General features: G+C 32.7%; 2 protein-coding genes across 2 annotated transcripts; one reads left to right on the forward strand and one right to left on the reverse strand.

Annotated features, from left to right (window-relative positions):
- Nucleotides 1-19,840: 19,840 nt before the first annotated feature.
- Nucleotides 19,841-144,073, reverse strand: LOC114338699 (proton-coupled folate transporter-like). The gene is made up of 8 exons (XM_050648267.1): nucleotides 143,762-144,073; nucleotides 143,357-143,430; nucleotides 108,291-108,548; nucleotides 78,834-79,008; nucleotides 69,883-70,063; nucleotides 48,800-49,172; nucleotides 41,802-42,042; nucleotides 19,841-23,550 (listed from the first exon to the last, which is right to left on the reverse strand). Exons 2-8 carry the CDS (start codon nucleotides 143,421-143,423, stop codon nucleotides 23,451-23,453), a joined length of 1,395 nt encoding a protein of 464 aa, XP_050504224.1. The 5' UTR covers nucleotides 143,424-143,430; nucleotides 143,762-144,073; the 3' UTR covers nucleotides 19,841-23,450.
- Nucleotides 144,074-178,410: 34,337 nt separating this feature from the next.
- LOC126883059 (MTOR-associated protein MEAK7) lies at nucleotides 178,411-265,138 on the forward strand. The gene is made up of 6 exons (XM_050648268.1): nucleotides 178,411-178,794; nucleotides 195,181-195,405; nucleotides 235,872-236,157; nucleotides 245,785-246,009; nucleotides 256,344-256,570; nucleotides 264,594-265,138. Exons 1-6 carry the CDS (start codon nucleotides 178,663-178,665, stop codon nucleotides 264,897-264,899), a joined length of 1,401 nt encoding a protein of 466 aa, XP_050504225.1. The 5' UTR covers nucleotides 178,411-178,662; the 3' UTR covers nucleotides 264,900-265,138.
- The last annotated feature ends 23,220 nt before the right edge of the window (nucleotides 265,139-288,358 follow it).

Consider the following 288,358-nt stretch of genomic DNA (forward strand, 5'->3'; position numbering starts at 1 on the left):
CATATATGAAAAATGAGGAAGGAATATTAATAAATGAACCAGAGGAAATAATGAGAAAGTGGCAAACTTACTTTACACATCTTCTAAACAAAAACGAAGAAGAAGGGGGAACAATCCAGGAAATTAAAGATGACCATATAGTAATAGAAACACCTACGAGGGAAGAAATAAAAAATGAAATAAGAGGACTAAAAGACAATAAAAGCCCAGGAATAACAGAAATTTCGGCGGAAATGATAAAGGCAGGAGGAAAAAGACTACACAAAGAAATACACCTGAAATACCTGATAAAAAGCATATGGGAAACAGAAAGAATGCCAGGAGAGTGGGCTATAGCAAGGATATGTCCCATACATAAAAAAGGTGACACAATGAGATGTGAAAATTATAGAGGTATCGCGCTGCTAGAAGTCATTTACAAAATCTTGACAAACATCGTAAGAAAAAACCTAAATCAATACACGGAAAACATATTGGGCGAATATCAGGCAGGATTCAGAGGCAATAGGTCGACGACAGACCAAATATTTGGATTAAAACAAATTCAGACTACGTGCTACGAGCACAAAATAGCAGTATATAATATATTAAACACATTATGTTCTGTTCGTCGACTTTAAACAGGCCTACGATACGGTAAAGCGGCAACAGATGTACGAATTAATGAAAGAGATGGGCATGGGCCTACCAACTAAAATCGTCAGGATAGTAAAAATGACTATGGATAACACCACAAACGAAATAGCGTGGAAGGGGCATAAATCAAATAATTTTGAAACGAAGGAAGGTTTAAGACAAGGAGACCCACTATCAACGACTCTTTTTAATGTAATACTGGAAGGAATAATTAGGAAAAGTAAAATTAACACACAGGAACCGATTTTTAAAAATGGCCATCAATGTATAGCATTCGCAACGATCTAACACTATTAACGACAAGTAAGACAGAGCTAAAAAAATTAATGAGAAATATAATAAAAGAATCAAAAAAGTTTGGGCTCCTCATAAATAAGGAAAAGTCAAAATACATGATAATGGGAGAAACAGATAAAGAAAAAGAGGATAATTTCACATTGGAGATAGAGGGAGAAAATTCATGCTCGTTTAAAAGAGTTTCAGAATTTACTTACCGGGGTGTAAAAATAGATGAAAAGGGACATGGGGAAGGCGAGATAAAAGCAAGAATAGCAAAAGGAAACAAAAAGTATGGGGCATTGCGATCATTAATGAAATCCAAATATGTCTCAAGAAAAACAAAAATAAGAATCTACAAAACCATTATCACACATACAGCTACATTTGCATGTGAAACATGGGTGCTTAAAAAATCAGAAAAATAGACCTTTTAGAAAGATGGGAAAGAAGAATACAAAGAGCAATATATGGAGGCGTGAAAATAGATGGTCAATGGAGAAGAAGAAATAATAAGGAACTTGAAGAACTCTATAACGAACCAAAAATAACGACGGCAATCAAAGCACAGAGAATCCGATATTTAGGACACATTGAAAGAATGGGAAGGGAAAGAATGCCAAAAATAGTACTATCACGTAAGCCAATCCAAAAAAGAAGAATAGGTAGACCAAGAAGGAGATGGAAAGACAGTGTATATGAAGAAAAGAGTATATTGTGAACTGGAAAGAAAAAGCTTTGGACAGAAAACAATGGAAGGAAGTGGTCAAGAAATGTATGGAAACACTATAAGGAATATTAAGTGTTTTATATAAATGAATGTAAATGTAATATTGTATATAGTATAGTAGTATAGGATATAGTGTTATAAATATATTATAATGTAATAGTAATTGTAAGAAAAAAATTAAATCTTTGAGCCCTAGGTCTTCAAGGCCTGTTGAGCTTAATAAATAATAAATAAATATGAAATTTGACCTCGGACTTCCGGTTGCGGAGTTGAAACCTGAAGTACTGTTTTAAAGTCGCCGAAATAGTACAGGCGATATATTATTTGACGCGCCTTAGCAAGACGAGAACATATATATATATATATATATATATATATATATATACTTCCGGTTTCATGCCTGTCTGTCCATCCATGTCCATCCGTGAATATAACTCCTATGTTATATGTTATTAGTACTGGCATAATGACAGATAAGATATTGAATGAGAGCTTACAATTCAAGGATGGTATTAAAAGTGAGAAATTTAACCTCGGACTTCCTAGTGGCGGATCTATGGGGAAGGAAAAAAGGAAATTCCCCCCCCCCAACAAGGGCCAGAATTCAAGAAAAAAATTGTTAAAACCTAAAAATATATTAACTGACATGATACTTAAACCAGACAGACAAATTCAACCCAATAAACACTCTATAGTTAGGAAAATTAAGGGAACTTAATGCATATAAGTTATTATTTATATCTGTTATGTAGTTTGTGTTTATCTGTTTTATGTCTTTTGGTTGGTGTTTCATTAGAAGTTCCCCCCTAAGGCAAATTTCCCCTCCTAAGGCAAATATCTAGATCCGCCACTGGGACTTCCGGTTCCACAGTTGCAACCGGAAGTGCTCTTTTAAAGTTACCGAAATACACTGCGCGTAAGAGAAAACGGGCACCCCAAAAAATGGGTCATTTTTGATGCCTCGTATCTCCTAAACCTGTTGTTCGCTTTAAGTAATTTTTTTAATATGTTATAGCATTATTCTTTATCAATATCGCTGTAATAATATTGTTACTAAACAGGAAAATTTTCGATGTATACCGGGTGTACGATTCAAACTGTGTTTTTTTTTTTCTCAAAGTTCGCAACACCCTGTGAAATATATAAGAATAAAGACAACACCCCTAGAATTTATAAAATGCTGTAATTAAAACCCAACTATAGCCTCAGGGTTTCTTAACATTCTGGGTTTGATTCAATCGCTTATGTTAGGTACTTTAGTTTTGTTAGGTACTTTAAAAAAATTAGGTACTTTAACAACTAGCCATGTTCTTCATCAGTACAGGGTGTTTCTAAATAAGTGCGACAAACTTTAAGCGGTAATTCTGCATTAAAAAATAATGACAGTTTCTTTTATAGTCGTATGTCCGCAAATGCTTCGTTTCCGAGATACGGGATGTCAAGTTTTTTCTTACAAACTGACGACTTATTCATCGCTTTAAACCCGGTTGAGATATGCAAATGAAATTTTGAGGGTTTTAAGATGTAGTTATTGCACATTTTTTGACATACCATTAACAATTTTATATTCACCATTGGCGTGTATACAAGTAATTAGATCGGTCATATTACCCGTATGCACGCCAATGGTGAATATAAAATTTTTAATTACATGTTAAAAAATGCGCAATAACTATCTTTTAAAACTTACCAAATTTCATTTGCATATCTCAACCGATTTTAGGGCAATAAATATATCGTCAGTTTGTAAGAAAAAAATCAACATCCCATATCTCAGAAACCAAGCATTTGCGGACATATGTTTATAGAGCAAAAGGTGATTATTTTTCATGCAGAACTACCCCTTAAAGTTTGTCGCACTTATTTAGAAACATCCTGTACTGATGAAGAACATGGCTAGTTGTTAAAGTACCTAACTTTTGTATTATCCAACCTAAGTGATTGAATCAGAAAATAGAATGTTAAGAAAACCTGAGGCTATAGTTGGGTTTTAATTTCAGTATTTTATAAATGCTAGAATATTCCACAGGGTGTTGCGAACTTTGAGAAAAAAACACAGTTTGATTCGTACACCCGTTATACAATGAAATATTACCTGTTTAACAACAATATTATTACAGCGATATTTCTAAAGAATAAGGCTATAACATATTAAAACAATTACTTAAATCGGACAACAGGTTTAGGAGAAACGAGATATCAAAAATGACCCGTTTTTTGGGGTGCCCGTTTTCTCTGACGCGCAGTGTAGTTCAAGCGATATATTACTTGACGCACCTTAGCAACAATAGAATAAATAAACACTTCCGGTTTTTTATCACTTTCGGTTAAAAAGGTATAACCAGAAGATCGAGAAGCCTTCGCAATTGTGATCGCCAAAGTCAGATAATTCTGATATGGCACGTGAAGAAGAAGAAGAAGAAGAAGAACCGGAAGTACCTACCACATTAAAGGTGCAGAAATAGTAGACGTGATATATCAATCAGCGCGTATTGAAAAGTCGAGCTCGAATATTTAATTCCGGTTTTGATATCATTTCCGATTAAAAGGTTATGACCGGAAGTTTGGCATAATAACTCAAAATTAGTGAAATCGTATATCAGTCGACGCAAAGTTACACGAAGAGTTCAAATATCGACTTTCGGTTCTACTTCCGGTCACGTTGGGTGAAAACGTAGGACTTACGAAGTCCAATTGCTTGTTTTGAATAAAACCATCACAACATACAAATGCAAGGTAAGTTTGACATTTACGCTAAAAGGTGATCAAAAGTGTTTAATCATAAATAGACCAGGACTAATCTGTAAAAAAACGTCTATTTTTGGATGTGAGAGGTGGCATTCGGATTTTTGCAGATAAAGTTAGGTGACACCTTCAGTAATAATAATTGACTTATACTCCTTCTCAAATATGCCCCGAAACATTATTAAAAAAATTAAAATATTTAAAAATTTCGAAAAACATCGATTCTGCTTTCTTTGCTTATACCTATAAAACGGTTTGTTTTGGAACAAAGTCGTAGAGAAATAAAATAAAGATAATTGAATTTTGTATGATACACGACTGGTCAAAAATGTCTTAAGGTATTACCTTTTCTGCGCAATAAATACAAAATAAGGGAGCAAAATACGCCTGTTGTTATTCAATGTTTCTTAACCACTTTAGTGGCACTTAGAATCTTAGTAATTCGCTTAGAAAATTCTTATAACTTACTTAAATGGTTTAGAAAATTTCATTAAAATCGACCTAATAGATTTTGCATAATAAATTTGCAATATAAATGTTTTTAAAAAAGTTCAAATTTTTTAAAATCGTTCTGAACAAAAAGTAGACCATTTAGAAGCTGTCTAATTTTTTTACATATAAAGAGGTGTTCTACCTATCTAATACACTTTACAGAATTAAAATCGGATTATTTAAGGGGCCTCAGCAATGTTTTAAAATTATAAACAATTTTTTGGCTTATAAACAAATAGCTTTGTTTAATAATAAAAAAATTAATTTTTAGCAATGAAAATAATTAAAGCCGGTATAATTCGACTTAAACTTTCAAATGCTGTCAGCAGAATTGCTATTTTATTTTTTTAATCAAAAGTTATTCTCGTTCAAAAATTGCAATTTTTCGATTCTTTGAATGTTCCACCGCGTTTATCTCGAAAACTATGCATCCTACCAAAAAACTTGTAAGAACGTTTTTTGCTTAGAATTACCCAAGAAATACAAAAAAATGTTTTATTTTGCGAAAAATCGATGTTATGTAATTCTTCAAGTTCTTTGTTTATAACAATATAAAAAAAACTTGGGTAAGCCCATCACAAAATACATAAAAAAAACTTGGGTAAGCCCATCTAAATAAAGGAGCCCGTAGCACCCCCTCCTGGCGACAGCACTAATTTGTTTATAAGCCAAAAAATTGTTTATAACTTTAAAATATTGCTGAGGCTGCTTAAATACTCCGATTTCAATTCTGTAAAGTGCATTAGATAGGTGAAATGCTTCTTTATATGTAAAAAAATTGACAAATCTTTGTATGTTCTAGTTTTTGTTGTGCAAGATTTTAAAAAATTTTAATTTTTTAAAAAGGTTTAGATTGCAAAATTATTATGTAAAATCTAGTAAGTCAATTTTAATGAAATTTAAGCGAATTAGGAAGGTTCCAAGTGTAACCTAAGTGATGGAAAAACATTGAATAAGGACAGGCTTGTTTTGCCCCCTTATTTTTATTTATTGCTATTTTGCAGCAAGGGTGTTAAATTAAGACATTTTTAACCAATCGTATCTGATAGAAAATTTAATTATCTTGGTTTTATTCCTATACGACTTTGTTCCGAAATGAATCGTTTTAAAGTTATAAGCAAAGAAAGTAGAAAAAAAGAAATTTTTTGAAATTTTTAAATATTTTATTTTTTTTTTATTAATGTTCCGTGCATATTTGAGAAGGAGCATAAGCAATTATTATTAACGAAGTTCCTAACTTTATCCGCAAAAATCCGAATGCCACCTCTCACATCCACCTAAAAACAGATCCTTCCTGGTCTAATAGGAACAATGGATACTTATTTAAAAGTTATGCTATTTTTGTATTGTAGTGATCACAAATTTTAAGAAAATTGCTGCGCTGGAGCAATTTCATAGTTGTTTTTTAATAACGATTATACACCGTATTTAAACACATTATGATTAATATTGTCGTTATAGGAATACTTTATTGTTTTAATGTTTACATATACATCATTATATAATTATAGCAATTTTCTAATTAGTTTTTTTACCAAAGATTATACACGGTGTTTAAACACATTATGATCAATATTATCGTTACAGGAATACTTCATTGCTTTAATGCAGTGGCTTCCAACCTGTGGGGCGCGCCTCCTTTAGGGGGGTGGCGAGAGTGTTACAAGGAGGCATGCAGTTGTTTCCAAAATATCATTTTCGAATACAAACCAAAGAAGTCGAATAGGTGTCAAATAAATGAATCTACCTGCTACCTATCTGCATCTATTGACATAATAGCTATGATGCTCAGTGATCAACAATATGCTGATAAACTTAAAATCATTCTACTTGCAGGTAATACGATGGGAAGACGAATATCTGAAGATCTCTGCGATCAATTAATAGAAAAAGTAAAACTATCTTCTTTCGCGTTGCAAGTAGATGAGGCTACCGATGTTCTTAAGGATGCACACTTGATAACATAATATGTAAGATCATCATCATCATTCTCTTTGCCTGATCCCTATGCGGGGTCGGCTTCCCTAATTGCATTTCTCCACACAATTCTACCTAGGGTCATATCAATGTTAATCCCCTTTACCAACATGTCCTGCCTTATCGTCTCCCCCCAGGCATTCTTTGGTCTTCCTCTCCCACTCCTTCCAGGAATCTGCACTTCAGCTATTCTTCGTATTGGGTGATTAACGTCTCGACGTTGAACATGACCAAAACATCTTAACCTATGCTCTCTCACGTTGAACTCTCACTTCTCGACGTTGAACCAAACCATCTTAACCTATGCTCTCTCATTTTGGCATCAATTGGTGCCACACCTAGACTTCCCCTAATATACTCATTTCTAATTTTATCCTTCTTTGTCACTCCACTCATCCATCTAAGCATTCTCATTTCCTCCACATGCATTCGTTGTTTCTCTTTCTTTTTCACTGCCCAACATTCAGTTCCGTACATCATAGCCGGTCTTATGGCTGTTTTATAGAATTTTCCCTTCAGCTTCATTGGAATTTTTCTGTCACACAACACACCACTCGCTTCTTTCCACTTCATCCATCCAGCCCTAATTCTACAGCATGCATCTCCATCTATTTCTCCATTACTCTGGAATACCGATCCTAGGTACTTAAAACTATTGCTTTTCACAATCATTTCGCCATCCAAAGATACCATTTTATTTGTAGTAACTCCATCTTTAAATGAACATTCTAAATACTCTGTTTTTGTCCTACTAAGTTTTAAACCTTTTTGCTCCAGAGCTTGTCTCCACTGTTCCAGTTTTTGTTCTAAGTCTCTTTCACTATTTCCTACTAACACTACATCATCCGCATACATTAGACACCATGGAATGCTACCCTGTAGTTTCGCTGTTATCTGGTCCAAAACTAATGAGAATAAATAAGGACCAAGCCCCGAGGCTTGGTGCAATCCTACTTTCACCTGAAATTTATCAGTCTCTCCCACACCTGTCCTAACACTAGTCGTTACTCCCTCATACATATCTCTCACAATCTTTACATATTCGCCAGGGACTTATTTCTTATTGAGTGCCCACCACAGAATCTCTCGAGGAACTCTATCATATGCTTTCTCAAGATCAATGAATACCATATGAGCGTTGGTGTCTTTATTCCTGTATTTTTCCATCAGTTGCCTTACAATGAAAATTGCATCTCTTGTTGATCTGCCCTGCATAAAGCCAAATTGATTATCGGATATTTCGGTTTCTTCACGTATCCGTCTATCAATTACTCTCTCCCATATTTTCATGGTGTGGCTAAGTAGTTTTATAGCCCTGTAGTTTGTACATTGTTGTATGTCTCCCTTGTTTTTGTAGACATGTACTAATATACTGCTTCTCCATTGGTCTGGCATTTGTCCAACTTCCATAATTCTATTAAATAGACCTGCTAGCCAACTTATTCCTGTCTCTCTCAATGCTCTCCATACTTCTCCAGAAATATCATCTGGTCCGACTGCTTTTCCTTTCTTTATTTTTTGAAGCGCTTGAGCCATATCCTCGTTTGTTATTCTGGTAACCATTGTTGTTACTGTCTCCGTTAACTCCATATAAGATATGTTGTGGAAACTTATGTTAGAGAAGACATGTTATTCTGTAAACTTATTGAAGGGAATACTACAGCAAGTAAAGTTTTTAATATCATTGATAATTTTTTTAATGAAAATGACATTCTGTGGGAGAAATGTGTGACGCTATGCACAGATGCAGGCGGTTGTCCATATATGGCAGGAAAAATGCCAGTCTACAGGCACGAGTTCGAAAGGTGACTCCTCGTGCAGTTTGGACGCATAGCATGATTCATAAACAATCGCTTGTTTTAAGAGATATGGGTGAAGATCTACTAACAGTATTTGAAGTTATTATAAGAGCTGTAAATTTTATCAAAAATAGCCCATTAAGAGGAAGGCTTTTCGCAAAATTGTGTGATACCATGGGTTCACAATATAGAACACTTCTATAGGTATTATTGTGAGGCACATTGGCTTTCTCGTGTCAAAGTACTTCAAAGGGTGTCTGAGCTAAAAGAAGCGATCGCCATATATTTCTTACTGATAATAATAGAGAATAAGCAAACTTGTTTTATGACACGAAATTCCTTGTAAAATCGTATTTAGTTAATATTCGTCAAAAACGCAGTAAATAATAAATCAATGCAAGGGCCTCAAATGCCCACACGAGTAAAGAATCCAAACCTTCAATAAAAAATGGGGATTCCTATTTAAGATTTTAAATCAACCCACCACCCCATCTCCATAATGGGGGTAGTGTTTGGTGTCACTCGATAGATTTTTAAAAAATATTGAACACGTATTTTTCAGTTATTCGATCTGATGTTCATTTCGCGAAATATCGCGGGGTTCCTATTTAAAATTTTAAGGTTACCCACACCACCCTCCATGGAGGTTCGTGTCACTCGCTAGATTTTTGAAAAATATTGAGCACGATTTTTCAGTTTTTCGATCTGATCATTTCGCGAAATATTGCGGGGTTCCTATTTAAAATTTTAAAGTTACCACCACCTTCTCCGTGGGTCGTGTTTGGTATCATTCGATAGATTTTTGAAAAATATTGAACACGTATTTTTCAGTTTTTCGATTTGATGTTAATTTCGCGAAATACAGTAAAACCTGTCACATCCGGATCAATGTGGCGACAGACGGACAGACCCATCCGGATATGAAAAATCTCCGGATATCAACCGGATATATGAAAATATCCGGATATGTCCACTTTTCTTAGAGTCTCTGTAACGTTTTCTCCTTCATCCATTCCAGCAATCAACGCCGTAAATAACTTGCGTCGATAGACACGTTTTATATTATATTCTATAACAGCTTGGTCCATAGGCTGACAGAGGGATGTGACATTTGGGGGCAAAATAAGACACTTTATTTCGCTATATGTTAGTTCTTTCCTTCTGGGTCGAGATGAGAGGGTGCGTTGTAAAACAACAGGACTGCCTTTCTCGGCAGATCCGGGCGGTAGAACCGTCCGGATATGACAGGTCCGGATGTGACAGGTTATACGCTGTATTCGCTTTTTGCGAAACTTTGTGACTCGCCCATTTCCTTACGCCCGCGGCTCTCCCAAATCGTCAGATTTTTTAAATATACACTGTTATTCATGTACCTACTTAACTTACCTTGTCTTAATCTGACGTTTTCGAGTTTTTCTAAGGATAATTTTTTGACGGACTGCCCCTACAGCATGCCCCTATATTAAGAGTCCATATATCGTAGGGATACATTTACAGGGAACAAGGTTTTTCTCCATGTGATTTTCTGACGCGCTCGAGTAACGCCCAAAATACCCGCTACCATTAAGGATACACATTTAACCGACGACCAACTTAATTTGTTCGGATTGCATTGTCTGCATTTTTACCCACTTGAAAGGTTTTGTTTTTTAGGCCCGGTAATGTTAAAAGCAGTAGATCTTCAATCAACTTCGGATGTTGCTATGCTATTTCCTAATTTAATTAAAAGTGATCAACTACAATCTCTTGATACAGACTGGAGGTTACTGATGAATATGCAGGACATCCATACATTCAGTGATGACGTTCAATCTTTTTGGATAAACATTAGAAATATCAAATTAGGTAGTGAGGAAATAATGTTTCCAATATTAACGTTTGTTTTTGTATTACTTATTTTACTTTAGTTTATAGTGTCTGGACATATCATTCATAGAATTTCGACCCAGTAAGTATCGGGCTAAGTGCGGCGTCGCGTCGGTTCTATCTTTATTGGCGTGCCACAAATCGTCGGGTACATCGATGAGGACAGTTTCTGCATGTAATAAGATGTGCCATATTCTGCTGTGTTTCTCCACAGTCACAGTTCACATCATCTTGATCTATTTTCCTTCATTTTACCATGTTTGATTTTACTGGAGCGACCCTCCTTCTTATCCTATTCGTAGTTTTAGAGCCTACAGATTGGTCGGTCCATTGAACCTGGGGAAGAGGAAAACACTCAGGCAGTTCATCCTGCACTGTTCCAAGGAAGCTTTTTCTGAATTTTAGTCGCTCTGCAACCAGTGCCGGATTTAGGATACTTGCGGCCCTAGGCCAAATTACCCCGAGCGGCCCCCGATAACTTTACGATTATGTAATTAAAGCATAAAGCACATTTCATAGTACGGGATCCGAATATACATAGGTCGATCTGTACCCATCTGCTTGCCGGATGAAACATTTTTTTTATTAAATTTCATACATAGACAAATATTTCTAGCATAGGCGTAACCAGGATGATCCTAATAAGGGGGGGCTACAACTACTGGAAGGTGTCTGAGGGGTATGGTGTTAAGCGTATAGAGCTCAAAGTCCATCCCAATGGGGGGGTTATAACCCCCAAAACCCCCCTCGTTACGTCTATGATTTCTAGCATAGGTTGCCTATCGTGTCATAGCTATCCTTAAGGGGGGGCGTAGGGGTTGAAATCGATATTTCAAGCACATTTTTTTAATGTATGGTAGTATTTATGTTATAGACGTATTCTGAAAATATCATTGACAGATCGTAAAACAAACGCACAAATGCTCGAACAACTAGGAAAACAATGCGAAGTTTTAAATTCCATAAAAATCAGGAAGTTGGAATACTTGGGGCACATCATGAGAGGTGAAAAATACGAACTATTAAGGAATATAATGCAAGGCAAAATCAAAGGCAGACGAAGCGTAGGAAGACGTAAAATCTCGTGGCTACGCAATCTCCGTGAGTGGTTGGATGCAGCTCAATTGAACTATTCCGGCGCGTAACCAACAAAATTATAATTGCCAGAATGATTTCCAATCTCCGATAGGAGCGGAACTTTAAGAAGAAGTATTATTTTATTTTTAAATTAAATAGGCATATTCAGTATAGTTCATAGATTATTCCAGAACAAATTCAAGGAAAAATATTGAAAAATAAGCCAACGGTGGCAAATTTTTAAAGACACCTCAACAAATAATGAATTTTGCGGTGGACATCAGAACTCATCGTTGGATCATGGTAAATAAAAAATTCAAAAAGATTTTATTAGCCTATGAGTTTCTCGAGCTAACGCTTTAGAGTTTTTTAGTTTAATCGAATTTTGACTCATTGCTATCACTCAGAAGTCAAAATAACGATTTTTTTGCAAAAAAGGATGAAAATCAACATTGTTATTATTGTTAAACAAAAAATAAGCATAAAACAAAAAATATCTCAACAGTGTTACCTCAAGGAATATCTAAAGAAAATATATACAAAATTCCAGGTGGGTTGGTCAAGTAGTTTTTGAGTTACAATGTCTACAGCTAAAAACGCGTTTAAAGTATTGTCAACTTTTATTTTTAATTTCCTTTTTGTCTGTCAAATCGTAAAGTGATGCACACTGGAATATGTTTTTGAATCGCGGGGTAATTTATAAAAGAAAATCAGAACAGCTGTTAACCGTTTCTCACTACGCTCAAGCGCGCTGGGGAGAAGTTGCTGCAAAGCGAGTCGAAGGTAGGGAGGTAGGGAGATAGTGTTGAATATCCCTATCTTCGACTCGCTTTGCAGCAGGTTCACGTCAGCACGCTTGAACGTAATGAACAATGGCCAACAGCTGTTCTCATTTTCTTTTGTAAATTAGTCCACGATTCAAAAAGATATTCCGGTGTGCATAATTTTATGATTTAAGAGACAAAAAAGAAATTGAAAGTAAAGTTGACAATACTTTAAACGCTTTTTCCTCAAAACTGCTTTTTTCAAAGGCTCTAGATATTGTAACTCAAAAACTATATACTTGACCGACCTACCTGGAATTTTGTATATTATATTTTCTTTAGACATTCCTTGCGGTAACGCTGTCGAGATTGTTTTATGCTTATTTTTTGTTTAACAATAATAAATATACATATATTGATTTTCGCCCTTTTTGCAAAAAAAAAGTTGTTTTGACCTCTGAGTGATATCAAAAACTCAAAAGTCGATAAAACTAAAAAAAGTTTAGAGGGTTACCTCGAAAAACTAGAAGATAATAAAATCTGTTTAAATTTTTCGTTTACCATGACCCAATGATGAGATCTGATGCCCACCGCAAAATTATTATATTTTGAGGTGTCTTCAAAAATTTGCCACCGTTGGCTTGTTTTTCAATATTTTTCCTTGAATTTTTCTACCATACTTTAAAAAAATGTGGTTGAAATATTAATCATAACCCCTACGGACCCCTTAGGCAGGCCGCACATCAAAGAAACATGAAACGTAAATCAAGTTTCATGGAAATAAAACACTGCTAATCAAATAGACGTCCGGCCATTTATGAAACTCTCCGAAAATAAAAATGTTTTATGAGCATGAATCACACTCGTTTCATTGGTAGGCGGACTTCAAGATTTGTTTACCTGTGTTTTATTTTCATGAAACGTGTTTTGCGTTTCATGTTTTACGTTTCATGTTTCTTTGGTGTGCGGCTTGCCTTAAGGATAGCTATGACACGATTTTGATAGGCAACCCATGCTAGAAATATTTGTCTATGTATGAAATTTATTAAAAAAAATGTTTCATCCGGCAAGCAGATGGGTACAGATCGACCTATATTCGGAACTTAGACGATCATATTAATACATAACGATTATTTTAATTTTACTTTTTAAAATTGATACAACGTACAAAGCATAACATAAATTTAGAAAAATGCCACTAATGTTCTATTTGAATACGGTACATAAATAGGCTGAAAAGTTGATGTATTCACTAATTGAATATTCTTGGTTTACAAATTTGGCTAAAATTCCAAAACAGCTTCAACAACAATTTCTATTATATCATATTGAAGAAAATATATATATACCTAACTCAAAAATTTAGCAAACAGCAGTTATTTGTAAAAATATTGACATTATAAGTTGAAAAGACATTATAAGTAAAAGAACAAGCAAAATAATATGAACTATAATAGTAATATACTACGGTACTCAAAAATAAAAATATTAAAAATACAAAAATTTTTTGATATGAACGTTGGTTATTTTAATTAGATTGTATTGTTTAGATACAAAAGTAATGTACTCGATTTCCAGTAGCGGTAAATATTAATTAATTTTGGAAAATGAAAATGCAATTTTTTTACCAAAAAAGTTTTTTTAGAAAACGATGCGGCCCCCTTTTGCTTGCGGCCCTAGGCCGCGGCCTAGTGGTAAATCCGGTGCTGTCTGCAACGTGTGTCTGCGGGTTGAGAGTTCTGCAGAACCCGTATATGGATTTGAGAGTGACGTTGGTCTCATGTACCCCGTTACTATCCTGCATGTCTCATTTACCGCAGTATCAACTTGTTTGGTGTGGGCACATCTGCCCCTAACAGCGCACGCTTATTCAGCAGTTGAGAAACACAGTGCATGTTCCGTTATTCTTAAGACGCCAGGACATGTGTCGCATTCACTTCCAGGTAGCTTTCCGAGTATGTTGGTCCTAGTTGTTACTTTCCCTCTCGGTTTTATGCAATGTCGTCTGTAGGTAAGGGACCGGTGGTCCAGAGTTACTCCAAGATACATAGGGTGGTCTGTGTGTTCTAATGTATTACCATTGATATATGATCATTGCTTTTGTCACCAAGACAATCAAGCATAAAAAGAAAAAAGAGAGGCGTCTGCAAGCGAGATGACCAATCGTCATTATTCATTTTTTTAACGTGTTTGTGTCATGCAACGCAGTCAGCGGGGGAGGACCCTTTACATCCAATCTACATTGACTGCCCTTATTTTATTTTATTTATTTTGTTTTATCTATCTATTTATTTATTTATAAATTTTATTTATATACCATTTTATACAGTTTTTACTCTAACCTTATTTAACTGTGGTGCATGTCTCAACAGGCATTCAGTAGGGGGAGGATTTTTACCTTCTACTCAGGCCGAGTGCCTCTTGTGTTTGTCGTTTTGTTTCTGTTTTCCTTGTTCTACCCGTGTCCGTCCGGGGCAGCTGGCGAGGGAGGACCTTTTACATCCAACCTACGCCAACTGCCTCCTTGTTTTAAATCTGAGATTTTGAATGAATGTCTGTATTGAATTAATGAATTGATGAAAGTAAGAATGTTTGGCGTTACTCGTAATTACCAACTGTTTCTGTTTTGCTAGTTCCATCGTGGGGGGGAGCATCCCGGTCACCCGGTCCCGCACCGCGGGAGGGTTGCACCGGATGGTCGCTCCACCGACCGGTCTGGCGCGCGAGGCTCTTGCGGGAGGCCATGGCCGCTAAACCCATGGAATGTACGCGAAAAGTGCCAAAGGGGAGTTAAGAGTAAGGTCGGCGGGTTAGATATGCACGCTAAGTGCGGTTCCAGACCCGTCGGTCGGCTGGAGGAAGGGGTGAATTTAGTCGGTAGGCGGCCTGGGCACGTGGTGAAGCGTGTCGGACTGAATCCTACACACCTGGGACACCTTCCCAGACGGTCTTTTGAAGATTCTCACCTCCCAAAAAAAATGTATTACCATTGCAGGCAATTTTGAGTTTTCGCTTGGCTTCCTTTGCGCGAAAGTGGAAAGCGCAGACTTGGGTTTTAGAAGAATTATGTCTCAGGGAATTCTACAGGTAGTACGCTGTCATTGATTTTAAGGCAATTTCAAGTTTCTCTCCACTTTTTCAAAAGTATTTCCTTGAGCACATATTGCGAGATCGTCAGCATAGAGGAAGTGCTTGGTTTCAGTCGGCGTGGGTTGGTCTTTTGCATTGGTGCTAAAACACTTCCCTGTGGGAGGCCGTTCTTTTGAACTCTCCACATACATACTTTGTCCTCCAGCATAACGAAAATACGTCTGTTATGCAGTAAGTAATATACGACCTTACCTAAATGGTGGTCATTGAAAGTGTCGTATAATTTGCGGAGCAATGTTTTGTACCTTACTGTATCATAGGCTGCTGTCAAATCTAAGAAAGCAGCCCCTGATATAAGTTTTTCCTCGATGCTCTCTTCAATTTTTTCTGTTAGTGCGAGGATATGACCGGTGCAAGATTTGCCGGCTTAGAATCCTGTGTTGTGAGTTGACGTGCTTGTTGACATTTTTTTCTATTCTGGCGAGGATGAGTCTCTCGCACAGTTTGAAAAAGTGACACAACAGCGGAATAGGTCTGTAGCTAATGGGATTTTCTGGGTCATTTCCTGGTTTTAAGAAGGCTATTACTTTAGATTGTCTCCATGATTTTGGAATTTCGCAGGCTTCACAGCACGTGTTATAGAGTTGCAAGATTCAGTTTTTTTATCCTTGGCCTAGATGCTTTATTTATTCACTGCATATATCATCCACACCTGCAGCTTTCCCGTTTTTAACCTGTTCATACTGTCGTGGAGTTCTTTTAATGTAAAAGGAGTTCCTAGGTGGTTTATTTCCTGATGCAATCTTCTTCTAGTATTTGGGTCCTTATATCGATTCTTAGTTCTTCCATTCGTAAGGAGTTGAGTAGCGCCTTCGTTTTATGTAACGTTGCAACGTGGTTTATGTTCTTTTGGATCGTCGCTAAGTTTTTTTTTACAAGGTTCCATGCTATTTTGCTACTATGTGTCATGTCCATTTTTCTCAGGGTTTCAATCCACTTTTCTTTCTTGTCTTGACCCAGCTGTTGGAGTAGGACTGTTCCGAAAACAACCGTTTCTTGGCTAAAAGGGTCAGCTTTTCTAGACACATTTTTTATTACTTCAACAAATTTTTTGTAGTGTCTTTGTATTAATGTCACTACCTCACTCATCTGCCAATGAAGAACGTGTCTTTTCTTCAGTAAACTTGATAAAGACAAAACAAAGGAATGCACTAAGCACATAAACTTTGACAGGGTTATTACTTACAAAGCAGTAGGTATTTTGGAACTCAAAATTGTTTCGACTTTCCAGTAGAAAAAGATTGATTTCCCGTATGACAAACCATATTTTGAGAAATAAGTACTTCATAATAAGATATTAGTTCTTTTTAAGTTTTTTTAGGGAAGTAGGTACCTAGTTTTTTACGGAAGTAGTTTTTTTAGTTGTTTTTATCATTAATTTATTCTTGTTTTATATTATAAGTTATTGCGTTTTCTTTTATTTAAAATCATTTTTTGTCTTTATTATTTTACACCACCTTTACTGTAATGTTGGTTGCTTATATTATATCTACCGAATTTTAAATGTCAAATCTGCCAATTCCTAAGTATTCGGTGCGGCAGCCAGAGATATGTAAAGAAAATAGATCAGGCTAGTCATATGCCACTCAATTCATCGGGGTGTTACGCCGATATCAAGTACGGTGGTCTAGCCATAGATATAACAGAATAGATTAGGCCAGTTCGAAAAATAGCGTAACGCGGAACAGTTCGGGTCGGTGGTCTATCTCTCTCTCTCTCTACCGGCGCTTAGCTTTCTCTCTCTAGCATATGATGGCCGCCGCCTGTGTGTCACTGTCGTTCCGTTATTCCCACCTCTTGGTAGATACGCTCACACTCGCACGACAGACAAAGATAGCTAGACCACTGTACTTGATATCGGCGTTACACCCGGATGCATTGAGTGGCATATGACTAGCCTGATCTATTTTCTTTACATATCTCTGGGTCTAGCTATCTTTGTCTGTCGTGCGAGTGTGAGCGTATCTACCAAGAGGTGGGAATAACGGAACGACAGTGACACACAGGCGGCGGCCATCATATGCTAGAGAGAGAAAGCTAAGCGTCGGTAGAGAGAGATAGATAGACCACCGACCCGAACTGTTCCGCGTTACGCTATTTTTCGAACTGGCCTAATCTATTCTGTTATATCTATGGCGGCAGCACTAGTCCAGTCGAGATAGCATTTGACCTTGCATGCCGAGCTCCCCAAAATTTTAATTTTCTAATCTTTAGAGGGGTCAATAGTAGTGTAAATTTAATATCACGACTGAATTCCGCCGTTGCGTCAGCCGCCATCTTGTTTTTTAAGGAGAACCGTTTTTGCTCAATAACTCGGCCATTTTCAACTTTTCGACAAAAAATGTGACTGAAATTGTTGAAAAAAATGTGATTTTCTATAATTATGTTATTACAATTTTTTTCGTCATGTCGATATTTTCCGAGTTAAGCGGAAAAATAGTGGCAATTAGAGCATAATAATTAGGGAATTATCTCGTTTATTATTAGTTTTACGACAAAAATGTACAATGTACAGCTGGTTCCTAAAAAAACTGATACGACTCTTAAAGCGTATTTTGTAGAAAATTGAGCAGTGTATTTTGAAGGATAAATACTTATTATTTACATACTGTCACTGCCAAATCTTAATATTTGTCAGATAACGTATTCTGTTCAACCTCAAAAAAATGGCTCCACATGCTAGCAAAGAACTAAAAGCAAGAATTGTAACGAAATTAGAAGATGGTTGGTAACTATCTGCCGTAAAGAACCATTTTAACCTAAGCAGAATAACAGTTTTTAATATTAATAAAACATGGGGAGAACAAGAAACTCTCGAAAGAAAGCAAGGTTCTGGAAGACCAAAAATATCTACCGCTCATGAAGATCTTACGCTTTTGGAGAGATTAGAAGAGAATCGTTTTAAATATGTGAAAACTGCAAGAATTCAAAATATTATCAAAATTTAGACCTAATAATTATTACAGTTTATGAATTAACATATGTAATCAGTTGTTTGTTGTGTGTTTGTTTATTTTATTATTTGTCTGTCATAATAAATATAAATATAATGCCAAACCAATCAAATACACTGCTCAAAATGATCAAATCTTACTAAGAGTCGTATCAGTTTTTTTAGGAACCAGCTGTACCTACACAAAAATGTAGAAAATTACAATTTTATAAAATTTTGATCTCTTTTATTTTTTTGAATCAATATTTAAGGTAGTACTTATGCGTTAAATAGGGCTTTTCATTCACAGTCATTTTTTTCGAGCTTCTGTCATATGTCGTATAATCCGTGTATACACAGATTATACAACATATGACAGAAGCTCGAAACCAATGACAATCGATGAAAAGCGCTATACACGAGAGTAGGACCCGATTGGTTTTATAGCAATTGTTTTTGTTAAAAATCTCAGCTATTTTCAACACTTCGACAAAATAGTAAATACTTAAATTGTTGCTGTTGCGATTTCCTACAATTTCTTCTTAGCAAATTTTTTCCTACGGTTGATATTTTCTGCGTTATGGGGGTGGGGGAATTATCTCTTTTATTATTAGTTTTACCACAAAAATTTACCTTAAAAAAATAGAGAATTAAATTTTAAACAATTTTGATCTGTTTCAGTTTTTTGCTAAAATCAATATTTTAAGGTGCATAGTAAGTACGTATGCGGTAAAGGCGTGAGTGCAAAATATTACTGGTTTTATAGCAATTGTTTTTGTTCAATATCTCCGCCATTTTCAACATTTCGACAAAAATAGTAGGAACTGAAATTGTTTCAAATGCGATTTCATACAAATTGTTTTTAACAATTTTTTCATGCGGTCGATATTATCAGAGTTAATGGGGAAAATCGTAGAAAAGGGGAGGGAAGGCGCATAGTTATTGAATTGAATCTCGTTTTTGAGCTGCCGCAAAATTTATAATTCTTACCTTTAGTTCAATAGTTGTGTAAATTTAAAATCGCGACTAAATTCCACCGTTGAGTTAGCCACCATCTTGTTTTAAAGGATAACCGTTGTTGCTAAATATCTTCGCCATTTTCAACTTTTCGACAAAATGGTAGGAACTGAAACTGTTCACTGTAAACCGTGTTAAGGGGGAACATAGAAAAAAGAGAGGGAAAGCATCATTATTTAATTATTTTGTTTATTATTAACTTTGCGACATAATTATTGTACATAAACAAAAATGGAGACAATTATATTTGACACAATTTTGATCCCTTCCATTTTTTTCTAAAATCAATATTTAAGGTCTTAGGTTCGTTTTTGTTTATGGTTTGCTGCTGATGACGTCGGTATCTAGGGATCGTTATAAACAAATGATCATAGTCAAAATTCTTTAATATTTTATTAATAACTATCCTTTTATAATAAAAATTTATATAAAAATATTTATCACATTCTGGTAAGTTATGATCTATAAATCATATTTTACTTGGGTACAATATCACATTCTAGTTCCAATTTAATATCTATCCAATTTCGCATAAATTTGGTCAACAAATTAAATTTTTAACTTGGGTTTTCATTTCGAATAATTTGTTTATTAATAAAAAGTGCCTTTTATTTTAAGTCAAACAATATTTTTTTATATTATTGTAAGTATACTTTAATGTTTTTCTACAATTAAAAATAGAAAAGCGGTGACAACAAATTGTACTGAAATGATGTGACACACTATCTCATTGATATTGTTATTAATACTTGCTAATATTTACTAAAAAAATGCGATAAATTATAAAAATCTAAATAAATAAGAGTAAAATATTTAAAATCGATCAGATGATAAAAAATTGTAAAAGAAGGATAATACACTATTTCTACACTGTCCACCACATCCGACTTATGAGTAAACCTCATAATACAGATCATGCTTTGAAAATTAACCCTAAATGATTGCCCAGTACTAATTAATTGTCAAACAAGTGATAATTGTCTACTAAAGCGAATTATCTAGATTGCTTGGTGAATGAAATAGTTTTGATGATTTCAAAGATTTTGGAATTCGATTTGATTCGATTGATAGTGAAAACAAGAAGTGTTTTTTAAGTGAATTTATTTTTATAAGAAAACTTTATTTTGTATAACTATGGCAACACTGTCAGTAATAAATTAATAATATTTAAGTTCACGATGAAAATGTAAATCTGTACAAGAATAAAAAAAACAGCTAAACACCGTAAAAATGAGTGGCGCATACAATATTCCAGAAACAAAAGATCTGATATGAATATTACGTGGCGCGAAAATGTATTTTCATTTTGATGCAAAACAAAATTCTAGTTTTATTTTAAAATATTTTTCCATAATATTTGCTCAATTTGAAATAAAACGCGTCACAAAAGAGTAACTTTGATACAGTTTGAATTTTGAAACACTTTTGAGGCGCGTTCACTTCAAATTTAGCAAATATTATGGAAAATATTTTAAAATAAAACTAGAATTTTGTTTTGCATCAAAATGAAAATACACTTTCTCGCCACGTAATATTCATATCAGATCTTTTGTAGCTGGAATATTGTATGCGCCACTCATTTTTTATTCTTGTATCAGGAGTTTTTCAAAGTTATTCATAAATTAAATGCATGAAGTTGAATGCAATGTTTCTCAATTACACGTTAAGCTTTATAAATGGTCGCCTTTGTCGCATTACCTCCCAAATGATCTAGTGTCCATCGAATGTACACTAATTTTTTTTCTATTCGAAATAGATTGAAAAAAAAATATTGGGATGGCCGGTAAATAAATTCGGATTGCCCGTTGCCAACTACAACTACATAAACCATTTCGGGAATAATCGTTAATTGGATTATACTTTTGTAGCTTAATAACTTCTAAACGGCTTAACCGATTTTGATCACTAAACATGAGTTTGAAACGTATTGACAAATAGTATCTGATGCATCTAAGGTCAAGTATGATAACTGAAGCTATTACAGGAATTATTGAGCTTGAAAACCGTTTTTTCCCATAGATAATAGATTTGATCATACTTATGAAGCCTATAACTTAAAAATTCGAATTTTCCCGGATATGAGGTACACACCGTTAGATTCGTCTAGAGTCCTTCTACAAACGCTTAGTTATTGGCGCAATTCGTATGTTGAAATTTTGAGTAATTGTCGAAAAACCAAAATTTTCAAAGTATAGTTGTTCAGTTTTCGGCTATACTGAGCTGTGTATATATATCTGATCGTGACGGCTTACACACCATTTGAAAGCTTAAGCCGACGTTCCATCATAGTTCCATCATTAGGTATCTATTCTGTGATCAGCCCAGCGATTTCTTTTAATTTTTGTATAATTTGCTCTAGAGAGGGTTCTTTGTAATAATAGTGATATAACTCGTGGTTGAACCTTATTCTTTACATGCTATTGTCGCAAAAGGGTCCTCCTAAATATAATTGTTTCAAAAGTATTAATAAGGTTATTGGCTTTTTCTGTCATGATCCATTTTTCTGCGCCATATGTGGCTATGGTCATATGATGGTTTTATATATTTTGAATATACAAAGTCATCGTAATTGTCTTTTAAACCACCCCATTAAACATTACAAAACCTGACATTTTTAGAAAGAAGACATCGAGGAGAATCCAAAAGTGTAAAATATACAGGACGTCCCATTAAAAAAAACGAAGCTATAAGCAACTTCCGGTATAACCGGAAGTAGCAACTAGATGAAAATATTTTCATTAAACAGCTCACTCTTCAAAACCCCTTCATTCCAATTTTCATGGTTCAGTTGTCTTTAGTTCTCGAGATATTTCTAATTGGCCGTCTATCTGCCTCACCCTGTATAATTGGGATATAGCAATGACGTATGACGTAGATATATTATACGCCATACGTCAAGGATACGAAAAAAAAAGAAAAGCGATGAATAGCCCTATTAACAGCTGTGTTAGCTCAGTTCCATTACCAGTTACCAGTTAGCCTGGTAGCGAACCAAACAGCAACAATCATTTAGTAATAGTAATAATTAACAACGCTATTTTCCAAGTGATATTTTTGGTTTAAAAGTATTTAATAATTACACTTTTATAAAAAAAAGAACTTTTTATAATAAAACGTTTTCATTATTAATAGGACCCAATATAAAATTATAAACTATTTTGTTGTTTCAATTTCTGTCATAAAAGAATTTTGTAATCGACTATTTTAGAGGCATATTTTCTCTAGCGGATTTAAACTCATATAAACCAAAGAAAATATTTAAAATGGTATATATAATATTAATATATAGGTAATAATTAACTTATAAAATATGAACTTTAAGTATATTAACTTTTAAGTATTTATTTAAAAAATTAAAAAAAAATACGCAACAGCCGGGTTTCGAACTCGGGACCTCTCGATTTGCAGTCTAATGCTCTACCACTGAGACACCATCAATTTGTAATTATTGATTTGTTGACGTACTTAAATGGAATCTAAATGTCATTGCATTAGTCACATTTTTAAAATAGTTTGAAATTAAAAAAATCGATTTATCAATAATGAAAAACTGGAGCGAACATACTCGTATAAATCGAATGAAACCAGACAGATTAGCGAACATCTGTAAAAACAACAAGCCGTATAGCAGAAGACCCGTTGGAAGGCCGCCGAAAAGGTTGAAAGACAATGTACAGTCAACAACAATTGAAACAGAATAAGAGGCAGACAAACAGGAGTACAGGAGTAATCCTAGTTGCAAGAAGAAGAAGAAAATAAGAAGAAGAAGAAGAAGAAGATTTATCCATATAATAGCAGTTAAATATTGCATTGTTAGCAAGTTTTGAGCTATTCTGAAAATTTCAGGTGCCTAGAACTCTGTTTAAAATGGATTACAAAATTTGCGAAGACAGTGACAAAGACGAAACCAAGTATATAAAAACGTTTTAAAATGAAATGTCCGTTGTTAATAAACAAATTATTCGAGTAATTAATGTTTTTTTACATTTTTAAATTCTCTCTGCAAGTGTTTCTGGTGTATCTTGTTCCTCTTCAATGATTAGTTCCTCATAGGATAAAGTTGTTTTGTATTCCAGGAACATTATAATTCTGGAAAAAAAAAGTAAACAGATAAAACATGTTTTTAAAAAATCAATGAACTACACTGTTTCAAGAAATTAACGAACCATTAAAAATATATTAATTTGTTATATATTGTTGTTATATGGACTAAGAGGTAGCAACGTCGAAAAAAAAATTATTTTAAGACAACTGGTTCTTTAATATATTATTCCCTATGCTTCCTCGAACACCGTGCCGGCCATCGAATTTAAAATTATTGTAAGACGAAAAATTATTCTGTCATTACTTTTTAAACACTATTAGAAATATGAACTATAATTGCCTGACATTTTTGTGGTTTAAAAGTAATGACAAAAAAATGTTTCGTCCTAAAAATAATTTAAATTCAATATACAGGGTGATTGATGAGTGTGATAAAGCTCAGTAGATCCGCTATAGTAATAAAAGTTGATAACAAAAATTCTAGCCAACTTTCAGCTTTACATTATGAAGTTAGTTAGAATGTTACAGGGTGTTCGATAACATAGTGGCAAACCAAATTTATGTTTTTTTAATGGAACACCCTGTATTTTATTTTATATTCGAAATTCTCTTAACTTTCCCATCACAAAAATATAAAGGTTTGTTATGTTATATAGGGCTTTAACAAAGTTATAACCAATTTTTTAAAAACGTAACAAGTTCAGCTCCCTGTATAAATAAAAGTAAGCACAACAGCAATGGTTTATTGGTGCTATATTTTTTTGTTGATTGTCAAAATTTATAAAAATGGTTGATATTGCTAATTTTCCTTACATCGAATACAGGGTGAGTCAAAACGCAAGTACATTCTTTTCTCAGAAATTTTAAAAAGTAATGACAAAACTATATATCACTATCTAAAAGTATCATTACCGTACTTTAATTTTTGTATACTATTACCTATGCCTTGTTAGTTTTCGAGATATTTTCATTTTTCAGAGCAAGTTATTAATTAAGGTGTTCTATTTAAAATTACTGAGAAAATAATGTACTTGCGTTTTGACTCATCCTGTATCCGATATAAAGAAAATTAGCAATATCAACCATTTTTATAAATTTTGACAATCAACAAAAAAATATGGAACCAATAAACCATTGCTGTTGTGCTTATTTTTATTTATAAGGGAGCTGAACTTATTACGATTTTCGTAGAACATTGGTTATAACTTTGTAAATACCCTGTATAACATAACAAACCTTTATATTTTTGTGATGGAGAAGTTAACAGGATTTCGAATATAAAATAAAATATAGGGTGTTCCATTCAAAAAAAAACATAAGTTTGGTCTGCCACTATGATATCGAACACCCTGTAACATTCTAACTAATTTTGTAATGTGAAGCTCAAAGTTGGCTACAAGTTTTGTTATTAACTTTTATTGCTATCTATTACTATAGCGGAGCTACTAAGCTTTATCACACTAATCAATCACCCTGATTTTGTATTTACCTGTACAGGTGTGCTGTGCAGTAATGAACGCAACCTGTATCAGCAGCCAGATGGCCGGTACGGTGTTCGAGGAAACATAGTGAACAATATATGAAAGAATCAGCTGTCTTAAAATAATTTTTCGAAAACGTTGCCTAGCTTTTAGACCAATATATTTGTTATATATTTGTTAACATATTAATTTATTTATTAATTATTATTTATTTATCCCGGTTTTTATTGCGTTCTCCGCCTTCCGGTTTCTAGTTTCCAGCTTCGTCGGCCGTTCCATTCGCCAGGGTGAAGGTTCCTTTCCGACACTGCCTTCTGAAGGCCACCTAGCCAGGATTGTTTCGGTCTTCCTCTCTTCCTTCTTTCCCTTGGCGTCCATTGTAAAATTTGTTTTGGCAGCCTGGCGCCATCCATTCTTTTTACATGACCATACCAGATCAGTTGTCTCCTTTGAATTGCATCTATGATGGTTGACTTGACTCCCATTATATTTCTGATTTGGTCATTTTGTATAGTCTTTTAAGCCTTGATTTTCTAGATAATCTTCCCCAGATGTCCATCTCCAATGCAAGTAGGCGTCGTTCCAGGGATTTTAGTCTAGGCGCCAGAGGGGTCACCGTGTCCTTTTCAATTCTGATGGACAAACTCAACGGTTTCTTATGGATTTTTGGCTGCTGATTACGAATTTCGAGGGTGGATTTCGATCCGAGTGGTCAAAAAATTGTTATAAACAATGTAATTGTTTATAAATTGTTTATAAGGCTCTGGCTCATAAACTAAAAGAGATAAAAAAGAATGTTTCAAATAAAATTTGTTCGTTAATAAAAAACGAAGAAAAAAACGTTTACTAAACTTAAATCCAACAGTTAGAACTCAAGATATTGTAAAATTAGTGCACAATGCAAATTGCAAAATAAGTATTTTTCGAAGCTTTATCGATCGTAACTCAGTCTCTACGCATTCAAATGAGCCCTAGTAGGTCTTATTTTAAAGCTTCGTTAATAGGCTTCCAAACAAAGTTTGTTAAATTACTTTATCTTCATTTGTTTTAAAGTTATACCAGTTTGAAATTATAATTTTCTTAAAAAAATTGTACATTAACTTGTTTATAAGGATTTCAAGTAAATTTGAGCTGTAAACATTTATACTTTAATTAACAATAATGATAGAAAAAGTCAAAAGGAATATTTTGAGCTTTTTAAAATGTTCGTCAGTTTATTTTTAATGGCGCGCTATGAGGCGCAAAATCGGCTCACAGTCAAGTATGTAAGTATTTTTCGACGCTTTATCGATCGTAACTCGGCTTCTACGCATGCAAATGAGCCAATATGTAATATCTACATAAAAATTAATCGAGTTCTTTTACAGCATTATCATTGCATATAAGACGAGCATTTATGTTGTGGCGGCATACACACAATTGACGTGCCTTGATGATGTTGCAAAAGAACTAGATCCACTTTATATGGATATCATATAGATAAGTAGACTCTGAGGCCCCAGAAAGTTTTAGTTTTACTGCCTATAAGAACAGACTTAGTACCACCATGTAACTGTAAAAATTGCTCTAAGAACTTATGCAAAAGTAAAAAAGCTGAGATTCTCTGTATATCTCGATGCAGATACATGAAAGATAATGTTTGTAAAAATAGTATTAATAAATATTATCAACTTACTTTTTCGTTATATTTCTGAAATATTAGTTTTTAATGTTTTTTTTTTCTCATTTAGTACAAAAAATAGAAGACAAAGTAAATAGAATGAAAGGTGATACGAGGTACAGTATGATGATTTAACTATAAGAATTATATGCTAAAATTTTATTAGGATCTTCAAAAATGAAAAATGAACATTATATATGCATAGATATTATAATTTGCATCGAGAAGTTAGCGCGTGAACCTTTACGCGATGAGCCAATCTCGCGCCTCAGAGCGCGCTATTAAAATATCGATATCTTGGCCAAAAATAAACATACGAACATTTTCTTAAGCTCAAAATGTTCCTTTTGAGTTCTTCTATCATTATTATTAATTAAAGTATAAATGTTTATAGCTCAAATTTGCTTGAAACCCTTATAAACAAATTAATGTACAATTTTTTGAAGAAAATTTTAACTTCAATCGGATATAACTTTAAAACAAATGAAGACAAAGTAATTTAGCAAACTTTGTTTAAAAGCATATTTATTAAACTTTAAAATGAGACCTTCTAAGGCTCATTTGCATGCGTAGAAGCCGAGTTACGATCGATAAAGCTTCGAAAAATACTTATTTTGAAATTTGAACTTTGCATTGTGCAGAGTTGGGTCGGATACTGAAAAAAAGTATCCGGATACTGGATACGGATACTCAAAATGTATCCGGATACTTTTTAAAAAATAACGAATACTTTCATTTAAAAATGTATTCGGATACAAGTATGCGGATATTTTTTTCGGATACTTCCTAGGATACTTTGAAGGATACTTTTGTCTTTCTCAACTAAAACTCAAATCACAAATGAGCTAACGAAAAACTTTTTCTTCTGTACTCGGTAGACAAGAATTTGCAGGATTTTTCCTGTAAAAATCAAACGTGTTACTGCCTGAGCTTTTGATACCGAATTTGGCCAGCGTCGGACCAGACGAGTTATCAAATTTTAAACTTTTTAGGGGGTGTACTTATTTGTACTTGTAGGTACACTAAAATAAAATTATAAATATTAAGATGTACTTTATTATAATCCGAAAAATAATTTCTTCTAATTATACAGGGTACAAAAAGGGGTTCTTGAAAAGAGAGATATAGAAAATATAAAAAATAAATGTAAGTAATTAATTAAACAACGTACTTATGAAGATTTATAACTGATTAAGTAAAAACAAAGCTCCATTAGCTATATAATAATATATTATAACGGTGACGAGTACGAAAAATGGGATTTAACATATTAGACACATCTGGATTGAAGGAATGGCAGTGTTGTGCCTAAGTTAGGTGCATTATCAGCGGGCGATAAATATTTAAAAGTATCCGAATATCAAAAAAAGTATCCGGATGCCGGATACTTTAAAATTTGATCACAGATACGGATACCGGATACAAAATTTAAAAAGTATCCGGATACAGCTTTCGGATACATAAAAAGTATCCGGATATTGTATCCGAATATTGTATCCGGATACAGAAGTATAATACCCAGCTCTGGCATTGTGCACTAATTTTACAATATCTTGAGTTGGATTTAAGTTTAGTAAACGTTTTTTTCTTCGTTTTTTATTAAGGACAAATTTTTTATTTAAAACATTCTTTTTTATCTCTTTTAGTTTATGAGCCAGAGCCTTATAAATTAAATTGTTTATAACAATTTTTTGACCACTCGGATCGAAATCCACCCTCGAAATTCGTAATCATCAGCCAAAAATCCACCAGAAACCGTTGAGTTTGTCCATCAGAATTGAAAAGGACACGGTGACCTGTATTTGGCGCCTAGACTATTTAGTAAGTTGCCATATTTCGCATCCATAGAGCACTATACTTTTAAAGATGGTGTTAAAGATTTCTTTAATTTGGTAGTTCTTTTGACTCCAGCATCGGGTTTATACATCCAATCACCCTTTTTCCTTTCACGATCCTTTGCTTTATCTCTTTTTCGGTGCGCCCACTCCTATTGATTGTTGTTCCCAAATATATACATTCCTCAAAGTTCTTAATTGTTTCGTGTTCATTGACCATTGGATCTTCTTGAGCATTGACTTCATTCACGATGCATAAGTATTGTGTTTTGTTTCCATTTACAGAAAGGCCCCACTCCTCATATGTTTGAAACAACCGTCTCGTCATGAATTCTAAATCTTCCTTGCCTGTCAAGTTGAATCCCCATCCCTGAACAAGATCTTATTCAGTGTTTTAGTGCTTCATTTAAATAGATCTTGAATAGTAGTGGAGAGAGGCAGCATCCTTGTCGTAATCCTTTTGTTACTGGAAATTCTTCTGATAAGGTGTTATTTAGTTTGATTTTTCATGTTGCTGTATTGTATAATTGTTTGACTGCGGCGATGACCGTGATATTTAACGAAGATCGTTCAAGAGACTGTCACAGCTTTCTCACAGGAAACGTGTCATACGCTTTATCAATGTTATCCAAGTACTTGCAAATCAATTCATATAAATAAATTTTTACAAAATACATTGCTATAATTCAGCCCAAATGTTTAGGATAAAAAAAATTACACATTTTATTTACTAAAAAAACCAACTCTACAACTAAAATGCTTAATATTGTTCTGAAGCAATTTTCTTGTGGCATCTTAATGCAATTTACTATTTTTGTTGGGAGTAAACAACAATTTTACTTTAAAATTATGTAAAAAGATTTCCACTTCGAAAATCGTTCTCAAAATACAGAACATTAATAAATTAAACAAGTTTTGTTTTTGTTACTTGGTAAAAAAATTCTTCTAATAATTTAATTTTATCTGACTCCTTGATATTGACAATTCCAGTGCCGGATTAACCATTAGGCAAAGTAAACAGTTGCTTACGGGCCTCGGGCCCAAAGAAGGCCTCGCAGGGCTCAAAACGAAAAAATAATAATTAGAATTAAATAAAAATTGTAAATCATATTACAATATGTTGAAAAATTCAAATATCGCGCAATACCATAAAAGTGATGGTGGATGTATAAAACTACATTATACAGAGTGTTTCATTAATAATTGTCCATATAGTAACTGGAGAAACCTTAGCACAAAATACGAAGATTTAACCTAAAACACTTAAATAAAATGTGGTTCCTTACTGAGTTACAGGGTGTTTTATCTAAAAATTTAAAAAATATTTTTGCTCAGCATTTTAAAACTATTCCACGTATCCTTTCCATACTTGGCAGGAAGTATAGCTACTGTACAAACTACTAAATTATGTTAAACAAACGTTTCTGGCTATTACCAGAGGCGTACAACGGGGGAAAGTGAATGGTTGACCCTTTCCAAATTCTACGCCACTGGCGAAATTGCTATTTTAGTTCCATTTTTGGATTCTCCAATACTTTCTATGAAAATAATATACTCTTCATTCGTAACGATAAAGTCATTAGTTTTCGAGATCTTTGAAGTTAAAAATGAAACGACACGGTTATTTTAATCAGTGTATTGTGTCGCTTCATTTTTAATTTCAAATATCTCGAAAACTAATCATTTCATCGTTACGAATCAAGAGTATATTATCTACATAAAAATTATTGCAAAATAAAAAAATTACACTAAAATAGCAATTTTGCCAGTGGCGTAGAATTTGGGAAGGGTCAACCAGCCACGATCCCCTGTCGTACGCCTCTGGTAGTAGCTAGAAACGTTTACTTATCTTAATTTAGTAGGGTGTACAGTACCTACACTTTCTGCCAAGTATGATAAGGATACGCCAAATAGTTTTAAAGTACTGGGTACAAATAATTTTTAAATTTTAAACATATTAATCATATCATAAATTAATCAAAATAACTGTGCCGTTTCATATTTAACTTCAAATATCTCGAAAACTAATGACTTTATCGTTACCAATGAAGAGTGTATTATTTACGTACAAAGTATTGGGGAATCTAAAAATAGCACTAAAATAGTAATTCTTCCAGTGGCGTAGAGTTTGAGAAGGGTCAACCATCCACCATCCCCTGTCGTACGCCTCTGGTAGTAGCTTGAAACGTTTGTTTATCATAATTTAGTAGGGTGTCTAGTAGTCGCACTTTCTGTTAAATATGAAAAGGATACGTCGAATAGTTTTAAAATGCTGAGCAAAAATAGTTTTTAAATCTTTAGATAAAACACCCTGTAACTCAGTAAGGAACCACATTTTATTTAAGTGTTTTAGGTTAAATCTTCGTATTTTGTGCTAAGGTTTCTCCAGTTACTATATGGACAATTATTAATGAAACACCCTGTATATATTATACATACATTATACATTATAACTACATTATACATACTTGTGTTCACATAGAAAGCCTAGATTGTGAGAATAAGTCGTTAATGAGTGCCACTTGGTAGAAGAAACAGTACTGAAACCAAAATACTCTGAATATTCCGACGAAAGTAAGCAAGAAAACTACATTTTGATTTTTGATAATGCTAATTCCAATGAAGTTTTTCTACAGAGTGAAGTGATACTCAAATAAAGGAGTGTGCTTCAAAACTACATGAAAACTATCCTGATGATATTGAATCTGAAATTGAAGACGAACTAGTGTTCAAATAGTTTATAGTCCAGCTTCAAGATTTGCAGGGATAACAATGTATTCGTGCTTCACAGTTATTTATGAGAACAAACTCGAATCGGCGTTCCCAAATGAGTCAGTAGCTTTTAAGATTTATCTTACGCTAATGATTACAAATGCAATAGGCGAACGGTCATTTTCAAAAATGAACATTATTGTTCATTTTTTATTAAAAACGGTCACCGGTTCGACAGTGGCATAAAATAGACTAGCATTTCTCTCAATAAAGGCTATTGAGAATGATGTTCTCGAAAATTTGGAATTTGAAGATATTTTAAGTAGTTTTGTTTCTATGAAACTCAGAAAACTTCTTTTATAATCATAAGGCTTCGAAAACTCAAACTAAATTTACTGGAATTTAGCCTAACATTATTGTAATATAATAAGTAAAATATATTAAATATTTTATTTAGCCATAGCCCAACATTTTGTCATTATTAGCTTTTATATTTTCTAATTAAAATAATGTATTTAAGTACAGTAAAACCTGTCATATCCGGATCAATGTGGCGACAAACCGATCCGGATATGAAAAAATCCGGATATCAAGACCACTTATTTCATAGTCTTTAAAACGTTTTCTCCTTCATACATTCCAGTAATCAACGCCGTCAATAACTTTCGTCGACAGACACCTTTTATAGATTCTATAACACCTTGATCCATAGGCTACATTTGGGGGAAAAAAGACACTTCATTTCGCCATCTTTTAGTTCTTTTGGGTCGGGATGAGAGGGTGCGTTGTCCAACAGCAGGACTGCCTTTCTCGGTAGATGCGGACGGCAAAACCGTCCGGATATGGGGAGGTCCGGATATGAAGGTCCGGATATGGCAGGTTGTACTGTACTAAAATTCAAAACTTTTCAAAGCTTTTTTAACTTTTCTAGATTTTATTTTATTAATTTAAAATATCTTGGAGTATTTTTTGTGTTAAAGCAACATAAATAAACAGTTTTTTTACTATTTCTTTAGTTTATTTCTTCAAGCAACACGTTTTACAAAACGAAACAAAATTTAAGGTTAGGTCTACAAAATGTCCACTAATATATCTAAGGAATACCGCTCAGAGATGGAGGGGATATCGGAGATTTTGCCGGTTTTGGAGGGAGAATGTGGAGGTTTCTTAAGGGGCCGCAAAGCTTGGGTTACCTAGGAGCCTCAAGACTCTTAATCCGAGACTGGACAATTCAGACATAATATATTATATATTTTAAAGTAGACGACTTGAAAATAATATTGTCAATATTTTGTTGCGTTCCTTCTTCCTTGGACAACTTTATTAGAAGATAGTTTAAGAAATAACTGTAAGACCAAATACTTGCCATGTTGGGATAGTAGCATAAGGTTTTTTCCTCATGATTTACTATGGGATCACTAACTGGTGAATTTTACTGTCATCATCGCATGTGGTTGTCTTTTCAAAGACAAATCACATGCTATGATTTTCCTGACGGGTATTCTTCAGTTAAGGCGGGTTGACACAATCCAAGTGTACTTCGTCCAAGTCTACTTGAACGATGCGCGCGCAACACTTGGAAGCTACTTTTATCGTGTCACCCAACTTTCTTCCAAGTAGTGTCAAAGTGTAAAGTTACAATGCCGTGCAGTCGAAAAATATAAAACGGGATATAAGTACAAATAGAAAATGGTCTGAAACGGAGAGCGTTAGATTTATGGAGCTGTACGAAGCTGAGGAAGCATTATGGAATATAAAAAGGATGCTGGAAAACGACGTATTAAAAAAAATAATGCCATGAGAACTACGTATCAACAGGAAGCCGAAAAAATAAAAGCATCAACTACAACAGATGCGTCAACTGAAGACATTTATGGGCGCAATATAGCGTGGTTTACGCTCATAAGATCAGAAAAAGATTATTTAATCTGCTAAGTAATTACGTGTAATAATATTTTTCATATTATCAGTATGTTAAAACCTATTTACGGCAAAGGTGCGTAAACGCAGCTTTTATTATTATTTTATGGGGCCTTTTGTTGAAGTAACAAAAGTAAGGAGTATTTCTAACAACGAGGGATCGATATTTATACTTTGGGTATTGTTATCTATGTACAAATATCCGTTACTTGACATTACATGAGTTACACTAAGGGGAACTATGCCTGAGACGGCATACTGGCTGAGATGGCATATCACGCGTTTTTCGTAAACTATTCCAAATTTGGTGCCTAGTGTGACAGTTTTCAGTTCCTCAAGTTAAAATTTGTTAACATTGTTGAAGTTATGCATGTTAGTTTTATTTTGACAGCAGTAGCCTTTGGAATGTTAATTAAGTAGGACAAAAAATTTATTGACTTTTTTTGTATCACATTATAATTCGCGAGTCTTTACACCTGAGTTAAGTTTTTAAATTTTGTGATGTTCTTTTACCTTATGCCTATCACGTCTGTATCGATTTATATCTTAAAAATATGCTTGAAAAATTAGGTTAAAAACGGTATGATTGCATGTTGCCTGAGATGGCATAGTAAGAAGGTGGATTAGATGGCATAGGTATGCCATCTCACCCTTATGCGTTTTTACACTGCATTAATTTTGTTATATGATTGAAGTTTGTCGTTACAGTTATGGGTCGTTTTAAGAGGAATTCGAACCGACAAAATCGATTCCGTCGATGTTGAGACAAGTGACGAGGAAGATGCTGCTTGCATTTTTTGTAATGGCCTCTTTTCGTTATCTCGTTCTCGAAAAACCTGACTAAGATGTGCCAAATGACTAACCTTGCCAAATTTGTGGCAAGTGGTCATATTCCGAATGTGCCGGTGTACCCAAGACTACAAAAAAAAATTATTTGTGATTTATGAGTCGAGATTAGTGCCTTTATTTCAAGGGTATGCCATCTTACCCACATGTATGTGGGTGAGATGGCACATGTAATACTTTACAATTTATTTTTTCAGAAAAAAACTATAATATGTACCTTGTTAAAGAATAATGTTATATGTGTGTAAATGTTCCTAGCACTGACTTTGATTTTTATTACATGTCTAACTCTATCGATTATCGATTACAAAACATTAAAAAAAAAGTATGCCGTCTCAGGCATATCTCCCCTACATGATAATTTAATGATTTATGCACATGTTCATACGAAAAATTTTTTCTCTCATATTTGTATGAACTTTTTGAATTTTTGGATGGATCATTTGCAATAGTTGTTCAAATTGTTCGGTAGTTATTCCTAAATGGTTTTTAAATGTATCTTTATCTTCATTTACTGCTTCACTTAGAAAATTACGAAGCTCCAAGCGCTTCACGTTTACGTATCCAATTACGAGTCCAAATTTTCCTTTTTTTTCTTTTTTCTGGATTTCAAGCTCATGTTTCTAGATCGACATGTCACTGAGAGGACCACAAATTATGATTTTCTACTTACAAAGTGATTGATTAAGTTAAAAAATCAATACGAATTCTTTGTGAAAATTTTAATTTTATCTCAGACTAACGAAAATCCAGTCTTAACATTACAACACAAGAAAATAAGTCAAAATGGTCAAAACAGCATTGAGGTTGCACAAATTCACTAAGGGATACAATACAATGGAGTGATGAATCCAGATTTGAAGTTTGTGTTGGAGTCGGGTTGGATACAGTAGGAGTCAAGTTACACGCAGGAAAAGTAAAGCTTTTCAGCTTAATGTTTTAACAGAAAAGTCAAATTTGCTACGTTTATCATGGTCTGGGACAGCATGTCATCGAATAGTTTGGAAAAATTGCATTTTATCGATGGAATCTTAAATACGGGCAAATATTATTTGAAGGATTTAAATAATTTCTTACCGATTGTGGAACAAAGTCGTTTCAATAAGTTTAAATTAGCGAAAGATATTGTCTTCCAACGCGATGGCGTAGGTTGCCATACCTCAAAAAAGAGTTTAAACTGGATTGGTGACCACGGTATACTACTTCTGGAATACGTTTCTAACAGTCCCGACTTGTCCCCGAGAAAAACTTTTGCGCCTCTTTTTTACGCGAAATAAAAAAAAACATTGAGGAAACATCCTGCTAGATCCGTCAAAGAAATGAAACAAAACTTGCAAAAAATATGGGACCTATTTACACCAGAGTGTTGTCAGAACTTTATAAAAACTATGCCTCGAAGAATTTTGAATCTAATTAAAAATAAAAATGATGTCACTTAGTTGTAAACTTCCACATTTGTTTTGTTAAAATTAGATATTTTTTACGTTTTTTTTTTAATTTGTTATTATTCTGTTTAATTAATCGTTCTTATTAATTTAAAACATATTTTGTATACTTCTGAAAATCCAAAAATTATCGATGAATTAAAACTTTTAAAGTTTAGGTATGCTGGACTTTTGTTTTTGTTCCATAAAATTGGATTTTCTTTTAAATCTACATTGGGCCAACTGATATGGGAAGGGGCTCGTAGACTTGGACTAAGTACACTTGGATCCTGTCAACCCGCCTTTAAAGTAGATTTCATGTAATCAAATGAACTATCTTTCAATAAAGTCGTCTCTAAAACGCAAATCAAAAATATGTATTGACAATATCATTTTAAAGTCATCTACTTTAAAATATGTAATATATATATATATATATATATATATATATATATATATATATATATATATATTGTTGTGATCTTGATTATTGATATGAGATAATATTTTTATATGTCATTTAATTTAATCAATGCATTAATAATAATCTAATTAATTTACCAGATCACATATCAATATGTTTTCAATCTCAGGGCTTTTTATAAAATTAATTACTTACATACGTGGCTTCTAAGTATTTCTTAATGGTTCCTAATCGGGATAGGAAAGAAAAGAGTAAAATAATAACACATATGGGTTACAATTGTAATCAAAATATTGTTTATTTTATTTAAATGGCAATCACTGCTTAATATTTGCTATATCTTATTATTCTTAAACATAACATTTACACATGGGAATCTTATTTCCTTTTGATTTCCAATTGAAAGTTTTTATTAACATTTAACTATTATGATTTATCAGCAACAATTCTATTTAAGTTTGATGAAGCTTTCCTGATATTATTGATTATGTTTCTTCAATTTTAAATGTGGTATTTACTACGAAAAACCCATACATTCATGTCCAAACAAATGAGACTGACCTTTTTCTGGTGCACTGAGAATGTCTTCACACAAGACCCGTTTCCTGCTATCCTTGGCTGCAATCAAAACCTCGTCCTGGCTTCCAGTAATGTTCTCCTCTGAAACTAGCTCGTATAGCTCTCGTTTCCTGCTTCTGTCGTGATGCTGTGTTCTACCTTTTTCGAAACTGCAATCAGCTACCGGGAACTCTTGGCTCAAGGAGGTTCTTTTACTCTCAACCTGGCCTACCTCTCGTTCTACGATAGATACTCCACACTCACGGAACTACACCGGCTTTCTCACTCTCCGTACACTACCGTCTACTACTCGACTTCACTTCTCGCCAGCTCAAAACATTCTGCTCTCTATTTGTCATTCATTCCCCTACTTTCTAAATATCCCTTCCAGATTCACAAATCAAACTTCCACCACCAACTCTCATTCGCAGTATTCCTAAAAACCAATTTTTAAACTTTCTAAATATGCTTAATGGATTTCAAAGAAAATAGTTAATTCCCATTCTAAAATTACTTTCTACTATATACAAATTTTAATGACCTATTCTCTATTTCCACTTAGTCTTATTTAGCATCGGCTAATGATCGATCCTTCCGCGAACAAACATAATTACCTATTATCGATTTCACTTGAGTCTTATTTAATCACTTCTTAAAATTAAAGATAACAATTTGTTGTATACAGGTTGTTCTAAATTTATATGCCCGTGGTTGAGAAAATTGAAAATATTTTATATTAAATTGAATTCTGTTTATAATTATCAAATTTTAATTTTCATATCAAATAGAAATATAACAAATCCCCGCCTTGTATTCGATAAAATTTATCTGCATTTTTAAATAAATTTTCTCGAGGCAAAACCAACTCCCTGTATATTTCCTTACTTTAATCTACGTCTTATACCCCTTCTTCTTGTATTACTCTAATTAGTCCCACCTGTAGAGTAATTGTTTCCTTATTTTCAGTGTCCTCATCCTGTGTTAGAGTGTCGGCTATTATGTTGTCTTTTCCTTTTTCCCATATCAATCTTCTGTCTTTTTCCTCAGATTTTTCACATACTTTTACCGTGTATTCTGCATCCTCGTTTTCATATGCCTCCTCTTCAAATGCCACTGTTTCGATCATATCTTTTTCGCTTTCATTTGTTAGCTTTATTTCTTCTTCTCCTGAGCTCATCTCTTCTTTTGAGGAATCCCAGTTTTCTTTTGCTTTTGATACTCTCAATTTTTCTTCTTCTGGGGTCAACTCTTCTTTTGAGGAGCCACAGGTTTCATTTTCTTTTGTCTTTTTCTGACTTTTTCTCCCTTTTCTTCTTTGTCCTTGCTTCGTTGCCAAATTCATTTCCACTGTTTGTTCTTTACCTGATTCGTCCGTATTTTGTTTCTCCTGTTCCTTGTTCTGTTCTTCTTCTTTTTCTTCTGTTAGATTCATCGTATTATTTTTAAAATCTATCACTACATGTTTTTCTGCCAATTCGTCAACTCCTACTATCATGTCATGTGACATGTTTGGCATTATTACACATTGTAGTGCATACATCTTCTTACCCAGTCGTACCATTACTCGTATGCCTTCATTTATAGTTGCCAATGTCCGTTTGTTTGCGCCCACTAAATTTACCCTAGGTATTTTGTAAATTAAATTTGTTAAGTTAACTTCTTCTATTAGTTTTCTGTTGACCAATGTTATTTCAGATCCAGTGTCTATCATAATTTTAATTGGTTTCTCGTTGATAAATCCATCCACAAATTTTAAATTAACTCCATTTTTCTTTTCGTTGTTTCTTGCCAATTTAATAAACTCCTTGGGGTTACAAAAGATTCCTGTTTGATTTTTGGTTTTTAGTGAGCGCCGTCGTGAAAAAACGCCGGTTGCTCATCGTAGTTTATATTTTCGTCATAATGTCTCTCTCCGTCATATTCATCTGTCTGGGTATTATTTACTTCTCTTCTATTTTCTCTTGGTCTGTCGGATCTGTTTCGGTTTTCTCGATATCCCTGTTCATTTTGTCTAACATTATTTCTGTTTTCTTGATTTGCGAGTGTGGTGTTTCTATTCTGGTATTCTCGATTTCTGTCCTCATTCCATTGCCTATTTCTTTGTTCATAATTTCCTCTTCCGTTGTCTCTATTTTCGTTTTCCCTTCTGGGATTAAATTCTCGTCTTGTATAGTCCCTCCTATTTTGATTTCTATCTCTGTAATCCTGTGTTTCTCGGAGCCTGTAATCTTCTCGCGACCTTCTTGATTTTCTTTCTCTTAAACGTGATTCTCTTATTTGTAGGAATTGGCATAAACTATCTATGTCTTTGTAGTTTTGCAATGTGATATGGTCTTCCAGCGTTTCTTCGAAATGTCTTGCAATCAGTTCGACTAATTGTTCCGATGAGTAATTATATTGTAGATGTTTTGCGTTATAGTAAATTTGTAATGCATATGTCCTTTCTGATATACCCATCCTATCATTGTATTTCCCATTTTGCAATTCCTTGTTAATTTCCAATTGTTGGACTTTTCCCCAGAAATAATTCAAAAATTTTTGTTCAAATTGTTGCCAACTGTCAAATTCTTCTTCTTTGCAATCGAACCATAGGCTTGCTTCATATTTTAGATGGTTTCTGATAGTTTCTTTTGCTGTTTCGAAATTTCCGATGTGCTGTATTTTCTTTTTCAGGCTATTTATGAACGGCACTGGGTGTAATCTTCTTACATCCCCGCCAAACCTTATCTTCACGTCATCTGTGCTATGTATAACATTTTCTCTTCTTTCTCCTACATTTTGTTGAATATTGATTTCCGCAATCTTTCTTTCCATTTCTTCTCTGATTGCTTGAATAGCGTTTTCAAACTTGTTTTCCAAATTTTCTATTTCCTTTTTCTGGCAATTCGTTACCTCCTTTATTTTGATTTTGATTTCTTTAATCTCTAACTCCTGTTTCTCGCTCTTTTCTGCAATCTCTTCTATTTTTTTAACCATTTCCTTCTTAATACTCTCTATATTTCTGTTGTTCTCTTCTATCGCTTGTTTTGTTTCCTGTTGATTGTCATCCATTTTATCCATTGTTCGTTTTGCTTCATCCATTTTTTGTGACTGGATTTGCATAAGTTGTAGTATCTTTTCTATTCCTGATAATTCTTGCTGTTCTGATGCCATGATTGTCGTGTCGAAAATATCTTCTTGGTCTGAATGTTCTTTTTGTTTCTTGTTGTCTTTGCTTTGGCTTCTTGTCACAGACATTTGTTTTCAAGAAATACTGTCCCCGCCAAATATGAAATTTTACTAGTATGTTACCAAGACGACTTTTTCTCACCCAAATATTATAAATTGTCAATAAATATATCAAATGTAAATATCGTAAAATAAATTATTAAATCAGTTATGTAAAATTAGTACCTAAAGAGATCTAAAATTTTATGTTATCAAATGTAAGTATCTCACTTTTTACCACAGGCATATAAATTTTCAAATACCGGCTTTACTCTTTCTATCCTTCAAATTTGCCACTAGAAATACTTTTCCATGCTTTCCACGTTGGACGACAGTTGTTGTGATCTTGATTATTGATATGAGATAATATTTTTATATGTCATTTAATTTAATCAATGCATTAATAATAATCTAATTAATTTACCAGATCACATATCAATATGTTTTCAATCTCAGGGCTTTTTATAAAATTAATTACTTACATACGTGGCTTCTAAGTATTTCTTAATGGTTCCTAATCGGGATAGGAAAGAAAAGAGTAAAATAATAACACATATGGGTTACAATTGTAATCAAAATATTGTTTATTTTATTTAAATGGCAATCACTGCTTAATATTTGCTATATCTTATTATTCTTAAACATAACATTTACACATGGGAATCTTATTTCCTTTTGATTTCCAATTGAAAGTTTTTATTAACATTTAACTATTATGATTTATCAGCAACAATTCTATTTAAGTTTGATGAAGCTTTCCTGATATTATTGATTATGTTTCTTCAATTTTAAATGTGGTATTTACTACGAAAAACCCATACATTCATGTCCAAACAAATGAGACTGACCTTTTTCTGGTGCACTGAGAATGTCTTCACACAAGACCCGTTTCCTGCTATCCTTGGCTGCAATCAAAACCTCGTCCTGGCTTCCAGTAATGTTCTCCTCTGAAACTAGCTCGTATAGCTCTCGTTTCCTGCTTCTGTCGTGATGCTGTGTTCTACCTTTTTCGAAACTGCAATCAGCTACCGGGAACTCTTGGCTCAAGGAGGTTCTTTTACTCTCAACCTGGCCTACCTCTCGTTCTACGATAGATACTCCACACTCACGGAACTACACCGGCTTTCTCACTCTCCGTACACTACCGTCTACTACTCGACTTCACTTCTCGCCAGCTCAAAACATTCTGCTCTCTATTTGTCATTCATTCCCCTACTTTCTAAATATCCCTTCCAGATTCACAAATCAAACTTCCACCACCAACTCTCATTCGCAGTATTCCTAAAAACCAATTTTTAAACTTTCTAAATATGCTTAATGGATTTCAAAGAAAATAGTTAATTCCCATTCTAAAATTACTTTCTACTATATACAAATTTTAATGACCTATTCTCTATTTCCACTTAGTCTTATTTAGCATCGGCTAATGATCGATCCTTCCGCGAACAAACATAATTACCTATTATCGATTTCACTTGAGTCTTATTTAATCACTTCTTAAAATTAAATATAACAATTTGTTGTATACAGGTTGTTCTAAATTTATATGCCCGTGGTTGAGAAAATTGAAAATATTTTATATTAAATTGAATTCTGTTTATAATTATCAAATTTTAATTTTCATATCAAATAGAAATATAACAATATATATATATATATATATATATATATATATATATATATATATATATATATATATATATATATATTTTTGTAAATGTAAAAAAATTTTTTGAAAACATCATAATTTAGAACTTTATAAGATTTTTGACAAAAAAATTAACTTTTTTAACACCTTTTGTGAACAACCACAACTTACTGTAAGTACTATAAATTTTGTAAGGTCCTGTAACATAAAATTACCATCATATATTTTATATTGCAGTTTACCCTGACGATGGGAACAATTTATTAAAGTTTCCGAAAGCTTGGACAAGTAAAAAGTGTTTTCTTTCACCTAGAACTTGCTGAATTCCCCAATAATAAACCTTGTTTTATATATATATATATATATATATATATATATATATATATATATATATATATATATATATATGTCTGAATTGTCAAAATAAATGAGTTAGATAAAATTAAATTATTAGAAGAATTTGTTTACTTACTAATAATAACAAAATTTGCTTATTTTATTAATGTTTTGTATTTATACAGAAAATAGCTTCAGAACAATATATCCAACAATAATTTCATAATAATATAAAATATACTTACAGAATTATAATAATACAGATGCCGAAAAGTCCAGCAGATACAAAATTATAAAATCCTGGATCAGTATCGACCGTGGCATTGTAAATAAAAGTATAAAATGGCGAAGATCCTATACTAACAATAAATTCAACCACCATTATCAAAGCAAATACTTTGGCTATCTCGTCATCAGGTACTAATTTTGAGATTAGGGTTCTGGATTGTGGGCTTATTATGCCAGAAATAAATTTTACTGCAGCCGCTAAAACAAAAGAGGAAATCAGAACATTAATTTGATAATACGTAGAAATAGGCATTAAAATCACCATCAAACCAATTTTCATAGATCTTTCCTAAAAACCAATAGTTTCTAACGTGTGGTTTTACTATTTTTCTTCTAAAAATAATTTACGCTCAAATTTTCTTACAAATAAATATACTGTTTAATTATTATTTTTCTATTTCAATTTTCTACTAATAGACCTGGATCCCGCGTACCAAAAAAAAATTGAAAGCTGAAAATTTGTTAATAGCTTAACGGTGTCTAGTCGGACAAACTTTGATGTATGGGAATACTGGAACACGGAAAGTTTTAATTGTGGAACAGGTTAAAAATTTGGAACGTCAGACTACGAAAACGTTCTATGTATTTTGTCGGACAGAACTTTCAATTGATTTGTTACCATTCTACTTTAAAATGTATAATATATGTCTGAATTGCCGATATGAATGAGTCAGATTAAATTAAATTATTTTAATTATTATTTTTAATTAATGAAATTGAATAATTTTTTTACTAAGCAACAAAATTTTTGTTACATTTATTAATATTTTGTATTTTGACAACGACGTCCGAAGTGGAAGTCGAAACGTTAATAAAATCATTTTTCAAGTTAAATTGTGGCTTATTTCCCAATTAGAATGATAAATTTCAACATCCATGAAAGGTTTATACTAATATAAACTCTCAATATAACATGAGAAACTAATCTCTCAATATGAAGAATTGCTGATCTGCCGACCTGGACCTGGAGGATCCAGAAACCCGCAGATTCGGGAGGAGTAGGAGATGCAAACCAAAGAAGACTTGGAGGAGACGCCTTTACCGAGAAAAGCGGGTTGATATTGGTATGACCCAGTGGCGGCTCGTCAGAGGAGGCAACGGAGGCTTAGCCTCCCCATAAATTCTTTACACATTTTATCTCTGGGACATAATATTTCTATAATTATTGATGAAATGTCACTGTTTTCTTTATTTTGAATCGCGAGAAACAACAAGCGATCGTACTAATACAAAGTGTAAATTATTGCACACTTGTCTTGTAACTAACGCATCTGGAACGCATCACACGCTCTCATATCACTACCACCGAACACCAAGGCAGGCAGGAACCACACTCTACTCCGTTGTTTACTACGGAGACCAAAGGATGGTATCGCTAGTATCCTACTCTTAATTTTGGTGAACGCGCGCATTTAAAATAATGCATCTGGCGATCGATAATATGGTACGATCAGTACGAGGGATAGCAGGGAGCGAGGGTCGGCACCTCGTCATGAGCACAACTTAAGTTAGGACAAACTTCTCGAAACCAGCAATATAGTATCCTATGCGTACAAAAAAGAATGTGTGTGTACTTTGTACGCACGTAAGAAGTTATACTTCTATTATATGATTATATGATTATAAACGAAATTAATATACTTTTTATTTATATTTTATTTAAATATTAAACTAATTTATAGTTACTACTTCTCAAACATTCTTATTAAAACAGTGCCAAAAATTAAAATAATAAAAGAATAAAACACACACAAACACATTAAAAATGCCACAAATGATTTCTGAACATTAATTGTCGGAAAATTTTTTAACTAAATACGTATTTTCTGAAAATAAAATTATATAATAAATATACTTACAATCATAAAATGTATAAAAAAAATAAAAAAATAAGTTTCTATTGGGATTCGAACCAACTTATCAGCGCAGTTGGTATTGGCGTTGTATTGGGGTTCATTCGCATTAAACGCTTCGCCACGGAGACAACGTGTCATTATGTGCGAAGATCGACTAACTAAACGGATTAAACTTTTGACATTTTTGAATTACATAAATCAAATTATTTTGATTTTGAATTGAAATGATTTAGAATTGAAAAAATACAACAAAACATAGAGTAAGAAAACAATACATTAGGTGAATATTCATAGAAATTTTGATGGTAATCAAATTATGTAAATAAAAGTATTACATACTATGTATTTTGGTAGGTTCAAATAGGTAGGTACATATGATACATTTACAATTATTACGTACCTGTTGCTTTAAAAACTAATTAAAAGTCACTACAATTATAAACTTTTTTGTTTCTGTCCTCACAACAATAAAACTAATATATTATACATTTGTTTACCTTCATATTGAACAATTATTTATTATTGACAGATCATTTCAACACCCAATCAGAGCCCGTATAACGACTAATACCATACTGTCGGTGTGCGCATGCGCGCAGATCAATATAAATTCACCCTCAATCTCAATCGCGCCTAAAGAAGTATAACTTCAATAATACTCGATAGAAAAACGTAATATTTTATCGCTTCACGTCATACTGCCCGCAAGGGAGGCAAAATCCGAATTGGGCTCACTTGTGTTTTTACTTATATTCTATAAGGAAGTTAACAGTCGGGGTATTTCTTGGTGTGATTTTATCATTTTATTTATTTTTTTTTTTTTTAATTAGTGTTTGGTGAATTTTTGTATTTCATATATTTTTATTTGTGTTGTTATTGGCTTGGTAAGGTTATTTTTACAATTTATGTACCGTTGTTTGTTTATATAAAATGGATAAGTTAAACGAAATCAAAATATCTGAAGATATAATTGACTGGCTGGAATAATTTTAATACTTTAAGTATATATAATAAAGCTTATATTATTAAAACTTTAGGAAGACCACAGCCAAATTTAACTACTGTTAAATCCTCAGGTAACTGTCAAAGTCGTGCATTTAATATTAATTGGTATAATAAATGGGACTGGTTAACCGGGTCTATTAAGATGGAAAAAGTTTTTTGCTATCCTTGTATCTTATTTTCAACACAAACCGAACATACAACGTGGTCTAAAATAGGATATTCAGATCTAAAAAATTTACCTCGTTCAACTGAAAGACATTCCAAATCTAAAGATCACATATTTTCGTCGTGTAAATTAAAACTTTTTGCTAAACAAAATATAATAACTGCTTTAGATACAGCTCAAAAAGAGGCCATAATTACTTACAATATTCAGGTTTTGGTAAATAGGATGAATTTAAAAAGGCTTATAGATATAACAATATATTTGGCTTCGCAAGAATTAGCTTTTCCCGGACACGATGAAAGTGATGATTTCATTAATCGCGGCAATTACAAGGAACTTCTATCGTTGTGGGGTAAATATGACTCAAAATTCGAAAAATTTTTGAACGGCACTATTTTTTCAGGGACTTCAAAAACAATCCAAAACGAGCTTATAGAAAGTGTGTCAAATATAATTCAAGATAGCATAAATAATGAGATTCACAAAGTTTCTTTTTTTGCATGGGAAATTGATCAAACGACAGATATTTCTTGTAATTCCCAACTTTCAATCGTTTTCAGATATGTTAAAGACGGTAGAGTTGTAGAGCGATTTATGGGTTTTTATGATGTTTCATCTGGGCGAACTGCAGACGATTTATTTAATTTTTTAATCAATAAATGCGACAAATATAATTTTAGACAAAAGCTAATTGCACAAATCTATGACGGCGCTGCCGTCATGGCTGGTCATTTAAATGGTTTACAAACTAAAATAAAATCCATAGAACTTCATGCACTGTTTACACATTGTCATGCTCATTGATTAAATTTAGTACTAAGTAAAGCGTGTAACAACATAAAAGATTGTCGCATATTTTTCTCAAATATGTCTGGATTTACGGCTTTCTTTTCTAAATCTACTAAAAGAAGTCATATTTTGAAAGATATTTGCGGCAGCAGAATGCCAACTTTTGCTGCTACGCGTTGGAATTCTACATCTAGAATAGTATTTTCAGTGCACACCTACAAAGCTAAATTAATTTATGTCGTTAATTTTATTTTAAATAGTAACGATTTTAAAAACGACGATCAAAGTATCAGCGAGGCAAAAGGGTTCAAATGTCTTTTAAATGATCACAAATTTTGTTTTTTGCTGGAAACATTTAAATTAATTTTTGAGCAAATAGATGCGGTTTTTTCAGTTCTTCAAAATAAACCGACAGACATTAATTTCTCAAAACAACGATTAAATAATTTAACACAAGTTTTAATAAATTTTAGAAATGACGATAAATGTTTTGATAACGTTTTTGAGTTAATTAATATAAATGTTGAACCTCCTTTGAAAAAAAGAAAAACTATTTTAGACTTACCCGATTTAAAACAATGTTATAAACAGATTTATATAGAAATATTGGACACCATCAATACGCAAATTAAAGTTAGATTTTCCGATGTACAAAAGTTACACTATTTTGATTTATTATTATTTGAAAAATTTCCATTGTATTCAATAGATTTCCCCCAGGAATTATATAATGATTTATCAGCTCAATATCCATTTTTTGATACTGATCAGTTAAAAAATGAGTTAATTGTATTGTACAGTGACCCTCAAATGTTTGAAAATTGTAAGTCTCCTTCTGATGTATTAATTTTTTTGTTTCAAAATGACATATGAATGCATGCCAGAGTTGTACAAATTTATATCTATTGTAGTAACTATTCCTATAACATCAGCTTCAGTAGAAAGAAATTTTTCAGCGCTAAAAAGAATTAAAACTTATAGTCGCAATTCGATGAGCCAAAGTAGATTGAGTAATGTATCTCTTCTTTCAATCGAAAAAGAGTACATTAAAGAAATAATCAATTCAAAATCAACATTTTATGACGATGTGATGATGACAATTTTGCAAACGTAAAAAATAAAAGAATTCCGCTTATTTTTAAAGCACAGTAGGTGACATTAATTTCCTAAAAAATAACATGTAACATGAATACATCATATGTTTATTTTTAATAACGATCTTTTAATAAGTCCATGACCAAATGTTTACCACCGTTATGTTGCTTTTTTTTTAATTTTACTACAGAATTATTTTTAAGTTTTATTTTTATTTTGTTATTTATTTTATTACACTGAGCGTTATGTTCAAGCGAGTGTACATAACCAAAATTCTTACCAAAGAAAGTTACGTTTTTTTCTTTAAAACCTGAGAAAGAATTATCTTTTAATTTAATTTTTACTTTGTTACTGTTTTAAATTAAACGTTACGTTCAAACCGATAATGTTTAGCGGTTTTGATCAAGAAAGTGTTCTGTGTTTTCACCTTTCTATATTCTCGTTTTCAAGTTGAATAATTTTACTGTTGATAGTGACAGTGACTCAGAAAATGCGACAGCAGGAGAAAATGAAATTAAATGTTAAGTATTTTAAGTGGTGTTGTGCAATCATTATTCCGACAGATTACAAGTGCAATAATGAAAAGACTCTCTTATATTTGTAGATTTTGATTTTTTAAATAAATAAAAAAGAGCGGGGACATGCTTGCATTTTTTGCTGATTTTTAAAAATGTTAACTGTATACATACGTTAATTTTAGATTTAACCCCGTTTTTATAAAGTTCTTTTAGTATCAATAATTCTAACAATATTATTATTATTAATTACAAAAGCTACTCCACATCAGTTATCAATGCAAGAATGCGGTAAGAGGGAGGGTCCTCGTAAGGTGAAATGTAAATAAAGTAGTAACTATTTTAAGTGATTCCTCGTTAATTGTTGTGTTGTGCAATTAATATTCAAATAGAGATTACAAGTGCAATAATTAAAAGACTCTCGTTTTAAAATGTTATTATATTTGTGTATTTTGTATTTTTGAAATAAATAAAAAAAAGTGCGGGGACATGCTTGCATTTTTTGCTGAATTTAAAAAATGTTGAACTGTATATTGACGTTGATTTTAGATCTGACCCTGTTTTTATAAAGTTCTTTTAGTATCAATAATTCTAACAATATTATTATCATTAATTACAAAAGCTAATCTACATCAGTTATTAATGCAAGCATGCGGTAAGAGGGAGGGTCCCCGTAAGGTGAAATGTAAATAAAGTAGTAAGTATTTTAAGTGATTCCTCGTTCATTGTTGTGTTGTGCAATTAATATTCTGACAGATTACAAGTGCAATAATGAAAAAACTGTCGTTTTAAAATGTTATTAAATTTGTGGACTTTGTATTTTTGAAATAAATAAAAAAGAGCGGGGACATGCTTGCATTTTTTGCTGAATTTTAAAAAATTGTGAACTGTATAGGTACTTACGTTAATTTTAGATTTAATCCTGTTTTTATAAAGTTCTTTTAGTATCAATAATTCTAACAATATTATTATTATTAATTACAAAAGCTATTCTACATCTCAGTTATCAATGCAAGCATGCGGTAAGAGGGAGGGTCCCCGTAAGGTGAAATGTAAATAAAAATGGTCAAAAACGAATGGAGCCTTAAATTACATTTTTTGGTGCATTTTTTGCTAGTGCAAATTTGTCTAGATTTTTTATAGTTATAGCCTCCCCCAGGGCCGGCGATAACAGACCTGCAAGGGATGCACTGCAGGCGGTCGCCACTATTAGGGGGGCGCCAAAACGACCTTTTTTTTGCTGGTGCGATACAAAATATTAATTTAAAAGAAACCAAAGGGCGCCTATGCTAGTTTTGCAGGCGGGCGCCTTATACCCTAGCGCCGGTACTGTCCCCTATTGTAAAACTCTCGAGCCGCCAGCCGCCACTGGTATGACCCAAAATAGAAATTTATGGAAAAATGTAATTAGGGAAGCCGGTCCAGCATAGGGATAAAGGCAAAGAGAATGATAATGAGATAAAGAGAAATGCGGAAGATAATCCTCATGAGATGAGACAAACAATGATGAATATTACAAACATACTTACCAAAATAAATATGAAAATCTGTTGTTGCAAGTCCTCGTACTAAGTCACCATTGAATGCACACATCAAACCTAATAATATAACGACTGATTCGGTTACCGCCATCTTCTTGAAAACGTAGGTACCACCGAGAGTACCAATAACGAAGACTATGATAGTTACACTGTTAAAAATAGTGTAATGTTGCAAATCCCAGTTAAACTTTCCCATTAAGAACAAGTATGTTTTACCATCACCGTTGGATATGAAAATATACAATACCATAATCACAGTCATTAATATAATTATCGCCCTGTTGAAGTTTGCTCTTGGTTTGGTTATTACGTGAACCATTCCTTTTAGGTCTGAGGGTTTGAAAATATCCTTCCAACTTTTCTGTAAAAGTATATAATGTTAAAATATAAATTATGTACATCTGTAAATAAAATAACTAGAATGTCAAATATAACTTTATGTTTATGCGAGCCATGGCCTCCTTAACAACATACCATAACATGAAAGTTTGGTAACTGTGATTAGGGGGCTTTGAAAATATCTGTTTGTGTTTATAGGGCTTTTCATTCACAGTAATTTGTTTAGAGCTTCTGTCATGTGTCACATAATATTAATATATCTACGTCGTACGTTATTGGTATTACCAATGATACAAACCGAAGACGTATGACGTAGATATATTAATATTATGTGACACATGACAGAAGCTCGAAACAAATGACAATCGATGAAAAGCTTTATATATGCATTCTGCTGATCACAACAGATGACTTTATAAGGGGTTTATTTCACATAATATGATATAATACACAACTTACATACAGTCGGGAAAATGAAAGAATAGGGCTTTTCATCGATTGTCATTGGTTTCGAGCTTCTGTCATGTGTCACATAATATTAATATATCTACGTCATACGTCTTTGGTTTGTATTATTGTATATACCAATAACGTATGTCGTAGATATATTAATATTATGTGACACATGACAGAAGCTCGAAACAAATGACTGTGAATGAAAAGCCCTATACCCATGAACGATCACATCAATCACATATTTTGTATACGCTGTGAGCTCGTACGTAGAGGGGATATTTACAAATTCGCGAGCGCCAGTAGTGACAAGTCTGTAAACCTTTACCGGAAATTTGACATAAATGTCAAAGTGATTAATTTAAAATTAAAATTAAAAACATTAATTATAAAAAATATTAGTTGGTCAAAGCTGTGGTATATACTTTTACCTTAAATATACTTACGTTTTAAATACTGAATTTAAGTTTTTTTACTGTTCCGTAATATGTAATTATAAATTATTCTATTAATCTTAGCGCCATCTACACGATAATTGTGAAAGTATCCGAAGTAAGAAATTCAGATTTTATCAATAGAACGTCAAAATGATTAGCAAAATCTTAAAAAAATCGATTACAATTTAATTACTTTTTTGCGTTGTAAATATTAAGCGATAACAATTAAATAATAATTTTAAAAATTACCGGTGAAAGTTGAATTAGTAATCCGCTAGGAGCGCCACCTCAGAGCGTATAGGGCTTTTCATTCACAGTCATTTGTTTCGAGCTTCTGTCATGTGTCACATAATATTAATATATATATATATATATATATATCGATACAAGGTACGTTGTCGCCTCACGGTGAAAACTATGACGACCTCGCCTCACCCTTTTGTAGTTCTTTTTTTCAAAAAATATATGCATATATACAATGAGGGGAACTTTCTAATTAAGAATATCTAAAGAGGGGAAACGATTTTAAATGTTTTTTTATATATAAATTTACGATTAAATCCAATGCGCTGTCGCCTCACAACTATATATGACTAAGAATGAAAGCCGGTACGTTGTTGCCTCAGGCGGCGTTGCCAAATATTCGAAAATGAATAAAGGATTGAGTGGGTCGAAATTTGGTGCACAGCGAGAGGTAGTATAGGTATTTATTACGGATATAGGTAAAGAAATAGTGGGAATTTGTTCACATGTTCTATTGTTGTTTACATTAAAAATAAAGGATGGTTATTTTTTATATTTTAAATAAGCTTAAGATATGAACATGGTTTGTTTGGATTATATGTTTAAAAATTTTGTATTAGTAGATATTCCAAAGCTAGAATTTTGCAATAAATTAAGCTAAACCAAATTATTTTGTGTGAATTATTGCTCTTATACAGTAAAATTATAAAGGCTTTTAACGATAAAATTTATTATTTGCAGTAAACATATTACCTATCTCACAGAAAAAAGTGTCAACGGTTTATTTAAAAATTTTAATTAAAAACCAGTGAATTAGTATACATAGCTGTAAAAATGTTCCAACAAAACGTATTCTTACAGCAAAGTGTACGAAAATAATTTATAAGGTGGTGAAGGTGGGGTGGTTTTAAGGGCGAAAATGGTTTTCTGAAATTTCTGGCTAAACATTGCATCGATTAAAAAAAAATCAACGCAAAAGCTGTGGGCGATAAAAAAATCTACAATTTGTGTAGTGGTCTTTTTATCCTGATCTCAAAAAATTTTGAGAAAAGCTCAAAACTAGGTTTTAGGTACCTATTTAATTTTTTTCTTCTATAAAAATGATTTCATTATGTTTTGTTTAAATGTCAAACCCTTTAATTGAGGCGTTGGTTTGATGTTTATTATATCTAAGAATAAAAAAAATTATAAAAATAGCAACAAAAAGTAAAAACAAATATTTCTATATTTTCACTTAAGCATCATATAAAAAACTTACATACCTATGCCATACATATTTTATTTCACTTTTATAAGATGTTGAATTTTTGATTTTATAATATTGGAATTCACTTTTTTATCTAGATGGATATACGCCATCTTGGATATAATTTAAAAAGTGTTCTCTTAAAAGGTTTGTTTTTTAATATTTTTTCTTTGTGGAGGCACATATGAATCGCATTCGGAATTTTCCCGTGCTTGGTTTTTTGATGATTTGAGTAGTTTTTTATTTGGATAGTACTTATCGTCACTGTCCGTTTTAAATTCTTTACTTGTTTGAGCCAGAACGTTATCTTTTGCAACCAACGCTTTACTTTTTTTAACTTCTTGCATACCTGCAATACTTGGAAAATTAATATTCGTATTTGAAGATTGCTTTTTTTATTTTCTTCCGCATTTCTAAATCGTGGTGAAAATCTAGTTATTCAATCGATTTTCCTTTATATTCTAAAGGAAGAAAATCCCTTTCCATTACTATTAAAAATTTTGACAATTTTACGGTTTGATAAATGTCAGCAGGTAATTCATATCATTCATCATGCATTTTTTCGTCATGCCCCATAAACTTGGCAAATTCTTTAGTTTAATTTTTGGACATACTTAAAATTTGTGCTACTGTTGGAATATTTTTGCGTAATTTGTTGCTTGATATAGATTCAGGGTTTGTTAAATTCATTTTGCTTGTCAATTTACGGATCGAAACATCCCCTTTGTCCCATTTTAGCTTACTGCCTAGAACTGCAAACATATTATAGTTATTAACGACGGACGACGTCAGACATGTATTTATGTCCATGTTTTATTAAAGTTTCTATGAAACCTTGCAACATTTTTGGAAGTAAAATAACAACAGCTCAAGAACCTTTACCAGAACACACTGGAATTTTGTGTCCTCTCGTAAGTACCTTTTCTCCTTCAGTTAAAACATTTTCAAAATCACTGAAGTCCGTTTATCTTTCGTTACTAGATTGCTGAATTTTTAAATACTGAACATCACCTATTCGTCTTCTGTTAAAAATAATGGCTAATGCTAGAACATAGAACTAAATTTTTATGTTTCAACATTATCAATATTGCTCTCAAACGTCTTCTGACACTTTACACCAAATTTTAATACTTTCTTCTCGGAATATTTTAATATCACTTACAAGTGGTACGAGCTTTGGTAATTTTTGTTCTTGAATATCTTTGTTAGCGAGAGAAGCAATTTCCAAACTCCAACGATTTGTCAGCAACGTTTTCAAATTATGGTAGGGGAGCCCAAGCGGGGATTTTTGCAGTTACTCGAGCGCGTCAGATTAGCATATGGGAGAAACCTGGTACCCTGCAGATGTACCTCTACCATATATTGGCTCTTAACACAGGGGAGTTCGTTAAGGGGGGCCCGAAAAAAAAATCTATCCTTAAAAAAACTCGAAATTGTCAGATTAAGATAAAGTAAGTTAAGTACATGCAAAAGAGTGTATATTTCAAAAATCTGACGATTTGAGCCTGGCGTAAGGAAATGGGTGAGTCCCAAAGTTTCACAAGAAAAAAGCGAGTATTTCGCGAAATGAATGACAGATCGAAAAACTAAAAAATATGTGCCCAATATTTTTTAAAAATCTATCGAATGATACCAAACACGACCTCCCACGGAGAGGGGTGGGGGGTAAATTTAATATTTTAAGTACGTATCCCGCGATATTTCGCGAAATGAACATCAGATCGAAAAACTGTAAAATACACTTATTCAATATTTTTGAAAAATCTATCGAATGGTACCAAACACGACCCCCCATGGATGTGGGGTGGGGGGTTACTTTAAAATCTTAAATAGGAGCCCTCATTTTTTTTTTGCAGATTTGGATTCCTTACGTAAAAATAAGTAACTTTTATTCGAAACATTTTTTTGAATTATGGATAGATGGCGTTATAATCGGAAAAAACGATTGTTGGAAATGGAAAATTAAATTAAAAAATGGCAAGCGCCCACTAAAATGGAAAACTTTACTTAACTTTTTTTGGTTTTAGGACCTACTCTTCACAACCTAATAGGTCCCCAAAGCGCTCGAGTGACTGCACATTTAGCATACTTTGCTCCCCTACCATTATGTATTTATAGCCCTTGGCCAATTCCTGTATTTGTCTTTCTGTTGTACACGTAAAATCAGCTGATTCTTTTAGTATTAAATGGAGTGTTCATAGCAACATAGTTTTAGGTACGTACCCAAGTGCAACGCAATAATACGAGTAGGAGAACTGAAGGTCTTTTTAAAACTATTATATACATATAAAACTAAAGACTAAGTAGTTTTGTGTTGCAACGAAATTGAAAATGGTTATTCATTTTTGATTTACATGTTTACTCTGATTAAAGTACGAAGAGAACCATTCTCGTTGGAACTTTACCGCGCTGAGCAGATGAGACGTGAATTATAAATTGTAAAATTCCCTCATCTTCCTTAGTCTCAGCATCCGTTATGGCTTGCAAATTTCAGAAGCCTCGGAGGTGTAACCAGAGAAGGTTCCCATTATTTTCAATCTGGTAGGATGTGGAGCAACATTTTTGGTGTTGTTTTATGTGCTATTAGGTTGAAAACTTAGTCTTTTGGTAGCAGTTGCCGCTAGGGCATCCCTGCCATTTCGTTCGTTGCAATTCGTGACTGCACGCCGGGGTTTGTCCTAGTTGGGTCAGAGAGAGCAGCATATGTGCCTCCTGATGAGAGACTAATAAGTTTCGAAACCTGTAGAGGCGCTTGCAGCGCTCTCTGATTGGACTAGAATATGATGCGCCTGTAGTTTCGCGTTGTAACGAAATTGAAAATGGTTATTCATTTTTGACATATAAAACTCTTGGAGCACTTGAGGTCGTCAAAATTTTTGGGTCTTAAAATATGCTTTGCAGCAATCGTATTATTATTTACAATCGTTCTATGCTTAATAAGAAATATAGAGAGGGTTCGCATTCTTTCGCTACATGCATAGCCTCTCTCTTATGGTTTTTTAAGTAAGAATTACCAAAATTAACGTAAATGTAAATGCTATACATCTTTCGTTTTGTCGAAGACTCTTGTTTCTTAACATTTAATTTGGGGACAACGTTTTTTGGATCCATTACACAGGCTGTAAGGGTTTGCGATTCAGAAACGTAATTATTACTGGAACCACCACGGTTTTTTGCTTGCAAATTCTGTTTTGTCGTTTAAGATGATACTGTCATTTGCTAATAGTCTAGCTAGAAGGCTTACAAGACATAATCAATAAAGATACAGAAGTGAATCAGCGTTATGGACTGAATCCTAATATTAAGAAACCTAAATATATGAGGATCAGGAAAGATAACGCATCAGTTGAAGGGCTAGAAAAAATCGTAAACAAATAAGTACAAACATGCAAATTACCTATAAGGATATTAATCTGGTAAGCAATATCAATGGTAAATAAAATAAATAATAGAATAAGGCTACTTCGATGATATGTATTTCCCGTGTTTTCTTTACATTGCCATCTATCAAGATCCTATTTTCAGTTATTTTGTTCGTTTCATGTCTTGTCAATGTATTTTTGTTGGCTTCTCATTTTATCGTCCTGTATTTTTTTTGCTTGAAATATTACTGTTGTCATTTCTATTCAAACATTTTAATGTCAGAATACGGGTTTTTCTTTCAGAGCAGAAGTAGTAAACTTCTGATGTTGGATAGTGTTTTGTTGTTTCATTTTTGAGATTTTTGAAACTGTTGCTATTACTAACTGTTCAATGATAAATTCCTATACGAAATTTACTTAGATTGACTCCCGTTTGCATGTCACCCACATAAAGATATTTATTTTGGTTTTAGTTTTTTTTTATTTGAGTTAAGCCATTCAGGTTCATTTTAGTGTTTTTCAACTTTTTGTAATTTCGACAGTATATCAGTGTTTATCCTCTGTCATAACTGTTATTTTTTTTCCTACTGCTGTTACAGAAAAAATCATTTATGTTCTAACTTTTGTAATAAAGTAACATAATATAATGAATTTTTTATTTTTTAGAATTAAATTAATGACTGGTTAGAATTTTCCTATCCTTTCGTCTTCATGATCATTTGGGGCATAGACTTGTTCAGTTCCATATTATAATAACTACTTAAGTATTACATACGCTCCATGATTACTAATATTCTGTTTGTAATTTTTATTAATTCCTATGCGACCAGCTAACATATTTTTATTCCGGCATGCTCCCTCTCTTATAGAACTTGTTTATACAGGGTGTCCCGAAACTCTACCTACAAACGAAGACAGGCGATCCCTCAGGTGTTTTCCTAAGACAATTTAACCCAATTCACCTAGTCCGAAAATGCTTCCTAAGGGAGCTAGAGATCTTGGAAGATGACATCTAGTAATTAGTTTTTCTTAAATACCTCCAGAACGCTTCTATTTAGAAAAAGAAATTTGGTAAGCCTATTCATCTTCCAGGGATAAATCGATTCCATCCATTGTGAATTGTTAGTACCGGTTATAAGCGTCCATTTTGGGTAGGGCAACGGTTATTTTACAGCATAACTTTTTTGTCTTTAGCGTTTAAGTATTTTTGACTCTGGATTTTTAAATTGTGAGGTATTCTAGAATTAAAAGGTACTCTTGCTTTAAGTCGGTAGGACATATCGATTTCTAGAAAAATTTATTTGAAAATTTTTCGTTTTTTGAATTTGAAAAGAATTTGAAAAGACAAAAAAGTTATGCGATAAAATAACCGTTGACCTACCCAAAACGGACGCATATGACCGGTACTAAAAATTTGCAATTAATGAAACCGATTCATCTCTATATAAACAAACGTACCAGTTTTCTAAATAGTTTTTTTTTTAAATTTTTTTTTAATTCAAGAAAAGAAAAATTTTCAAATCGATTTTTCTAGAAAATGGTATATTCTATGGACTTAAAGCTAGAGTACCTTTTAGTACTAGAATAACTCACAATTTAATAATCCATAGTCAGAAATGCTTAAAAATTAAATACAAAAAAGGTATGGGATAAAATAACCGTTGCCGTACCCAAAACGGGCGCCTACGACCAGTACTGGAAATTCGCAATGAATGGAATCGATTTATATCTGGATGATAAATATGCGTAATAATTTTCGTTTTTCTAAATAGAAGCGTTCTGGCGGTATTTAAGAAAAACTAATTACAAGACGCCATCTTCAAAGAGCTCTAGCTCCCTTAGGAAGCATTTTCGGACTAAGTGAATTGGGTTAAATTATCTTAAAATTATCTGAGGAATCTTCTTTTTTCGTTTGTCGGTAGAGTTTCTGGACACCCTGTATAAGGGCAACAGTTTTAAATCGTAAGCTGCAAATTATATCATAAACTATTTAGCTGCCTTGTTACGGTACCGACAGCGCATATTTTTATATTTTCACGACCTAATACCCAATGCAAACTGAAAGCGACGTTGCCAAAATCTGAGGCAACAAGGTACCGGTTGTTAGCCAAAAAGTAGAATTTATATGCTGAGGCGACAACATACAGCCAGTCACTGTTGCAATGCCGATACTAGCGCCAGTGATATACTGCCGAACTAACGTGCCAAAAAATAGTGAAAAGGGGTACGTTGTCACCTCAAAACTATTTTTTGCATATCGACTCATAAGGTGGTTGGGAAGCTGTCCTTAAATTTTCAGCCCAAAACGTTGTCGCCTCACCAAAGTGAGGCGACAACTTCATATATGAGGCGACAACGTCTACCGATTCACTGTTTCTGAGGCGACAAGGTACCCCTTATATATATATATATATATATATATATATATATATATATATATATATATATATATATATATATATATATATATATATATATATATATATACGTCTTCATATCAAGGCGAGATCCGACTAAATCGAGGACAACCCGAGATCCACCAATAGGAAATTAATTATTGGAGTATATTGTTCATAAGTATCTTTATAATTAACATATTAATCATGGCACACTTAGAGGGGAAAAGATTTTTGTACTTAAATTTTTCTGATAAATTTACAGCGAAACGAGATCCGTCGCTGAAAAGTAAAGGGGAGGACTTATATACGAAATTTTAGATATTTACCGTTCAACGCGAGATCACACACTGATGCCAGCTCTAAAGAGTATTAGTCGAGCGGTTGGAGCTCGTGTTGTATTGTATATTTCCCACGATATAAAGATATATAATGGGCGTAACTTTTAAGTATCTCTTCTTTTGTGTCTTTAAAGTCTACGATTGACCTTTCAGAAAGTTCCTTAGTTTTATTACATACATAAGGGTGTGAAAAAAGAAAAAGAATACTTGACAAATAATAACCATTTAATAATGATAATTATTTGCAATACAATATTTTAAAACTATACATTAATATTCTTAAAAAACACTTACTACGAAACCAAAATGTAATTATTATATTCTTAAATAATACAAATTGTTACAAAATAATTATTTAAATGATTGCTTGTTTTAAAAATACATTACAAGAAAGTAAAATTTTTTATAAATATTATTAAAGTTTAAAAAATAAAATAACTCAATATGTCATTATTATTTGATAGTTAAAAAATGATTTTAAGTAAAATGATTTAAAAGATAAAAAGAAACACACATAATTTTCAGGGTCAACTCCTAATTGCATGAAAATTTGGATTTAGATTCTACCCATACCCACTTCAAAGTTGAATTTGTGCCGTTGATTGCTTTTACTTGGAGGGTGAAAAAATATACGTTTAAAATAAGTCCGGAAACAGATCTGACTAAGTTTAAGCAACTTTTGTTCTATAGAGTTTTTTTAACTTAGGTACTAGGTTAATTTGGTAGTAGGTACTAGAGTCACTTGCGACTAAAAATATTTACTTTTCAACAAAAAAAAACACGTTTTTCGGCGGTTTTTCGCAAATACTCAAAAAGTAAGTATTATATCGAAAAAATATTCTTGGAAAAAATGTAGCATATAAAAAAAACGAAAAAATGGTATATTCTTAGTCTATAGAACCAGTAAAAGTAAATTTGTAGCTCATAAAAAAGACGATCTTATCCTTCAAATTCCAAATCAAATATTTTAACGTGGTACATAGTACCAAAAAATGAAGCTCTTTTCGGGGAAAACCCATTAAAAATGTTTTAAAGTGTTAACAAAAAGCTTTATTTTATTTTATAAAAGTTATATACAGGTAGGAGAGACAACGGAACGAATTTTCGAACGTTTAAACAGACGACATCCCAGATTTACCAATTTCTGGACAATTGATCCAAAGGCTGGATTCTAACAACGAAACAGTTGTGGATTTTCAAGTTTTCAATGAGAGTTAGAACGAAAAAACATTAGTGACCTCGAGTATGATGGTTTGGAGAATTTGGCTGGTTATATCTGCCATAAATTGAAGGACTCCAGTATTCAATCCGAAGATGTTTCAACGTACACGTGGGTTGATCATTTGCGTGAGTGTGGTTTATGTAAACCATCAGACACTCTCTTGTCATATATTAAGTAACTGGACACAATTTTTCCTTCCACATGAATGGTGATTCCATTTTGGTAACTAAAAATTATTTAGAAAACCTTATGTCCAAAAGTGTAACTGTAGACTGTTCTAACAAAGCGAACAAGTTATTTTTTAGGTCTCGGATGTACTTCCGAATTAAAGAATTAAACAAGTCTCTTAACAACCTGACATTGCGTAAAAGAAAAATTATGAAAAGTGCTACATAGTTGCTGTATGTACGTCTATTTCACATGCACAAAATTTAAATAAAGTGCATGGCATGAAAACTGTAAAACTTATTTTTGTCTTTTCCAAGCCTCTTATTTAAATCTGATGAAATACATTATTTAAAAAATAAAAAATTTTGTATTTTTATCAATCCATTAAATTTATGGTTTTATTTTGGGGCTTTTCTTCCCCTTGGTAAAAATTATATTTACTAATGTGTAGGCCACTAATCAATTTTTGCCAACTAACGAAATATAATAATTTTAGTAGATATCGATTATATGAATATTTTTATTTTCCGGATACCAATATAATCAAGAAACTGGGAACTTTACAAATAACTGAAAATCAATTTAAATAAAAGTAAATAGTTTAATAATTTTCCTCTAAACTATAAAAATCACTTAGTTTCTTTTAGTCATAATTCATTCATTTGTACTATTCTCAAATTTCATTCGCGTTCGTATTACGAACGCATAGACGGGACTATGCTTTACTCTGTTGTTAACGTCATGCGCCAATCGGACGAGCTTACGTAACTAGAATATCAGGGTGTGCATATTTCCGGGTCCCGGTGAATTCGTATCTATTTTAATCCCCATCCTAATTACAGACCAACTGGCAACTCTGGTGCGCAGGTAATTTTTAAATAACGCATTAACTACCGGTGAATTGGTAACTTTCATTTTTTAAGTATTGTTGATAATCTAATATCGGTATTCCAGGTATTTAGCGCTGCACTCCTAGAAAATGGAAAAAATGTCACAGGAAGTGAAACCGATGATGAAACGAAACGCAAAAGAGAAAACTTGGATGATTGTTTTAATAGAAGTAAAATTAAAAAACGGTCACCAAGCAAAGCAGGCAACGAAAACAAGGAAGACATGGAAAATGTTATGATTACAATAATGAAAGAGCTAATGAATAAAAACGATGAAATGCTTCAGGAAATAAAACCAATAAGGAAAGAATAACAACAAACCAATAAAGAGTTAATGGGTGTAAAAGCAGAGAAACAAAAACTAAAAAAAGAAGTAAAACAGCTACATGAATGAATGGAGTAACTGAAGAAATTTAGCAAAAAGAAAAGCTTGATCGTAACTGGGTTGAAAGTAAAAACAAATGATTATAAGAAATTAAAAGAAGAAATGGAAAATTTCAGAGCCCAAGAGTTGCAAATACAAATAAAACTAAGAAGTGCAAAAAAAATAGGAGAAACAGTATGCGCAATAGAAACAGAAGCCCTCACGGATAAAATGGAAATCCTAAACAAGAAACGTAAACTAAAACAGCATAAAGATTGTATCTATATAAACAACGATTGGGCATCGAAAGAAAAAGAAATACAAAAGGAAATAACTAAAATAGCAAAGGACGAAAGAAGCAAAGGTAAGCAAACGAAAATCGGCTACAAGAAATTAATAGTGAATGGCAAAATCTAGATATGGGACGAAGAGAGAGAACAGCTGATAGAAAATTCAAAAAACTAATAAACGAAGAACAGCGGCTGAAATATGATATTGACATGGTAAAAAAAGACTCGGAAATGCAAACGGTTAACGAAAACAAAATAACGCACACAAAATAAAGAAAGAATCTCAATAAGACGAAAAGAACAAAACCCATTAGAATGGGCTCTTGGAATATTAGAACCATGCTGGCAGCAGGTAAGATGCAAGAAATAGCTCTTGAAATGAAAAAATACCAACTAGAATTCCTAGCCGTACAGGAAATACGATGGAAGAAAGAAGGAAAAATTGAGAAGAAAAACTTTAGCATGTATTATTCGGGAGAAAACAAACAGGGAACGAATGGTACGGCATTTATGGTGAACAAAAAAATGAGGGAAAAACTGATACAATTCAAAGCAGTTAATGAAAGGATATCTTACATAAGAAAATAAACAAGCCCACATCTCGATAGTCAATTGCTATGCACCCACCGAAGAAGCAAACCAAGAAGATAAAACAGAATTCTAAGACATCCTGGAAGAAATCTGTGAAAATATTCCGAGGAATGACATATTAATAATATTGGGTGATTTCAATGCAAAGATCGGAAAGGAGGACTATAATCGTAATGTAGCTGGCAAAGAAACCATTCATGAAACTACGAATGATAATGGAGGAGAAATCTGCAACCTAGCAGCAGCAACAAATACATATATAGTTAGTACTGGGCATAAACATAAAAAAGAAAACAAAATAACATGGATGATACCAGGAAGAATGGATGGAAACCAAATAAATCATACTCTAATTTCGAAAAAGTGGACACAAATAGTACAAGACGTAAGGTCATATAGAGGGGCAAATGGAGGCACTGACCACATATTGTTGATAGCTAAACTTAAGATGAAAATAATCAAAGCAAATAATCATAAGGAAGGAAAAAGAAGGAAATGGAATATAGCCAATCTAAAACGCAAGAAACAAAGCAACAATATACAGAACAACTGGAACAGAAATTGGGTTAGTACGAGCACATAGAAATAGAAGGAGAATGGAAAAACATAAAGAACAGCATAATAGAGACAGCAGAACAAATAATAGGATTCCAAAAAAACAAAGAATCGAAAGAATGGTTTGATGAGGAATGTCACCAAAAAAGTCAACTGAAGCACCTCGCAAGAAATAAATGGCTACAAAGTGCCGAACAGGAACAACTGGACCAATATAGAAAAGAAAAACAAGAAGCACTGAAACTCTATAGAAGAAAGAAGAACACATGGATCTCTGAACAAATGCAAGAATTAGAAACGAATAATAAAGACAACAAGAAATTGTTCGAATAGATAAAACAACAACACAGTACCAAAAAATCTGTCACAAAAATAAACAAAAAAGATTGGGAAAAACATTTCACGGACCTATACAAAAACGACAATAAGGCATATTCAGAGGATGTGGATATAAGAGATAACAGAGATGAAGAGGAAGTCGCACCTACTTATTAGGAATTCATGGAGGTATTAAAACAACTAAAAGTAAACAAAACACCAGGGCCAGATGAAATCAACAAAGAACTGATCATCAACGGCGGAGAGGAGCTCACGAAGCGAATGCACCAGTTAATGGTTACAATTTGGAAGGACGAAAGCATGCCCATAGAATGGAAAAACGGACACATCGCACCAATCTTTAAGAAAGGAGATCCAACTAAGTGCTGCAACTACAGACCAATTATGCTACTAAATACAACGTATAAGATATTGACCACAATTATAAGAAACCGACTAAATCAATACACAGAAAAAATTATAGGACCATATCAACAGGGTTTTAGAACAATAGATCAAAGGAAGATCAACAATAGATGCAATACACGTACTGACACAAACAATTGAAAAAAGCTATGAACATGACATAGAATTACACATACTATTCATCGACTTCCAACAGGCCTTCAACAGCATATACAGACAACAATTATTAAAAGAAATGAAAAAAATGGAGATACCGCCAAAATTAATAAGACTAACTAGAATGACAATAAAAGACAACAGCAAAAGTTAAAACAAATGAGGGCGATACAAATGACATCAAAATAGAACTTGTAAAGAAAAATAAGATAATAAGACAACAGACAACAGACAAATAGAAAAAGTAAGACAAGGAGACAGTCTGTCAACGACAAACGACACTATTTAATATCGCTCTAGAAGGAGTAATTAGGGACACAGGGCTGAAAAAGACAATTATTCAAAGCTCAACACAGATCATAGGATATGCAGATGAACTGGGACTGGTAGCACGAGATAAAAAAAGACTAGAAGAGGCACTTTTAACCCTGGTAAGAGAAGCAAAGACGAGAGGACTAATAATCAATCAGAATAAAACAAAATATCTTATAAGCACACGAGACAATGTAAACAGAATAGCAGAAATAAAGATAGGTGAAAATACATTCCAGAGAGTAGATTGCTTCAAATACCTGGGGGTGATGGTGGACGGCAAAAACGGAAGGAGTATAGAGATAAACGACAGAATCAAAGCAGGTAATAGACTATATTGGAAATATCACCAACTACTCAAGGACAAAAACCTGAGCAAAAAAAACAAAATCAAAAATATACACAGCAGCAATCAGATCAGTGATAGCCTATGGAGGAGAAGTAATGTGCCTTACGAAAAAAGACGAAGAAAAGTTAAAAATAATTGAGAGAAAAATTATAAGGATACATGGCCCAGTAAAGACAGAAACAGGGGAATATTGAAAGCTGATGAACCATGAAAGAATAAATATAAATAAAGGAGAAGATATAGTAAAATTCATTAAAGCACAAAGCCTCAGATGGTTTGGGCACACACAAAGAAGAGGGGTAGAAGAACTGATCAGGAAGATAATGAACTGGAAACCAGTAAAAAATAGACCAAGATTAAGACCAAAAATTAGATGGGAAGATCAACTGCTAGACGATATATCAAAGATGGAAATTGCAAACTGGAGAGAAAAGATTCAGGACCGGAGAGAGTGGAAGAAGATAGTAGAGAGGGCAAAAAAACATCACAACCTATGAACTAAGACCTAAAGGAAAAGCGGACTAATTTACCGCGTCAAATGGATTAAAAGAGCTCATATTTGAGCGAACTATACTCTGACAAGAGTGAACGGTCCATATAATAATTCCAGGTATGTACCTGTATAAATTACCCTCCTTGAAGTTGGTGTAAAAGGTATTCACCATTTATGTATTGTCTTTTGGAAGGATTACTAGAGAAAATCCAAATAAATTTTGAAAAAATGGCTGAAATCGCTGAAATTCTTGTAACAGATTCCATAATGAGTGTACATGGGTGGTAAATGATTTTAAATTTCACTTAAAGAAAGTGCTAAAAAGTCTAAAACATTTATGGTACTGTTCTGCATCTGGTTTCCAGGCAACCTGTTATACCGACGGTTAGTTTTTTTAATATTTTGAGTAGTAACTATGTTGGTTATCAACAATTTGATATCAAAAATGCACATTTTGCCATTTTTTGTCTACCAGTAAGAAGAAAAATATTCAAAACAAAATTTAAGATAACCGCATTATAGAGCATGTAAAACAATTTAAACAAGGTTTTATAAATTTCGCTATACTTAATTGTTGCTTATAAAACTATAAACTAAGTCAGTTTAACGTTAATATAACTTATGTAAAAAATACAACTTATATCTCGATATTACGTGAAATAGCTCAAAGAAATGAGTAAAAATACATGGTTTTTATGACACTCAGTGTAACTACGTAACAATTGTTTTAGTTTCTATATGGACGGAATAACAAAATTTATGTAAATCTGACCAATTTTTTCTCAATTTAATTATTTTTTGACAATTTAAATGAAAAATAGCCGATTTTAAGAATTTTCGTCTATAAGTTACAATGTTTTACCAAAAAACTGAAAAAAGAACCGATTAGTTTATTGAAATAGCCTTAAAATGAGTTGAAGTAAAATAGAATTGGAGCTTTGTTTATCAATAAACATTAACTATTCAAATTTATTTCTTACGTTTTAAGCTAACTACCTGAGGTACCCCTAAACCCTAAAAATGTCATCAAAAGGACGATTTTGAAGCTCTTCCGACTGGATTAAAGAAGCTATTATCGATTCAAACAAAAGTTGTGTATTTTTAATTCTAAATTTCAACTATTTAATTAAAAATAAAGTGTTTCAGTTGAAAATTCAAAGTTGCTACACCCACCGCTTTCGCAGGCAGAATAAGAACCCTGCTATTGCATAAGTATATAGATTTTGAAAAACCATTCAAAAAGCATTCCAAAGTTTTTTCGATATGCCGTCTAGTTCTCGAGATATTTGACAATCGCCTTTCTGGACAGAGCCCTTAAATAATGTAAACATTCTTATTCAAGCTAGACATAAGCCGAGTGAGAGAGCTGACCGTGAAATTCATTTGCGATGTTTCCAAATTTACCGGATCTCGGGTTGTCTGCAAAATATATATTTACGATATACACAACGGATCGCGCGCGCTGCCCTCTACAGCGGATTTAGTAGAACCACTGCAATATAAAATTCACCAAAAGGGGTGCAAAATGAGGTCCAGACAAAAATCGATTTCCTTGTACCCTAACCATTGTTACATCGAGATGTCACTATATACACGTGAATACAAGGTGAGATCCAAAATCGGATCTCGCCTTGCAAAACGGATCTCATCTTGTATAGCTTATGATACAAACGGATCTCGCCTTGATATGAAGACATATATATATATATATATATATATATATATATATATATATATATATATATACGTCATACGTTATTAGTATATAACAATGATACAAACCAAAGACGTATGACGTAAATATATTAATATTATGTGACACATGACAGAAGCTCGAAACAAATGACAATCGATGAAAAGCCTTATTCTTTCATTTGTCCGACTGTACATTCACTGGTTTGTTGATAATGGTAAATAACGTAGCGCGTAACTTCCTAATGCATTCTCAATAAGAATGGTAATATCGTTGTCTGGGATATAACTAGATAACTGAAGTTTGTGGTTTTATTGAAGTTAAAAGGTAGTTTGTACTACAATGCTATAAGTGGACAACTGAATGGTCGACAAAGAAGTTGAAGTACTGATAAGCTATTAGAAATTAACTGTCTCATTAATTTTTTTTTGTAAGCTTTTAAGCATTTTTTATGAAAGAAAAAATATAATCAATACTTTTAATGACATTATTTTAAATTTATTATTTTAAAAAGATAAATAACAGTAGATAATATCATAAAACAATTGGAAATTCGTTTCGTAAAAGACAACCTGTTTACTATATAGTCCAGAAAGCCACTGCGCATCCGCTAGGAAAAATATTCCGATTCGGATTTTTTTACACAATCTAACTCAAAAAGGACCCCTTTTAACAAATTTGCATGTTGCCAGGATCAAAAGTGGGTCAACAATTTTTTAAACGTTTTTTTTTTGTTTTTTCCTAAAATTATTTTTTTTTGCATGGAACAAAGCTTTTTTAAGTTTTTTGGATCATTCCAAAGAGAAAAGGTCTTTAGTGACTTTTCTCTAAAGTTGATAGTTTTTGACATATAAGCGATTAGATTTGCGAAATTGGCCATTTTTAACCCTCACAAGCTATATGAAAAACTTAAAATTTGAATGTTGCAAAGGTAGGTAGATATTCTTTAAACATCGATTGATGAAATCCCGAAGAGTTTTTTGCAATACAGTATTCAAAACTCCTTTGTTTTTTAATTTCTAATCACGCGTGCGCGACACTATTTTCCACCGTTGCATGTGCATACAGTATGGTGCAAATGAAAGGAATAAATTCGTTATTTCGTAAACCGGCTACTTTAAGGAAAAAACCCGAAACAGGTCGATTTTTATTTTTATTTGTAAGTTTAAGTTTTTATTTTTAAGTTATGATATTGTGGCATATATGGTATACTAGTGATGTCATCCGTCTGGGCGTGATGACGTAATCGATGATTTTTTTAAATGAGAATAGGGGTCGTGTGGTAGCTCATTTGAAAGGTTCTTCAATTCTCTATTCAGTAATGTAAACATTTACATACGTAAATATTTATACAGGGTGTCCAAAAAATTTTTATTAAATTAAATTATTTGACAAAAAAAGAAGTAGAAGGATACCCTGTATAAATAATTATATAAATGTTTATATTACTGAATAGAGAATTGAAGAACTAGAGAATAGAGAATTGAAGAACTTTCAAATGAGCTAGCACACGACCCCTATTCTCATTTAAAAAATCAACGATTACGTCATCACGCCCAGATGGATGACGTCACTAGTATACCATATACGCCACAATATCATAACTTAAAAATAAAAATCGACCTGTTTCGGGATTTTTCCTTAAAGTCGCCGGTTTACGAAATAACGAATTTATTCCTTTCATTTGCACCATACTGTCGGTGGAAAATAGTGTCGCGCACGCTTGATTAGCAATTAAAAAACAAAGGAGCTTTGAATCTTGTATTGCAAAAAACTCTTCGGGATTTCATCAATCGATGTTTAAAGAATATCTACCTACCTTGGCAACACTCAAATTTTCAGTTTTTCACATAGTCTTTGAGGGTTAAAAATGGCCAATTTCGCAATTTTTCAATTTTTAATCGCTTATATGTCAAAAACTATCCAGTTTAGAGAAATGTCTTTTCTGTTTGCATTGATCCAAAAAACCTAAAAAAACTTTGTTCCATGCAAAAAAAAATAATTTTAGGAAAAAAACAAAAAAAAACGTTTAAAATATTTTTGACCCACTTTTGGTCCTGGCAACATGCAAATTTGTTAAAAGGGGTCCTTTTTGAGTAAGATTGTGCAATAAATCCGAATCGGAATATTTTTCCTAGCGGATGCGCAGTGGCTTTCTGGACTAATACTGTTCAACTCAAAACCTTATAATTTTCAGTAAGTTAGGCAACCAATACTACTTACTACACCGTTCCTAACCGGCGTTGTTAAATCACCAGATGTTAATCACCGTGACCCTCACGTTCACCGAGAATATCATAATATTTATTATACAAGGTATCCCAAAAGTAGCGGAACGGACGAATATTTCGCGAAATGAACATCCGATCGAAAAACTGAAAAATAAATATGTATAAACATTCTCAATTTCTTTGCAACACGAAAATGCAGCAGCTGCATAATACTATGGTAAAATCTGAGAGTGCAGGAAGAGTCTATACCGGTTTCGGGGGTTGTTTCCCCCTCACCAGTAGTCCCATATCCTCCTCTCTCAGATTCTTTCAAGTGCCACACTTTGGGCCTTTTGGGCTGAGCAGATGAGTTGTGAATTATTTAAAATTCTCTCATATTAATTTCCTCGGCATCCTGTATGATGTATAAATTTTGAAAATCTCAGGAGGTGTAACCAAAGAAAGTATTCCACCTGTTGTCAATCTGGTGGTATGGAGACGATATTTATTGTCGTTTTCTGTGCTACTTCGATTGATACCTTACTTTGTTTTTCGGTAGATGGCCCTAGTTCATCCGTGACATTTCTTTCTTTGCAATTCGGAAAGGCCCAAAGTGTGGTACGTGGAAGAATCTGAGAGAGGAGGATATGGGACTACTGATGAGGGGGAAACAACCCCCGAAACCGGTATAGACTCTTCCTGCACTCTCAGATTTGACCATAGTATTATGCAGCTGCTGCATTTTCGTGTTGCAAAGAAATTGAGAATGTTTATACATTTTTAATTCATTTACTCTTTTGTTTGAGTATTAAGGAATCTTGTTGGAGCTTTCACCACGCTGAGCAGATGAGTTGTGAATTATTTAAAATTCTCTCATCTTAATTTCCTCGGCATCCTGTACGATTTATAAATTTTGAAAATCTCAGGAGGTGTAACCAAAGAAAGTATTCCACCTGTTGTCAATCTGGTGGTATGGAGACGATATTTATTGTCGTTTTCTGTGCTACTTCGATTGATAACTTACTTTGAAAAATAAATGTTCGATAATTTTCAAAAAATCTATTGAATGAAAACAAACACGACGTCCCATTCCACCCCTTGGAGGTTGGGTGGGGGGTAACTTTAAAATCTTAAATGGAAACCACTAGTTTTTATTACAGATTTGGATTTCTAACGTAAAAGTAACCTCCATTTTTTATTGCAGATTTGGATTTCTCATGTAAACATAAGTAACATTTAAGTATTCGAAACATTTTTTATAATTGTTGATAGATGGCGCTATAATTGGCAAAATATGATTTATTAGCGCCATCTATCGACAATTCTAAAATATGTTTGAAATAAATGTTAGTTATCTTTTTATGAGGAATCCAAATCTGCAATAAAAAATGGGAGTTCCTATTCAAGATTTTAAAGTTACCCCCACTCCACCTCCAGGTGGGGGGGCGTGGGGGATATGTTTGGTGTCATTCGATAGGTTTTTGAAAAATAATAAACATGTGTTTTTTGGTTCTTCATTTAGAGGAGAATTTTCGAAATATTAGACTTTTTCTATAGTTTACCTATGGCACAGTATAAAGAGGGAACCTCTATATACTGTGCCTATGGTATCATGATCAATTGTTTTTTCCGATTATAGCGCCCCCTATCCACAATTCGAAAAATTGTCTCGAATAAAAGTTGCTTACTTTTATGAAAGGAATCCAAATCTGCAATAAAAACTGGGGGTTTCCATTTAAGATTTTTAAAAATTATTGAACACGTATTTTTCAGTTTTTCGATGGGATGTTCATTTTACGAAATATTCGACCGTTCCGCTACTTTTGGGACACATTATACATATAAACCTGTTTTGTGAGACGGTGACAGTGAAATTGATTAATGCTGTATCTGGTCACTTATCACGGTTATCGAAGTTAGTAAGGAACGCTAATTACCAGTGATTTCTAAATCACCGGTAGTGAAATCATGTCCCATCACTAGGACTTAGTAGAAAAGGGGAAACGACTGCATTAAAGGTCATAAACACATAAACATCCCAAAATAGCAAAAATAGTTAGTGGTTCAAAAAATTGAACAATACTCACAAAGTACTCAATTTCACTGGTGTTAACTTTGCATAGAAGTTTGAACTGGTTAAGTATAAACATTACACACTACGGTTAAAAATAGTTCACACAATTCCTAATTATTATACTTAACCTACAAATAACTTACTTCATGTTCGATATTTTCCAAAGACTCGGACAAACAAAAATAAATATAAATTATGTTTAATCCCATTATTCCAGCTGAGATACCATACATGGACGGGTAGTTAGTTGCATAATATAGATAGGAACTACAAAGACTGCCAAATAGCATGCCTGCTCCTAACATCCCTTCCATTAGGGCCATTCTGTAAACATACACGTAGTGTTCATATACACATTAGTAGACGTTATAATATTATGGACGTACAAAAATACAGTAATAGGTACTGCCAATACCAATAAATAAGAAAACAAAACCACTGTTTTGTTATTTTCCCAAAGTTAGTTAAAACATCCACATCATTTGTTACATTTTCAAAGCAACCTTCTCAAACTAAACTGCTGGACAGAAAAACCTGGATATCTTATTTTGTGTGATTATCTAGAACTGTTAAATACATAATATTCACAATTTTGTACAAATTTCTCAAACTGAAGATTGCTTACAACGTATGCTGCACCAATTTAACATAACCGCCAGAAAATTTAACATGTTAATCTTCCCACAAAAGACAAAATACATGGTTATAATAGCAAATCTACTAAGATGCACACAGTGTGAAAAGAAAATGCGTTTTGCATTCTTGTTAAATGACGGCTTCAAGTAGCGACAGACAACCACAAACGCTCGACTTTTTGTTGCCGACTTAAAAGCGGCCTAAAAAGAAGGTATAAGTTACCTATATTCACTTTAAGTTTCGTTTATTAATCCGTTCGCTGACGGTAAAAGATTGCAAAACCTAATAATTTAAAAAAATTGCTTAGACTGACTGAAAGAACCACGCAGAAACCTTATGGGAAATGGCTCTCTGTCAAATGCTCAGAAACTTTGGGTTCTGGTAGTCCTTGATGTGTAGAACAAAAGACCCAATGGGCGCATAGTTCCAAAAAATCATGGTTTTAAGATATAAGCCTCTGAAGTTATAGGTACAGTGAGGACGTTTGAGTTGGAATAAATTCATTTTTAATGAAGGCAAATTTTTATTTTTAAATTATAATTTTTTGGCATATATATCCTACTAGTGACGTCATCCAACTGGGCGTGATGACGCAATCGATGATTTTTTTTAAATAAGAATAGGGGTCGTGTGACAGCTCATTTGAAAGGATATTAAATTCTCTATTCAATAAAATAAACATTAACAATATTATTTATACAGGGTGCCAAAAGAATTTTTTGAATTAAATTAAGTGAGACAAAAAGAAGAATGTATATAATTTATTTAATTCGAAATACATTTTACTGTTGTCTGAAACCAGGAAAAAATGTTTATTTGATAAATTAATATTGTTTTTCGCTTAAATTCAATATTAAAGCTGCCACCTACCTGTCTCTTAGCAGTTTAACATTTAATTTAAGCGAAAGTGGTCGTGTGATAGCTCATTTGAATGGTTATTTAATTCTCTATTAACTAATATAAACTTTAACATAATTATTTATACAGGGTGCCAAAAAAAATTTTTAATTAATTTATTTAGACAAAAAGAAAAATGTATACAATTTATTCAATTCGAAATACATTTTACTGCTGTCAGAAAACAGAAAAAATGTTAATTTGAAAAATAAACATTGCTATTCGCGTAAATTAAATGTTTAAACTATTAAGAGGCAGGTGGGCGGCAGCTTTAATATTGACTTTAAGCGAAAAGCAATATTTATTTATCAAATAAACATTTTTTCCTGGTTTCGGACAACAGTAAAATTTATTTCGAATTAAATAAATTATATTATACATTCTTCTTTTTGTCTCAATTAATTTAATTAAAAAAAATTTTTGGGCAGCCTGTATAAATAATAATGTTAATGTTTATACTATTGAATAGAGAATTTAATAACCTTTCAAATGAGCTATCACACGATCCCTATTCTTATTTAAAAAAAATTATCGATTGCGTCATCACGCCCAGATGGATGACGTCACTAGTATGATATATATGCCAAAAAATTATAATTTAAAAATAAAAATCGACCTGATTTGTAATTTATCTCCAGAGTCGCCCATTCTCGAGGAAATGAATTTATTCTAACTCAAACGTCCTCACTGTACCTATAACTTCAGAGGCTTATATCTCAAAACCATGATTTTTTGCAGCTACGCGCCCATTGAGTCTTTTGTTCTACACATCAAGGACTACCAGAACCCAAAGTTTCAGAACATTTGACAGAGAGCCATTTCCCATAAAGTTTCTGCGGGGTCCTTTGTAGTCCTGTCGCCAGGGAGGTACAACGGCCTCCTTAATTCAGATGGACTTACCCAAGTTTTTTTTATGTATTTTGACCCGTAGAACACGAATTTTTTGGGTAACAGGTGATTCGGATGTGGATAAGGTTATTATAAACAAAGAACTTGAGGAATTACATAACAGCGATTTTTCGCAAAACAAAACATTTTTTTGTATTTTCTGGATGATTCTCAGCAACAAATGATGTTACAAATTTTTTCGTAGGATGCATAGTTTTCGAGATAAACGCGGTTGAACTTTCACAAAATCGAAATAGTGCAATATTTGAACCCAAATAACGGGTCTAGGACGTTTCATCGCCGCCGTTTCGATGCCGCCAGTTCGATGCCGATGCCGGCCGATTCATCGCCAGTCAATTAATCGCTATCTGATATATTTCCGAATTTTCGACAGTTACAATTATTAGTTATTTTTAGTATTAATTAGGAATTCTAGGAAATGCGAGATATGACGGCGATGAAATGGACTGGCGATGAACCGGCGGTATCGAAACGGCCGGCGATGAACCGGCTGCATCGAAACGTCCCACTCCGCCAAATAACTTTTGATTAAAAAATAAAATAGCAATTCTGCTTACTGCATTTGAAAGTTCAAGTCAAATTCTATCGGTTTTGATTATTTGCATTGCTAAAAATTAAGTTTTTATTTGTTAAACAAAGCCATAAACACATAGTGTTTCCCGTGCCCAATGCATGCGTTTTAATGTACGTAATCTACGTAGAAATTGTCAGTATGCGCGTCTACTCGTTCGATTTCAAATGGGAAATGCATTGAAAACATCATTCGATCACTATGTGTTTATAGCTTTGTTTAACAATAAAAAAATAATTTTTAGCAATGAAAGTAATCAAAACCGATAGAATTTGACGAACTTTCAAATGCGGTAAGCAGAAATGCTATTTTATTTTTCAATCAAAAGTTATTCGGGTTCAAAAATTGCCATTTTTCGATTTTTTCAAAGTTCAACCGCGTTTGTGTTGAAAACTATGCATCCTACGAAAAAACTTGTAAAATTATTTTTTGCTTAGAATGACCCAAAAAATACAAAAAAATGTTTTGTTTTGCGAAAAATCGCTGTTATGTGATTCCTCAAGTTCTTTGTTTATAACAATCTTATCGACATCCGGATCGACTGTTACCCAAAAAATTCGTGTTCTACTGGTCAAAATACATAAAAAAACTTGGGTAAGTCCATCTGAATTAAGGAGGCCGTTGTACCCCCGCTGGCGACAGGACTATTGGCATACACATAGGTAACATGTCAAAGAATAAAAGTGATATTGTACCGATGTGTACTTTTGCCATGGGGGTGACTTTCACCCCTTCTCGGGGTGAAAAGATATACGTTCCAAATAAGTCCGGAAATGGATAAACTGACTAATTCTAAGCAACTTTTATTCTATAGAATTGTTTCAATAAATTAATAATTTGCGAGATATTTGCGAGTAATATGTTAATTTTTCAACAAAAAAAACACGTTTTTAGACGGTTTCTTGCACATAACTCAAAAAATAAGTATTTTATCGAAAAAAAAACATTTTTATCAAAAATATAGACCATAAAAAAATTTAAAAAAAAAAATGGTATATGTATAAGATCCCTAGACCCAGTAAAATAAGAGTTGTAACTAATGAAAAATGGTTCATAATCGCCAAATTCCAAATCGAATAGTTCAACGCGAAATAACCAAAACGTAAAGCACTTTTTGGGAAAACTCATTATAACTTTTTTAAAGTGTTTAAAATCTTTGTTCTTATTTTGTAAAAAAGTTTCTAGCGTTAAAAATAAGGAAGTTACGCTTAATATAAAGTTGGTCCCTTTTTTGTAAAAAAGTCGTGACAATCACCCCCTAATTAGCATCCCAAATGAAATTAATCGTCACTACTTCACAAGTTGCTTTACTCGTGTATGTATTGTTTACACGATCTGTAAGTTTTATCTGTTTAAAGTACTTATTTTTTGAAGGGGCTATAATTGAAAGGGCTTGAACTATTTTTGCCTTACAGAAAATCCAAAATATTCAGAAAAGCAAAACTGTTTGTGATTTTTGGTATCACTAATAATTTTTTAAGTTATTTTAAAAAACAAACATTTTTTTCAAAATTAAAATTTTTTTAAAATTTACTTTAAAACCAATTTTTTTTTAAAATAAGCCCTTTGAACGAATTTGAATTTTTTCTGAAAAAATGCTATAGAACAAAAGTTGCTTAGAATTAGCCAGTTTATCCATTTCCGGACTTATTTTGAACGTATATTTTTTCACTTTGACTTGTTAGCTATGTGTATGCCAAATTTCATGTCAATCCAAGCTGTTCTTTAAAATTTGGAGAGAAAACCGTGATTCAATGTACTATATTAGATATTAGCAAATTACAAATATACAGATATTTAAGTTCTTTGTCTAGCAGTTTACTTACGTGTGAGCAGAAATACACACAACCAAACTCAAATAATTTTTATTTTAAAGCAATTTAATAACAAATACATAACAATTAAATAAAACAATAAAGTATTTAACAAACAAATTGAAACTAGTTGTTTTAAAGTCAATAGAATAAAAAATTTCAATGTAAAACTAGTAATGTTTAAATTGTTTTCATTTTTTTTATGTTTTTTTGTAGTCAGTGTTATCACATCTAGTCCTATGCAAGCTTCAGTTTGCGTGGGCACGCTCCTAATCAAATTTTAACATTTTGTTGTGGTAGGTTGCTCCATTCTTAAAGAGCAGCTTATACTAGCCGTGCGGTTTTTTGTGGATTATCTCGGCGAGCTCTAATTTTTCTTTTAAGCATATCTCACAAATACTCTATAAGGTTAAGCTCAGGTGAGCAAGCAGTCCACTCCAAACAAGGGATACATTCTGCTTCAATGATATATCTAGTCACTCTAACGGTATGTGGAGGTCCATTCTCATGCATGAAAATTAAATTTTCTCCTGTTGCATCTCTCCAGAGCCTAACTACAGCTTATCAACATACCTGTGAGCAGTTAAAGTTGATTGGATGAAAATATCCCGGGCAACTGCATTGGCCTGCAGGCTAAACTAAGTGAGGGTAACCAGATATGGTGAAATCTACCGAATGATTGCCGGTATAAGCAATCCCACCACTTACTGGCCAACGGCTTCGGGTGGATGAGCTACTATGTGGAAGGGCACTCTTTTGTCCTGAGATCGAGAAATCGGTCTCGAAGGCGGATGAACCAAGGATGGTCAACGGTGGAAGGATGCAGAAGGCAACGGGGAACCACTGCATTAAAGACTCATAGAGTACCCCTAGTTAAGTCATTACGGTGTACACCAAAAATAGTGGAAACTCTACTGATTATGGGAATCGGATACCAAGATCCGGCAGAGAGAGAAAAGCACAAGACTACAAGGCTCACTCGGTCGTAAACCTGCAAAATCCTTGTACAAAAATGCAGAAACCAACAACTTTAACAGTTGCAACGTGGAATGTGAGAAGTTTGTTCTCTGCAGGAAAACTGGATAATGTTGAACAAGAAATGAATAGACTAAACAACGATGTTTTAGGAATTAGCGATACACAATGGCCAGGATCTGGGAAATGTTCAACACGAAATGATGGCGTATTTTATTACCCGGAATCGACAACAACACCCATCGGTACGGAGTTGGAATCATCATTTCAAAGAAATGGAAAAATTCTCTGATTACCTGTACTCCTTACTCAGAACGCTTAATATTAATACAAATTAAAGAAAGACATAACTTAATAAATCTTATTCAAGTCTATGCACCAACAGCAGATAAAGATGACGATGAAATAGAACAATTCTACAACGACTTAGAAGAAATGCTGAAAGCAATAAAAAAGCAACACATTAACATAATAATGGGCGATCTTAATGCCAAGGTCGGTCAAGGTAAGGTAGGAGAACATGTAGGAAACTATGGACTTGGAAACAGAAACGACAGAGGAGATCGATTGATTCAAACGACAGAGGAGATCGATTGATTCAATTTTGCCAGAGCGAAGACTTCGTAATAACAAACACCCTTTTCAAATTACCTCCTCGGCGATTATATACATGGACATCTCCACAACATACCAAAGAAAAAATAGTGAGAAATCAAATAGACTACATTCTGATAGCAAGGAGGTATCGTAATGCTGTTAAATGTACTAAGACGTACCCAGGAGCTGATATAGGCTCAGATCATAACCGGGTAGTTACTGTGATAGAGGCGAGACCAAAAAAGATTAGCAGACCACACAGAAAGACACTAGATTTAGATAAACTTAGAAACAAAAATATACGACAAGAAACGGGAGAAGAAATAAATGAAAACCTCAGTTCAGTGCAACAACAAATTAACGATACAGATAACGTTAACCAAAAATGAAAGTACATAAATACAGCTATACAAACAGCAGGAAAGAAACATCTGACAAAAACGACAACAAAGAACAAGGGGTGGATGACACAGGACATACTAGACTTGATGGAACAAAGAAGAAAGATGAAGAATTACCTAGACAAATACAAAGAAATAAACAAACACATAAAAAAGAGAACAAAAGAAGCCAAAGAGGCGTGGATTAAAGAACAGTGTGAAGAAATGGAAACCTGTGAGAAAAAGTACGATGCGTTCAATATGCACAAAAAAGTAAAAGAGATAACAGGAAGCATAAAGAAATGCCAAATTAAAATAAAAATACGGACAGAATACCTGAATGAATTATTTGAAGACGATAGAAACAACTTAACTCAGATGATCAATGCAACTGGGCCAGACATATTGAAAGAAGAAGTAGAATACGCAATAAGAAACGCTAAAAATGGAAAAGCAAACGGACCTGATGAAATCCCTACAGAACTGCTGAAGCTTTTGAATGATAAATCCGTAACCATAATATTGCATATATTCAATACAATATACAGTACTGGTATAATACCGCAAGAATGGTTGCTGTCTACGTTTGTCACCATAACGAAGAAAACTAAGGCAATGCAATGTTCAGATCATCGAACAATCTCCTTGATGAGTCACCTGCTTAAAATATTTCTTAGAGTCATCCACAACCGAATCTATCAAAAACTAGACATCGATATTAACGATACACAGATGGGATTCAGAAAAGGATTAGGTACAAAGGATGCTCTCTTTGCCTTGAACGTTCTAACACAGAGATGCCTAGATGTTAACCAAGAGGTACACGCCTGCTTTAGAGACTTTGAAAAGGCCTTTGACAAAGTTCGCCACAGTAAACTCAAAGAAATCCTGGAGAGTAAGAACATTGACACCAGAGGCATACAAATAATATTAAATCTGTACTGGAATCAGCGAGCTAATATAAAAATAGAAGACCAAACATCGGACGAAATAGAAATACGTAGAGGGGTACGACAGGGTTGTATATTGTCACCGCTCTTGTTTAATATCTACAGCGAACAAATATGCCAAGAAGCTCTCTCATATGCAAACGAAGGGATACTAGTCAATGAAGAAGTTATCAATAACATTCGATATGCTGACGATACTGTGATAATGGCAAGAACAGCGCAAGATCTAAAACATCTAGTTGAAAGTATGAATGAGATATGTAATAACTACGGCATAAGGATGAACGTCAAAAAAACCGAATATATGACCTTCAGTAAGAATCCAATAAATGACACTAGTATCACAATAAACGGTACCCAACTTGAAAAAGTAAACGAATACAAATACTTGGGAACCCTTATCAATGAAACAGGTGACCAAAATCACGAGATAAAAAGACGTATTGAAATTGCCAGGTCTACTTTTATAAAAATGAAAAAATTATTTTGTAATCGTGATATTAGTATTCATCTACGAACTAGAATGTTAAAATGCTATGTATTCAGTACTTTGCTCTACGGTGTTGAGTCATGGACTCTTAAACAGAGGAATATTAAAAATCTTGAAAGCTTTGAGATGTGGTGCTACCGCCGTATACTAAGAATAAGTTGGCTGGATAAAATTACAAATGAAGAAGTAATACGCAGAATAAATAACGAGCCAGAAGTTCTACTGAATATAAAAAAGAGAAAACTAGAATACTTAGGCCACCTGATGAGGGGACAAAAGTACACATTCCTACAAAATATAATGCAAGGAAAAATCCAAGGACGAAGAAATCCAGGCCGTAGAAGAATGTCCTGGATGAGAAATTTGAGAGAGTGGTTTGGCTGTACCACTAACGAATTGTTCAAAACAGCAGTAAATAAAATTAGAATCGCCCTAATGATATCCAATCTCCGATAGGAGAGGCACTCAAAGAAGAAGAAGTTCCTGTTACCTAGCATAGGTTTTGGACAGAACGCAATATGTTACGCATAGCTCTACAGCTATGCCCCTCTGAGAACATTACTTTCTCCACAAGACCAATATCTTTCCTCGTTGCAAGTTCTATAACCCCACATGAGGCATATTCTCGTTTTTGGACGCAAAAGTTAGTTTATTTATTTTCGTTCAACTTGCAACTCACGCAAATAATCTATACCGTACCGGGCTGTACTATCTGATTGTCTTATCAATTTGTTTATTTTCAATAAAAACCTTTATTCTTCGCAACAATAACAAGTTTTCTCAAAAGAAATAAATTTTGCTTTGAAATACATGGTGACTCCATATAAGTTTGGTTGTGTGTATTTATAAGTAGACGTTGAACAATGTTTATTTACCTCATTCCTCTAGTTTCGTCAGTGCTAATATCAGAAATGTAAGACAATATTGTCACTAAAAATGCTGCAAATCCACCAGTTAACATTGACGGTATAGACGACAACATGAAATACCATGGATTTATGGAAGGGATGGCACTAAACACTACCATGATTAACAAACTAAAAAATTGGCCTAAAAACAATAGTATATAAGAGTTTTGCATAAAAATACCCATTTTGAAAAAATGTAAAAACGTTGAATTATCCACTTCCGTAAACACAACTCTTCCATTATTAGAACAGATAGAATGACAAATAGGGTGTTGAAAGAATGGTGAGAATATGTGAGAAATTTAACCTTGGACTTCCGGTTCTAGAGTTGCTACCGGAAGTACTGTTTTAAAGTCGCCGAAATAGTACAAGCGATATATTATTCGACGCGCCTTAGCAAGACGAGAACATATACAGGGTGAGTCATGAGGAACTGTACATACTCCTACCTCGTATAGAGGCTCCTATGGGGAATAACAAATGACCATTAAAAAGTGTCTGCTCCCATTGTTTAATAATATACAGGGCGAGTTTCGCATTTTGACAGAAATTTGTATTCGTCATAATTTTTGAACGGTCAGATCGATGTGTCTCTTATTTTGGTCAATCGTTACACTATTACCACCTAATCAACTGATTTATTCAAACAAGAAAAAAATCAGGTCCGGCTTTAAAAAAATTAGTTCGTTTGGGTCTTAGAAAAAATTTCACCCTGTATACGCTTTTTGAAAACTCTAATATAAATTTTACAAATTAGACAAATAGGCAATTAAAATGGCATATTTATTTTTTCCGCACACGATTAATTTTTTATAAAAAAATCAAAGGACACTCCTTATGGAAAAGTGGTCCCGGTCAAATTTGATGAAAGTTTGGTCAATGATACTTCTTGATGTGTAGATTAAAAAAGTCCATGGCACCTGGGTCTGTATAACTACTATTCTCGAGTTACAGCCTTTTGAAGTTATTGGATTCGAGTGCTCGGTTTACGTTAAGTGCACTAATTTACGGTCAAGTGAACGAAAATATTTATTATTAGAAGAAGAGAAACTTATGTTCTTCATACATACTTGCGTGTTGTATATGAATTCGTGGTCAAAAATAGTTGGATCGTATTTTAGTCTTCAGAAAACCTCCGAAAAGTCTTCAGAAAACTAAAGACGTGCGGTATAAAAGGTGCTGCTAGATCGAAATAAGCATTATCATGTTTTCATGAATGCTTCTCAGTTATGGAATACCAGCAAAACTACAGTTCCGCCTTATCTTTAGAAAACTACTGAACAGTGGCGGATCTAGGGGGATGGGGGTAATTCCACTCGTAACATGTTCCAGAATAATTAAAGAAAAAATTGTTAAAACATAAAAAATACATTAGTTGACATGAAACTTGTGCCGCATATCAGATATAAGACAGGTAGAGAACATGGACTTGATTTCAATACAAAAAAAAACAAAGTAAATGGTAGTTTGTAAATCCTAAATATTAATTACAATTGTCTATGGAAAAATCGGGTTTAAATCATCTTCGACTATTCGTATGTTAACATTTTGCTGATTTCGGTTAGATGCATCATATGTCGTGTTAACTAACGACCTATCAGGATACTTAACATTGGGTTGATGTCTTGCAAAGCCTAAAAACCATAACACACCGGTGATATGAGCACAAGTACCTACAGTTCTCGCACCAAATTGACAGGTACAGTAGTACCCGTTAATCGGTTCTTCTACAGGCTCATCTTCATCATTATCTTCAACAACCGTATAGGAAATGAATACTTGGTGTTTTGTAGCTTGCCGAAACCTAGAAAATATTCGAACTCTTATGAATCCCGGTTCATCCATATTCTCATCAATTTCAAACTCTTCGTCATTTTCTCTTATTATTTTATCTTGTATGTAAGATGGTGCCAGTTTAATTTGATATATGCCAATCGTAAGGTCTTTTAGGTAGTCTAAGTCGAAAACAGGAAAGTTAGCAAAATCATGAATATGAAGCCTTCTCCATTGACCATTTCTTCTATATGATTATACCTAAGTATGGATATTATAGTTGCTATAAAGTTGTTATACCTAAGTATGGATATTATAGTTGCTGGTTGTTATAAAAATCATTGGCTGTAGAACTCCTGTTGGACCTCGGTCTGTTCGAGAATCAGCTTCCATTCCATTCTATCCTCCGCCTTGGTTTTCCAATTTCGTACTCTTAACACCCGTAACTCATCTTCCCTGGTCCTTAAATCGTACTCTGGGCCATGGGCGCCCATACCCATGGGCAGGGGGGCCGTGACCACCCTGGCTTTTCGGGTGCTTTGAATTATAAATGGTTATTCAAAGTATACAAAATATAATGTGCAACATCTTCACGTTTGCCACCCCCCTAAAAATTTTTATATGGGCGCCCGTGCTCTGGGCTTACATCTTTTCGTCACACTATCCGCTCTTTGGTTATAAATGTGTTTTGATGGCTCCATCTCGTTCATTTTCGTTAAATAAAGTTATTTCATTAATTCTGGAACATGTTACCGGTGGAATTACCCCTATCCCCCCTAGATCCGCCACTGTTCAGTAGTTTTCTAAAGATAAAGCCGAACTGCAGTTTTGCTGGTATTGCATAACTGTGAAGCATTCATGAAAACATGATAATGCTTAGATCGATCTAGCAGCACATTTTATACCGCACTTCTTTAGTTTTCTGAAGATTTTCGGAGGTTTTCTGAAGACTAAAATACGATCCAACTATTTTTGACCACAAATTCATATACAACACGCAAGTATGTATGAAGAACATGAGTTTCTCTTCTTCTAATAATAAATAGTTTCGTTCACTTGACCGTAAATTAGTGCACTTAACGTAAACCGAGTACCCGAATCCAATAACTTCAGAAGGCTGTAACTCGAGAATAGTAGTTATTCAGACCCAGGTGCCATGGACTTTTTTAATCTACACATCAAGAAGTATCATTGACCAAACTTTCATCAAATTTGACCGGGACCACTTTTCCATAAGGAGTGTTGCCTGGTCCTTTGACTATGAATTAAAAGTTTGGTAAAGTGAACCATAGATTTAACAAAATTAACTTTTATTACCAAAATTAACTTTTTTTGAACAAATATTTAATTTATGTTACCACCCAATCAACTGATTTATTCAAACTAGAAAAAAATCAGGCCCGGATTTAAAAAATAAGTTCGTTTTGGTCTTAAATAAAATTTCACCCTGTATACGCTTTTTGAAAACTCTAATATGAATTTTAGAAATTAGACAAATAGGCAATTAAAATGGCTTATTTTTTCCCACACGATTACTTAATTTTTATAAAAAAAAAATCAAATTTGACTATGAATAATTAAAAGTTTGGTAAAGTGAACCATAGATTTAAAAAATTAACTTTTATTACAAAAATGAATTTTTTTTGAACAAATATTTAATTTATGTTACCACCCAATCAACTGATTTATTGAAACTAGAAAAAAATCAGGCCCGGATTTAAAAAATAGTTCGTTTGGGTCATAGAAAAAATTTCACCCTGTATATGTTTTTTGACAACTCTAATATGAATTTTACAAATAAGACAAATAGGCAATTAAAATGGCATATTTATTTTTTCCCCACACGATTACTTAATTTTTTATTAAAAAATCAAATTTGACTATGCATAAAAAGTTTGGCAAAGTTTTTGCATAGATTTAAAAAAATTAACTTTTTTTACAAAAATTAATTTACAAAACCAACGTTTTTCTTAAAATTAACAGTTTTACCATTTTTTTTTTTCTATAACACGTCTACATCTAAAACTTCTCATAACACTTCTTTTGAACTCTATAGTTTAACATAAACGTGATCAAATAGATAAATTTTAAATTTTTTCACTTAATTTTTGCGATTTAACTTTGCAATTCACGAATGTGCACCTTTTATTTTTTTAAATTCATAACTTTTACGAGAAGAGGACTGAAAGTCTACAACAATTTTCATAGTCTTCAAAATGGTAAGAGATATGTGCTGTAAAAATTTCAGAAAAAAAAATATTAAAATGGAACAGAGCTGTAGCGAGTTAAACCATGATTTCATTTTTTTTTTTTTTTTATTTTTAGGTTAAAATTGAAAAATTCCGATTTTGACAAATTTGATTTTTTAATAAAAAATTAAGTAATCGTGTGGGGAAAAACATAAATATGCCATTTTAATTGCCTATTTGTCTAATTTGTAAAATTCATATTAGAGTTTTCAAAAAGCGTATACAGGGTGAAATTTTTTCTAAGACCAAAACGAGCTAATTTTTTAAATCCGGGCCTGAGTTTTCTCTAGTTTGAATAAATCAGTTGATTAGATGGTAACATAAATTAAATATTTGGTCAAAAAGAATTAATTTTTGTAATAAAAGTTAATTTTTTAAATCTATGGTTCACTTCACCAAACTTTTAATTCATAGTCAAATTTGATTTTTTTATAAAAAATTAAGTAATTGTGTGCGGAAAAAAATAATTATGCCATTTTAATTGCCTATTTGTCTAATTTGTAAAATTCATATTAGAGTTTTCAAAAAGCGTACGAACTAATTTTTTAAAGCCGGGCCTGATTTTTTTCTAGTTTGAATAAATCAGTTGATTAGGTGGTAATAGTGTAACGATTGGCCAAAATAAGAGACACATCGATCTGACTGTTCAAAAATTATGACGAATACAAATTTCTGTCAAAATGCGAAACTCGACCTGTATATTATTAAACAATGGGAGCAGACACTTTTTAATGGTCATTTGTTATTCCCCTTAGGAGCCTCTATACGAGGTAGGAGTATGTACAGTTCCTCATGACTCACCCTGTATATACTTCCGGTTTCATGCCTGTCTGTCCGTCTGCTCGCGAATACAACTCCTTCGTAATTAAAACAGATATATGACAAATAAGGTGTCGAATGAAAGCTTACAACCCAAGGACGGTATTAAAGGCGAGAAATTTGACCGAACTTCCGGTTTTAGAGTTGCATCAGGAAGAACTGTTTTAAAGGCGCCGAAATAGTACAAGCGATATATTATTCGCCGCGCCTTAAGAAGATGAGAACAAATATATACTTTTGGTATTTATATCATTTCCGGTTAAAAAGTTCTAACCGGAAGGGCCATATTATAGTCGGGTGCTCCAGTGGGTCGGTGCTGATGACGTATTCGTGTTCAACGATCCCACAAACTCTCAAGTAATCTGTTTGCATTAATTTAATGGCGAAAACTCTCGAAACTCCAGATGATGTGTCTTAGCAGTAACCTGGGCATAAGATGCTCCGGGAGTCGGTTGTGATGGCGTATGCATGTTCAGCCTAAAAACCCACAAGTAACAAAATCTGGCCCTTCACATACTGATTTTGACATGCTTGCACTTTTGGATGCATTTTGTGTACTGTAAATGGCAATTATGCATTTCCACACATTGTTCTATTATAGACTTTTTTCCTGACGTCATGCGTCATCCCGAACACAATGCAAAAAAGTTGCAATTCGATAGGTGCTGTATTAAAAAATTGATTTATTTTTTCCGAAATGCCCTGGTCTATACAGGGTGAGGCAGATAAAGGGCCTATTCGAAATATCTCGGGAACTAAAGACAACTGAATCATGAAAATTGGAATAAAGGGGTTTTGAAGACTGATCTATTTAATGAAAATATTTTAATCAATTTTCTACTTCCGGTTATACCGGAAGTTGCTTATAACTTCGTTTTTTTTAATGGGACACCTTGTATATTTTCACATTTTGGATTCTCCTCGATTTCTTCTTTCTTAAAATATGAGATTTTGTAATATTATACAGGGTAGTTTAAAAGAAAATTACGTTTTCTTAGTAATTTCGCAGCAACATTCGCACCCTGTAGAATTGTAGTAGTTGGACATAATAAACTCTATAATTAAATGATTTTTAATATAGTGTAATATTGTCAAGAATTATTAGTATAGCTAAATTTTTAATTTTAGTATACAGGGTTGGTCGAAACTCGGAATGAGTATTTTCTGAGTTTTCTTAAATGGAACACCCTGTATTTTAGTATTGCAATGAAATGTTATTTTACGGTACTTTTTAATTTCTTAAGCATACCATATACCTAACTGCTTTAATTTGTGAGTTATTGGTGATTCAAACCAAACATTAATTCCAACACAAAATACGTGAAAAATTTTTAAGTTGGCCGTGAAAATGTTTTATCACAAACAATTTGTTGGAAATAAATACATATTAATCTAGACTGATACTTAAAATTGCCAATAATGGTTGAGCTATCAAAATACCTACGTAGTTAGCTAATTAAGCACAAATTAAAGCAGTTAGGTATAGGGAATGCTTCAGAAATTAAAAAGTACCATAAAATAGCATTTCATTACAATACTAAAATACAGGGTGTTCCATTTAAGAAAACTCAGAAAATACTCATTCCGAGTTTCGGCCAACCCTGTATACTAAAATTAAAAATTTAGCTATACTAATAATTCTTAACAATAGTAGACTATATTAAAAATCATTTAAATATAAATATAATTTTTGATGTCAAACTACTACAATTCTACAGGGTATGAAAGTTGCTACGAAATTAATAAAAAAAACGTAATTATCTTTTAAACTACCCTGTATAATATTACAAAACCTCATATTTTAAAAAAGAAGAAATCAAGGAGAATCCAAAAATGTGAAAATATACAGGGAGTTCCATTTAAAAAAACGAAGTTATAAGCAACTTCCGGTATAACCGGAAGTACCAAATAGATGAAAATATTTTCATTAAATATATCAGTCTTTAAAACCCCTTTATTCAAATTTTCATGATTCAGTTGCCTTTAGTTCTCGAGATATTTCTAATAGGCCTTTATCTGCCTCACCCTATATACAGTATGCGGCAAAATAAACAGTACTGAAATGAATATTTTAATGTTTACGATTTTTTATACAAGGTGTCCCAAAAGTAGCGGTCAAATATTTCGTGAACTAAACATCGAATCGAAAAACTGAAAAATACGTTTTCAATAATTTTTAAAAATCTATCCAACGACGTCAAATACGTTCCCCCACTCCATTCCCTAGAGGTGGGGTGGGGGGTAACTTTGAAATTTTAAATGGAAACCCCGAGTTTTTATTTCACATTTGGATTCCTTATGCAAAAGTAAGTAACTTTTATTCAAGACATTTTTTCTAATTACGGATAGATAGCGCTATAATCGGAAAAAACAATTTATCGTGATACCGTAGGTAAATTATAGAAACGGTCTAATATCTCGAGAAATACACTTCCAAATGAAAAACCAAAAAATACATGTTAAATATTTTTCAAAAACTTATCGAATAACGCTAAACATGACCCTCCCCCTCAACCCCTAGAGGTGGGGTGGGGGATAACTTTAAAATCTTAAATGGAAACCCCGAGTTTTTATTTCAGATTTGGATTCCATAAAAGTAAGTAACTTTTATTCGAGACATTTTTTCGAATTACGGATAGATGGCGCTATAATCGGAAAAAACAATTGATTGTGATACCATAGGTAAATTATAGAATATAGGATAAATTTTTAAAAATGATTGAAAACGTATTTTTCAGTTTTTCGATCCGATGTTTAGTTCGCGAAATATTCGTCCGTTCCGCTACTTTTGGGACACCCTATATATCTAATATACATACATGATATAGCATTGCAAAAATTAGTCACGACGACGCACGTTCCCGATAAAACAGATGTTAAAGATGCCCTCTGACCAGTGGCGGATCTACGGGGAGGGAAAATGAGGAAATTTCCTCCCCTAACAAGGCCCAAAATTAAAGAAAAAAAATTGTTCAAAATAGCTGACATGAAACCCAAACCACAAAACGACAAATTCAACCCAATAAACAAGCTAGTTAGGAAAATTAAGGGAACTTAATGCCTATAAGTTATTATTTATGTCTTTTATGTAATCTGAATTCCCCCTAAGGAAACTTTCCCGTCCCAAGACAAATTTCTAGATCCGCCACTACCTCTGGCACGAAAAAATCTTCTTGTCCGCAGTTCCGAAATGGCAGACGGTGGATCTGTCTGACTCCTTCAGCATTCCCCTTACGTACGCATCTGGTGGCGTAAGTTCTGGTGAGTGGCAACTCCCAAAATGATCGCGCAGTATTCGAAGAATCTCTCTGGCAGTGTGACAGGTTGCCCCGTCCTGTTGAAAGCATTGTTGCTTTTAAGCTTGGACCGTTTTCGTGATCTTTCCGTATGACCGAAAATAGTACTCCACCATAAAAATGTTTTCTGTAAAACAGAACTATTCTGAAGAACCTAACATTATCACGACATTCAGATACGTTATAACGACGCGACGTTCGGAAACCACTCATTACGTTTCGGCGCCTGACACATACAAATTTGACGCATGCGAATTTCAGTACTGTTTATATTGCCGCATACCGTACTATACCTACTTTTATTGTTACCTACCTTTATTAGTCTAAGATCCGATATAAGGTCGAACTGCACCGATCTGTTTAATGGAAAAAAATTATTTTATATGTAAATTAGTATGTTAAACATTATAAAAAACAAGGGGTGCCTGATATAATCCTGTTCTGACTATAATTAATTAATAATTAAAAAATGATTTTTTTTATAAATTTGACTGACGTGTTTAACAAAAAAAATTAACACTATCGGTAAGTGCAACGCCTATAGGATATGTAAACATAGGGGTGCCTATTTTTATCCTGTCAAATCGATTGGGTTGCCAGGTTGAAACAGGTGTCTTGTTCATAGGTATTTGCACCTACTTGTTTAATCTATCAACCAAACACAAAAATAAGCACTGTTTAATTGCAAATACGATGACATAGGGTTGCCCGTAAAAAGCCAGTTCTAAATGAGGGTTGCCTAATTTTTTAAATTCTACAGCGTCTACTTATGGATAATTAAACATATGTAAAACTTTGTTATTACTAATTTTACGAAAAAAAGTTATTCTTTATAAAAATTTCTGCATGATGTAAATCCTATGATTCAACCATCAGATGTCAAATTTTGTCAATCTTATACGAGTTATGTCAAAAAATGTTAATTTCGGTCAAGAGTGACTTCAGCCTTTATTTTTCACAAATCGAAAATTGTTATTATGAAAAGGTATTAGTAATCAAAAAATATGTTTTAGTGCGCAATTACATCATTATAATTGGAAAAAAGATTCAAATTTTTCTGAAATTATATTCCAAACTTCATTTTTATTTCTTACAAGTAGGATAACTCTTTTATTATTAATTTTGCGAAAAAAAGCAATTGTTCATAAAGAGCTTTGAATTGTCCAAAACCTAAGGTGCAGCCATTATCAATTTTATAGATTTTATACGAGGTATGTCAAAAAATATGAATTTCGCTCCGGAGAAAAATTATTCAGCATTAAAATTATGTTGCAGTATAGAATTATATCCTTATAATTATATCATTATAATTAGAATATTCTGAAATATAAATGTATAAAAAGCTCTTGAGCAAAATTGATTGTCAAAAAAGAAAAATCACTGGCAAAAACTCGCAATATAATATGTATATATTGCAAGTATATTCAACTATTACAAGTATAATAGGTACTATGAAATATCCAATAATTTGGAAATATACAGTGCGGTGGAATAAGTGTTGCCCCCCCCCCTGTTAACTTGTTTATTTTAAGAATATAAGCAAAACGCTCGAACAGGTCGATTTTTAAACTAACCATAGTATATTATAGCATCAACGTTTCGAACTTTACGCAATCCCTCTTCAGGCGACAACCATAACTTTGATTTTTTTAAATGGGAAAGTACATCATGTGACACCTCATTTAAAAGCTCATAAAATACTGAGTTCAAAAATGTATAATACTTTAATCCTGTTTGAGAGCGTAGGCGAAAAATTTCGGTCGAATTCTTTCTAAATGCAATCATTTTTTTCGAATCCTGAAAAAACCAATAAATATTTTTGAAAAATTTAAACGCAGAATGAAATATTACGGTATTCTCGATGGTCCAAAGTCCCTGAGAACTCCTTTAATGTTTATTTTAATAAGTCACAGTGGTGGAAAAAAGAGAAAATTTAGTGTAATTTTTAATTTCAAATGTATCATTCAAAAGAAACTTTTTGTTTATTCTAAAGGACTGTCAGCCCTCGGTAATAATCTAATCTTTCATTCTGCGTTTAAATTTTTCAAAAATACTTATTAGTTTTCTCAGAATTCGAAAAAAATAAATGCGTTTAAAAAGAGTTCGACCGAAATTTCGGGCCTGCGATTTCAAAAAGAATTAAAGTAATATACATTTTTAAAATCAGTATTTTAAAATCTGTTAAATGAGGTGTCACATGATGTACTTTCCATTTAAAAAAATCAAAGTTATGCCTGTCACCTGAAGAGGGATTGCGTAAAGTTCGAAACGTTGATGCTATAATATACTATGGTTAGTTTAAAAATCGACCTGTCCAAGCGTTTTGCTTATATTCTTAAAATAAACAAGTTAACAGGGGGGGCAACACTTATTCCACCGCACTGTATATTAGATTAATTAAAAAAAAACTGTAAACATTAAATATTTCAATATATTATAATATATTATTCAATATAAATGCAGCATTTAAATGTCGTTATAAATTGCAACCAGAAAGCAGCACATAGTTACTTGAAACTTTTATGTTTTTTCAAGAATGTAAATAAAAATAAACAAAGTGAGTCTTCGAAAAATTTTGAATTCAAAAATAAAAAAACCATTAGGTACTAAAGGTATTTTTCCGAAAATCGGTCAGGAATTTAGACATTTTTGACAATTTTTTTGAAAGAAACGTTCGATATTTCCTCATACTTAGATATTGCCTGGAAACGAAAAATATCTGTATGGAAATATTATTTCCATTATATATAATTTTTTCTTTAATTCTGGAGCATGTAACGGGTGGAATTAACCCATTCTCCCCCTAGATCCACCACTGTTCAATAGTATTCTAAAGATAAGCGGAACTGCAGCTTTGCTGGTATTGCATAACCGTGAAGGATTTATGAAAACATGATAATTCTTATATCACTATAGTAGCCCATTTTATTTCGCACTTCTTTAGTTTTCTGAGGATTTTTCGGAGGTTTTCTGAAGACTAAAATACGATGCATCTATTTTTGACCACGAATTCATATACAACAAGCAAGTACGTATAAAGAAATTGAGTCTCTCTTTTTCCAATAATAAATATTTTCATTCGCTTGGCCGTGAATTAGTGCACTTAACGTAAACCGAGCACTCGAATCTAATAACTTTAGAAGGCTGTAACTCGAGAATAGTAGTTATTCAGACCCAGGTGCCATTGACTTTTTTAATCTACACATCAAGAAGTATAATTGAGCAAACTTTCGTTAAATTTGACCGGGACCATTTTTCCATAAGGAGTGTTGCGGGGTCCTTTGACAATTCAATATTTTTGTTTCTATAGTTACAAAACCTGTATTTTGTGGCATCACGAATATTTGAGTTAAAATAATAATATGTCTATTTGAAATGTTCGATTTTCGGAAAAATATTATGTATACCTTGTACGAAAAGCCACATTCCCGGACTCTGTATTGCCTTGTCTCGGCTTGCGCCTCGACGGCAATATTTACGTCGTCCGGGAATGTTAAACTTTTCTTACTAGGTATACAATGTACTATTTCAGTACATTGATTTTATTATTCTAAACCATAAGTATAAATATTACATTTGTAAAACATTGGTTCCAGTGATTTTTACTTTACATCAGATTCATCGGAACTAAAATTTTCAATATTGCCTTCGCTACATTCACCATTACCTTCCGTCATTTCCAGAATGTCGTGCACTTTCAAAGGCCCAGGTTTGATCCCCCATAAATCCTGTTGGTTTTAAATAATCATCTAAATGCCAACCACAGTTCTCAGGCTGGAGTTTTGTACAGCTGGTTCCAAAAAAAACTGATACGACTCTTAAAGCGTAATTTGTAAAAAATTGAGCAGTGTACTTTCTTCTTCTTCTTCTTTTTGTTTTTGGTCTGGCTGCAAGGCAATTACCAGCACGATTTATAGGCGATCTTGATGTAGTCTGGCTCTAAGCCATATCAAAATCGCTGAATATGTTCTTGTAAAAAGCTTTTGATGAGGTGTGATATAATGAATATGAGTTTAATTCTATTTAATTTATTATATTTTGAAGGATAAATACTTATTATTTACATACTGCCACTCATCATTATCTTTGCCTTATCCCTATGCGGGGTCGGCTTCCCTAATTGTATTTCTCCACACAATTCTATCTTGGGTCATATCAATGTTAATCCCCTTTACCAACATGTCCTGCCTTATCGTCTCCCACCAGGTCTTCTTTGGTCTTCCTCTCCTACTCCTTCCAGGAATCTGCACTTCAGCTATTCTTCGTATTGGGTGATTAACCTCTCGACGTTGAACATGACCAAACCATCTTAACCTATGCTCTCTCATTTTGACATCAATTGGTGCCACACCTAGACTTCCCCTAATAAACTCATTTCTAATTTTATCCTTCTTTGTCACTCCACTCATCCATCTAAGCATTCCCATTTCCGCCACATGCATTCGTTGTTCCTCTTTCTTTTTCACTGCCCAACATTCAGTTCCGTACATCATAGCCGGTCTTAGGCTGTTTTATAGAATTTTCCCTTCAGCTTTATTGGAATTTTTCTGTCACACAACACACCACTCGCTTCTTTCCACTTCATCCATCCAGCCCTAATTCTACTGCATGCATCTCCATCTATTTCTCCATTGCTCTGTAATACCGATCCTAGGTACTTAAAACTATTGCTTTTCACAATCATTTCACCATCCAAAGATACCATTTCATTTGTAGTAGCTCCATCTTTAAATGAACATTCCAAATACTCTGTTTTTGTCCTACTAAGTTTTAAACCTTTTTCCTCCAGAGCTTGTCTCCACTGTTCCAGTTTTTGTTCTAAGTCTCTTTCACTATTTCCTACTAACACGACATCATCAGCATACATTAAGCACCATGGAATGTTACCCTGCAGTTTCGCTGTTATCTGGTCCAAAACTAATGAGAATAAATACGGACTAAGCACAGAGCCTTGGTGCAATCCTACTTTCACATGAAATTTATCAGTCTCTCCCACACCTGTCCTAACACTAGTCGTTACTCCCTCATACATATCCCTCACAAGCTTTACATATTCACCAGGGACTCCTTTCTTATTGAGTGCCCACCACAGAATCTTTCGATGAACTCTATCATATGCTTTCTCAAGATCAATGAATACCATATGAGCGTTTGTTTCTTTACTCCTGTATTTTTCCATCAACTGTCTTATAATGAAAATTGCATCAGTTGTTGATCTGCCCTGCATAAAGCCAAATTGATTCTCGGATATTTCGGTCTCTTCACGTATCCGTCTATCAATTACTCTTTCCCATATTTTCATGGTGTGGCTAAGCAGTTTTATAGCCCTGTAGTTTGTACATTGTTGTATATCTCCCTTGTTTTTGTAAACAGGTACCAGTATACTGCTTCTCCATTCGTCTGGCATTTGTCCGACTTCCATAATTCTATTAAATAGACCTGCTAGCCACCTTGTTCCTGTCTCTCCCATTGCTCTCCATACTTCCCCAGGAATATCATCTGGTCCTACCGCTTTTCCTTTCTTTATTTACATACTGTCACTGACAGTATTTACATACTGTCACTGTCACTGCCAAATCTTAAAATTTGTCAGATAACTTCAACCTCAAAAAATGGCTGTTTGTTTATTTTATTATTTGTCTGTCACAATAAATATAATATAATGTCAGACCAATCATACACTGCTCAAAATGATCAAATCTTACTAAGAGTCGTATCAGTTTTTTTAGGAACCAGCTGTACATTCCGACTCAGTTGCATTAAGCCAAATGGAATTAACAAAAATCGTTCGTAAATTTTTTTTCTAAAGATTTCCAGCATGGTGGTATAGGGTTGGAGTCAAAACTTTTAATTTTTTTCAAAAACTGTTCGCTGTCTTCTTTAGCAGTAGGTATCAGTTTTTATAAAAATACGATTTCTTGCATCATTTACTTTGTTGCAGTTATTCAGGGCATAAATTTTAGCGGTAAACTCTAAAAAACATAAAAGTTTCAAGTAACTATGTGTTGTTTTCTGTTTGCAATTTATAACGACATTTAAATACTGCATTTATATTGAAGAGAATGTCAAATAAACGTCAAATTGAAAGGCAGTTTATTTAGAAGTTCTCCTAAAAATTATTAATTTTTAAGGTTTTTTCTTATCTTTTTGAGTATTACGAGTAGTATAAAGAAGTACTAAACCAGTGATCTGTAAGAAAGTGTGAAATTTAGCGCCTAGAAGTTAAATTTCAGAAAACAAATAATATGGAAGGTATACCACCCGAACCTCCAGATAAAGGTAAATTTTATGTAGAAATGGAAGGAGATGGGATGATGGAATATGAGGAATTAAATAAAAATAACAATAGAGTAAATAATAAGGTAACAAACAAACAAAACCAAACAAGTAGTACTATTGAGGTAAGTAACAAATTTAGTTGCAATAACGATGAAACTTTGACAAATTTAAATCAAACAGATAAGTCAGGTAAGCAAAATTTAAATAAAGTAATAAATTTAAGATTAAAACATAGATATCAATTTGGAGATAATGCACCTTATATAGTACACATAGAAAATAAAAACGGTAACATTGGTCGATTACACAGGATCGGCACGGCCCGTTTGATTTTAAGTGCAGTACCTGAAATTGAAAATAATATCACACAAATTACAGTAGTTGGTAGAAATAAAATCAAGGTAGAACTAAATAATTTTGCTAGTGCTAATAAATTAATTGATTCTCAAATTCTTAAAAGCAAAGAGTATGAGGCATATATTCCAACGTTTTTTACTCAAAAGAAAGGTGTTATAAAATTGGTAGATAAAGAGATAGAAGATAATGATTTAGTATCATTAATTAAACCTAGATTTGGAATTAAATTCGAAGTATTACATGTAAAAAGAATTATGCGGAAAGTGATTCAAGATAATGGTAATACTAATTATGTAAAAACAGGAACCGTAATTGTCACTTTTAAAGGTCAGTCTATACCAAAAAATGTAATAATAGAAAAAATGATATACGAGGTGGAAAATTATACACCCAGAATAATCCAATGTTTAAAGTGTTTGAGATTTGGGCATATAAGTGCCCAATGTAGAGGAAAAGATAGGTGTGAAAGATGTGGCGAAGAACACAACAAATCTAATTGTTCCAATCCGAATAATTTACTTTGTGTATTGTGCAAAGGAAAACACAGCGCTACTGACAAGGGAGCAGATTGTACAGAAAGACAAAAACAGGAATATATTAAAAAAATTATGAATAATGAAAATATAACATATTATGAAGCTAATAATAAATATAAAAAATGTTATTCAACAGTAAGTAAAGACCAAGAAAATACTTCAAATAAATATACAATATCTAAACGAAAAAGATCAAGTAGTATTGATTCTAGTAGTGTAGATAAAGAAACAATGGAAGCACGCAGAAAAATTTTGCAAACACCAAGAATACAAAGTCAGCCTTGTTATAATTTTAATAATCCCATTTATTCTAACACAACACAAACACAAAACGATAATCAAAATAATATAGGAGAAATAATAGTAAACTTTATTTCAGCAACATTAAATCAAATTAATCACAATTTAGATCAAAAAACGTTGGAATTGTTAAAAAACAATATTTCACAATTATTATTACCTCGTGATGGCTAACGTTTCATTTCTTCAATGGAATGCGAGATCAATTAAAACAAATAAGGGTTATTTAGAAAAATTCTTGTATGACAATAAAATAGATATAGGATTAATATCAGAAACTTGGTTAAAAAAAAGTAATTTTATTAACTTTACTGGTTATAATGTCTTTAGGAATGATAGAGATGATGGATATGGTGGAGTAGCCATCCTTTTGAAAAAATTAATAAAATTTTACAACAGTCCTACTTTTCATCAAATTAATGACATAATGTGCAATAGCATATCAATTAAAATTCAATCCGGAAAAAAGTTAAACATTTATTCAATATACGTAAAACCAAATCTTAAAATCACTCTAAATGAATGGAAAAAGTTTTTTAATAGTCTAGAGAAGCCTTTTATAATTGGTGGTGATTTTAATAGCCACAATTATGTTTGGGGTTGTAGTACTGTAGATACTATAGGAAAAAATCTGTTAGAAGCTATTGAGGACTGTAATCTTGTAATTTTAAATAATGGTAAAGAAACTTTGATGCGTAGACCGAATAGCAATAATAAATCTGCAATAGATCTTACAATATGCTCAGCAAATATTAGTCATTTTTTCGATTGGGATGTTGTGGACGAGACATTAGGATCAAATCATTTTGCTATTATTATTAAGTCAAATATTAATGTTAATAAAGCGGAATGTGTAAATACAAAATTCCAATGGAACATAAATAAAGCGGATTGGTCTCTTTTCTCTTCTATCACTGATAATTTCATGGAAATAGATAATAATTTAAATTACCAACAATTTTTAAATAAATTAAACGAATATTGTAAGATATGTATACCGGAGAAGAGAACAGGGACTAATCCACGATTTAGAAAAACTTGGTGGAATGACAATTGTAAAAAGGTAATAGAAGAACAAAAACTAGCTTTACGCAAGTTTAAACTACAGTCTAATATACAAAATTATATAAATTATAATAAATGTGTAGCGAAAACCAAAAAAGTTGTATTAGAGAGTAAGCGTAATGCATGGAGAAATTTTTGTAAAACTTTAAACAAAAATACACCAATTAAAGATATGTGGAATCAAGCCAAACGATTACAAAACATTTTTAAACCACAAGTAAATCCAGTGACTGAAGGAGAATGGGTTGAGGAGTTTTTAAGAAAATTATGTCCAGATAATATATTTTCAAAAATTAATGTAATGGAAAGAAAAAACTCTATGCATCCACTTTCAATTCCATTTACTTTCTGTGAATTAGAAATAAGCCTTGAGAATAAGAAAAATACTTCTCCAGGTATAGATAATGTACATTATATTATGTTGGCCAATTTACATCAAAAAGGGAAAGAAACACTATTAAATTTTTTTAATCAAATATGGTTATCAGAAGATATTCCAGATAACTGGAGAGAGTACCGGGTGATTCCTATTCTCAAAACAAATCGGAATCCTGATTCAGCAGAATCTTATAGAGGTATTTCATTGAGCTCCTGCATAACAAAAACACTGGAAAGAATGATAAAACTTAGGCTCGAAAGTTGGCTAGAAAAAAACAATAAATTATCACAAACACAATTTGGATTTCGAAAAAATCATTCTACTGTGGAAGCTGTGAGTCATTTGGTAACAGATATAAATTTAGCGTTTACGAAAAATTCTTCAGTAATCGCTCTTTTATTAGATGTTGAAGCAGCATACGACAACGTTAATTTAAATATACTATATAACAAAATGATACAAATAGGTCTGCCAGAATGCTTCTGTCAAAAAATAATAAAATTGTATGACTGTAGAAAAATTTATATATCGGTAAATAATAACACATTTGGTCCAAGACTAGCGATGGGTGGTTTACCTCAAGGAGGAATATTAAGCCCTTTGTTATATTTAATTTACACTTCTGATATAGAAAAAAATTTAAACTCAACAAAAATTTTACAATTTGCAGATGATATAGTTATTTATCAAGAAAACATTAAAATAGAAAATGCAGTCAAATCCATTGAAGAAGGAGACAAACATATTAAAATATGGAGTGAATTACATGGACTAAATATATCTGATTCCAAAACCAAATTATGTATTTTTACAAGAAAACGAAAAGAAATACCCAATCACATCTTAATAAACAATATATCCTATCCTGTACAAAGTTATGTAAAATATTTGGGTATTACTCTGGATAGACAGCTTCTCTGGAAAGAACATATAGACCATATAGTTAAAAAAACAGAAAAAGGAATAAACCTTCTTCGATTCGTATCACACTTACGTTGGGGAGCAGATCCAAATATTTCTTTGTTGTTATTTAAAAATAATATAAGAGCTATATTCGACTACGGATCAATATTATACAGTGACGCATCACAGTGTCATTTAAATAAAATAGACAAAATCATTAATAAATCCCTTAGATTGTGTATAGGAGCCCTAAGAAGTACACCGATAAATAATCTACAAGTTGAATGCTGTGAAATGCCGATGGATATAAGACGAAAAAAACTTGGCATCAACCTTTTAGTTAGATTGTATGAAAAAAAGGCAAGTTTAATTTCCAAAATACATCAACTGTTTTTAGCAGACTTGACAGAAAAATATTGGATAAAAAAGAAAACTCTAAATATGGTAGATTTATATTCAAAAATGACAATATATGATAAACAACTTTATAAATATGACATAAACCCAAATTATAATATTGACTTTAATAGTATGGAACAAGTTCAGGTATACTTTTTAAGGGACTATAGCAAGTTGCCTATATCTTTAAGAAAATTAGTGTTTATCTCCGACAGTTCACAAATGTTCAAAGATTATTGTATGCTATATACAGATGCATCAAAAAATATTGAAGGTGTGGGATGTGCCTATTGGGATAGCAGTAATAAAATTAGTAAAATGTTTAAACTAAATTCTATTATGAGTATATACACAGCTGAATTAATAGCGATAATGGAAGCACTAAAATATTTATCTAATATAAATCATTCAAAGTTTATAATTTTTAGTGACAGTAAAAGTTCTCTTAGTAAAATTAGTGCTATAAATCCTAAATCAAAAGTGAACTACATTGAATTATATATCATAAATAAAATTAAAGAACTTCAGCAACAAGGAAAGTCTGTTAAGTTGGCATGGGTTAAAAGCCACTGTGGAATAACTGGAAATGAAATGGTAGATGAATTGGCTAAAAACGCGGTGACACAAGGAGTATTAACCCATTATCTTTGTACGCCAAAAGATATTGAATCAAATTTATTCAAAGAGATTAAGAAAGAATGGAAAGAAAGGTATATTGATGAAAACGTAAATACAGGAAACCACTACAGATCAATCAGAAACTATATAACGGATAAACCTTGGTTTTCTAAAATGGAGTCGACAAAAGATATGATAAGAACCATATGCAGAATGAGATTTGACCACTGTCTTACTCCATCATATTTATTTAAAATTAATATAGCTGATAGTCCACAATGTATTTGTGGACAGTTGGGCAATCTACAACACAAAATTTTGACCTGTTCTCTTATCTCTAATAAAGTTAATATGTTTTTAAATTCACTGTATTCTTTGACTGATGTCCACCATCCCATTAATTTAAATTATTTATTAACATTAGAAAATAATGAGTTGGTATACCGACTATTGTATAAACATATTTTAGATATTAAGCTTAAATTGTAATTGTAAAATATAGAGTAAGTATTTCTTGTAAATTGTTATATGTTAAAAGAAAAAGAAAAGAAAAGAAAAGAAAAAAAAAAGAAAAGAAATATAAAAAAAATAATAAAATAAAAATAAAAAAAAATAAAAAAATAAAAAAAAATAATAAAAAAAAAGAAAGAAAAAATATAAAAAAGATATATAAAAAAAATAGAAAAAAAAATATAATAATTAAAAAATATAAAAAAAATATGTAGATAAAAATGAATGACGAACTTGGACAGTCCATAGTAAAATAGCTTTCGAATGAAGTAGAGGGCTAAAGAAGAATGTTGCAGTTTTTGCTGTGGAACTCTGAGAACATCATTTGGAAAAAAATTAATAAAAATATATATATATGTGTATGTGTATATATATATATGTGTATATATATATATGTGTATATATGTATGTATATATATGTGTGTATATATATGTATGTGTATATATATATGTATATATAAAATTATTAAAAAAAATACAAAAATAATTATTTATTAGTAGAATTGTTTATTATATTAGTATTAGTTTTAGGATAAGATACGAAAAAATGACTAATAAAATAAAAAATAGTAAAATTGGCGAATGGATTTAGTGTCCGCAGTCATATAAACCCAAACAAACAACATTTATATTGAATAATATATTATAATATATTTAAATATTTAATGTTTACAATTTTTTTTAATTAATCTAATATAAATAAATTTACAAATTATTGGATATTTCATAGTACCTATACTTGGATTCAGTTGTAGATTTCAGCGTTGGCTCTAACGCACAACGTAAATCAAATGGAAGAAAACGATGCGCTGTTGCAAGCTCGTCGTCTGACTTACCGTGGCAGAGCCGGCTTCAGATGCGCGTAAAACGATATGGGAGTATCGGCAACCTTGCTTTTCATAAGAAGTGTACTGAAATTTACTCGTGAATCCGAGTATATATACACATATTGCGAGTTTTTGCCAGTGATTTTCCTTTTTTGCCAATTTTGCCAATCAATTTCGCTCAAGAGTTTTTTTGTACCTTTATATTTCAGAATATTCCAATTATAAGGATATAATTCTATATTGCAACATATTTTTAATGCTGAATAACTTTTCTCCAAAGCTAAATTTATATTTTTTGACATACCTCGTATAAAATTTATAAAATTGATGCTAGCTCCACCTTAGGTTTTAGACAATTCAAAGCTCTTTATGAACAATTGCTTTTTTTCGCAAAATTAATAATAAAAGAGTTTCCTACTTGTAAGAAATAAAAATGAAGTTTGGAATTTAATTTCAGAAAAATTTGCAATTTTTTTTCCAATTATAATGATGTAATTGCGTACTAAAACATATTTTATGATTATTAATACCTTTTCATAATAACAATTTTCGATTTGTGAAAAATAAACGAAACGAAAATAAATGAAATTAACATTTTTTGACATAACTCGTATAAGATTGACAAAATTTGACATCTGATTGTTGAATCATAGGATTTACATCATGCAGAAATTTTTATAAAGAATAACTTTTTTTCGTAAAATTAGTAATAACAAAGTATTACATATGTTTAATTATCCATAAGTAGACGCTGTAAAATTTTACAAATTAGACAACCCTCATTTAGAACAGGCTTTTTACGGGCAACCCTATGTCATCGTATTTGCAATTAAACAGTGTTTATTTTTGTGTTTGGTTGATAGATTAAACAAGTAGGTGCAAATACCTATGAACAAGACACCTGTTTCAACCTGGCAACCCAATCGATTTGACAGGATAAAAATAGGCACCCCTATGTTTACATATCCTATAGGTTTTGCACTTACCGATAGTGTTAATTTTTTTTGTTAAGGGGGTATTAGTACGCTATGGTCAAAATAGGTGGCCAATTTTTAAACTAACGTTTAAAAGTTCTTTGAATAGATGGCAGCACGTACATATATTTTATTATTAAATTTAGTTCTCTGAACGACACCGCATTGATGCCATGTATTGCAACTTAGGCTCGGCACATCTCGATCTTAATCGTACTTTGTATTTACAGACGACAGTTGTTAATCCTTTCTTTACCTGCCTAGGGTAAATTCTCATTAATAGATACTAAACGTTCATTCATTTGGATATAGTTTATTATTTAATATTGTATTATACGGCAATTCGTAATAAATTCTTTACCTGCTCAAAAGGATTTATTTCAAACTAAAGAAATTTGCAATTATTTGAAATACAAGTAAGTGCCTATCTAAATGACCAAAAAAGAATTATGCTAATTCTCAGAATGAAGATCGAGTATAAAATTAGTATTTTTAATAAATGTAAAATACGTAAGTATGAAGATCGAGTATAAAATTAGTATTTTTAATAAATGTAAAATACGTAAGTCAATTGAAAAACAGAGTCACTACAATAACTTTTTTCATATTGAATGTTTTTTCAACAATGAAAGTTTTTTCCTCGGAAAATTTCACATTTTCATTTCATTTCTCATTTCAACATGCGAGGCAAAATAATAATTAGCCTAATGAACCACTTACTTAAAACATTTTTAAAAGTAATATACTGCAGAATTCCTATATAAAAAATGCGAAGAACAAGTATCACGGACAAAGATTTGATTCCGCAATGCCTTGCCCTTAGGCACCCGAGAGGCTCTATTGACTGTCTAAGTGCTATATATTTGTTTTATCGACTACAAAAAGGCATTTGATAGAGTACAACATGATAAGCTGCACATACTCATAAATTATCTTGGGAGGAAACTGGATTAGATGATAGATCTAAACAACATTAGATATGCCGACGACGCAGTAGTTTTTGCAGATAGCCTAGATGATTTGCAAAGAATAATGTCGCGCATATAAGACATAAGTAGTGAACATGGAATTTCAATACGAAAAAAAAAGAAAGTAATGGTAGTCATTAAGAGCGAAATATATTACATACACGGCTTTTGGTTAACCAACAACCAATTGACAGAGTGGACAGCTACACATTCCTTGGTACCTACATAAACAGTCAATGAGACCACTCTAGTGAAATAAAACAACGCATAGGAAAAGCGAGATCAGCGTTCATAATGATGAAGTCTCGTTTCCGAAGTCACATTTACCACTTGTTAACAAAATTTCTATTATCAGATCCTATGTATTTTCTAGATTATTATACTGAGTAGAAGCCTGGACTCTTTCCGAAACTTCTTTAAGAAAACTCAAGGCATTCAAGATGTGGTATTACAGTCGCATTTTAAGAATTTCGTGGATGGGTCGTGTGACTAATGTTGAGGTCTTACGTAGAATGGGCAAGGAATGCGAGATTATTAACACACATTCTTATCAAAGAGCGCAAAGTAGAATATCTTGGCCATGTTATGAGGAATGAATAGAGATTGCCGCTACTCATTCTTCAGGGCAAGGTATTGGGAAGAGAGGACCAGGGAGAAGAAGAATATATCTGAGAAACTGGTTCAATACCTACATCGACAAACAGACTATTCCTAATAGCAGCATGCAAAGTTAGGATAGCCATGCTGATCGCCAACATTCGGATCGAATAAGCACCGTGAGAAGAAGAATATCTCATTTTAAATTCTTCTTCTTCTTCTTTATGTGCCTCGTCCATTGCGGACATTGGCACGTTAGTCCAAACCATTGGCGTAAGTTTTGAAGCCATGAGTGTCTTCTTCTTCTGGGTCCACGTTTGCTCTCTGTTTTACTCTGTATTGTCAGTGGCAGTATACGATATTTATCATGTCTCATAATATGATCGAGGTATTCAGGTTTCCGTTTCTATTGTGAAACAGATTTCTCATTTTTGTTTTCTCCTCAGCGCAATACCTCTACGTTGGTAGTGTGAGTCGTCCAGGACATTTTGAGGATAAGTCGGTACACCCACATTTCGAATACCTCTAGCCTTTTCGATAATGTTTCCGTTATTGTCCAGGTCTCTGCTCCATACAACAAGACTGGAAATACATAGCATTTTAGCAACTGTATTTTTAGTGGGACAGATATGTCGCAATGATTGAATATATTTCTCATGTTAAATGTAGCTCTGGCCTTTTCAATTCTACATCGTATTTCGGTTGTTTGATCCCATTTCTAGTTGACGACTGTTCCAAGGTATACATATACTTCTACGTGTTGAATTGGTTTTTTATTTTCAATTGTCTGGCAGGTTTTTGAGTTTTGCTCACCAGTGTCCATTTTTGTTTTATTTATGTTGATGGTTAAAATCTCTTTTTTCACTCGCTCTTTGTAGGTACCCGGGTATGACAGGCCTGTCGATACTGCTAGCAACCGCAACTGTATCGTCTGCATATCGGTTTATCTAATTATTACTCCAGTAAATTTCAATATTTTTTTTCACTTACGGAAATATTTGACATAAATTAATCAATGATTATACAATATTGTTTTGTCTACAATTTTTTTATTAGGATAATGCCTCAACAAATACTAATGGCCATTGGCATGTGTAATGTGTGTAAAAATGTCGACGTCATCGTCTTTACAAAGAGACGCTAATTGTATCCGAACAATGCATTATTTGCGGCCCTATAAAAATTAAATTTGCCAGAAAGTGAATAAAACTGAAATTGTTTTTAGATCCGCCCCACATAACATACTAGAGCTTACTTATGTTATTTATGTATTATGTCAAAACTAGTATAATCCCCCAGTAAACACTTTGAGTCATTTTGAACCTCGTTTAACTTTCAACCATTCGTATAACGTCACGGTTTCAAGCATAAAAAATGTATATTTGTATTGTTAAGACACTGTGACGTTATACAATCATGATTGAAAGTGAAAGTCAAACAAGGTCCAAAATGCGTACTGGGAGGGGGTGGGGCCACTTTTCTAAACAAAACCGCGTGATTCATCGTATTTCCGTGGTTACAAAACTCGTTTTCAATTGTTTGTAGATTTTCTTAAAATCCGGCAAACGCGCATCTGTCTCCATTTAATACATCACTGCTGCCATCTACTAAATGACACGTGAACTCATCTTCTCATCTATTAAGTGACAGCGGAACTAATTTATCACTAGAAAAATGCCAACTTATTGCTGTAATTTCAACAAAATCCCCAGATTGCAGCTTTTAACTAAAATTTTTACTTTTAGGTACAGTTAATTTAAAAATTATGGCAGTATGGACAATGAAATTTTGTTTAAAATAAAGCTTTTTGCATAGTTAATCGTTTCTGGTAGTTATTTTCCACCCAAGTTCAAAAATTATTATGCAAAACGAATTTTTATAGCAAGTTACTAAGTAAGTTATGACATGGACTCCTTTATGTACAGTTATAAAAAATATACTGCTTTCTTTGGAAATTTTAACTAGATACTATTAAAATAGAAAGTCTACAGTTCACGTACATACCCCTAAGTTGAAGATTGGTTTTAAAATAGTGACGGTAACTGTACCTAAAAACTATATAAATTTTAACATTGTGTCATACCACCTTAAACACGTCAGTCAAATTTATGAAAAAATCATTTTTTAATTATTAATTAATTATAGTCAGAACAGGATTATATCAGGCACCCCTTGTTTTTTATAATGTTTAACATACTAATTTACATATAAAATAATTTTTTCCATTAAACAGATCGGTGCAGTTCAACCTTATATCGTATCCTCTACTATATAGACTCCTCAAATTTGGACCAGTTAATGCTTCTTGTAATTGTTAAAAGTGTATTTTATTTACTGCAATGATTTTACATATAACAGATATTTTATTATACATATATCAGATAACCAAAGTTAGCAGCTGCATATGAACTGAGGATATTGTTAATTTTTTATGAACAAAATATTTTATAAACTGCTTTTTCAGTGATGCTAAATAAAAGGGATTCACTGATAAAGTCGCTCCTGTTATCTTACACAATTGTAGTTATCATCATGACCTTGTGATTATCTTGGGATATGTGTCACTGTAACAGTGTTTTGTAGAATAATAGAAACACATTGAATAACACGAAGTGCATCCTAATTCCCAAGGGAGTATTTTAGATAACGTGTTGTATATTTTATCTATTCTATACGATATGTGGCTATTAAATAACGCAACTGACGCTGTAAAATAGTTTATGTTCAATTCATACGTATTTACTTATTATCACCTTCAAAATGCATCTCTACTTTACAGTGGTGTCTAATAATGCCCCTTTCTTTTTCGGCATTGGAATTTCTTTTTCGAAACTTAGCTTCTATCATGAAATGGTCTGAGTCAATATTTGCGCGTCTATAACTTCTGACGTCCATTAGATTTGTAAAGTGCCTTCTGCCAATTAAGATGGTCAATTTGGTTTGTGGTTTTTCGAGTTGATGATATCCAATGATTATTTTAATATCGTTTTTGACACAGTTATCATATGCTCTTTTAAGGTCTTCACAGAATTGATCTTTAATTTCTTCGTCTTTTTTCCTCAATTAGCGCATGCACCTTGATCAGGCATGCATTACAGGCAGGCTCTAAAACCATTAACATGTTTTTTTTATTTTCTTCGATACTAGGAACACGGTTCCGAACTCGTGTTGGTGAGGTTGCAGCTGTAATAGATATCATGTTCTTTTTTTGCATAATGCCTGTTCCTGTGCATCGGAGCTCTTGAATGGCTGCAATATGTATTCTATATTATAGCAGTTGATCTTGGATGGAGCAACTTCAGTCCCACTTAATACAGCGTTGTTACATTCCAGTATTAATCTTTCCTTTCCAAGTTATTGTCCTTAGTTCAGTGCCTAGGTCGTCGTCTTGAATTAAGTCCGTCTTTTCTATCTTGATATTTCATAACAATAGGTTGTTTTTTTACTTTTTACGGGAGAAGGAAGTTAGCTTCATGCCCAACCTGGAGGGACAGGGACCCTTGTTAGGATTACCATAGCTTAGCCAAGATGGTCCAGATTTAAGGCGCTTTAAGGCTCACAGAGCAATGGGGAAATAGATGGAAATGTATGCAGTAGAATTAGGATTGGATGGATGAAGTAGAAGGAAACGAGTGGTATGTTGTGTGACAGAAAAACTCCAATAAAGCTGAAGGGAAAATTCTATAAAACAGCCATAAGACTGGCTATGATGTACGGAACTGAATGTTGGGCAGTTAAAAAGAAAGACAACAAATGCATGTGGCCGAAATGAGAATGCTTAGATGGATTAGTGCAGCGGTTCTCAACCACCGTGTCGCGACACACTGGTGTGCCGGAAGAACCTATCAGGTTTGTCGCGAGATTTACGAATACAATATTTTTATTTATATTTTTTTACTTGTTATAATATACCAATCATGCATATGTTCTTACGAAATAAAAAATAATATGCTTAATATATTCATCTGTACTTACCTACCACTAGCAAAAATTTGTACATATTATAAGGGTGTCGCGAATCTGTAAGGAGTACGTTAGTGCGTCGCTGGGTAAAAAAGGTTGAGAACCGCTGGATTCGTGAAGTAATAAAAAAAGATAAAATTAGGAATTAGTATATTAGGGGACGTCTAGGGATGGCACCAATTGATGCCAAAATGAGGGAGCATCGGTTAAGATGGTTTGGTCATGTTCAATGTCGAGACAGAAAGGAAAAGAGAGCCTATGAAAATAGACAAATAGAAAAAATGGAAGAAAATTTCAAAAACAACGAAATTAGAGGGGCATACGAATACCTAAAAAAGATAAGAAGTGGGTATAAACCTCAAACAAGTATGTAAAGATGAAAGTGGGCAAATAATCAGTGACCAACAGAAAGTCACAGAAGCCTGGAAGCATTATTTTCAGACCATACTTGGAACACAAGTAGACATGGAAGATGAAATGGGTATGAACTACGTAGAAGAGAATGAAGTAGATAATGGAGTAGAAGCTCCAACTATAGAGGAAGTTCTCGAAGCTATTAAGGCCCAGAAAAACAATAAAGCTCCGGGAGTTGACGAAATACTAGCAGAACTGTATAAGGTAGGTGGCGACCACCTAGCAAGTCACATCCACGCGCTCATCAAAGACATATGGCAAGAAGAGAAAATACCCGACGACTGGAAGAAAAGTATAGTATGCCCGATCTATAAAAAAGGAGACAAACTACCGTGGAATCTCTCTACTATGTACAGCATATAAAGTCCTCACGTATATTATAAACCAGAGGCTCCAACCGCTAGCAGAAAATATTATTGGAGAGTATCAGACGGACTTCCGACGGGGAAGATCGACACTGGATCAAATAATTACAGTCAAACAGATCTTGAGCAAATCATGGGAACACGATATTGATGTTCACAACGTGTTTGTAGACTTTAAACAGGCATACGACTCAGTCAAAAGGAACAAACTACTATATATTGGCTGAATTGGCAATACCACACAAGCTAATAAGACTCATTAAAGCCACAATGGATGAAACTCAGGCATGTGTACGAATACAAAACCACCGGACAGACTTTTTCAAAATTTCGCAGGGACTAAAGCAGGGAGATGGGCTGGCCCCAACATTGTTTAACCTGGGACTGGAGTATGCGGTTAGGCAAATGCAAACTGGACGAGGAAACCTACTGACCAACCGAACGGTTCAAGTGGCCGCTTATGCCGATGATATTAATATTATGAGTAGAACATCAACAGGGGCACAGGAAACATACGCAGAGTTAAAAACACAAACAAAAATGCTAGGTCTGGAAATTAACACAGAAAAAACAAAAATAATGACTCAGACGAGAAGAAATATAGTCCCACAAAACATTATACATGAAGATGACATTGAAACGGTTGGAAAGTTTACATACGTGGGAGTAGAAATATATGCCGACGGATCAGAAAATGGAGAAATACGGAAGAGAATAACGCAGGCAAACAGAGCTTATTTTGCCCTCTCCCATATATTTCGGTCTAAAAATATCCACCGAAATACAAAGATGAGAATCTATAAAACTTTAATTCGACCAATAACATGCTATAGCAGTGAAGCCTGGGTCCTGAAAAAAACATCCAAAAACAAACTCGACACATTCGAAACGAAAGTACTGATGAGAATACTAGGACCTGTGAGGGAAAACGGAATCTTCAGAAGTCGATACAACAACGAACTTTATCAACTTTATAAGGAAGCACCCCTGTCAGACTTCATTATAATACAAAGAATGAAATGGGCCGGACATGTGATAAGAATGGGAGAGGATAGGCTACCAAAAAGAGCACTGAATGATAGAATGTAGGGAAAGAGACCGGTTGGAAAGCCAAGAAAGCGCTGGGAAGACACAGTAAACAGCGACGCACAAGCCCTTTTAGGAGTCCGTGTATGGAGAAGATCAGCCACAGACAAGCAAGGGTGGAGGCAAAAAATAAAGGAGGCCAAGGCTCAATTTGGGCTGTAGTGTCGTAGAAGAAGAAGAAGGCTCATAGAGCAATGGGGAAATAGATGGAAATGACAGAAAAATTCCAATGAAGCTGAATGGAAAATTCTATAAAACAGCCATAAGACTGGCTATGATGTACGGAACTGAATGTTGGGCAGTTAAAAAGAATGAGAACAACAAATGCATGTGGCCGAAATGAGAATGCTTAGATGGATGAGTGGAGTAATAAAAAAAGATAAAACTAAGAATTAGTAGATTACGGGACGTCTAGGGATGGCACCAATTTATGCCAAAATAAGGGAGCATCGGTTAAGATGGTTTGGTCATGTTCAATGTCGAGACTTTAATCGCCCAATAAAAAAATTGCTGAACTACGGGTTCTAGGAATAAGTAAGAGAGGAAGACCAAAGAATACCTGGGGGGAGACGCTCAGGCAGGATATGTTGGTAAATGGAATTGATGTTAATATGACCCAAGATAGAAACTTATGGAGAAATGCAATAAGGGAAGCCGACTCCGCATAGGGATAAAGGTAAAGAGAATGATGATAATTAAATATTTACACATCGCTCATGCGATCTACACAAATGTTAATTCTCTTACCTATTTGTGACACCAACAGAATGGGTTTCCTTCCAAACTTATCCGACCATTGACCAGCAAACAAACAAATAGTTAATCCAAATACTTGAGTAACTATTGAACTGACTGTACTTATAACATTTACTGTTGGTTGAACTTTCTTCTGTAAATCATTTAATGTAGGACTCTCCGTGTTTCCTAACAAGGCACATTCTGTTTGGTTATATCCTAATATTATGTAGCAGGTACGATATAGAGTTAGATTTGTTCCTACTGGACCTGAAATAGAAAATTACTTATATCGTTTGAATAAATAAAAACGTTTGATAATACTGGAAATATCAAAATTAATTTTTTCTTTATTTTATGTGAAAAACAATGTGAATTAGCTTTTGATAAAGAGTGTGCAAATTAAAAATAAAGAAAAAAATATACAAAGTTTTTCGGAGATACATAGAGCACTGGTTAAAAACTTTTTAAAAATGTATGTAAAAAGGTTGAATGAAATGGATAAGCACAGTCCGAAAGAGATGGAAGAATATAAAACGGCAAGGAATAATGCTAATGTCACATACAGGGTAGCGAGAAAGTATTGAAACACGGTAATTTCTCGGAAAGCGCTTAAACGATTTTTATAAATTTTGGTGGGTAAGGGTGTTCTAATGTGATAATGTAATTATAGTGGTAATTACATTGTTGTCAAATCTTCCATTTTTCTGTAAATCTAATGAACTTTTATTTTAAATGGAACACCCTGTATATTTTTTGCGTTTTGAAGGCCTTAAGAAATACTGATTATTTTTCATGTGATATTCCCCATACCTAAATGCCATAATTTCGGGGTTATTGCTACATTTATTAAAAAAAATGTTTTAACAAATTATAAAAATCAATTTTTTGGCACGGGTAGACATTATTAATTTTAGGTTCTTTGGATCATTGGGAACAAAAATAGGTCTTCTGTAATTTTCCTCAAAAGTTAATCGTTTCCGAGTTATAAACGATTAAAAACTGAAAAAAAAAAACGAAAAATGACGATTTTCAAGGTTTAAAAACACAAGTAAAAAAATCATTTTTAAAATTAGGAAGTACCTGAATTCAAGCTCAAACCTTTTTCTATCAGATCCCTATAAGAATTTTTGGCATGTTTTATTCTAAAACATTGTTTTTTTAATTGTTAACGAAGCTCATATGAGAGGACGGGCGATTGGGCTGCATTAAAAACTAAAATATAATGTTTTAGAATAAAATAAGACCAAATCACTTATCGGTATCTGATAAGATAAGGTTTGAACTTGCATTTAGGCGCTTCGTAGTTTCAAAGATAATATTTTTTACTTGTTTTTTTAACCTAGAAAATCGTCATTTTTCGATTTTTTTCAGTTTTAAATTGTTTATAACTCGAAAACGATAACCTTTTGAGGAAAATTACAAAAGACCTTTTTTGTTCCCAGTGATCAAAAGAATCTAAAATAATGTCTACGCGGTCCGAAAAAATTGATTTTTATAATTTGTTAAAAAAATTTTTTTAATAAATGTAGCAATAACTTCAAAATTACGGCATTTAGGTATAGGGAATATAACATAAAAAATAATCAGTATTTCTTAAGTACTTCAAAACGCAAAAATATACAGGGTGTTCCGTTTAAAATAATAAACTTTATTAGATTTCCAGAAAAAATGGAAGATTTGACAACAATGTAATTACCACTATAATATCGGCCACATTCTTACCAACCAAAATTTATAAAAATCGTTCAAGCGCTTTCCGAGAAATTACCGTGTTTCCATACTTTCTCGCTACCCTGTATAAGAAAAAAAGAATGACTGGCTAAACAAAAAACTGGAAGAAATAGAACATGACGGGTGCAACAACAAATTAAAGCAGTTCTATAAACAAATAAAATCATTTAACACTAAAGGGACGCCCAAAGTAAGAGGGATGAGAGATAATGAAGGAAGAATTGAGCATTACCCCATAAAAATAGGTAAATATGGCAAGGACATTTCAACAAAACACTGAATCAAAAAAACATAAACGACGAATCAAATAAAGAAAGCGAGGAGGAGAATGTAGCGGAGAGACAAGGTGAGTCTGAGGAAGCATAAGATGCCCAAACACGAAAGAAATGCAAAAAGAAATAATTAAAGCAAGAAATGGTAAAGCAGCTGGAGAAGACAAAATAGTAGCAGAATTAATAAAGTATGGTGGTAAGCAGCTGCAGGAACAATTACAGGAACTAGTGAAGTAAATATGGGACAAGGAAGAGATTCTGGGAGAATGGACGACAGGGATAATCTCGCCAATACACAAAAAAATGGAACAAAGAGAAATGTTCCATCTACAGGGCTATTACACTCCTTGATGCAGCCTACAAGATCGTAGATAATCAAGTAAACCATCACCTAAAAGCACTTCTTCTTCTCCTTAAGTAATCCAACTTTGGACATAGACCTCTCCCAATTCAATCCAGTGTTTTCTATTTTGCTACACTTGCTTCCAGTTGTGTCCTCCAAACTTCTTTATGTCATCGGCCCATCTCATTTGTGGCCTTCCTCTGCTTCTCCTTCCCAACCATGGTCTCCATTGTTGTATTTCGTGGTTCAACTAGTTCCTTTGAACTAAAATCACAAGCCAGTGGCGTAGCATAGTGGGGGTGGCCCGCCCCTGGCGGCACATTTTAGAGGGCGGCAAAATTTAATAATAATAATAAAAATATTTTGTAAATATTTGAATCATTTTATATTTTTATCGCAACTACAAATTCGGACCGATTGAAAGGAGCACGGAATGTTTCATTACTTATTTTGTGACGAATTTGGGGAATTCCTTTTCTTCGAATGATATTTTGTAGCGTTTGGCAACAACGTATATACTGACTTGTGGGAATTCCCGGTTTATGACTAACAATCAGCGAGAATGACTTCTATTACATACATCGGCAATTACTTTCCTACCCTATACGTTATTCAGTGTGTGGAAAAAAGAAAACACTCCAGATCTTTCTCATAAAGATCAAACAAGTCAGGTATTAAGATAGGTAGTAATTGAAAATCAGGAAGTAAAAGTAATGGAATCTTTTATAGATCTCATTGAAACTAAAGACAAAACTGCTGAAGGAATTTCAAAGATGATTTTGGCCAAGATTCAAGCTGATGGCCTAGATATAAGCAACTGTAGAGGCCAAGCATATGATAATGCTGCTGTTATGGCTGGAAAGTATTTAGGAGTTCAGCAAAGAATTCAAGAAATAAACCATAAAGCTGAATTCGTACCTTGCTCAAATGATTCGTTAAACCTAGTATGTTTACAGGCTGCCTTAGTTGAGGTGGATTCAATAACTTTTTTCGGCACTTTAGAACGTTGCTATTCTTTTTTCCTCATCGACACATCGTTGGGAAGTTCTGATAGCAGCTACAGGCAAAAGGGTTCAAGACACGCGGTGGAGTGAAAGAGGCGTAAATGTTACATGGCATCATTACAAAGACATTCTCGTCACTTTGGAAAAACTGACAGAGGCAGGTGAAAGCTTAAACACTAGGACAGATACAGGTGCTTTACTAGTTTAGATGCCATTTTCCTTTCTTTGTTTCTGGGGCTGTGGCAACCGGTGCTATGAAGTGAATGATGCACAAAAATATTTACAAACAAGGGGACTTGACATAAGATTGTGCGCTCAGAAAGTAAATGCTTCGCAGATGATCATAGAGGTATATATTAACATAGAGAGAGCCTACCTTCCGCGCTTCCTGACGACAAGATCTCATGGACTGGTTTGCTGCATCTCTTTCTAACACATTGTATCGAAAATCTATGATGACATTCAGTGTGAATATAGGCACGGAAGAGGAGGACAACTGTAGCAGCTTTACTATGCGTAAGAGTGAAACAGCACTAATCCAAATAAAAAAGATGGTGTCGTCACTTCGCTCTGAAAGATACTCTCTCTATGCTAATATATAACTCTATGCAGATGATATTGACAGTAAAAAGAGAGGAATGGGCAAATAGCGCTGTAGGTTATGCAAAAAAATATGTGTGAAGAACTTGGAATTTCCATAAAACCTTGGAGGCGCATAACAAAAAAGCATATTTTTGATGACGGAACTAGAGATGCTTACTTGTCATGCGAAAATGAGTTGAGACGAAAGCTGTTTTCTTCGTTAGATAGAGTTATTGTAGAAATTCGTGAGCGTTTTCAACAGCTACAAAATCTAACGGATAAGTTTGCTTATCTAACGCCGGATACACTATTAGATCCAGACAACACTGAATGTAATCTTGACTACACATCTGACGAAATTGACGAGCAGGATTTCAAGCTGGAAAGACTTCGACTACGGACTTTCGTTGCTGCTACAGGCAACGAAAATAAATTGGTTAATGCAGCATCACTAATTATTTAAATTTATTGTTAAATCCAAGCTGGAAGATACTACTCTCCCCAATATTTTAATCATGTTCCGAATATTTTTCACAGTTGCTATAATCAATGCCAGTTGTGAGAGAAGTTTGTCAAAATTTAAATTGATTAAAAATTATTTAAGATCGACAATAGGTAGGTACGCTTAGATTAACTAATTTGACTATTTTGTCTACTGAGCAAGAGGTGTGTATTGCGATGATACAATAAAACAATTTGCTCTTAAAAAAAGTAGACGTACAAATTTCTAATTCAAGACAATAATTTTGTTTTTAATTCTAACAAATACTCATATTACTTTTCAATAAAAATACAAATATAACATTATAGTATCGTTCTAGTTCTAATTTAAAAATTGATTTTATTTAATCTTGTCACTCGTAGTAAAAGAATTTTTGTATTAATAAACGTGATTGTAAAACTTAGATAAACTTTTTTATTTACAATCTAACCTGTATAATGCAAAATAATGCTGTTCTCGCCGATAAGTTCTCTATAATTAATGTATGTAATTTATAGTATACATTAAATTAACATACCTAAATAAGAGGGCGGCAAAATTGCCTTGCGCCCCGGGCAGTCAACACTCACGCTACGCCACTGGCACAGGCAGAGATAATAGGAGATTATCAGGGCGGTTTTCATCCAGGAAGATCAACGATAAACGCAATATACATACACAGTAGAACAAAGAATACAGAAATACAGAGAATATAATAATAACTTACATATAACTTTTATTTTATTTCAGAAGTGCCTTTGGCTCCATAGATAGAACCAAAATGGGAAGGGCATTAAAGGATATAGGAATCCCAAACAAACTGATAAAACTACAACAGATGTGCCTGCAGAACTGCAAAGCAAAAATCAAATTTCAGCGAACAATATCAGATGAAGTTAATATCATCAAAGGTGTGAAGCAAGCAGACCCAATCTCTCCCACCCTCTTTAACCTAGTTTTGGAGCATGTCTTGAGAGAAGCAAAACTAAACTGAAAGGATATAATAATGAATGGAACACAAATTATGGCTTATGCGCATGATTTAACAGTTGTAGCAGAGAAAAGAGAAGACTTAATAAAACTCCATAAACAAGCTGGATGTAGAAGCAAGACAGATGGGATTAGTAATTAATGAAAACAAAGCCAAATACATGAAATTGAATGGGAAAACGGGAAGGGGACTAATAATAACGGGAAAATATAAATTTGAAATAGTAACCAAGTTCAACTACCTAGGAGTAAAGCAGCAAAGACGAAATACAGGAAAGAATCTAGATGGGTAATCAAGCTTTGGGAAGGAATAAGCAATTAGACTAAGTTTTCACTCTAATGGCGTATAAAACAACATAATGCTATTCTACATCCCACCAGAATGAAAACAATGGTTATTCATTTTTGAATAAGCAATTACTCAGATCCAAAAACATCAGCGGACAAACAATAAAATATAGAATAAATAAAATAAAATAAAATCAAAATGTAATTCCGTACAGGTTGGAATAAATTTTTTATCAAATTTTAGGTCAAAACAAAAGATATTTTCAAGAAAGTATATGATTCATATGAGGGGATCATTGTTTAAATAATTAAAAATGGGTAATTTTTACATAAAATTTACTTTTTTAACTGGTGCGGTAATTCGTGTTCTTATTAACGTTTTTACAATTTTTTTCTGCAAAGCTGAAGAAACCCTCTTTTATATACGATTTACTAAATTAAATTTGACCCTTAATTTATTTAAATAATTGTAAATCAAAATTGAAAAACAAATTTCCAAAAAAATATTATTTGCAATATAAATAAGCACTATAAATTTTGTTTTGCAGAAAAAGTTGCGCTGTGGTACCAGTATAAATTGAAAAAAGAATTGGTTGATAAATATTGAGCAGTTTATGAGATACGTATTTAATTTGTTTATAAAAAATTACTATTTTCTCAATTGCAAAAACGCGGTTGTTGCCGATAGAGTATACAAGTTTGTAAGGTCTTATTTTTTTTGCTTTTATGTATATTTTTGATAAATGTATTGACAAATCAAAATGTCAATTAAACACCCCTCCAAAATGGCGTTTGAAAATTGGTGTAATTTGTTTAAAATTTGTTTTTTAAAACATCGCCGAAATTAAAAATGTTATGGGTAAAAATCCTTTAAATGTTACAAGATTTTAAATGGTACTACATATTGTTAATAATAATATTGGATGTTGCAAATATTCCTGGATATTACCCAGAGCAACACAGGACTCTAAGCCACGTGGATGTAATGTGAAAGGGGGATGTAAAATATCTCGGAATTAACAAACATTTATAACTATATATACGAAACTGTTCTTAATCTGTTTATTTACTTTACTACGTGTATATGCCATTCATTTGGAGAAAAAAACTTACTTGTGAACTGTACTCAAACAAATTCGAACGATTAAAATACTATCATAGTGCGAATTAGGCTTTTTAAGAGAGTGAGAATGACTGCAGAATATCTGTAATAAACTACACTGCGCGTCAGAGAAAACGGGCACCCCAAAAAATGGGTCATATTTGACGTCTTGTATCTCCTAAATATGTTTTTTAATTGTGTATGGGTAATATAACCGATCATATTACCCATATGCACGCCAATGGTGAATATAAAATTCTTAATTGTATGTCAAAAAATGTGCAATAACTACGTCTTAAAATCCACCAAATTTCATTTGCATATCTCAACCAGTTTTAAAGCAATAAATAAATCGTCAGTTTGTAAGAAAAAATTCAACATCCCGTATCTCGGAAACGAAGCATTTATGGACATACGATTATGAAGCAAACTGTCATTATTTTTGAATGCAGAATTACACCTTAAAGTTTGTCGTACTTATTTAGAAACACCCTGTACTGATGAAGAACATGGCTAGTTGTTAAAGTACCTAACTTTTTTATTATCCAACATAAGCGAATGATTATGGAACAGAATGTTAAGAAAACCTGAGGCTATATTTGGGTTTTAATTTTAGTATTTTATAAATGCTAGAATACTCCACAGGGTGTCGCAAACTTTGAGAAAAAAAAAACAGTTTGCTTCGTACACCCGGTATACAATGAAAATTTTCCTGTCTAGCAACAATAACATTACAGCGATATTGTTAAAGAATAAGGCTATAATATATTTAAAAAATTACTCAAATCAGCCAAGAGGTTTAGAAGATACGAGACATCAAAAATGACCAATTTTTTGAGGTTCCCGTTTTCTCTGCGCAGTGTATATTAAGGGGTTAACATTTGCATAGTTTTGGGGTGAAAGACTACAACTTCGCGATCAGATCGAGTAGCTTGGCGAATTTTTTCAGGACGCTGGCGTGGCACAAGGATCTGATTGAAACCCGTAACAAGGTTAAGCGGAGGGTTGGTCTGCTCCACAGTCTCTGTGGACGATTCGGTCGGACACATAAGCACACGCTAACACACACGTACAAAACATTCATACGACCGGTTATTGAGTACAGAGCCAACATATACTCTTTGCTCAGTAACCACTACACAGAAAGACTACTGGGGTTGGAACGAAGCATACTGCGTAAAGTAAACTACAAACGAAGGGACTACCCAACACGACTAGTATATCATCTATCAAGTATTCAGCCCATAAATGAGAGACTCGCCTCTCTGAGCAGGAGTTTTACTACAAAGATCATAAATGGCCAGAATGTCCGAGCCAAAAATATCCTTAAATCTACCTGCTCATCTTACGGCAATGTATTCATCAGAAGACCCAAACGAAAACTGCCACACTTACCGACAAAATTGCTGACCTTCGCCAGCACGAACGACATCCCTGATGAATACACCGATATCCTGGAGACAACTCCACTTTATTATAGAACCAACCGTTAGATAGCTCACTTCGAGCTTTGCAACGGACAGGGAGAGGTCGGTTTTCTGTGGATTCCCAACCTCACTTGCAAATTATACCTGTCCTTAGGGAGGATACAGCCACAGCTGCCCTCAACGCGTTAACTAATATAACTTTAGATTCATAAACTCAGTAACCTCACTCACTAAATAGCAATAACTCACTTCTAACTTCAGTCAATTCATTTTAATATTAATCCAATCTTGCAAACTTAACTCGCATACATAACATTAATAAATTTGTTTTAGCTTCAAAATTCTGAAAAGAACCGTTCAAACAACCCTTTCTCCTCAGACGATTCTAGCAGCAGCAGCAGCTCCTCCAGAAACAGCCCTATGATCCAGATTATCATCAGTGGTACATCTAACGCATGCAACAGCCATATCCAGATGAGATAGCACGTTCTGAAGAGGTGTTAGATCACCTAAAATAGGACAAACCCAAACCAAAAGAACACAACCCAACAAAGCAACCAGCGACGACACATCGAGCCGCATACTGTATACATAATTTCACCTTCTGTCTTAATTAGCGAATTTGTTTGAAACTTATAGCATTGTACTAATTTCATAGTATGTAAAAAAAAGAAATAACTAATAACAAAAGAATGTTAGTTCAAATATCTAATCTTAAAAATGCTTAATGATTAAATATTGTTTAATAAACATCATTTTCTTCTTCTTCTTTCTCATAATCCTTAGTGCCCTTCAGGGCGTTGGATGTCGGGTTCCGCCTTTTATCCACTTCTTCCAATTGCTTCTATTGGTGGCCAGGTTCTTCATATCCCTCATACTGATGTGTCTCCTTTCACCTATATCTTGGATCTGGTCCATCCATGTCTTCCTCGGCCTTCCCTTTTTTCTTTTGTTTCCCATTTTGGCTTCATGTACCTTCTTTGTAAGTCTATTTTGCTCCATTCGTTGTATGTGTCCAAACCAGCTTAATTGTTTGTTTTCGATCTTCCTAATTATCGGTTCTTGTTCCAACTCTCTTCTTATATCTTCATTTCTGAATCTGTCAAACTTCGTAACTCCGGCTATTTTTCTCATGTATTTCATCTCCGTCGCGTTTATCATTGATTCATGTTTCTTTTGGACAATCCATGTTTCCGCCCCATATGTCATTATCGGATTTACTATGCTGTTATATACTCTGAGTTTAGTTTTGTTGCTTATTTCTGACTTTCCAAAAATTGTATTATTTAAAGAGTAATACACGCTAGTTGCCTTCTTCAGTTTATTACTTATTGCCAAGTCCGTTTTCCCATCATCTGTTATTATATTTCCCAGATATTCAAAAGTAGATACATGTTCTATTACTTTTTCCCTTACTATTATATTAGTATTCCTTTCTCTTTTCTCATCTTCATTTATTATCATAAGTTTTGTTTTGTTGAGGTTCATTTCCATTTTTAATTTATGTATCTCTTTTTGCCAAATATCTATTAGTTTCTGCATTTTCTCTACTGTGTCTGTGATTAGAACTATATCATCAGCGTATAGAAGGGAGTTGATCTTTATTGCATTTAAGTTTTTATATCCTACTATGTATTGAAGGTTTCTTGTTTGATCTTTGGTATTTTTGATTAAAGTATCCATGACTATTATAAACAAGAGGGGGCTTAGTCCATCTCCTTGTTTAATTCCCTTATCCCATTTAAAAGTGCCTGATCTTTCTCCATTTATTTGTACTTGGCCTTCTACTTCCATATATATAGATTTTATGACTTTTATCATCTTTTTTGGTATATTATAGCTCTCCAATATTTTCCACAATATTTCTCTGTTTATCGTATCAAATGCCGCCTTCAGATCGACGAACATGAGAAATAGTTCATTCCCTTTACGGCATTGTCTCTCTATTATATTTCTTATGATGTAGACGTTATCGTTTGTTTGACGGTTTGATCTGAATGCAGCCTGTTCGTCTTCCAATTCTTTCTCTATCACTGATCTTAGACGCTTCTCTATAATTCTCGTGTATACCTTGAAGGCGACCGATGACAAGCATATTGCTCTATAATTCTCGCATTCATTATGTTGTCCTTTTTTGTATATTGGTAGAACTATGTTCTTCTTCCAGTCATCTGGGATTTTCTCTGTACTCCATGCTTCCTTGCATATCTGTAATAGCCAGTCCTCTCCTTTTTCACCCATCCATTTTATCATTTCTGGATCTAGTTGGTCCTCTCCTGCCGCTTTTCCAAGTTTAATATTGTTTATAGCTTCTTCCAGTTCTTCCTTCCTTATACTCTCTGGTTCCTCTTCCTCCTCCAGTTCTAGTCTATTTCTTCCTGCTTCATATATTTCTACTTCTTCGTGTTTGAATTTATCTTCGTAGTATTGTTTCCATACTTCTACTATTTCTGTAGTCTCTATTTTCAATTGGTTATTTTTATCTTTGATTCCATACTGTTCCCTACCTTTTTTCCCTCTTAGACCCTTTATACGGTTCCAGAATTTTCTGTTATCTGTTTTGTAATTTGCTTCCAATTCTTTTCCGAATTCTTCCCAGCTCATATTTTTCGCTTTCCTTACTGCTATCTTTGCTCTATTACGTTTCTCCATGTATTCTACTTTGTTATTTTCATTTCTACATTGTTGATATTTTTTCCAGGCTTGCTTCTTTTCCTTTATTATTTTCTTTAGTTCTTGACTCCACCATTCTGTTCTCTTATGATATTTATTTATTGACTTTTTTCCACAAATTTTCTCTGCTGTTTTATATAGTGTGTCTTTTAGTATTTTCCATCTTTCTTCCATATCCAATTGCTCTCTTTCCAGCTCCATTCTTTGCAATTCCTCATATATTTCTTGTTTATAGTCACTTTTCTCTTTCTCTGTTTTCAGCTTCTTAATATTTATCTTAGTGTATGACTTATCGACTATATATTGCTTTTTCTTTTTAGTCATTTCGGCTACGAGTAGCTTGTGTTGAGTATTAAGTTCTGCAAATTTTTCTGTTTTTATATTTTTGATAATATTCATTTCTGCAGGAATCACGATGTAATCTATTAGACTTTTGGCATTTCTTTCCTGTGCTTCAAAAGTGTATCTGTCCTCCATATTTTGATACCAGAATGTATTTCCAATTTTTAAGTCGTTATTTACACAAAATTGTATCATCTTCTTCCCATTTCTGTTCTCAGCTTTTTCTCCATACCGCCCAAGGCTTCCAAGTCCCTTGTCGATGTCATTTCCAACTCTAGCATTCCAGTCTCCCATAATAATTATGTTCTCAGTATCTTCTCTCACTTCGTCTAAAGCTGTTTGGAGTTCGCTATAGAATTGAGACATTTTCTGTTCTTCTGTGCCCTCGACTGGTGCATATATTTGTATTATGCTAACTAACTCGTCTAGTTTTATACTTACGGTAATTATTCTAGAGTTTATTGCTTGGTATTTTACAACTCTCCCACTCAGATCATCCGTGATTATAAAACCGACTCCCTCTTTTGCTCTTTCCATTTCTTGTACACCTGAGTAGAAGAGCTTGTAACCATCGCCACATCTCATATTTCCTCTTCCCTTCTTCTTCGTTTCACTCAGGCCTAGGATGTCAATGCCGTATGTTTTCATTTCCTCTGTCAATTCGAATTCTTTACCATAAAGACTTGTGATATTCCAAGTACCTATTATTGTTGTTTCCTTTCCATTATTTTCGTTGTCCTTTTCCATTTGCGTTGTCTTTTTTACTAGTATCTTTGCAGTTTTTGGTGCCTGTGTTTTCAGTTTTTTGAGTTATATGCTCCCCCTTCTGCTGTTCTTATTGATTTTGGTATTTGCTGTATTTCGTTTCCTGGGGATCTTTCACTCGCTTTTCTCCCCTTTGTTTTTTGTTCCTCTGCTCCATTTTCAGGTTGAATTTCTCCATTGTTATCATTTTTGTAGCCCAACTGCTCCGGGGTATATATTTCTCCATCTATTTTGAGCCCGTTATAGTTTAGGAACGCTCTGTAACCTTTATCTCTAGCCAATTTCAGTTGGTGGACTAGAAACTTCCTTTTCTGTTGGTATTCTTTTGAGTAGTCTTCCATAATGAACATTTTGCTGCCCTTGAGTCTGCGTGTTTGGCTTAGTATCTCCATTTCCTTCGACACATGTTTAAGTTCTATTTTTATAGGCCTGCTTCCATTATTTTGGTTTCCTACTCTATAGATATCTTGTACCTCCTCGTTTTCGTCTATTGAAATGTTCATTTTATTAGTTATTTCTTTGAATTTATTTTTTAGGATTGCTCTATTTTCATTTGTTGTTTCGTCTACACCATGTATCACAATGTTTTTCTTTCTTACTTCTTTTTCTAGAGCCTCGATTCTTCTTTCTTGCAATTTCATCTCCTCTTTGATTTCCAGGTTTTCCTTTTTGATCAGTTCATTTTCTAATTTTAGCTTATTGAGTTCGATTGATATAGCATCTATTTTATTTTCTACCCTAATCTCTCTCTCTTCCATTTTATTAAGTTTTTCTATTATTTCTTCCATTATTTTTTCCATGACGATGTATTTGTTTTTACCTTTCCCTACACGACCACTCACCGATAAAGGTTTATCCCAAGTCGACCCTGCGGAGGAACCGTCTTTCCTTGAGTGGCTAAATGTAGTTTGTTTAGATTTTAAATCAAATATTTTATTTTTAAATTGATTTTTAAGTTGATTTTAGGCTTACTTTATTTACTATGGTTTAAAGAATACTTATACTATTATAATTATAATCCAATACTTTAACCATCCAACCGTCCAGAGGATCCAAAATCCATTTTTAATAATAAAAATATGGAATATTCTTACTTTGAATTGTTACGCCTATGTTTATGTTATTGTTATTTTTGAGTACCTTATTAAATTCTGTCACCACGCGTCTTACTTGTTTGTAGGTTAATAAACTAAATTTACAATTCCACAATAAAATATTATGAATTTTCACTATGTAAATATTTTAAACCATTTAACTATTAATTAAGTTTTATTAATTGTTGTTTATAAGTTTTAAAATTCACTTTTTACCACCAAAAACTTGATTTTTAGACCTTTCTCCTCAGACGATTCTAGCAGCAGCAGCAGCTCCTCCAGAAACAGCCCTATGATCCAGATTATCATCAGTGGTACATCTAACGCATGCAACAGCCATATCCAGATGAGATAGCACGTTCTGAAGAGGTGTTAGATCACCTAAAATAGGACAAACCCAAACCAAAAGAACACAACCCAACAAAGCAACCAGCGACGACACATCGAGCCGCATACTGTATACATAATTTCACCTTCTGTCTTAATTAGCGAATTTGTTTGAAACTTATAGCATTGTACTAATTTCATAGTATGTAAAAAAAAGAAATAACTAATAACAAAAGAATGTTAGTTCAAATATCTAATCTTAAAAATGCTTAATGATTAAATATTGTTTAATAAACATCATTTTATTTTTGTATATTTTTTAATAGCTTCAGAATAACTGAACCGATTTAGTTAATTTCGATTTCGAAACATTTGTAGAAATCCAAGGAAGGTTTAAAAAGTGAGAAAATGAGATATAATTGTAAAGAAAATACTAAAAACAACAATCTTCACATCTATTTATTTTTTACATTGACCTCGAATTAGTTAGATTCTCTACCAGTGAGAACTTTGTTTTATTTTTTAAACCCCTAACTTTTTAACTTTTATTATTTTAAATCTTATAAATGATTAAAAAATCAATCAAATTAAAATGAAATACAGTCCGTCTATTATACTTACCATTGCACGTCATTATCTACGTCAGAGATCTAAGTTGACATTGTTGCCCAATTACAAAAAATTCTTGAATTCATTTTAAATCAAATATATCACATAATTTTTGCGGAAGTGGGTTATACAACAAAACAAATTAATATTCAATCTAAACGAATAAAAACTTTAGAAATAGAAAACAAGAATTAAGTTATAATCTTACGTTAAAATAAATAATAAAAACAGTAAATATAATAAAACAAATACTTACAGTAAAGAATAAAAACAAATATGAAATGTTATCGCCGCAACTGTCAAATAAATGTTACCGATTTATGCCAAAATATCACTTCGTTCGATAACAGTTACAGTGTGTTCCGAATCGATGTGCTTCATAAAAACGCTTTATAATCCATTTATACCTACAAATATTTATAATATGAAACATATTATTGTGTATTTCTTTAAGAGGATCGGTACGCTTTTTCGGCTGCAATGCTATTCAAATGGGGATTCATTTTTTTCGAATCCTGAGAAAACTAATAAGTATTTTTCAAAAATTTAAACGCAGAATGAAAGATTACGTTATTAGCGAGGGCCGAAAGTCCCTGAGAACTTCTATAATGTTTATTTTAATAAGTTACAGGGGTGAAAAACTAAGAGAAAATGTAGTGTGATTTTTAATTTCAAATATCTCATTCGAAAGAAACTTCTTATATATTCTAAGGGACTTTCGGCCTCGATAATAATTTAGTCTTTCATTTTGTGTTTAAATTTTTTAAAAATATTTATTAGTTTTTTCAGGATTCGAAAAAAATGGACACCAGTCCGTGGAAATCGAACATTCGCTATCTTTGTCATACAACGCACTCATTCGAATATAATGTTATGACAAGACTCAAGAAAGTGACAAGTAGAGATGTGTCCGACCCGCTATTTTGATATAGCAGTTCATTCTGCTACTGCTTTTTAACACTTTTACGATGATAATAAAATCAATCAAAGAGTTGTTTATTAAATAGTTAGTGTAGGAAACAAAGGTTGAACCTTGCAAAATGGACACAAGTCCGGTTTTATTTTTTTTCTGGTATATCAAGGGGTGCTTATTATAAGACTAACTTTTTCTGAAAAAATTTCGCCCCGGAACCTCCCTTTTCACCCCTTTAAAGGGGGTAATTTGTAGTTTTTGCGGAAAGTAGCCCTTCCTGTAACTTTTACAAAAAATTTCTTTTATAGAAATATGAAGAGGACTATATTTTCTACGATTTATTTCCAACACCATCTCTCTATCTTCCATCGTTTAGCGGGGGTGGCGCCCTAAAGTTGACAAGTTTTTAAAAAAGATGTTTTTAAAAAAAATATATTTTTCCCTAACTGTAACGGAAATTAAGAAGAAATCCTGCGGCAATTATTCACAAATAATTGACTGATTTTTTGGTATAGGTTTTACTTAAGGATAATTGCCCTTTTTTTAATTACAGGGTGTTACATTTTAAAAAACCTCTTTTTATACCATCTGAACCGTTTATGGTAGAGTAAAAAGACTTTCAGCGATTACCCATGTACTGGTGCTATTTACAAATTTGTATAATGCACCCCCATTTTTTCCCCGGAACCACCCCAAAAAAAAGAAGAATTAATAAATAAATTGATTTTCTTGGAATCCTTCACACACAATGCCCTTTATTAATATGCTGCATACATCATTTTGTGGACGTTATTATTACCCATGCATGGACACCAAAAGCAATTTCCTAGTGCAACCCCTTAAGCAAAAAAAAAATAAATAAAATGGGGGGTTGAAAATTTTTTTTTGTTTTTTGCTTTTTGATCCATATGGGCATATGCTTCATCAATAGTGCTTTTCAAAAATATATATGGTTATTGCAACATCCCTGCGAAAACCACCCCTATCCTTGAAAATTTACTGCAGAAACTACCCCTATCCCTTGGCGAGCATGTTTTTACGATTTTCTCATTACCTATGTATTATTTTTAAACAAAACTTATACAAGGTTAAAGACCACTATTTACTCTAAAAATTATGTCCTATTCATTTTTTCGTATAAGCAACGGTTACGGCACAGTGGCGCCGTAAACCTCATATATGCTTTGGCGGGCTCCAGTTTTTGTTTTTTTTTTCGTCATCTGTTCGTTTTATTGATAAAGTACTTATGCAAAATAAAACAACACAGTGTAACCTACAAATTATGACTTATGCACATTTTACATTCTTTGCTCCCCAAAGCCACAGTGGTGGCCCAAAATAAATTTTTGCATATTTTCGCCACCTACACGCATTTTATTGCATTAATGCTACCTTAACAGCACAATATTTACCCTTAGGTGGTCGCTACGCAGTGGTGGATCCAGGGAGGGGTGATGGGGGTGAACACCTCCCCCCCCTCTCAAACCAAGTCATATTATATTCAAAGATTATAAAAATATTCATTTATTTTTATAGAAATTTAACCAATTGGCACCCCCCTCTTAACGATGCTGGATCCGCTACTGTCGCTAAAGCATAAAAAGTCATTCTTATAAAAATAATATTAATATTATATAAGTATTTCTATAAAAAAATGAATATTTTTATAATCTTCAAATATAATATCACTTGGTTTGAGAGGGGTGGGGGTGATCGCCCACATCACCCCTCCCTGGATCCGCCACTGCTTAGCGACCACTTAGGGGTGAATATTGTGCTATTAAGCTAGCATTAACGCAATAAAATGCGTGTAGGTGGCAAAAATATGAAAAAATTTATTTTGGGCCACCACTGTAGCTTTGGGGAGCAAAGAATGTAAAATGTGCATAGGTCATGATTTGTAGGTTACACTGTGTTGTTTTATTTTACATAAGTACTTTATCAATAAAACAAACAGATGACCAAAAAATAAACAAAAACTGGAGCCCGTCAAAGCATATATGAGGTTTACGGCGCCACTGTGCCGTAACGGTTGCTTAAACGAAAAAAATGAATAGGACCTAATTTTTAGAGTAAATAGTGGTATTTAACCTTGTATAAGTTTTGTTTAAAAAAAATGAATAGGTAATGAGAAAATCGTAAAAACATGCTGGATAAGGTATAGGGGTAGTTTCTGCAGTATATTTTCAAGGATAGGGGTGGTTTGCGCAGGGATGTTGCAATAACCATATATATTTTTGAAAAGCACTATTGATGAAGCATATGCCCATATGGATAAAAAAGCAAAAAACAAAAAAAAAATTTTAACCCCCCATTTTATTTATTGTTTTTGGCTACAAGGGTTGCACTAGGAAATCGCGTTTAGTGTCCATGCATGGGTAATAATAACTTGCACAAAATGATATATGAAGCATATTAATGAAGGGCACTGTGTGTGAAGGATTCCAAGAAAATCACTTTATTTATTAATTCTTCTTCTTTTTTGGGTGGTTCCGGGGAAAAAATGGGGCTGCATTATACAAATTTGTAAATAACACCAGTACATGAGTAATCGCTGAAAGTCTTTTTACTCTAGCATAAACGGTTCAGATGGTATAAAAAGGGGTTTTTTAAAATTTAACACCCTGTAATTAAAAAAAGGGCAATTATCCTTAAGTGAAACCTATACGAAAAATCAATCATATATTTGTGAATAATCTCCGTAGCATTTCTTTTTAATTTCCGTTACAGTTAGCGAAAAATATATTTTTTCTAAAAACATCTTTTTTAAAAACTTGTCAACTTTGGAGCGCCACCCTTGCTAAACGGTGGATGATAGAGAGATGCTGTCGGAAATAAATCGTAGAAAATATAGTCCTCTTCATATTTCTATAAAAGAAATTTTTTGTAAAAGGTACAGGAAGGGCTACGTTCTGCAAAAACCATAAATTACCCCCTTTAAAGGGGTGAAAAGGGGGGTTCCGGGGCGAAATTTTTTCAGAAAAAGTTAGTCTGATAATAAGCACCCCTTGATATGCCAGAAAAAAAATAAAACCGGACTTGTGTCCATTTTGCAAGGTTCAACCTCTGTTTCCTACACTAAGTATTGATAGTGTATTTGAAAAATAATAATTGATTTAAGGCGTTTATTGATTGATTGATTGATTGATTTATTGATTGATTTATTGATATGATATTATTTATGGAAAATTCAAGTATGTATTTCAAGTCATTAAAGTTAAAAAAAGTATTATTTTATAAGAGTTTGTTCCGATAACCGTAAATAGGTATGAGTTTGGCTATAAAGTAAAGTGCCCATGGTGGCATAAAATGTAGTATGTAAATGCTAATGCTTCAAGTACGTACCTACTACATTTTTGAAAATTTCACTACACTTAAAAAGCATTTGCTTTTCTCCGTAGTATTTGCTACTATTTACCAGCCTACATAGAAGAATGTACTACGCTTTTGAAGTATGTGCTTGTTTAGTAGTATTTTGCTTCATTTTAAGTGAAGTTGGTGGGTGGACGTCTTCGGCGTAGGTATTGTCTCGTTACAATATGACAGCATTTATGAATGTGTGTCATAGAAAAATTTACAAACTAAGAAGAAGATTCTTTATTTTTGGGTCATTCTTTTATCAAATAAAATTTAATAATTGTGAAGAAGATTAACAAATAACAATTGTTCATTTTTATCCTCGCGTAACTCTTTTGTCGCTTCGGATCCGAGTCACTCATTTTTACTCATGTAATTCTAATAATTTGGTATGTAAAAATGTGAATTCACAAATCACAAGCACATGGAAAACTAATTCCATCACGATTGGTGTAATGAAGACACGGCTGGCGCTACGCTTTTTAGTAGATACTTCTGGTCAGTAGCAGGTACTTCTGTTGTGTAGTAAGTTCTTCTCAACAAACGCACCTACTTTTATGTAAAAGAAAATGCTACAAAGTAGTGACTATTTGCTGAAGCAAATAGCTACGCTTTTTAGTAGATACTTCTGGTCAGTAGTAGGTACTTCTGTTGTGTAGTAAGTTCTTCTCAACAAACGCACCTACTTTTATGTAAAAGAAAATGCTACAAAGTAGTGACTATTTGCTGAAGCAATAGTATCTACTACGTTTTATGCATGCATTCCGCCCATTTTCTTGAGTGAATTATTAAGAGGAAACAGTAGCGATCAACAGGTAGCGAAAACGCGTTCCAAGATTGCGGCTGTAATTTTGAATATTTTTTCGAGATATTTGGCACACGTATTCGTAATATAATAAAGAATGGCGGTACAGAGCCCAATTTGAAAAATATATTAATTTGTGGAAATTACTCTGTAATTTCATTAGTAGTTCCAAAATGACACAAAATCTAGGCATCGGATAAAAAAGTTTATTTGAAGAAAGTGTATTTTTTTGTTCTTCTTAATGGCGGTACAGGCTGGTTTTTTTAATATTGTATTTAATTACAGAGTAATTTCCACATATTAATATATTTTTCAAATCGGGCTCTGTACCGCCATTCTTTATTATATTACGAATATGTCTGCCAAATATCTCGAAAAAATATTCAAAATTACAGCCGCAATCTTGGAACGCGTTTTTGCTACCTGTTGATTCGAGGTAGGCTGAAATCAAAATAACGTGGCGTCTTATCTGTTGGTAGCAATTTACCTAACCGCAAGGTTGAATTGTAGATGATCGTTGGCGCTAGTAGATAGGCAACACATATTACACATGTCCATAGGCGTATCAGAGGAATACAGAATGGATGAAATGAGCGAAATGGTTAAAGAAGTAACAAACGGAATGACAGAGATAGCAAATGAAATGAAAGAAATGAGAACTGAGCGTAAAGAATTAATAAAAATTGTCAAAGATTTGACAAGTGAATGGAAGCAGAGTTTGGAAGAAGTAAAAGAGATTAGGAGAGAAAATGAAGTAATGAAAACTAAAATCAGGGTGCTAGAATATAAACTTGAAACTATGGAAAAGAAAGAACGTCGAAATAACATTATTATCACCGGATTTGAAATTGCAGGAGATACTATAGAGCTAAAAGAAGATATAGAGAATCAGTTGCAAACTTTTCTTGGAAGAAAGTGCGAGATAAAAGAGATAACGAAACTGAATAAGAGAATGTGTAAGTTAGAATTGAGTACATATGGTGATAAAGCAGACATAATGAAAAATAAGAACAACTTAAGACATATTAAAGGAAGAAAACTTTTTATTGATGATGACTATACGATCCAAGAAAGAGAGATTCAAAAACAACTAAGAAAATATTCAAATGAACAGAGACAAAAAGGTAATGTTGTAAAAGTTAAATACCAGAAGATCATTATAAATGATGAAATATGGAAATGGAATATGGAAACTGGCACAATTGAAAAAGAGAGCAACAGAGCTAATCCAAAAAACTAATAAAAGCAGAGGCGGACAAAATGATGATAAATTCGGCAATGAAAACGGAAAAAGAAATGGAACTGAAAGTTATAGATAAGAAAGGAGAGGTATGGAGAACAGCGACATGGAATGTTAGAGGAATAAGTGGAAAAGAGTTAGAATTAGTAGAAACCCTTAGCAACACAAACTGCTGCAATAGCCATCACTGAGACAAAAAAAAAGGGAGCTGGGACACAAATAATAGGAGATGGAAATCTATTAATATACAGTGGTGTAAAGGAAACTGAATGGGCCAGAGCAGGAGTAGCCTGTTTGATACCCAAAGATAAAGTAAAAGGTATAAGAAATTGGGAGTTCATCAATGAGAGACTATTGAAAGTATCAATGAATTGTAGTAAAAGCGATATTATAACTTTGATTGTAATATACGCACCTGGAGAAAGTGACAAAGCAAACGACAAAAATCAATTTTGGGAACAACTACAGCAGACAGTAGAAGATTATGAGGGAACACTCATAATATTGGGAGACTTCAATGCTAGAGTGGGAAACGAAAACATGAAATGGCAAGGAGCTATAGGTAGGCACGGAAAACACACAATAAAAACGGGAAAAGATTGCTAGAGTTTTGTATAGATAATGATTTAGTTATAGCCAACACTTTCTTTGAACACAAAGAAATACACAAGATAACAAGAGCAATGCCCCAGCGAAATGAAAAATCAATAATAGACTTCATAATTGTTCCTCGAGAAAAAAAGGAGTAAAGTTAAAGATTTCAGAGTGAAAAGAAGCTATGATATAGGTAGTGACCATTATCTACTAGAAGGAGTATTCAAGAATAACAACAAAGTCGAGGACCGAAAACAGATACAAAACAAAAACTACAGCGGAAGAATAAGAACCTATAAGCTGAGAAACTTGCAAACAAGAAATGAGTATATAGAAAAAACAGAAAAACAGTGTGCAAGGATTGAAAAGAGAAGACAAAGTAGAAATGTGGAAGAAAAGTGGATCAGATTTAAGGCAATACTATTAGAAACAGCAGGGCAAGTTTGCGGGTATACCAGAAGAAATAATCATAAAAAGCACACAAGCTGGTGGAACAACGATATTAAAAAAGAAGTCAGAGAAAAGAAAAGGCTATGGAAAATGTACATACAAAAAAGAAATCAAGAGGCATACGATAAATACAAGTAACAGCGCAACAAAGTTAAAGTAAGGATAAAACAAGAAAAGCAGAACGCCTGGGAAAAATTTGGAAGAACTATGGAAGAAAATAGTACCCAAAATACAAAATTATTTTATAGAGTATTAAAGAATATGAGAAGTAAAACGGAAATTAAACTACAGCAGATAAAAGATAGAAACGGAAATATAATAACTGAGGATGAGCCCATTATAGAAAGGTGGAGAGAATATTTCAAGGGACTTTTAAACAATGAAAATACAACAGCAGAGAATCGCACACAGATAACAGATGAAACACCTGAAAGAGGGCAAGAAAACGTTTATGAAACTAAAATAAAGATGGAAGAAGTTGAAGATGCACTAGAAAAACTAAAAGTTGGTAAAGCAGCAGGGATCGACGGAATAGATGCTGAATTATTGAAATATCTTGGACAACAGGGTAAACAAGAATTACATGACCTACTAAATTTAGCGTGGACAAACAAAAAAATCCCAGAGGATTGGAACATTTCAATAATACTGCCTATACACAAAAAGGGAGACACGAAAGAGTGCAGTAATTATAGGGGTATATCACTTCTCTGCTCAGCGTTGAAAATCTACGAAATTATCCTAGAAAAGAAACTACGAGAAATAGTTGAGCCTCGACTGGCGGATATACAAAGTGGATTTAGACCATCACACAGCGTACAAGATCATATATTCACACTACAGCAAATTACTGAAAAAACACTGTTAAAAAACGAAACACTATACCTGGCGTTTTTAGATATGAAAAAGGCGTTTGACATGGTCAATAGAGAAGGAATATGGCAAAGCCTGATAAACAAGGAAGTAGATGAAGAACTTGTAAGTGTAATAAAGAGTTTGTATGTCAACACAAAAAACCAGGTCAGGACAAGTAACTTAATCTCCGACGAATTTTCTAATAACGACGGGGTTAGACAAGGTGGAGTGTTGAGCCCACTGTTATTTATTTCCGTTATGGATGAAGTTATTAAAAAGTGTTGGAAAAAACTAAAAAATGCGCTATAGGGTATAGAAATTTGCAACAAATAAAAATTGAAGCCTGTGCATTTGCTGATGACATTGTATTAGTTGCAAGAACTGAAAAGGCTCTCGCAGATAACATTAGAATCTGGGCTGAAGAACTAAAAAACTACAACTTAATAATAAATATGGAGAAAACTAAAGTAATGACAATAGCCAACAAAGAAGCAACTGTAAATATTAAAATCGAAGGGCAAAAAATCGAGCAAGTAGACCTCTTTAAGTATTTGGGAATAATGTTAAACAACAAAGGTACACAAGAAGATGAAATTGGAAACAGAATAAAATTGGCAACGAGAACTTATTATTCACTGTATAAAAATTTCCTAAACAAAAAAGAAATATTGAGGAAAACCAAAATGACAGTATATAAAACTGTATATATGCCAATTACAATATATGGGGCAGAAAACTGGGTACTTAATGACAGACAAAGAAAAAGATTACAAGCTACAGAAATGAGATACTTAAGAAAAGTGGTGGGAGCAAGAAGATTAGACAAAAGAAGAAACGAAGATATAAGACATGAATTACAGGTAAAATCGCTCAACGAAAAAGTTGAAGAAAAGAAGTTAAAATGGGCTGGACACATGATAAGAATGAGTGGTGAGAGACAAGTGAAAATGACATGGGAAGCCAAAGCAGTGGGTAAAAGCACGAGGGGCAGACCAAGGAAAGCTGGAACACTAGTGTAAACGAAATACTCAAGAAAAGAGGAACATCGTGGCAAGAAGCAAAAGTTTTAGCAGCAGATAGGAAGAAGTGGCGTAAATTTGCAGAGTGTATTATATAAAGGAGGAATCCTCGACACCTAATGGTAAAAGAGGCAACCGATTATGTATGTATGTAAAGTTAAAAAAAAGTATTATTTTATAAGAGTTTGTTCCGATAACCGTAAATAGGTACGAGTTTAGCTATAAAGTAAAGTGCCCATGGTGGCATAAAATGTAGTAAATGCTAATGCTTCAAGTACGTAGGGGAGAGTTGGACAAAACCGGGTAGGTTGATAAAACCGGGTACCCCTTAATTCTTCTAATTGTCTGCTGCTATCTATTAGACAATGTTAAAATTAGTGTCCCTTTACCACCAACAGTCGTGTGTATTCATTTCTACCTCATTTGAGTAATCTGTGCCGGAGCAGTAAGACCTCACCTGTTTTTTGATGCAAGAAACTCGATTTTTAAGGTAAGTTTATAGCTGTTTTCTCCTCTAATGAATAACTAATGGCCATTTCAAAATTTAATACATGTAACCTAGTATATTACCTTTAATTTGGCCAAAAATTTTGAATATTATTTCATAACTTAAAAAATTAAATAACAATTAATGTCTTGTTTACGAGTTTGACAAAACCGGGTAGTCCGAAAATCGACAAAACCGGGTACCCGATTTTATCAGACCTATTGTTACTTCTAGTTACTGCAGTGGTTTTTTTGCTTTTAGTTAACTACAACATATGTGTGGCTTCTTCTGTTGAAGAAGCTAGCAAGAAAGCAAGTAGGAAAAATTTTAAAAAATCTCCAGTCGTAAAAAAATTAAAACTAAATGAACTGGACAAAAAAAAAAGAAAAAACGTGTAAAAACAAAATGTTGGAGAGTTTGGAGGAACAAGATAATAATGACTATGCGTGTCTATATTAAATTAACTATTTTCAAATTATAATGCGAAGGAAGGCTGGATAAATGTGTGTCTTGCACCAAATGGGCTTATGACGCCTGTAGTGCCTATGATGATGTATATGAAGTTTTTATTTGTGACTTCTGTTCATAGATTTTCTATTTTTGTTCACATACTTTTAATAAATATTTTATTTTCTGCCCATTAGTCTTTTTACATGGTAATTAAGTTACTACCCGGTTTTATCATACAGGTTGGACAAAACCGGATGTTTTGCAATATTTTCACAAAAATTAAAAAAATTAAAAATCTAAGAATATTTTTAAAAATTGACATTGGCATATCAAACTTAAGTCATTTGAGAATATTTCAATCTACAGCAAACATGTGCTACTCTCACATAGCAAAAGATACAGACGGTTTTTGGAGTGCTACCCGGTTTTGTCCAACTCTCCCCTACTACATTTTTGAAGATTTCACTACACTTAAAAAGCATTTGCTTTTCTCCGTAGTATTTGCTACTATTTACCAGCATACATAGAAGAATGTACTACGCTTTTGAAGTATGTGCTTGTTTAGTAGTATTTTGCTTCAGTTTAAGTGAAGTTGGTGGGTGGACGTCTTCGGCGTAGGTATTTTTTTGTTACAATATGACAGCATTTATGAATGTGTGTCATAGAAAAATTTACAAACTAAGAAGAAGATTCTTTATTTTTGGGTCATTCTTTTATCAAATAAAATTTAATAATTGTGAAGAAGATTAACAAATAACAATTATTCATTTTTATCCTCGCGTAACTCTTTTGTCGCTTCGGATCCGAGTCACTCATTTTTACTCATGTAATTCTAATAATTTGGTATGTAAAAATGTGAATTCACAAATCACAAGCACATGGAAAACTAATTCCATCGCGATTGGTGTAATGAAGGCACGGCTAGCGCTGCGCTTTTTAGTAGATACTTCTGGTCAGTAGTAGGTACTTCTGTTGTGTAGTAAGTTCTTCTCAACAAACGCACCTACTTTTATGTAAAAGAAAATGCTACAAAGTAGTGACTATTTGCTGAAGCAAATAGCTACGCTTTTTAGTAGATACTTCTGGTCAGTAGTAGGTACTTCTGTTGTGTAGTAAGTTCTTCTCAACAAACGCACCTACTTTTATGTAAAAGAAAATGCTACAAAGTAGTGACTATTTGCTGAAGCAATAGTATCTACTACGTTTTATGCATGCATTCCGCCCATTTTCTTGAGTCAATTATTAAGAGGAAACAGTAGCGATCAACAGGTAGCGAAAACGCGTTCCAAGATTGCGGCTGTAATTTTGAATATTTTTTCGAGATATTTGGCACACGTATTCGTAATATAATAAAGAATGGCGGTACAGAGCGCAATTTGAAAAATATATTAATTTGTGGAAATTACTCTGTAATTTCATTAGTAGTTCCAAATGACACAAAATCTAGGCATCGGATAAAAAAGTTTATTTGAAGAAAGTGTATTTTTTTGTTCTTCTTAATGGCGGTACAGACTGGTTTTTTTTAAATTGTATTTAATTACAGAGTAATTTCCACATATTAATATATTTTTCAAATCGGGCTCTGTACCGCCATTCTTTATTATATTACGAATATGTCTGTCAAATATCTCGAAAAAATATTCAAAATTACAGCCGCAATCTTGGAACGCGTTTTTGCTACCTGTTGATCGCTACTGTATCACCTTAAATGTTGGCTTCATATTTTAATAAAGATGATTTTAAGATTTTATAATTAAAGGCTTCGCTTTTTACGGAGAGTTTTAACGCTTTTTTTTTTTCTCGAAGAAAAATAATAAAATGATATTTTCGGCTCCTTTTCCTAAGTGACTTCTCTATTGAGGTTGGCGGTCAATATGGCAAATTTCTCTCTATTCTGGGCTTGATGAATTAAGTCATTTCCTGTTGTGTGGGTCCAATCTCTGATGTTTCGGAGCCAAGATTTTTTCTTTCTTCTTTAACCCCTTTTACCTTCGATCTTGCCATTTAATATTACCTGGAGCTGCTCAAATTCCGTATGGCGCATTATGTGTCCTAGATATGACGTCTATCTAATTTTGATAGTATTGATTAGATGAGGACGTGTGTTTATTATTCTCAGTAATTTTTCATTCGTGGTTCTGCTGGCCCAGCTTATTCTTAACATTCGGCGGTTCATCCACATTTCGAATAAATTCAATTTGTTAACGTCATACTGTTCTAATGTTCAGGTCTCGCAACCATATAGTAATAGAGACCACACATTCACACATAACACTTTAGTTTTCTCAATCTTATTGTGACTGATAGCTTGGGGTTACAGAGCATTTTACGCATGTTTATGAAACCAGACCTTGCTATTTCAATGCGTCTTATAATTTCTTTTCAGTGGTCTAGTTGAGTATTTAGCTCTCTGCCCAGGTATATGAAGCTTTGGGAACTCTGAAGAATGACTTTAACAGCCTGTGACTTTCTTCTGATAATATGTTCATCCATATCTTAAGTTGGTCTTCTGTTTCCGCTAATAAACTTTTTTTCTTTTTCGACTATTTGTATAGTATATAAATAATGGTAACCACTGAATACATAATTAGTGAAAAAATAATCCTATCATTTATACAAGTAAAGGTTATCCAAGAACATTCAAAAACTGAACGAAACCGAAATAGCCATCTCTACCTTTCTAATGACAATGTCACTGTCCACATAATGTTTACATCTGCAGTTTCCATACCAGTGAGAATTTTACTACACGTAATTTGCCGTGTAAAGACAGAAAAAGTAGGGATAGCCGTAAAATATTTGTGAATTATGTACCCATAGCTTTAAGTTAACAATAATAGAAATCTTCCAATATTATTTCTACGCGTATTTAATAAAATATGTGTATAGTGGCTACACTATAGTGCCACGTATAGTGGCTATAATTTCAGTGTACTCAGCAAAATGATTCTAAAAAAGAACACACCTACCGCCTAAATATTTCATGTTGGTATCATGTGACTTCACGGGCTATGACGCGGATGACGTGCAACTGTAAGTATATTAGATGGAGTATAAGTAACCAGTGTATATCTTCCACATTTAGGTACTTCATATTTAATGTAATTGTAAATTGCCTGTAATTTTTAAAGCAAATACTTCTTATCGCTACCCAAGATAATAATGATAATGAATTAATAAACATAAAAAGATGAATAAAATAAACTAAAATTAAATAGGTAACTAAGTAGTCTTCTTTTATTCGTCACAAACGTATTTTACGTATTCGTATTTTTATTTTTACAAAATAATAATAATCAAAATTAAATAATTAAACATAAATATAAGATAATAATGAAAATGCAAATAATAAATAGGTATATTCTATATTATATTTAAGACATTAGATCAAACAAAGTGACAAAATTGGCTAATTCCAAATAGTTGCTATGTACACTTCGCGTCATATAAAACTGGTACACTTTTTTTCCCAATGTAAACCTGATTTCAGACTGACAATTATTATTGTTCGTGAATCACTTCGTTGTTGCCATCACAGATAACGGAATTGCACTAAATCTAAATACAAAAAAATAACGTTTAAAATGTATATTTTGAATTGTAAAGTTATTTATTTTGTATTAATTTCAAATCAAATTTTTAATTTTTCCAGTGTGTTTTATTTATTCTACACAACTTAATGCAAATTCGTCCTACAATTTACGAGAAACCAATCACACTTCTCGATTTGACATTAAACATAATAATTTAAAGTCATGTCAAGATTTATTATCTATCATTATTTTTGAACTGAAATATTTTCATAAATTATACTAAAACACGAATCAATGTATGGATACTTAATTGAGATGACGGAAAATTACAATTGTTTTAGTTTTTAGTATGTATATTAAAAAATGCGGTCTGTCGCACAGCCCCGTTTTTTCCTAGTTTGATATAATATTTTCGTTGAACTGGCAACGTTGCCCTAGAAATTAGGATGACACTTGTGACCAGATCAACTTACACAACTTGAAAAACACGATTGTCGGTTATAAGAGTTGTACCAGTTTTTTTTGACGCAAAGTGTACCTACCATAACATTAACATTGGACAGTTTAATACCCCTATATACTCTCTGCATGAGCTTCACTGGTGTCGCTCCTAGCGGATTACTAATGCAACTTTCACCGGTAATTTTTAAATTTATTATTAATTTAATTATTATCGCTTAATATTTATAACGCAAAAGAGTAATTAAATTGTAATCGATTTTTTAAAGATTTTGCTAATCATTTTAACGTTCTATTAATGAAATATTAATTTGTTACTTCGGATACTTTCACAATTATCGTGTAGATGGCGCTTAGATTAATTTATAATTACATATTACGAAATATTAAAAAAACTTAAATTCAGTATTTAAAACGTAATTATATTTTTAAGGTAAAAATATACACCACAGCTTTGACCAACTAATATTATTTCCTATTAATGTTTTTAATTTCAATGTTTTAAATTAATCACTTTGACATTTATGTCAAATTTCCAGTAAAAGCTTACAGACTTGTCACTACCGGCGCTCGCGAATTTTTAATTATCCCCTCTACCTACGAGCTCATAGCGTATATTGTCCTTTTCATGATCATTTTTCAAAGCGTAACAAATGATAGGAAAAAGGGTAAGTCTGTGATAATACACATTTATGACATTTATTCTAACATAACATTTTAGTTCGGACAGTTGTCACATTTTATTTTCAATTTGGAATAAAAACAAATCAAATGTGTTTCTTGCATTTATAAAATGGTATTTTCTTTGATTTGTATAGTCTTATAAATTATACAGATTATATTTGTAATATTATTATCTAATTAAAAAAAATAGTTTTTTTATTATGGCGCCACCTATCGACAACTAAAATAACTAGAATAAATGTTATAAATGTCACCGACGAAATGTAATCACCGACGTGCCTTTTTTCTGTCACATACAATTTAATGCGTTAGAAAGAAATCGAAAAACTGTGACGCACTAAAAGATGATCATGAGAAAAAGAATACCAACGATTTTCCTTAAATGTGATTTAATGCTTGAGAAATGTCATATATCTAGGATTATATATATTTAGGATTTACTAAGGAGGCCATAGAATGGATATCAAGTTTTTTAAAGGATCGAAAACAAAGGGTGAAACTATTTAATTTCCTATCTGAATCACTTGCGGTTTTATCAAGGAGGCCACTGTTCACCATTACTATTTAATCTCTTTATAAATGATATTTCTGATAATCTTGAATCATCAGTTTTACTTTTTGCAAATGACTTAAAGTTATATAGATGTATAAAATCTGTAGCTGACATACATGTATTGCAAAAGGATATTGACAGGTTATGGGACTGGAGTATACAGAATAATCTTACATTAAATATCGATAAATGCTATTATATTAGTTTTTTTAGGGGGAATAAACAACATGACACAAACTATCTTATGAATAATGTTAACTTAAGATATAAAATCAAGTTAGAGACCTGGGCATCACTTTTAATGAAAGCATTAATTTCAATGACCATATTTCACAGATTACATTGAAAGGTCTTAAACTTCTTGGATTTACATTAAGAAACTGTAGTGAGTTCCCAAATGATGTAACGAAAGTTGTGTATTGTTCTCTTGTACGCTCTCAACTAGAATATGGCATGCTAGTCTGGTCTCCTATGTATGACCAGTATAGGTATCAATTCTATTGAGAAAGTTCAGAATAAGTTTCTTAGGTATTGTGGTTATAAAATGGGAATTCCAGTTGCAAATATAGACAAAAAAGTAATTTTAGATAGATTAAATCTTATATATAAACACTTTATAACAGACGAATTCAGTTTGATTCTGTATTTATTTATAAATTGTTAAATAATTTAATTCAATGTACGGAACTTTTAAGTAAAATAAGCTTCAATATTCCACAGCATATACTAAGATCCTTTGAACTTTTTCATATAAACTTTCATGCTACCAATTATGCCTGCAATAATCCATTTGATAGGGCCTTAAGGTTTTTAAATAGTCACTGTGATATAGATCCTTTTAATTTAAGTTTAAATCAATTTAAAACCATGATTTATAGTAAACTCTAGAATTGTTTCTAAGTATTGTATTTTAAAATGTAGTTATAAGATAAATTAGATTAAAAATATAATGTTATTATGATGCCGTAATGGGGTGATCCCGTCTATTTAATAAATAAATAAAATATATCCAGTCCCACAAAAGGATTCCTCAAACATATATCTGCAGACAAAATCAGCCAAACTGATTTGCAATATCTAATAAAAGGTTGTACGAAGCTGGTTTTGTTGAATAGAGCATGATAGCACGAGGATACTTTAGTGATAAGCAGACATAAAATTTCAATAGTATATAACGTGCTATAAAGTAGTCACTTCTGTCGCAAGTGCCACTATTTATTGCCTTTCGTTTTTCAAATCTATATCTATATATCCGTGGCTGGCGTGAATATGTTGACATGTCTAAAAACAACAGTTTTTCAGGGTATTGATTTTAATTTTTGACAATTAGATGTAAAAAAGATTATTAACTTTTTTTAGTTTAGTGTCGTAAATATAAGTAATTTTAGTCAAATCCGGAAAAAGAGTGGCATTTTCTTTGGTTATTTTTATAGAAATCAGACTTGTCACATTGTTCACCTAGTACTTGTCAACTTATTCACCATAAGCAAGTTACTCTGATTCAAATAAATCTGATGAAATAACTTTGAGTAAATCTGAGTAACTTTACAGCCAAATAAAACATGCCCTTCGGTTTGGAATATCTATTTCAGAAACTAACAGAAACGAAACATAAAATAGATTGTAATTAAAATAAAAAAAAAGAGTCTTCTTTGTCAAATACAAATAAAATTAAAAACAATAATCGTTTTTGTTATTATGCAATGCTCTCTTCATCTGCATTGTCATTATCGACATCATGTGGATCTCTTTCGTCAATATCAGGATCTGTTGATTTGGTTTCAGTTGATTTTATATTTGAATAGAAGTCGTGGAACAAAGGATCTATAAGATGCAAAATATCCAGATCTTTTTTTTTTCCTTTGCTTATTGGTAAAGGTTCTTTCGTTATTACGTTTAAGTGAAAAGAGTGTGTGGGTTTTTCTCTTTTTTGAAAGTAAGACCATTATAGGGGGTACTATCTTCGATATTATCTTTAAAATGAATTTCGCCAACGGATTTTTGATATTGCAGCCATTTAACTGGTTGCCATAAAAACTTATCTCTCCAGTAACATCCTTTTTTCTAATTGTGAAAGGTCCTTTTCTTAAGCCAAGCTCAGCAAAGTTATAAAAATCGTTTAAGCTCATATGAACAACTTTAAATGGGTTTTTTATCTTGCATGATCTAACCAGTTGAATACAATCATGAGGATGGTTAATTTTCATTTGTGTTATTTTTAGTTTTCTCAATAAGAGCGTGATCAGAGTCACATTTCATGTGACTATGACCACTAAGGAGAAATTTGTGATTAATAATTTCTAAAGTTGGGTGCTTATCTAATAAAAATGTAAACATCATTGCCACAATGTTATTTTTATTCTGCCCACCACAAGTATCTGAAAAGAATGTAATTTCTTTGACAACTGGTGGAAGATAATTTAAACAAAATTGCCACAGACAGCCTGCGATTTGATTTGCACCACATGCTCCAATTGTCTCGTCCCACATGTAACACATAGCTTCATCCGTTGCCAAGTCGTGAACCTTTAAATTAAAGGTCCAAAGCTGCTCCTTGTAAATGGCAATTAAGGTTTGTAAAAGTTGTGTGGGTAGATACTGTCAAACACACAAGCCCGAAACGAGGAATTTTCTTGTGCTCTTGCTTTACTGGCCCGTTTTGCAGAATTTGCCTTTTCAGTCTGCAAATGATGCTCAGCTAATTGAATTTTTAAATCTTCATTTTCCTCAGCTAGTTTCATCTGCATCGTTATCATATCACACGTATGACAAGTGTCTTTTGATGGTTTTTTTAAAAGACAGTTTTAATTCGTGAAAACAATTTGAGTACAGTTTTAAAGAAACCAGCTGTAAGCATGTTTCTTTATACAGTCGAACCCGCTTAATGGAATAGCCTTCGTGCCAAGCGAAAGTATTCTTATAACCGAGATATTCTAATAACTGATCATTTGCGACTAGAAGAAACATTTCGGGACCGTAAATTTCTATTCCTTTAAGCCTATATTCAATAAACGCTATAACCGTAACATACGACATAAATTTTCCACTAAGAATAAGATTTTCCACTTTCAGAAATTCCTCATCATTACTTGGTACACAACCTTCTTTGGCATTTTTGTGCAATTCTCTTAAAAATTGTACCCGCTTCGCCATTGTAACAGAGGTAACTGATGTTATCAACATTAACATGTGTGATTAACTGAACATATGAACAGCAGCAAACAGAAAACCGTTTAACTGCACAAGTTTAAGTGCACAAAATGATAAGAGTCAAGATATCAAAATACATAATAGTCAGAAAAGGGACGTCAAGTTTCACATAACTATTTATCAATTTATTATTACAAAAAGAGGAGCAGGAATAACTGGATAAGTCGAGGTGTCACATTAGATATAGTCGCATTCTGACAAGTGTAACATCACAAAATGAGTTATAAACAAGCTGAAAATGCGAGCATTATCATAACGAAAACTTTGTTTATTTACATATTTTAATTCATAATATGGAAAATTGCTATTATGAAAAGTAGTTTAGAAGTAATAATTATGTTTTAATGTGCAATTATAGCATTCTAATTTAAATGTTATGAACTATAAAGGTAGTTTACTCTTGATCGAAATTCATATTTTTTATATACCTCGTATAAAATTAATAAAATTTTATATATGATAGTTGCATCATAAATCTTAGAACATGAAGAGCTTTTTATGAAGAATAACTTTTCTTCGTCAAATTAAAAATAAAAGAGTTATACATGAAAATGTTGTTGGTATCCATAATTTGAGAAAAATCTTCAAATATTTTTTCCATTAGAAGGATGTAATTGCACACATCAGACCATAATTTTTTATACCAAACAATATTATTTCATATACTGTGGGTTCGCTAAACTCAGACACAACTGGCTAGTGATTTTAGTCAATAATTTTGCCAATTGGGCAAAAAAAAATGATTACTAATTAGTTAATAATTACTAAATAATTAGTAATTTTGCCAATTTTGGCAAAATTCGCAAAAAACAAAAAAATTACCTACTAAAATCACTAGCCAGTTGTGTCGAGTTTAGCGAACCGACTATATTTTAATTTCATAGCAAATGGAACAGTCCATTTATCACAAAGGGGAGGCTGTATACTCATATAAACCTTTTTAAAGCTGTTAATAAATTATTTCTTTTAAAATATACTCAAATTGTATTTTTGAACATTTTACTTATTTTATATAATAATTAAATTCACTATCAAATGTCATTGATGTTTTATTAATACTTAATTTAAAATTTAGTTTGACATTCACGAAGTGTCAAACTCAAATGTAAATAACCTATGCTTTGCTTAACAAATCGAGATTAAAAAACTAGCCTACTTAATAGCAACGATTTCAGCTGGACGTGTAGTGTGTTGGAAGAAAATAAAACGATTGTGACGTCACATTTTAGAGTTTGAGGTCGATTATCTCGAAGACGGTTAGAAATATCGAAATGCCGTTTTCAGATTTGGATTCAGAAGAAAAAACTACATAAGAATCCATCAATAAATCTGATCTGAGTATTGCAGGAGCGGCAATGCAATAACACACACACACTTTTGGGAATTTATAAACGAAATGTTTTCTTTGAAAATGCATAAAGGAATCTAAAGTAAAGATTATGTCAACAACTCGACTGGTCAAATTTAAATTTTGTTTTATCAACTTGATATCTTTAGATATTAGATATATCGCAGCTTTCAAAGAATTGTCAGTATATTCACAATGAGTTTAAAAGTTAGTAATGTGATTTCTTAAGATATTCACTTATTCACTGCATAAATTCATTAACAAACAATCTGTTGTAATAAATATCAGAAAAATGCAATTTTTCGACTTGTCAAGTTATTCATGCCAGCCACGGATATTATGTATATATAATAAAAATAAATTAGAGGGGGTCAGTTAAAATAAGAGGGTGTCAGAAAAAAATTGAGGGAGTCAAAAAAACTAGAGGGTGTCAGAAGAAAATGGAAGGTGCCAGTAAAATACGAAGGAGTCAGAAAAAATAGAGGAAATCAGAAAAAATTGGAAGGAGATACAATAAAATAGGAGGAAGTAAAAAAATTGAGTGTAGTGACTGTAGGTGGCAATAATTGACTGTATCCCCTGTCGCATGGCGACGGGTAAAATCACTAGTAAGGATATAAATTTGAATAACAATATTTTCCGCAAATCGCCAGGAAATTTTGACATTCCTGTCAAAATTTCTTGAAGAAAAAGTCAGGACTTCCTTACTGTAAGGAAATGTCATTTCCTTACTGTAAGGAAATGATATTTCCGTACAGTTGTTAGTGTTCTACATAAATGATAATTCAACCTCAATACGTTTCCATAGTAACCCAAGTAATTTTATTAGGAATTTCAAAGCACCATTTATTTGGGAATAAAATTATAGCGTTTTTTTTTAAATCAATCAATATCTGTCGAATTTTAAACGATTTGCGGAAAAATAGTATGTTTACCTCGTAGGAAAAGCCACATTCCTGGACTCTGTGTTGCTAAGTCTCGGCTTGCGCCTCGACTTAGCAATCTTCACAGTCGTTCAGGAATGTTAAGCTTTTCCTACCTGGTAAACAATGTACTATAACTTGTAAAATATTCCCTTAAACACTTACCTAATAATTCAAAAGCAAAAAATGTGAGCAAGAGAGGCAGTTCAATTAAACGCCTTGTAAAAGCCATTTTTATCCTAAAACACAAATCAAGTAGTCAATTTTATTATAATACAAACAAATATAGATATTATTTCATTATTTGTAATTTTATATGCCAGTATTACTTCCTATTATGAAAAGATAAGATAACAACATTACTTTTTATTACATGTTCAATGAAAGATGACTTTTAATTTATTGAGGCAATTATGTTGCTTTAAAGATAAAACAAATGCAACATTTACAATTTGTTTTTACTTCACGCCCTTCAGAAAATTCTCCATTTGCCATAGAAAGGGGATTTTTTTACTGAAGGTCAACTAACTAAAAATTTGAAAGATACAAAGAAAGACAATATGTACTTACCCCACAATAAATTATTTGTAGTTGTACTCGTTATATTAATTAAATTATTTTCTCCTTAAATAGACATTTAATCAAACTTTGACTAGAAAATGTAGCTAATTTTTTATATTATGTACACCATATGTGTGTCTACTAACTAGACTGTCTCATTAATGCACATTGTTTTCTATAATTATTATTCGATATAGACACAGCGTACTGAATCATAATTATCTATTTCTATCATCAATAATAATTCTAAATTCTAGTTTCCAGGATTGTTCTTTTAAATGTTTTGTTTCGAATAAAACCATCACAACAAACAAAGGCAAGGTCAAGGTCAGTTTGACTTGACATCTAGGATGTCAAGAGGTGGTTTTCAAAAAGTGTTTGATTTTTAGAAAGAATATCATTTTTAAAACCATTTTAATTTTGAGAAACATTTTATAAAAAAAGCACATCTAAGCACAAAATTGAAATAAATTAGAAAAAACAATAAACGTATTTTTTGTATTGGCAACAGTGAATAGAGGGCCTATAAAAATATCTGATAGTGTAAAAAAGCTTTCCCAGAAAAAGACCTTATTTTAAAGAAAGTGTTATTCCTATTACTTTTATATATATTTAAAACTTATAGAAATAATAAGAGACGCGTTTTTTTCCTTCCATGGCTTTATCTATTTTTGTCTTAATATTAAGGCCCCCTATAATTTATAACAGTCACCGCCACTGAACACTGGTTGTGGCACTGGCTGCATTCAGCAGAAAACTGTGATAGTATTTTTACTACAAAAGCGATATTACGTAGGGGCGCTGGATCTTTCACAACTCTCACTGCAATGGGTAATGCAGAAATCGTCACGCGCAGGTCGCAAAATGAATAAGTACCAAGTCGGATATGACTCTATTCTTATACACCCAACTCGCATACAGATTAAGAAAATATTTGATGGATAATAATTTTGTATTACAAATGGGAAGAAAAAGAGAAGAAGAGACGATCTACTAAAGACTAAACCTAAACACCTAACCTATTTATAATGCTGAAATTTACAGGTTTCAAGTTTTAATGTAGAGCATTGAGCATAATTATGTAGAGTAGAAACGCAGAAACCAAACTGGAGGTGAATCAGTAAATAATTTCTAGTATTTTAGAGAAGACAGCAATTGCAATTTTCAAGCATATCTAAAATCTGCTAAAATCTTTGTCACTCACTGATTGACTTAATGGCCAATTAGGGGAGAAATATTAGCCCACAGGTCCAGTGAAGAAATAATAAATTCCACTGATAGAGAAGAGTATTAAAAAAAGAAAAACATTTAGTGAATGATGAATTAGGGGATATAGATAAGGCCAATAGTAGACAGGATGTCTCCTATGCAAAGGAACCAGATATTTTGGATAAACAGGAAACAGATAGCTTGTTGAAAATCCTTGTAGGTGAGTCAAAGTATGTGTATTACTGTACCTAGTAAATGAAAAACAAGAATAAAAAGCCTGGACTGTGGTCTGATAATTTTATTCTGCTTCTGTTTTTTTAATGAGATTTTGTTAATAATTGTTATACAGGGTGGGCCAAAGAAAACATAAGTCCACCTCGATATTTGGCAGTAGTTATTAGATTTTAAGGAAATGACGAAACAGGTCAATTTTTGATCTAAGGGGGACACATTTTTACGAAACACCTCTATCATTCGTCGCTTGGATGCAGAAGTAGTCTAAGTCACAAGATGTAAATTTTACAGGAGAGCATTTTTTTGTTTGTTTTTCAGCGCTACTTAACATAGGCTAGTTCAAGATTTGACTGATATGATCGCTAATTGTAAAGATGGACTTACAATACTTCTGCATCCAATGTTACGATGCTTTTACTGTTAAATGGACATAAAATATCAAATTAGAAAAAATGGACATAGGCTACTTCTACATCCAAGCGCTGATTTGTCAATCCTCTCCCTTCCACTTCCTTTCCCAACCCCTTATTTGTAAATAGGCAATATAACATGTGTGGCACATCATTAGTAAGGCCTTGAGATGGAGCATTCAGACATAATGATTGTTCACGATTTTTTTCGATATTTGCATAGTCTTTGCAAAAAAACTTTTAATATATTTGAAGCACAACACCTATTTATGTACTATGACATGTTAGCAAACCATAGGCATTACGTTTCATTTTTAATAGGTGTTATACTTCAAATCAATTAACAGTTTGTTGCAAAGACGGTGCAGATGTCGAAAGAAAAAACTTGGATGGTCGCTTTGTCTGAATACTCCATCTAAATGCCTTTCTAATGATGTGCCGCACATGGTATATTTTCTATTTAAAAATAAGGGGTTGGGGAAATGAAAAGGAGTGAGTTGACAAATGACGGATGTAGGTATCGTAAAAAAAATGTTCCCCTTAGAACAAAAATCGACCTGTTTCGTCATTTCCTTAAAACCTAATAATTACTACCAAATATCAAGATGTACTGTTTTCTTTGGCATCCTGTATACATAACCCTCAAAACATTTTTTTCTTTGCAGGTGAATACATTCTTGATTATATAAAAGCCATTCAGTGGGGCAGAACCCATGAAAAAAATGCCATAGGCCCATAGAGCACCTAAGATAAAATTATAGTCGTAATGTTCTACCAACTGGAGTATGGCTAACAAATTCGGGACTCCTTGGTGCTAGTGCTGATGGAATTATTGAAGAAGGATTATGTTGTATTAGCGATTATGATGAATTTTGTAGGTTACAATCTTTATGTAGCTAAATAGGGACTGTTACATGTTATTTTCTCTGCCATAAAGTTGAAAATTAAAGTTTGTGCATTAATGCAATAAATTTTAAGAATTATAAATTTAATGAAATAATTCTAAATAATAATTGTAAATGAGCATATTTCAGTGCGTCACAGTTTTTTGATTTCTTTCTAACACATTAAATTGTATGTGACAGAAAAAAAGGCATGTCTGTGATTACAGACATTTATAACATTTATTCTAGTTGTCGATACATGGCGCTATAATCAAAGAAAATATTATTTACGAATTATATCTACGGATATAATCTGTACAATTTATAAGACTATACAAATCAAAGAAAATACCATTTTATAAATGCAATAAACACAATTGATTTGTTTTTATGCCAAATTGCAAATAAAATGTGACAACTGTCCGATTTAACTAAAATGTCATGTTAGAATAAATGTCATAAATGTGTATTATCACCGACTTACCTTTTTTTCTATCATCTGTAACGCACTGAAAAATTATCATGAAAAGGACTATAGCATAATTATATCAAACAAAGTCCCAAAAGCATGGATTTCACAGGAAACGTAAAAATGTAAATAGGTGATAAGTTAGCCACAGTTTTAGTGACTTAAATCTAAGGGAGTATAAAACTGTGTGTACCTATATGACAATAACATTGTTGTTTTCAGTATTTTCTTAACAATTTCATCACATTTTCTCACCTTTTAAACTTTCCTTGGATTTCTACAAATGTTTTAAAAGCGAGATTGGCTAATTCAGTTCAGTCATTCTGGAGCTGTTGTAAAAAATATATAACAAAAGAAAATGAAGTTTATTAAACGTCATTCAATTTTTACATATCGAAACCGGACCGGACACACTGAGTGACTTGTTGCATTAGAGTTTTATAAGATTAGATACTGAAGAATTGCTGAATTACGATATAAACTCTTTTTAGAATTATGTTAATTATTGTAACAGAAATAATTTTAATACGCCATGGTGCATGAAGTTTAATGATTTTGTTTTTAGTGGACCACAATCAATTGTTGATGATTTTGCCAATTTCTTCAGCAGTGTCCATAATCCTTCTTTTTCCTGCTTAGGCGAGTGGAGTCATGGACCCTTAATCACTCACAGCCATATTCACTCCTTAACTATTAAAATTTGTGACATTCTAGCATGTTTACAGATGCAGAAATTGTCATCCCCAACTTGGAAATTCAACTGTGATCTGGTTTCCCATTACTCAAGCATGTATTGAAAAGTTAGAGAGAGTTAAAAGAATATTTCTGATGTACTTGTTCTTTTAAATTGTGTAGGCCATAGTCTTAATCTGGTATGATCAATTTCTTGAATCTGAATTCTCTTCTTATCAGAAGAGTTAACTTTAATATGAGCTTTATTTTTAAGCTTGTAAATGAAATACAAAATATTCACAAACATCCTTAATCGAAGACTTCAACCTCTCACGGAAAAAATCATCGGGGAATATCAAGCAGGGTTTAGGCAAAATAGATCTACCATTGACCAACTATTTACAGTTAAACAAATACTAGCCAAAGCATGGGAATATGACATGGACGTTTGCAATCTCTTTGTGGATTTTAAACAAGCCTATGATTCAATAGATAGAACAATTCTACCTAATATATTGGAAGAATTTGGCATACCATCAAAATTAATATGACTAGTGCAAATGACAATGACAGAAACAGAAGCACAAGTATGTATTCAAGGACAGATCACTGATGCGTTTACGATAACGCAAGGACTGAAACAAGGCGACGGACTGGCTCCAACGCTTTTTAATCTTGTTCTTGAATATGTAATTAGACGGTTGACGGTAAGTGGAAATAACATACTTACAAACAAATCTACCCAATTAGCAGCATACGCGGATGATATAAACATAATGAGCAGAACAATGAATGCAGCGGAAGAAACCTACGTTGAGTTGAAACAGAGTGCAGAAGCAGTAGGGCTAGCAATAAACACAAATAAAACAAAACTACTCATACAAACCAGATCAAATGGACCGGCGCAACAACACTTTATTGACGATATAGAACATGTGAATAGACTCACGTACCTAGGAATGGATCTGGTTGCAAGCAGTGAAGAAGAACCGGAAATAAATAGAAGGCCTGTGCTGGCAAATAAAGCCTATTTCGCGATGGGCCACATATTCAAATCGCGAGACGTACACCGGAAAACAAAACTCCGGGTATATAAAACAATAATCAGGCCCATAGTAAGTTATGGCTGCGAAACATGGGTGGTGACACAGAAATCTGCCAATGCATTAGATGTGTTTGAAAGAAAAGTATTACGTAGGATACTGGGCCAAATAGGGGAAAATAACAACTGGCGAATTAGGTATAATTGAGAAATATACGAGCAATATAGCGAACCAACTCTAGCACAACACACTAAACTGCAGAGATTACGGTGGGCAGGGCACGTGGTCCGCATACATGAGAATAGAATCCCCAGAAAAGTGCTGAATGCAAGAATGCAGGGAAGAAGACCGGTTGGAAGACCTAAAAAGAGATGGGAAGACGAAGTCGATGAGGATGCCAGGAACTTCCTGGGAACGCGTTCATGGAAAAGAACAGCGGTAAATCGAAATGATTGGAGAAGCTTATTGAAGGAGGCCAAGGCTCGATTTGGGCTGTAGTGCCATTGAATGGATGGAAATGGAATAATTTAACCTTCTGAATTGCTTCAGCTAATTTGTTATATTCCTTCCCATTCACTGTGTTACAATTCACTTTTCCTTATTCTTTATCGCAGAACGAATTATGGTCTGACCATAATTAGTTCAAATACATGTATGGTATGCTCTGACCGCTATGCGTGCAAGTCAGTTACCTCATGAGATATAATTTGTTTAACTTATAATGTACCAATAGCTTTAGGTAGTATTTAAAGCACTGAAATGCAAAATGATGCATTGTATAAATAAGTTTGTACCTATTCATTTATATTTTATTTTTATTACTAATTTTATCTATTTTATATTTCTTTAATGCTGCATTCTTATATAATTTTGATAGTGGGTTTGTCTCGTTTGTTAGTAATAAATAAATATCAGTTAATTAATATATTAATGTAATATGTAATAAAAGTTCATTTAAAAATTTATTTTATATTCCCCAAAATACATTCTTAATAGAAGTAAGTCCACCGGACCTATTGTTTGGATGTCAGATGAAAGTCCAATTTTCGTCATTGGACATCCTCCCCGGATGCTTAGTAAGCGCGACATTTTGAACCAACCTAGGACGTCTAATGAAGGTGCAACTGACGTCCACCGACCATCCCCTCGGGATGTTTGGTAGCGCGACATTTGGACCAAAATAAGACGTTCTTCGTACTAAAACGGACGTCCGGGAAGGATGTTCATTGGACGTCCATGTGCTATTAGGATAATATTTTGAACGTGTCTACTATGCTCTTATTGTTTATCAAAATAATTTTATCGGTTTTTCGAAATTAGGTCTTCCTTTGCTAAATATTGGTGGAGCTCTGAAATTGAAGAACTGGTTAGGGAAAAGAAGGAGCTATATCTAAAATGACTAAACACAAAACAAGATAAAGATCGCAGAAAATACAAAAAAAGACACAAGACGAAAGGTCATGCAAGGAAAAAGAGAAACATGGGATAAAAAGTGCAAAGAAATAGATTGATACTTATATCCGAGGTAGACAATGCAGTGAAGCATGGAAATTCATTAACAATGAAAGTCGATAAAAATCCTTTAACCCAATACAGCTAATACCAACAAAAAAAATGGATAGATCATTATAAGAATCTGCTTACCGAAGAAAGAACAGAATACAGAGATCAAGCACAAAATGAAATAAATATAGAAGGCGAACAAGTATGTAGGGGAAACTGGGTAACAGTGAGACACTTTAAATATTTCCCTCCTTTTCGCCATGTGTAGATATTACTTGTGCTTGTTTGCTGTCAAGGTTATTTATTTCTAATATGTTTCAGGCGGCCTTGCAGTTTCAGTTTAGCATTTATTGTGATTGAGATTGTTTGGTGGGGACTGTAAAATAATACAGGTGTTTTGAGAATTTTTTATAAAAGCATGTTAATTATTAGGATTTATCTAGTATTACCATGACATTGTGTGTAGATTAGTAAACATGATGCCATAGTTTAGCAAAGCAAACTAAGTTTTATAATAATAAAAATAATATTTTTTTAAATTTATGGCAAATGGGTAACAGTGAGATGGGGTACATTGAGACATGTCTCACTGCTACTAAGACGTTATAAAAAATTACATTTTGTATTTTTTTTTCTAAAATTTCTAGTAAAAGACAAAGATGAGATCGCCAAGGCCAGTTTGATATAGTCATACTAAACGGCAAAATTCATTTTTCTCATTCGAGAAAAATTTCAATTTAATAAATGTACGTTAATTTTCAATCACTATTTTTTGAATTAATTAGTACTCTGTAACTTAAATTTTTTTTTTTCAAATAAAGATTTAAGTCTTTATGTTCATATAAATATTATACTGTCTCAGTGTTACCCATGCCATGGGTAACACACTGAGACAAATGACAAATTGACCTTATGTGTCGAATACAAACTAAACAGACAGAGCTATTTTCAAATTTGACTTTTTCTTGTGTAATGAACACATGTGATAGTACAATCCTGAAGAAATTTTGTTTATACATGTCATAGTAGTGGACTTATGGTTAAATGAAAAAAAAGTGTCTCGCAGTTACCCAGTTTCACCTACCTACTAATTGATGTAGCAGTAGAGACTAAAGCAGTAAAACAGCGTAAAAATGGAAAAGTCCCCCTGCGGAATATCAGCAGAATTGATAATAAACAGAACGCAAAAATTGTTTATTAGATATCTTGCATACATATTCACAAAGTACACCAATGGATAAAGCAGCCCAGAGGAATGGAAAACAGCTTTCATAACCTCGATATATAAAAAAGGTAACAAATAATTATATAGACTGCATTAACTACCGAGGTCTTTCAGTAACGAGTATACGGTGAGTAGGATATGTGGAAGAATAATCAGAGATATGATCGAAGATGAATACTAAATCCAAGAGGAAGAGCACCAGCGCCCATATAAAAATTTCTAGGAGGGGGGCAGGCGTATAGATGTTGCACATTACATTTTGTATACTCTGGATAACCATATACAATACTACAGTCCCCAAAATTCAGGGGGGCTACGGCCCCCCCTGCCCATGGGAAGAGGAGCAGATCGGGTTTCGAGATGGTAGATCTTGCAGAGACAACGTGTTCTGCTTGAAACAAATTATAGAGAAGAAACTAGCACGGAATAGAGATCAACACACCTTACATTCATAGATTTAGAAACTGTGGCAGGTACTCCAGGAAACTTCAATCAATCATACACTCATAAAGGCTGTCCAGAATAAATACAACAACATGGAAGCCCAGATAAAATAAGTAGGCAACAGAATATCGGAACCATTCAAAGTCAATAAAGGCCTATGACAGGCGTGCTGCATATCACAGATACTTTTTAAAATCTATATTGGTAAAGCTCTCCTCCAGTGGAAATCGAAATGCAAAGGAATGGGCATACAGGTGGACGATGACACTTGACACTTGTTTGTATATCCTCCAATTTGACGATGATCAGTAATATGTGCAAATGACAAAGAGGATCTCGAATACATGACACGAAAATTGAATGAGGAATTTGAAAAACGGGGTCTGATAATGAACATGGAAAAGACGGTGTTCCTCTGCGTAGGAGAGGAAACTAGATACCTACTGACCTGCAACTGGAAAACAATAAAACCGTCAATTCCAATATAAAAAAGGAGCACTCGTGAGTGTAGGGTCTTTCGGTCAAGTAAGTGGAGAAAAAAGACAACGACTTCGGCTACTTTATCTGTTTATTGAAGACGTTTCGTTCACTTTTCAGTAAACAACAGTTCATCTACAAATGAGTGTTATAAGCAACAACATCCAAAAGAGTACTTATAACATTCATTTGTATATGAACTGATGATGTTTACTGAGCAGTAAACGAAACGTCTTCAATAAACAGATAAACAATTAATCAAGAAAACTTAATGCCTATAAGTTATTATTTGTGTCTTTTATGTAATCTGAGTTTATCTTTTTTATGTCTTTTGGTTGGTTTTTCATTGGAAGTTCCCCCTACGGCAAATTTCCCCTCCTAACGGAAATTTCTACATCCGTCATTGCCTCTAGCATGAAAAAATCTTTATTCCTAGTCCGCAATTTCAAAATGGCAGACGGTGGCTCTGACTGACTCCTTCAGCATTCCCCATATGTACGCATCTGGTGGCGTTAGTTCTGTGAGTCAAAACTCCCAAAATGTTCGCACAGTATTCGAAGAAACTCCCTGGCAGTGTGACAGAGGTTGTCCCGTCCTGCTGAAAGTATTGTTTATTTTAAGCTTGGACCGTTTTCGTGACCTTTTCCGTATTACCGAAAATAGTACTCTACCATAAAAATTTTTGTTGCAAAACTGATAACCTTTCTGAAGCACCTAAAATTATCATGACATTCACATAGGTTATAACGACGTTCAGAAACCACTCAGTCCGTTTCGCCGCCTGACACATAGAAATTTGAGGCTTACGAATTTCAGTACTTCTTTCTTTCAGGTTACAGTTCTGTTTTACTTGCATATCTCTTGTACAGTCTAATATGATTAATTTATTATATGACCATTAATAATTTTGTGTAGGTATCTTTAAAAAATTAATTTTTCTATGGTTTTGTGTAATAGGTACCAGCACGAAAAAACGCTCATTTTGCCCCCCGCCTATATAAGTGCAGTCTGCTGTCATAAGATAAATCACGTGATTTTTCTTATGGCAGGTCATTTGCTGTTAATTAAGTAGTCTTTTAGAGTAAGTGTGTTTATTTCTTAGTGTCTTAGTTGTAGGGGAGAGTTGGACAAAACCGGGTACCACTCCAAAAACCGTCTGTATCTTTTGCTATGTGAAAGTAGCAAATGTTTGCTGCAAATTGAAATATTCTCAAATGACTTAAGTTTGATATACCAATGTCAATTTTTAAAAATATTCTTAGATTTTTAATTTTTTTTTATTTTTATGAAAATATTGCAAAATACCCGGTTGGTTGTCCAACCGGTATGATAAAACCGGGTAGTAACTTAATTACCATGTAAAAAGACTAATGGGTAGAAAATAAAATATTTATTAAAAGTATGTGAACAAAAATCGAAAATCTATGAACAGAAGTCACAAATAAAAACTTCATCTAAGTACATCATCATATGCACTACAGGCGTCATAAGCCCATTTGGTGCAAGACACACATTTTATCCAGCCTTCCTTCGCATTTTAATTTGAAAATAGTTAATTGTAATATAGACACGCATCGTCATTATCATCTTCTTCCTCCAAACTCTCCAAAATTTTGTTTTTGGTGCAGCCCTTCTTACCACGTTTTTTCTTTTTTTTTTCCAGTTCATTTAGTTTTAATTTTTTTACGACTGGAGATTTTTTTAATGTTTCCTACTAGCTTTCTAACTAGCTTCTTCAATAGAAGAAGCCACATGTTGTAGTTAACTAAAAGCAAAATAACCACTGCAGAAACTGGAGGTAACAATAGTGTAGACAGTTGTGTCTCAGATTAGCGAATCAGCTATATCAAAAAAAGCAATGAACGCTAGGATGCAGATGCAGGGAAAGAGACCGGTTGGAAAGCCTAGAAAGTGCTGGGAAGACACAGTAACCAGCGATGCACAAGTATTTTTAGAAGTCCGTGTATGGATAAGAGCAGTCATAGATAAAAAAGTGTGGAGGCAAAAAATAAAGAAGGCCAAGGCTCAATTTGGGTTGTAGTGCCATAGAACAAGAAGAAGAAGTTCATAATGGAGGACGAACTTCCTTTTTGCGCACTGTTTTGAGGTGTAAAATAAGATAATATTTCATCTTTTTGTGCCTGCCGTTTCTGTTCTCTTAATTTTTTGCTTTTTTCGTTTTTACTGACATTTAAATGATTGTAACTCATGATAACGAAACGATTACTTAGATAAGAAAAATAAGTGTTTACAGAAATTTAATAAACGACTGATGATTAATGAATAGATTAGTTGAACTTAAAATGCACAGGACTGAAAACTAATGTTACATACAATCAAGCAATACCTTATCTTTGCATAAAACGGCATTAAACATCAAACTAAATATTAAATTTAAAAGTGCATTTTAAATAAATACGTCAAAACGTGACGATGACTCTTTTTAATTCTACCTCTTGGCTCTTGTATCTGTAATTCTTCGTAGTGGTGTATAAATTTTGCTTATTGTTATTGGTACCGACAAGGCAATCTATTATACCTACTCTTATTGCATTTTTATGATGGTTTATGGTTTAAGAATGGTTTATGGACTTATGGTTCATGAATATCACTCTAACCTAATTTGTTATCATTTATCATTTCCTGTTCGTAAAATGAAATCATTTTGAAAATTTATTTTGTTTTTTCAATAAAAATTTTCTTTTAGTGATGTTTTCGGGCCCCAATAAAATGCGGGTCCGAGGCAGGGGCCTCATGGGCCTAGTGGTAAAATAGGCCCGCCTGATCTATACCGATTTTTAATAAAGTTCATTTGAGCCAAACATAGTCAAATTGCCAAACACTAGGTATATTCTGAATTTATTGACGGTCCGCACAAAACTAGCTCACGGTCCGGATGAGGACCGCGATCCGCTAATTGGTGACCCCTGCTCTAAAGTTCACTATCCATTCTATCCGTTCACAATGAGTATAAAATTATACAAATGAGTACTTTCAGAGTACAGGATTTGCAAAGAGTACGGTTTGCGAAAAAAGAGTACAAAACTCAGTAAATGAGTACAGTTGGTCACCTTAATAAATTCTAAGAAATTTTCGTTGATCTTCGCAATGTCCTATCGGTGTAAGAAACAAAACTTAGATATTATATCATTATTGTTATTATTGTTCTGTTTTACTGGCATATCTCTTGCACAGTCTAATATGATTAATTTAAGTATTATAATATGACCATTAATAATTTTGTGTAGGTATCTTTAAAAAATTAATTTTTCTATGGTTTTGTGTAATAGGTACCAGCAGGAAAAAACGCTCATTTTGCCCCCGCCTATATAAGTGCAGTCTGCTTTCATAAGATAAATCACGTGATTCTTCTTATGGCAGGTCATTTGCTGTTAATTAAGTAGTCTTTAGAGTAAAGTCAGTGCGTTCAGTTCTTAGTGTCTTAGTTGTATCCCTGTATCGTGGCAATGGCAACGTACATATCGACAAAGAGAGGCCAAAAAAAATTAATATTCCAAGAGTACTTCTACCATAGAGTTAGGAGTACTCCTAATGGCAGAACTTATTGGACCTGCGGCGAATCATGTGGCGGTTCTGCAATAACTATCGGTGATGGCAACGATGGCGAAAACGTTATTATCAGAAGAGTGCACAATCACGGGCCTTCTCATAAAATAGGACCCATGACTGTGCAACACAAGATAAGAGAGGCAGCTAGTTCCAGTCATTATACACCTAGGGATGTTGTGAACACTGCCCTAGAAGGGATATCGGATGACACGAAGGTTCATTTGCCACAACTGACATCTATGCAAAAGATGGTGAGAAAAGTACGCCGAAGAAATCAGGTAATTCCACGAGTGCCTCACTCATTTAGGGAATTAATTATCCCTAATGAGTTGAGAAGAACCAAAACATCCATACCTCAGGATTTCATTTTGAGCGATACTGGAATAGATGATCAAAATCGTATAATTATATTTGGTTGTACTTTAGACCTTACTCGTTTAATCCAATGTGATACATGGGTTGTCGATGGCACTTTTAAAAGTGCTCCGAATCTGTGGTACCAACTATGGATTATACATGGGGTCTTTCACAACAAAACATTACCATTCATCTACGCATTTTTGCCAAACAAAAATGAGCGGAGTTACGAGAGAAGTTTGATTAAAATTTTCGAAAAAATCGATATCATTCGACCTGGAGCAAGACCTAATACAATCGTAATTGATTTTGAGATGGCAGTTGTTAACACTTTTAGACGATTAGTACCCAATATTAGAGTTCACGGTTGCTTCTTTCATTTTTGTCAAGCAATATGGCGTAAAGTGCAGCAGTTAGGTTTAGCACAACTTTACAGAGATGAACAATTCTTTAAAACCTTAATAAAATCATTTTGTGCTCTTTCGTTCGTGCCACCAGCAGAGGTTTCTCAAGTATTCGAACTATTGGAGACCGAGTTAATTGATAGCTTTGGAGAAGACGAAAGATGCCACAGTTTTATCGACTACTTTATTACAACCTGGGTTGGACGTACACTTCCGCCAAGAAATCCATATTATGCAATTGGCATGTGGAATTGCAATAATATTACTCTGGAAGGGTTACCAAGAACAACAAATTCAGCGGAATCCTTTCACCATGCATTTAATAGCATGTTCAGTTGCCGCCATCCTAATCCATACATATTGATAGAAAAGCTAATCAAAGAGCAGCTGAGGCAAGATTTGATTAGTAGCCGTCTCGAGGCAGGACTAGAGGAGGTACAAGATAATAGGTACCAGAGGGCAAATGGAAGATTAGCAAACTTACTAAGAAATTATAATAATATGAATGTTGGCCAATTCTTAGAAGAATGTGGCCAACATATTACTTATAATGTGTAAGTCCCTAATCTTCTTTAGCCCTTTTCTATTATTGAACTTTAAGCCGGGTTGACATTACTAGTGAATAACGAACGTGGCTTACGCTTACGTATTTTGCCCGTGCTATTGTTAGATATTTTATTATCTATTTTCAAACTCGAGCAGTACATTTGTATTATTTATGCATTGCATAGCAATACAAATGTACTGCTCGAGTTTGAAAATAGATAATAAAATATCTAACAATAGCACGGGCAAATTACGTAAGCGTGAGCCACGTTCGTTATTCACTAGTAATGTCAACCCGGATTTAAACATAGGCCTTCCCCAAATCTTTCCATAATCTGTCTGTCCTCGGCTGTGCTTTTCCAGTGAGTTCCTGCAGCTTTTACAATATCGCCCCTCTATTGCATCTGAGGTCTTTATCTTCTTCCTGTCCACGGTCTCCAGTTTTGTATTTCAGCATTTCATCTTTTTATCTTCCTGTCTCGCATTGTGGCCAGCAAATCTCCATTTTAACTCTGTTTTATGTTCAGTTTCATTTTTTACTTTTGTTTTCTCTCTTATCCATTTGTTTGATTTTCTGCCTTTCAGTTTTATTCACAACATGGATCTTTGCATTTTTCTCCGGGTTATTTCTATTTTGTTTATGTTGACCTTTGTTAATGTCCATGTTTCTGAGCCATACGTCAGAACACTGATCAACTACATGGGTTTGTGTATTTGTGCTTTTTAGTATCCATCGTAACTTTCCAAACGCTGCCCACGCCAATCTGATTTTTCTTTGTACTTCAATTGTTATTGTTTATAATTGGATCTCTTTATTAGCTTTGATTATTTGACACAGGTAGATATATATTCTTCAACAACCTCAATATTTACGTTATTTATATTCATATTTATTCTATCATGATATTTGTTTTACTCATGTTCATTTTTTTAAATAAATACATTTTGTACCTACACTTTTATTAAATACATATTTGTATTTTTTTAGGGAATTTTCCAAGATATATATACAATATATACATATATGTATAATATCAATTTACAAATTATTGGGGTAACAGCTTAAATGGAAGACTCAGTGTACTCTTTTCTACGATTCCAATATGTTGTTAAGAGTCGTTAACATCATTAGGGATGCAGTTTAAGATTTTAGTCAACGATGTTATAGGTATATGTGCAAAAAAGCGGCATTAACAAAACGAATTGCAGTGAATGTTATTAAAAATGAAAAATATAACTACCTATAATACATATAACGATGCAAAAAACCACTAATTATTAAAATCTTTTAAAATTTGTTGCACAGAAACGTTTTAGAGACAATTATATCAATGAAACCTTTCTGTGCGAAGAATTTTAAAAGATTTTAATAATTAGTGGTATTTTAATAACATTCACTGCAATTCTTTTTGTTAATGCCGCTTTTTTTCACATATATAACATTGTTGACTAAAATCTCAAATTGCGTCCCTATGATGTTAATGACTGGTAACGAAATATTGGAATCGTAGAAAAGAGTACACTGAGTCTTCCATTTCAGCTGTTACTAACATTACTAACATTTCAGCTAATTAACTAATCAGCTGTGATCATTTCTAGTTTATGTATATATAATATTTACAGTCAGCGCCAACATACTAGACACATAGGAACATTGAGCCATTACAGTCCTGGAACCTTCACTTGTTGCAATGAACCTTCACTTGTTTAGAACGTCAGATTAATATGACAGTGATGAAAATCACATCTGAGAACGGACCGGATTAGCCCATAAGCGTGGCATTTAGGTACCTCCCCATGTGTCTAGTACGGTGGCTCTTACTGTATATACATATACAGTGATGAGCACGCTAATAACTGGCAGAATAGCGCAAAAGATGGAAAACATAATACATTGCGAAACAAAAAGAGATGAAACTAGTGGAGGTGAAAATTATTGTTATAAACGTATACAGTGATGAGCATGCTAATAACCGGCAAAATAGCACAAAAGATGGAAAACATAATAAACAAAAAACCTACATTGCGAAACAAAAAGAGATGAACCTAGTGGAGATGGAAATGATCGTTATAAAAGTATAAATTAACATTACATTATATAGTTTCCCACCTTTAGACAGACGTATCAGAAGAGTATGACAACTGTCACTGTGACAGAAGAATTTTGTAAAATACTCCTGCCATAGACCACTAAAGGTGGGAAACTATGTAATGTAATGATATTTTATAAGTTTATAACTATCATTTCCACCTCCACTAGTTTCATCTCTTTTTGTTTCGTAATGTACAGTAAAACCTCGATATAACGGACCTTTATTTAACAGACTTCGGATATAACGTACCAAAAATAAGGTCAAATGTAAAAAAATTTAAAACGTCCTGTTAATCTTATACATACTTAACCCTGCCTTTACTAACATACATTGCATAATAACGGGGTCCCCGTGGATCCCAAACGTTGTATTTTACAAAGAATTTCAATAAACTTTTTATTATAGCAAAATGAGGACACATTTCCAAATAATCTGATTTATTTTAAAGCTATTTTTATATAACGGACTTTCGGCTTTAATGGAATTAGTCCCCCCAATTAGTCCGTTGTATCGAGGTTTTACTGTATTATGTTTTCCATCTTTTGCCGGTTATTAGCGTGCTCATCACTGTGTATAATTAACATTATATTACATAGATTCCCACCTGTAGACATCTGTGACAGGAATATTTTATAAAATTCTATTGTCACAGTGATAGTTGTCATACTCCTCTGATAAGTCTAAAGGTGGGAAACTATGTAATGTAATGGTAATTTATATGTTTATAACGATAATTTCCACCTCCACTAGTTTCATCTCTTTTGTTTCGCAATGTAGTGTTTTCCATCTTTTGCGTTATTTTGCCGGTTATTAGTGCGCTCATCACTGTAGGTATATAAATTTATGTTGTACTTTTTCACTGTCATCAATATACTTGTAATATTTACCTAACTGTAAGGTCAGAAACTCATTCTTTGGTAATATCTGTACTCTAGAAAGCTTACACATGTGCTTTATTAAAGTTTTGTTGAGTGTTATGATGAGTAGGGGTATTCAAAATGAGTCATTTTGGGTAAAAAACAGGTTTATTTGACATGTTAAATGTTTATGCAATTTTAAAAACATTTTCTCTTGAACAAATCGTTGCTTGATTAAAAATGTATGTCTACAAAAAGTAGCCATTTAATCTTTTTTCATTCAATCGCATAAATAGAAAATTGCAATTGTATTTCGATAAACTGCGCTAACTTTAGAATACCTATGTATATTATAGTATAATAATAAAAAATTTAAAATATGTATTGTGATCATTTAGAATTTTTAATACAATTTGGAATGTAAAAATGGAATTGAATTATTGTAATTTAATTGATAACTGTCCTTTTCAAAAGTTTCCAAACTACTGACAATGTCCACTGCTGGATCCAAGTCTAGATTCCTGGTTTCAAAAAGTCTTGCATGTATTCTTTTGGAATGCAATTCCAAGGCAAATTGGTTCTTTATCCTAGATTTTAGATGTGCTTAAAAATTGCAATTCATTGCTCACATTGCTGTCTTCTCTAATCCTAGAAAAATGATTGCACTGATTCTCCCCCAGCTTGCCTTCTGCTTTGAAATCTGTAAATTTCAACAATTTCCAAAGGGTCAAGATTGTAAAAATTGTCCATTGGTGTAACAACTTCAATGAATGTTTTATCTATGATCTGCTGGTCTGGTAGAAGTTGTGGCTTTAGAAATATACTTCTTTCTTCAAAAACTACTTTATATTGTACAGCATAATCAAATCATTGTAATAGGTTAGGTAGGTAGCTCAAGTCTTCTTCTGTTTTTCTGCCCATTTATAATACAAAATTATTATCCATCAAATTATTATTAACATAAAAGGATTACATACATGGTCCATACTTTTTAGCGATATAATAGCATGACATCATTAACTCATTTTCTAAAATATATTCTTCAATTCTTCCATATATTTATTTTTCTTAATATGTATGCAAATTGGGTGTATATGAATAGGGTCATATCCAACTTGGTACTTATTCATTTTGCGACCTGCGCGTGACGATTTCTGTATTACCCATTCCAGTGACAGTTGTGAATGATACCCGACCCATTACGTAGGTCAAAATTTTTGACGTAAGAGAACTGTCAAAACATTAGAATGTGAGTTTTCATTATTCAAAAAAATTTCGTCAAAAATTTTGACCTACGTAATATCGCTTTTGTAGTAAAAATACTATAACTAATCGATTACTTAGCGATGTGTAATCGCTAACGATTCTTCTGAATGGTATACTTTCATGTACATACGAAATAGGTTATGACAACTGTCACATTTTTCAAAATGATTTGCAAATACGTGAAAGACACCCCAAGAACAGAAATAAAAATTATTATGAAATGGTTATTTATAAATAACTCCATTTAAATTCATACATAGTTTCAAATTCTTGAATTTCTTGCGACATAGGTAAACCTAATAGGTACATAGGAATAATCCAACAAAGCAGCTCAGATATTTATCAGCGTGATTTATATGCCTTCCAGCCTTCCTTGCCTTCAATTCATGTTTTTTTAAGATACATAACTTAAAATATACATGGTAGACACACGTCATACGTCAATCTTATTTCAATTTGCTAAGTAATCCCCATGGGCCTGATTCTAATTCATTTCGACAGTCGCAATTTCATTTCGACACCGCCATGACAGCCGTAGAGTATGGCGATTCTTATTCATTTCGATATTAGTTACAACTGGGGATATTAACCTTATCATGTTGAGACTGCTCAGAATTTGGGTTGGCGCTCCGGTTTATTGGAATTTGTTAACGAGAATAGTCTGGGAAAATTATCGAAAAAATGCCATTTTTGGGAAAAATTATTTACCAGCTATTTTATTGCTAAAATCGAATCTTAAGATTGCATATATTAGTAATATGGGGTATGACAAGTCCGCAGAAAGTGTTATTTTATTTATAAACAAATTAGCACTCCTAAATCTTCTTTTTTTTTTCAATTAGTGGTCTGTAACTCCTAAAATTTTTCCTTTGAGCCAAAAACACTCAAATAAAAATTCATCCTAATTTAGTTCTGCATAAAGTTATTTTTTTTTTCCGATTTCCTTCAAAAAAATTTTACTCAGAAAATCCGAGTTTTCCCAAAAAATCTGCAATTTTCAATTAAAATTTTAGGGAAGTACCTAATTATTTATCAATAATTAAATAATTGATGACATGAAAGATTTATTATAGTAGATTATACAGAGGGTCTAAATTATGGAATAAATTCATTTCTTTAAAACGAACGATTTTGGAGCAAAATCCCGAAAGAGGTCGATTTTTATTTTTAAATTACAATTTTTTGGCATATATTTCATACTAGTGACGTCATCCATCTGAGCGTGATGACGTAATCGATAATTTTGTTAATGGTAATAGGGGTCGTGTGGTAGGTCATTTGAAAGGGCGTTCAATTCTCTATTCAGTAATATAAACATTAATATCATTAGGTATTTATACAGGGTTGCCAAAAAAAATTTTTTGAATTAAATTAATTGGCGCAAAAAGAAGAATGTATGTAATTTATTTAACTCAAAATACATTGTACTGCTGTCAGAAAATATAAAAAAAGGTTTATTTCACAAATAAACATTTCTTTTCGCTTAAATTAAATCACAAACAGCCTCCCTCCTACCCATTGGCAGTTTGAACATTTAATTTAAGCTAAAAGCAATGTTTATTTGCAAAATAAACATTTTTTCTATTTTCTGACAGCAATAGAATGTATTTTGAGTTAAATAAATTACATGCATTCTTCTTCTTGCGTCAATTAATTTAATTCAAAAAATTTTTTGGCCTCCCTGTATAAATAATGATATTAATGTTTATAATACTAAATAGAAAATTGAACGCATTTGTAAATGAGCTACAACACGAACCCCTATTCCTATTTAAAAAAATAATCGATTACGTCATCACGCTCGGATGGATGACGTCACTAGTTTGAAATATATGCCAAGAAATTTAATTTAAAAATAAAAATCGACCTGTTTCGGGATTTTTCTCTAAAATCGTCCATTTTAGAGAAAATGAATTTATTCCATAATTTAGCCCCTCTCTGTATATCAGGAGACCGGCGACAATCTAACCAATAGTTTAGCAATAATTAAAATGTTAATTAAAAAATTTCGGTCGAAATAATAACCAGCAAGATTATGATACACCAGAATAACTATGATTTTCGTATAAAAAAGCACTATACCTATTCAACGTACCTTACAGGATTGAAATTGGACCATTTGAGCGGTCTCAGGAATGTTATAAAGAATCAATTTTTTGGCTTATAAACAAATAGAACCCCTCAGAAAATATTAGATTAAATTAAGTTAACGCTGTTGAAAAGGGCACGGCTTCTGTGTCCTTTTCGAAGAAAAACAAATTGAATTGCGAGGACTGATTCCAGGTATAGCCGGTCAAATTTGACCGGCATTTGCGACCGAGTTATAAACAACAGGATTTTAATCTTTGAACCATTAGATACCTTTTAATTCCGGTCCTCTTTGTACATACAAATTTTCATATCTTCAAGACACTCATAACAAAAAAGATTTATGTCTCTGTCACCAAATTATTTAATTATTGATAAATAATTACTTCCCTCAAATTTTAGTTGAAAATTAAAGATTTTGTTTGGAAAACCCGAATTTTCCGAGGAAAATTTCCGTCGAAGGAAATTGGAATAAATTATCAATGTGCAGAATTAAATTACTGTCAATTTTTATGTGAGTGTTTAGGTTTAAAGTTAAAATTTTCGGAGTTATAGAGCAATAATATAAAAAAATATTTCGGAGCGCTAATTTGTTTATAAACAAAATAGCACACTTTCTGTGGACTTTGCACAGCTATATTACTAATATAGGAAACCTTAAGATTTGATTTCAGCATGTCCAGCAATAAAATAGCTGGTAATTAATTTTCCTTGTTTTTTACTAATTTTCCCAGATTATTACCTTACATCTTTCATTGAGTTGATGATTCATGTTGTGGACATTCTCAATTATTATATTTCTAATTTAATACTATTCTATCTAATTCCTCAAAACAAGCAAATTTCAATTAAACCCAGCTATATTATAATACCTTTTGCTTTAGTTTTCCTTGCGAGAAATAAACAAAACACATCTAAACTAAACCTAACCTCGCTTTTGGCCATTCATTCATCTCCGTGTCAAATAATTTCGACAGTCGAAATTATAATATCAACATCCTTTTTAAAGTCGCTATTAATTTCGATAGTCGCTATTTCATGACGTCACTTCGTTAGTTCAACTAAAATCCACAAGGCTCGCACAATCGCATTTCAACCGTCGCCATATTGAAAGCGACCTTTTTGGTCGAAATTTGATTTAGAATCAGGGCCCGGATTACGTACACTCGATACGCATCGTATCCGCCATGTTTTACTGTAGCGCCTTATGGGAAAACATGGCGGATACGATGCGTATCGAGTGTACGTAATCCGGGCCCAGGGCCCATGGAGACCTTAGACAAGGAAAGAGAGAGGACGAGTAATCCTTGACCAAAAGTGAAGCCAAACTGACACCAGAGATTTTGATCATCGACGTATCTTTGGGGTATTGTTACGCATTGAGTATTTAAAATAAAAACATGAAATATATTTAAAATGAAGAATTTGTGTACGGTAAATGTTTTATTAAGTTGCTCATATTACGTACATATGTTTCAATACATACATATGTTTTTATTACGAATTTTAGATGATGATTTACTTTATTTTTTATGAAATTTTAACCTTCAACGAACACCCACCACTGGCAACCTATTGTTATTTTTGACGTGGCCGCCATGTTTCTGGTGACAAACAAACCAAAAACTGGCTTCACTTTTGGAACGTGTGTTTTAAATGAGTGTTACCCGTCCTCTCTTTTTTCCTTGTCTAAGATGGAGACCTACACAGAGGAGAGGAATCGAGATAGGACGACCTTGAAATTTTTGTACACAATTTTGCCTGTTTGCTTGGTTTCTCGCTAGGGCGGCGGTGGCGTAGAAACAGTGTTCTCAGACCTCCTGAAATTTCAGGAGACCTACTGATGGCGACCCTCGCCTACTGATCTACTGATGGCGTCCTTAAACCTCCTGATGAAGTGATGAAATTCTGAAAATCATCTGGTTTTGTTCCAACTCGATACAAAACCGTTCTTGAATGATTACGAGGATGCGCAGTAACGAAAAATGTGTTACTGCGCAGCATTATTCGTCATTGCGCATGCGCGTAACGATTCAAGAACGGTTTTGTATGGAGTTTGAATTTTTCAGAATTTTATCCTATTTCATTTTTTTTTATTTTTATGCTTTAGCCGCCATCTAGCGTTGCCACAGCCGTCCCTTACAGATTTTATAGAGATGCATGCCTACCTATAAACGTAAAAATACTCCACCAACTGATTCTACTGATTTTTCGTGGCGACATCTAGTTGCCAATCTATAAACGTAAAGACTGAAACTACAGAATTCTACCAATTTTTGAGGCGAGCGAGTCTCCTGAAATCTCCTGATCGTTCGTGGCGACACCTCCTGATCCTCAAAAAAGTCATCTGGGAACACTGCGTAGAAATAGATGCTACTTTTGCATTGGAGTGAATGTGAAAATTTCGAAAATAATTAATTATTCGTAGTTAATATAAGATTATTGGTTTTGGTGGTTAATATTATTTAAATATGAGTGCCAAGAAAGCTTACACTAAAAGAACTTGCTTCGTACCGGGATTTATATCGAGTTATCGTTCCGATAAAAAATTCAAAAGGGAACTTAACGAAGTTAATAAAGACTTTTTATAAAGATTTGTCTTTATGTTATTTATAACGTTCGTGGATTAAACCTATTCGTTTGTATGTTATTTCCTTCGGTGTAAATAAAATTTGTGCCTATTATTGGTTTTTATTTTAACCTGAAAATTATAGTGATAATAGTAGGACGATCTTGAAAGTTTTTCTGTCGAAACAATGCATTTTTTGAGACAAAATATTTCACAAAAATTAACATTAATTTTATAAAAGTCAGACTATCGTCTGCGTAGTTTATAGACATATATTTTTATTAACTAAATTTAAACATCTGATAGGTAAGCTTTCAGAATATAGATAAATGAAGTATTAACAAAAACCAGTTTAAATTTTGATAAAAAGAATACCTAATTAAAAAAAATTGATCAATAAACTTCAAATTATTTAAATAACTTTTTAAACTTTTTAAAAACAATTACGTACAGTTAAGTCAATTTTTTCAACTAAACTTTTTAATATCAGTTACAAAGATATTAAAAAATTCTTTTGCCGTTGAAATACCATTGGTATATAAATGTGGCAGTTAGATAATGTGACAAAATATTTCCGCTTCAAAATAAGCTGTCCTACATATTAAAGTAATGACAAATTTAAATTTGATGTCACATCTCCATCTACAATGGTATATAAAGAATACACTTTTTACCACACGTCGATATGTTATAAGGTTAAAATAATTTATTTTTGGCATAAAACATATTCAGCTACAATCCACCAATAAATTAATGTCTAATTACGCTAAAAACAAAAATAAAATGAGTTAAATATTAAATAAGTCCATAAGAGCTAATGTATTTGTAGCACCTATTCGAACACTTGCGCCTCTAGCGGCGATTGCTGAAAGTTGAATTAGAGGTTGAAAAGTTAGCCCACAAACGATGCATTGCGTTTCCACTCCTTCTTACAGGTCTCCATAGTAATCATATTTCAAAACCGATGTTTAAAATGGCGACCGATAAGTCATCGAATGATAACTAATCGACAATCTATGTGGCATTCAGCAGAAAATCACTATGTGATTAGTCATCGATTGAATCTGCTGAATGCACCCATAGTGGCAATGAACTGTCAACACTGACAGTGTTGACCTTAGAGTTTTGGTAAAATTTTCCATACTCTAAAGGCCCCGTCTCACCATCAAATAATTGACAGTTATTTGATCAAACTTGACAGTTAGTGACACAAAGTGACAGTTAGTATGTATAGTTTGTGTCACTAGTCAAGTTTGATCAAATAACTGTCAATTATTTGATGGTGAGACGGGGCCTTAAGCTAGTCGACTTTAAAGGCCCCGTCTCACCATCAAATAATTGACAGTTATTTGATCAAACTTGACAGTCAAACGTGACTAGTGACACAAACTATACATACTAACTGTCACTTTGTGTCACTGAAGGCCCCGTCTCACCATCAAATAATTGACAGTTAATTTGATCAAACTTGACAGTCAAACTTGACTAGTGACACAAACTATACATACTAACTGTCACTTTGTGTCACTAACTGTCAAGTTTGATCAAATTAACTGTCAATTATTTGATGGTGAGACGGGGCCTTAACTGTCAAGTTTGATCAAATAACTGTCAATTATTTGATGGTGAGACGGGGCCTTTACATTACATGATTTATCATGTGATTTGTCATATGATTTGGTCATGGAGGGAAATTTATGTTTACACTGTGTGATTTGTCATATGATTTTGTCATAACCGTTGTTATACGACTCGTTTTGTCATAAGGATTGTCATGTGGGTCGTCATGGGAAAAATCATATGACAAATCACATGATAAATCATGTAGTGTAAAGTCGACTTTAGATATAAAATACATAGGAAGGAGTCAAATCTCGAATATGTGGTGCAAGGTGCTTGCTGTTTAAACGAACACTTTCATGAGCACTCAAATATTTAATATTTAGCAAGCACTTGTTCAGTATTTGCCAAATACCGCATATCTGGCGCCGCCTTAGAGCATTTCTTTTCTTTTCTCTTTCAAAGGTACGTCACTGGAAATGGAAAGCAAATTTGACAGCTGATCGCCATTTGCAACGTTTGCAGGGCCGCGCGACTTTTCTCCAACACGACTCTACCTTATTGGCTCCGTGCGTCTCCCCTCTACTTACAGACACGCTGTCAGGTCAGATTTTGTCAGGACGTTTTAACATTGAGTCTTATGGGATTATTTTGTTAAACTTGAATATTTTATTTTGTAGTGATAATAACCGAATACAATTGTTAGAATTCATTAGTTATTAATTTATACTGTAATTTATAGTGCAACAAAAATATTTTCTTTTTCGTTAATAAAGATTTATTGGCATAAACTGCGATAGTGAGGTTATGTATTCAAAATCAAACTGATAATCAATATTGGAAATAGAAAGAATTTATATCAGATTAAGTGAGTTTTTATTTTCTGTTTATATTAATACATAATATCACTAGCGTGACACGGTATTTTTTTAAATGTCTCATTTAAACATACCCAAAGCGTTCTGTTAAAATTTCAAAAAACCGCCACCATGAGCAGGTCGGTCGATCTTGCTTTGACACTTTGTTAACGCTCAGAGCGAATCGGCAGAGTCTACGAGAAGTGTACACGGTAAATTGAAGCTGTAATTACAAAGAAACAAATATGTATGTCTTTGTACTCACTTTATCACGCTTAACGAATAACGGGATCTGGATTTCAATGCATATTTTTTTTATCATTCTCGTATCAAAGTTACGCGCGAAGTTAGTCGTATTGATGACAGTTGGGGAAACGTCCGCGACCCTGACCAGCTAACTTTTATTTATATTTATTTATTTACGGGCGAACCCATTTTACAAAATAAGTACAATTTTAAAACAAGTACAATAATTTAAAAAAATACAATTAACATGTCAAAGGTTTAAAACAAAATAAAACATTTATAAGCTAAAAATTACAATACAATTAAAGATGAAAGTACACAGACAAATAATATAAATAATAGACATAAAAAGTAGGTACCTACATCTGATAATAACTGTCGTCAAGTGATATTTGAAAATACGGCCTTGAATCTATTTAAGCTGTAGGAAAAGTCGAGTTCCTGAAATTGATTTGCAATTCTTTGGCTTCGAGATAAGAACGAATAATGAGTATAATTTGTTATATGCATTGGCACAGAAAATGAAACCAATTGTCTTGTCTGGCGGTTGGGAACTGCGAAATTAATTTTGGCTAACATATCTGGGCAGTCGATTTGTGAGTTAACCAGCTTAAATAATAGAATTAAGTCGTGATGTAATCGACGGCTTTTTAATGTAGTAATATTTAGCATCTGTAAAATATCGTCATAATGCATATACTGGCCAAGTTTAAACGCAACATGTCTAAGGAATTTATGTTGCACATTCTCAATTTTATCACTATACAACTGATAATAGGGAGACCACACCAAAGAGCAATATTCCAGATGAGATCTAACCAACGAACAATATAGAATCTTTAATGATTGGATGGACGTAAAATCAGAAGTAACTCGTTTGATATATCCAAGAAGCCTCAAAGATTTGTTAATGATATGGTTTTAAAGTGCTCATGAAAAGTTAGTGAGGTATCTAGCCATATTCCAAGATCTTTGATTACAGTTTGTGATGAAAGAACAGATGTATTAATACTGTATAATCATATATAGTAAAGGGTTATTAGTTCGATAAAAACGCATGACATGACACTTACTTGTATTCAGTTCCATGCCATTATTGATGCACCAACTTTGAAGTTTAGTCAAGTCGTCTTGTAATTTTTCAGCATCTTCACTTGACCTTATTACAGAAAATACCTTTAAATCATCAGCAAATAAGAGTACCACACCATGGTGAAAACTTTTAACTATATCATTAATAAACAAATTATTCAATAAAGGTCCCAAGTGGGATCCTTGTGGTACGCCAGAAGTTACAGAAATTTCATTGGATTTAATACTGTTAAAACGTACAATTTGTTTTCTATTGGAAATATAATCTGCAAACCATTTTAGTAACGATCCAGTGATACCAACATTTTCAAGATTAGTTAATAGGAGCTCCTGATTAACTCTGTCAAATGCTTTTGATAAGTCTGTATAAATAGCATCAACTTGATGACCTGCCTCCATTGCTTGTGTTATATAAACTAATAAAATATAGAAGATTGACTTCTGTAGATCTGCCACTGCAAGATCCATATTGTTGAGACGCTATTTTGTGCCTAAATACTAATGATAGATGTTCTGTTAATATGGCTTCAAACAGTTTGGGAATGGTGCTTAATATGCTTTTATAAATTGGTGTTATATAACTCAATTTGGCGACTAAATGGTCGGGAGGGCCTCGAAGCGGGTAGAGGATGTCCAGGCCTCTACCCCACTAAAACTCTGAGAAATGCCCACAGTGTAGCAAACACTAACCGATAAACTCTACCCCCACGTCCAAGAAGGCATGAGCCGCGTGGTCGCTGGGCAATGCACGGCATGCAATGGATGTATGTCGTGTAGCTGACGGGGGAGGGTGAAAGGCGAGTCTCCGGCGCCTAAAAACAGGAGCAGCTGGACTAAGGGAGAAAACCCTGACAGAAAATCCCGTTCCTACAGGATGGAGGTTGAGGCGTTAGACTAGCTCTCTAACACTCTTAAAAAGTTTTATTGCTAAAAAACCTAACGAGAAGCCTCGGAATCGATCTGATGTTAATGGTAATCGACACACGCAACGACAAAGGACATTGAGAATTGAAACCTGGAATGTCCAGGGAATATCCACAAAATACAAGGAAGTAGTGACTGAAGCGAAACGATATAAGATGGACTGCATTTGCCTAACGGAAACTAAAAAGAAGGGACAAGGAAATCAAAATCTTGAAGATTACGTACATATTTGGTCAGGGGTTCCCAAGTCAGAAAGAGCAAGCGCTGGAGTAGCTATTCTAATTAGGAAGACTTTGTTTCGGCACATTATTGACATACAACATGTAAATGAACGAATTTTACGAATCGTGTTACAGAAATTTGGAAGGCAAATTGTAATCTTCTCAATATACGCGCCTACCGATGACGCTTCAATACAAGTAAAAAACGATTTCTTCCAGGAATTATGCGACCAATTGGATACTGTAAAAAATGAACAGTCTTTATATCTAGCGGGAGACTTTAACGGGAGAGTAGGTATACGAGATAACGACGATGTTGTGGGACAATATGGAGACCCAGCATTCAATGATAATGGTGAACGAATAATAAATGTATGTAAGCAGTACAATTTAAAGGTTAGCAATACATTCTTCCCACATAAGCGTATACATCAATATACGTGGACACGGCCATCACTTAATCAGAAGTCTATAATTGACTTTGTTATTACGAGACAAGTATCGAATGAAGTGGTCAAAGACACAGTGGTAAGAGAAGGGGCTAATTGCGGGTCTGATCATCTCTTAGTACGGTCAGAAATAGTTTTTCCCTTCTTTAGGCAACTACACCCCTGCAATGCTCAAGGAAAAAGTAATGATATAAATATCCCACAATACAATATACACCTCACTAGAGACGAGACTACTAAAAAGCTATATGAAAATAGACTTCAACAGCATCTGGAGAATCGTGAAGTGGTGGACGACGTTGAAGAAGAATATAATAATTTGTTAACAGCGTTACATCAAGCCGCCAATGAAGCATTTGGACAAAAAAGTAAAACGAAATACAATCCGCTCTGGATGTGTCCTGAAATAGAAGATAAAATAAAAGAAAAGAACAAGCTTTATAATACTTGGCTATCAAATAGTACACAAGAAAATCGAATAAAATACAAAACCATCCAAAGGCAAGTTCGAAATGAAATAAAGAAATGCAAGAATGAAATGTGGTCTAGGAAGTGTGCTGAAGTAGAAAGCAAATTAGGTGGCACCCAATCGACAGAAGTCTGGAGACTATTACGAACGATGAAAACTAATTAAACAGATAGACGCCCATCCACAATCCGAACTCAAGACTGGAAAGAATACTATCAGGCCTTATTTAGTGAAGATCGACAAGAATTTATAAAGCAGGCGACACAGGTTGTACGTAGAGAAGAAGATAGCCTTAAAATAACTGAGGCAGAACTAGTTAAAACACTTAATTCGATGAAAAACGGCAGGGCTCCAGGCCCAGGAGGAATCATGACAGAGATGATTAAATATGGAGTGAAAATGTTTATAGAACGCTTAACTAAGTTAATGAATAGATGTGCTGCAACTAATTATTTTCCTCGAGAATGGAAAATATCCTACATTTCGAGCATTTACAAAAAGGGGAAACATAGTAATCCGTCTAATTACAGAGGCCTTAGTGTTAACAGTACTATTAGTAGACTATTTAGCAGAATAATAAAGAACAGATTAGACGTAGAGACAAGAGGGAGAATAAGTGAAGATCAAAGTGGTTTTACTGCGGGACGCTCATGTGTGGACAACCTTTTCGTCATCCAACAACTTATAGAGAAAAGGACGAGCGTAAATGAAGAAACTCACATTGCCTTCATAGACTTGGAAAAGGCATATGACTCCGTCCCTAGAAACAAGTTGTGGCATGCCCTTGTTGAAATGAAAGTTAGTCCGGCTATTATACATATTATCAAATCATTGTACAGCGATAATGTGGGATATATCAAGATTGGCACACAACTATCTGAACGAATAAAAATAGAAAAAGGACTGAAGCAAGGGTGTAGCTTATCACCGTTGCTATTTAACATATACTTGGAAGTCGCTTTAAAAGAATGGAAAAGAAGTTGTGGACTAATGGGAATCATGATCGGAGATGACTGCCTGTTTAACATCCACTTTGCTGACGATCAAGCAGTACTGGCACAAGATTCGTATGACATGGAATTAATGTTAACCCGCCTGCATTCAACCTACAAAAAATGGGGATTAAATATAAATATAGAAAAAACAGAATATCTAGTCGTGAATTCTGACGCCCACTTTGAAATCCTAATAACAGAGAACACATCAATTAAACAGGTTGAAGAATTCAAATATCTGGGAGCTGTAATAAACAGAGAAGGCCTAGGCAACAAAGAAATTCAAAGGCGAGTTGAACAAAGTAGGAAGGTAGTAGGTTGCTTGAATTCCGTGTGGTGGGATAAAAATATATCCAGAACTACAAAATTAAGAATAGGGAAGACATTTGTGGAATCGGTACTCATGTATGGAAGCGAAGTCTGGACATTAACAGCAGAGTCCAGAAGAAGGATCAATGCTGTGGAAATGGACTACATACGTAGAAGTGCTGGAATCTCCCGATTGGACAGAATACGTAACGAAGAAATAAGAAGAAGGATGCAGGCACACGATACAGCGGTAGACAGGCTCGAGAGAAGAAGCCTAAAATGGTTGGACGACCAACGATGGCCAAAGAAACTCCTGAAATGGAAACCCCCAGGTAGGAAGAAAAGGGGAAGACCAAGACTATCCTGGAATGACACGATAAGGAAGGCCATGGAACACCGAGATTTGGAAGAGGAAGATGCCCAGGATAGAAATAGATGGCGGTTAGGTGTGGGGATGCGGCGTCAGCCGATATGACACCCCGTATATATATATATATATATATATATATATATATATATATATATATATATATATATATATAAACTCAATTTCCAGTAACTTGGGAATTGACCTGATGATAATGGCTCATTGAATATATAATATAAGGGACGAGCTAATACAAAACTACAGTATTTCAATAAGATAGGAGGTACTACATCAGGACCTGGACCTTTCCGTGGTTTCAGATTAGATAGATGTTGATAGAACCTTCGGAGATGCTAACAGAATAATTAGAAACATTCTGATCACTATCAGTTACGAGTATTTGATGTTGAGTTATATTATCCTTACGATACACGGATAGAAAATGAGAAGCAAACAGATTGGCAGATTCAGACATAGAATTGGACCTAACATTATCAAGGAACATTTCAGAAGGTAGAGAATTCTGGTCCTTATTGGCATTTGCAAATTTCCAAAACAACCTACTGTCAGCCTGTATAGAACACTGGGCATCACTCACATACTGACTATAGCATTGTTTAGAGAGTACTTTACACTGAGATCTAAGGCACGAAAATTTGTCGAAACTGTCTAAATTCAACAATGTTTTGTGTTCTTGGTGTGCTATTTTTTTCCGTATAACTAGTTCCCGTAATTCAGGTGTAAACCACGGAGGAAATTTCTTAGCAGATTTTTTTTTATGGGGACATAAATCTCGATTATTGAAAATAAGACATCGTAAAATATATTAATCATTTCATCTAAAGACTTACCCAACAGCAAATCATTCCACAAAACTGCACCTAAACAATAATTAATAACTTCAAAGTTTGCATTTTTAAAATCGTAATAATATTGTTCTGGAATGTTATCAGTGTTAGTATTTTTAAATCTTAAAGAAGTTACAAGTGGAGGGTGGTGATTATCGGGGGTAATGAGATCATCTATTAATTTTGAGACTGTGAGAAGACTTTGAGAAAATACTAAATCCAATAGAATACCTCTCTCATTCACAATATTCGAGCACTGAAAAAGATTATTGAATACAACCATATTTGATAATAAATCAATAGCATTAGTTTCAAGAAGATTAGCTTGTAAATTAGGTGTAGCTTCAGATGCCAGATTATTCATTCGCCAGTCACAATTAGGAACATTAAAATCGCCAAATATATGAAAACAAGCTTTAGAATATTCTTCGCTAAGTGTGTCTACATCCTGACAAAATGTTTCAAATACATCTAATGATTCCTTTGGCGGTATATAAACACTACCTATCACTTGAGGACAATTATTACCAACTACAACAAACAAGTTTTCAATAGTTCGAGAAGTGTCCAACTGACGGCTTGTGAAGGACTTGTGAACTGCAATTAAAACTCCACCGCCTCTTTGTAAGGTACTCGTATCTGCGGAACGATCTCTTCTGTATACATTATAGTCATCGAAACCTAATTCTCCATCATGAAATTCATCATTTAACCAAGTTTCAGTAAAAATAATAATATTATAATTTGTTGTGGAAATGTTTCGCTTCAATATACATAATTTGGTACGTAAGCCTCTAACATTTTGATAATAAATATTGAGTTCGTTTGACACTGACTAAAAGTTTTTTGGGACAATTTTTGGAATATTGTTTACATATCTTATAATTAAGTTATTCTCACCTTGATCTTGGGGTAGTTTAAGTTCTGCTTTGAGATCTTTATATTGTTTTACCTGCATAGGAGTTTGGTCCACATTGACGAAAATCTTTTTGTCTTTATTTATATTCTTTCTATTCTTAATAACAGCTAGTACATCATGGGTATTCGATAATATTACTTTCAATGGCCGCTTTTCAGTTCTGTTATTTTTCTTTCCCATTCTGATTGCCTTAATAATCGGAATTTCTTCATCTGAAACTTGCTTGAAAATTTGTTGGACAGAGTGGATATCATCAACCGCATTGCTGTTCTCAGGTAAATTAAAAATCATTATTATTTTTCGATCTAATTTGCCGCTCATTCAATTCACTAATTATTTCGTCAGTATTTAATTTTTGAGTATGCATAAACTCATTACGAAGCTCATTAAATTGTAATTGTAGATCATTCACTTTTTTAATAAGTTTTGGAACATATATTAACCCTTCTTGACAATCGTTGCAAAAAAATTTCAAAGAACGCTGCTTTTTTAATTCCATTACTTTGAACTGTGTTGGAGAAAGGTCACTACACTTACGATGAATAAACCTGCTACAGCTATCACAACTAATGAAATTTTTTTCATCACAATCCATAATCACATTTATAACAATTATTCATGTTTGAAAATATAAATATTAGACTGGTTCTTGATTATCTTGTTGGTTTTTGTAATACTCCTTAATTACTATTAAATTATTTTTATTGAAAACTAGATGAATTATTCAAATTTTTGAGAATATGCTAAGAGATTTTAATTACTACAATACATCACCGAATAGACTGCTTTTTGAGCTTTATGTAGATACCAAATAACACAACAAATTATGCTTAAAAACCACATCAAATGTCACTTTATAGAGAAACAAACAATAACGATGAGTACAGTTTGAAGTCAATCAGTCTACTATATAATTCAATCAGTCTACTTTTATAATTCGATATGTAAAAGGCCGAGATCCTGTTGAAAGGTTTCTGAAATGAGCTTCTGGTGCTCTGAGCTTCGCTGGTGTCGCTCCTAGCGGATTAGTAATGCAACTTTCACCGGTAATTGTTAAATTTATTATTTAATTATTATCGCTTAATATTTACAACGCAAAAAAGTAATTAAATTGTAATCGATTTTTTTAAGATTTTGCTAATAATTTTGACGTTCTATTGATGAAATATTAATTTCTTAACTTCGGATACTTTAACCCACATAACAATTTCATGTTCTTAGTAGATTCATAGAACATACTTTTCAGAAAAAGTATATACTAAGAATATGCGTAATTACCATTGCGAATGTGCATAGCACATACTGCCCATATAGCACACAACGTCCAATGTAGGTCCATATAACGTACATTTAAAGTCCAAACGTCCATGGACCAAAACTGGACGTACTATGTACGAACATTACGGGACGTCCATTGGACGTTTGATTTCAACGTACATTGGACATCCATTTGTAGTCCATGGATATTTTACACAAAACGCGACTATTATATTAAGTCCCAATACAAACTAAATGAGAATCTTCTTGACAACGTTGTCGCTCTTCGCGCTATCGGTCGTGAAAGGTGTAGTATTAGGCAGGTACTTTTAGGGGATTATCGCTGTTAATAATTGTTGAGGAATACTGAAGGATGGTTTATTTATGATAATTCACAGAATGGCAAACGCGCTTGTAATATACAACAACGGTACTGACTCTAAAAATAGTTTGGAACAGAATCAGAACAGAGAAACAGTTTAATGTGCATGCTTCCTAGGGCGTCATTATCTGAATCTCGTCTTTATGAAAATACATCCTGTGATATATTTGTGTTTTCTGTTTATCGTGCAAGTGCAGTCGTGCATTAATGAAGTTCCTAGTTCCTATAATAAAGTATATATTATAATGAAGTTATAGTAAAGAGAAATAAAAAAGGTCTTTTGTGTAATATTTTTAAGTATCTATAAGTTTAGTATTATAAGGAACCATTTCCTATAAAAGCTTTTTGCTATGTATTCACAAAATTATGGATACTAGATTGCTTTCTGAAAAGTGCCCTACAAATGTGAAATGTCCATAAGACGTACATTGAATGTACATAAGGTGTACACTGAAAGCTCCAATACAACGTACAATGTACGTTTGTAGCGGACGTTCTATGGACGTCCAATTTTGTGAACTCTGGACATTCGTTGGACGTCCATCGGATGTCCATTGTACCTTAGCGGGACGTCCATTGGACGTTCCAATGTACGTCCATTGGATGTCCATAAAACGTACTTGTACTATCTGGGTGAGTATATACTACATTACAGTACTTAAACGTTCTATGTATATACTTAGAATGTACTACCGCACTTCTTTTCAGTATATACTAAGAATATACTTTTTAGAACATTCTAAGGACGTGCTATAAACCTTCTATTTATATACTTAGAACGTACTACCGCACATCTTTTTAGTTTATACTAAAAACGTACTTTTTAGAATATTCCAAGGAAGTGCTATAAACCTTCTATTTATATACTTAGAACGTACTACTGCACATCTTTGTATTAGAAGAATATATTTTTAAGGATATTCTAAGAAAGTGCTATCAAGTGCTATATTGCTCAGAAGTATGTTTTCAGCATCACCTAATCTCATCTTTTAGGTTCTACTGGTTCTACCAAATACCTATTATATTTACATATTTTAATGGCAAATGAGAATGTAGTTAGTACCTACATTCTGCAATATTACTTAAAAAGTATATAAATACATATTTATAAATTAATCAAATAAATTTCTTTAAAATTGTATTCTTCCTGCTGTAGGCCTTCTATTTGACAGTTCGACAGTGTTGCCACATCTAATATGACGGACAATTCAAATAAAGGCGGCCATGGTTTAAATCTACGATTTGTTAAAAAAGGGAACGCCTATGAATACTCGAAGAGTTTCGGACAAAACTATGCTTATTTTGTAACAATAATTCATATTCATATTTATATGTAATTTAAAATTCGATATTCTCATGTAAAAAACTTCACGCTTCTGTCAAATGTGCCACGTGCCACCTCTACCTCACAACAATCAAGTGTCAGTGTCAAGTGTCATACAAAAACTGTCAAAAATATTTGATTATCTGGATTATAAGAAAAATTTTTAAACACTATCAAAGATGAAATTTTGATAAGAGAGATGTAGATAATAAATCGAAAGCATAAAATCAAATATGCTCACAGCTTATCTTTATCAACATTACTATTACTGTTATCAAAATAATTGTATTGGAGCAATTAACAGTGAAATCCAAAATATTGATTGTTAATATCAGAATAAGAAATCTTTAAAATATATTAAATATTGTGTCATGGGAGCTAATAGTAGTAAAAAGTTAGCAGCAAAATGTCCCTTCTTATCCAAAGACGAGCAACTGATTGTTAGTAATTCTTTCAAACTTGCCAGTAAAAATTCAGAGAAGATCAAAGAGGAAGAACTGAATGTAAGTACACATAAGTTTGTTAAAGTATAGTGACACTGCATGTTCGTAGCATATACACTACAATAAATATACTTGTATTCCACCTATTTTTATAAAAGGGTGTTAAAAAATAAATAAAGAACTGTGATTGTATATATGTTGGACTTTTAAGTATAAGTGGAATATTACAATATAAAACAATTAATGTATATTCATGTTATATCATAAGTTATATCATTTAAAATCACATGTACTAGCAAATCACACAAATTGTTTAAACAAATAACATTTTGATCTTACATAATTTAGGCAACGTAATTTTATTGTATTTTATTTGTTTAATGAAAAAGTAGTTGCGAATAAAGTATTTGACACGTTGGCTGCTATAATGTTAAAAAATAATGGGTCCCTACGGCCAAGAGGCTCTGGTTTTTATGCTATTGAGACAACTATGGTGTGTCATGCAGCTGTTATGAAAACAGCATGAGTGTTTAATAAGAGTATCTAATGTGTTAAGAAATAATATCCATATAATATATACTAATTTTTATGTAGTGTTGTCTATTTTTAAATCATTAATAGGATACCTAAGTTATAGGTCTGGATACCGCGTATGAAAAAAAAGTTGATTAATAGCAAGCTGAAAATTTGTTAATAGCTTAAGGGTGCCTAGTCGGATAAACTTTGATATATGGGAACACTGGAACAGGGGCAGTTTTAATTGTGGAACAGGTTAAAAATTTGGAACGGTTACACCATGAAAACGGCACATTTATTTTGTCCGACAGAACAGACTTAAACTCTCCGAACAGAGATTAAACTCTCATGCAAAAAATCAGACTATCACCTGTCATAATTCCTGTCATTTGATATATTCTACATGTTCCACTCATTAAAACGTCCATTTGGTGATAAATAGCAGTCTAATTTTTGCATGAGAGTTTAATCTTTGTTCGAAGAGTTTAAGTCTGTTCTGTCGGACAAAATACATGTGCCGTTTTCGTAGTCTGACCGTTCCAAATTTTTAACCTGTTCCACAATTAAAACTTCCCCTGTTCCAGTGTTCCCATATACAGTAGGAAAAATGAAAGAATACCCATGAACGAACATATAAAACACGCTGTATTTTCCTGTCACCGTGTCATACAAAAAATTGGCCAGCGCAACTACATGTAATAATTATTATTACATGTACTTGCGCTGGCCAATTTTCTTTGTGACACGGTGACAGGGAAATACAGCGTGTTTTATATGTTCGTTCATGGGTATTCTTTCATTTTTCCGACTGTATCAAAGTTTGTCCGACTAGACACCCTTAAGCTATTAATAAATTTTCAGCTTGCTATTAATCAACTTTTTTTTCATACGCGGGATCCAGACCTATTAGGTTATGCATCTGTGAAGATTTGAATTTACTCTCAAAATACCAAGTCTGTCAATTGAAAGAGCTCAGTTTGTTTTTATAAAGAGTTCACTTTCGATTCCTATCTTGGTCAGTTCAGGGGTCCCACAAGGCTCATATGTGGGTCCTCTTCTCTTTAACTTGTTTTTTAATGATATTTCTGAGGTAATAAAAGTTTGTCAGTTTTTGCTATTTCCTGATGACCTTAAGCCAGCGTTTCCCAACCGGTGGGTCCCGACCCACTAGTGGGTCGCTGGCGGATTTCAGATGGGTCACGGCGTAGCTCTTATAGTAGCTGAGAGAGTACGGTGACTGTGTTCTTTATTTTATTCTATCATCATGGGTGAGGGATGGGTCGCGAATATGAAAAAACATCAAAAGTGGGTCGCCAGACATAAAAGGTTGGGAACCACTGCCTTAAGCTATATTTCAAAGTTTCAAATCTGTCTGATTGTCTAAGGATCCAGGAAGACTTGACTTCTCTATACAATTGGTCTCTTTCCAATTGTCTCTAGTTAAATAAAGATAAGTGTTTTGTTATATCCTTTAGCAAATCTAAAAATTAGGTTGCATTTGACTATCACATTAATACAAGTGTTCTATCAAGAGTGATTGAAATAAAAGATTTGGGGGTGTTATTTGACAGTTCCTTGTCATTTATCCCACACATTAACAATTTGTCAAATAAAGTGTACCGTAATCTAGGTTTTATCACAAGAAACTCTGGAGATCTTTCCGTACCCACATACAGAATTTTATATCTTACTTTCCTCTGTAGCATCCTGTCTTATTCTTCTATAGTATGGTCACCATACTATTTTAACCATATTTACACCCTTGAAAAAATTCAAAATAAGTTTCTTCGGATTTGTGCTTATAGATTAAACTTAAAGAACGTCTTCAGTGGAATTAGGGTCAAGGCTAAATATCAGTTCCTTAGCCAAGCCACACACCAAAGAAACATGAAACGAAAAACATGAAACATGAAACGAAAAACATGTTTCATGAAACTAAAACACTGCTAAACAAATCTCAAAATCCGCCTACCAATGAAACGAGTATGATTCATGCTCATGACACATTTTTATTTTCGGAGAGTTTCACAAATGGCCGGACGTATATTTGTTTAGCACTGTTTTATTCCCATGAAACGTAATTTACGTTTCATGTTTCTTTGATGTGCGGCCTGGCCTGCCTTAGAAGACTACAGAACTAAATGTGATTTAATTTTTCTCTATAAACTACTTGACCATACCACCGACTGTTCTGATTTATTAAGTCTTATCAACTTTAGATGTAGCACTAGAATTCATAGAGACATGCCCTTATTTTCTATAAAACACTATCACACCAACTATGGCAAATTCTCTCCAATTAACAGGATTCAGACACTGGGAAATGACTTTAGTCAATCTTATGATCTGGTGGATACAAGATCTATAAGATTTAAGCACTGCCTGAGTATGTAAGGAATCGAAGATGAGTGACCTTTACCTTTAAGTCTTCATTTCATTTGATTTTAATTGTCAGAGATTTTCATTTTAATAATATCGATACATTTTTGGCAAAGTAACATAAGTGACATTTTTGGCGAATCATGTTTTTCCATTAAACAAATGCTCTTATTGTTTAGAAGGTACTGCCACAGTGTTGTAAGCCTAGACATATTATGTTTGAATTAATTCTAGACTTGCTACACTTTGGTAGTACCTTCTAAACAATAATAGCTTTAGTTTAATGGAAAAACATAAAATGTCACTTACGTTACTTTGCCAAAAATGTATCGATATTTTCAGGAAATTTAATTTACTTAAATTATAATCATTTGTTTAACAATATTAGTTTAGTATTTGTGTTTTGGTTAGGATACTTTATTTTTGTTATTTGTAAAAATGGGGACATCCCGTAGTAAATAAATAAAATAAATAAATAAAAAAATATAAAAAAAGTCAACTGAAACAGTGTTGAATACAAACTATTGTAATTATTACATAAAACAGTAGATATTTGTCATTATAAGAAAAATGTCCATAAACCCAAAAAATGTATTGTTTAATAATTAATAAGTCTAATCAGATTATGTTATACAGACGATGTAAACTTAACGGGATGAACCACAAGAGAGACCAGAACTTTATGTGGACCTTGAAGAAAATGCCAAAGAAATGTGGTTAGCCATCAACTTAGATAAAACTAAAGCCCTAATACAAACAAGGAAACAATGAAACTTGCAGAATTTGACAATGAACGAAGCTAATATTGAGGTAGTAAAACAGCTCACATATGCTTTTTCTCATGAGGATTTTTCAGTGCGTCACAGTTTTTCGATTTCTTTCTAACGCATTAAATTGTATGTGACAGAAAAAAACGCACATCGGTGATTACATTTCGTCGGTGACATTTATAACATTTATTCTAGTTGTCAATAGATGGCGCCATAATCGAAAATAAAATAATTTTCGATTATAATCTGAACAATTTATAAGACTATACAAATCAAAGAAAATACCATTTTATAAATGCAATAAACACAATTGATTTGTTTTTATGCCAAATTGCAAATAAAATCACAAGCAGACTATTTTTTGGTTCCTCCAGTTGTTCACCCACCACTATGTATTAAGTTAAATATTGGTGTTGTAGAGGGTGAAGATGGTCTCGAGTTTGATGGATTCTATAGAAACTTTAACTCTGCAAATTTTCAAGATATTATAATGTTTCTGAATCAATTTAACTCGGACATTTTACTTTTAAATAAGCCTCTTGAAACTATGTTAAACATTTTTTATGAAATAATTTTTATTGCAGTGGATATATTTGTTCCTTTAAAGAAATTTTCGGGCAGAAAATTCCTGGTATGGTTCTCAGTTGAACTAAAAAATTGTATTATTCAAAAGAAAAAATTGCACAAAAGGTATAAACAAACACAGTCAGCTGATGACTATCGGGAGTTTTCTAGGTTGAGAGAACTATGCAAAAATCTGACGCAGGAATGCTATGCTCAATATGTGCACTGTACTGAAACAGCTATTAGCTTTAACATAAAAAAATTTTGGTCATTTGTTAACAATAAAAGGAAAAGCAGTTCTTTTCCAAATACACTTAATTATTTGGATAAGACTAGTTGTTCTGGGGAGGAAATATCGAACATGTTTGCTGATTATTTTTCGACAGTGTACTCACATGATAATATTAATATTCCCACTCATGAAATATCCACATCCAATAACCATATTCCACACCTTGATATTAAAATATCAGATATATTTAGTAAACTCTCTTCTTTGGATGTTAACAAAGGGCCTGGACCCGATGGGCTACCTACCTTATTCTTAAAAAAATGCTCCTTTATTCTTTCAAGACCTCTGTACCACATTTTCAAGCTCTCCCTCCAAACTGGAATCTTCCCCGACTACTGGAAAGACAGCTTTCTAAAGCCCATCTTTAAATCTGGTGACAAAACCTGTGTAACAAACTATCGTCCCATCAGTATAATCAGTGCAATCCCCAAGGTATTTGAAAGTCTGGTATGTGACATTCTAACCCCTCTATCATTGTCATGTTGTCATAGGTATTCATATCTAAAAACATCCGAAAGCCTGGATCCGAAGTCAACACAACTTACACTGGGAGAGTGTACCTGGTCAAACACATGGCAAGATGTATATCGGACAGACATGTGCTAGTAGGGCTGAGTTACTGCTGAAAACAAGCAGATACTTTTGTATAAACAGATTATAAAACCTATATGGACCTATAGCATCCAGCTATGGGGCTGCGCTAGAAATACTAATTTAAACATCATTCAACGATTCCAAAACAAAGTACTAGGAACATTGTCAACGCTCCATGGTATTATAGGAACAGTGACCTCCATAGGGACCTAGACATGGATACTGTTAACAAGACCATAGAAAAATTTGCCAAGAGTCATGAGCAATGACTTCTTCAACACTACACACGTTCTGTCCGTCAACGTGTTAACTTTTAAATATCTTTAAATAAAAATTATTTACAATCTCTCAAAAATAAGAAAATTATGCAATTTTTTCCCTCTCCTGTAAAAATAGTAAAAATGACTTAGCGGTGCTGTTAGATAAGCTATGATATGCTATCTAAAGGCCTTATAAACCCTTAGCTAGATTTCAAATATATTTGAACATACACTGATTTTTGCAACTCATCTCTATGAAATCTAATCTAATTTGTTCAAATTTGATTAATCACTTATCTGTATATTTTCTTAAGGGTATATATATATATATATATATATATATATATATATATATATATATATATATATATATATATATATAAGAAGACAATGAGTCTTTGCTGACAGTAAATGTACAGTTTTTGGTTATTGGGTTATGCAGCAATTGATAAGTGTACTCTTTTAAGTCTTTATTCCGAGCTTTCGTTCATGATTATGAACATCGTCAGGGTGCTACAATTATATTATATATGTGAAACAATATGAAAATATGTATATAAAATTATATGTACTTACAACTTATTGAGGATATTTCAAATAGGTGGTCATTAAAATGAGAATTGTACTTATTAAAATGGTCATGTAATGTCTCGATAAAACAAAATTATTCAAATAAAAATTTTTATAATTTAGTTCAACTTCAAAATCGACGAAATATAAAATGACACTTGGACATTCATGACATGGCATTATTTGAAATATCTAACAAAAATTTTTAAAGATGATCAATTTAGTAAACGACCAATAGGGTCAATGATAATTAAGAAAGTATTTTTTAAATATTATAAATTACTGTTGAAATTATAAATTAAGGTAAAATTTAAAAAAATTAGTAAGATTTTTTGATCAAGTTTAATTAGAAGTTTTAAATTATTTATATAAAAGTAATTTATAAAGTTGTTGACAAAAATTAATTTATACAAAAGTAATTTATAATGTTGTTGACAAGTCAGAGTATCTAGAAGAGGAGTTAGGAGATAACTCACGATTATCTAAAAATAGTAGATAAGAAAACATTTCATTTAGGTGGCCTATATGATATAGTCTATATATATATATATATATATATATATATATATATATATATATATATATATATATATATATATATATATATATATAGGCTATATACTGATATAGGCCACCTAAATGAAATGTTTTCTTATCTACTATTTTTAGATAATCGTGAGTTATCTCCTAACTCCTCTTCTAGATACTCTGACTTGTCAACAACATTATAAATTACTTTTGTATAAATTAATTTTTGTCAACAACTTTATAAATTACTTTTATATAAATAATTTAAAACTTCTAATTAAACTTGATCAAAAAATCTTACTAATTTTTTTAAATTTTACCTTAATTTATAATTTCAACAGTAATTTATAATATTTAAAAAATACTTTCTTAATTATCATTGACCCTATTGGTCGTTTACTAAATTGATCATCTTTAAAAATTTTTGTTAGATATTTCAAATAATGCCATGTCATGAATGTCCAAGTGTCATTTTATATTTCGTCGATTTTGAAGTTGAACTAAATTATAAAAATTTTTATTTGAATAATTTTGTTTTATCGAGACATTACATGACCATTTTAATAAGTACAATTCTCATTTTAATGACCACCTATTTGAAATATCCTCAATAAGTTGTAAGTACATATAATTTTATATACATATTTTCATATTGTTTCACATATATAATATAATTGTAGCACCCTGACGATGTTCATAATCATGAACGAAAGCTCGGAATAAAGACTTAAAAGAGTACACTTATCAATTGCTGCATAACCCAATAACCAAAAACTGTATATATATATATATATATATATATATATATATATATATATATATATATATTCTTAAAATATAAGTTTACATATTCGAATATCCAGAATTTTCATGTTGAGTTCATTATCATCATAAAAATAGCTTCTTGAATTATGAAAATTTCAAACAGCATATACAGTATGTCCCTGTAAGTTATGTCCATATGGAAAACTTTTTTATTATTAATCGTACGAAAAGAGTTGTTCTTCATAAAAAGCTCTGCGTGGCCCAAAACCTAAAATTTAACCATAAAATATCAAATTTTTTGAATATTATACGAGGTATGTCAAAAAGTTTGAATTTCACTCAAGAGTAAAGTAGCTTTATTTTTCACAATATTGAAAATTGCTATTATGAAAAGTTGTTTGGAATTAAAAACTATATTCTAGTATGCAATTACACTCTTCTAATTGAAAAATTTATTTTGAAAAATTATCGATAACTAACATTATTTTCAGTTATTTCAATTCAGATAACTGTTTTATTATTAATTTTTATGAAAAAAATGATTCTTAATAAAAAGTTCTGCATGGTCTAAACCCTAAAATAAGATGGTTATCTTATGTCAGATTTTATCAATTTCATACGAGGTATGTCAAAAATTATGAATTTCGCTTAAGAGTAAAATACGTTTATTTTTCACAATATCGAAAATTGTTATTATGAAAAGTTATTTAGAATTAAAAACTATGTTTCGGTATGTAATTACATCCTACTAATTGAAATATTCTGAACTATAAAGGTACTTTACTTTTGATCTAAATTTTTTTTTGACATACCTCGTATAAAATTGATAAAATTTGATATATAATGGTTGTATTTTAGGTTTTAGACCGTCCAGAACTTTTTATTAAGAATAACTTTTTTCGTAAAATTAATAATAAAAGAGTTATCAGAACTGAAATAACTGAAAATAATGTTAGTTATCCATAATTTTTCAAAAAAAAAAAATTTTTTCTAATTAGAAGGATGCAATTGCATATTAAAATATAGTTTTTAATTCCAAACAACTTTTCATAATAGCAATTTTCAATATTGTGAAAAATAAAGCTACTTTACTCTTGAGTGAAATTCAACCTTTTTGACATACCTCGTATAACATTCATAAAATTTGATATCTGATGGTTGAATGTTGGGTTTTGGACCATGCAGAACTTTTTATAAAGAATAACTTTTTTTCGTAAAATTAATAATAAAAAAGTTTTCCATATGGATACAACTTACAGGGACATACTGTATAATAATACCCTTCTTAAGTTGGGAAGGGCCGGTTTCACTAACAACAAATAAATCATGAATAGTTATTTGTCGAATAAAATTTATTAGTCGATAATATTTGTATTCTGTTTCAATACAATTTTGATAATTTAAAGTTAAACTGACGAATTTTCTTGTTATGGATATTTAAATCGAGATCAATTTGTCAATTTATTCGAAGAGTAAATAATTATTTGATAAATAAATAAAATAAGTCTTATTTGACATTAGTGAAACCTAGATGGGTCAGATTTATTGGTCGAATAACTTTATTCATCGAATAAACTACTATTTGTCGTTGGTAAAACCAGCCATTAGTAATTTTTAATTTATTTATTTCTCATAATTCTTTATTTTTTTGCAAAGTGGGCCATGTGTTTCCATTCATCACTGTTTCTACATTTTATCGCCCAGCTTGTTATTTTTATTTCCTCTGGTGTCACCAACTTTTCATAGGCCTTACTGTGTTCCTTGGCTTAGTGTAATCCAATTTGTGATTCTTTTCATCAGAATGATTTCTTCTGAAGGCTCCCTTCACCTACTTATTCTAGATTTTCTGTTTTTATCTATTCTATTAGGCATGGTTTCTAAATAGTTTTCCTTTCTAATATTCTTGGATCTTCTTCACTTTTTTTGTTAGTATTGAATTTTCCATTGTGTATACTGTTCTGATACTATTTTCTTGTGGCATCTTAATGCGACTTACTATTATTTATAATAATATTATGTATAATATTGTTGATACAATTGAAAGTTCATTTGACATTTTGATTTGATTTGACTTCAGAAATCATTCTCAAAACACAAATAATTATATTATTACTCTCAAATTTTTTTGTTTTAATTTATTTGTTAATAAATACATATCGGTTCTTATTAAAGAGGTCCATAAGAGTGTCATAAGGAAAACCTTATTTCTCTGGACTAAGATACCTGTTATCCAAATTAAATTGAAATTTAATGCAGTAACAGCACATGTCCATTTTTCCATACACACATTTTTTGGCAGAATATGAGTATACGCTCTGAGCTTCGCTGGTGTCGCTCCTAGTGGATTATAATTCAACTTATACCGGTAATTTTTAAATTTATTATTAAATTGATATCGCTTAATATTTACAACGCTAAAAAGTAATTAAATTGTAAAAGATTTTTTTAAGATTTAGCTAATCATTTTGACGTTCTATTGATGAAATATTAATTTCTTACTTCGGATACTTTCACAATTATCGTGTAGATGGCGCTAAGATTAATTTATAATTACATATTACGGAACATTAAAAAAACGTAAATTGAGTATTTAAAACGTAAGTATATTTAAGGTAAAAATATATACCACAGCTTTGACCAACTAATATTTTTTATAATTAATGTTTTTAATTTTAATTTTAAATTAATCACTTTGACATTTATGTCAAATTTCCAGTAAACGTTTACAGACTTGTCACTACTGGCGCTCGCGAATTTATAAATATCCCCTCTATGTACGAGCTCACAGCGTATACACACGTAATTATATCAAACTAGGGCAAATTACCACATGTCCTTATTTAACTTAAATAGTAGCCAATGAGCTTTTGCAATAAGGTAATAATTTTGAGCAATTTGGTAATCAGCAAACCACACAAGTCCAAAACATGTGCGGTTTCTGCTGAGAAAGAGATGTTTGGTTTTTGGAAATGTGTTGTTTCTGCATATAGCGATTCAATTGTTTATTGACAAAACAGTATTATATAAAAACATTGACAGTAATGACAGTTAACTGTTAGCCAATATACATCACTTAGTTATACAGAGTTGGGATAAAGTATGGAACCAAGCAAATATCTTTGAAACGAAAAGAACGATATTTATGAAACTTTGCGTGCAAGTACAATGACACAGAAGGCATCTGATGTCATATTTTTTGTTACTACTCCACTTCCGGTTTTCATATTTTACAGGACACCCTGTATATTTTTGCAGATTTTAAAAGAACTTGTTATTTTTAATTCATACATACCAAGTTTGGAAGAAAAAACTATTAAAACAAGAAATAAATCTCTTTACAGTTAAAAAATATGTTAATTTATTTACGTTAGACCAATGATATTAAAAATAAAAAAAAATAATTTCAAATGTTGAAAATGTTTGCTGTTCACCTCCTGACAACGTGCAAGCCTATAGATAAATTCGTGAGTCACTTTTTGCAAGATTTCTCCGCGTATTAGTTCACATTCATCAATTATTATTCTTTGTCTCAAATCCTGCAAGCATGTTGGTCGACTAACGTAAACACGTAATTTTAGATAACCCAAAGAAAAAAATCTAACAGGTTGAGGTCCGGAGGACGAGCGGGCCACTCTATGAATCCTCTACGTCCAATCCATGGATTTGGAAAATTCACTTCCAAAAAATGAAAATTCAACATAACCTATTATCATTAATATTTCAATACGATCTTTTCCACTTAAATGCACCATTCTTAATACAACTTATTTCTGTCAATTAGTTCAGTAACAGTTTTGCCTACTATACTAAATTCAAATAAGTCATGCAGTCCATGTAAACAACAATTTTAGTCTACAGTATAGATGGTACTCGTTTATTTCCTATTACCGTTGATTGATAAATATAGGGGGAAGATACGAAACCATGTGCATTATTTTGTTCCCTTTAAAATCTGCCTGTATAGTGGCGCGCCTAGCGTAAATTTGTTGAAGCTAGCCAAGAACAAGCACTTATTCTACGTGGTCCGTATTCAAAATTTTAACGCACAGTCGCTATCATATTAATCTGTATTAATACCTGTATTATTTTTTTTTTCTGCAAAAACGTTGAAAATATAAATTGACTATAGAGTTTTTTTCACTAGTCATGACCTCACAAGTAAATACTTTTCGAGTTATTTGCGCGTGAATATATTCATGTTTCAAAAAAAGTATATTTCATGAGGAAATGAGGAAGTATTTCGTCAAAAAAATATTCATAGCAAAAATACAGCTTATAAAAAAATGAAAAAAATGTTTTATATATGACATATGAAGTCGTAGACTCAGTAAGAGCAGAGTTGTAGCTAATAAAAAGTAGGTTCTTATTCGTCAAATTCCAAATTGAATATTTCTACGTGAAATAACCAAAAAATTAAGTACTTTTCGGGGAAAACTCATCATAATTTTTTTAAATTGTTTAAAAACAGCTTTATTTTTTTAAGTTTCTAGTATCAGAAGTAAAAGTTGCGCACAAAATAAAGTTGATCCCTTTTTTTGTAAACAAGATCTTAAATATCACCTCTTAATTAGCATCCCAGATGAAATTAATCAGACCTATGAATATGACCTTTACACTTTTGGATATTTCGTATCACTGATAATTATAAAGTTATTTTGAAAAAAAGGCATTTTTCTTTCAAAACAAAAAAAAATTACTGTAAAACTAAATTTACGATAAAACTTACAGATCATGACAAGGCGAAAACGGCGGGTCCTTTGGGAAAAATATTCCCATGAGATTTTTTCCATAATCACATTCGTGAGACATCCCAGAATAAGGCTCAAGAAGTCTCCCACGTGAAAAGTGGTTCAATTTTTTTTAACAATTTTTTTTAATCAAATTGCAAAAATCAATATTTTTGGCTCGGACATTTTTTTTGTAGGTTTTTTGGACCATTCTGGATAAACAAGGTCTCTTATTATTTTTCTCTAAAGTTGATCGTTTTCGAGTTATAAGCAATTTAAAATTGAAAAAAACGAAAAATGGCGATTTTCAAGGCTTAATAACTCGGTTAAAAGTTATTATTATAAAAGTCAGAAAGTGACTAAATCAAAGTTTAATGCCCTCCCTACAAGATCCTGAAGAAATTTTTGTCATTATTTTATTACTAAGCTGTTATTTTTAAGTAATAATAATGGGCGCCATGCACGAGGTAGGCGGCCGTAAATGTGAGTGCAAGTAAGATGCACAATTGGACTGCCGGAGTGGCATCTCTCTCGCACTCAGCATTTACGGCCGCCAACCACGTTCATGACGCTCAATATTATTACTTAAAAATAACAGCTTAGTAATAAAATAATGACAAAAATTTCTTCAGGATCTTGTAGGGGGGGCATTAAGCTTTGATTTAGTCACTTTCTGACTTTCATAATAATAAATTTTAACCGAGTAATCCGAGTAACCCTTGAAAATCATTTTTTAATTTTTTTCAATTTTAAATTGCTTATAACTCGAAAACGATCAACTTTAGAGAAAAAATTTTAGAGACCTTTTTTATCCAGAATGGTCCAAAAAACCTACAAAAAAATTGTCCTGGCCAAAAGTATAGATTTTTGCAATTTGATTAAAAAAAATTTGGCCCACTTTTCACGTGGGCGACTTCTTGAACCTTATTCTGGGATGTCTTACGAATGTAATTATACAAAAAATCTCATGGGAATATTTTTCCCAACGTACCCGCCGTTTTCGCCTTGTCCTAAGTAAAGTAACTTGTGAAGCGGTAACGATAATTTGATTTTATTCGTCTTGAGGCGCCAAACGAAAAACACAAACGACTTTTTTCTTTGATACATTTTAAATTGTGTTTTGATGTGATTTATAGCATCTCTTTCGAATTAAAAATTTTACGCAAGTTCCCCTTCAGAGGGTGATTTTAACGATTTTTTAAAACTAGGTTTTACAAAAAAAGGACCAACTTTATTTTCAGCGTAACTTGCTTACTTTTAATGCTAGAAACTTTTTTAAAAACAAAAATAAAGCTTTTTAAACACTTTAAAAAAGCTGCGATGAGTTTTCCCCGAAATGTACTTTATTTTTTTTTGTTAGTTCACGTTGAAACATTCGATTTGGAATTTGACGAATAAGAACTTACTTTTAATTAGCTACAACTCTGCTTATACTGAGTATAAAGATTTCATACAAACGCCATTTTTTTAAGTGAAAAAACTCTAGAACAAAACTTGCTTAGAATTAGTCAGTTTATCCACTTGATAGCTACTAGATAGTATTAGACTTATTGCTAGCTACCTAGCCCTATACAAAGTGACTTTAGAAAGTCCACATCTACATTAGAAAACCTAGTGGATATTGAGTCATTCATGGGTTATTTGGATGTGATCATGTATGTTTGGCTTATGGCTATATTTTATTATATAACGCGTACCATTTGGGGATTAGATATTATAAGAATTCAATTAAGTTGTTCAATTCAAGGAAATATAAAATTTATTAATAATTTTCTATATAGACGAAACTTATTCGAATAAATAACGTTCTTTTAGACTCAAAAATCCAATTAAACGACATTCCTCAATGGTCTACTCTTAGTGTTGCACTTTTCCTTGTTGCAATCAATCACATCGCTAAATCACTTAATCCACTACTCATTTACAAACTTAAGAATTGTTCGAACACTACTGGCTTAGAATTTTCTCCCACTAAAACGAAAACAGTAATCATCAGTAAAACTCCAAAGAAGCACATTATACTACCGAAAATCTACCTAAAGAATTTGTTCTTCTTCTTTTTCTTTTATATAGGCAGTACTGCCCGTTTTTCTTCAACGGTGCCTTTCATTCTGTCCCTAAATTGTCATTCCATCTTTTCCTTGGGCGTCCTATACTTCTTCTGGCTATTCTTACTATCCTTGATTCAGACATCCGGCTTAAGCGTTGATTCCACTCTTCTTTTCTATTCTTTACCCAGGCATTTATATTGTCTATCCCACATATGCATTTGATTTCCTCACTTATTACCCTGTCCCGTAGTCCTTTTCCAGCAATCCTTCTTAAGATCTTCATTTCGTTGGTCTCCAGATGTCTTTGTGTTTTGCTTGTATGTATCTAGACTATCTAGTCTCGGGCGTGTAAATCATAACTGGTCTAATAACTGACTCATATTATATTCTGGCCTTTGTTTCCACTCTTAGGTGTTTGTTTTTCCACATTGTGTCGTTTAGGCATCCGGCCGTTCTACTGGCTTTAATTATTTGGTCTTTAACCTCTTCTTCGATATTGTTGTCGGCTGATAGATTAATTTATTATTAATCCAAGGTATTTGAAAGTCATTACTTGTTGTATAATTTGATTGTCCAATTTGCATCTTATTGATTCTGTGGATGTTACTAAGATTTTTGTTTTTTCAGGCTGATATTTTCATATTCATTTCTTTTATGTTAATGTTGAACTCATGCAGTATTCTTTGTAGGTCGACTTTGCACTCTGCTACTAACACGGTGTCATCAGCGCAACAGAGTTTTTTTATCTCTTTATCGCCCATTTTGTACCCTCTTTTTTTCTTCACTTGTTTTATTATTGCATCCAACTTTATTTTAAACAGTATGGAGGGTTTAGTGAATCTCCTTGCTTGATTCCTGTGTTTGCTTCTATGGGTTCTGTTATTCATTGACTTTCATTTCTATTTTATTTCTTACATGTATGTTTATGAGAACGATATACGGCAACTGGTAATCAAAGGAAAGATAGAGGGTAGGAGAGGTCTAGGAAAAGATGTCATGGCTGCGTAATATTCGCCGTATGATAATAATGAAATTACTTTTAATAGAATAATGTAGGTAATCCTGACTATCTAATATCTCACCTGACAATACAATCCACGGTGGACGCCTACGCAGAAATACAAGGCACCTTTAAGAAGTAAAGTTAATAATAAATAATTCAATAAGTATACTTAGTCACGATTTTCCCCCTAACTCGGAAAATATCGACCGCATGAAAAAACTTGGAAGAAATTGTAGGAAATCGCAACAACTTAAGTCCTTACCATTTTTTCGAAGAGTTTAAAGTGGCCGAGCGGTTTACTTAGTCAATTTTATATTAAGTAAATACCGTTGCAATATCTCCAAACAAAATATACAATCATCAGAAGAGACTGTAATTAACGAAAATACCTACCTAATTTTTTATCGAGATTATGAGGCAAATAAGATAAATGTACAATATATAAAATCACCCAGTGAGTATTTTTCTCGTTAAATAATTTTTTTATTTGGAATATTCAATGATTTCTTTCAAGAATTCAAATTAAAAGACAAATTACAACTACAATTCTTGTTAATTTAAAAACGAGTTTAGAAAGTAATAGGTGCTAACTTCAATAATTATTTTAAAGATTGTCTGATTGTCATGATCATGCCACTATTATCGTTGAATGATAACTCAAATATAAATGAATGAAAAGAAATAAATACGTTCTATTATAATCCAGTCGGCCGACCCCAAATTCCGATAACCAAAGCTACCTGAATACGTCTCATCGTTGTCTCAGGTAAATTCAATCTCGTACCTAGAAAGCTGCTAACGCCATCTATTTCTAAAACCACTGGTGTCGTACATAAACACTCGTTTAGTTTCGTATCTGCTATTACGTTGTATTAATACAAAAAATTATCTACAGACACTTTTTAACAAATTTTCTCTACCAAATTTGGTATGTATGAATTAAAAATAACAAGTTCTTTTAAAATCCACAAAAATATATAGGGTGTCCCATTTAAATTAAATAAGTTAGGGGTATTTCCGGTGAAACCGGAAGTGGAATAGTAACAAGAAATATGACAACAGATGCCTTTTGCGTCACTGTACTTGCATGCAAAGTTTCATAAATATTGTTCTTTTCGTTTCAAAGATATTTGCTTGGTTCCATACTTTATCCCAACCCAGTATGTTTTCTACAATCAAAAATATTCTTTTTTGTGATCTATTGTTACCATAAGCAACGTAGTGTCTGCCTCGATAGTCCTGACACACTGGTGACGGGCAAATCGCGACAAGCTTCCATTAGGAATGTACCTGTATACATATGTGGTCAACTACGAATGGTGAAGCTATTGCTATTATGCCATCTCGGCTGTTTTGCCGTTTTAGATTTTAGGCTACCTTTCCCTAGTAGTAAGAAGTATTTCATTACAACTTTATTTATATTTTAGAAAATATGGGGTTCACAAGTAGATCCAAGACTGCTGCAATATCTAAACAATTATTTATTCGGTTTAGGAGATCTGAGACAGACTACAGTTGAACTGGAAAAGTTTGCTGAATTATTCGTATTTTGTACAAGGGGAACTGTGGATGAAAAAGTAAAAGTACTTTTAACTTCACTGGGAAATAATGATAGTGAGAGTAGTGACATACCTTATATGTTGGTAAAAGAGGTAAGTAGAAATAAGTTTCTCTTTTTTCCACTTAAGAGCACACAGTAGCGATCAATAGGTAGCAACAAACGCGGTCCAAGATTGCGAAAGTTTTACGAACTTTCAAAATTGAGGTAACAGTGCGTCGGTAATTCGACACTGACAGTGACGTTTATACTATCAAAAACAATCATTTTTATACACATAGGCGCGAAATGTTGCCAAGTCAGGGACGTTCAATTTCTTGTTATAAAAAAATTGATTTTTAGTAGTTCCAATGTAACACAAAATCTAGGCACGGGATAAAAAAGTTTATTTGAAGAAAGTGTATTTTTTTGTCTTTCTTAATGGCGGTACAAGATCCTTTTTTCAATATATTATTTAGTTATAGAGTAATTTCCACATACTAACATATTTCTGAAATTGGGCTCTGTACCGCCATTCTTTATTATACAGTACTTAAATCGTTCAGCTGGACATAGGGACCATACATTGTATTCGCGGTGTGCAAGTACTTGGAAAGGGAAACGAGAAACGACCCTGCGCGAGTCGCGGAGAAATATTGCAACTATCTTGAATAATTCATATTGTCAATTGAAATTATCAAATTGACCTATATTTCATACCTTCTGTCAATGAAATAGAAAAATTATATATTGCTCCATAATATTGATATGATATGCAATTATTATATAAAGGTAAATTTAATTAATTGTATTTTGCTTGCAGTACTGCATTTTAATAACTAATTTTATTTACTACATACAATTGTTGATGTTTTCATAACATAACCTGAATCTTATTTTTTCTTCTTATTATTTTTTTGGACTATGGCCTTGACAATTATCCAGTAACCAGGACTAATATAATTGGCTAATATAATTAAAAGTGCGAATAATAGTACAGAGCGTAGAAATAGGGGTCGCTTTGCCGAACTTGCACGGTCTCAATATATTTAGATACATAAATACATACATTTTATTATATTGAGATAATTGTGGCAACTGAGCTCTTTCGATGGGTTTACTGTAAAGAGACCGAAATCATTAGACCGAAAGCAGTAGACCGAACTCATTAGACCGAAAAGCACTTTACCGAAACCTCACTAGACCGAACAGCAGAAGACCGAAAAGCAGTTCTTTTTACTTGTCGCAGTAAAATAGATAAGACTAATGTAACTACAACTAAATGTTATTTGGATGGTTATTATAAACAGTTAAAATGGTGTTAACGTCACTCTACCCTTAATTTATTTTTACCTTAACTAATTTATTTAACGGATGAAATTTATTTCGTATCAGACTGTACAGAGTAACAATTTACACAGTATATATATAAAATAATACAAAAAAATACAATAAACAAAAAGACAGATATACAAAATCTTAGCATAATTTACTGCAAACTTTTTAAATTTATTTACCATTTCGGTCTAAATGCTGTTCGGTCTAATGAGGTTTCGGTAAAGTGCTTTTCGGTCTACTGCTTTCGGTCTAATTGTCGTGTACCCTTTCGATGACAATATGGTTGTTAGCATTAAGGGGCATTAACCTCAAAATTGATAACTCATTTCGACTGACACAAATAAACGTCAAAATATGACAATGTAGTAGCTACATATTTTTCGCCTAAGGGAATGGAAAAACTGTTTAGTTTTGAAATGATGTACTTAGTTTTTAAATAAAAAATATTTTAAAAATTAAAGTAAAATTATTAACTCATTAATCATAAACTTTGTTTTTGATTTATTTATGGACACCCTTGCTTCAAAACTCACTCATTCTATTCGTTTTAACAGCTCTATTGCACCAAAAACTCGTACTCGAACAGAAGCTTGAACTAACACAGGTTAGCGCAGTTGCCACAATTCTCTCAATGTATATTCCCTATGTCCAGCTGAACGATTTACGTACTGTATTACGAGTATGTGTGCCAATAAATATCTCGACAAAATATTCAAAATTAGAGCCGCAATCTTGGAACGCGTTTGTTGCTACCTGTTGATCGCTACTGTTTGCTTTTAATGTAAGTGTGATTTTAGTTGTAATTGCCAATTTTTGCCTTCTACTATACTAAAAGACACAGTTAGTATACAGTGCAGGTAGCATAGAGCAATGTATGTCTTACGGGAGAAAGGCCGACCACGTTGCCGGTTCGCTCCGAGCGGTGAATCAGGACCGGTGATTTCTCAGTCTATCGCCAAACTACCACGCACCTACCACTGTACCGATATGAGCGGCATCGCTGCTCGTCGTAAGACCAACACTGCATTCTAACTGTGGCTTGTACTTTAGTAATGTCGTCATAATTATCCCATGCTTCTATACTCTTGGAATTTTCAGAAATTTCAAAATTTATGCTTAACTCCTTAGTGGCATTTTCCTTCTGCGGACGTGGACTATAATTTCAACGATTTTTTAGAAAAGCTTCTCTGTATCTTCATTAAGGCATTTCCTTTAATTTCAATTAAGCCAAAACATGTCAAACCCTGGGCTACCAAAGGTATCCGCATATCAGCCAAGAATATGCGTTCAGCTACTGTATATCAAGAAATTTGCTACCAACGTATATCAATCCGTATCAATATCCGTATCAATACGTATCAAACGTATATCAACGTCACTCAATATATCACCAAGTACAGGGTAACCTATCTAAAACTCATCAAATCAGCTAAAAAAGCCTACTATCAAAATCGTCTGGGAAGCTCTAAAAGTGTTGCAAAAGAAACTTGGTCCATAATAAACGATCTTCAAAATAAAACTCACGCAAACATTTGCCCTCCCAAACCCTGAAAATCTAAACGAATACTTCGTTGATGTGAGTAAAAATATAACTTCTACTATTTTGCCGCAAAACGATCCCATTTCCGATCTCCCTAATTCAGGAATGGTCTCGAATTCATTATTTATAAGACCAGTCGATAAATCTGAACTGATCCGAACGATCAATAGTATCAAAAGCAAAGCGTCCTATAGTACTGATGGACTATCCATAAAAATCTTCTCAAATCTCACAGAAAATGTGTTGGAATTCCTCGTCTCACTAATATAATTAATGATTCCTTAGAAAAAGGTAAATTCCCAGAGTGCCTAAAGATAGTCATTATTATTCCTCTTCATAAGGGTGGTGAAAAATCTAATGCTTGCAACTATAGACCTATTGCCTTTACTACCGGTACTCTCCAGAATTATTGAGAGACTCATAAAAACCTGACTTATGTCCTTTCTCATTGATAACATCTTATGACAAAATCAGTTCGGCTTTTTAAATAATAAATGCACCACTGATATGTTTTCTGTACTACATGAAGTTTATCAAGCATTGAACAATAATCTTCACACTGCCACCGTTTTTTAGGAGACGTTAATTTGTCCAATTCGTTCCTTTATTTGCGCATGTGCAAGCAATGTCATATTGAATTTCGTGCCAAAATTTAAATCATCTGGAATGGACCTATCACCGCTAGGAAAAAAGATTATTCTTTATTCTTTCTTCAACTACTAGATTTCATCTTTCATAGTATTCATAATATCTAAATGTGCTTTTAAACAAATGTTAGTGTAGATTTCAATTAAATTATTTTCTTTTATAGATATGTGATAGAAACAGATGAAGCAAGTCTAAACTATAAAAAATAGGTTAGGTTAAATGATAATATTTTCAAATAATATATTGGATAAGTAAATATGAATTAAAATGGACCGATGCCAACGGAAAAGACGGTAATTATTTTATCAGATTGGACACTTTACTACATATTTATTTTAGAGTGTAGTGTGCTTAAAGTGTAATTAAAACAATTGATGGATTCGATGGTTAAGTTGGATTTATAGTTTGACGTAGCGTAGACGTAGACGCAACGGAGACGGAAGAAACGGACTGGAAACGTAAGAAAATAATATGCCAATTTATAATTCGACGTAGCGGAATTTTTGCGCATGAGTAGAAAGAATGACTTAATTCAACAACATAGCATATGCTTTAAATTATACGAACTGTAAACAAACTTTGTGTTTATTTATTTATACTATTATTTATTATAATATATAGGTATCCGTTTTGGTGTTACATGGATTAGGAAATACACGAAGGTATGCTCCTTACTGCCGTGGTATTTCCAACTATTTTGTTTCATTTCCTAGTCTTTAAAATTTTATTGGATTTACCTATCGTATATGTGTGGATAACCCAGAATTAGACTAATAAACAACTCATATTTATCTGAAATATTGAAACTACACCATGACATATTTTTATTAAATTAATAACTTAATTGTAACAAATAATTAACAAAATTCGAAGTTAATAAACACCTTAACCTTACAAAATTGATGAGGGCGTGTCCCACTTTGGGCTTTGGGTGACAGAACAAAATTCGTGATTTTGATTGGCCAGACATAAGAAACGCACTGTAAAAGATGAAAGTTGGTGAACCCTTCCGTTACGTTACGTTTCTCTTACGTTCCGTCAGGCGCTTGCGTTCATTTATAAACAAAAGTACACAAAACTCGGTGTTGAACTTTTCCAGTGCGTCTACGTTACGTCTACGTCTACGCTACGTCAAACTATAAATCCAACTTTACTTGGTGGAAATTCATGTCATAACAATAAACACAAAACTTTTGTTTTGAATCTTCCCACAAGATTTATTTAAAATATTTATTTAAGTTGTTTGTTCTGAAAGCTGGTGTTATTCCTTTCTTTTTATGTGTTTGGCTACATATTTGTTGATGTCTTACCTGTGATAGAGCAGAAGATAGGTACTGGGTTTTTTCTGTGATAATGGGAAGACTAATTTCAGGGCTTTTTTTCATTTCATCATTTTGCATTTCATTATCCCATCTTAGCTTGTGATAGTTCGTATAATCCATGTATAATATTAATATACGGCATTATGAACAGAAGTTCTAAACAAATAAAAAGGGCTGAAAAAACCTATTGGCAGCCTACATATATGTTACATACACTGACAGAAATACCCATGCCATAAATAACTTCATGATAGAATTGTACACCTGGTTCCAAAAAAAACTGATACGACTCTTGAAGCGTATTTTGTAGAAAATTGAGCAGTGTATTTTGAAGGATAAATACTTAATATTTACATACTGTCAATGTCACTGCCAAATCTTAAAATTTGTCAGATAGCTTATTCTGTTCCACGGATATTAGACTTTATTATTAATCTTTATTATTAATACTTTCTCCGCAACTGAGGGTATCTTATCAACTGTATTGTTTTTAAACAATAGATGATAAAATAAAAATATTGACAGTTCAAAAATGTGAACATTATTGCATTGTGTGTGGCCTAAGTTTGGGCTGAAAATTGAAATGTATTACATTTTTACAAAATTTTAGAATATGTTTAATTACGTAGACCAATTTTAACAGTTGTTTTCAATACAGATTTCAATCCTCTACAAATAGTTTCTAATGTCATTTGATGTCAAATAATTAGGGAAGCTGGAATTCAACAGTTTAGAATTTTACATTGAGTTAATGCAAAATTGTGACGCATGTCAAAATTCTCAATGTATTTTAATTGTATTCATTTTTTTCGAATCCTGAGAAAACTAATAAATATTTTTGAAAAATTTAAACTTAGAATAAAAGACTACATTATTACCGAGGGCTGAAAGTCCCTGAAAACTTCTATAATATTTATTTTAATAAGTTACAGGGCTGAATTGAATATTAATTTGTTTTGTTGTATAATCCACGTTTACAATAATTATGTGATCTATTTGATGTAAAAACTATCATTTATATACTCTTTATAAAATACAGGAATTCAAAATAATATAAACATTTAGACCTTAATAATTAGTACAATTTATGAATTAACATAATATGTAATCAGTTGTTTGTTGTTTGTTTATTTTATTATTTGTTTGTCATAATAAATATAATGTCAGATCAATCAAATACACTGCTCAACATGATCAAATCTTACTAAGAGTCGTATCAGTTTTTTTAGGAACCGGCTGTACATCATTCAACGCAAATAGCAGTAATAGCCTAAGAGCTGTGAGACATTTTTGAGTAGGTATTTTAGGCAACCTGAAATTTTTTCAGGTGACTCTTCCATGATAGCCTAATACAAAAATGCCGGTCTGGCTGGAGGGTAGCGGTTATTTTCCCCAAAAATACCCCCAAAGTTAAAAAAAGGGTAAACGTTGTTATTACAAAAAATATCATTGACGTGACTTAAAGTAAATTTAACTATTCAAATATAAAGAAAATAAACAGGCCAGGCGATTTGAGGGCGATTTTAACTCTGCAAGATACTGGCATGGGCGCCCCAGGATTATTTTCAGGGGGTGCATCTGAACTTCAGAAGATTTCATCTGAATCGGTACATACTATTAACGAGTATAAAATATACAACTATACATGCATAGCTATGATGTACATTCCTTCCGGACAGGGAGGTGCAATTGTTATTTTGACAGGGTATTTTTTAATACTAAAAATAAATATTCTAAAAAGACAGGTTTTTGGTGAAATTTTTCAACTGCTAGGTGATTAAACAAATTACGCGAGCATGTAAATGAAAAGCACTATAGGTAAGCAGCAGTGTGAGAAAGAGCGTATACCGATAGCTGTTTGCGTCCTATATTGTAGCTGAGCGAGTCCGTTCGCTCGAGAAAAATCACGCGACCTGGCGATACCCATGTTGTTGTGCCTCGAAACGTTAGAGTAATTATTATATATTATAGTTTTTTAAGTAACTTTTTATTAATTAAAGGAAAATAATACGTACTATACAATAGATTTTGCAAATATGGCAAAAAAAAACAAATTTATTATTATAAATATATAGGTAGAGAAGCAGAAAACTATAAACTAAATTAATTATGTGTCCGAATCTTGTACTACTTCTTCAAACTCCTCATCTAAGCTTGAATATTCATTATCTTCTTCTTCGTCAGACTCCTCTCGAGACTCAGATTCCTCTTCTACATGATCTGTAATATATATTTAGAATATATATTTAGAATTAATTAAAAATTAATTAGTGATTAATTAATTGAGTTGCTACGTATTCTCTCTCCTTTTATACGAAGTCGAAGCCTGGACAATCACGGGCGCATCTGAAAAAAGGCTTGAAATTGTTGAGATATGGTGTTATCGAATAATATAAAAAATATCATGGACACAACACGTAACAAACACAGAAACATTAAGAAAGATAAAAAAGGAAAAATAAATACTCAACACTATGAAGAAAAGGAAAATGAGCTACTTTGGTCATATACTAAGAAATAAAAAACGTGATGTGATTGGTTATATAAGGAAAAGTGTTAGAAAAAAGAGAACCGGGAAGACGATGCATATCCTGGTTGAAAATTTTAAAGTAGTGGTGTGTTAAAAACAACAATAGAACTCTTCAGAATCGCTGCAGAGAGAATAAAATGGGCCGTGATGATCGCCAGTGGCATGAAAGGATGAGGCACACGAAGAAGCAGAAAATTGAGTTAACTAAAAAAAAGATTTCAGTTATAAAAAGAACATGTATGTAAGCTTACCCTCAGCAATATACCTGAAATTCTCTTTGGTTCGCTGATGAACTATAGCAATCATAAACTGATTGAGGCAAACAATCTCGTACATAAAGACGGCTCTAATTCCGTATGTAGCTTCGTTATATTTATGTATATTTTAAAATTTCCAGTACCATACTCAATAAAAATCTCTAGATCGTCACTTTAGAGATTATCCATGTTTCCAAGCTCAATTATCAAAACATCTGTATCCGAAGTTTTAATAAGAATATTGGTCTTTGCTAATGTATTAAGCTTACATACGTGATGAACTATCTTCGTGTCGGCTTCTTTGTGATTTTCACAGGTCATGTTATCGTCGATCGACATTTCTATACCATCAGTATTTACAACATACGAATCACATAAATCATAATTTAAATTTATTAATAAATTACCAATAAAAGGCACCATCTCCTCTGTAGACCAATGTTCAATTAAAAATTTAACTACTTAAATTTAATATTTTTTAATTCCTTGGCAAAATCTGTTAGTATCCATCCATTTCCGTTAGATGTTGAAGAATTACCTATAGCCCTTTTCATTCACATGCACGCGTTATTTGTTTCACCTGGCAGTTAGAAAATTACACCAAAAAGAACCTGTCTTTTTTAGAATATTTATTTTTAATATTAAAAAATACCCTGTAAAAATAACAATTGCACCTCCCTGTCCGGAAGAAATGTACATAGCTATGCATGTGTATAGTTGTATATTTTATACTCGTTAATAGTATGTACAGATCCAGATGAAATCTTCTGAAGTTCAGTTCAGATGCACCCCCTGAAAATAATCCTGGGGCGCCCATGCAAGTATCTTGCAGAGTTAAAATCGTCCTCAAATCGCCTGGCCTGTTTATTTTCTTCATATTTAAATATTTAAATTTAGTTTAAAGTCACGCCAATGATATTTTTTGTAATATCAATGTTTACCCTTTTTTTTAACTTTGGGGGGGATTTTTGGGGAAAATAACCGCTACCCTCCAGCCAGACCGGCATTTTTGTATTAGGCTATCATGGAAGAGTCACCTGAAAAAATTTCAGGTTGCCTAAAATACCTACTCAAAAATGTCTCACAGCTCTCGGACCATAAACAATGGGTACAAGGAACAAACAACAAAATATAAAATCAAAAACTGCATAAAAAGCCCTGAAATTAGTCTTCCCATTATCACAGAAAAAACCCAGTACCTACCTTCTGCTCTGTCACATATATAATACAGGTAAAATATCAACAAATATGTAGGTAGCCAAACACATAAAAGAAAGGAAAAGGAATAACACCAGCTTTCAGAACTAACAACAAATATTTTAAATAAATCTTGAGGGAAGATTGAAAACAAAAGTTTTGTGTTTATTGTTAGATATGAATTTCCACCAAGTAACCATGGAATCCATCAATTGTTTTAATTGCACTTTAAGCACATACACTCTAAAATAAATGCGTAGTAAAGTGTCCAATCTGATAAAATAATACCGTCTTTTCCGTTGGCATCGGTCCATTTTAATTCGTATCTACTTATCCAATATCCAATCTCTTTGAAAATATTATGATTTAACCTAACCTATTTTTAAACGCTTTTATTTAGTTCAATAGATTGCGTCAAATCTTTGGATGTTAATTTGACTACCTTTTCTTCCATGCAAATGAATGAAAATTTGCAGACATATGCATTCGCGGTGACAATACACGAATAGACAACAAAAAATTTTTGTTTATGTTTATTAATTGTTTAAATAAAAAAAAACGATTTTAATGGAAAAAGGCCTAAATTCTCTTGTTTTTTACAATGTAGAAACTTGAAACTTTTACGGATGGTAGCTAATGATATAACCTATACATAATTTCACTTTTTACGTTAATTGTTTACGTTATGCGTCATAAATAAACAATAAAGTTTTAAATTTTGAACACTCATATATTTGTTTATACAGTACGATGCAAGTGAAAGCAATAAATTCGTTATTTCGTAAAAAGGCGACTTGAACCCTGGAATGCTACCTGGGGTACACTTGTACCCCAACCTTGTTTGTAAGTTACACCAATTTGCAGTAGTGGGTGTAGAAAATATGAAAATAAACTTGTGAATAATAATATAATAAAATATTTTTGTATACAAAATAAATTCTTAGCATGTTATCTTAAGATTGTTTTTGTCATAAGTTCTTAAAACATACATATATAAATATTTTAGGTCGATTTTATTTGGGGTACCACTGTACCTCGATGTAGCAGATTGAGTTTAGAAAATAAGTGTAGCAATACAGGGTTAAGGAAAAATCCCGAAAGAGATCGATTTTATTTTTAAATTACGATATTTTGGCATATATGTGATACTAGTGACGTCATCCTTCTGGGCGCGATGACGTAATCGATGATTTTTTTAAATGAGAATAGGGGACATGCGATAGCTCATTTGAAAGGTCATTCAATTCTTTATTCAGTAATATAAAAATTTATATAATTATTTGTACAGGGTGTCCAAAAACAATTTTTTAAACGCTTTTATTTAGTTCAATAGATTGCGTCAAATCTTTGGATGTTAATTTGACTACCTTTTCTTCCATGCAAATGAATGAAAATTTGCAGACATATGCATTCGCGGTGACAATACACGAATAGACAACAAAAAATTTTTGTTTATGTTTATTAATTGTTTAAATAAAAAAAAACGATTTTAATGGAAAAAGGCCTAAATTCTCTTGTTTTTTACAATGTAGAAACTTGAAACTTTTACGGATGGTAGCTAATGATATAACCTATACATAATTTCACTTTTTACGTTAATTGTTTACGTTATGCGTCATAAATAAACAATAAAGTTTTAAATTTTGAACACTCATATATTTGTTTATACAGTACGATGCAAGTGAAAGGAATAAATTCGTTATTTCGTAAAAAGGCGACTTGAACCCTGGAATGCTACCTGGGGTACACTTGTACCCCAACCTTGTTTGTAAGTTACACCAATTTGCAGTAGTGGGTGTAGAAAATATGAAAATAAACTTGTGAATAATAATATAATAAAATATTTTTGTATACAAAATAAATTCTTAGCATGTTATCTTAAGATTGTTTTTGTCATAAGTTCTTAAAACATACATATATAAATATTTTAGGTCGATTTTAATACATATATAAATATTTTAGGTCGATTTTATTTGGGGTACCACTGTACCTCGATGTAGCAGATTGAGTTTAGAAAATAAGTGTAGCAATACAGGGTTAAGGAAAAATCCCGAAAGAGATCGATTTTATTTTTAAATTACGATATTTTGGCATATATGTCATACTAGTGACGTCATCCTTCTGGGCGCGATGACGTAATCGATGATTTTTTTAAATGAGAATAGGGGACATGCGATAGCTCATTTGAAAGGTCATTCAATTCTTTATTCAGTAATATAAAAATTTATATAATTATTTGTACAGGGTGTCCAAAAACAATTTTTTAAACGCTTTTATTTAGTTCAATAGATTGCGTCAAATCTTTGGATGTTAATTTGACTACCTTTTCTTCCATGCAAATGAATGAAAATTTGCAGACATATGCATTCGCGGGAACAATACACGAATAGACAACAAAAATGTTTGTTTATGTTTATTAATTGTTTAAATAAAAAAAAAAAGATTTTAATGGAAAAAGGCCTAAATTCACTTGTTTTTTACCATGTAGAAACTTGAAACTTTTACGGATTGTAGCTAATGATATAACCTATACATAATTTCACTTTTTACGTTAATTGTTTACGTTATGCGTCATAAATAAATAGTAAAGTTTTAAATTTTGAACACTCATATATTTGTTTATACTTACAGTACGATGCAAATGAAAGGAATAAATTCGTTATTTCGTAAAAAGGCGACTAAGGAAAAATCCCGAAAGATGTCCATTTTTATTTTTAAATTACGATATTTTGACATATATGTCATACTAGTGACGTCATCCATCTGGGCGCGATGACGTAATCGATGATTTTTTTAAATGAGAATAGGGGACATGCGATAGCTCATTTGAAAGGTCATTCAATTATTTATTTAGTAATATAAAAATCTATATAATTATTTGTACAGGGTGTCCAAAAATAATTTTTTTATTAAATTATTTGACAAAAAAGAAGAATGTATGTAATTTATTATTAAACACTTTTCTTTAGTTCAATCGTTTGTGTCAAATGTTTAGACGTTAATTTGACTGCCTTTTCTTCAATGAAAATGAATGAAAATTTGCAGACATGCATTCGCAGGAACAATACACGAATAGTCAATAAATTTTTTTTATGTTTATTAATTGTTTAAATAAAAAAAAACGATTTTAATGGAAAATGCTTAAATTCCCTTGTTTTTTACAATGAAGAAACTTGAAAGTTTTAGAGATTGTAGCTAGTTATATGAACTATACATAATTTCACTTTTTACGTTAATTGTTTACATTATGCTTCATAAATAAACAATAGAGATTAATTTTTTTGCCGATTCCGACTAATTTTCATGTTTGTTAATCATGTTATGTTTTATACATATATTTTAATAAACATGATGATATATTTTAATGTTTGAAAACTGTAAGACTAAAAAGTAAAAAATAAAAAAATATAAAAAAAAAATTTTTTAGGAAACGCTTTTCTTTAGTTTCGAGTGACTAAAGTCAAAAATATGATAAAATAAAAAAATATGAAAAAAAAATTTTTAGGAAACGCTTTTCTTTAGTTCCGAGTGACTAAAATTAAAAATATTAAAAAATCAACTAAAAAGTAAAAAATAAAAAAATTGAAAAAATCCAACACATTCGTCAAAGAAAAGAGTGGTGCGTCTTCATCGAATAAACGGTTTTCGCCCCACGCTTTTCTTTGACGAATGTGTTGGATTTTTTCAATTTTTTTTATTTTTTACTTTTTAGTTGATTTTTTAATATTTTTAATTTTAGTCACTCGGAACTAAAAAGCGTTTCCTAAAAATTTTTTTTTCATATTTTTTTATTTTTTACTTTTTAGTCTTACACTTTTCAAACATTAAAATATATCGTCATGTTTCTTAAAATATGTATAAAACATATGATGAACAAACATGAAAAGTAGTCGGAATCGGCAAAAAATTTGGAACTCTATTGTTTATTTATGAAACATAACGTAAACAATTAACGTAAAAAGTGAAATTATGTATAGTTCATACAATTAGCTACAATCTGTATTGTTTATTTATGAAACAACGTAAACAATTAACGTAAAAAGTGAAATTATGTATAGTTCATATAATTAGCTACAATCTGTAAAACTTTCAAGTTTCTTCATTGTAAAAAACAAGAGAATTTAAGCATTTTCTGGTAAAGTCGTTTTTATATTTAAACAATTAACAAACATAAAAAAATTATTGACTATTCGTGTATTGTTCCCGCGAATGCATATGTCTGCAAAGTTTTAGTCATTTGCATTGAAGAAAAGGCAGTAAAATTAACGTCCAAAAATTTGACCCAAACGATTGAACTAAAGAAAAGCGTTTAATTAATACGCCAAAACGAATTCTAATGTTAATTGTAGCACAAAACGTCTCCACCGGTGGTTTTTCTAAGACTACGATAAAAACACGAATTTTTTGAATTCGAGTTTTGGGTGAAGTTCTGTTTCGTACTGTATTGAAATTTGACACGAATAAGTGCCGATTTTTATATAAACAAATATATTTTCGTTCAATATTTCGTTATAAGCGTTCAAAATTTGAAACTTTATTGTTTATTTATGAAGCACAACGTAAACAATTAACGTAAAAAGTGAAATTATGTATAGTTCATATCATTAGCTACAATCCGTAAAAGTTTTAAGTTTCTACATTGTAAAAAACAAGAGAATTTAAGCATTTTCCATTAAAATCGTTTATTTTTATTTAAACAATTAATAAACATAAAAAAAATAATTTTTATTGACTATTCGTGTATTGTTCCCGCAAATGCATATGTCTGCAAATTTTCATTCATTTGCATTGAAGAAAAGGCAGTCAAATTAACGTCTAAAGATTTGATGCAAACTATTGAACTAAAGAAAAGCGTTTAAAAAAAAAGAAGAATGTGTGTAACTTATTAAATTTAAATTAAAATACATTTTACTGCTGTCAGAAACCAGACAAAAATGTTTATATCACAAATAATCATTGATTTTCGCTTAAATTGAATGTTAAAACTTCCAAGAGGCAGGTTTCTGGCGGGAGCTGGCTTGAATATTTTTTAATTTAATCGAAAAGCAATGTTTATTTCTGAAATACACATTTTTTTCTGTTTACGGGCAACTGTAAAATGTATTCTGGGTTAAATAAATTACATACATTCTTCTTTTTTGTCAAATAATTTAATTAAAAAATTATTTTTGGACACCTGTACAAATAATTATATAAATTTTTATATTACTGAATTGAATGACCTTTCAAATGAGCTATCGCATGTCCCCTATTCTCATTTAAAAAAATCATCCATTACGTCATCGCGCCCAGATGGATGACGTCACTAGTATGAAATATATGCCAAAATATCGTAATTTAAAATAAAAATCGACCTCTTTCGGGATTTTTCCTTAAAGTCGCCTTTTTACGAAATAACGAATTTATTCTCTTCATTTGCATCGTACTGTATAAACAAATATATGAGTGTTCAAAATTTAAAACTTTATTGTTTATTTATGACGCAGAACGTAAACAATTAACGTAAAAAGTGAAATTACGTATAGGTTATATCATTACCTACAATCCGTAAAAGTTTAAAGTTTCTACATTGTAAAAAACAAGAGAATTTAAGCCTTTTTCCATTAAAATCGTTTTTTTTTTATTTAAACACTTAATAAACATAAACAAAAATTTTTTGTTGTCTATTCGTGTATTGTTCCCGCGAATGCATATGTCTGCAAATTTTCATTCATTTGCATGGAAGAAAAGGTAGTCAAATTAACATCCAAAGATTTGACGCAATCTATTGAACTAAATAAAGCGTTTAATAAATTACATACATTCTTTTTTTTTGTCAAATAATTTAATTAAAAAATTGTTTTTGGACACCCTGTACAAATAATTATATAAATTTTTATATTACTGAATAAAGAATTGAATGACCTTTCAAATGAGCTATCGCATGTCCCCTATTCTCACTTAAAAAAATCATCGATTACGTCATCGCGCCCAGAAGGATGACGTCACTAGTATGACATATATGCCAAAATATCGTAATTTAAAAATAAAATCGACCTCTTTCGGGATTTTTCCTTAACCCTGGATTGCTACACTTATTTTCTAAACTCAATCTGCTACATCGAGGTACAGTGGTACCCCAAATAAAATCGACCTAAAATATTTATATATGTATGTTTTAAGAACTTATGACAAAAACAATCTTAAGATAACATGCTAAGAATTTATTTTGTATACAAAAATATTTTATTATATTATTATTCACAAGTTTATTTTCATATTTTCTACACCCACTACTGCAAATTGGTGTAACTTACAAACAAGGTTGGAGTACAAGTGTACCCCAGGTAGCATTCCAGGGTTTAAGTCGCCTTTTTACGAAATAAGGAATTTATTCCTTTCACTTGCATCGTACTGTATAAACAAATATATGAGTGTTCAAAATTTAAAACTTTATTGTTTATTTATGACGCATAACGTAAACAATTAACGTAAAAAGTGAAATTATGTATAGGTTATATCATTATCTACCATCCGTAAAAGTTTCAAGTTTCTACATTGTAAAAAACAAGAGAATTTAGGCCTTTTTCCATTAAAATCGTTTTTTTTTATTTAAACAATTAATAAACACAAACAAAAATTTTTTGTTGTCTATTCGTGTATTGTCACCGCGAATGCATATGTCTGCAAATTTTCATTCATTTGCATGGAAGAAAAGGTAGTCAAATTAACATCCAAAGATTTGACGCAATCTATTGAACTAAATAAAAGCGTTTAGAAATCAACTAAAAAGCAAAATAAAAAAAAAATCAAACACATTCGTTAAAGAAAAGCGTGGGTCGAAAACCTTATATTCGATGAAGATGCGCCCCACGCTTTTCTTTAACGAATGTGTTTGAATTTTTTTTTTATTTTTTGCTTTTTAGTTGATTTTTTTATCATATTTTTAACTTTAGTCACTCGTAACTAAAGAAAAGCGTTTCCTAAAAATTTTTTTTTATATTTTTTTATAGTTCTTAGGCCCCCATATAAAATTATTATTTATGACCACACCGTTGAAACTTTTTGTACTTGTTATTTGGGTGGAGTCGGACAAATTTCGAGCTTAGCGCATCATGGCAGTGGGGCGTTTGTCTGTCAAGCGGTCACGAAGTTGTCAATTTTATGCCAGAAAAAAAATTATAACCACATTGGTCATTTTATTTTAATCAATGGTTTTTATCATATAAACAGCGAAAATAATTTTGTCGGACAAAAATATTGGGGCATACGACTCGTCGGACACGCTAAATATGTCAAATTTATGAAAATAATAAATTTATTACCACATTGCTAATTTTATCAGAATATACCATAAAACATTTTTACAATAATGTGGTAACCCTGTCGGACAATTCTCACGGGGCATATGCGCAGTCGGACGCGCCGAAGATGTCAATTTCCTGAAAATTTTTTATTTATTACCACAGATGTCATTTTTATTTTGTGCTGTTCTTCTACATGTGTAATGCATATTGGATCACTTGTCGGACAAAAATAATGGGGCGTTTTGGAGATACAGCGTGTCAAAGTTAAACTTTTTTTTTATTTATTATTGAATATTTCCTGACAGGTATGAGATGACAACATGAAATTTGGTATGTGGGGGTTTTTTGGGTCGAGGAAACTAAATTCCCTACCAAAAATTATGCATTTCCCAGAGGGCGCCACATACGCCTTTCAGCACTCATTTATTACGTTCAATTTTTTTATCCCTCACTCTGTGTAAATTTTGACATTAAAATTTTTATTTTCCTATTAGTTTTACTTAAAAAAGGTATACTTCTTTCATCTCCCTAAACTCAACCGTTTTCGAGATAAACGCATTTTAAATCTGCGATACACCATCATTTTTAGCATAATATCATTGTAGTTACACCCGAAAAATAACTTAAAACCATAAAATTATCCAAAAATGTATCGCAAATTTCTTCAAATGGAATTTGCGATGCAATGACATAAATTTGAGAACTGGCACAATTATTATAGTATTAAATTATTTTTCGGGTGTAACTACAATGATATTATGCTAAAAATGATGGTGTATCGCAGATTTAAAATGCGTTTATCTCGAAAACGGTTGAGTATAGGGAGATCAAAGAAGTATACCTTTTTTAAGTAAAACTAATAGGAAAATAAAAATTTTAATGTCAAAATTATACAGAGTGAGGTATAAAAAAATTGAACGTAATAAATGAGTGCTGAAAGGCATATGTGGCGCCCTCTGGGCAATACATAATTTTTGTGGCACATACCAAATTTCATGTTGTTACCTCATACCTGTCAGTAAATATTCAATAATAAATAAAAAAAAGTTTAACTTTGACATCCTGTATCTCGGTTATTATAAACTTTGTACTAAGATAAGTTTAAATCTAAGCTAACTAACTAAGCTTAAATCGGTCTATTTTTACCTCAGGAACCTGACGTTAAGCTATGGCCCATTATTTACCAAATTTTACCTGTATATAAATTAAATGAAATTGAATGTATTGTTTCTCGATTCCACGTTAAGATATATATGGTCGCCTTTCTATGATTATCTGTCAAATGATCTAGTGTCCATCGAATGTACAGTAGAGTTTTTTTTCTATTCGAAATAGAATAAAAAATTATTTTAATGGCCGGTAAATGAACTCGTATTGCTCTATTTTTAAATACATCTATCTAAATTTAGCGTCGCAACCACTACAACTACATAAACCATTTCGGCGATAATGGTCAAATGGATTATACTTTTGGAACTAGATACCTTCTAATCGGTATTACCGATTTTGATCACTAAATATGAGTTTGAAACGTATTGAGAAGTAGTGTCTGATGCATCCAAGGTCAAGTAGGATAACTGAAGGTATTATAGGACTATTGAGCTTGAAAAACCGGTTTTCCTATAGGAAATAGATTTGATCACACTTATGAAGGCTATATTTATGAAGTAGTAAGAACACTTAAAAATTCGAATTTTCCCAAATAGAGGTATACACCGATAGACGCATCTGGAGTCCTCCTTAGTTGTTGGCGCAATTTGTAGGTTGAAATTTTGAGTAACTGTCTAAAAACCAAAATTTTCAAAGTTTAGTTTTTCGGTTTTTCAGCTGTACTGAGCCGTGTGTATCTCTGATCCTAACAACTTAAGCACTATTTTAAAGCTTAACTCAACGCTATTAATCTAGTGTACTTTCGGTTTTCCTGTCTCTCCTTGAACCTAAGATATATACCCCCAAAAAATATGCCGTTTTGTACCTACCAAGTCTATAGCTGGCTTATGGGTGGTCGAAAGTCACAAGCTATACCGGTTCTGAATCGGCCCTGACCCCCTCTTAAAACATAGAAAATAAATTCAGATCGGTATAACTTTTCCACAAACATACACACAAATATACAAAACATTTTCCCCTTTTTAAATAGAAATTGAATAAAATTTCTGAGATCGGTAACTTTTGAATGGTACATACAATTTTCAAAATGACAATGGGATGAGACAGGGAGATTCCCTGAGTCCTCTGTTGTTCAACCTGATCATGAACGAAATAATAAAATAAGTAAGAACAAAAAATGGATACCAAATGGGAGAAAAACCACTTAAAATAATCTGCTATATAGACGACGCAATACTAATCTCTCAAAGTGAAGATGATTTACAACGTATGCTGCACGAATTTAATATAACCGCTAGAAAATTTAACATTTTAATTTCCCCAAAAAAGACTAAATGCATGGTTACAACAGTAGATCTAATAAGGTGTAAATTAGAGCTGGAGGGTCAAATAATAGAACAAGTCATGGAGTTTAAATATCTAGGCATCACACTATGCCACTACGGAAAGCTCGAAACAAAAGTGGAAGATCAGGTGAATAAAGCAAACAGAGCCGCAGGTTGCTTGAATGAAACAATATGGAGAAATAAAAACGTCAGAAAAGAAGTGAAAGGCAGAATTTACAAAAGAGTCATCAGACCAATAATGACATACGCGGCAGAAACACAACCTGATACAGAAAGGGCAAAAAAAAGCTATAGAAACAGCAGAGATGAAAACATTGCGAAAAATCAATGGTAAGACGCTGTGGGATAGAGCTAGAAGTGTAGATATATGAAGGGGATGCAAGGTGGACAACATTAATAACTGGATGAAAAGCAGAAGAGTAGAATGGAACGACCACATAAGCCGAATGACAACAAATAGAGTAGTAAGAACGGACAGAGACGGTTCCCCAATAGGAAGACGATCAGTGGGAAGACCACGAAAAAGATGGAATGACAACTTACTGGAGGCACATTGAAAAACAGACAGAGTAATGTCTATATAAAAAGAAGAAGAGGAAGAGAAGAATTTTCAAAATTAAACATGCGTTGGAAAGGTAATGTTCAGTACTAAAAGAAGCCGTAAAATCGGACTTAAATCTTCGAAATTTTTGGGAGTTTTGGGGACGAGAACGAAAAACAGACCCTAAATGGGAATGGCCGTAACATCCACACCCTTGTACCAAAATGGATGGTTGACATATTTCTCTTCTCCTATATTTTAAGACTGGATTTGGCCCAATTCTTTCAATTCAGTCACATTTAGAAAATCGAAAATTTCTTGTATAATATAGTGTCGCATGTACGGGAACAGGGGTTCTCTGGGATATAAAATAATAATAAGCATCAAGGAGACCAAAGCGAACTATAAACAATTTTTCTCGGTTAGATCTACATAGATCAAACTGAAAATTTGTAGAAATACTCCTTATAATGTTTATAAGGACGTAACGTAGAGATCATTCCAAAATTTTAGAAAAATTTTCCGAAATTTTCCCTCTTGTCGGAAAATATTTTTGGAAAATTTTGGGTACAACTCACCGTCATGCCCTTTTAAGTGTTGTACATAGCGTATGTACCAATTTATAGCTAAATCGATTCAAAAGACACCGAGAAACACTGTTTTAAATTTTTTTTTGATAATACCTCCTCCTCGATAGCCGAAAAGACTTAAACTTTCTGTTCGTTTGCCCCAACATTTTTGTCAGACAATTAGATTTTTTGTTCAAGAATATAATTACTTGTAACTTACTGCCTTTGTCGGAAAAATGGTTTTAAAGATAAGGGATGCACGAACCCAGCAGAGTTTAAAAGTATAATTTAAATAAGTATAATAAAAATTAAATTTTTTGTCCTACTTTGGATTTGACCCAATATTTTTGTCGGACACTTAGATTTTTTTATTTAGAATATAATTACTTATAACCTGATACTTGCGTAGGAAATTTTTTTTAATTGAAGAAAAAAAACTACAGAACGATGTTTGTCGTTGTTCAAGGAGTATGTATTCAAATATCAGATCACAATTTTTCTAAAATTACCCCTCTTGTCGGAAAATTTTTTAAGAAAATTTTGGGTACAGCTCTACGTCATACCCTTTTAAATGTTTTACTTAGTGTGTGTACCAATTTTCAGCTATATCGATTTAAAAATAACCGAGACAAAACTGTTTTAAATTTTTTTTTGATAATACCTCCTCGTCGATAGCCTAAAATATTTAATTTTTCTCTTCGTTTGCCCCAACATTTTTGTCAGACAATTACATTTTTTGTTTAAGAATATAATTACTTGTAACTTACTACCTTTGTCGGAAAAATGGTTTTAAAGATAAGGGATACACGAACCCAGCATAGTTTAAAAGTATAGTTTATCAATAAAAATTAAATTTTTTGTCCGACTTTGGATTTTCCCCAATATTTTTGTCGGGCACTTAGATTTTTTGATTTGGAATATAACTACTTATAACCTGATACATGTGTCGGAAATTTTTTTTTAATTCGAGAAAAAAAACTACAGAACGATGTTTGTCGTTGTTCAAGGAGTATGTACACAAATTATCAGATCACAATTTTTCTAAAATACTCCCTCTTGTCGGACAATTTTTAAAAAAATTTGGGTACAGCTCTAAGTCATACTCTTTTAAATCTTTTACTTAATGTGTGTACCAATTTTCAGCTAAATCGATTTAAAAATAACCGAGAAAAACTGTTTTAAAATTTTTTTTTGATAATACCTCCTCGTCGATAGCCTAAAAGAATTAAGTTTTCTCTTCGTTTGCCCCAACATTTTTGTCAGACAATTAGATTTTTTGTTTAAGAATATAATTACTTGTAACTTACTGCCTTTGTCGGAAAAATGGTTTTAAAGATAAGGGATGCACGAACCCCGCATAGTTTAAAAGTATAGTTTATTAATAAAAATTAAATTTTTTGTCCGACTTTGGATTTGCCCCACTATTTATATCGGACACTTAGATTTTTTGATTTGGAATACAACTACTAATAACCAGATAGATGTGCCGGAAAATTTTTTTTAATTTGAGAAAAAAAACTACAGAACGATGTTTGTCGTTGTTCAAGGAGTATGTACACAAATTATCAGATCACAAGTTTTCTAAAATTTTCCCTCTTGTCGGAAAATTTTTTGGGAAAATTTTGGGTACAGCTCTACGTCATACCCTTTTAAATGTTTTACTTAGTGTGTGTACCAATTTTCAGCTAAATCGATTCAAAAATAACCCAGAAAACTGTTTTAAAATTTTTTTTTGATAATACCTTCTCGTCGATAGCCTAAAAGAATAAGTTTTCTCTTCGTTTGCCCCAACATTTTTGTCAGACAATTAGATTTTTTGTTTAAGAATATAATTACTTGTAACTTACTGCCTTTGTCGGAAAAATGGTTTTAAAGATAAGGGATGCACGAACCCAGCATAGTTTAAAAGTATAGTTTATTAATAAAAATTAAATTTTTTGTCCGAATTTGGATTTGACCCAATATTTTTGTCGGACACTTAGATTTTTTGATTTAGAATATAACTACTTATAACCTGATACTTGTGTCAAAATTTTTTTTTTTTAATTGGAGAAAAAAAAACTACAGAACGATATTTGTCGTTGTTCAAGCAGTATGTAGGCAAATATCAGATTACAATTTTTCTAAACTTTTCCCTCTTGTCGGAAAATTTTTTAAGAAAATTTTGGGTACAACTCTACGTCATACCCCTTTAAATGTTTTACTTAGTGTGTGTACCAATTTTCAGCTAAATCGATTCAACAATAACCGAGAAAAACTGTTTTAAAAATTTTTTTAATAATACCTTCTCGTCGATAGCCTAAAAGAATTAAGTTTTCTGTTCGTTTGCCCCAACATTTTTGTCAGACAATTAGATTTTTTGTTTAAGAATATAATTACTTGTAACTTACTGCCTTTGTCGGAAAAATGGTTTTAAAGATAAGGAATGCACGAACCCAGCATAATTTAAAAGTATAGTTTATTAATAAAAATTAAATTTTTTGTCCGACTTTGGATTTGACCCAATATTTTTGTCGGACACTTAGATTTTTTTATTTAGAATATAACTACGTATAACCTGATACTTGTGTCGGAAATTTTTTTTTAATTGGAGAAAAAAAATACAGGACGATGTTTGTGGTTTTTCAAGGTGTATGTACGCAAATATCAGATCACAATTTTTCTAAAATTTTCCCTCTTGTCGGAAAATTTTTTGGGAAAATTTTGGGTACAGCTCTACGTCATACCCTTTTAAATGTTTTACTTAGTGTGTGTACCAATTTTCAGCTATATCGATTTAAAAATAACCGAGAAAATCTGTTTTAATTTTTTTTTTGATAATACCTCCTCGTCGATAGCCTAATAGAATTAAGTTTTCTGTTCGTTTGCCCCAACATTTTTGTCAGACAATTAGATTTTTTGTTTAAGGATATAATTATTTGTAACTTACTACCTTTGTCGGAAAAATGGTTGTAAAGATAGAGGATACACGAACCCAGTTTAGTTTAAAAGTATGATTTATTAATAAAAATTAAATTTTTTGTCCGACTTTGGATTTGCCCCAATATTTTTGTCGGACACTTAGATTTTTTGATTTGGAATATAACTACTTATAATCTGATACATGTGTCGGAATTTTTTTTTTTAATTCGAGAAAAAAAAACTACAGAACGATGTTTGTCGTTGTTCAAGGAGTATGTACACAAATTATCAGATCAACATTTTTCTAAAATTTTCCCTCTTGTCGGAAAATTTTTTAAGAAAATTTTGGGTTCAGATCTACGTCATACCCTTTTAAATGTTTTACTTAGTGTGTGTACCAATTATCAGCTAAATCGATTCAAAAGTAACCGAGAAACACTGTTTGAAATTTTTTTTTGATAATACCTCCTCGTCGATAGCCTAAAAGAATTAAGTTTTCTTTTCGTTTGCCCCAACATTTTTGTCAGACAATTACATTTTTTGTTTAAGAATATAATTACTTGTAACCTACTACTTTTGTCGGAAAAATGGTTGTAAAGATAAGGGATGCACGAACGCAGCATTGTTTTAAAGTATAGTTTACTAATAAAAATTAAATTTTTGTCCGACTGTCGATTTGCCCCAATATTTTTGTCCGACACTTTGATTTTTTGATTAAGAATATAATTACTTATAACCTACTAGTGTTGTCGGAAAAATGGTTGTAAATAAAAAAATTTCAGGAAATTGACATCTTCAGCGCGTCCGACTGCGCATATGCCCCGTGAAAATTGTCCGACAAGGTTACCACATTATTGTAAAAAGGTTTTATGGTAGATACCGTTAAAATGATCCATGTGGTAGTAAATTTATTTTTTTCATAAATTTGACATCTTTAGCGTGTCCGACGCGTCATATGCCCCAATATTTTTGTCCGACAAAATTATTTTCGCTGTTTATATGATAAAAACCATTGATTAAAATAAGATGACCAATGTGGTTATAAATTTTTTTCTTGCATAAAATTGACAAGTTCGTGACCGCTTGACAGACAAATGCCCCACTGCCATGATGCGCTAAGCTCGAAATTTGTCCGACTCCACCCAAATAACAAGTACAAAATGTTTCAACGGTGTGGTCATAAATAATAATTTTATATGGGGGCCTAAGAACTATTATTTATAGTTTAAACTTGCTTCATCTGTTTCTACCACATATTTAAAAGATAAATAATTTAATCAAAATCTACCCTAACATTTGTTTAAAAGCACATTTAGATAGTATGAAAGTATGAAATCTAGTAGTTGAAGACATAATAATATTATTTATTATCATTTTTCTTAGCCGTGATCGGTCCACTGCACATGATTTAAATTTTGGCACGAAATTCAATATGACATTGCTTGCATATGCGCAAATAGAGGAACGAATTGGGCAAATTAACGTTATCTCTGTTTTTTGTGACTACGCCAAAGCTTTTGATTGTGTAAATCACGACATTCTGATTAAAAAACTAAATTTCTATGGAATTCGAGGTATTTCTTTGAATTGGTTCCAATCTTACGTGAATAATAGGAAACAACTAGTTAGAGCAAATGATACTGACTCTAGTCTCAAAAACATTGTGGAGTATCACAAGGTTCAGTATTGGGTCCTCCACTGTTCCTTATCTTTATAAATGACTATTTGTACAATAATTGAGGGCAACATTATGAGCATTTGCTTAATTGAAATTATTAAATTCAATTATTATTCGATTACTTGCTTTTCATAACTTTGTTATTTTTTATTATCTTGTAAATGGTAGGGAATAAAAATTTGAAATTTTGCAGATATGTATAACTTTACACACCCTATCAAAATAGCTATCAAAATGACAGCGTTGCCATTTAAGAAAATCAACGATGACGTCATATCTCTAAATTGGGACACCCTGTATACATTTTTATTATATGTCAAAAATGACAATTTGAAATAATATTCGACGGGTCTGAGCATTTTTCAAAAAAACAATTAGTATTTGAATTATTTAATTTATTCCAAATTACAGACATAACTTTGTTATTTTTTATTATCTTGTAAATGGTAGAGAATAAAAATTTGATATTTTGCAGTTATGTATAACTTTACTTACCCTATCAAAATAGCTATCAAAATGACAGTATTGCCATTTAAGAAAATCAACGATGACGTCATATCTCTAAATTGGGACACCCTGTATACATTATCATTGTATGTCAAAAAGGACAATTTGAAATACTAATCGACGGGTCTGAGTATTTTTCAAAAAAAGACGATTAGTGTTTGAGATATTCAATTTATTCCAAATTACAGGCTCAACGCCATGTACTAATCGACGGGTCTGAGCATTTTTCAAAAAAAGACGATTAGTGTTTGAGATATTCAATTTATTCCAAATTACAGGCTCAACGCCATGTGTACAACGAGCGTGCGGTAGTGATGTTGATTATAGTTACTTTCGAGTTAGTCCATGTGGTGAGACCGCTCCCGTCTGGAAAAATTTCTGATTCGGTTTCTTTGTGGATTCCTATTCAAAAATGTCCCCTTTAAACAAATCTGAAGGGTGCCGGGCGGAATTTTTGGGCAGAAATTGTTAAAACAATTTTTTTAAACAAATGCAAATGATTTTTTGCTCTGGAACATATATTCTAAACAAGAAATGTATAGAAAATATTTTTTGAGTTATAGGCGATTTAAAATCTGAAAAACGCGAAAATTCGCATTTTCGAGGCTCAAAAACTGATATTTAAATTAGTATTTTTGAGGTTGCCAGATAGTTAAATTGAAGTCTAAACATCAGCTTCAAGATTCTGAAGAGTGATCGCGTCTAACCTTAATTTAAATCGTTGTTTCTTAATTGTTAAATACGCATGTCCATCCGATTTGTTTGCCGGTGCGGCGCGCTCTATTTCAAAAATCTCCTATTTGCCCCCAAAATATATTTTTTATAGATTGTTTGGGACATTCTAAATAAAATTAGTTTCTTGACATTTTTCTCAAAAGTTGACAGTTTTAAAGTTATAAGCGATTTAAAATCAGAAAATGCGTTTTTTTGTCATTTTTCGGATTTTAAATCGCTTATAACTTTAAAACTATTAGCTTTTGAGAAAAATTTCAAAAACTTATTTTGTTTAGAATATCCCAAGGAATCTAGAAAAAAATATTTTTCGGAGGAAAATAGGAGATTTTTGAAATAGAGCGCGCCGCACCGGCAAAAAATCGGATAAACATGCATATTTAACAATTAAAAAACAACGGTATAAATTAAAGTTAGACGCGATCACTCTTCAGAATCTTGAAGCTGAATGTTTAGCCTTCAAATTAAGTTTCTGGCAACCTCAAACATACTAATTTAAATATGAGCTTTTAAGCCTCGAAAAAGCGTATTTTCGCATTTTTCAAATTTTAAATCGCCTATAACTCGAAAACTATAAATTTTTGAGAAAAATTACAAGCTACCTTTCTTGTTTAGAATGTCCTAGAAAATCTAAAAATATACAGTATGTCCCTGTAAGTTGTATCCATATGGAAAACTTTTTTATTATTAATTTTACGAAAAAAAGTTATTCTCTATAAAAAGCTCTGCATGGTCCAAAACCTAAGATTTAACCATCAAATATCAAATTTTTTGAATATTATACGAGGTATGTCAAAAAGTTTGAATTTCACTCAAGAGTAAAGTAGCTTTATTTTTCGTAATATTGGAAATTGATATTATGAAAAGTTGTTTGGAATTAAAAACTATATTCTAATATGCAATTACATCCTTCTAATTGAAAAAAAAAAAATTTTTGAAAAATTATGGTTGACTATCATTTTTTCAGTTATTTCAATTCTGATAACTCTTTTATTATTAATTTTACGAAAAAAAGTGATTCTTAATAAAAAGTTCTGGATGGTCTAAAACTTAAAATACAACCATCTTATATCAAATTTTATCAATTTTATACGAGGTATGTCAAAAAAGATAAATTTAGATCAAAATTAACGTATGTACCTTTATAGTTCAGAATATTTCAATTAGAAGGATGTAATTACATACTGAAACATAGTTTTTAATTCTAAATAACTTTTCATAATAACCATTTTCGATATTGTGAAAAATAAACGTATTTTACTCTTGAGCGAAATTCATATTTTTTGACATACCTCGTATAAAATTGATAAAATTTGACATAAGATGGTTGTATTTTAGATTTTAGAGCATGCAAAACTTTTTATTAAGAATAACTTTTTTTCGTAAAATTAATAATAAAAGAGTTATCTGAATTAAAATAACTGAAAATAATGTTAGTTATCCATCATTTTTCAAAAAAAAATTTCAATTAGAAGGATGTAATTGCATACTAGAATACAGTTTTTAATTCCAAACAACTTTTCATAATAGCAATTTTCAATATTGTGAAAAATAAAATTACTTTACTCTTGAGTAAAATTCAAACTTTTTGACGTACCTCGTATAATATTCAAAAAATTTGATATTTGATGGTTAAATCTTAGGTTTTGGACCATGCAGAGCTTTTTATAAAGAATAACTTTTTTTCGTAAAATTAATAATAAAAAAGTTTTCCATATGGATACAACTTACAGGGACATACTGTATATATTCCAGAGCAAAAAAACGTGATCTTTTGTATTTGTTTTAAAAAATTGTTTAAACAATTTCTGTCCAAAATTCCGCCCGTTACCCTTCAGATTTGTATAAAGGGGACATTTTTGAATAGGACTCCGCAAAGAAACCGAATCAGAAATGTTTTCAGACGGGAGCGGTCTCACCACATGGACTAAGTATTCGTTACAAATCATTACTTTTGTATAAAGTAATCATTTACAGTATTCGTTACTTTGATTACTTTTGTATTTGAGTACCGGTAATCATATCGAGAATCGCAATTTTCAGTATGTACATAATTTATATTAGTATTAGTAGAATACTTTGATTACTATGATTACTTTTGTATTTGAGTACCGTTAATCATATCGAGAATCGCATCTCTCAGTACATATTTTGTATTTGTATTAGTAAGTATATAAGATCCGATATAACAACGACCTTCACCCATCTGTAAGGGATAATAATGATTTGATATGTAAAATAGGAGATGGTTGAATGCTCGAATATATGAAATTTATTATGTTAAAAATGATAAAAAAACAAAACATGACTTTTTTATAAATTCTACTAAATTTTTTTCGGCCCGTGCAGATATCTATGTATTAGGATTTTAGATCTAGATTTAGAAAAACATCATACCTAGACCACATACTGAGAAACAATAAGTACCAATATGCTCAACTATTAGTGAAAGGAAAGATCGAGAGAAAGAGAGGCATATGAAGGAAAAGACTATCGTGACTAAGAATCATCTGACAATGAACAGGGTTAAATTTTGAACAGCTAATAAGAACAGCTGAAGACAGACAACAGTTTGCAATTGTAGTAGCCAACATCCATTGAAGAGAAGGCACTTTAAGAAGAATATATTATAAGGAAACAACAAAATAAATAAAAACAATGGCATGCATGTAAAATAAAAGTTTTTAATTAGGTATAGTGTTAAACACAAAAGTTGTTAGTTTTGAAAATTTGTATTACATCTCCTAATTTTAAATTTTGAATGTCTATCCAAAACGGTACAGATTCATCTGAAAAGGATTTCTGTGCTCTTTAACCAAATTTGGAAATAAAATTGTTATTTCGGATATTAAAGCAATTAATTTTAATAACGAGAAAATTTTTTAATGTTCTTTAATTATCTCGAAATACTAAGATTTCAGTATAAATAATGAAGTTAAAAAGAGCAAAATAAGTTAAATTCTGCTGTTTTAAGATTTTTAAATATGTATACCTAATTTTTTATTTAGTTTGTAAATAGTTCAGGGTGGTTTGGGTACATTAGTCCCAAAATTTTTAAAGTGGTCATCATAAAATTATCTGCTGAACATCTGTGGCAAGGGTGGCATCTGTAATCTGTGCCCTCTGCATTCTGCATACCGATGCAACACTCGTCGTCACTCGTTTAATACCGGTCCCGCCCGATATCAATCAGTTGTAGATACAATAAGGTGACGTTAATTTGTCCAATTCGTTCCTCTATTTGCGCATGTGCAAGCAGTGTCATATTGATTTGGTGCCAAAATTTAAATCATGTGTAATGGACCGATCACGGTTAAGAAAAAAGATAATGTTGTTCTGAAGCTATTTTCTTGTGGCATTTTTATAATCAAGTATATTCAAATGGGAAATAAGCCACAATTTTACCTAAAAATGATTTTATTAACGAATCTCTAACGCGAGAATTTCAGTGCCACCGTTGCATTTGGTTGTCTTTTTAAAGACAGATCACATGCTATGATTTTTTTGTGGCGGATATTCTTGAGTTGGGATTGATTTCATGTAATCGAATGAACTATCTTTTAGTAAAGTCAACCCAGGAACGCAACTCATCAATATTGACAATATCATTTTAAAGTCGTCTACTTTAAAATGTATAATACGTGTCTGAATTGCCGATATAAATGAGTCAGATTAAATAAATTATTAGAAGAATTTTTTACTAAGCAACAATATTTTTGTTTATTTAATATTATTTTGTATTTTGACAACGACACCCGACTTGGGCGTCGAAACGTTAATAAAATCATTTTTAGGTAAAATTGTGGCTTATTTCCCATTTGAGTATACTTGATTAAAAAAGATAATAAATAATATTCTTATTTCTTCAACTACTAGATTTCATACTTTCATAGTATCTAAATGTGCTTTTATAACAAATGTTAGGGTAGATTTTAATTAAATTATTTATCTTTTAAATATGTGGTAGAAACAGATGAAGCAAGTTTAAACTATAAAAAATAGGTTAGGTTAAATCATAATATTTTCAAATAGATTGGATAAGTAGATACGAATTAAAATGGACCGATGCCAACGGAAAAGACGGTATTATTTTATCAGATTGGACACTTTACTACACATTTATTTTAGAGTGTATATAGTGTGCTTAAAGTGCAATTAAAACATTTGATGGATTTCATGGTTACTTGGTGGAAATTCATATCTAACAATAAACACAAAACTTTTGTTTTCAATCTTCCCACAAGATTAATTGGATTTATTTAAAATATTTGTTTAAGTTTAAAACATTTGTTTAAGTTGTTGTTATCTGAAAGCTGGTGTTATTCCTTTCTTTTTATGTGTTTGACTACCTACATATTTGTTGATATTTTACCTGTATATGTGATAGAGCAGAAGGTAGGTACTGGGTTTTTCTGTGATAATGGGAAGACTAATTTCAAGGCCTTTTTATGCAGTTTTTGATTTTAACTGACTAGAGATCTCGGACCGTGTATCCGAGTCTGTCACCTTAACATCGAGGGCATAAGCCAGGCAAAATGCCAAGTGTTGCAAAAAATCCTACACGATAACGACATTGACCTGGTTGCCATACAAGAGACCCATACTGAAGACAAAGTCCAGCTTGATTTAAGGGGAAAGATACCTGGCTACGATTTACTGGGAGCCACCTATGATAAACATTACGGCGTCGCAACCTACATTCGCTGCAATATAGAAAATGGTTTCCTACTTTCTGCTTCCAATGAAAATAATATACATGAAGTAGTCACCAAGATTGGAGATATTACCGTAGTTAACATATACAAACCTCCAGCCACTACATGGAACCCAGAAGTGCTAAAGACTCATCCACATCCTACTATATACATCGGCGACTTCAACAGCCACCACGAAATGTGGAAGTACACCACGAATGATGAAAATGGGGAGGCACTAGTAGAATGGTCCGAAGAGCAAAACACATACCTAGTTTTTGATGCCAAAGACAGAGGAACATTTAAATCAGCTGCATGGAGAAAAGAATATAACCCAGACCTATGTTTTGTCTCAAAAGATACCAATGACAGACCACTAACAACTGCGAGAAGTGTCCTTGCAGACTTCCCACATACTCAACATCGTCCGGTGCTTATCACCATCGGAATATCAATTCCAATAATTAGATCATATCCTCGACCCAGGTGGAATCTTAGAAAAGCAAACTGGAAGAAGTTCTCTGAACAACTAGACCGGACCTTGAGCTGGGTCCCTCCAACCAGCAAACATTATGAGAGGTTTGTGGGCGCAGTAATAAGCACTGCCAAGAAAACCATCCCTAGGGGGTATCGCAAAGAATATGTGCCTGGATGGACTGAAACATGTGAAGACTTATACACGAAGTTTCTCGAAAGTGGTGACCGAGAAATAGCCGATGAGCTTTTACACAACATCGATACAGCTAGACGCCAAAAATGGATAAAGACTGTCGAAAACCTTGACTTCAAAAAATCAAGCCGGCAGGCATGGTCCTTGTTGCGGAAAATTGGAGGAGCTAACCAGCTGGAATCCAGAGAGTCTAAAATGTCTCCTAACAAGGTTGCCTCCCATATAGTATCTCTATCCAGAGCTCCACGAGATCGAACACATACTACCAACGTGAAAAGAGACTTAAGGGCATTAAAACAAATGAACAGAACGAACTCCGAATATTCAGCAAGAATACTTATTTCTGAAATCACACATGCGCTGAAAGAAATGAAATCAGGTAAAGCACCTGGCTTTGATGGTATCCATCCAGAGTTCTTGATACACAGTGGTGCATACACGAAACAGTGGCTTGCAATGTTCTTTAATGATATACTTCAGTCAGGTAACATTCCTTTCTCACTTAAGCGAACAAAGATAATTGCAATTCCGAAACCGGGCAAATCAAACGATAAGCCAGAAAACTACCGCCCCATAGCTCTACTCAGCATGGTATATAAACTATTAGAAAAGCTTCTCCTCAACAGAATTAGTCACAGGATACTAGAAAATGTCCCCATTGAACAAGCTGGCTTCCGCCCTCATCGAAGCTGTACGGACCAAGTGCTGTCATTAACAACTTTTATAGAAGCTAGTTTTCAAAAGAAACAAAAGACAGCAACAGTATTTATAGATCTAACAGCATATGATACTGTTTGGAGACAGGGATTAATATATAAACTGGCCCGCATTATCCCCTGCAGAAAGATAATTAACCTTATTGGCAACATGCTGACCAACAGAGCCTTCCAGGTTATAATGGGAAAGGAGACGAGTAGACAGATGAAACTTAACAATGGTCTTCCACAGGGTTCTGTCCTTGCCCCTTTACTTTTCAGCCTCTATATTGCTGACATGCCTGAAACCGAATCTCGGAAGTTTGGATATGCTGACGACTGGACCCTTGCAACAAGCCACCAATCTTTAGAAACTACAGAAATCACTCTCACGAATGACTTATCCATCCTCAGCGAATACCTTAAGAAATGGAGACTACAGCCAAGTACTACAAAAACTGAAGTATCAGCTTTTCATCTAAACAACAAGTTGGCAAACAGAGAATTGCGAGTGTATTTTAATAACAAGCTGTTAAAACACAATAAATACCCGAAATACCTTGGGGTTACTCTAGACAGAACGCTCACATTCAGAGAACACCTGACGAAAACAACAGCAAAATTGAAAACACGCAACAATATAATACAGAAACTCTGCGGCACTACATGGGGGTCCACAGCATCAACATTAAGATCCTCTGCTCTTGGCCTGATATATCCGGTGGCAGAATACTGTGCTCCAGTGTGGCTAAATAGCAGGCATACCCACCTGGTCGAGACCCAACTAAACCGTACTATGCGTATGATAACAGGCACAATTAAGCCCACCCCTACAATGTGGCTACCTACCCTTAGTAATATAGCACCACCCAACCTACGCCGCGAACATGCATTGGTTAAAGAATATAACAAAATAATGGACAGTCGCCAGCTTCTAGTCCACAACGACATCCCCGATATTCTTGGAAACCGTCTCCGATCCAGGTTACCCCCTCTACAATCTGCTCAAGCGCTGCAGCAATCCAACTTTGACTTAAATACCCGATGGAGAGAAGATTGGGAAAGTAGGACAGATCCGCATTACCATAGTCTACCGGACATCATAGGGAAACCTGGCGAATTTGAACGTCCCCGTAAGATTTGGGCAGCCCTTAATCGAATTCGAACAAACTGTGGAAGATGCGCCGACTCCCTCCACAGATGGGGTAAACTCCCCTCGCCTTCTTGTGACTGCGGCGCTGCAAGACAGACGATCAGTCACATTGTTCAGGACTGCCCACGCAGAGCATACACAGGCGACCCTATAGACTTTGTAATGGCAACCGAAGGGTCAATCGAATATATAAAAAAATTGGACATCTGTTTGTGATGCATTGTATAATACATAAATCTAAATATATTCTGTGATATACTTAAGCCATACGCTAAATAAAAAAATAAATTTGATTTTATATTGTTTTGTTCCTTAGTACCCATTGTTTACTGCTATTTGTTGAATGATGTACAATTCTATCTTAAAGTTATTTATGGCATGGGTATTTCTGTCAGTGTATGTAACATGTAGGCTGCCAATAGGATTTTTCAGCCCTTCTCATTTGTTTAGAACTTCTGTTCCTAATGTCGTATATTAATATTATACATGGATGATTATATGAACTGTGACAAGCTCGAAACAAATGAGAAGCGTTGAAAAGTCCTATTTATGTTGTGTTAGGATGGGATGATGAAATGTGTCAGTATTTTGTATTAGATAAAAAAAATAGCAAGTTGCCTGAATCATCATTGTAAATCAAAAACAGGTCTTTTGAGATATTAGACTTTGGGCATCCATTTATCCAACGCTGTAATAGGCATAAGGAAAAAGACAAAAAGAAAAGAACAATACTTTGGGCAACTTGCTACTTTTTTTTATCTAATACAAAATACTGACACAATTCATCATCCCATTCTAACTATTAGGGTGGCTATTAGAGCCACCTCAGAAAATTTTACTTTTGTTTAATAATGGGTATGTAAATTTTTTCTTTATACGGTCCACGTTGCCTTTGAAACTTTAGAAATGGATAGTATGTTTCTGTTGGAGTGATTGGTGTTAAATAATAAAGTTTTTATTTCTACTATTTTCCTTGGTGAGATGTCTTTGGCCTTTCCCATGATGTTCTGGTACCACTAGTGTAACGAACGTGCAATGTTTACTAAATTCACAAAAAATAGTATAAGACTGTCAAAATATCACTAGAGAGCAATGGAAACTCTGGTGTAGTGTAAAAATAGTATAAGACTGTCAGAATATCACTAGAGAGCAATGGGTATTATAACTGTAAACACCAAGAACACAAAATAAGAGGCACACTAGTTGCAAGCTAGCTGGGCCCTACTAACAAACAATGGCATCTGAGTCACGCATTACCACACACACGTGTTACCACTATTGTCGGACTATTATTTATTGCATTCATTAAGTGCAACAAGACAGTCAAATGGAAACAAACGCATTAATATATTATACACTTCAATGATATACCCTTTCTCTAAAACATTGAATTTTACTAGCTGACTCTAATAATTTGATCACCCACTGTATGTTACATAGACCGACAGAAATATCCAGATCATAAATAACTTCGAGATAGAATTATAGAATTGTACGCATCATGCAACAAATATATATGTAGCAGTAAACAATGGGTACAAGGAACAAACAATTAACAGAATCGAAAATCAAAAACTGCATAAAAAGCCCTGAAATTAGTCTTCCCATTATCACAGAAAAAACCCAGTACCTATCTTCTGCTCTATCACAGGTAAGATATCAACAAATATGTAGCCAAACACATAAAAAGAAAGGAATAACACCAGCTTTCAGAACTGACAACTTAAACAAATATTTTAAATAAATCTTGTGGGAAGATTCAAAACAAAAGTTTTGTGTTTATTGTTAGAAATGAATTTCCACTAAGTAACCATCGAATCCATTAATTCTTTTAATTACACTTTAAGTACACTACACTTTAAAATAAATGTGTAGTAAAGTGTACAATCTGATAAAATAACACCGTCTTTTCCGTTGGCATCGGTCCATTTTAATTCGTATCTACTTATCCAATATATTTGAAAATATTATCATTTAACATTTAACCTAACCTATTTTTTATAGTTTAGACTTACTTCATCTGTTTCTATCACATATCTAAAAGATAAATAATTTAATTGAAATCTACACTAACATTTGTTTAAAAGCACATTTAGATATTATGAATACTATGTTAAAGAAAGAATAATCTATAATAATGTTAAAATATACTACTAGTTAAAGAAAGAATAATAATCTTTTTTTTTAGCCGTGATAGGTCCACTGCACATTATTTAAATTTTGGCACGAAATTCAATATGACATTGCTTGCACATGCGCACATAGAGGAACGAATTGGACAAATTAACGTCTCCTGATACAATACGGCTGTGTTGAAGTAGGAAGTAATCAGAGTCATCAAAGTAATCAAAGTAACGATTTGCCTCTTCGTATAGTAATCGTTACTTTCGGTATTCGTAAATAACGAGTACTTTGTAACGAATAGTTACTATTTCAACATCACTAGTGCGGCGGATGCCGATGTTTAAAGTTACATATCATTTTTCCTATTGCATAATATTTTAACTTGAAATTTTCCAGATAATTTCTTTATGACTGATATTTTAATGCTGTGTTGGTTAAAATTATAAACTAAAAAAATTGTTGGTCAACTTTTTAAGTAAACATGAAACTAACGACATCTGACGATAAAATGTTTAAACAACTCCTCTTTTATTTTATTTAAACGTTTCGAACAAATCTCATTTTTATCTAAATGCTTCAAAGATGATACAGTAAAATTTTCAAAAGGAAATATTTACAGCGACCAAAGATACAGCGAGTTAAAGTTGAAAAATTATCTAAATTTATTTTTAAATCTCTTTTAGACCTCGAAAACGTAAAGAATGACTAAAATTGGCTATTCACCTGAAAGTTGATTTTCGTGGTCGGTATAACGTCATTTTAGGGGTTGCTGCCGCTCGCCTATATTTATGGTCAAATAATTTTTAATACATATAGTCTAATATTGTTAAAAATTATTAATATAGCGCAATGTTTAATTCCGTGTTTTCTTAAATGAAACACCCTGTATTTTAGTATTCTAATGAAATGCTATTTTATGGTACTTTATTATTTCTCAAGCTTTCCCTATAATTAATTGCTTTATTTTGAAATTTATTCGTGATTTTTTATTTTTAAGCCAAACATTAATTTCAACAACAATTCCGAGATATGTTATTAAGTTGGGTGTGAAAATACTTGGGCGAAAAACAAAAAAAAAATTCGAAAAATATACATAAATCTAGGCCGATCCTTAATTTATTCATATTTTATAATATATTTATATAATTTAAATATTACAACTGACATTGATTAAAATATAAGCAGTTAGGATTAATTGCGTGTAAAATATTAAACAAACACAATATTCTACCTAGTTGGCTATGACTTGTGACACTAAACATTTGACATGAGATCATGCTTATAGTTCCAGTTGCTTTTTTACTATTACTAATATGAATTTTTCTAAGGAGGAACTGATTAATATGGTCTTGTGTTAGGAGAGTTTAACAAAAATATGCTACTTTATCATTAGCAATGTTTTTGATGTCGAATGATTACAATTCTACAGGGTTTCAATGTTAAAAAAATATAATTATATCCTAAACTGCCTCGTATAACATTACAAAACCTTATATTTCAAGAAATAACATCGAGGAGAATCCAAAAATGTAAAAAGTAAATGGGGGTTCCATTAAAAAAAAGATACTTACGTTTGTTTCACCCTGTCAATATCGGTGGCCCTGTACATTTGAAAATATTTTTAAATTATGGTTCTATCTATGCCCCAATATTTACCTAAATAATTCATTTTGTATCTCTTACGAGAAACGAGTAATTGGACTTCTTCACACTAATGCCGCACTCTGTATGTATACCTTTGAGAACCTTTAAAAACCTGTATAAGATTTTTCAGCTGATTTTTGGTTTTTTTTTCTTGTAATTTTACTTGTAATAATTACAAGTGTCCATGTTTCCACTCCATATAAGCATATATCCATACAGGGTGATCGATTAGTAATAGATAGCAATAAAAGGTAATGACAAAAATTGTAGCCAACTTTGAGCTTCACATTATAAAATTAGTTAGAATGTTACAGGGTGTTCGATAACACAGTGGCAGACCAAACTTATGTTTTTTTTTAAATGGAACACCCTATATTTTATTTTATATTCGAAATCCTGTTAACTTCTTTATCACAAAAATATAAAGGTTTGTTATGTTATACAGGGTATTTACAAAGTTATAACCATTTTTATATAAAAATCGTAACAAGTTCAACTCCCTGTATAAATAAAAATAAGCACTACAGCAATGGTTCATTAATGCCATATTTTTTATTTATTGTCAAAATTTTCAAAAATTATGGACATTGCTAATTTTCTTGATATCAAATACAGGGTGAGTCAAAACGCAAGTACATTATTTTCTCGGTAATTTTAAATGGAACACCCTGTATTTTATATCACTATTGAAAAGTACCATTACCTTACTTTAATTTCTAGATAACATTCCCTATGTCTAAATTTATTAGTTTTCGAGATATTTTCATTTTGCAATGGACCAGTAGCGTGGCCACCCAGATCACCAGAATTTAATAAACTGGACTGATGTTTTTGGGGTTACGTTAATAATGAAGTTTATAAAATACCTCCAACAACAAGGGATGAGATGAAAAATAGAATACAAAGTGTATTTCGATGTGTTAATTTACAAATGCTTCGTAGTGTAAGTAGCTCGTTCAATGATAGTTTTTAGGCGTGCATAAATGTGTTAGGAGGTAATTTTGAACACCTTATGTAATTAAATATTAAAAATATTTTATTAAAAATATTGTTTTTGTGTGTTTTTTGTAAAATTTATTTCTAATAAATTATTTCTCTTTCTTTATTTGTTACATTTACATACAAAATAGTTTTTAATTGTTTCAAAAATGTTGCATGTTGTGGTTGTGTTCTTTTTTTGTAAAATGTATTAGTAGTACATTATTTTAGACACCTAAAATAATTTGCTATGAAAAATGAAAATATCTTGAAAACTAATAAATTTGGACATGGGGAATGCTATATAAAAATTAAAGTACGCTACTGGTACTTTCCAATAGTGATATAAAATACAGGGGTTATATTTAAAATTACTGAGAAAATAATGTACTTGCGTTTTGACTCACCCTGTATTTGATATAAAGAAAATTAGCAATGTCAATAATTTTTGAAAATTTTGACAATAAATAAAAAATATGGCATTAATAAACCATTGCTGTTGTGCTTTTTTTATTTATACAGGGGGTTGAACTTGTTACGATTTTCATATAAAAATGGTTATAACTTTGTAAATACCCTGTATAACATAACAAACCTTTATATTTTTGTGATGGAGAAGTTAACAGGATTTCGAATATAAAATAAAATATAGGGCATTCCATTTAAAAAAAAACATAAGTTTGGTCTGCCACTGTGTTATCGAACACCCTGTATAATTCTAACTAATTTTGTAACGTGAAGCTCAAAGTTGGCTATAATTTTTGTTATTACCTTTTATTGCTATCTATTACTATAGCGGATCTATTGAGCTTTACTCCACTAATCAATCACCCTGTATAAGTAGATTGCAATGAAAAGAACTTTTTTTATTGCATATTTTAAGTTAAAATGGGTTTCATCGAAGCTATAAGTAAATATTTGAGTGTTAAATACATGGGGGAGAAGCTAGCCTATGGCAACCCTCCGATTATATTTTTTACATTAGATTATAAATTTAATTTATTAAGTCTATTGGCCATAGTTTCTTCAATCGTCTGATGCAGCAAGACTGATAAAACTTGCATCATTTGGATGACTTCTCAGTCCATCAAGGTACTTCTTTGTAATTCTTCGAAGTTCTTTGTTCCTCTACCAAAGCTGTAGCTGAGTCTTTGTGATTCTTCGAAGTTCTTTCTCTACCAAAGCTGTAGCTGAGTCCTCGTGTAGAATTTTATTACTTACATGCCAGGGCGCGATGCGCCTGTATTGAGAATATCATTCTCAATATTTTTGATTGGACTCTTTGTATTATCTTGTAATTTGGTGACTTTGAGTAACACCAGAGTTGGACATCATAGGTCCAAATTGGTTTTATCATATTAGTCCATGTGGTGAGACCGCTCCCGTCTCAAAAACATTTCTAATTCGGTTTATATGCGGATTCATATTCAAAAATGTCCCCTTTAAACAAATCTGAATGGTGCCGGACGGAATTTTTTGGCAGAAATTGTTTAAACAATTTTTTTAAACAAATACATAAGATCACCTTTTATTGCCCCAAAAAATATATTTTTAGGTTTTTTGGGCCATTTTAAACAAGGTATAGTGATAGTTAAAGTTTAAGAGTGATCGGGTCTAACTTCAATTTAGACCGTAGTTTTTTAATTGTTAATTATGCGTGTCCATCCGGTTCTTTTGCCGGTGCGGCGCGCACTATTTTCAAAAATCTCCTATTTTCCTCCGAAAAATATTTTTTCTAGATTCTTTGGGACATTCTAAATAAAATAAGTTTCTTGACATTTTTCTCAAAAGTTAATAGTTTTAAAGTTATAAACGATTTAAAATCCGAAAAATGACAAAAAAACACATTTTCGCATTTTAAATCGCTTATAACTTTAAAACTAGTAACTTTTGAGAAAAATGTCAAGAAACTTATTTTATTTAGAATGTCCCAAAGAATCTAGAAGAAAATATTTTTCGGGGGAAAATAGGAGATTTTTCAAATAGAGCGCTCCGCACCGGCCAAAAAATCGGATGGACATGCATAATTAACTACGGTCTAAATTGAAGTTAGACCCGATCACTCTTCGGAATCTTGAAAAGGAATGTTTAAACTTTAATCCAAGTTATTGGCACCCTTACAAATACTAATTTAAATATGAGTTTTTAAGCCTCGAAAATGCGTATTTTCCCATTTTTTTTAGATTTTAAATCTCCTATAACTCGAAAACTGTCAATTTTTGAGAAAAATCACAAGATACCTTTCTTGTTTAGAATTACCCAAAAAACCTAAAAATATATTTTTTGGAGCAATAAAAGGTGATCTTATGTATTTATTTTAAAAAATTGTTTAAAGGGGACATTTTTGAATATGAATCCGCAGAGAAACTGAATTAGAAATGTTTTTTCAAACGGGAGCGGTCTCACCACATGGACTATCTATATATTTATACAGGAGTAGTTTATTTTCAATGGTTAGTTTTGATTTTCGACCAATAAGCCCTCATTTGTCGTATTTTGATGTTGATCTGGGTTTTCTTGGCTTGAATGTGCGGCTTCCTTATTAATCTTTTGTCAAGGGTTAGTCCAAAGTATTTAACTTGTGTGCTAACTGGTAATGGTGTGCCATTTAATGTTATTGTTGGACATACATCCTTTGGGTTTGGAAAAGTAACTTGGGTTGACTTCGTTTCATTTACTTTCACCTTCCATTTGGCGAGCCATGTTCCCAGTTGGTCAAGGTGGTTTTGCAGTTGTGCAGACGCGATAATGGAGTCCTCATTGACAACGGTCATTGTGGTGTCATCAGCGAATGTTCAGATTTGTGTTGTTTCATTGGTTGGAATATTTGCGTTAAATAATACGTAAAAGAGAGGACCCAGGACGCTACCGTGTGGTACGCCTGATTTAATGGGAAAATACATATGTGGAAGTTGCTGTGTTATATTTTACTTGGAAGTAACGATCTTCAATGTAAGATTTCATGAGGTAGTAGGGGGTTGGAAGAATGCTTTTGAGTTTGTATAAGAGTCCAGTAGGCCATACTCTATCAAGTGCCTTTTCTAGATTTAAGAATGCCGCCGAGCAATATTTTTTTCCTCAATAGCGGTAAAAAAAGAACTATAAAATATTTTTGTTTCAGTATGTTGAAAGTATAGTTGCCTCCTATATGAAGATTCAAAAGCTAAGTAACAACAAACAGTACAAAACATGGTTTTCAAAAGGTTGTTTTACATTACCTCAAAATATTCAACGTGTAGCCGAAAGTTTAACTCATGAATTAGCCACTGGAGAAATTATCACGAGACGAACTTTAGAAACGTGGCTACAAGGTGCCACTCTATTAGGACAACTGCTCCTGTATGTGTCAATGTATTTGTTTAGTATTACTCATAAGGAAAAGGGAGGAGTAGCTAGTGAAAAAACAGGTATAGTATTACATTAATTTTTACTAAGACTAAGGTCGTTCACACAAAGATGAAGAAAAAGATCTATCAGTTGTCCCTGAAATAGCCCCTGTTGAGCTGCCCCCACTTGCAAAAATTAAAAAACGAATATCGCTGATTTATGAGCTCTCATATTCCGCAAATTAAAAATTTTGAGCTCGTTACACTGAGCACTACTTAAAAATAGGGATATTAAGTCGATCTTTGCGGCAGAGTTACGAGCTATTTATGAGCTTTCGAAATGATATAGTTTCGATTTTTGAGCTCATCCCCTTCACCCCTGAACAACCCTTTAACTGATTCAACTTAAGAGAAAAATGCTGAGAAAAACTAAAATATATTGAGTAGTGTTTTGTATTTTGACAATAACACCCGATTTGGGCGTCGAAACGTTAATAAAATTATTTTTTCAATTTGATTGTGGCTTATTTCTCATCTAATAGTCAAAATATATAGTATCGCGGATATAATTCGTATAGCGTCTACAGTCTAACGGCCAGTTTCACAAAGTAAAGTTAACTTGTGGTTAAGAGATAACCAGAGGTTCTCCCATTATAATATATTGGGGTAACCTCTGATTAAGAGATAACCAGAGGTTCACCCATTATAATATATTGGGGTAAACTTTACTTTGTGAAACCGGCACTAAGTCAACTGAGTCACTATCTGAGCGGACGAGTCTATTAGATTGTCGAGGGAGGATAGTTAGGAGACTAGAAGGAACTACAGCGCGTATAATTCCCAGAAAAAAAGTTGGACGCAATTTTCTGAAACCGTGAGAGAAAATCTCATATAGCGACCACTGCCGGATTAAGAGAGAATTGTACTTAAAATGAATTAAATAATTATTTGGCGACTACATATCGTTTAATAATTTATGAGCTCGCAAAATACGCGCATTTAGATCATTGAATTGCAATTTCTCAATTTCTTTTGTATAGTGCAGTCATTGAAGGTAAAAATCAACTATTACGGTGAACCTCCATCGATTTTTACGCAAATTGGTGAGTGGTTAGAGGATACCTCAAGAAACAAAAGTGACATAGTGTAACCTTGCGCTTTTTACCCTGAGGGTGGATACCACTTCTTCTTGGGGATGAAAATTATTTTATTAAAAATGGCTCCACAAATCCATAGAGGGACAAATTCTAAGCAAAATTTGTTATATAAAGTTATTAAAATAAATCAATACTTTTTGAGTTATTAAAGATCAACATTTTAATTTTTCGTGAAATAAATGCATGCTTTAAAGTGGGTTTTCATAAATAACTTAAAAGCTGTACAGTGCGACAAGCGAAAGGTGGCGGCTGACCTTCTCGTATTCTGCATTTATCGCTGTGTATTTTCGCTCAAGGTCACGCGCCAGCACTGGCTTGTCGGCTTGTAAGTGTTTACAAAACAGATATTATTACCAAAATTTAAGCTTTGAGAAACCTTTTATAGTGCGGCCGATACGTGATACAATTGCACATTTAATGATACAAGCATATAATTTGGACCACATATACTCACATATAAAGGTTCAAATTTAGATATGAGGCCATCTCAGATTTTACCTTTTACAAAAATGGCGGGGATTCAAAATGGCGACTATACGTATGTGACTAATAGCACGATAACTTTTGAACGAGACTTCAGATTTCAACCAAATTTGGTATATAGGTTCTTTTTTTGATTTACAAGATGGATGTGGTGAACCAGAAGAATCGGTTTACCAGAAGTTGTGTTTTTACTGGTTGTTTATGTAAAAAATATTTTTTTTTCAATTTTTTCCCTCTGTATATATTAATTTTTCAAAAAGGTAATACCGCAATTGAATAGAGCATAAAATTATTTTGTAGAAAATATTTTGAAAATTTTAGTTATGTTAATTACCATTTAATAAATGCATAATGTATCTTCACATGTACCTATGTGTGACAGATTCGTACAAATATTATAAGAATTATTGTGAATTTAATCGTAGAAGCATATAATTTGGACCACATATACTACACACATCAAGGTTCAAATTTAGATAAAAGGCCATCTCAGATTTTACTTTTTACAAAAATGGCGGGCATTCAAAATGGCGACTATACATATGTGACTAATAGCACGATAACTTTTGAACGAAAAGTCCGATTTCAACCAAATTTGGTATATAGGTTCTTCTTTTGATGTGCAAGACCAAAGTCTTGAACCGGAAGAATAGATTTACCAGAAGTTGTGTTTTTCCTGATTTTTATGTAAAAACATGTTGTTTTTCTAATAATTCTTTCACCCTGTATATATTAATTTTTCAAAAAGTTAATACCGGCGTTGAAAAGAGCGTAAAAATATTTTTGGGCAATATTTTTAACTCTTTAGTTACGTTAATTACCAATTAATAAATGTATAATGTATCTTCACATGTACCTATAAACCTATGTGCGGCAGATTCGTGCAAATAATATAAGAATTATTGTGCATTTAATGGTTATATCATATAATTTGGACCACACATACTACACATACAAAGATTCAAATTTAGATATGAGGCCATCTCAGATTTTATCTTTTACAAAAATGGCGGGCATTCAAAATGAATCTGACGCACACAGGTACATCTGAAGATACGTTATGCATTTATTAAATTGTAATTAACATAACTAAAAAGTTCGAAATCTCTCGTAAAAATTATGTTTACACTCTTTTCAATGGCGGTATTAACTTTTTGAAAAATTAATATATACAGGATGAAAGAATTCAAAAAAACAACAGATTTTTACATAAAAAAAAACAGTAAAACCAACCTTGATGACAAATTTGGCTGAAATCGGACTTTTCGTTCAAAAGCTATCGTGCTATTACTCACATATGTATAGCCGCCATTTTGAATACTCGCCATTTTTGTAAGAGGCAAAATCTGAGATGGCCTCATATCTGAATTTGACCTTTTGTATGTGTAGTATATGTGATCTAAATTATATGCTTCTACCGTTAAATTCACAATAATTCTTATAATATTTGCACGAATCTGCCACACAAAGGTACATGTGAAGATACGTTATGCATTTATTAAATGGTAATTAACATAACTAAAAAGTTCAAAATATTTTCTAAAACATATTCGTACGCTCTTTTCAATGGTGGTATTACCATTATGAAAAATTAATATATACAGGGTAAACAAATTGAAAATAAATTATTTACATAATATAAAATAGTTTTACATGAAAAACCAGGGAAAACACAACTTTTGGTAAACCGATTCTTCCAGTTCACGACATAGACCTTGTAAATCACAAAAAGAACCTATGTACCAAATTTGGTTGAAATCGGACTTTTCATTCAAAAGATATCGTGCTATTAGTCACATATGTATAGTCGCCCATTTTGAATGTCCGCCATTTTTGTAAAAGGCAAAATCTGAGATGGCTTCATATCTAAATTTGAACCTTTATATGTGCAGTATATGTGGCCCAATTTATATGCTTGTATCATTAAATGTGCAATTCTTATAAATATTTGCACGAATCTGCCGCACTATTAATGTTAATTCAAAGTGAGTTATAGGTAATTGAGTGTAATTTGTTTTTCGGCGGGTAGGTACTCAAATCTACGTATTCAAGCTTAAATAACAGGAAAACGATGCTTTTTATAAATTATATTTTATATACGCTTGTCAAAGTACTCATGAATACCTAACAAGTGAGCTACGGACGAAGTTGATGGCGTTAAAATTAAGGTCATCGGTACATAATTCGCAAATGTTTTACGACTATCCCTACTTTTTCTGTCTTTACACGTCAAATTACGTGTAGTAAAATTCACACTGGTATGGATATGTAAACATTACTAGAACGTCATTCTACTTGACAATGTCATGATTAACTTTAAAGAGATGGCTTTTGAATGTTCTTGGATAACTGTTATTTGTATAATTGCAAATTATTAATTCAGTTAATAAATGTGATAATTTTTTCACTAACTATGTATTCAGTGATTGTAATAATTTATATGTACAACAAAAACTAATACTCAATCGAGAAAAGAGAAAAAGTGTTAAAGTGATTTTTTAATAATATATTGTTACTATGGAACGCTTACAATTTTGAACATCTTTAACAACAAAATACTTGGATCACAGAATATATTATCCTGATGTATTCTCTGCTTGGATCTTCCACAAATAATACACAATAAATAACTTTTTATTAAGTTCACGTCTTAAATCAATTATTTATCAAATACACTATATATCAACATTATTTAATCAACAACTCAAAATATTCCCGATGCCATGTCAAATATTTAAAATTGTCACTGTCTCACTGACAATATGCTGACAATATTCTATTCGACTGAGTGCGTTGTAAGACAAAGATAGATTTGGAAAATATTACCACGGACATTGTGTTCATTTTTTTCGAATCCTGAAAAAACCAATAAATATTTTTGAAAAATTTAAACGCAGAATGAAAGACTAAATTATTACCGAGGGCCGAAAGTTCCTTAGAATAAATAAAAAGTTTATTTTGAATGAGATATTTGAAATTAAAAATCACACTAAATTATCTCTTAGTTTTTCACCCCTGTAACTTATTAAAATAAACATTATAGAAGTTCTCGGGGACTTTCGGCCGTCGCTAATAACGTAATCTTTCATTCTGCGTTTAAATTTTTCAAAAATACCTACTAGTTTTCTCAGGATTCGAAAAAAATTAATCCCCATTTGAATACCATTGCAGCCGAAAATACGTACCCATCCCTTTAAGCAAGTTACAATGAAAATAAGACGACCCTTTTAGTCCTGTCGCCAGTGGGGGTACAACGACTCCTTAATTCAGATGGACTTACCCAAGTTTTTTTATGTATTTTGACCCATAGAGCACGAATTTTTTGGGTAACAGTCGATCCGGATGTCGATAAGATTGTTATAAACAAAGAACTTGAAGAATCACATAACAGCGATTTTTTGCAAAACAAAACATTTTTTTGTATTTTTTGGGTCATTTCTAAGCAAAAAATGGTCTTATAAGTTTTTTCGTAGAATGCATAGTTTTCGACATAAACGCGGTTGAACTTTAAAAAAATCGAAAAATTGCAATTTTTGAACCCGAATAACTTTTGATTGAAAAATAAAATAGCAATTTTGCTTACCGCATTTGAAAGTTTAAGTCAAATTCTATCGGTTTTGATTACTTTCATTGCTAAAAATTAATTTTTTTATTGTTAAACAAAGCTATAAACACATAGTGACTGAATGATGTTTTCAATGCATTTCTCATTTGAAATCGAACGAGTAGGCGCGCATACATACAATTTCTACGTAGATTACGTACATTAAAACGCATGCATTGGGAACGGGAAACACTATGTGTTTATGGCTTTGTTTAACAAATAAAAACTTAATTTTTAGCAATGCAAATAATCGAAACCGATAGAATTTGACTTGAACTTTCAAATGCCGTAAGCAGAATTGCTATTTTATTTTTTAATCAAAAGTTATTCGGGTTCAGAAATTGCACTTTTTCGATTTTTTGAAAGTTCTACCGCGTTTATCTCGAAAACTATGCATCCTACGAAAAAACTTATAAGACCATTTTTTGCTGAGAATCACCCAAAAAATACAAAAAAATATTTTGTTTTGCGAAGAATCGCTGTTATGTATTTCCTCAAGTTCTTTATTTATAACAATCTTATCGACATCCGGATTAACTGTTACCCAAAAAATTCGTGTTCTACGGGTCAAAATACATTAAAAAACTTGGGTAAGTCCATCTGAGTTAAGGAGGCAGTTGTACCCCCCTGGCGACAGGACTATTTCGAATTTTTTAGGAAATAGTGAAATTCCGCAAAAGTTAAAAAATTTAGTTATCCCTATGAGACTTTGTTTACTTTGGCATAAGTATCTAATGACCTCAAACATTTTGACCGTTTTAGAATGCATATTTTTGAAGAAATATGTGATTTAAAAAAAACACAATTTTTCAAACTTGCGTAAATTACATTTTATTTTGATAATAACTCTAAAAATACTCGATACACTTAAAAAATTATAGACAGCGGAGAGCTTTTTTTGTTAGCAAATATTTTACTTATGTATTTTTTATTTTTGCAGGATACAATATGACCGAGATAAAAACGTTTAAAGCCTAAATTTTACTGCCAGAACCATGTAACCGGGGCCCGTTACCCTTTTATCTTAAAAAAATAAGTGATTTAAAAGATTAAATTTAATATAGTTTTAGAGCTCTTGAAATTACCTTTCAAATAGTTTTTGGATGAATCTGATATCCTAAAAATTAACGGAGTTATTCTAACAAAAAACAATAAAATTTTCTTGTAAAATTTTATGAAGCATTTTCGATGTTATCTACTTCTTCTGGAGCTCATTTGATAGGTATTTCTAAGTACTTTGACAAGTATTTAGTAGTGTAGTATTATTTAAGCTTGAATACTTAGATGTGAGTATCAGCCGAAGAAAATATGCATTCAATTAACTCACTTTAAATTAATATTAAAAGAATTTTGATGTAAGGAATTTCTAATTTTTATTAGCTTCAATTTTGGTAATGAAAACTTTTTTGTAAAGACATAGTTGAGTTATTTATGAAAAATCACTTTACCATGCACTTTTCTCACGAAAATTGAAATTTTTGATCTTTAATAACTCAAAAATTATTGATTTATTTTAATAACTTTGTACAATAAATTTTGCTTAGAATTTGTCCCTCCATCGATTTGTGGAGTTATTTTTAATAAAATAATTTTCACCCCCCGAGAAGGGGTGGTATTCACCCTTAGGGTAAAAGCGCAAGGTGGCACCATGTCACTTTTTTTTCTTGAGATATCCTCTAACCACTCTCCAATTTTCCTGAAAATCGATTGAGGTTCACCGAAATCGAAGGTAATAGTTAATTTCTACCTTCAGTGACTGCACTATTGGGACCGTGCAAGTTCGGAAAAGCGACACCTGGTTTCATAGCTCGGCAACATTTTTCTCACTTTTAATTATATTGGCCAATTATATTAGTCTGGTTGCTGGATAATTGCCAAGCCCATAGTCCAAAACAAATTATAAGAAGAAAAATTAATATTAAGGTTATGTTATTAAAAGGTAAACAATTGTATGTATTAAATAAAATTAATTATTAAAATGCAGTACTGCAAGCAAAATACAATAAATTAATTTACTTTTATATAATAATTGCATATCATATCGATATTGTGGAGCAACATATAATTTTTCTTCTTCAATGACAGTAGGTATGAAATATACGTCATTTTGACAACTTCAATTGACAATGAATTATTTAAGAAAGTTGTAAGATTTCTCCGCTGTTCGCACACGTTCGTTTCTCGTATCTCCTACAAGTACTTGCACACCGCCAATAGAAAAGAAATTGCAATTCAATGATCTAAATGCGCGTATTTTGCGAGCTCATTAATGATTTAATGATATGTAGTCGCCAAATAATTAATTTAATTCAGTTTAAACACAATTCTCTCTTAAGCCGGGAAGATGGGGTGGTTTTCTTGTGAAGGGGTTGTAGCTCAATAATCGAAATGCGCGTGATTTAAAAGTTTATTCTTAGAGTGTATACGTTGTAAGAATTATATCCGTGATACGATATAATTTAATTTTTCTCAGCATTTTTCTCTTAAGTTAAATCAATTAAAGGGTTGTTTCTGGGTGAAAGGGATGAGCTCAAAAATCGAAACTATATCACTTCGAAAGCCCATAAATAGCTCGTAATTCTGCCGCAAAGATTGATTCAATATCCCTATTTTTATCAGTGTAACGAGCTCAAAATTTAAGATAGTAATCAGAGACTTGAATTCAAAAATCGTGCAGAAGGAAATTGATCTACTTTACATCGATAAACATAACACCTCTATCTCTCTACAATAACATCAATTGTAATGGGAACCGAACAGTTAAGTATATAACAGCTAAGAACAGGGTCATGAGAAGCAAATGTTTTAAACACAAAAAAATACATACAATGACTTGAACTCTCCCGATAGCCTAACGAATACTCCAATTTATGGTGTTCTTATAGATGCTAGACAGTACTCCAACCGAATGGATATCTGCACCCTTTTTTTTTCATCTTTCAAGAGGAAAATGGAATCTTCAAAAGACATATCAGTCCAGAACGCCGCCTGACTGACCTTAGTGCATGATTCATTCTTCGTAGCCCCAACGATAGTTCCCGCGATACTTTAAAACGCTCTCTCGTCGCCGAGGCTACGCCGAATGCCTACCTGCTAAACCAGACCCTCCTCTGTCATCCAGCGCTCCGAAAGCGGAGTGGCCCCTGCAAGGTCGACATCGCTTCCGAAGCACTTTACCTTCATTTATTTACAGACTGTAAGCAAGGAGGCCCTTCCTTCTCCCCGTTTCCCCCTTTTTTGGTCGCAAAATTGGGTTTTTTTGTTTGTATGTTTTTTAAAGCTTCATCTATCATCAAAACTTATTCCCTCTACCTTCTACTTACAATGTATTTCCCTCTCACCCCTATCGTTGGTACAGCTGTTTTTCCTCTTCTTTCTTCTTGATCACTACACGGATATAGTGTATACCAGTCCAACCAGATTTATTTTCAATCATTTCTCGCACTGTCACTAAATTCACACCTGTCTCTCTTTCCATTCTGTTCCTTTCTACTTCTACTATCCATCTGTTGCACTCTAGCATCGTATGTGTAACAGTGTCCGGGTGTCTGCAGTATGATCATTCATCAGTGTCGGCCTTTCCAAACCTAGAGAGGTAGGCTCTAAAACACCCGTGTCCTGTGAACACCTGCGTTAGGAAATAATCCAGTCGCCTGTGACCACAGTCTATCCAATCTTTTAAGTTCGGGAGCAGCATCTTTGTCCACTGTGCCACATGCTCCGTGTTGTTCCATTCTTCCTGCCATCTTTCAGTTGACTTCTCTCTTTCCTGTCTTCTCTAGGCCATAGTGAGCTCAAGGTCTCTTCTTATATAGTTCTTTTCTTTCTACTACCAACACATGCAGCGGGACACATCCAGTGATGGCCCAAAAGGCTGCTGCAAACACAGTCCTATAGGCGCATGCCACTCGCAGCAGACTTGTTCTGTCCACTCGTGTAATGAGTCCCCTGTAGGCCTGTATCTCTACCGCCTCACTCCAGACTGTGCCGCGTAGAAGAGGATCGACTGCACAACACCGTGCAAGGCCCTCCTTTCGGATTTGGGTCCTCAATATTGACTCTGACCACTTTCTAGTTAACACAGAGATTCGAACAGATATCTCGTGGTAAAGATGTGATATCTTGCATAAAAATAGGAAAACTAAGATGGCAGGACATCTAGCAGAACAATTCTCCTAGACCTAGACGGATCCTCATGTCACAGCGAGGTAGGTCAAAACTTGATAGAAGGATGGATTAGATGAAGATACTAGAATAATAGGCAAACTGGCAATTAATTGATGGGTTGACTGGCGAAATAGATTTTGAAAGGTCGAGATTCAACTAGAGTTGTAGCGCAATTGATGATGATCATCATGATCGTTCTCTCTGCCTTTATATTTATGTGTAGTCGACGACGTCTCTAGCTAATAGTCGTTTTATTATACCTACATTTGTAACATTAATTATTGTAAATAATTTTAGGATCAACTATACCAGCGGAAGAACATGATAGCGCCATAGAAAAGGAAAAGGACCGAAGTCTAGTTCCGTTCTGTCGCGGTTTAGACCTGATGCCTTCTTATCCAAGTATACTGGATTTAAATCAGATAGTTTTTATTAATGCGCACTTACCTCAACAATATCAATTAGAATGGAGGTTTCTCTTTAGTTCACAAATTCACGGAGAATCTTTTTCAACACTTATAGGTAAGATTCATATAATATAGAAAATCTTATTGTAAATACTAGTTTGTACCAGTCATTAATTCCCATTTGACTTAACAACACGCTCCCATCCGTGTTCTCTTCTTCTTATAGTGCCTATCCGTTTCGGATGTTGGCAACCATCATGGCAATCTGTACTTTGCACACTGCTGCTCTAAAAATATTTGTGGTTGTTGTGTTGAACCACATACGTAGTTTTTTCAGCCAGGAAATCCTTCGCCTTCCTGGTCCTCGCTTTCCTTCCACTTTTTCTTGCAAGATTAGTTGCAGCAGTCCATATCTTTCACTGTTCCTCATGATGTTACCGAGGTATTCGATTTTGGCTGTTTTTTCATCGTAGTAACCTGATTTTTATGGGTATCGACAAATCATGACATTTGAATAACTTAGCCATTTTTTGAAATGCATCTTGCTTTATCTATCCTACATTTGATTTCTATGGAATGGTCCCAATTTTCATTGACGTTCGTACTAAGGTAGGTGTATGTTTTTACTCTTTCTATTTGTTGATGATTCACACTGATTCGTCCAAATTGTTGTTCCTTCTTAGAGATCATCATACATTTTGTTTTCTTAGTGTTTAGTGAAAGGCCGTATCTCTGACTGACTTCTGCGGTTCTGTTCATTAACTCCGGGAGGGCTTCAGAACTCTCAGCGAATACCACCGTGTCGTCTGCGTATCTTATGTTATTGATACATTCTCCGTTAATTCGAATTACGGCTTCAACATCATCCACTGCTTCTTAAAAGATTTCCTCGGAGTAGAGACAAGTAGTACGGAGTAGTTTCCAAGACTTTGAAAACGAAATAGAAGACATCGAACTAGCAAATAATCTCATAACGAAGGCACTAAAAGAAACCGAAAGGGAGTGCTGCCCGACGGCGGTGACCCATAAAGAAAAATTAAGCCAAGATACCAAAGAGTTAATAAGTAAAAGAAGACAACTGACGGAAAAATACGACTCCAACTACACAACATTGAAGAAATTAAATAAAGATACCCACCGATCAATCCGAAAAGACATAAGAGAAAACAATACAAGAGAAATAACTCAAATAATTCAAGAAAACAAAAGTTTAAAAGTTTTGCGGCGAAATACGAATAACATTGGCAACAAAAATATGTACAGAATAAGAAACAAAGACAACAACATTGCTACGGATAGAGCCGAAATCCTTAAGGTTGTCGAATCGGTTTATCGCGAAATGTATGAGAGCACCAACGCAAGGCAAGATCATCCCCTGCCCAAAATCACAAACCAGGGATCAGAATTAATGCCAGAAGTAACACCATACAAAGTTAAAAAGACACTTTCAGAAATGAAAAATAATAAATCCCCTGGCGATGACGGAGTAGTGATCGAGGAAATCAAACAAGGTGGAAATAAAATTATCCAGGTTTTGGCCAAACTTTTCACCGAGTGCATTTACCAAGGGAAAAACCCCTTCTCAATGGAACAATGCAGTCATTGTTTTATTGTACAAGAAAGGTGACATAACAGATCTAAAAAACTACCGTCCTATCAGTCTGCTATCACACATATATAAGCTTTTCACAAAAATTATCAAAAAAAGACTGGAGGCTAAGTTAGACTTCTATCAGCCTAGAGAACAAGCTGGGTTTAGATCCGGATATAGTACTAACAACCACCATTCTGTATGCAGCGAGGAGTACGGCAAGGAGACACCATCTCACCAAAGCTGTTCCCAACCCTTTTAGAACACAGTTTTAAGAAGGCAGATCTGAACGAATATGGTATCAATATAAATGGAGAGAAGCTCAGTCATTTGAGATTCGCAGATGACATCGTTCTTATAGCCGATCGTATGGATGATACAATAATAATGTTGAACAAGTTACATCACGCTTCCTTAGAGGTCGGACTAAAGATTAATATCAACAAGACGCAAATAATGACTAATCTGGTGCTAAATCGTAATATTGTTGTTGATGGAATGGATATTGAGCAGACTGCATCTTATAAGTACTTGGGACATGAAATTCGGTTGAGAAGAGATAACCAGACGTGCGAGCTCCCACGTCGCATAGGATTAGCCTGGGTAGCGTTTGGTAAACTGAGCTGTGTATTTAAATCGGACTTACCCATATGCCTGAAAAGGAAAATCTTTGACCAGTGTGTATTGCCTGTACTCACTTATGGAGCGGAGACATTAACACTTACAAAAAAGTTAGTGAACAAGATTCGCATAACTCAGAGGGCTATGGAGCGCCAGATGTTGGGTGTCTCCCTGAGGGACCGAATCCCAAACGAAGAAATACGTCGTAGAACAAGAACAACGGACGCCGTCGAAAGAATCGCGTCGTTCAAGTGGAATTGGGCAGGACGCGTCGCCAGAATGTCAGACAACCGATGGACAAAACGTATTGTCGAGTGGAGGCCACGAGAAGAAGCACTACGGAGCAGAGGACGACCACCAACCAGATGGGCTGACGATCTGAAGCGTATTGTCGGCAACTGGATGCAAGCCGCACAAAACAGAGAAATATGGAAAGAGCTGAGGGAGACCTATATCCAGCAGTGGACGAGTACGGGTTGATGATGATTTACTTTGTCGATAAATATTTCGTCCTTAAACTCGAAAAACTTCCGTTTGAGGCCTGTTTGTTCTTGATCGTCTACAAACTTCTTGTAGTTTAGGTCCAAAACCCTCCATCTGTTCATACAGTTGTTCGGAGTGACATGTATGTTATGCTTTTTTAATTCTTGGGCTATTGTTGCCCAAAGCATCTTGACACTTTTTATTTCCATTGTGCCCACTTTATTTCTATACTGTTTATAGAGATCTATCAACAGTTTTGATGCATTGTCACTCCACTTATAGTCCAAAGTCACTGTAGGTAACTGCTGCAAAATTAGGTAAGGCTAAAGTTCTGCAATAAAAATAGCAAAACATTAAAATGTGTCTAGTATTTTTATATAATTTTATAGAGTTGGGAATACGCCATCATACATTGATTTAGGATGGTAACCTCAAACCATGTAGGATGATCTTCCTGCATCGTTTTAAAAAAGTGATGAAATTCTCTGCTTGTGTGAGTTTTCTGTATAAGACATCCAGATCCAACATCAAAAGATCTCATACTCCAAAGTAATTTTAAATATAAAATATTTTTGTTATAATTTTGAAAACATTACCTGGACATAAATATGGAACTGTGAGTTTAATGAAACATCTAAATAAATAAATTGCGTCTTTAACATGCTCACAGAGTTTAATTTATTAGTAGAAAATAACTAAGATAAACTGGGGTTTGTTTTGAAATATGATGACCCAATTAGTAAAATTAACTTATATGATATTGACTTACCATTATTTACATCAATTTCTTTTTATTTTGTGTAAAATGTTTTAATTCCAAAAACAAATTTTATACATAAACAAATACACGTGGTATGTATGTTGAAGAAAATGGCTCCGGCGCAACTCGAACTTCAAATGGTACACAAACACGTTCCAAGAGGGTTACGTACCAGTAATCGTTTCCGGATCGAAAGAAAACCGTTCGAGGGCGATTCTGCGCATTAAAACGGTCCAATCGATTTCGTAACGGTTCAAGGGATCGAGCGTCTTGGAACGCGCCTTGTATCTCTTATCATTTTCAAGTTATATGAAGAAAAAGGAAAATTTTTAAGAAAATTTCAAAATGCGCTCTATAATTTGATCTAATTTTTTTCAAAAACAATTCATTTTAAACCCGTACAACTTTTTGAACATAGAAATAACACTATAGTAAAAGGTATTGTAGAAATAAAACGATTCATTTAAATTCTGATTAATGAGGGGTTAAATACACTTCGCATTTTTTCTTAAAATACATTAGTCATCAATTTTTTTGAAGCATATATCGCTTAGTTTGAATGTAATCGGCATCCAATATTGCTCATTTTAAATGTCTTTTCAAGCACTACAAAAAGTATTGGTAATATTATACACCTAAAATTGACCATTTCTGTGTTATTTCAAGTTGAATACAACGATTTGAGCATGCACCAAAAAACAAACTCTTTTCACCTACTATATCTCTTTTTTTATTATAATTAGAAGATTTATGAAGGAACATATTATGTCTGTATTTTTGTAAGCTACAAAAATGTTTTATATAGTTTTTTTTTTAATTAGATGCATAGTGTTTAAGGTATTCGCAAAAAACCGTTCGAAAAGGTGTTATGTTTCAATGAAAATGGCCAATTTTCAACCACAAATAATTCAGAAAGTATTGAGATTTCAAAAAAAAATTATAGAACAGTTTTTGCTTATAATTAGGTTCTCTAGCGAACTCCGTAGTTATTTTAACCAATAAATTGTCCACCCCTAAGAAGGGGTGGGAACCACCCCCAAGATAAAAGCACACATCGGCATAGAGTAGACTTTGAATTAGGAGATAAGTGGAGGCTATTCCCAAAATTTCATTAAAATCCATGCAGTAGGATAGAATTCGGAGGTAATATCCTGTTCTTGCTCTCATTGACTGGCGTAAATATATTGGCCATGTTATACGACTTGTTTCAACTTATTCTTCAGGACAAGGTATTTGGAAAGAGAGGACAATTCCGAATAGCGGCAAGCAAAATTAGGATGGCCAGGTGATCGCCAACATCCACAACGGATAGGCACCGTAAGAAGTAAGAAGAAGAAGAGACTGGGTCAGTTTCGGAGGCCTTGTTTCGCTGAGTTTTGATCATGTAAGTCGTGTGTTCGTGGAGTAGGTGGGCTAATAAACAATTTACACAAATAATTATTTCTAACAAGAGAATTGTTTAAAATTCCTTGTTCCCGATAAGGGAGAAGTACGTGCATATTCCACCATAGATGTATAACTCTGTTAGTAAGTTGCAAATCTCGCCTGTTGAATCCTCGTTTGGCTCAATTTCTCCCTGTCGCACAGTGGTCCAAAATCCCGAAAAGCTAGTCAAAAATAAATTCAACGTTTCGAGAATATTATTACATTTTCTAAAAGGGAATTAAATTCCCTATTCAGTGTTGGCAACCCTAGAGCTGTATCTCCTATATCTGAATTTCCAGTTCAGTTCAAAGTTGACCTTCGTACGGAACAGAAGCGCAGTTAAGAATAACGAATATTTTATACACATAGTCTCATGCGTGTATCTCGAAAATTCAATTCTGCAAAATGGAGGATATTCGTGGAGCCATCTTTAATATATATATATATATATATATATATATATATATATATATATATATATATATATATATATATATATATATATATTTGTACAAATATTTTCGACCGTACTGTGTTATAGTGGTTTGAAGTTTCAGCAATTCGGTCATGTGAAATAAAAGTCTATTTGTTATTTCTCAATATTTCGTCACACTTTTGTGACTTCTTCAGGAGAAAACTGTAAATTTATTAAGATTAGAAATTAACAAAAGCTAAATATTTAATTACTTACAACTATAAGAGTATTAATTTAGATTTTTTTAACATATCGTAAGGGACATTGACTTAATTTTGATTTTGACATTTATTATTTCGGAGTTATGGTAACTGCAATAAACTTTATATTCATAGAATATTGTCTGATATTTAAAATTCTTTTTTTAATAATAAATAGGTCAAAGTAAACCAAAGAAAATATTAACGGAATTTTAAGGTGGAAAGGTATGATTAATAGTAGAAAAATTTTAGAAAGAGACTAGAGTATATTAAATTGATCTATAAAATGTAAGTGATGGTACATAGTGAGTTAGTATAAGGCTGATATTTTTCGAAATTAAATAAAAATTAAGATGGATTAATTATTAGGTGAATAATTGAGTAATTTGTTTGAATTTTTACACTTTTTGAAAATATTTTAAAGGTTATTTATTATTTAGAATGTTACAGTAGATATTACTCAAATGGTTAGTATCAGTCTTATAATTAATAGATTCTGGAGTTTTGATAATATGTACCATCTCAAGGAAGAGTCAATATTAAGCAACGTGTCACTCAACATAAAAGTGACTGTAATATCAGAAAAAACTGTTGTGCCTTGGTAGAACACCATTTAAAGACGGGACATAAATTTGACTTTAACAATGTAAAAATCTTGGAACAAGTTGACAATTATAAAAAACGACTCTTCCTTGAGATGGTACATATTATCAAAACTCCAGAATCTATTAATTATAAGACTGATACTAACCATTTGAGTAATATCTACTGTAACATTCTAAATAATAAATAACCTTTAAAATATTTTCAAAAAGTGTAAAAATTCAAACAAATTACTCAATTATTCACCTAATAATTAATCCATCTTAATTTTTATTTAATTTCGAAAAATATCAGCCTTATACTAACTCACTATGTACCATCACTTACATTTTATAGATCAATTTAATATACTCTAGTCTCTTTCTAAAATTTTTCTACTATTAATCATACCTTTCCACCTTAAAATTCCGTTAATATTTTCTTTGGTTTACTTTGACCTATTTATTATTAAAAAAAGAATTTTAAATATCAGACAATATTCTATGAATATAAAGTTTATTGCAGTTACCATAACTCCGAAATAATAAATGTCAAAATCAAAATTAAGTCAATGTCCCTTACGATATGTTAAAAAAATCTAAATTAATACTCTTATAGTTGTAAGTAATTAAATATTTAGCTTTTGTTAATTTCTAATCTTAATAAATTTACAGTTTTCTCCTGAAGAAGTCACAAAAGTGTGACGAAATATTGAGAAATAACAAATAGACTTTTATTTCACATTACCGAATTGCTGAAACTTCAAACCACTATATATATATATATATATATATATATATATATATATATATATATATATATATATATATATATATATATATATATATATATATATATATATATATATATATATATATATATATATATATATATATATATATATATATATATATATATATATATATATATATATATATATATATATATATATTATATATATATATATACAGGGTGTCCAGAAACTCTACCGACAAACGAAGACAGGAGATTCCTCAGATAATTTTAGGACAATTTAACCCAATTCACCTAGTCCGAAAATGCTTCCTAAGGAAGCTAGAGCTCTTTGAAGATGGCGTCATGTAATTAGTGTTTCTTAAATACCTCCAGAACGCTTCTATTTAGAAAAACGAAAATTGGTGTACATATTTACTTTCCAGAAATGAATCGATTCCATCCATTACGAATTTCAAGTACCGGTCATAGGCGTCCTTTTTGGGTAGGGCAACGGTTATTTTATCGCCTAACTTTTTTGTCTTTAATTTTTAAGCATTTTTTACTCTGAATTATTAAATTGTGAGCTATTCTAGTACTGAAAGGTACTCTTACTTTAAGTCGATAGAATACACCGTTTTCTAGAAAAATCGATTTGAAAATTTTTCGTTCTTTGAATTTCAAAAAAAGAAGATTCAAAAAAAAATATTTAGAAAGATGAAAACTGGTACATTTATTTATATTCCAGAGATTAATCTATTTCATTAATGGCGAATTTCTAGTTCCGGTCATAGGCGTCCGTTTTGGGTAGGTCAACAGTCATTTTATAGCATAACTTTATTATCTTTAATTTTTAAGTATTTTTGACACTAGATTATTCAATTATGAGATATTCGAGTACTAAAAGTTACTCTTGCTTTAAGTTGGTAAAATACATCGTTTTTTTTTTAATTTTTTTCAACTTTTTTTTTTTCAAATTCCCAAAACCAAAGACATTCAAATCGATTTTTCTAGAAAACGGTGTGTCCTACCGACTTAAAGTAAGAGTAACTTTTAGTACTAGAATACCTCACAATTTAATAATCCAGTATCAAAAATGCTTTAAATTTAAAGACATAAAAGTTATGCAATAAAATAACCGTTGCCTTACCCAAAACGGACGCCTATGACCGGTAATATAAATTCGCAATGGATGGAATCGACTCATTTCTGGAAAGTAAATATGTATACAAATTTTCGTTTTTCTAAATAGAAGCGTTCTGGAGGTATTTAAGAAAAACTAATTACATGGCGCCATCTTCAAAGAGCTCTAGCTCCCTTAGGAAGCATTTTCGGACTAGGTGAATTGGGTTAAACTTAAAATTATCTGAGGAATCTCCTGTCTGCGTTTGTCGGTAGAGTTTCTGGACACCCTGTATATATATATATATATATATATATATATATATATATATATATATATATATATATAGATATAATGGATTTCTACGGCTGTCGCCGCCTCTCCATACCCAGCTTCCAATTTTTTCTATCGTAACACATATCTTCATCTAATTGCCTGGAATCCATTGCCTCCTGAATATTGTCCCTCCAGCTTCTCCGTGGTCGTCCTCTTCTTCTTCTCTCCGGTGGGACCCACTCTAATATTTTTCTCGGCCAGCGAGTCTCATTCATTCTTTTAACGTGACCGAACCATGTCAGCTGTCTCTTATCAATATCGTCTATTATAGTTGCCGTTTAATAAAAGCCGATAATATCAAAATATTTGTATATGTGTTGTATTTAGTAGATTTTAAGTTGAAATTAAGTAATAAGAAAGTATATATTTTGAAAAAATTAAATTTTCAAATAGCCAAATAGTTAAGTATTCCATCGAATTCCAAGATGTTACTACAATCATCATTTAGCTTATATTTCTCTCATTAAGATTCAAAAAAATTAGCTGCCACTATCTGCCCCTTTGGTTTTTCGAGAATTTTTTGTACAAGCGCTTTGCGCTATGAGTTTCAATATGAATCGTTAACAACGCAGAATAAACAGATCATGCCGCAGCATTCAGGTAGTTGTTATGACTGTAGATCTTTAGTTATTTCAGTATCATAGGGTAAAATCGTAGATAAAAGGGTCAGGTATTACAGTATTATTGAAAAATAAAGTAAAAATTAGTTTTGACTTTCATATGATTAATAATCGAATATAACGTTGGAATAAAAAAAGAATGTGTGTGTACTTTGTACGCACGTAAGAAGTTATACTTCTATTATATGATTTAAACGAAATTAATATACTTTTTATTTATATTTTGTTTAAATATTAAACTAATTTATACTTACTACTTCTCAAACATTTTTATTAGAACAGTGCCAAAAATTAAAATAATAAAAGAATAAAACACACACAAACACATTAAACAAGCCACAAATGATGTCTGAACATTAATTGTCGAAAATTTTTTTAACTAAATACGTATTTTCTGAAAATACAATTATATAATACATATATTTACAATCATAAAATGTATTAAAAAAAAACAAAAAAGAAAGTTTCTATTGGGACTCGAACCAGCGCTGATAAGAGCGGTTGGTATTGGAATTCATTCGCCTTCTCCGCGTAGCCACGGACACTATGTGTCATTATTTACGAAGATCGACTAACTAAACGGATTAAACTTGTGATATTTTGATATTTTGAAAATTGATCAAATTATTTTAATTTTGAATTGAAATGATTTAGAATTGAAAAAATACAACAAAACATAGAGCAAAAAAACAATATATTAGGTGAATATTGATAGAAATTTTGATGGTAATCAAATTATATAAATAAAAGTATTACATACTATGTATTTTGGCAGATCAATTAGGTAGGTTTATACCCATGATACATTAACAATTATTACGTACCTGTTGCTTTTAAAAACTATTTAAAAGTCACTACAATATTATAAACTTTTTTGTTTCTGTCCTCACAACAATAAAACTAATATATTATACATTTGTTTACCTTTACCTTTACCTCCAAACCACAGCTGCCATATCGGATAATTTTTGACATGTCATTTGAACATCCAATCAGAACAAAGTTATAATGCGCATGCGCCGGGCTGATAGGTTTTAACATATAAAAAAATCACCCTCTATCGCCGATAAAGAAGTATAACTTCAAAAATTGCGGATTGTATCCGCCATTTTGTTTTTTGAAATTTCTATTTCGAATTCGTAATCAGCAACCTCAAAAACCCCCGGATATCAAATTTCGACAGTATTATATATATTTAAAATACATAAACCCTCCATATTACATCCGCCATTTTGTTTTTTGCAGTTTAGACTTCGGATTCGTAATTAGCGACCTCAAAAACCCCTGGATGCCTAATTTCATGCAAATCAAAAAACGTTTTCATATTTCGGCATCTTTTCAGGTTTTTGGACCACCGTGTGTCGTGCCGTATCAAATGCTTCCTCGAAATTAAACAAGCTGGTATTTAAATCCTGATTAATCACCTATGATTGGTCCATTTATATTACCTGTTTTACAATCACTCACTAGAAGAATAGACTAATAACATGAACTATTTTAGGTAGGATAGTTAATCAGGGACCATCAGTGCTCGTAGTAGAAGATTCCAACGGTTACACGTTTGGAGGATTCGCTCCCGCAAATTGGGAACTGAATGCCAAATTCTTTGGCGACGATAGCAGTTTCCTCTTTACGTTAGCTCCAAGAATGCGAGTGTTTACATCTACAGGTTACAACCAGAACTTCCAGTATCTTAATTTACATCAGCAGACGCTTCCAAACGGCATGGTAAGATAGGATTTGTATGTAAAAATCCAAAGTAATTCAACTTAGACATACTTCATTAATTCGCTGTGTGTGCTATTAAAAATATTTTTAACAAAATTAATGTAAAAAGGGGTAGTTCCCTGGGTTGGCTGTATACCTTATAGTTAAACAAACTGGAACATGAAGTAAAAACCACTTCTATGTAAAAGGTATATTTACTAAAAAATTTTTAGAATCCCAATGGATTCAATAAAATGAGTTCATCAGAACGTTTTCAAACCTATCGGTCCATCATCAGTGAATCTAAAATCAAATAAGTAATCCCACTATTAAAATTGAAAAGATGGTTGAAATTGTGAAAGTTAAAAAATGTGGTTATGATTACTTACTTGAATACTTGCAAAATAGCCCCAGAACCAAACAATGGTTGTGATTATAAATAAATCTACATTATGTTAAAATAAATTTAAAATGGCTAAACGCCGATGTTCAGGGATTAAACCTCTGGGAACATGGTGAAACTCTACCCGAGGACCCAATCAACCATCTTCGGTTAACGATGACTACTACAAAGCTTTGACACTTAGTAGTCATCGTTGACCGAAGATGGTTGATTGGGTCCTCGGGTAGAGTTTCACCATGTTCCCAGAGGTTTAATCCCTGAACATCGGCGTTTAGCCATTTTAAATTTATTTTAACATAATGTAGATTTATTTATAATCACAACCATTGTTTGGTTCTGGGGCTATTTTGCAAGTATTCAAGTAAGTAATCATAACCACATTTTTTAACTTTCACAATTTCAACCATCTTTTCAATTTTAATAGTGGGATTACTTATTTGATTTTAGATTCACTGATGATGGACCGATAGGTTTGAAAACGTTCTGATGAACTCATTTTATTGAATCCATTGGGATTCTAAAAATTTTTTAGTAAATATACCTTTTACATAGAAGTGGTTTTTACTTCATGTTCCAGTTTGTTTAAAATCAATGTATATCGAAGCCGTCTATAATTTAAAATTATTTTCGATTATACAGGGTGAGTCAGAACGACGGTACGAACCAAAGTTGTGTTTTTTTTTTAATGGAATACCGTATATATTAAATCATTTTTGAATATATTTTTTAAAAATAAAGTTAACAATTTTCGAAATATTTACATTTTTATTGAGAAAAATGATAATAATATTCAAAGGGCTGTGAATTAGGCTTTCAAGGTAATAAAAATTTAAATAACATCTCAAAGTTTTTTTAGTGTACTGTTATTTTTAAATAAATTAACATATTTGACATATAGCCATAAAATATACAAATCACTATTTGCAAATACAAAATTTTCTAATTTTTTTTAATGGAACACCCTGTATATTAGTATTGCCTTTTGTAGTAAATATTACAACCTTTCTTTTGGTATAAGGTTGTATGTACCTAGCATGTTTTGTTTTGTAGATATTTTAAAAAAACTATAGATTTTACGTTTTTGCGGATTTTTTATTAAAAAAATTTTTGGCAAAAAAAATAATTATAATCTGGTTTTAGAAACATACATCAAAATATCAAATGTGAAAATAAAAACGTAATTAAAGATTAAAATAATTCGTTTACTAGTACAATTCAATTGAATTTGATAACTTAGAATTATTTTACAAAAAATATTTTACCATACTAATGAATACATAAATTAGTTACTAAAATAAACAACCAAATTTGATATCTACCCTAGTAATGTTTCTACCACAGCAACTTTCCTGTAACAAATTAATTGTTAGTTATATTGTATTTACGAGTAATCAGTTAAACTTATTTAGCTTTTAAATTTACTTACATCTTGAGAACATAATTATAAAGTATGCTTTGAAACAAATGAATGGTAAGTGTATTAGCCAAATTATTTATTAATATAAATAGTATTAACTGGTGTCACAAAAGCTGGTAATTCTTTTGTACAGTGGAACCTCGATAGGTCGGATTAATCGGGACCGCGGCCGATCCGGGTTATCGAAAATCCGGGTTAGCCTGAGAATATGGTAAAAATTAATAAAATACTATATACTTACAGGTAAACTCTATTATAATCGCGAAAACATGAAATGCATATGGACAATACATCTAAATTACGTACAGTTGTATACAGTATTGTTCATTTCTTGGTAAAAAACTCAGTCAAACTGAAATAATGTTTGATTTGTCTGATGAAAATCGGTCCAGGTTAGCCGAACTTTCGGGTTATCGGAGGCCGACTTATCGGAGGCCGACTTATCGGAGGCCGACTTATCGGGGTTCCACTGTAGTTGAAATTTTTGTAACAATTTTTTATATTATAAATTTTAATTTTTCAACCGAACAATTGGTGGATATAACATTTTTTTGTTTTAGGCGAAACCATTAGGAAATATTAGCAGCTTTTGTGACACGACTGCATATATACTATTTACTTTATAATATACTTCTATAACGTTCATTTGTTTCAAAGCATACTTTATACGTTCTCAAGATGTAGGTAAATTAATTATTAACTTATTAACTATTAATTATTAATTATTATTAATTATTAATTATTAATAAAGTTACTAGGGTAGATTTTAGAATTGGTTGTTTAACTGAATAATTAATTTATCCATATTAATTACTTATTAGTATGGTAAAAAATTGTTTGTAACATAATTTTAAAGTTATTGAATTCAATTAAGTTGCACTTGCATACGTTTTATTTTAATCTTTAATTACGTTTTTATTTTCATCTTTGATATTTTAGTGTATGTTTCTAAAATCAGATTATAATTTTTTTTGCAAAAAAATTTAACTAAAATTATCGCGGATATAAAATATCCGCGAAACGTAAAATCTACAGTTCTTTTTTAAATATTTACAAAACCAAACATGCTATCTACATACAAGCTTATACCAAACGAAAGGTTGTAATATTTACTACAAAATGCAATACTAATAATTAAAAAAAAATAAGAAAATTTTGATTTTGCAAATAGTGATCACACTGGATATTTTATGGCTATAAGTAAAAGATATTAAATTATTTAAAAATGACACTATTATAAAAACTTTGACCTACCACTTAAATTTTTATTACGTTGGAAACATAATCCACAGTCCTATATCACCATTTTTCTCAATAAAAATATAAATATTTCGAAAATTATTAACTTAGGCCTATAAGACCTTATACAAATTTTTCATATTTTTAAAAACTATATTCAAAAATGATTTAATATATAGGGTGTCCCATTTAAAAAAATGGTTCATACCGTCGTTCTGACTCACCCTGTATAATCGAAAATAATTTTAAATTATAGACGGTTTTGATATACATTAGTTTTGTTAAAAACATTTTTTTGTATATCCCATAGTTTAGCCGTAATCAAAGAAAACCAGAGGTTTGGCGCACCCTGTATACCGATTGAGCAATTTCTCATGGTTGGTATGGCCTTTAATGAGAGCGACAAAGAGACATGTATTTATTATACATTTAAAACGGTCTAGAAGATATACGCCTGCAAAGCGAGGTAGCGCCAACAACCCACTTCGTGTCGTAGGTAGGGCTTTCTCAGCACAGCGTTGCCAAAGTAGATTTAAAAAAGAAAATGACAAAGTAGAAAAAATTATAATATTTAACTTTTTGTGAACGAATATAATAAACAAATTATTTAAAAGAAAAAAACTTAAGTAAAAGATATTGTTTTCACCAATTTTAAAAAAAGTGGGTGAAAAAGGTTGAATTATATTTCAACGTTTTAACATTTTTTTAAAATGGATGAAAACAATATTTTTTTACTTAAGTTTTTTTCTTTTAAATAATTTGTTTATTATATTCGTTCACAAAAAGTTAAATATTATAATTTTTTCTACTTTGTTATTTTCTTTTTTAAATCTACTTTGACAACGCTGTGCTGAGAAAGCCCTATCTACGACACGAAGTGGGTTGTTGGTGCTACCTCGCTTTGCCGGCGTATATCTTCTAGACCGTTTTAAATGTATAATAAATACATGTCTCTTTATCGCTCTCATTAAAGGCCATACCAACCATGAGAAATTGCTCAATCGGTATACCACGTGGGGCAGAAGTAATCACCCTATTGGAAAACGCTCTATCTTCTTTTTCAGCCACTCCACTTTTGCATCCACTCCTAGATAAAGGCCTCTCCATGAGTTCTCCATTCTTCTCTGTTTTGTGCTATTTGGTGCCAGTTTCTCCCCATTTTTGCTTTGATGTCGTCCTGCCATCGTTTTTGTGGTCTTCCTCTACCACAACTGTGCTCGCGTGGTCTCCAATGTACAATGCTTCTCGTCCACCTTCCAACGCTTTGTCGTGCCACGTGTACTACCCAGTTCTATTTCATTTGCTCAATTCTCAAAAATTCCATCTTCCGCCTTCGTCCTGCTTCGCACGTTCTCATTTCGTATATGTTCCCTCAGAGATACTCCTAACAGCTCGTTCGATCGCCCTCGCCCTGTGTCGTTGTCAATCTATTGGCCTCTGTAACACCTCTGTAAGTGTCATCGTCTCCAATACATAGGTCATAACTGGTAGAATACGACTGTTGAATACCCTTTTCTTTAGATTTATTGGATTTTTTTGGTTTTTAACACATCAATGAGTTCCTACTGCTGCCCAAGTCATTCGGATTCTTCTACACTCCAGGCCAAAAAAATCGGGACACCTTAAAAATGGGTCATTTTTGATATCTCGAATCTCCTAAACCTGTTGTCCGATTTTAGTGATTTTTTTAATATGTTATAGCCTTATTCTCTAAGAATATGGATGTAGTAATAGTGTTGCTGAACAGGTAAATGCCATTGTATACCGGGTTTAACAATAATACTGTGTTTTTTCCTGAAAGTTCGTAACACCCTGTGGAATATTCTAGCATTTAAAAAATATTGAAATTAAAACTCAATTGTAGCCTTAGCATTTCGTAACATTCTGCTTTTTGACTCATTCACTTATGTTGATAATGAAAAAGTTAGCTACTTTGAGAACTAGCCATGTTCTTCATCAATACAGGGTGTTTCTAAATAAGTGCGACAAACTGTAAGGGGTAATTCTACATGAACAAATAATGACCGTTTGATTTATAAACATATGTCTGCAAATGCTTCGTTTCCGAAATACCGGATGTTGAATTTTTTCTTACACACTGACGATTTATTTATTGCTCCAAAACCGGTTGAGATATGCAAATGAAATTTGGTTGATTTTAAGAGGCAGTTATTGCGCATTTTTAGACATACAATTATGTATTTTATATTCACCATTGGCGTGCATGCGGGTCATATTACCTGGTCATATTACCTGTATGCACGCCAATGGCGAATATAAAATTTTTAGTTGTATGTCAAAAATGTGAAATAACTACCTCTTAAAACCTACCAAATTTCATTTGCATATCTCAACAGGTTTTAGAGCAATAAATAAATCGTCATTTTGTAAGAAAAAATTCAACATCCCGTATCTCGGAAACGAAGCATTTGCGGACATATGTTTATAAAGCAAACTTTCATTATTTTTTCATGCAGAATGAACCCTTAAAGATTGTCGCACTTGTTAAGAAACACCCTGTATTGATGAAGAACATGGCTAGTTGTCAAAGTACCTAATTTTTCCATTATATAACATAAGTGAATGAATCAAAAAGCAGAATGTGAAGAAAGGCTAAGGCTACAATTGAGTTTTAATTTCAATATTTTTTAAATGCCAAAAATATTCCACAGGGTGTTACGAATTTTCATGAAAAAACACAGTATCATTGTTACACCCGGTATAAAATGACATTTACCTGTTCAGCAACACTATTACTATATGCATATTCATAGAGAATAAGGCTGTAACATATTAAAAAATCACTAAAATCGGACAACAGGTTTAGGAGATTAGAGATATCAAAAATGACCCATTTTTAAGGTGTCCCGATTTTTTTGGCCAGGAGTGTAGTTATTTCTGCCGTTTGATTCTGTTTGCCTAGTTTGATCGTGTGACCTAGGTATACAGTAACCGCCACCCTACTAGGCACATAGGAACATTGAGCTATTACAGTCCTAGACCCTTCACTTGTTGCAATGTTTATTTTTATGTCTAGTGACGTTTAGAACATCAGAAGAAAATGTATAGAAACTGAATAGTAACATAGAAAGTTGACAATTAATAGATCAGCTGTATTTAACGCTTCTAGTTGTCATTTTGTTAAAGTTGTAAAAGTTTTAAAGTATTGTAATATTAAAGGTAAAGTTTTCAATCCTAATAGGAACATTAATAATATTGAACAATATTAAAAATATTACTAAAAGATTTTTAAATTGAAAACTTATTGGTCCATTTCCCTGATAAGTGATAACACCTCCATGGCTTCTAAAATTTGCAAGCCAGATGGATGCTGCAGTGAAGACAAGAGGGAATTCTAAAAAGTTGCAATTCACAACACCCGTCTGCAGCTTGGTAAAGTTCCAACGTAAAATGGACCTAGTTACTCTATAGGAGTAATACTAATATAAAATAAAAATGTATACCATTTTTATTCAGTTGCAATGCGAAGGCAAAACAATCTTACTTTTCACTTAGAACAGGAAGCGCAGTCCAGCACTCTGAATCGACGATTTTTCGGCTCTTATTGGAGTCATTATCGGAGAGGCGTAGGCCTGCTGCTTTCTCTACAATGTCTTTTAGCTCTACAATGTTCTTTGTGTACTTATCTTCTTCTGTGTCTTCTTTAAGGTGTCCACCAACATTTCGTTAAGCTGCTCAATATTGGTTTCATCTTGCACGTCTTGCTGTAGGTTAGTCTCTATTTCTTCCTGATATGACTTGTGTTAGTAATCGCAATGAGTGTAACATTTTTAGTCCTTGTTACCTTAACCACATTTATTTCCTTCTTTACGTTCAAGACTATCTTTGCTCTAACCATTCTATGGTCACTTCCGCTTGAAAATTGATTTAATACAACGTAGAATGAAGTAAACACTTCTGTTGTATATAGGTATATGAATTTATTAAAAAATTCCTTAAAGTTTATCCACGAGGTAGTGGAAAATTACAATGCACAAAACGTTTTCGGTCAAAATTGACCATCATCAGTGTGATCCTGGAAATAAGTAAAACCCTTAAATTTAAAAGCAAAAGGGTGAAATTTTGACAGTTGAAAAAATAGGTATTTGGAACTAGCCACTTCATTAGGTGTAAAACCTCTAAATTACATTATTGATACATTTAACATTGAGAAGTAGTCGACATTAAGTCGATGTATTAAGATTTATGGAATGCCATGTGGATGTACTTCATCCTTTCTAGAAATTGCACATAGTGCTTAAGTGAGAGGTTAACGACCAACTGGCTGGTAGACTGATGGGTGCCAAAGATGTATAACAAGATGTCACAGAAAAGTGTCTTGTTATACATCTTTGGCACCCATCAGTCTACCAGCCAGTTGGTCGTTAACCTCTCACTTGTGCACTACCTTGTGCAATTTTGAGCAAGGATGAAGTACATCCACATGGCATTCCATAAATCTTAATACATCGAATTAATGTCGAACACTTTTCAATGTTAAATATATCAATAATGTAATTTAGAGGTTTTTACACCTAATGAAGTGGCTAGTTTCAAATACTTGTACACTGGACGTAAGTAACAACATTTTCTATTTTTCCAACTGTCAAAATTTCACCCTTTTGCTTTTAAATTTAAGGGGTTTACTTATTTCCAGGTGCACACTGATGATGGTCAGTTTTGACCGAAAACGTTTTGTGCATTGTAATTTTCCAATACCTTGTGGATAAATTTTAAGGAATTTTTTAATAAATTCATATACCTATATACAACAGAGGTGTTTACTTCATTATGCGTTGTCTTATCGAAGGTATACAGCCAACTACAGGGTTTTGCCCTTTTTAAAGTTTTGATTTAATACAGTTACGTCTTGAACAGCATCTTTTTGTTAATAAATATAAAGTCAATATCGTTCTTGTTCAAGCCATTTGGTGTTAAGCTTTATAATATTAAGTTTATAAAATAATATTGTGATTGTGTTTCAGGCAATTGGCGGTCAACATGGATATTGTGGTCTTTGGATCGACAGCGAATACGGTAGTGGTCAAAGCAGTCCCTCGTGTACAACATACAGAAGTTACAATCAACTCTCCCACGCCAAAGAATTTACCTTCCGACATATGGAAGTGTGGGGCATCGGCCAACCGCCTGCAACGCCTCAAGAAAAAGGGGAGCGAGTAACAGGAGCTGGAATGAGCATTCTCGACGGAAATATAGAAAGCAAAGCCATGTTGAAAATGGCCGGGAAAACACTGCACAGTGAAGGAGTAGTAGAGCCTCCGCTAGAATAGTCAAAGAGACATTTGCCTTTCCACACGTTCTTAAACCAAAAAGAGTGATAACTTATTTTAAAACTAACTGAAATTATACGGGAAATCTCTATTTTAAAAATATCAATTTAAGTACACAGATTTTTGTGATAGTTGTATTCGTAATATAAAGTTAGGAATTCGGTATATACTTTAACACGGACGAAAAATACGTAAATGTTTTATGACCGCATTCACCAAATACAAACACTAGGGAATGACGAGATATTTCCTTCTTATTATACATCGGAATGTAGATTTTTTACGGTCTTAACGCCTCGTAGGAATCATTCTCTGGCTGGTTCGATTCAAACGTTCGCAAATTCCAATTCGAGGTCTTAATTTAATTATTATGCTTATATGGGATGAGTCACAATTATTGGTGTAATAAAATTACATTTGTCATTTTGAAAATTGACATACTTAGCCTATATCTTATAGTCCACAGTAAGTGTGTGGTTGAAAAAATTGTTTGGGGCCGATGTTATCACCCTAGAGATATCAAATTCTGATTAGTTTTGTGTGTTAATTTGTGTGTGTAAACCGTCCTGGACGAAATATGTACATATATGAGAGTATGAATATACTTTCAGAGGGTGTGGACTGTAGTTAAGGATTGCTAGTTTACTGATTCAAGTGGGAGTATAAAGGTTTTATACAGACAATATTCATATGTATAATAAAGTCTTACCAAGTTGTGAAATCTTGTCCGGAACACTGAAGCCGGTCACATACAAGATGACTGTTTCCGTACCACGTGCCTCGCGTTTTGACTGTTGCGAAATCGTGTATGGCGTCACTCCCCGAATTACTGTTCGTGCACATATTGCTATTGTTCGTTTCAGCCCAAAAGAAAGGCTGGACCGTCAAGAGATGAGCAGTACCGACTTGATACGTCGAAAAATCGTGGCGAAGAGATTGCACTCTCACGTGTGAGTGGTACTTGTTGACCGTCGAACGGCTGATAAGAGAGAGCAAGATTTCTTCTGTCCCGAATCCAAAATTGTCTGTCTGTAGGGGTAAGGATAAAATTAGGAGGGGATGAAATGGTACTATTGAACAGGGCTGGCTTGAGATTTATTTAAATTAAAGGGTGTAATAAGAGATTTAATGCAGTAAAAAATATAAGAATATTTTTTGCATGTGAAAAGTGAACATGTACCATAGATGTGATTGTGTAAATTAGGTGTTTAAATCTTGTACATAGATGTGTATTGGGTGTGTGTGGGGTTGTCGATGATTTGGTCTTCAACTTCCTTTACTCCGCTGCTGTTGACTTCTACTTTTAATATTGGCAAAGCCTGCTGCACTCTGTTCATGGGTTTGCAACACAGTTTTCTTCGTTAAGTAGGATGAGGACTGTTTCTTTGACTTTTCTCTTTTTCGTGTCTGTTTCTTTCATGGTTAATGATGCATCTTCCTTTGTATTCTGTGCTCATTGTCCTAAGCATGTTTGCATATCTGAGATTTCTCGAAGTCTGTGTTCCTGATGTATGTTTCATGCTCGTTTAGCCTGACACTTAGTGGTCTTGCAGTTTCTCCCACATAGAAATTGTTGCATTCACAGGCTATTTTATAGGTGCAGTTTTTGCATCTTTCTTGTGTGTCAATGGGCTTGGTTTTGAACATGATAGATCTTGAGAGTGTTAGTTGTTTTGAATATTGTTGCGATGTTTTACTTGTTTCCTCCTTTTCAATTTTTCTGATAATCCTTTACATATGGTATTGTCGTCATGTTCAAGTCCCTTCTTGTAAGTGTTACTGGAAGGCTTCTAGTGTTTTGTTGTTTCTTTTCTTCAATCTCCCCAGAATTTCTAGAATAATCTTTTTGAGAACGATTTCCGGAGTGAAAATCGAAACGTAAAACGTTTGTTAATTAAAAATGTAATTTTCATTACACCAATAATTGTGGCCCAATCCCAGATAAACATAATACTTCAATTAGACATGCCACAAGAATCTTGTCGATGCAAGTTTTGAAAAAATTATGGTTCTATCGTGACTGGAAACTTATACTTAAATCAAAGTGAGTCTACCAGAACGCTGTGCTGTCGAGACTGGTTGAAAATTTTTACAATTAAAAAAAGATTATATTTTTACAATTTGACAACTTTTGGCATATTAGTTAGTTGCATTTATATTTCATCTCTAAAGGCCCCATTCACGTTGAGATCGGTGTCGATACATGTCGCAAGTATCATTATCGCGATACAAGTCTCATAGTGTATTTGGCTGTCTCAGTATCACAACTCTCTATCTTCGTCTTCTACAACTCTATCGCCGTCTGTATAGTCCAAGAGGCAGCGCTGAAAAATCTCTTTGAATTTACTAAAGCTAGATTTTTCACAGTTGATTACTGTGATTGTGTAGAGAAACATACTACGGTCGGTCAAGCGAAACGTAGGGCAGGGGTTACTGAGAGGGTATCAAAGTTGCTGTCCTACGAAGGTAATTAAATCCATTTACTAAGGCTGAAAAGCAGTAGGTACACACATTGTAAATTAAATATAAATAAAAGTTATTATAGTCGGTCAGCTGTATGACGGGACAGAGCCGGTCGGTCGGTCCCAGTGAATGTACAGGGTTGTTCACTATATTTTGACCCCCTTGTAAACTGCTTTATTTCCAGAATTAGAAAAAAATGTAAAATACAAAAGGTATTCGATTTTTAAATTATGATTTTTTGACATATATATCGTACTAGTGACGTCATCCATTTGGGCGTGATGACGTAATCAACTATTTTTTTAAATGAGAATAGGGGTCGAGTGCTAGCTCATTTGAAAGGATATTCTATTACCTATTCAGTAATATAAACATTAACATGATTAATTATACAGGATGTCCAAAAAAAAATTTTTAATTAAATTAATTGTTTAATTAATAATTCAAAAAATTTTTTTGGAAACCCTGTATAAATAATGATCTTAATGTTTATAGTACTGTATAGAGAATTGAGTAACCTTTCAAATGAGCTAGCACACGACCCCTATTCTCATTTAAAAAATAGTCGATTACGTAATCACGCCCAGATGGATGACGTCACTAGTACGATATATATGTCAAAAAATCATAATTTAAAAATCGAATACCTTTTGTATTTTACATTTTTTTTCGAATTCTGTAAATAAAGCAGTTTACAAGGGGGTCCAAATATAGTGAATAACCCTGTACATTCATTGGGGCCGACCAACCGGCTCTGTCCCGTCATACAGCTGACCGACTATAATAGCTTTTATTTATATTCAATTTAGAATGTGTGTATCAATTTTCAGCCTTAGTAAATGGATTTAATTACCTTCGTAGGAAAGCAACTTTGATACCCTCTCAGTAACCCCTGTTCTACGTTTCGCTTGACCGACCGCAGTATGTTTCTCTACACAATCACAGTAATCAACGGTGAAAAATTTAGCTTTAGTAAATTCAAAGAGATTTTTCAGCGCTGCCTCTCCGTCTATTATCACTGTCGTGAAACAGATACAAATCTCGTGATACATGTATCGCAACTTGTCGCCATACATGTATCGATACCGATCTCAACGTGACTGAGGCCCTTTACATTTTATTCATCTTGGACATTACAAAATCAATAGGGCTTTTTAACGATTGTCATTTGTTTCGAGCTTCCGTGTATATTAATATTATACACAGATTATACAACATATGACAGAATCTCGAAATAATGGCAATCGTTGAAAAGTCCTATTAGAAATAACAATTTTGTTATATTAGTGACGGATAGAGATGGCACACGTCGGTTATTTTTGAAATTCGGTTTAACGGATGCAGTCCAGAACCCATCTTTGATCCAGAAAAAATTTATTGGCAAATATATCTACAAATAATTTCAACTACAACAATTGAGATACATATTGAAACATTAACACGTCAAATGTCGGTGAAACATGAATGGAAAATAAAATTTGACACGAAAAAATTATAAAAATCAAAATAAGAATGTTAAATAAAAAGAAATAAAATATTGGGCGCCACTGGTTACCTTATGTGAACCAAAAATATACAAAAAATTGAAATATTAAAAGAAAGATAGCTAGATCAAAAATTAAACAACAAAAAAATATAGTCAATGTAAAATATATATATATATAAAATACTTTTATATGAAAGCAAATATAGCGTGAAAACAAATATAGCGTGACTTACCTTGTTGTACTTTACTCAGCTAAATCTTTGTTGGACTTACGACACAAGAGAGAAGGAAAAGAGAAATAATAAGATTGTATTTAGCAAATAAAACATTTATTAAGACAAAAAGAAATTAAATTTGTGATCTCTTACGATGTACAAATAGAGATCGGAATTCCAAGGCACAAATTCACTCACTAAAGTTACTTTACAAATGAATTGATACAATAAAAGTACATCAGGTTACTTCCCATAGTTCATAAAAAAATTCCATAGTTCATAGAAAAATTCAGCATTGATTGTATTTCTCTAAAACAAATTAGCACTACTCGAACAAAATATTGAAGAAACTTATTATTTCTTCAGTATATTAAACTGGATAAAAAAAAGGCAAAAAGGTTTCAGGCTTTTACGGCAATGTTAGAAACTGATAACAAAAAAAACTCTAAATAACTTCTGACTGGGTGCGAAGAAATTAGGTATACCGACTGGTATGAAATATCGCATTTGCCTAAAAGCGGCGAAAAACGCGGTGGTCCACGACTTGATTATACCATGATGGTCTAGTATTCAGACCGTTGAAGAATACTTAACTCGACTACTAACACAAATACTTCTGCATTCAAATTGAACAAGAACTTCACTATACTTAAACTCAATGGGAACCGCTTTTAGCGGCCTTCCGAGGCTCTAGGAACTTCAACTCTTGACGGCTCTAACATAACTGAATGTACCGATCTCCTCAAACTCCAATCTTCTAAAATTCAACGCCCTTTCTAAAGATCATGCAATCCTCCCATTCTAGCAATTATCAGATAGTTTATCCAATAGAAAAGCAAAATCATTATCCGCCAAACCAATTCGACGCCATGCATGTTTTTCAGCCAATAAGAAAATACTCATCATCTGTAAGCAGTTTCCTCTAGGTTCCCATGGAAAGCCTGATTCTCACATCGTCAGCAATACTGCACGTGCAAACCTATTGGATTAACACAAACAACTCAGAGGCACTTATCTGCATTCCAGCTCTAATGGAACAGAATTCAGTCTCAAAAAAACATTAAACTCTTTTGATATTTAGCCGAAGACAAACAAATGCTCTACTTATTAAAGACTTATGACCAAAATCCTCAAGGTCCCTCAGACGAAAACACATATGATATTTACGCTAAAATCCCCAGAACGCAAAATCGAAAAAATACACAATATTTAACATCGTGAGAAACGAAAGAGAATCAGATGATCCAACTCCACACAATCACAGTACAATTTACGAAACGGATTCAGCATACAGGGTGGAACAAAAATAATACTAGGGGCGTACTTACGGTCTTAACACAAAAAAATTAAGTGGTGATATATCAATGACCGTTACAATATACATATCCTATTGTATCACGAACCGATACCTTGCTTAAAGAATTCTTGTGGATGTTACTCGAAGAGTTCATTTACGGCATTTCGTAGTTCTTCGTCCGACTGAAAACAATTACCTTTTAACGCCTTTCAGTGACCCAAAGATGTGAAAATCACAAGGCAATAAATGGGACTATGGGGTGGATGCATTAATATCCTCGAATCCTCTATTCTTTAATTGTAGATGTTCTCTCACTAATTCGACAACATAAGGCCGAGCATTGTCGTGCAGAAGAATGACATTACGTGAGAGCTTTCCTGGACGTTTTCGTGTTATTGCGTGATGGAGATTGTTTAATATTTGAATATACAGGTTTGCGTTAATATATTGTTATTTTCTCTCTCTTATGAGATTGATCAGCATCTTATTAATTCGATAAATTAATTAATTATTTTAATTACGACTTATGGAAACAACACCAAAATTTCATAAAACTTTTCAATAAAATTTATTCTCAGGGCTAATTGATTTTAATGTATTACCTTTGGATTGTGGCTTCTAGTATTTCTCGTTGCTCACTTCATCCAGGACAAAACAAGGAAAATAAATGTACTCAAAATCATATAAATTCTACAAATATTGTTTATTTATATGCTATTCCATAAATATACGATTCAAAAAGTATGCTAAAACTCAATTTTGTTGTAAAAATTTCTTATCTACTAAATTAATCTTTAATTCTACTATCTCCTTTTTTTAACAAATTTTCCTTTAAAAGATTCGGTTTATTATAAAAATAAAACCAATTTTAATTTTCACTTTTTGAAATAGGTTACTTATATCTTCTATGAATTTATGAATGAATAAATTATGCTGTAAAATTGTTAAATTAAAACAAATATGGTATGTAATATAAAACAACTCTCTCCTTTTTACAAATAATCTGACTAACCATTTTTATCTTCTATACTTCTTATCGTGGATTGTGTTGTCCTCGGTTCCCCCACACGTGCTCCTTCGGATGCTGCGACGCTCCTTCTCTTCCAACTGCTTCACCAACAAACAGCACTCGCTCGAAATCTCTCCTCAATTTACTCTCTGACTTGATACAAACAATATCAATCTTTGTACTTCCAAGATTTTTTTCTCAGCTCGATATCTTGTGCAAAATTGATACAAACCGGCTACTCGTTCCAGGCAGAAACTGGAATCTATTCGGACACGAGGTGATTATACTTCTCGACTCGATCACGATTTCGTCTCAACAGCAATCTGCTTACACGGCCACCAAATTAATCACTTCACACAAATTCACTACTTTCCGAACTGAACTGCTTTCTTCAGATCTTAATTACGCAGTAAAACTATTTCCTTCATCCATCTCAGACTCAAAACACTCTACTCCCCTCCATCAGTCTCCTCGCCAATCACAAGCATTCTCTCTACACATTACATCCCTACTTTCCTTTCTTAAGAACAAATAGTGTTGCATACAAATTTTCCATCTTGTAAAATTCCAGGAGATGCCAAAATTAATTTTTGTCTTAAATGCTAGAAAACCCCTATATTCTAAACTAAACAATTTTGTTTACTTTCTAGGAAGCATTTAAAAACGTTCCATTGTCCACGTCAACCGCAAATACATCCACTTCCTAAAACCGATCGTAATTTAGTTATATTGTTCTTGAATTGTTAAGTCCGTTCGTAGAATCTTAATCACTAATTTTTTTCACATTCCACTAAACACTGCTTACGACTAAAAATATATTATTTACAAATTTTGGCCATATACAGGGCGATAAAAATGTACGATCTCGTGGTCGTGGACATAAAATGAAATAAAAAAAAAATAGTAAATCCTTTATAAAAGGTATATATTTAAAATCCCTAAAAAGGGCTACATCACAATCACATAACTAGTTTTCGACTGGTTTACCAGTCATCATCAGTGCTTACGTGAAGTTTACATGCTAACCACCAAGATATAGTTTAACAAAAATATGTGGGTCAAAGCCCTGTATAAGTGGTCCGTTAAGGAAACATCAGTTAAAAATGCCAATTAAAGCATGGATGTTTAAACTATTTTAATATTATGCCCCAGGTAACATCTGAGTTGTGGTGTGACTTTCACCATGTAATCAAGTCACACCACAGCTCAGATGTTACCTGGGGCTGTGATTGTGATGTAGCCCTTTTTAGGGATTTTAAATATAAATCCTTTTATAAAGGATTTACTAATTTTTTGTATTACATGGTATACAGCCAACTACAGGAAAACCTTTTCCTTGTGGATTTTTATAAAATGAAATCTCTAAATTTTCCCCATAAAATTATATAACAATATGTACACTCTTACTTCTGTAAATTCTATGAGCAAGAGTCCTTCATCCTTAAAAAAGGTTTATTTTACCGCACGCTGATTACATTTGCACGAATTGTTAACAACAAATGTCATTTTTAAATCACAATACTTAAAATCGTAGTATGCTTTTTCTCATGAGGATCTTTCAGTGCGTCACAGTTTTTTGATTTCTTTCTAACGCATTAAATTGTATTTGACAGAAAAAAACGCACGTCGGTGATTACATTTCGTCGGTGACATTTATAACATTTATTCTAGTTGTTAATAGATGGCGCCATAATCGAAAATAAAATAATTTACGAATTATATAATATATCTACGAATATAATCTGAACAATTTATAAGACTATACAAATCAAAGAAAATACCATCTTATAAATGCAATAAACACAATTGATTTGTTTTTTTTTTGCCAAATTGCAAATAAAATGTGACAACTGTCAGATTTAACTAAAATGTCATGTCACTAAAATGTATATTATCACGGACTTTTTTTTTCTATCATTTGTGACGCACTGAAAAATGCTCATGAAAAGAAGCATAAGGACAAATGATAGGAACCGATCAGTATGACGTTTACAGACATAACTAACATTGCAGAACGTCAGTTGAGTGATTATAATTGTTTCCAAGGGTAACCGGACCTAAGATGCGTTTCAATTGAACAAGCGTATAAAATAAAAAATATTTTAACTGGTAGTAATTTTCTATTGAAATTAATTATCCATTTATTTAACGCGCAATTTGATATTGGTGAAATAAAATATATTGTAACAACAAATGTATTTTTCTAAAACATATATATTTAATTATTTACAATTGGTGAATAAGGGCATAAAACAATTAAGACTCATACTACTACTAAGTTACATCGAAATTCATGAGATTTGTCAAGAATAATTTCCCAGACAAGTATTTTCCAAACTAAAAAATGTTCTTATTGGTCGTACTGAATGGCAAAACGCATTTTTTTTTTAATTTGATTGGCAAAAAACGTGGAAACTTTTTGGTTCTTAAAGGAAGCTTTTGTATAGAAACTGTTACAAAAACGAAGATAAAATAGATAAAATATCAAATGATCTAAATAGTCTACAACTAGAAAATTAAGGGAGAAAACTGCAAAATTAGTGAAATTACAAAAAAAAATCAAAGAGTACGGTACTCTGTTTTTAAATCGGGAGGAGTAAAGTCAAAAGACAGGTTCACACCCAATAATGTCACTAGAAAAATCACCAGATTAATAAATCTTCTTTTTTGGTTGATCATGTCGGCCTTCGACGGTAATCCATAAATATTATATTATACTAATACGCCGCTAAGGAGTTCTAAAAACAACTTTTTTATACAGAGTGGTCCAAAGAAAACAGTCCACCTCGATATTTGGCAGTATTTATTAGATTTTAAGGAAATGAAGAAACAGGTCGATTTTTGATCTAAGGGGGACACATTTTTACGGTACATACATCTGTCATTTGTCAACCCCCTCCCTTCCATTTCCCTACCCCTTTTTTTATTAGGGAATAGGGGTCGTGTGCTACTTCATTTGAAAGGTTATTCAATTCTCTGTTCAGTAATATTAACATAGACATAATTATTTATACAGGGTGTCCAAGAAAAATTATTTTGAATTAAATTTATTGACACAAAAAGAAGAATGTATGCAATTTATTTAACTCAAAATACATTCTACTACTGACAGAAAACAGACAAAAATGTTTATTTGACAAATAAATATTGTTTTTCGCTTAAATTCAATATTCAACTTACCAAGAGACATATGGGTGGCAGCTTGAACATTGAAATTAAGCGAAAAGCAATGTTTATTTGTCAAAAAACATTTTTTCTGTTTTGTGACAGCAGTAGAATGTATTTTGAATTAAATAAATTACATACATTCTTCTTTTTGTGTCAATTAATTTAATTCAAAATATTTTTTTCTTGGACACTCTGTATAAATAATTATGTTAATGTTTATATTACTGAATAGAGAATTGAATAACCTTTTAAATGAACTAGCACACGACCCCTATTCCCTATTTAAAAATAAGAAGGGGTGGCTTAGATCAAAAATTGACCTGTTTCGTCATTTCCTTGAAATCTAATAAATACAGGTGGACTGTTTTCTTTGGTCCACTCTGTATAAATGCAGTCTAAAATCCAAAAATTAAAGAAATGACGCAGAAAACACAAAACTCGCAGATATAACTTAATTAACCTATCAATTTTAAATGCCATTCGTGTCAAAATTTTATAAGTTAATGGAGTAAACTTACCTGCGGTTGTACCAATTACAAACACGCATTATAGCGCGGTAACTTTGAATTACTCCTCCTGGTTTAAAAACAGTGTTATAATAGCAGGAGACTGAAACGCTGGGATAAGAAATGATATAAATAAAGGACGGGGATGCCTGGAAGGATACGGAGAAATGGAAAGAAATAGAAACGAAGATAGAATGAACCAATTCCGTATTGCCAATAATGTGAAAATAGGAAACAGCCTATGGGACACTGGCGGATCTACGGGGAGGGAAAATGGGGAAATTTTCCCCCATAAGAAGGTCCAAAATTAAAGAAAAAACTTGTTGAAACGTAAAAATATATTAGCTGGCATGAAACCTAAACCACAGACAGACAAATTCAACCCAATAAACACGCTAGTTAGGAAAATTAAGGGAAGTTCATGTATATAAGTTATTATTTATCTCTTTTATGTAGTTTGGATTTATGTCTTTTGCTTGGTGTTTCATTGGAAGTTTCCCCCCTAAGGCAAATTTAAATGCTACGCGAACAACAAATAGATTAAAGATATATCTTCATAACTGAGGAAAAGAGAGCAATAAGCATCATAGATTACAGACGACGAGAAGTAAATGTAATAAATGAAGCAGAACTGAACACACAACATAACTAGTAATAGCGGAAATAATAGAAACACCAGATATAAAATTAGATAATATACAGTACAGAAAGATAAACATAAGGAAACTTAATCAACAAAGTAAGGGAGGTCTACCAAAATAAAATAAATACGACACTACAGCAATACGAAAAGATTAAAAAGGAGGGAGTACTAGATGAAAAATGGAAAAAATTAAAGGAAGTAATATACAAATAATTTAAAGAATCCTGTGGAATTAGGGAAATAATGAAAAACCATGAGTAAAAAAATGAAAATAAGTATCATTATATATTTAGTTTTCCTATGAAGAAAATGTTGAATTTTATTTAAAAACCATTTCCTTTTACGTATTTTTAGATTTGGATAAAAACTATTTGGTATGTTAAGGAATCCATTGGTTATCATGTACATACTAACTTTTCAAATTGGTGTGAAACCATGGAAACTTTTAGGTTCCGCGTGGAAACCATTTTATTCACTGTGGAAAATTTTTGATTGTTATGAAAACGTTTAGTTTGCTAATGGGAACTTTTAGGTTCCGTGCGGACACTTTTGGGTACCGTAAATTAACGTTTAGTGTCCATCTGAAAACTTATGAATATTCTATGAAAATTTTCTGGTTTCTTGTGGCTAATACATTGCATATGAACGTAAAAATGGCACCTAGGGACTAATTACTACAGTCAACAATGTAAATATTCGTTATTGGTAATTTTAATACACCAACAAAAAAATGCAGTTTGCTATTCAATATGTCTAGTTAATATCTGATTAAGGTTTCTGTTTATTAGTCCTGATTGTACTAGAATCAAACTATCCCTATAATAGTTTAGTGTAAACAAGATGAACAGCGACAAACCTACAGTGTTGCCAGTTGTGTGTGACGGTCCAGATAAGTTTCCAGTGTGTACCGTCGTACTATACCGTATCCGGCAGGCTAATGAGCAGAGATCTATAGATATCAATTAAAAACAATTATAATCGTGCATTTATCACATTATCATTAATTTATACATACATCATTTTTCGCTCCATTTTACAAGCTTTTTCTGTAACATTTTAGTTTTTGGTTATCTCGCTGATCACTCGTGGTATCTAGCCCTTTTATTTGCTAGAGTGTGCATATTTAATGTCATTTTCAATCTAATTCGTTGTTTACTTCTTAAAATATATGCATTTTGAACTGTTATTGCGTTACATAATCGCGAAGACCTGTTTTAAATTATTGTAGTATTTATTATTAAACTATTTATAATCCGTTCCAAAAAGTGTGCATTAGATTGAAATATTGAATGATTCGAACAAAAATTTTTTCTTCTAGATTTGTAGTGGCGTCAAATACGGGACGGGTAATATAACAGGATTGTTTATGTGCAGATGAACTGATCAGTGAGCGCTTCACTACCAAAACAACATCTCAAATTGTTTATGTGTTTTAAAACAACTTAAACGTAATCTATTCATTATTTACACAAAAACAACAGGTGAAGATGCAAGCGAAAGTATCAATTAAATAAAAGCGATTCACTAATAGTCTTCTTTAAAGTTATATTCAAGTTTCAGCAAAGAGTTATCCAGCTAATCAGGTGACGACGCAGAGCATAATAGTGCAAAAAACTGTTTTTTTTTTTCAGTTGGAACCATACGACAAATACTTGAACTATAAACGTAACACTTTTTGAGATAAGATTTTGTAGTTTTATTAAACTGTTGGTGCAATAAAACAGTTTTTATTTGTTTTCTTTTGAGGTGTGACACTATTTGAGCGGAGGTGCGATATAAGGAACGAACTAAAAATACAATCCACATTGGAGTTTATAAAGATACCATACAAAGTGAGAACAGCGTAGGAAGCAAAAATATTGAAAAAGCTTATGACATAAAGAAATCAGCCCGAAAAATGGAGCAATAAACCTTTCACGAACGGGCTTTTTGCAGTTATACCAGGCTTAACTTTTCCATAGCCGTTATCAAAGTATAGAAAGAAAAAGTATATAACAAAATGATAATAAATAAAATATACAGGGTGTCCCAAAAGTAGTGGAACGGTAAAATATTTCACGAACTAAACATCGGATCGAAAAACTGAAAAATACGTGTTCAATCATTTTCAAAAATCTATCCAATGACACCAAACACCAACCCCCACTACACCCCCTGGAGGTGGGGTGGAGGGTAACTTTAAAATCTCAAATGGAAACCCCTAGTTTTTCTTGCAGATTTGGATTCTTTACGTAAAAGTAAGCAACTTTTATTCAAGACATTTTTTCGAACTGTGGATAGATGCCGCTATAATTGAGAAAAACGATTTATCCTGATACCATAGGTAAATTATAGAAACGGTCTAATATCTCCAGAAATACACTTCCAAATGAGAAACCAAAAAAAACGTTTTTAATATTTTTCAAAAAACCTATCGAATAACACTAAACATGACCCTCCAACCCACCCCCTGGAGGTGGGGTGGAGGGTAACTTTAAAATCTTAAATATCAACCCCCACTTTTTATTACATATTCGGATTCGCCATGAAAAATTAAGCAACATTTATTCGAAACATTTTTTAGAATTGTTGAAAGATGGCGCTTTAATTGGAATAATACGATTTATTAGCGCCATCTATCAGCAATTTTAAAAAATGTTTCGAATAAATGTTGCTTAATTTTTCATGACGAATTCGAATCTGCAATAAAAAGTGGGGGTTGCTATTTAAGATTTTAAATTTACCCCCCACCCCGTCTCCAGGGGGTGGGTTGGAGGTTCATTTTGGTGTTTATTGATAGGTTTTCGAAAAATATTAAAAACCTGTTTTTTGGTTTCTCATTTGAAAGTGTATTTCTCGAGACATTAGACCATTTCTATAATTTACCTATGGTATCAGGATAAATCGTTTTTCCCAATTATAGCGCCATCTATCCACAGTTCGAAAAAATGTCTTAAATAAAAGTTGCTTACTTTTAGGTAACAAATCCAAATCTGCAAGAAAAACTAGGGGTTTCCATTTGAGATTTTAAAGTTACGCCCCACCCCACCCCACCTCCAGGGGGTGTAGTGGGGGTTGGTGTTTGGTGTCATTGGATAGATTTTTGAAAATGATTGAACAGGTTTTTTTCAGTTTTTCGATCCGATGTTTAGTTCGAGAAATATTCGACCGTTCCACTACTTTTGGGACACCCTATATAAATCTAATGTACACTTGAACGCTTTCAACAAATATTCCTATTAATTGTTAATTTTAATGAAGTTTATGTGTGTTTTAACTGTTGTTAAATCTTTTCAAATATTTATGAAGCTTTTTTCAGTGTGAGATCTACTCGATGTTACTTCTTAAATTCAACGGCGTAACCAGGATGATCCTAAGGAGGGGGGTTATAACCCCAAAACCCCCTGGTTGGGAGGGTATAACCCCAAAAACCCCCTGGTTACGCCTATGCTTAAATTAAACAATTGCTTAAATTTCATTTAATGTTTACTTCCAAAGCCACCTAGGATTTTTCATCTTGTAGAAATTTTATTTAGTGATTAGAATAAATGTGATATTAGGTATTTTTTGTAATTATTTCTATATTTTAACGAATGGGGGCAATCAGTAAGTAACAGACAGTTTTTTTAGTAAGTATATATAACGTGCGTATTTGGTCATTTGCGCAATATGGTCAGTAATCCTATGAACTTAAATTTTTAACTTTGGCAAGTATTCGATCTGTATTATTAACATTGATCTGCCATTACCTTAAAGTCAAAGTCAAATAAATATATAAACAAAAATGAATAACCATTTCGAATTTCGTTGCAAAACGAAAACACAGCCGAACCATATTCTAGTCCAATCAGAGAGTGCTACAAGCACCCCTACCGGTTTCGAAACTTATTAGTCTCTCATCAGGAGGCACAAATGCTGCTCTCCCTGATCCAACCAAAACAAACCCCAGCGTGCAGTCCCGGATTGCAACGAACGAAATGGCATAGATGCCCTAGCGGCAACTGCTAGCAAAAATGGGGTAACTGCGCTGGGGTTTGTTTTGGTTGGATCAGGGAGAGCAGCATATGTGCCTCCCGATGAGAGACTAATAAGTTTCGAAACCGGTAGGAGTGCTTGCAGCACTCTCTGATTGGACTAGAATATGGTTCGGCTGTGTTTTCGTTTTGCAACGAAATTGAAAATGGTTATTCATTTTTGATTTACATTTACTCTGTGTGGAGTATGAAGGGAACCATTCTCGTTGGAACTTTACCGCGCTGAGCAGATGGGACGTGAATTGTAAATTGTAGAATTCCCTCATCTTCCTTAGTCTCAGCATCCGTATGGCTTGCAAATTGTGGAAACCTCGGAGGTGTAACCAGAGAAGGTTCCCATTGTTTTCATTCTGGTGGGGTGTAGAATAGCATTATGTTGTTTTATATGCCATTAGAGTGAAAACTTAGTATTTTTAAATATATAAACAATCTTACTCCGAGATTCAAGGTAATTATAATAGAGATAGATGGAAAGAGCTGAGGGAGACCTATGTCCAGCAGTGAGCGCGTACGGGTTGATGATGATGATGAAAATTGTTTTCTACCCTCTTTTGTTTGGTCAGGTGTAGTAGACCTTTGTTTCTAATTATGTTAGACCAGAAAATACCAACAATTCTTCGTAGACATCTGTTAACAAAGTCCTGCAGTTTGTCTGTAAGACTTTTTGCCACTTTCGAGGTTTCACATTCCAATTATACGGTGTAGAGGTCTGGACTCTCAAACAGGACAACATAAAAAATATTGAAAGTTTCGAAATGTGTTGCTACCGTCGAATGCTGAAGATAAGTTGGGTTGAAAGAGTCACAAACTTTGAAGTAATATAAAGGACAGGGAAAGACCCAGAAATTTTGTTAACGATAAAAATAAGAAAACTCGAATATTTGGGTCACCTGATGAGAGGACATCAATACGCATTACTTCAAAATATAATGCAAGGAAAAATAGAAGGAAATCGCAATCCACGCCGTAGAAGAATGTCACGGTTGCGGAATTTGAGAGAGTGGTTTGGCTGCACCACTAATGAACTCTTTAGGTCAGCTGTAAATAAGGTCAGGATAGCCTTGATGATTTCCAATCTCCGATAGGAACGGCACAAGAAGAAGGTTTCACATCCGTAAAGTAGAACAGACATGACATTTGACTGGAATATTGGGATCTTTGCCCTTGTAGTATACTCGCCAGACCTCCAAACAGGGTTGAGCATGCTGAATGCTTGTTAAGCTTTTCCTAGCCTCATACGAATATCGTTTTCTGCACCTCCGTTTTCTGTTATGACACTTCTAAGATACGTAAAGTTTTTCACATTTTCAATCTGCATGTTCAGGGCCTATTTTACCACTAGGCCCGTGAGGCACCTGCCTCGGGCCCGCATTTTAATGGGGCCCGAAAAGATCACCAAAAAAATTTTTATTGCAATACTTAATAAAATAAATTTTCAAAATTCTTCCATTTTACGAACAGGAAATGATAAATGAAGACTCCACTGTTAATTTTCAACACTGTTGACTTCACATATCGCAAGCACATCTCCGTCATCTCATATAGAAAACGACAATGTCAATAGATCTTTTCCTAGCGATATAGAGTGAGGAGTGGCCAAACTATTTTAAATCTGGAATTTCAACAATATTTTATAAATAATCGACTGAATCAATATATTGATAAAAGTAGTGAATTTGTTACACAACTGGATAATAATAAAACCAGACATTTGCAAAGTGCGATTTTTCATAAAATGAAAGCTAATGGGGAAAACGTTCTTCACGAGTAGTTAGTGTACAGTCTTAAATGTAGCCGAGTTTATTGTTACGTTTCTAAACTGATTTCCACGAAAATTATTGTTCTTCTAACTTTCGATGGGTATAATGACTGGAAAAATATCAATAGGATAGTAGTTACTCAACATGAGCGATCTCCTAGACATATTTCACCAATTGGTACGTTAGTCAAGAGAAGTAGTACAGCAGGAGAAATTGTAACATTAATGGAAAAAGGTGATTTAAAAGAAAAGGAACTTTGGAGACACGTTCTTCAACGAATAATAATAACCATTAAATTTTTGTCTAAGAACGGTCTATTCTTTTGTTTCAACAACCAAATTATTTACAAAAGGAAATGACATATATACAGTGTGTCGCATTTAAAATAAAGACAGCCCTATATTTTGGCTATCAAAATAAATCCAGATTTGAAGTTTTGCACATGCACAGTCATAAAAGTTGAATGTTTTTTAAGACACTCATCTCACATTTTTTAAGATACTCATCTGAAATTTAAATTTTACACGCAGCCTACTACGACTCCACAAACAGTGTAAATTTTCGATATTTTGCTTCATGTTAGAGATATCGGAAAAAGTTGCTCCAAATATTATTCTAACCCCACATACCAAATTTCAACTTAAAATTGGCTGGCCCGAGATGCATCGGGACAGCCGAGAATTTTAGGATCTTGACTACAAATATGTACTGAAAAAAACTAAAAGTGCGAATTTTGTCATGCAATTTAGTATGTAAGGTTAGAATACGATTTGCAAGTACATACTTTTTTAAATTGCTTTTTCCGATATCTAGAACGCGAAGCAAAATATAGAAAATTTACCCTGTTTGTGGATTCGCAGTAGGCCGTAATTAAAATTTCAGTTGAGTATCTTAAAAAATGTGAACCTTGAACCTGTATGACTGAGCAAAACTTCAAATCTGTATTTATCTTAATAGCCGAAATATAGGTAGAGCTATCTTCATCTTAAATGTGAATTTAAAATTTAACAATAAATTTTATTTATTGTTAATAAAAATTCATTTAAAAAAGTTAGGTGAGTAAAACAAGTAGGTGAGTTATTTATTAAATAATAAAAATTTAAATTTATTTCTATTAAATAATTAATTCATTTAAAAAAGTTAGGTGAGTAAAACAAGTAGGTGAGTTATTTATTAAATCATATTTGGGGCCCGAAAATTGTGTAGTGTCTCGGGCCTGATTCGAAGTAAAATAGGCTCTGTGCATGTTGTCGATAGTAAATATCGTGTTGTTTCTTGCATTTATTCTCATAGACTTGGTTTTACTAATATTGCTTTTCAAACCTATTTTATTGGAAAAACTGGAATTGGATTAAACTGGAATAATGATGCGGCTGTAGTTTCGTGTTGCAACGAAATTGAAAATGGTTATTCATTTTTTTTCTATTTTATTGGCTTCAGTGGAAAGCATTTCCAATTGGTCAGCCACATCTTGGAACCTTGGTCCTAATAGGCAGATACCGTCGGCTTATTCTGGATCGCTTAGGCGTTGGTTAACGTCCATTGTATCCCTCTTGTGCAGGAGTCTAGTTTGGAGAGAACGTAGTCAACAGCTATGTTAAAAAGAAACGGAGAAGGCAAGCATCCCTGTCTGACTCCAGTAAGTACGTCAAATTCGTTAGGTACTGTTGATCCCATCGTGTCCCGCTACATTTCGCCTTAGTGTACAGTGACTTTATAATGGAAATTATTTTATTCGGGATGTTTCTTAGCCCTAAAATTTTCCATATAGCGGCATGAGATAAGCTGTTAAAGGCACGTTCGAAAAGGGTGTGTTCTATTCAACCGATTGTTCCATTATTACCCTCTCAGTATTAATGTGATCTATGCAGGATGATTCTATTCATGCTTGATTAGCTGTAGTATAGTGGTCATGAAAAGGACCCCGCAAGGCTCCATACGGAAAAGTGGTCCCGGTCAAATTTAACCAAAGTTTGGTCAATGATCCTCAGAAAACTAAAGAAGTACGATATAAAATGTGCTACTAGAACGATATAAGAATTATCATGTTTTCATGAATGCTTCACAGTTATGCAATACCAGCAAAGCTGCAGTTCCACCTTATCTTTAGAATACTACTGAACAATGGCGGATTTAGAGGGGGAATTGGGGAATTTCCCCCCCTCACACGATCCAGAACTAAAGAAAAAGTTGACAAAACATAAAAAATACATTAGCTGACATGAAATTTGTCCCGCACATCAGATATAAGTTAAGTCGAGAACATGGACTTGATATCAATACGAAAAAAACAAAATAGGTACCTGGTAGTCAGTAAACGCTAAATCTTAATTACAATTGTCTATGGAAAAATTGGGTTTAAGCCATCTTCGACTATCTGTACGTCAAGAGATTGCCGATTTCGGTTAGGTGCATCATATGTCGTGTTAACTACATACCTCTCAGGATACTCAACATTGGGTTGATGTCTTGCAAAGCCTAAAAACCATAACACACTGGTTATATGAACACAAGTACCCACAGTTCTCGTACCAGATTGACAGGTATAGTAGTACCCGTTAATCGGATCTTCTGCATGGTCATCTTCATCAACCATGTAGGAAATGAATATTTGGTGTTTTGTAGCTTGCCGAAACCTAGAAAATATTCGAACTCTTATGAATCCTGGTTCCTCCACATTCCCATCAATCTGAAACTCTTCGTCATTGTCTCTAATGATTTTATCTTGTATGTAAGATGGTGCCAGTTTAATTTGATACATCTCAATCGTAAGGTTTTTTAGGTATTCTAAGTCGAAAGCAGGAAAGTTGGCAAAATCATGATTATGAAGCCTTCTCCATTGACCATTTTTTTTTTCTAATCAGATTATCAGTCTAAACTCTAGCTTGTACAACATTGGGAATTAATAACCTCTGTAATCATTGGTGAGCATCTTCAGTTGTAGCCCCTTTCGTTGGAAAATATTTTGTATTGAATAGTGCATTATCACTGGCTCTAGAACCCCTGGTGGACCTCGGCCTATTCAAGAATCAGCTTCCATTCCTTCCTATCCTTCGCCTTGGTTTTCCAATTTCGTACTCGTAACACCCGTATCTCGTCTTCCGCCTGGCCCTTAAATCGTAATTTGGGCCAACGTCTTTCCCTCACACCATCCGATCTTTGGTTATAAATGCGTTTTGACGGCTCCATCTCATTCATTCTCGTTAAATAAAGAACAATTTTGTCTTAAATTCCGGAGCATGTTAAGGGTGGAATTACCCCATTCCCCCTAGATCCGCCACTGTTCAGTAGTATTCTAAAGATAAGGCGAAACTGCAGCTTTGCTGGTATTGCATAACTGTGAAGCATTCATGAAAACATGATAATTCTTATATCGGCCTAGTAGCACATTTTTATATCGCCCTTCTTTAGTTTTCTAAGGACTTTTCGGAGGTTTTCTGAAGACTAAAATACGATGCATCTATTTTTGACCACGAATTCATATACAACACGCAAGTATGCATGAAGAAAATGAGTCCTTCTTCCAATAATAAATATTTTCGTTCACTTGACCGTGAATTAGTGCACTTAACGTAAACCGAGCACTAGAATCCAATAACTTCAGAAGGCTGTAGCTCGAGAATAGTAGTTATTCAGATCCAGGTCCCATGGACTTTTTTAATCTACACATCGAGAAGTATCATTAACCAAACTTTCGTTAAATTTCACCGGGACCACTTTTCCATAAGGAGTGTTGCAGGGTCCTTTTATGTATGTTTACCTAAATCTTTTTTTTTTATTTAGCTAATGCCTCGACAGCTAATGGTCATTGGCATGGTAGGTACGGTGAATTTTTGCAGTTAGGTACCTAGTGTCATGTGTAGTGTCTGTTGAGTAGGTGTCTTGTAACTTTGTAAAAGTCGACGTCATTGTCTTTGCAAAGAGACGCTAATTGTATCCGAACGTATGCGGTCCCTCCGGTGAGTACCGATCTCACAAGGACAGAAACTATCTTCATGTATTAATTTATAATACACGAAAAATTTCTGACCCTGGTGATAGATTCGAACTCACGACCATTCGGACCTTTCGATCCAAAGGTACGCGCTCTTACCACTGAGCTACCTAAATGTTTACATATGACATATTTGAATATTAATATTTGGTTCCCAAACTATTGTAGCTCTGGTAAGTTACTTGTGTACACAAGGTAATAAGGTTTTTTTTATATGACATACTTGTATACATATGACATATTTGAATATTAATATTTGGTTCCCAAACTATTGTAGCTCTGGTAAGTTACTTGTGTACACAAGGTAATAAGCCTAGAAAATATTGTAACGGTCACGTTACGAAATTAGCTCTTTAATTATTATTATAATTATTTTCCCTCGGTCTCTCATTTAAATTCTCTAATTTCTCGTAAAAGACTTCTGATGTGACGTCACACTTCGGTGATGGAACGTACTATGTACGCCACCTATCGAGCAATAGTATTTCGTGTTCTGAGTCCGTCCTTGTGACAGTCGGAAAGAAACTCAGCTGAGCTTTGACTTTTAGTTGGGAATTGTTCAGAGTGGCATGGGACGAAATTTAGATCAAGTACCGGTTAATATCTAGTTTAAAAAAAGAAAAAATGTGAATTCCATTCCAACCCATTGAGGATTATTTGGGAGAAATAATTATTCTTCCAATGGGGTTTTCTATACAACACCATCGAGTCTCATGCCACTCCCTTGAAAACTTAGACCTCCCAGTACCATCGGAGAGGTAGGACAATTTCCAACCACAAGTCATCCTGGGTAGTAATCTTTGGGAACAAGCTATTTGGGGGCATTCCGGCTCCTTTTCATTCTACACCTGGACCTACAGGAGGTACCAGTTCGTACCGTCCAGGTGCTCATCTTGGGATGCAGTAGCGGACTTTTAGGAGTCATTTGGGATTTGTTTGGGAACATTTAAGTTTGTGTGGATTTGAGTAACTATAGTGTTTATATTTCAGACATTTGGTTAATGTAATATTTCTTTTCAATTTAGCTTAACTTTGGTTTTTATTATAACATATTTGTATATTAGATTGTTTGGTTCCCAAACTTTGTATCTACGGTAACTTCTTGTGCACAGGAATAAGCCTAGAGAAAATTAGGTTTTTAATGCTTTATTATTGCTTTGATATTGGTTTATGTAATTCGGGTAAATTTATTTTTTAATATTACTAGCTTGTTTCCCAAATATTTTACTGTTATTAGCTTTATTCCATTTGTTCGGTTAATTTAGGTCATCGTCGGTATTCATCTCAACTTTATTTCTACTTTAGTCAATTGTATATTTAACTTTATTTATTCATTATTGTATTTTCCCTTAGTGAGGCTTGGGCCTATTTATTTGTAGTATTTTCATCTTTGTCAGTTTCCTTTAGTTGTGCGTAGCAGGCGTACTATAACCATTTGGTAGAAGACTTATGTAATTTTGTACCCTATATATATGTAAGAGGTATTTAAGTTTGTAACAGATAACATTATTGTTGTTATCTTTAAAATATATATAGCTTCTTGTATAACTTAGGTCATTTTAGAGTCACATGATATACACTTTGTGTAACTCAGAGATTGTCAAAAATCTAGTAGTTATTTTTAATAAATATGTATTTATTTTGTATATCAATTATTTTATAACTCCTTTATGTTCATTATTACAGGTTTGATATATTTAATATTCGACAGCAGTATAAGATACCTGGGAAAATGATCGAAGATCATTTTCATGGCGCCCATGATTAGTTAGTTTTATTTATTTTGTTCGTTTTTAGTCATTATTCATCTCCATTCATTTTCAGTACATTATTCTTATTTTATTATTTCATCTTTTAGTCATCATTACTATCTATATAGAGCTACTGTTCTTCGACAGGCATGCAAACGAGCCGTATCCATCCTTGAGTGTCAAGTTGCTCTCTTGCATCTATAGCTAGCCAACTCTATTCAGTTTGCCTCTGTCTCTTCCCACTTTACTTCTATCCCTTCTAATCCCCCTTTCTTCAGTACAACTGCAAAGTAGTATTTTTTCCTATTGCGGCTTCTCAACGTAGAAGCCACTTCACCCTGTTCTTTACACTGGAACACAAATGGAATAAAGCTAATAACAGTAAAATATTTGGGAAACAAGCTAGTAATATTAAAAAATAAATTTACCCGAATTACATAAACCAATATCAAAGCAATAATAAAGCATTAAAAACCTAATTTTCTCTAGGCTTATTCCTGTGCACAAGAAGTTACCGTAGATACAAAGTTTGGGAACCAAACAATCTAATATACAAATATGTTATAATAAAAACCAAAGTTAAGCTAAATTGAAAAGAAATATTACATTAACCAAATGTCTGAAATATAAACACTATAGTTACTCAAATCCACACAAACTTAAATGTTCCCAAACAAATCCCAAATGACTCCTAAAAGTCCGCTACTGCATCCCAAGATGAGCACCTGGACGGTACGAACTGGTACCTCCTGTAGGTCCAGGTGTAGAATGAAAAGGAGCCGGAATGCCCCCAAATAGCTTGTTCCCAAAGATTACTACCCAGGATGACTTGTGGTTGGAAATTGTCCTACCTCTCCGATGGTACTGGGAGGTCTAAGTTTTCAAAGGAGTGGCATGAGACTCGATGGTGTTGTATAGAAAACCCCATTGGAAGAATAATTATTTCTCCCAAATAATCCTCAATGGGTTGGAATGGAATTCACATTTTTTCTTTTTTTAAACTAGATATTAACCGGTACTTGATCTAAATTTCGTCCCATGCCACTCTGAACAATTCCCAACTAAAAGTCAAAGCTCAGCTGAGTTTCTTTCCGACTGTCACAAGGACGGACTCAGAACACGAAATACTATTGCTCGATAGGTGGCGTACATAG

Source organism: Diabrotica virgifera, chromosome 4 (assembly GCF_917563875.1).
Source record: "Diabrotica virgifera virgifera chromosome 4, PGI_DIABVI_V3a".
NCBI classification, from domain to species: Eukaryota; Metazoa; Arthropoda; class Insecta; order Coleoptera; family Chrysomelidae; genus Diabrotica; species Diabrotica virgifera.

Coding starts and splice junctions, on each gene's coding strand:
- LOC114338699 (XM_050648267.1), bottom strand. CDS start 143,423: ATGGCTTTTACAAGGCGTTTAATTGAACTGCCTCTCTTGCTCACATTT. Junction 79,009..108,290: donor TCTGTTGGTGTCACAAATAG/GTAAGAGAATTA, acceptor TATTGTTTTTAG/GCCAATTTTTTAGTTTGTTA. Junction 42,043..48,799: donor AGATTTTCATATTTATTTTG/GTAAGTATGTTT, acceptor CTTTTGTTTTAG/CGGCTGCAGTAAAATTTATT.
- LOC126883059 (XM_050648268.1), top strand. CDS start 178,663: ATGGGAGCTAATAGTAGTAAAAAGTTAGCAGCAAAATGTCCCTTCTTA. Junction 195,406..235,871: donor CTTATATGTTGGTAAAAGAG/GTAAGTAGAAAT, acceptor TTTTTGTTTCAG/TATGTTGAAAGTATAGTTGC. Junction 236,158..245,784: donor AGTAGCTAGTGAAAAAACAG/GTATAGTATTAC, acceptor AAATAATTTTAG/GATCAACTATACCAGCGGAA.